We start from the raw sequence: 252,168 nt of genomic DNA, 5'->3' as shown, positions 1-252,168 counted from the left end.
TGAATTATCTTCATTTCCATTGACTTCTATGGGGAAACCGCTTTGATATGCAAGTGCTTTGGATTACAAGCTTTCTTCTGGAATGCATTATGCTCGTAATCCAAGGTTCCACTGTATCAGAAATCTCCTCCCATCACTTTCTCTTTGCAATCTTATTTATGCAAGCCCTTGCATCCCCTCGTAGCAGAATCTGACAGGATCCTGAAAACCTGCTTGTAACACTTCTGATACCTTTTCTTAGTTTGGCTTATAAAACTATAAGAAGCTGGTTACATTTTTTTTTAATGAACACACACCCGCTTTTTTTTTTTTTTTTTTTTTTTTTTTTTTAATTTGACTGACTTTAGGTACATTTTTAAATTAGTGAAGTATCTAAATTTTGCTTTGGTATTCATTTTTTTTACAATCCCCTGCAGAGCACAGACAGATCTCATCTTAATACTTGGATCACTCCTCTAAAAAAAAAAAAAAAAAAAAGTCAGATGTTCTAAATGAAAAGCTGCATACTTTTTTGGGTCTGATTCAAACCAGAGACTGGTAACTAGCATTTTCAGATGGGGGTTGCAATTGAAAGTATGTCAAATTTTTATAACTGTGTAAAATATATTGGCACATGAGGCATTGATTTGGGAAACTGTGCTTTTAAACCATGGGGCACAGTTTACAAACCTAACTGAAAGTGGGCCTGAAGTTAAAAAAAAGCCATGTAACATCCAGAAATGTTGTGCTTTTAACCACTTGCTTACTGGGCACCCCCCTCCTGCCCAGACCAATTTTCAGCTTTCAGCGCCGACGCACTTTGACAATTGCGCGGTCATGCAACACTGTACCCAAATGAAATGTTTATCATTTTTTTTTCCCCACAAATAGAGCTTTCTTTTGGTGGTATTCACAGCCGGGATTTTTATTTTTTGTTAAAAAAAGATGAAAAATTTTGAAAAAAAAATTGTTTCATAGTTTGTTATAAAATTTTGCAAACAGGTAATTTTTCTCCTTCATTGATATGCACTGATGAGGCGGCACTGATAGGCTGCACTGATGGGCACAGTTAAGGTGGCACTGATGGGGACAGATAAGGCGGCACTGGCTGCTGATGGGTGGCACTGATAGGTACCACTGATGGGCGGCACTTATGGGCACTGGTAGGTGAAACTGGGCACTGATAGGTGGTACTGATGTGCAGCACTATTGTGGCACTGATTGTGGGCGCTGATAGGTGGCACTGTGGGCATTGGGTGACGCTGGTGGGCACTGGTAGGCGGCACTGCTGCCTATTGCTAGGTGTCACTGGCAAGGGGCACAGATGATCGCCGTGATCTGGACTGATGTCCCTCTCACGGCCGCCGGTGATCAGCTTTTTTTTTTCCTCCTCACGCTGTCAGTGCGAGGAGAAAAAATATCCGATTACCGGCTCTGTTTACATCACATGATCAGCTGTAATTGGCTGACCGCTGATCATGTGGTAAGGGGTCGGGCCCGACCCCTTACTCTGATCTGTGATCAGGCGAGTCTCATAGACTGGCTGATCACCGAGCGCACCACGCGCGGGCCGCTCGTGCACAGGACGACGTCGATAGACGTCGTCCCGGCAATGTAGGTCCGCGCTGTTGCCGTCATTTTGGCAATAGCGCAGATCTGAAGAGGTTAAGGCTGGATTCACACCAATGCCATTTTAGTGCTTTTTGCAGATTTGCACTACAGTCCATTCAACATTGTTTTCTATGGAACGCTTTCTGTAGTACAAATCTGCAAAAAGCATTAAAAATGCATAGGTGTGAATCTAGTCTAAAGACTAAGTTCACCTAAAATATGTGCATTTGTGTCTTTTTTTTTTTTTTTATTTTTTTTTTTTTTTGCAGAGGGAAAAGGTGCATTTTTACACAAAGTATTGCACTCACAAACAGTGGATTAATGGGTACAAGTGCTGGGCTCCTGCAGACTCTCCTTCAGCTCTGTCTGTACTGAGGTACAGGCTTTCAGTTGCAGAGCTGGAGGAAGTGACAGTGGACTACCATCCAGATCTCTGTGAAGGCCCTACAAAGCCACACGGATTTCAAAAGTGACAGCCGCTGCAGGAGAGAAGACAGATGCTGTTACAAGGCGTCTGGTTTTAGGATGGGAGGTTCCATTGAAACTGTTACACCCTAAATATGGTTGTACCATGGTGCAAAAGATGGGGTCAACCTTTGAACGTTATCCTGAATAATGTACCTTTTTGTCTTTAATTCCTTTCTGGTATGTTAGTGTGCCTATACACTCCTGTGTCTACAATCTCATAACTGTAAAGCTGCAGTTTGATATCGAAGGCACTGCTGCTTCTGATTGCTAAAGTTCAGGGTATTTGAAGTGAGAAGTGGTAAAATCACTATTGTGCTGCTAAGTTTTCCCTGCTGGTGCCTCTGATAGGAGGCAAAGCCCTACTGATGGCTACCTCCACAGACACAGTACAGAACAAGGCATGGGCAAAGATTGGCTGTGGGAAGACAGCAGGCAATTCTGGTGATTAGTCCTTTGTTTTCTACCTGTTTTCAGTAGTGTTATACGGTTTATGTATGGTCTCTGCAAGATTTTCTGTGTGCAAGACAGTCAGCAGTTTAATTTCCGTGTTATCAATAGCAGGCTCAATGTTTCCTATGAACAACATTTTACTAAATGCAAAAATGTTCTGTGTGATACCAATCTATTTTAATATATTAACCTTTTCATCCAGAGCTCTTATGTGGAAAAGCTGGATATGGATTGAAACTAAGGTGTAACCTGAAACAAGTATGGGAGTTCAGAAATCACCAGGTGCAGGCTTGCTCTTCAGATCAGTAAGGGTTCAAATCATATGAATAAGTTTTGACTTTTGTATGCACCCCCACTAAATATATTGTCCCAAATCACCACGTTGATGGACAACTTGGGCTGCTCATGAATTTGAAGAAAAGTATAATGTTGCGCGAGAAAATAAATCCTTACATTATTTGGTATTGGCCAAACGCTGTTACCAGAATACAATTTAGTTTTACAGGACAACAGGATCTTAAACTAGAGTTGTATTAATCTACCATTAGGCGATTGAATACTGGCAAAATAAAAGCTGCAGAGGCATCTTCTATTTAACCCCTCCCACTCATCTAGCATCAGGTTTTTTTTTCTAGTAATGGAACATCCTTCCCTCTCATGAGGGAAATTTTTCTTCATGACCATTAAGCTTCTAGCCACTGTGGCTTCCTCCTGCAGCTTTCTAGTTTGACTAAGCCTTGGGATACCCGAATAAGGGCTTGTAATGTTGCTTTGGGCACTGAATCCTGTGTGGATGCTCACCATGGCATATGATGCATTTTAATGTTAGCCACAGGGTGATTTACAGGTCTGGGTCAGTGGTCTGCATGTGGTGGAGCTCTTCAGAGGTATGCCCATTGAGGGGCCCAGTGTGCGGTGTACCAATCCCCTGGGGTCTAATGGAGCACTGGCTGCAACACTTGTGCAGCTGTTGGCAGGATGCTGGTTTCAGGCAGTAACTTTCAAGTTTCCACTTTGCCACCACAGCAATGTGTACTTTTCTGTCTTATAAGTTTACTGAGCATGCACACTCAGTTTTTTTTTCTAGTCCTGGAATACAGAAGACCAGTTCAACTTTACTCCAGCCCATATACAAAAAAGCAATCCGACTACGGTACCTGGACTTCAGCTGCTAAGCGTGCCTAGTACTGATGACGTTTCTTACCATACAGAGGCTGTTGTCAGTACCCCTCTAGGGACACCATCAATGCACATGGCAGATCTAAAGGGGATGGGTCAGGGCGTCTCACGGTCTTCCAGTCTGCCAACAGTCGGGGGTTTGTCTCTTCCCAAATTGGCCCTGATTTTCTCAGTCCTGATACTGGGTTGGCAACATCTTTGTGCACTTAAAGTACTGCAGGCTGTGGTGCCTTAGTCGGACTCCTGCTTTGCAAGGCTCTGAGTTGCCCCTGATTGGTAATGTCTTGCTATATACTTTTATGACAGCCTATGGTGATCTAGTCAAACCTCCTGTTCCGCAGTGGTCTGAGTGCCCCTTGACAGTAATGTTTCACTGTACAGTATACTGTTTGTACAGCGGTCTATTGTGACCTAGCATGACCACCACTATGTAGTGGGCTGTTGGTATCCCTTGTCTTTGTACTGTTGATGGCAGCCTGAGGTGACCTTGTCATGGATGGCCATTCACCCCTTCTGTTCTGCAGTTGTTTGTGAGTCACCCCTGCATTTAGTCTCACTGGCTACTGTTTGTACATTTGGCCTACAGTGACTGTCGTGCTGGACCAATAACTTTCCTGTTTTTTTTTTTTTTTCGAGTACCCCTTTTTGCTAATATATCACTGTATACGGTTTGTCCTGCAGCCTATGGTGACCAAGTAACGGTAAGCTATTAACCCCTACTGCACTGCCTTGACTCTGGGGATAAACCTGGTTGTTAATGTCTTTTGGCTGTCAATTTTGTTCAGCGGCCTATGGTAACCTAAGCTTGTGTGATGACTTCAGCCTTCCTGCTCTGTAGTAGAATTATCCGAAACCTTTCCATTTCTGCCGTCCTGTTACTCTTTTTTGAGTCTCATAATCCCACTAGATCTATGATCCAATAAATATTCTTTGCCTGTTTTAACCACTTCCTGACCATGCCATTTTTATTCGATATGGCACTGCGTCGCTTTAACTGACAATTGTGCGGTCATGTGACGTTCACAATTTGTCCCTTTTTTTTTTTTTTTCCAACAAATAGAGCTTTCTTTTGGTGGTATTTGATCACCTCTGCGGTTTTTATTGTTTGCACTATAAGCAAACGACAATTTTGGAAAAAAAAAAACATTTTTTTACTTTTTGCTAGACTATCCAGAAAAAAAATTACAAAAAACAAATTTCTTCATCAGTTTAGGCCAATTATGTATTCTACATATTTTTGGTTAAAAAAAAATCACAATGAACGTATATTGGTTGGTTTGCGCAAAAGTTATAGCGTCTACAAAATGGGGGCTATATATTCATGTCATTTTTATTTTTATTTTTTTTACTAGTAATGGCAGTGATCAGCGATTTTAAGCGGGACTGCGACATTACGGTGGACAGATCGTACAGCGCTTTGGACCATTGACATTTATACAGCCATAAATGTACTGATTACTGTGTAAATGTCACTGGTAGGGAAGGGGTTAACACTAGGGGTCGATCAAGGGGTTAAATGTGTTCCCTGGGGGGGTGAGACTGGAGGAGTAGTGAGATCGCTGTTCCTGATCACTAGGAACAGCAGATCTTTCTCTCCCCTGTGAGAACGAAGATCTATCTGTTTACATTGACAGATCCCTGTTCTTGGCTCTGTGGAGCAATCCTGGGTTGCCGGCGGACATTGCAGCTGCTGACCACACGCTTAGGCATTGTGGGCATCCCACAGCTTTTAAGGCGGCCGACGTACACCTACGGTGGTTTGCGCAGCCGTGCCAACCTGCCGCTGCGTAACAGCAGCTGGTCGGCAACAGGTTTAAAGGCTAGCGCATCTTGCATTAACCACTTCAGAAGGATCTACCGCCTTCATGACCAGAGCATTTTTTGCTATTCGGCACTGCACTACTTTAACTGCAATGACATTTTATATAACTTTGTTTTATCACTTTTTTTTTTCACAAAAATGGAGCTTTCTTTTGCTGGTGTTTGATCACCACTGTTTTTATTTTATTTTTTTATTTCTCTCGTTCATTGACAAAGCGCTCTATTATTCAGAACCATAGGGTTATACCGCCCCCTACAGAAGTAGGACACTAGGCAGAAAGACTTGGCTACGCCTATGGTCAGTCCTAGGTGGTATACACCCCCCTCTCTGCTATAGGCCTTCAGTTTTTTTTCTGCCTAGTCAGGAGTAAGGACCTGGTTCCCTGCTGGGATCTCTAGTCCTGGGAATTTTTTGTTGGTTTTCTTTTTTCCTGGATTTTTCTCCGGTGAGATCTACAATCAACTTCCGGGCTGGGCGATGGGCTGGACACTAAGATCCAGTGGTCTCCCCAGTCTGGCCAGCAAGCATGTGCAGACTCCAGCTATGTGCTAGGTTGGCCGCGACATAGCCCCAGTGGATGGGGGGGCCCCCCCCCCCCGGCCCTGCGAGTTAAACGTCTCGCGAGGTCGCATACAACCGGGTCTCGGCCTGAGTCGCAGAGTTCCTCATGGCAGACAGCCCCCCCCCCACTTCGGTGGTGAGGGGATCTGACTTGGGGCGTTACCCACACGCTTCGCTAGATCAGTAAGTACGGGCCCTCTCCTCCTTCCCTGGATGTGGTGTGGGGCGCGGGTACTCCCTGGCGTGGTCGGTCCCTCCGGGGTTCTCCTCCACCCCCCCTTCCTCCCTTCCTGGGTGAGGCCCAGGGTTCTGGCCTGGGTGCTTTTTTGACACTCTCCACCCTCGGGGTTGCTACTGGGGGGGGGTATCCCTTGGGCCCACCTGCTGCAGTGGTTGGGCCTAAAAGGAGGGTGACCGGACGTCCATGGTCAAGGGACTGCCTGCGGCAGCCCTCCTGTACTTTAGGATGCGGCTTGGTGGCCTACTGACCGGGTGGTGGGTGGGCAGCAGAGGCCGCGGATTTCCGTTTTTATGTGTTGGCCCTCTGTTCAGCTGCTCGAATCGGTCCAGTCCCCCCGCGAGCCGCGCACTTGCGGCAGGCGAGCAGAAATTTTAGGCCACGGCTTTGCGACCTACCGACCAGGTGGGCCCCCCAGGGCGGAGGCCGCAGCTTTTGCTGCCTGCTAGGCCTTGTGGCTACCTCCTACCAGAGGGGTGGCGCTGTGGGGGCTCTGAGGGCGATCTCCTTTTAAGGGTCCTTTAGGTGGGCCCGGCGTGAGTGTTCCCTGTGAGAGGGCCTCAGTGGTGCCTTGTGTGGGCGGCATCCGTCAGCATCCTCCCCCCTCCCCGTGAGGGCCTCAGTCACGGCGGCCCACTCCCTGAGTTTTTTGTGGTGACGCTCAGGCATATAGCCTAGTAAATGGCACCCCCTGCCCTCCCCTAACTCCTCTGTCACGAAGATCCTATATCTGGCTGTGCCGCCATGGACGTAGCCCACTTTGCGGGGTTGGTGGCCATGCTCCCTGGCCTGTCGGGAAGTGAGGTTAATTCTTCCACAACTGTAGTGGTGCACGAAAAGGTGCTGGTTGTCGCACTTATTACATCTGTGCAGGAACCTTTCAAGATGGGGGGATGCAGTGGTGGCTGCGGCGGAGGGCCGGTTCCCCCTTGGCACCCATAAGCCGTCTTGCGTGGCGAAAGCGTTCCTTTCTCCCTCTTATTTTGCCAAATTTGTCCATGAAGTCTGGGAGTGTCCACAGTACCCCTCTGTGCTTCTGAAAACAACTTTCTGTGAGGTCCCCATTTGAGGAGTCCCTCCCTTCAGAAGTGGACTGTTCCAACAGTAGTGGACCCCCCTGTCTCTAGGCAACCATGATTCCAATAGAGGAATCTCTGGCTTCTAAAGATCCAGCTGACATATCTGGAGTGGGAGCAGAATCCCCTGCCTTTGTAGCATTGGCGGACCTGTTTCTCTAGGTGCTGCAGTTTGTCAGCTATACCTCTTGGCTGCAGTTCCCCTGGTTGCTGAGCTCTGTTTCCGCAGTGGTGTCTAGACATGTATTGTGGGAGGCTACCCTGGATGACATCACGCTTCTTGATTTTGTCCGGGTACAAGATAGTTTTCCTTCCTTGTTCCCAAAAAAAAGCTTGCGTCTGTCGCCGGACCGTTTGCTGTTCTCCTTGTGGGACTGTGCAAGCCCTGTTGCTTCAGAGCGTGATTGTCCTGGTGTCTAACAGTTTTGGGGGTTTTATTCAAACCTATTCAGTCAAAAAGATGGAGGGCATAGTATGTCCAATTCTGGACCTCGAGGCCCTGATCTACCTTGTGTGGGTACAGAAGTTCAGGATGGAGTCTGTCCGCACGGCGGTGGCACCCCTTCATCATGGGGACTTTCTGGCTTCTATCGACATTACGAATGCTTACGCATTCCACTATGTGCCTGACCCCAGCACTTCCTCAGTTTTGCTGTGGGTGCCGAGCATTAGCACCCTTTGATCTTGCCACCACTCCTTGGGAGTTCATAAGGTGTTGGCCCCAGATCTGGCGTGGTTACGTCAGTGGGGGTTTGCGGTCCTGGGCTGCCTGGACGATCTTCTTCTGCGAGCCCTTGACTACCCTGAGGGGCAACATGGCATCTATACTATCTGAAGTCTGCTTTGGCCCCTTCCGGAACATTGGATTATCTGAGCCTGACCCGGGCTTCAGCTCTGGCCAGAGTGTTTCTTCCTCTGGACAAACTCCAGAAGTTGCATGCTGCGTTTTTCATTTTACTGTTGTCTGGCAGGTGGGCCTCCCTGCAGACCTGCATGTGGGTGTTGGGTCTGATGGTATCTACCTTTTTTGAGGCGATTTCATTTATACATTTCGATACAAGCTCCCTTCAGGGTGATCCTGCCATAACGGGACAAGTGTCCGAGGTCTCTGGGCAATCGGATTCAGCTGAGCCAGGAAACCAGAGGTTCCCTGGTCTGGTGGCTTCACTCTCCGTTTTTTTTGGCGGGGTTAATCCTTTCTCCCCTTGTATTGAACAGGGTCACCACCAATGCCAGTCTGTCCGGGTGGGGTGGTGGTGTCCTGGGACTGAGCTCTGCTCAGGGTCATTGGACGCTGGTGGAATCCGGACTACTGAGCAATATCCTGAAGCTTCGAGTGATCAAACTGTCTGGATCATGGATGGCTTGGCTTCGGGGGCTCCTGGTATGAATCCAGTTGGACAATGCAACGGCGGTGGCTTATGTCAATCACCAGGGCGGGCCAAATAGGGTGTTGGCAGCCCTGGCAGTTGCCAGTATCCTCCAGTGGGCAGAGCATCTCGTTCCGGCCCTCTCCAACATACGCATTCTAGAAGTGGAATACTGGCAGGCAGATGCTAGGGTTGGACCATGGGGTGGGCCGTTCACCGGGTTGTGTTTTCATTGGATATGTCTCCAATAGGGCACTCCTGAGGTAGATCTGTTTGCGTCCTGGTTCAACAGAATGGCACCAAAGTTTCTGGCAAGGTCGTGGGATTCTCTGGTAGGCTCTCCAGCTTCTGCTGTGGCTTTTGTGCAGGATCACGGCTGCTGGGTTTCCAGTCATTCTATTTGCTCCAGATGTGTCCCGACGGTCTGGATGGGCCTGGTCGCCGACGTTCCTTGGCGACTGCCTCTCACGGAGGATCTACTGTCCTAAGGGCCGTTCTTCCATCCTGCTTTAGAGTCGCTGGTTTTAACAGCCTGGCTGTGATGAGCCAGGTGCTGCAGTTCCGACACTGCTGATGGCTAGGGAGTCTACCTCCGGATGTGTAAAGCGCATATATTTTGGCGTGAGTGACTGGGCATTCATCTTTGTTCTTTCTCGGTTGCTCTGATTCCAACCTCCCTTCACAGGGGGGTTGAGCAGGAGTTGTCCTCGAGTACCATCGAGGGCCTGGTGTCAGCCTGGGTGGTCTTCTTCAGCATCCCCTGGTCTCGCACTCCCTGGTGCATACCTTTTTATGCAAGTGGTTCGATGTCTGTTTCCACCGATGCGGTCTCCTCTACCGCCCTTTTCCATTGTTCCTTCCTCGGATTTCCCTTTTTTGAATAAGGACATTGTGTTGCCTTCCTTGTGTCCCTGGTCAACACATCCTAAAGAATTTGCCTTATCTGCCCTGGATGTGGTTTGGGGGATTCGGGTGTAATTGACAGCCACTGAATCTTTTTGGAGGTCACTTGATCACGGATGGGCCAAGAAAGGGGCTGTCTGCTTCTTCTTCAACCATTTCTGGATGATCAGACAGATGACTCTGGCCTATTCTGCCAGGGATCGGGTTCCTCTTTTCCCTGTTATGGCGCATTCTTCTCAGGCGCTTGGTGCTTCTTGGGCCTTCTGTCATCAGGCGTCCGTTGCACAAGTTTTCAAGGCAGCCACTTGGTCGTCGGTCTACCCTTTCATAACATTCTAAAAAGTGGATGTGTTGGCATCTGTGGATGCCTCTTGGCTGCAAGGTTTTACAGGCTGCTGTTTAGAGGTTCTATTCCCTCCTTGAAGGGGTATTGTTCAGGTTGGGCTCCAGCTTGTTCTGTGTTGAGCTCCTGTTACCTGGTTGGCTCTTGTGTTAGCCTTGGGATTTTTTGTTGTCCCACCCCTCATGTTTGGCACTGCTTTGGGACGTCCCTATGGTTCTGAATAATGGAGCGCTGTCTGTTAATGAACGAAAGAGAAAATGGGATTTTTGACTTGCTGTAAAATTCATTTCTCTAAGTTTGACAGACACAGCACCCACCCCTCTAAGGCATTTTAATACTTCTGACACTGCTTGTTACTAAACTGAAGGCCTATAGCGGAGTGTATACCACCTAGGACTGCCCATAGGTGTAGCCAAGTCTTTTTTTTTTTTTTTCTGCCTAGTGTTCTACTCCTGTAGGGGGTGGTATAACCCTATGGTTCTGAATAATGGAGTGCCGTGTCTGTCAATGAACTCAGAGAAATGGATTTTACGGTAAGTCAAAAATCCAATTTTTTTGCACTATAAACAAAAAAGTGGGGTTTTTTTTATTCTATTTTCTACTTTATCAAAAATATCCAATTAAAATCAAATTTTGTCATAAATTTAGGCCAAAATGTATTCTGCTACATGTCTTTGATAAAAATAAAAAAAAACAATAAGTGTACATTAATTGGTTTGTGGGGGAAATTAGTGTCTACAAACTATATGGTGTGTGTGTGTGTGTGTGTGTGTGACTAGCATTTACTAATCTTTTACTTTCTGACTGCCTATCACATTTACTGAGGTGCTAAAATGCAAGGGCAGTACAAATACCCCCCTAATGCCCCCTTTTTGGAAAGTAGACACCCTGAGGTATTTGAGAGGCATAGGGCGTGCGTGGAAGATTTTCTTTTTTTGCAACAAGTTTTTGGAAAATTACAAAAAAAAAAATATATATATATTTATTTATTTTTTTTCTCCCCACAGTTGTCAATTTTAATTATATATTGCTCACACATGCCATGGGTGTATGTGTAATTACACCCCAAAACACATTCTGCTACTTCTCCTGAGTATGGGGATATCACATGTGAGAGACTTTTTGGCTGCCTAATGATGTACTGGCCCCCAAAATACAATGACCACCTTCAGATTTTCAAAGGGTGTTTTTCCTCATGTTGCTTCCTCACTACCTATCAGTAGTAGTGGAGGCCCTGAAATGCCAGGTTAGAACAAACACCTCTCTAAACCTTTTTTGAAAGTGCACACTCCAAGGAATTTGATAAGAGGAATGGTATGGTTTTTTTTTTTCAGATTTTAATTTAATTTTTTTTTTTTCTTCCCATTTTTCAAAACCTTGCGACACTAAAAATATTAGTTTTAGAGCCTCTGAAACAGTGATAGGTAGTCAGGAAGTGAAATGAGGAAATAATGCCTTTTGAGAACATAAAGGTGGTCTTTGGATTTTGGGCTCCTGTACTTGGCTAGACTGACAAAAAGTCATTCATATGTGATATCCTCATACTCTGGAGAAAAAGATGAATGTGTTTGGGGTGTAATTCCACATAGACCAATGGCATGTGTGAGACATATCTTGTCTGCTTTCCAAAAAGGGGACATTTGGGGGGTGTTTGAACTGTCCTGGCATTTTATGCCCAACATTAGTAGCCTCTGCCACACATCAGCCACTCTTCTAACCTCTTAAAGGCCAGGCTTTTTCTGACGCTTTTTGTTTAAAATAAATAAATAGATAGGTTGCACGAATACTAGTGTACTTGGTCAAATGCTCTGATGCTTGATCCCATACCTGGGCAGTCCGTGGTGACAATATTGTCAATAAAGCAGCTGACAGCTGCTTCTCCGCCTTTCCCTTCTGCGGCTTTCAGCTGCTTTATTGAAATCTATACAGGGGATTGGTGCTTATGACACACCCCCACCGCACTGATTATCCCTGACTGTCCCCATATCCTCCTCCAGTCCCCCTTCGTGCTCCTCCACTCCCTTTGTTCCAGGTCTGTCAGGATGGAGAACGGGGGAAGGAGTCGGTAAATCAGTCATTTACTGGCTCCGTCCTTTTCTGATTGAACATTCAGTGATCACTGACTCTGTTCTTTCTTAACAGAGCACAGTAACTTATGTTTATGATGCTTCTGTTTATGAATGGAGAAGAGTCTGTCTCCTTTACATTCATCTCCAGTGCAGCTGAGGCTGCAGAGAAAGTGACTGGGACATCTGTGTCCTTGGTCCCTTTCTCAAAAAGGAGAGGTCAGGGGTATTAAGACCCCAGATATCTCACCAAAACCCCCCAACAGGGCTGATAAAGAAATGCAATAAATATTTAAAAGGTTAAATTCTAAAAATAATAAAAAAATAAACATACTGATACCGAAACCCCCCCCCTCACCCCCCACCCCCCAAAGAAAGTATTTAAAAAAAAAAAAAAAAAAACTGTAAAAAAAATAAAATAAAACTATTAACACAGTTCCCACGTCATTAGTGCCACTGTCACATGACAAAAAAAATAAATGTATCGGTACTTGTACTCAGTCTTAAAAAAAATGGTACAGCTGCAACCTGGAAAAAAAAGGCATAGCAAGCAGCCTGCCTCAGGTGTGACATGTCCTGCCTGTGTTCCACAGTGGCTTTCCTCACTTCCTGGAACATTGGAAGTGGTTTCCTCACTGATAACATGCTGTTTGCTGTCAGAAGTGGCTCTTCCCGTAGACAGCTTGCATCCAATGTGACATGGCTGCAGATGAGCTCAGGGGTTTTTCAAACACATTTATTGTGGAAAAATACACACTTGAATTTTAATGCATAAAAATAATCTGATACTCAATTGTTTGGTAAAATTTAAAAGATGTTACACCGAGTAAATAGATTCTAAATATGTCACGTTTTAAAATTGTGCACACCCTTGCAATGGTGACAAACTACGTAAATTTTTAATATCCACAGGCTACTACTTTAGAAAAACAGATGTGGATGAAGAAATCTCTACCAGAAAGTGTGTGGTATACATCTAGACCAAGTGGGATTTATAAAGGGATGAGAGGCGAGAGATAACACCTTAAAGACTGTGACACTTGTGGAATATGTCCAGGGACACGACATCCCATCCTGCCTTCTGGCAATAGATGCCGAGAAGGCGTTTGATAGGGTGGGATGGCGTTTTCTCTTGGAGACATTGAAACAATGGAGAATAGGCCAGGTGCTCTTAGATAAAATAATGGTTTTATACCATAATCCAACCGCAAGAATACGGGCGAATGGAGATGCATCTGATATAATTAATATAGCAAATGGAACCCGACAGGGATGCCCACTTTCCCCAATGCTCTATGTATTAGCAATGGAGCATTTGGCAGTAGCCATACGGAACAACTGCGATATACAAGGAATAAAAGTAGGGGATATTGAGTATAAAATGTCAATATATGCAGATGATCTGCTACTATATATTACAGATCCATTAGTGACATTACCAAATTTAGTGAATTTCAATAAATTGGAAGCCCTAAATATCACACTATCAAACAATACTGTGGAATTATTAAAAAAAAAAAAAAAAATTATTTTACATGGCAAGTTAATGCACTTAAAAATCTTGGAATTTATATTCCTAGAGATTTGGAAAAGATACAGGAATATAATTATCTTCCAATAATGCAGAAAAGTATTAAGACACTTCAGCAATATGATAAAGGAATATTTTTGTGCATGGGTCGGATTGGTATTATAAAAATGGATATATTGCCTAAGATACTTTACATATTTCAGACCGTACCTATATTCCCTTCAACAAATATCCTGAATCAACTGAGTAAGGCTATAGGGAGTTTCATCTGGTCAGGGAAACCCGCCAGAATCCGTAGAGAAATATTAACGAGATTAAAAAAAGATGGAGGATTGGCCCTCCCAGACTTATCAGTCTACCTTAAAGCGGTCTTTATAACTAGGATTGTGGATTGGTTTCATAACGCAAAATGTAAACAGTGGGTAAAACTGGAGGAAGAGGTCGCAGCTATAAAATTAAAATCATTACCATGGGTGATGAAGGAAAGATGACCTCTTGAGGGTGACATGCCCCTTTTGGTTGTTGCAACATTAAAGTGTGGGACAGATTAGTGAAACGAGGACTAGGTTCCACATATAAAGGCCCAATGACCCCCCTTTTCAGCAATCCCGAATTTCTACCAACACTGGAAGTTGGGACTTTCCTTAAATGGCAGTGATGATACTAGGATAATAGAGACAATGGAAGGGAATAGACTCCTCCCAGTAGAGGTCTTAGGCCGACAACTCCAGGAGTACATTTTGTCCCTGGTGAAAGTGACTATAATGGATAGACCACTGACGGAACTGGAAAAATTGCTCCTAAAGGAGCAAAAACCAACACGCACCTTATCCAAGATTTACAGATATTTAATCTCAAATATTAAAGAAGAGGAGATAAATTATATAAAGAAATTGGAGGAAGAGTTGGGGATAACCATCCCTAAAGCAAAATGGGAAAAAGCAATTGCTTTAACACATAAGCTATCGATCTCCTGTAGACATCAAGACAGAAAGTGTGTGGTATGCCCACCATTAGAATCTAGCACCCTGCAGCCACCCACTTCTAATGTTGGCCATACATGTAATGTTGTTTTTTTATTTATTTTTTTGCGTTTAGCCTGAAAGGAAAAAAAAAATAAAAAATTTCTCCATTCACTTCAATTGATGTGGATGAAGACATCTCTCTGTGTGGTATGCCCACCATTAGAATCTACCGTTCTTTATTCACCCACTTCAAATGTTGGGCTGCAGGTATTGACGTATGTATTTGAAAAGTAAAAATCATGCTGCTGTCAGAATGAACAGATCTGTGCTGCAGTGGATTGGCATTCTTGCAAAGCAAGCCACAATGGTTAACAGTAAAACACAGTAACAATATAGCAACTCAATAAAACCACTTTTTTGTGTACCTTATGTTACAAAAATGTTCCAGCCTTTGATGTAAGGGTCTTTCAAAATGCGATAGACTGTTTTTTATCGAACATCGTGTGAGACCCTTGTATGAATTGTGTGCCCTAGATTGTGCCATGTTGTACCCTATACTAATACTCTACTAGTCTAGTGTAGGTACCAGGGAGGACATTAGGAAAATTTAGGAAGGATCCACTTGCTTTGTAAAGTACAAAATCATTATGTACTGTATAGCACATTGAAAGAAATAGACTCTGTTTCATACCAGTGTTGAGTTCTGCGGGAAACTAAATACGTCGTCATTACTTGGTCGTTGGAGTCCATTCCTCCAATGTTAAGATTATATTCGTGGACACAGAGAGGCTTCTCAGCAACAGCAGATGCTGTACTAATTTTGACTGCCATGTCTGTGTGAATGGAAGACTGGACAAAAACATTACTTTTGTCCTACCACTTCACTGCTAGTAATTCACCATTTCACAAACAGGCTTTCTATCCCTTTCTAAGTTTGGTGTCAATAAGCCATTGATGAAACCCTGGCAATTAGGTAGCATGGTGCAACTGCAGCTAATTCCAAGATTGAATATGTTTCTAAAAAATTGCACACTTGTATAGAAGTTGTCCGCATATGAATGGTACCCCTTCTGGAACAAGGTAGACGCCAAGTCCCATGCTATCTTGCCACTGCTACCTATGCAGTCTGGGCAGTCAGGAGGGGCTCTACTTCACTGTCCTTTCCTCATAAACTCTAAATCTGTATGTATAGCCTGTTGCTCTCTCACAGAGCTTATACAGTTTGACCCCATATTTGGCACGCTTGCTGTGGAGATACTGCTTGATTGCATGCGGCCAGTTAAATGTATGAGGGACTAGTCTATGCAGATGTTTTGTTGGGGCACATACGTACAGTATATGCAAGTTTTTTTTGGAGATGTTGTTTATGAGGGGTGGAATTTTGTAGAGCAGATCATATTCTGGGTCACCCCGAGGACCACAGAGTGTGTTATCACTAAAATGCATGAAACACATTATTGTCTCATATCGTTTCTTGGCCATTGCAGCAGAGAACATGGGCATATGATAAATTGCATCTGTGGCCCCCTGTGACCGCATTCACTCCTTTTTGTAATGCCAATGGTGAGGGTTAGGCCCAAAAAAAGCCTTACATTCGTAAACTAATAGGTTTCCACGTGAATGGTCTGGCAAGAGTTGAATTTGGGTGGGCAGCGATGTATTGTGCATTTGGTCCACAATCAATTGATAGTTCTTCTGTGATAAAAAGCTCAAAAAAAAATCAAGGTGAGGAGTTAAATTTGCCATTTCCACCTGAATTCCTGGTTTGAAAGTGAATTGGGGAAAATAATGTGTGCTGCTGAATCTATTGGTTGCCATTCAAGATTTGCAAGCACCTCTGGAAGAACACTATGGGCAAGGTGAAGAAAAGTAGGGTGCTCTGGATAACAGGACTGGCCAGAGATAATGTCCACAGTCTGGGATGGTTACAACTCAGACAAATTGGTGTCTCAGAACACCTGGGCAGCACTTCATGGGGGAAGCAATCTCTGGTAAGGAAAAAACAAACAGTGCAGCAATGCAAGATTTTAATAGTATGGTGGAAAGGTGGTCAAGTGTCAGGTGGTCCAGCATGCAGCAGGAAATCACAGACGAGGGGAGTCACAGCAGAAGGAAGCGCCAATGGGGATGGCCGTGCTGCTGGTACTAACGTGGAACACAGGCCCCGTATGTGACGTCAGCGGAAGAGGACCAGAACCAGCGTGGAACGCATTTGCCGGAAGTGATTAAAAGGGGCGGGGTGCATTTCGGAGAGTCTATTGGCTCCTTCATACCAATCGGTATGAAGGAGGAGCCAATAGACACTCTGAAACATGTCCCGCACCTTTTACATCACTTCCGGCAAATGCGTTCCATGCTGGTCCTCTTCTGCTGATGTCACAGCCAGAGCCTGTGTTCTACGCTGGTCCTGGCTGTGTTGCTGTCTCCATTGGTGCTTCCTTCTGCTGTGGCTCCCCTCTACTGGTCGGCTGGGATTTCCTGCTGCATGCTGGATCACCTGACACAGGACCACCTTTCCACCATACTTACCATGATGAGACTTGTTTTATCTTAATTCTAGTAAGTGTATTTTAAATCCCTTGGGGCTATTAAAGTCTTGCATTTCTGCACTTAGAGGTGCCTTTTTTTTTTTAAATGGGACTGTGAGTGATTTCTTGGTGGCTGCGTGACACTACAAGTGCTAGCCACTACACCAGCTTGGACTGCACTTCTGGGACTTGCCACATCGCCATGAGATACCACAGTGCTGGTGTGTGAAATGCCAGGATGTACTAGACAGCTGGTGCCTGACAGTTCACCAAAAGGTAGTGTGGCACAAGTACTTAGACAGCTACTTGGGGTTGGGTGAACCTGATCTTAACAGGGACCTTCATAATCTGGGCTACCTATCAGGGTGTCGCTGATCTCTACAGGTTCGTATTCTGAGGCGAATTCTGTCAGAGGCTTCCCCTTCGCTCTCATCTGTCATGCTTAGAATCCTGTAGGCCTCTTCACTGGTGTACCTTTCTTTGGATATTTTGGACACTAAATTTTATAGGTACTTAGTGAGACTCACAGTAAAAAGAGCACCTGGCTGTCAGGGACTGTTTGTACCACTAGAAATGAAATTCACCTGATATTGCTAGCAGAAATCAAGCATGATCTTTCGCACACTGGTTTTGTGTGCAATGTATCAGAGGAGGCAGTGATCTACTGACGCTGCACTTGTTGGAAATGGATGAGGGGGGTTGGGGGCGCACGTAGGGGATAAATGCTGGCAGGTATCGGTAGGTGAATGCTAACTCTACATTTTTGGGGACAACTATGCTAAGGGGGACACTAGTATAGTTCTGCTCGTGATCAATATATTGATCCCTACAAACACTATACTAGCAATGGTGGTGATCAGTGACCTATAGAGTGATTGCAATAGTGTGCGGGCAGTCTAATGCTAACTGACCCTGGTGCTATCTGATGTCACTAGTGACAGTAATACAGTGATCAGTAAAAAAAAAAAATACTGTACTCTGACCCCGTACTACTGGCTGGGTGACAGGAGTGATCAAAGGGTTAATGAGGCCGATCAAGGGGTGCATAGCTAACGTTTGTGTGTAAAGTGTGCTACTTTTCCTCAGGTTGTGTCTCTCTTCTCTCCTTGGACAGAAAGGGGAAGAGAAGAACCAGCTACATCCAGTGCCTGTGTTTCCTGGCACAAGACTGCTTTCTCATTTGCTACAGGTGACCCCCTGATGAACTGCTCCTGCAGCAAATGATGGCAGGGCTCAACGGGGGCACGCTGAGAACCCAGAAGCAAGTTGCGACGTACAGCTAAGTTGCTTTGCTTATACAGGCCACACTGGCATATACACTCACCGGCCACTTTATTAGGTACACCTGTTCAATTGCTTGGTAGCACAAATTGCTAATGAGCCAATCACAGGGTAACAACTCAATGCATTTAGACATCTAAACATGAAGACGATGTGCTGAAGTTCAAACCGAGTATCAGAATGGGGAAGAAAGGGGATTTAGGTGACTTTGAATGTGGCATGGTTGTTGGTGCCAGATGTGCTGGTCTGAGTATTTCATATACTGCTGATCTACTGGGGGGTTTTTTACGCACAATCATCTCTAGGGCTTACAGAGAATGGTCTAAAAAAGATCCACTGAGCGGGAGTTGTGTGAACGAAAATGCCTTAATGTCAAAGGAAAATGGGCAGACTCGTTTGAGATGATAGAAAGGCAACTCAAATAACCACTCATTACAACCAAGGTATGCAGAATACTATCTCTGAATGCACAACACATCAAACCTTGAAGCAGATGGGCTACAGCAGCAGAAGACCACACTGGGTGCTACTCCTGTCAGCTAAGAACAGGAAACTGAGGCTACAATTACATAGTTACATAGTTAGTAAGGTTGAATAAAGACACCAGTCCATCCAGTTCAACCTGATTCACACAGGTTCACCAAAACTAGACAATAGAAGATTGGAAAAATGTTGCCTGGTCTGATGAGTCGTTTTCAGCTACAACATTAAGATGGTATGGTCAGAATTTGGCGTACACAACATGAAAACATGGATCCATCTTGCCTTGTAGCAATGGTTCAGGCTGGTGGTGTAATGACTAAGCTCCGGGGGGTGGAGTGAAACAACCTTGCCTTGTATCAACGGTTCAGGCTGGTGGTGGTGGTGTAATGACTAAGCTCCTGGGGAGGAGTGAAACACCTTGGGGGTGTGGTCTGGTCGAGGTCCAGCTTGAGGTTGCCACTCTATTAATTGCAGCAGGTTACCACAGATGTATGACTTCCAGGGGTTGCCCTTCCTTTTTTTTGAACCTTTGCAGGAGCCAGGATGGGCTCCATCCTGTCAGCACTCTAGCAGCAGCTGTGGATGCACTGTCCACATACCCCCTCTCTATTGAACCTGAGTGGCCCACACACTTTTCTCAGGTTCACGGTGGTGGTTTAATGGTGTGGGGGATATTTTCTTGGCTCACTTTGGGCCCCTTAGTACCAAATGAGCATTGTTTAAATGCTCATTGCTCAATTGTTGCTGACCATGTCTATCCCTTTATGACTACAGTGTGGTTGGTATTTTGTGACTAGTTTAGTTATGGTGCTAGAGGCTGAGTTGTAGATGGCATTAAGTTGTAAGTATTTTGAATTTAATTGGATGAGCGTCTGGCTACAGCATTCATAATGTACTGAAGGGGGGATAGCCTATGTATAGGTAAGCCAATAAGGAGCGAGTTGTAGTGGTCGAGGTGAGAGACAACCAGGGAGTGAATTTGTACCTTTGTGGTGTCATTGGTTAGGAAGAGGCACATTTTGAAGAAGTTGCGGAGATTGAGGCAGCAAGCTTTGGACAGTGATTTGGGGCCAAAAGGATAGTTCAGAGTCCAGGATAACACCTAGCACCTTGGCATGCGGGGACGGGTTGATAGTTGTGCCATCTATCTTGACAAATAAGTCAGGGGAAAGGGCATGCGGGTGGAGGAAATGATGATTACTTGGTTTTGGATAGATTGAGTATGAGGAAGTGGTGTGACATCCAGACTGATATGTCTGTTAGTAAATTAGTTATGCATATGGAGAATAAGATCCCTTTCACACTGAGGCAGTTTTTAGGTGTTTTAGCGCTAGAAATAGCATCTGTAAAGCACCTGAAAACTGCCTCCAATTTATTTGCATTTCACACTCGGGCGAATCGCTTGCGGGACGTTAGAAAAAGACTTGCAAGCAGCATCTTTGGGGTGGGTTTGGAGCGCTGTAAAAAGAGCTCCAAAATTGCCCCTGCCCCACTGAAATGAATGGGCAGTGCTTCTGAAGCGCCTTAAAAGCGCTTCGAAAGAACCACAAAACGGATGTTTTTTGGAGGTCACGTGACCTTAAAAAACCGCCCCACTAGCGCCCGAAAAGCATCGTAAAAAAGAAAGGCGCTTAACGCTTTTTTAGTGGTGCTGCAGTGTGAAAGAGGCCTAATAGAGTGAGTTGATTGTGGTTTTCTAAAAATGCTCTCATTTTTGCTTTGTGTCTGATACGAGGTTAACTCGCAAAATCCAATCAGCTTGCCAGAAATCAACTGTATGCTGCAGTCCAGCATTACTAATTCTTCATCATAGTATTGTTTAAGCAAACTCAGCATGGTCGCAGAACATGCTGTTAGATTTTGTTCCCATTTTTATTCAAGTTCTGATGGTGATCTTGTATGGTTGGAAATATCTGAATAAGAAGGCCAAAAGTAATTGCCTTCACCTCAATATATTGTTGTAAATAAATAGTTATACCAATAAAATCTGGACTTCTGCTCGAGGAGATTTTTTGATTTTGACTTCTGCTCAAGGAGTCTTTATTGATGAATATACAGTGGGGACGGAAAGTATTCAGACCCCCTTTAACTACTTGGCATCCGCGCTATGGCCGAATGACGGCCACAGCACGGACCTGAATTCCCGGGAGGCCGTCATATGACGGCCTCCCCTGTGCATGCGCTCTGCACCGTGCCAAGCGTGGTGTGATCACCGACTCACTGAGACTCGGGTGATCACCGATCTAAGGAAGGGGCCGGTCCCGGCCCCTTACCATGTGATCAGCTGTCAGCCAATGACAGCTGATCACATGATGTAAACATCTGCAAAAATGTTAACAATTCTGTGTTTTTCTGTCAATATGGGGTGCTGTGTGTACATTAATGAGGAAAAAAATTAACTTAAATGATTTTAGCAAATGGCTGCAATATAACAAAGAGTGAAAAATTTAAAGGGGTCTGAATACTTTCCGTCCCCACTGTATGTCATAATTTCATTGGACTCAACTGATTAAGTTTTAATTTGTTGCATAAACTCATTCCAAGCTGGGCCACAGCAGTCAGACATCTCAATACTGAAACAAAAAAATATAATGTACAAAATACCTTTTTTTTAACTGGTAAACAAAATACCCTTTAACACAAAAAAATTATTCAAATTCCACCAAAGGTGTTTACCACTTATATGTAATATAAAGTATAGCAGAAGGTGGAATTAGAAAATTGTTGGGGGGGATTTACTAAAACTGGTGCACACAGAATCTGGTGCAGCTGTGCATAGTAACTAATCAGCTTCCATATGTACAGAAAATGTTTTATGCGCATTGGAAAGTCCAATAATTTTAAAGAGCACCCCAGTGCACCTTTACAAGCACACCTTAATGCATACAGTATGTATTTCAGTGCACAGCAGAACATACATGCTGCTATTCAACAGCTTCTTTATGTAGGTTATTACTCTTTTTCTGCTTCAATAAGTTTTATTGCTGCAGAAATTATTATTAAACATACAACAATGTGAAAGGCACCTAGATTGCCCACGCAGGGGCTAGAACTGGCGCATAGGAGACAAAAACAACCAAATGAAATACAACATAAACCATGGAGGGCAGCCTCCTAATTAACAGTCATAGAAATCCTGAGTGCAACTTACGTAATTTGGGGTGACCCTCAAGAGTGCAGGAAAAACCAGGACAAAATGCATTGACTCGCTTTAAGATCGTCTTGGGCCTTTGTTAACAATCAAAAAAGGGCTAGGAGCCCTAGTAAGAGAAGAAGAACAGAGAGAAATAGGAAAGAGAGAGGGAGAATAAGAGAAAGTGGGAAGGGGGGAAAGGGAAAAGGGAAAAGGAGAGGGGGGCCCAGGACCATCCAGGAAACCAGGCAGAGCCAATCAATACTAGCCAGAGGAAGTTCGGGGAAGGCATACGCCAGCCAAGGCTCCCAAACTTTAAGGAACTTGGCATGCGTGTCTGAGTATACTAGACATTGGTTCATTGACCATCATGGACGTCAATCGGTTTTTCACTTCCTGAAAGGGGACTGAGTTTTTTTTTCCCATGCTTCAGCAATCGTCCTTTTGGCCGCTATGAAAAGATAGGTTGCCAATTTCTGTTGACGAGCAAACAAACCCAGTATGGGGCAATGTAATAGTGCAAATTTGGCCTCTTTACAGACATTTAAATGGAACAGAGAAAACAACAAACCAAACACTCTGGACCAGAACCCCAATATTCACTGGCAGGCCCACCAGGTGTAAATTACATCCCCACGATGGCCACATCCCCAGAAGCAGCAATCGCTAGAAGTTAGGTTGGCATGGGCAATACGTGCTGGAACCTAATACCACCGCAAAAGCACTTTGTATGCTGCCTCCAAGATGATACTATTAAAGGAACATTTGGCAACAGAAGACCAGGCCTTGCTCCAGTCTGCCGGATCGATCCCATGTCCCAAATCCTTCTTCCACTGGGACACATAAGAGAGTGAGGGGAGAGATGATCGACTATTCAAAACTGTATAGAGGGTGGAGATAAGGCCCGGGGTATGTAGACAGATGTGTTCAAAAGCAGATGTCTGGAATGGGTAGGAGGAGGTACGTTGGAGCGTAGCTATCCAGTGCTGAATCTGAAGAAAGAGGAAGAATTCTACTTGGGGAGCGTCATAGGATTCGCAGAATGCAGACCACGTCGGTGGAATACATGTAGTCAGCAGATGGCATACCTGGGTAAGGCCCCGTGAGGTCTACCACGTGAACGCATGAGGCTGGTCGAGACCCGGGGGAACAATGGGTTATTTGTAATAGGCAGCAGGGTCAGGAAGGGGGACATAAGGGAGCTTGAGTATCTAACCGAGTCCCACAGCTTTAGGCTATGTAACATAAGAGGGCTAGTGTAACAAATACAAGGATTTGGCTAAACTACCTGACAAACGTACATGCTACCAACCCAAATCCAGTGTCGGCCTCAAGTCCTTATGTCAACAGAAGGACCTGGTTATACATCTGGCCGATAAGGGTGGAGGCATCGTGATCTTGGACAAGGATTATGAATTAGAGATGTATAGGATTCTCAATGAACCCAATACCTATAAAGAATTACCTAACAATCCCACCCCTTCATATAAAAGAAAACTTCAGGGCATTATTAAGAGGGGTTATGACCACAATATTTTGAACAAAAAAGAGAGAGATTTTCTAGTACCTTTGGCACCTAGAATTCCCACCATCTACTACTTGCCAAAGGTTCATAAAGACCCACTTCATCCCCTTGGACGGCCTATCGTGAGTGGTATTGATTCTGTCACCTCACGTATAGGCCGTTACATTGATTTTTACCTGCAGCCCCTGGTTAGACAGACTCCATACCTATCTGAAAGACACAGGAGCCACCATTCAACTATTGGAGGGTCTTGATATACAAGGGGACTATATCATAGCCACCACAGACGTGGCCTCCCTATACACGTGTATACCACAAGAAAAGGGTATCAAGGCTGTCCAATATTTTCTTGATAAAGAACCATCCATTGCTCCTTTCCAGTGTCCTTTCATTATAGAGTTGTTGGGATTTGGAACGAAACACAGTTATTTCTGGTTTAACCAGCAGTATTACCTCCAACTACATGGCGTGGCTATGGGCGCTAAATTTGCCCCTAGCCTTGCCAATTTATTCATGGCCAAATGGGAGGAGGATGTCGTCTATGCCCATGAGACCCCTTCTTTTATTCTCCTCCTATGGAATGGCAGTACTGAATCATTGAAATTGTTATTTGAATACCTGAACAACAAAGATAGAGGCATTTCCTTGTCTTATGTTGCAAGTACTGATAAGATCAACTTCCTGGATCTGGAAATCAAAATTAAGAAAAGACGGTTTGAATTTCAAACATATTTCAAACCAACAGATCTCAATGGGTTCATCCCAATGGACAGTTGCCATCATCAATCATGGTTAGATTCGGTTCCACGTAGTCAATTTTTAAGACTGCATAGAAATTGTACCGACAATGAGACCTTTAAAGCACAGGCCAACATACTAAGAACTAGATTTCTTGACAAAAATGATGATGCTCAAGATGTCAACCGCGAATTTCAATATGCTTTGGTAGTGAATAGGGAGTCTCTATTGGAAGTTAAATCCAAACCAGACTATGATGACAACTTCAAGTGGGCAATGCTTACCTCATTTTCCACTCAGCACAGACAAGTTAAAGCAATCTTTGCCAAACATTGGGACATCCTTAAGAATGAACAAATTCTCAACACCTCTTTGCCTGATCAGGCCAAAGTCATTTTTAGTGGAGCTCCCACTCTACAAAGTAAAATAGCTCCAAACATTATCAACCCCCCCATTCGCCAGTCTTTTTTTCATGAGTTGAATGTTTTTTTTTCGTAAAAAATGCATTGTATGCCAACACTTCTGGTGCTGGACGTAAAACTGGATTTTATATCTTCTGTCACCCATAAAAATTACTCTATCAAACAGTTTTGCACGTGCACTACCAGTCATATTGTTTACCTGATTACCTGCCATTGCGGGAAACAATATGTGGGTCGCACCATTCGGTCTTTTTCAATCAGGGTTGCTGAACACATCGCTTTGATTAAAAGCGGTAACACCAAACACACTGTCCCTAGACATTACAAATTGCATCATAATCGCAGCATCAAGGGAACACAGTTTGTGGTGATTGACAGGTACATCCCTCCTTGGAGGGGTGGAGCTATGACCAGAGGTGTCTCCCGTTTGGAGACCTTCTGGATCCATGAGCTACGGTCATATTCTCCATTTGGCATGAACGTTGAACTTGACATCAACTCTTTCATTAATAAGGCATAGCATACATTGGTTGGGGTCGCTACTTATGTTGCTGTTTACATTACACAATGATCTCTCTCTTTTTTTATTTTTTCTTTCCCTCCCTCTTTGATTTCATTTTTGTTGTTCATGCATGGCAATGTTTTTTTTTTGCGTATTGTTTATGACCCCTCTTGAGAGTCCATTCCACATGTGTATATATAATCATTATTTACACAATAGGGGTTGATCACACAATTATTTTTTATTACTGCCCCTCATTTAATGTCTTTTTAGACATAATTATTTTTTGTCCCCAAATTTAATATGGTAGGTCCAATTACAAATTGGTATTTCCTTTGTATTGTGGCTCAATATACACCTAATGGCTAACCATGCTAATGAGTGGTACAATATTTATATAAGGGTTATTATTTGTTTTGTAGTTCCCCTGCCCGTTCCATTAACATTTGGCAAGGTCTTCAATTGGCGTGTTTCACATGTTTGGGCGCATGACATTATTATGTCATGGTCACCTTTCTGGTTTGCTAATCCAGATTCCACTTTCTGTTACTTTAGTTTAATATTTACACAGATTCTGCTGTTTGTTACATCTCCAGGGTTGATTTTTAGGCCGTCATCACTTGATCATCTGTTTTGGTCACATGATTTGATGTGGCCAGGTCCATTGGGAGGAGTTTCCTCGCCACTTGGAACGCACAGTGGAGGTGCCACTGATGTCATCACGTAGCGGTGCACTTGGAATGCAGGCTGTTGGTGTTGCTGAGGCATATGACATCATTGCGCAGCCGTGCGCTCTAGCGGCATTTGTTTTGTTTGTGTGTCTTGCCTCCTATTCAGCACTTGCGGGCTTTCTATTAGTCCCTCTGCTCAATGTGGTGGTGTTAATGACATTTCACGCATACTGTCAACTGATCCATGGAATGCATGCTTCCTACCGGAAGCAGTATCTTATCAGTACATCACAAACTGTTCATAATGAGGGGTGGAACGCACACCGGTCGGCCATTTTGCCCGAAAACCGGAAGTAATACTACATCCATGGGAAACACATTGGGGACTTGACTCTTAACTTTGAGGTCACACTATCTATATATACTTTGACAGCTGCAGTGGAGGGATCCCCCAGTTGATGTCTACGGAGTTGAAACGCGTCGGTGAGACTCCATTGCCACCATTTTATATACCAATAGCGCTGTTTTATCTGCTCACATGTGAGTTTTTTTCACTTTCAATAAATTGTATTGCATATTTTTACGGAATCACGCTACGTGGCCCTTTCTGTTCTCCCCATTTTAAACCCACCTGCATATCCATGTACACCGGGTCACTACTTCTATGAGACACACCATTCTGAGGACGGCCGTGAGTTCCTGTTGGAGTTTCCAGAGGATTCCATGTTTGTTTACATTGGTTATCCATACAAAACAAGCCTGTTTGACCCACTGAACGTATGTTCTTTCGGGTTCAAACGTTCTGGTGAGCCTCCTTATTTTCGGTGGTGGTATCTCTTCACTCCAAGTTTATATTTTGCTCACCGTCAGGATCTTCACTTGAAGTTTTATATATATATATATATATATATATATATATATATATATATGGGACTCATTATCACATCTTGATATTCATATTTATGTTTCTTTTGGATTTCTTATTCGTTTTTCACTTGCATTTACTTGGATTTTGTTTGGCTGCCTATCACCAGTCACTGGGTTTATTGCATTTGGAATTTATAGACATTTACACTTGTTTATTATTATTACTTTTATTCTTACACATTTCCAATTATACATTTTTTTCATTATCGATCATTGGGTTTCATCCCCCTTTTTTCTGATATTTGTTATGGTTTTACTTTTCATATACTAGCGTACACTTTTTGCTTCCAACATAAGAGGGCTCAATGAAGTTGGCCGAAGTTTCTGGGGGAGCCAAAGAAGCGCTTGCATAGAAAGAGGGGCACAATTAGGGAGCTCCAGAAGCACCCATAGAGGGATATTGGAGGAAGCATGGAGTAGTGATAATGGGAGATCTGAGCTGCCAGATAATACTTAGAGACTTGGGGAACACCCAAACCACCTTGCAGTCTATGTGTAAAGAGAGTAGCCTTAGAAATTCTAGGGCGTTTATTAGCCCAGATAAAGCGCATGATCGTGCTCTGGAGTAGGCAGGGAAAATGGGAGGGGACCTGTACTGGTAGGGTGCTGAAAAAGTGCAGAAATTTTGGTAAGACCGTCATCTTTACAGAATGGATTCGACCCAACCAGGACAGGTGTGGAAATTGCCAAGTCTGCAGGAAAGTGATTAAGGATCTAAGCAGGGGATAGTAATTAACAGAGAATAGAGAAGAGTAAGTAGGGTCAGTCGGATTCCCAGATATTCAATATGCAGGCGTGCTACTAGGTCAGGGGCTAGGGAGACATTTAGAGCTACAGATTTCTCTAAGTTGATATGAAGGCCTGAAATGGACAAGAAATGTGTCAAGAGGCATAACAAGTTGGGGAGGGTAGTAAGGGGATTAGTCAAGGTCAGAAGAGTGTCGTCAGCAAAAAGGCTTAGCTTGAACTCGTGACCTGCATAGGGGATTCCTGTCACATTCTGGTCTGCATGAAGTGCAAGGTCTAAGGGTTCCAAAGCCAGGAGGAACAAAGCTGGGGAAAGGGGGCACCCCTGCTTCGTGCCCCTATGGATAGAGAAGGGTGCTGAAAAGTACCCTGCATATTTGACCGTAGCTGTAGGGGCTGAGTATAGAGCCTGTATCCAAGTCAACAAGGCTTCCCCAAAACCCCAACAAGAGAGCACAAATTGCAAATATTCCCATGACAAGGTGTCGAAGGCTTTATAAATATCTAAGGAGAGAAGGAAGCCCGGGATTTTCTGATGCTGCATAAGATGAATAAGATGAACCACCCTGCGGACATTATCGCCAGCCTGCCTCCCAGGTGGCCAATATATTGATTAATGTGGGCGCTCAAGATTCTACCTAGGATCTTCAGGTCGTCATTCAAAAGCGATATCGGTCGGAAGGCCTGGGGTTCACTAGCATCTTCTGGCTTCTTAGGGACCATTGCGGCCCTTAAAGCATTGTGGGCCCTTAAAGCATCGGGAAGGGGGCAGGGAGCCCTGGTTTAGAGCATTGAAGTAGTTAACAAGGAGAGGGGCTAACAACGCAGGGAACGACTTATAGTAAAGTCTGGAGAAGCCGTCTGGGCCCAGAGCCTTAGAGGGCTTCAGGGACTTGATTGCTCGGAGGACTTCAGCTTCTGAGATTTTCGCGTTGAGAGCTTCATGTGCGCCACCTGGAAGCAAAGGAAGATTTAGGTCCTGAAATAATTGTTCTGCTGGCTTTAAAGGGAATGGATCTGGTTTAGTATAGAGCAAGGAAAGGAACTCAGAGAATCTAGATAGGATTTGCTCAGGATTAGAGGTAAGACCCCCAGTTCTCGTCCGGAGTCGAACAGGCTTATACGGTTACCCCACCGAATTCAGTTTTCTTGGCCAGCATAGGACCTGGTTTATCTGCACAGGTATAGTACCTGTGTTTAGACCACAATAGGGCCTTTTCGGCTCGGGAGGTGGAGAGAAGGTCAAGCTCTGTCGCCAGAGTGTCGCAAACTTTTCTATGTGCAGCCGTGGGACGTGACCTCCAAAGTGCATCAGCGGCCGTCAGGAGAGACTGTAACTCTGTGATGTGGCGTTCTCTGTCTCGTTTACGTGCTGAAGAGAGTTGAATGATGTGACCCTGCACTGTAGACTTATGGGCTTCCCACAGGGACACAGCTGAAGCGACCGAGCCGACGTCAGCAAAATACGTCTGTATAAAAGATTGGATTTGTAGATTCGTAGCCTGGGTAGACAGTAGAGACTCATTAATTCACCATAAAAATGGGCACCTAGCAGGGCCCGAGAGAGAAACAAGAAAAATCAAGGGGTCATGGTCCGACCATGATGAAAAAAGAATAGAGATTTCGCAGGCCAATGGAAGGTGATGTACCTGCATGAAAACATGGTCAGTCCTGCAAAAACTGTCATGGGGGTTTGAATAATAGGTAAAATCACGGTCCGTAGGATGGAGTTCCCTCCAGACATCTATTAACCCAAAGGTTTGCAGGGCTGCACACGTCTGAGCCTCGTGAGAGGGGGTTGACCCCCAAGCATATCGTCTGTCTAGGGTCAAGTTGAGGGTGATATTGGAGTCACCCATAAAAAAGAAGTAGGCCCTTTCTAATGCTGAGAAACTACCTTGCAGAGGTGGGAGAAAAACCTGTGCTGAAACCGGTTAGGTGCGTATTAGGAGACAATTGTTAACTCTTGGTCCCATAATGTCCCCTGTAAGAGTAGATAGCGGCCCGTAGGATCAGCAAGCTCCAATGCGCAATTGAAAGGAAGATTGCGCTTGAATGCGATCAGGACACCTCTATGTTTCTCAGTGGCCGAGGCAGTAAAAACTGAGGATAATGTGGGAAGAGGAACCTAGGAGTGGAAGACTGCGCGAACCTGGTCTCCTGTAAGCATACTATATCCACCCGTTGAGCTTTGATGGTGGAACACTTTGGATCACTTGATGGGCGAATTAAAGCCATGGATGTTTTGTTAATGTATTTTCAACTGAGGGGTGGCCATAGTGTGGAGGAGTAAAAGTGCTTGTCAACAGAGAAAGGTTCAAAAGATTCCCTAGATGATGATTGGCTGGCTTCCCGACGGGCCCCAGGACCCAAGGAGAGAGCAGAAAAAAGGGTGGGAGGAAGAAAAGGGAAGAGAAGACTGGAGAGAAGAGAACATATAGTAGCTATGAGAAGGCACCACCAAACAGGTGGAATACATCCCAGCAGTGAGGGACGTCCAGGGAGGTAACTCCCCCACCGGACACATGGCTGCAAACATGCCACATATTAGCTCCCATGGAGATAGGGGAGAAGGGTACTAGGAGTAGCAGGAGGCCAAACTTCAGCCCAACCTGCGATAAGGGGGTAGGGAGAGGGGAAGGGGGGGGGGAAGAGGACAAGGGGAATATGCACCGTAGGTAGACAAAAGGACCCCCACATAGGTCAGCAGATCATAAACTATGAATTCAAACAATAAACTCTCTATAAGTGAAGTCTGGGGCCGTAACCCCAACCCCCCCCCCCCCCCCCCGAGGTCAACTGCAGGATCCTAGAGACCATGAAAAAAGTTGTCGCCGAGCATAATGTGCGAAAGATAGCATATAAAGAGCAGGGCAGGCCTTCACACCGCCGCCAGCACGAAAGGGACCGGCGGGGGCGAGGAGGCCAGCCCAAAGGTCAATCTAGGATGGCGTAAACATACAGAAAACAGTAGCACAGCATTTCAGTCTTAAGTACCCAGTTAACATTATAACATTAAACTTTACGTCATTAACCCATAGTGGGCCTCTTTAAAAAAGAGGTCAACAATAGTGCCAAGAAACTAAGGAGGGGAAACCTCCAGCTAAGGTAGGGATCTGTGGGCACAATTAGGGACACTATAGGAAGTTCCACAGTAATCCATGGGTAATAAAAAAAAAAGGAGTTAGAGCGTTCAACAGTAACTTACTCAGGGTGCCATTTCCAGCGCAGTAGACATAGCCAGTGTCCATGGACTAGGCATCTTTAGTAAGGGTAAGATGCTCCTCAGGGGATCGAGTAAGTCTACACAGTCATTCAGGAGGAGTCTTGAGAGAATGCAGCCTTTGTCGTGGAAGTCTTTCAGCCCAGAGAGGAGCTTGAGGGACCAGGACGTGAAGGGGAGTGGCGTCGGGATCTCTTGCGGGCAGAAGATTTCTCCCAAAGGTGGCCAAGCTGATTAGGGGCCCGTTGAGAGCCCGGGGGCTGTGTCAGGCCAGGGCCAGTTCCTCCAGGGGGAAGATGTAAGGCTTCCAGCATCGTCTGGGCCTCTTCAGGGTGCCAACAGAATAGCTCTTGTCCTTAAAGTCAAAGGACAGCCGAAAAAGGGAAGCCTCAGGTGTATTTGATATGTTTATTCAGCAGGGCTGTAGTGAATGGCTTCATCTGACGTCTCTTCTGGAGAGTAATTTGGGAAAGGTCAGAGAAAAGCTGGCAGTGGTGTCCTTGGAAGCACAGCTCCGGTTTACTTCTGGCCACCATCAGGAGGGTTTCCTTTGTGCAATAGTATGTAAACTTGATGATGATATCCCTTGGGGGACCCTCCTGCCTCTTTGGCCCCAGGGCCCGATGGATGCGATCAAACTCGAGGCGGTCAATAGGAATGGCGGGCACCAATTCCTGAAATAGCACAGTAGTGGTAGAGGTTAGGTCCGTAACGATCTCAGGGATACCCCGCAAGTGGAGGTTCCCACGGCCAGCGCGATTTTCAAAATCCTCAAACTGCAGCAGGTTTGACACCAGCTCTTTTTTGAGGTCAGCTAAATCTTGCTCATGGTTTTCAATAACAGTGATGGCCGCATCCATCTTGTCCTCAAGATCGTTAGTGGGGCTCCCCAACTCACGGATCTCTTTAGTGAGGTGGGTGGAAAGCTTAGTGGTTGCTGCAGACAACTCTGTCCGCAGCATGGACTTAAAGTGCCCCAACAGCTCAGCGTCTCTCAGTGGGGGAGGCTGCGGTGGCACAGATCCCTCTGCCTGACTGTGGTCATCCGAGAACAGGTCCGCCTCACCTGAAAGTAGGGGCGGGAGGCGCTCCAAACTCAAGGCCGGGGCTTCAGGAGAGTCCACGGGCGGGGAGGCCCCATCTTCCGGGCCTTGTGACATGGTGTTGGTGGCACGTGTAGCGCTGTTTTTTCTCCCCATCGGAGCGGAAGAGGGTGCGGAGGGCTAGGGTGAACAGGTCAGGTGAAAGGGACTCCACGGGATGCCAAGAGAATGGCCGATGTGACCAGCGGGTGAGGAGCGAGATTACCGTGCGGCCATCTTGGATCACTGCTCGGGAGTGCCCCCCGTTATTACCATTTTTCAGTTCAGAAATGCTTCTAAGTTTCTAGTTGAAACTGTTCACTGTACCCAGAATAAATGGAGGCACTCACCGCATTCTGAATGTGAAGACTTCCCACAATGAATCAGCCTCCCTTCTACCAGGGGACCTTCAGTGGATATCAGATATGCTTACTTACACATTACCGTCTTTCCTCCTCGTCAACGCTTCCTACGTTTTACTGTGGGCACGCAATATGTTGCCCCTACTTTTGATTCTGAGTGTTCACCAAGGTACTTGTCCGGGTCCTAGCTCTGCTTCACTTTAAAGATATCCACATGGTGGGATACCTGGAAAATCTCCTCCTACATGACCAGTACACCAAAGCCCTGATGATCTGTGCCCAGTGGAAAGATTTTGAAAAGATTATGTTGGCTTCTCAACCTTCAGTATTCATTGCTGGACACAACTCACTGATTGCAGTACCTGGGCATGATCTTGGATATGACTGTCATGTTTCCACGTACCTTATGGATGTGTCCGGTAATGCAGAGGAGGGCCTCCCTTAGGCATCTGTCCCGTGGGCCCCTGATAGAGCAGACAGGTTACCTGAGAGTACAGGGGGGTATGAGTGCCTGGCAGGTAGGTAGTCAGGAGAGTTGCTCCAAAGTTTTTGATGCAACAGGAATGAGGACTGGTGGATGAGATGTCAGCACAGCAGGTAGTAGAGGAGCTGGGTCAGCACAGCAGGCAGTAGAGGAGCTGGGTCGGCACAGCAGGCAGTGCTGAGGGGTTTGGAGCACAGATAGGCACAGGCACCCACAGGTTAGAGAAACCGGACAGGTCAGAGAACAAGCTTGGTTGGCAACAGCGGACAGCGTGGCAACAAGAGGAGCAGGCAGGATCAAAGTCAGGGACAAGCCGGGGTTGTGTACAGACCGCAGGCAGGAATAGTCAAAGGCAAGCGTGTGGCAGGCACAGCACTTTGAAGTGCCTTATGCCCTGTGGCATTAGAAGAATTTTAACTTCTGACCTTTTAGTCCAAACAAGACTATCTCTTACTCTATAATTCCTCTAGCACCGTTCTATGGAAGCAGTAGGTTTAAAGAGCACTCTAAACCTCTATGATATCTTCTTTATTAACGTCAGCTTTTCTTTATATAACACTGACAGTTTAGCAGCAGGCAGTGCATGTATAAGCATGTGTTGAATAAAGTATAACAAAATGGCAATTCATCTGTTCAATCTTGTCATTTTACATAAAATGGTAGATGTATTTCTCTCTTCAGTATCTGTACTTTCACTTTAAAGTTCCTTAGACACTTTATTATCTCTCTGAGAGGTATATCTGAGGCTTAAGAAATGGTTTTACTTGTTTGATATTGCAATTTGCACTTTGAACGTTTGTTTGCTTGTTTGAATGTTGGTTTGGTGGAACTACAAGTGAACACATAACTAGTTCAGTATACAGTTCCAATCACATTATAACAATAGTAACATATATAACTGTAGTATAAGGCTGGCTGTGATTGGCCAAAACTCTTGCTCAGTGTGAGAGTGGCTGTGATTGGCCAAAACTCCTGAGAGTCACAAAGGCTTAACTCTATGCTTTCTGGTTTACTTCTGTGAACACAATATACAACTGTTATATGACATCCATATATAAAGTCAAAGTAAATAACTCTGCTTTTTAACTCTCACATGTGAGCATATAAACTGTATTAAGGTTATTAGCAGTTCTAGCTGTATATGCATGTAAGTCACATTAGCAACCTAGGACAGGTCTTAGCTGGCCAGCTACACTCCCACCAAAATTACCTATAATTCTATGTTCTCTATAGTAGGGTTTAAACATGAATTTAGGGAATTTTCCATCAGATTCTCAACTTCCAAGTGTCTTTTATCACTTTCAAGTAGAACAACAAACTTCTGTATGGGACGTTCCAACTTGAGTGGAATAGTGAGACGTTTTCCCTCTTTGTCAAGTTTTGAGTCTCCTATTTGTAACAATGCTCTTCTTACTAGTCTGTCTTTATCTTTTTGAACTTCTAGAACTCTGGCCAATTTCCATTGACTTCTAGGTAAATCATCTTCTTTCACTAATACTATGTCACCAACTTGTACATTTCTTCTGGGTGTTTGCCATTTACTTCTTAATGTAAGATTGGCTAAGTACTCTTTCCTCCATCTATTCCAAAACTGTTCTGATAGATATTGAATTCTTCGCCATCTCTTTTTGGCATATAAATCCTCTTTGGTAAACTTGCCAGGTGGTGGTTGTATGTAATCAGACTTAAGATGAAGTAGATGGTTGGGAGTTAAAGGTTCCAAATTTGTTGGATCATTGATGTTGTCAACTGTATGTGGACGACTGTTAACCATAGACATTACTTCATAGAATAGGGTCCTAAGTGAAGCATCATCTATTCTTCCGGAGCTCTTTCTCAACACTGAACTTAACACATTTCTTACAGTTCTGATTTGTCTTTCCCAAACTCATCCTGTGTGGCTTGCATGCGGAGCATTCATATAAAAATCACATTGATTCTGTGACAAATACTCAGTTACCTTTTCTTTATCAATCTCTTTTAGAGCTTTCTTCAGTTCATTCTTTGCTCTGACAAAATTAGATCCTTGGTCAGATCTAAGCTTTCTGACAGTACCTCTAATGGCTATGAAACATCTCAAGGCATTAATGAATGAGTCAGTTGACATATCTTCTAACATTTCCAGATGAATTGCTCTGGAGCTTAGACGTGTAAATATTAGTCCATATCTCTTGTACTCCTTGCAGTTTTGCTTGGTGATGAATGGGCCGAAACAATCCATTCCACTATAAAGAAATGGTGGTGATGGGTTTACACGATCTACCGCTAAATCTGCCATTCTTTGCTCTTCGGTAGGTCTACGTGCCTTTCTACAGGTTACGCATTTACTTATATACTTTGCTATAACTTTTCTTCCCTTTACTATCCAGTAACCACCTTCTCTCAAACAGTTCTGGGTAAAGCTTCTTCCTTGATGCAAGGATTTGTTGTGGTAGTGATCGATAATCAATCTTGTGAAGGTAGAATTTTTGGGTAGAATTGCTGGATGCTTCACTGCTGGGTAACGATGCATTTTCCAGTCTCCCTCCCACCTTCAGTATACCATCCTGTACAACAAGATTAAGTTTGTACAATGGGTGGTTGTTGGGAAGCCTTTTGGGTTCTTGATTAAGTCTCTTTAACTCTTCACTATAGAATCTTTGTTGAATGAGTCTTATGACTGTTTCTTCAGCTTTCATCCTTTCCTCTACATTCAATTACTCCTTCTTTCTGATTTCCTTTGCCAAACGTTGAATTTGAGCTACTACGTTCATGACTGTATTCCATTTTGAACATCTGGCTAGTCTTTCAAGTATGTCATCTTGACACTTGGTGGCAGTGCTCAATGTTTGTACAATTTTTACTTCTGGGTCACCCATAGACAATTCTGTGACTTTCACTGGGTATGATTTCCTTTTCCCAAAGGAACTCTGAATCTTTGAACCAGTTTGAATTTTTCAATTCTGTTACATTCAGGCCTCTTGAAGCATGATCTACCGGGTTATGCTTTGTATCAATGTGATGCCAATGTTCCAGAAGTGTTATTTCCAGAATTTTCTGAACTCTGTTGGCGACAAAGACATGGAATCTTCAGGCTTCGTTGTTTATGTATCCGAGGACAACTTGCGAGTCTGTCCAAAAATATTCTTCATTTATTTTTAACTCTAATTCTTCTCTCAGAAACTTGCTTACTGATGCTGAAACAACAGCTGCTGTGAGTTCAAGTCTTGGTATTGTCTGAATGCTGGTAGGTGCGACTCTGGTCTTTCCCATAACCAGGGCACAGTGTATTTTTTCTTCTCCTATCACTCTGATGTAGGAGCACTGTCCATAACCATAACTACTGGCATCTGAAAAGTGATGAAGTTCTATTTTCTTGTACTTTCCGAAATCATGAGGTACAAAACATCTAGGTATCCGAACTTCTTTCAAATTTTGTAAGTCTTTTATCCAAGTCTCCCACCTTGGCCTAAAATCTTCAAGGAATGGGTTCATCCCATCCCAACTTCCGTTGACATAATTCTTGTAGTATTTCTCTTGCTTTGAGGATTACTGGTGCCAAGAATCCCAATGGATCATATATAGAAGCCACTGCGGAAAGAATGGTACATCTAGTCAACCTTTTCTTTCAAGGATGTTTCAAAGAAGAACTCGTCATTCTCTACATTCCATCCCAATCCAAGTACATTCTGAACTGGAAGATGATCATAATTGAGATCTACATTCTTCATTGTTGATGCACGTCACTGATGGATTTCAGTACCTCCCTGTTGTTTGAGATGAATTTGTGAAGACGCAATTTTCCTCTTGCGCTTAACTCTTGGCTTTCTTTCACTAGTTTGATTGCAGATTCTGAGGACTTATAAGACCATCATCTACGTAAAAGTTTTTCTTAAGAAAATTAGCTGCTGATGGGCAATCCTTTTCATTTTTATTGGCCAGGTACTTCATACCATAATTGGCACAACCTGGAGACGACGCTGCTCCAAACAAGTGTACTTTCATTCTGTATTCTGCTGGCTCTGTATCTGTATCTCCATCCTCCCACCATAGGAATCTCAGGAAGTCTCTATCTTCATTCTTCACATGAAACTAGTGGAACATCTTTTCAATGTCACACATGACCTTTTGAGATCTCGTCCCATCCTTTTCTTCAAACATTTCAATCTCGCTAGGGCAAGATTTTTGTTATTTGATAACAACGAGATAACCTTGTTGGTTCTGCTGAATACTTTCTTCTAGAATGTGTACAAACTTTGTCTTCTTGGGATACACTCTTTTCTTTAGAATTTATGTCTGCAAAGTCAGATTCAAGGATCTTAATTACTGCCGCTGGACTTACAGCTGGTAACTCTTGGACAGATATTCAATGACACAATCCTATCACCTGTCTTGAGTTTGCAATCTGCTGTTTTCCTCCAAAAATGCCCCATCCTAGATCAGTTTGAACAGTGTAGGGTTCACCCTTTCCTCCTCTGATTACCCTTCGTGGTACCAAAGCTTCGGGACAATCATAACCTATCAACAGTCCAACACCAAACTCCTTCAGCGGGGACATTTCATGAGATATGACAGATAAGTGTTCCCATTTATTGGCTGTTTCACAGGTTGGTATGCGATCTCGATCTAGAGGTATATCGTCTTTCGTATAAGCTGGAGGTAGATCCAATGTGAGGTTTGAATGAAGTCCTCTAACTCTCAATCCTTTGACCCTTTGACTGTTCACTAATGTGTCTCTCCCCGTCATTGTGATGAGTTTGAGCTTTACTGGTTCTGTAGCCACTTGTAATTTCTTGCAGATTTCTTGATCAATGAAGGTGACATTGCTTTGGGCATCCAGTAGTGCATAGGCGTGTACCTTCTTAATCTTCCTTTTAGGATTTGAAATGCACACTGGTACCACCATTGATGTGCCGTTGCATTCCCTCACTCTGCAAAAGAATACCGATGCTTTTTTTTTCTTCCTCAGCATCTTTAGGTATTGAGGATTTATCCTTCTTTGGACGTTCTTCATGTAGTGGTGTAGGATGACATCCTTTCAGCGGACGTGGGGGGGGATGTGGTTGGTGGGCGTGACCGAAGGTTGAGGGGAAGGGGAGAGTGTTGCAGACCCGGACCAAGCTGCTCCTCCTGATGTCCACGCTGGAAGCCTGAACGCCGGAGCGATATCTCCATGCCTGTGACGGCCGGATCCTGGGGAGATAGGGGAGACATCTGATGAGCGGCTTATCCAAGGATCAGACCGGCGCCACTGTGTTTGCCTCTCCGGAGACAGGAGTGTATGCTCCATAGGATCCCTCCTCAGAGCGCTCACTGAAAACAAGCAGGAGGACGCTGCTGAGTAGAACAGCTGACTGAATGGTGGGGTAAGGAAGATCGCACAGGTACACTGCATGTTATGTGCTATATGCCCTGGGAAAGCTTGATTGAAATCCCCCTGGACGAGACTTTTTGGAAACTTCCTCCTGAGGGCACCCCTTGGTGAGCTCCTATTTTTGAAGAGTGGGGAGGAGGATATTGAAGGCTGGAGAGGTGGCTGTGAGGAGGGGAGTAAATACACCGGCTAAACGCTCCACTGTAGGCTACATTCTGCTTTTTGAAAGCGGTGCTCCTGTGGGACTATTAATAGAAGTTCAAACCATCTGGGGCGAAAGATATAGCAGGACTGCATGACTTCTCTGTTCTCGAAGTCCCAAGGGGTGAGGGAGGACAGGATGACCAAAAAAAAAGGGTCAGAGGAGACCGCAGCACAAGAAGGAGCTGGGGTGCATAATTTACGCGGCCCCAAGGATAAAGCAAGTCAGGGTGCGGCAGCAAAGCTGGAACGCTTTGCTTACACTCCAAATTGTACACCTAAAAAAGGTAGCCAGATGGGGGGTGCACAACATCAAGGGGCGCAGGCCAATCACTCTGTGGGAAGGAAAAGTCAAGGCCCAGCCCAAGTCTGTGCACCTACGGTCACCGTACCAGTGTTGCAGACACATTTGGGAAGGGAGAGCGGTCTGGGCAATGAGACAATAGAGGATAAGGGGACACCAGAGCAGGAACCATCTTTAAAGGACATTCTCCTAGCAACCAATGCCTGTAAGACCGCGCTGTCGGATCTAGCGGATCAGCTCAGAGGTATTAGAGACAAATTAGCTACGCTGAAAAGGGATATGTAGGAGGTATGTGCTCGGACCACCGTTCTCGAAAAGAGACTCAGTCAGGTGGAAGACGATGTGAATCCACTGAGACATGAGGTTAAAAGGATGAAGGAACAATTAGACACATGCCTAAGGAAAATGGATGAATACGAGAACAGGGCACGCAGGAAGAACGTGAGGGTTCTGGGTCTCCCCGAAAGAAGCGAGGGCAACAACCCGGCAGAATTCATGGAGGGATGGTGCAGGGATATGTTTGGCAAAGACGCATTCTCTAACTTGTTCGCTATCGAACGAGCACATAGAATCGCACCTAGGATTCTTCAGGGGGCCAGCCAAGGCCCCTTATAGTTAAACTTCTGTTTTTTAGAGACAAAGTTACTATCCTCCAGAAAGCAAGGGAGATGAAAAATATTCTTTACAATGGCGCAAGAGTATCCCTGTATCCAGATTTCTCCCCTAAACTGCAGAGACAGAGGGCAAAGTTTGCAGAGTGCAAACGGAGTTTACAGCAGCATAAAATAGGTTATGCGCTGCTATACCCAGCTCGTTTACGGGTAACAGTAAATGGGGAGGTACAGTTTTTTAATGCCCCTGCTGAAGTGTTCTCATGGCTGGAGAAGAACGAGAGAATATCACGGCCGGGAGAAAGGCCTTAAAAGAAGAGCGAGGGGGAGGAGGAGGACAGAATTTGGGGTTTTTTGCCCAGCGAGTAGATGCATATTTGGGGACGTGACTTTTTTGTTTTTGTCTTTTTTCTTTTCAGTTTTCGTCATTTTCCCCGGTTTTCTTCCCTCCCCTTCTTTCATAGATATATTTGCAGAGGTGTGGGTTTAGGGAGGTAGTGGATAAGAATCCTTTACACATTGGTTATGTTGGGGGTAATCCCCCCCTCTTATATAGGTTCGGGTTGCAATGCAAAAGGTGGAAGGAGGTGTATCCACGGTTTGTGGGTTAACACGGTCACTTTAGAAGCTCGGTGAGATGGGCCCAAGGTTGGGTCGGTGGGGGAGGGGGAGGGGGGGGATGGGATGGGGGGAGGGAGGGGGGGAAGGGGGGATGGGATGGGGGAGGGAGGGGGGGAAGGGGGGATGGGATGGGGGAGGGAGGGGAGTTGGGAGGGATTGGGGAGGAAGATGTGTATATGGCTGTATGGGGGGAGGGAGGGGGGTAAAAGGGTAGTGTGGTGTGAAGTAGGAAGTATTGAAGAAACACAAAAAGTAAAAGCACTAAAATTTCAATTATTAATCACAATAGTTTTGGGAATAGAGACTTATTTTGAGTCAAGACACAGGAATAGGTGAATGGTAGGCACTAAAATAGATAAGAGGGTAACCTCAGGTAAACTTAAATATATGAAGATATGTTCATGGAATGTGAGGGGGGTGAAAGATGTATGTAAGAAACAAGCAATTTTTTCTATGGCCAGAACAAGGGATGTCAGGATACTCTGTCTCCAGGAGACCCACCTAGATAAGGATACAGTGAACACTCTGAGGAATAGGAACTATCAAGAGCAGTATCACTCAACTCATACCTCGTATTCAAGGGGAGTGAGTGTGCTGATAAATACTGGGTTGGTTTTCTCCTGCAGGCAGAGTAAACTGGATAAGTACGGTCGATATGTTTTTCTCTACTGTAATATTGAGGGGCGGGACTGTATTCTTGCGAGTGTGTATATTCCTCCACCATTCAAAACAGAGATACTTAGCGAATTGATAGGCTTCATAGCGGACAAACCTGGGGTACCGGTTGTAGTGACAGGGGACTTTAATACGGCCATGGACAACTGCATAGATAGATTCCTGACAAAGGGGATCCCTGGAGGGTCATCTAAGGGCCCGCTTTCTCAATTCTGTGAGGAAGTGGGATGCGTGGATATCTGGAGGAAGTGGCATCCGAGTGAGAAGCAATATTCATGCCACTCGAGGACGCATGCTACTTTATCCAGGATTGATTTTAGTGCTCTGTAATGAGGAAGCCCTGAGGATAGTGGGAGGGATAGATTACGAGCCAAGGGGGCTCTCAGACCACTCTCCATTGGTCTTTTCAGTTAGAACGGGGCTGAGTGTTGGAGGGGGGGAGTGGAGACTGAACCCCTTTTGGCTTGAAATAATCGAGGATGATGAGGGGATCGCTGTTAATTTGGAAGAATTCATAAATATGAATGTATGATCCGCCCCGCTAGGTATAACCTGGGACGCCTTGAAGGCGTTCCTTAGAGGGGTCTTCATTCAGAAAATCTCCTATGCCAAAAAGAAAACACAGGTCAGGGAATATAGAATAAGAGAAAAGGTGAGAGTGGCAGAAGGGAGGTACTTGGAGGAGCCAACTATAGCTAGATATGAGGCTTGGGTAGAAGGCCAGGAAGAATACAGGGAATTAGTACTGGAGAAAGAAGAAAAGAGTAGAATGTTTCAGAAACAGAATTTTTTTTGTGAAGGGGAATTAGTGGGTAGAACTTTGGCACTGATAGCCAGGGCAAATGGCCCCTCATCCACTATATCAGTAATATGGGATAAGGACGGGAACACTATTAGAACTACCCCTGGTATAGTGGAAGTGTTTAAAGACTACTATGAAGGTCTGTATAGGGCCCCACAGTCGGATGTAGAGGGGGAGATGTGGGAGTTCTTTGAGAAATTGAAAATAACCCCGTTATCCAGTGAGGAGAGAGATGCCCTGGAAACTCCGTTGACATTGGTGGAGTTGCAAGGAGTGGTAAAGGAACTGGCGAATCAAAAAAGCGCCAGGACCTGATGGCCTGCCCATAGAAACTTATAAGAGATATGGGGATGTCTTGCTCCCAAAACTACTGGAAGTCTTGAATGGAGCCGTTGTGGAGGGTAGATTGCCCATGTCTATGACAGAAGCCACTATTGTAATCTTGTTAAAGGAAGGGAAGAACCCGTTAGATGTAGCCGCATACAGACCAATCTCACTTCTATGCACAGATATTAAGATTCTGGCAAAAGCCCTAGCAAACAGGTTAAAAAAGATAATTGCAAAAGTAATCCACTCAGATCAAACCGGCTTCATACCGGATAGATCGGTGAGTACGAATATTAGAAGATTGTACAGTAATATACAAGTACCTACGGAGAAAGAAGGGAATAGAGCTATCCTATCACTAGATGCGGTCAAGGCATTTGATTGCCTTGAGTGGCATTACTTGTGGAAAGTACTGGCAGAGTTCAAATTTGGCCCTAATTTTGTGAACTGGTTGAGTCTTTTATATGACAAACCGAGAGCCAGAGTTAGGGTCAATGGTGAGTGCTCCGAGTGGTTCCAGCTGGGGAGGGGGACGAGACAGGGGTGCCCATTGTCGCCCCTGCTCTTCGCCCTCGCACTGGAGCCTCTGGCGGTCGCCCTAAGAAAGTCGCAAGAATTTCAGGGTTTTAAAAGAAGGGGTGTAGAGGAGAAAGTTGCAATGTATGCGGATGATATCCTGTTGTTTCTAGAAGACACACAAGCTTCCTTGCTAGGGGCTATGAAATTGATTAAAAAATTTGGGCGCTTTTCGGGTTTGAGAATTAACTGGGAAAAATCGTCTCTTTTACCAATAGACCCCCTGGTAAACCCGCTCCCAGGACAGGTGAACCCCATAAAAATTGTAAATCAGATGAGGTACTTGGGGGTAAATATAACCAAAGACCCAGGGCAGTACATAACTGGCAATGTAGTACCATTAATGGCAAAATTAAAACAGAAGAGCCGGGTGTGGGGTGGCCTTCCTCTCTCGGTCGCCGGTAAATGCAATCTTATTAAAATGATATGGATGCCGCAAATTTTGTTTGTGTTACATAATTCTCCTGTCTGGATTCCGAAGCACTGATTTAGGAGGCTGGATAGTTTGTTTAGGGAATTAATCTGGAAAAACAGAGTGGCAAGAATCAGCCTGAAAGCGCTGCGGCGGCCGAGAGAGGAGGGAGGCTTGGCGCTACCGGACCCTTGGAGTTATTTTTTGGCAGCCCAAATCCAGTTTATGAGAGGCAGTAATCTGGTGGAAGAAAGGGTAGGAATAAATAGTGTATGGTTGTACAACATCAGTCATGATACAGAGGTGGAGGCAGTGGAGGCTGAACTTTTTGGATATAGCTGCCCAACAACTCAGCTAATGATCAAATGTTGGAAGACGGTAAAGGATGTATTGGGATATACAGGGTACTCCGAGTTTTCCCCGATATGGAATAACAAAAATCTGAATGAGCTTAGTGCGTTGGGGAAAATAGAAGAATGGGACAGGAGGGGTATTCACTGTTTGGTGCAACTGTATAGGGCAGGGAGGTTGAAAACGTTTCAAGAGATAAAAGAGGAATTTGCAATGCCCAACAGACTATTTTTCATCTACTTGCAAGTAAGGCATGCCCTGGAGGTACAATTTATAGGCAAGGCGATAGAGTGGAGTGAAATGCCCTTGTTAAGGAAACTGGTAAACACCAAGGGGTCTAAAGGGCTGATCTCACAAATGTACAGGAGCATAAATAAGGCGGGGCAAGAAGGGGAGGTGGAGTCCAGGAAGAGAACTAAATGGGAGGAAGAGGTTGGCACAATAACGGAGGAACAATGGAAGTTTATTCTGGCATTAGGGTCAAGGATATCTATATCACCGTCACAGGGGGTCTCTTATTTATATTTGATTTATAGACTTTATTATACACCAGAGAAATTATTTAGGTTTGGTAAGAGGCAGGATGCGAAGTGTCAGCGGTGCGGAGATGGGAGAGGAGACCTAGTGCATATGTTTTGGCGATGCCCCAAGCTATACAGGTATTTGGAAAAATTAGTGGAGGAGATTAACGCAATATTTGGATCCTCATTGGAAATGGAGGCCAGAACTTGTCTGTTGAGTTTGCTGGAGGAAAATGATATGCTGAAAGACACCCAGACCGCTATTATAAGATGCCTGTTTCAGGGAAGGAAAATCATAGCACGGAAGTGGCAGGAGAAAGAACCCCCAACAGTAGGAGAATGGAGAAAAGAGGTTAAGGACATGATCACGAAAGAGGAATTCTGGTATAGAAGGAGAGGCAGTTTAAAGGAATATATGGAAGTTATGGCTAGAGTATGAACGGGCTGGATAGGTGTAAGAGTACTAGGTGGAGTGGGTGGTGTGCGTGTGGGATGAGAGGATGGTGGAGGTGAATGGAGTGATGGGGGGGGGGGGGGTGGTACGAGGGGAAAATGGAAGGGTTAAATGTTTAAAGGTTTGTGGATATTACTGTAGATTGTACATGTGGTCTTTATATGATCTGCTCGCTTGGAGGAAAATTGTGTTTTACTTTTAACTATAATGTCCAGGATTAATAAAGACAAACAGAACATTAGCCACAATGATGTGAACAAAAAAGAGACGGGACAAATTTTGATTTTCAAAGTTGATACGACTTCTCTTAAGATAAATTTCGCTGAAGTGGCTAAAAAAAAAAAAAAAAAAAAAGGATGACATCCTTTGCACACGCTGCATGTGGCCCTTTTCTTACACTCCTTAGTAATATGGCCTTTTCTTAGGCACCCAAAACACAGTTGATTATCAAGTACAAACTTTTTCTTTTCATTTGTGGATTTCTCCTTCAATTGTTGGCACTTGTGTATAGAGTGGTTCTCTCCACAGAACATACACTTAAAGGTAGTCTGAGGATTTGTCTGTTCTGTCTCTCTACTGATGCCAGTAGTGACTTTGAACTTGCTCTCGTAGGTATCTAGACCTTTAGCTGTTGTGTCGGTTGCAAAGCTAGTTTCTCTTGCACGTCTTTTATCTCTCGCAGGCCTTTCTTCTAAGGATTTTAGGGCGTAAGATGCCATTACTGGATTACATGCTATTCGTGCTTCCTTATTAACAAACTCAAAACTTTTCAAAACTTGGGAAGTTCTTACTTAGATCTAACTGTTCAGTCACATGGCGATTCCATCTAGAAGCCATTTCTTCAGGTAGCTTAGCCAGCATCCTGTGATTTTCTAGATACTCATTCAGTACTTCTAGTCCTCATACATGTGGGATGGCATTGCTGCATGCTTGCAGGAAGTCACCATACTCTTGGAGTTTGAAATGTTCTTTAGGACCTATTTTAAGCCAGTTATTCAATTTCTCCCTAAAGGCTCTTTGTACTAAGAAAGGATGACCATATCTTGCATTGAACTTTTCCCAAGCTTGCTTGTAGGCTTCTTCGTCTATTCTATAGAAGTTACCTTTGAGAACTTTCTTTGCTTTTCCGCCAACATCTTTCTGAAGGTAGAATAACTTGTCAACTGGCCTGGAGCAATAATGCTCAATGATCATTTCAAAACTTGCCTTCCACTCTATGAACTTCAGTATGTCTCCTGAAAATACAGTAGGTTCCGGAACAGGAAGTCTTGCTGGGACTGTTCTGTCGTCTTGCTGGGACAATAGTCACAACATTCTCCTGATCATTGCAGTGACATCTAGGAACAGAATTATCCTGTTTTATTTTTTCACTTAGTTCTGAATTGGGTGTGTCTCTCTTTTCATTTTTCTGAGCAGGGATGGAAGGGCAATGACTTTTTTCTTCATTACATATTGGTGATTTCCTTCCATTCTCCTGGGCGTATGAAAGGAAGTAGAAGTCTGCATCTTCACTTAGTACAGATTTGGACTTATGATTACTATTCATGTCCTCTTCATGTACTCTGAGTCTGGCTTCTATAATCTTAACTTCCTTCAGCCTTTCCATTTCTGCTATTCGGATACGCTGCTCCTTGATTGCGGATTCCATCTCAATTTCTGCTTTCTTGACAGCAAGTTGTTCAACAAGTTCCTTTCTTTTTGCTATTAAAGTACTTGAGGACTCTGATATGTTTCTGGTACTTCTGCTAGTGGAAGAAGTCCTACTTGTGATTGTGGTTCCTCCTAAAGACCTAGCATAGTCTCTCATAAAAAGCTCGTTCATTCTCTTTCTTGCCTTAACTTCATCATATTTAGCTTCAGATGATAGTTATCTCATGAGCTTTACTAAATCTTTAGTGACTGCAATACATGTGTCCATGTTCCTTACAATATCCTGGGGAGGTGTCGTAGATGACCACAGGTTGACATATGCTGCCATAAGCTCTGATTCAGATTCTTCTACCATCTCTATCATACCACTCAAGTTTCCTTTTATACTTTCTTTCTTTAGTTTTCTACGAACATCTTTAATGTAAGATTTCCACTTATCATACATTCTGGTGAACCTTTTTCCTTTTAATGCTGCTTCTTGCTCCAAATTTTCCAGCATCTTTAGGGTCGGTTTTCTGATACGTTCTGAGCGTCTTAGTTCATTTGTTTGGAATATATTTGTTTGGGCCATGGCTAATGCTGCATCAGACTCTCCTACCTCAGACAGGTTCACTTGCTCTTCCCATTCTATCTCATCTATCTTTGTATCCTCTAACAATGGCATAACAATACTAGACTTAGACATTTTACTTTAAGTGCTATAACAATAAATACGACTATTAAGGAGACTTTCACTTTAAATGCAATAGCAATAGGTGCAGGCAGTAAAAAATGACTTTCACTTTAAATGCAATAGGTGCAGGCAGTAAAAAAATGACTTTCACTTTAAATGCAATAGCAATAGGTACAGGCAGTAAAATGACTTTTTACTTTAAATACTTTAGAGTCCTTGCACTACAAACTGTCCCTTGTTTTTTTTTTTTTACTTACAGTCCTTTTATTTCTGAACACGACAATGTCTCTTTCTTGTCAAGCCTATGTGCAATGATAGTAATAAAGGAAAGTTCTGACCTTATTCTGAAGAGCAGGATACTGTGATCTGTAGGTTGCTGAGACAAATATCAGTCTTAAAGGAGACTTGTCTTTCTTGATCTGATACTTTGTGCTGACTTGCGATGCTTTGTGCTGACTTGCGATGCTTTGTGCTGACTTGCGATGCTTTGTGTTGACTTGCGATGCTTTGTGCTGCAGGCTTTGGGCCTAGTGGTGGGAAACTAGCTGGCTGCAGTACGTGACCTCTTCGCGCGTAGCGGTGTAGGCGCTCTAGCTCTGGACTTTGGTCTCCCACCATACGTCTTTTTTTCTCTTTAGGGATCGCAGGAGGGTTGGCGCTCTTTCTGTAACTATCTTGCCTTTGCCGTTCTGCCACTTTAAGAGTCGGCTGCAGATTGACTAAAACACAAGTTCTATGGCCTCTATGGCCTCTATGGCCTCTATGCTGCTCAAATGTGCTCTTTTCTGTGCAAGTTGAGGAGCACTATCGCTTCGCCCTCAAAGGCAACTAATAGTTCCACTGTGACAGGCGCAGCACTATGAAGTGCCTTATGCGCTGTGGCATTAGAAGAATTTTAACTTCTGACCTTTTAGTCCAAACAAGACTATCTCTTACTCTATAATTCCTCTAGCACCGTTCTAAGGAAGCAGTAGGTTTAAAGAGCACACCAAACCTCTATGATATCTTCTTTATTAACTTCAGCTTTTCTTCATATATAACACTGACAGTTTAGCAGCAGGCAGTGCATCTACAAAGGTGTTGAATAAAGTATAACAAAATGGCGATTCAACTGTTCAATCTTGTCATTTTACATGGTAGATGTATTTCTCTCTTCAGTATCTGTACTTTCACTTTAAAGTTCCTTAGACACTTTATGATCTCTCTAAGAGGTATATCTGAGGCTTAAGAAATAGTTTTACTTGTTTGATATTGCAATTTGCAGTTTGCACACTTGTTTGCTTGTTTGAACGTTTGCTATGATGTTTGTTTGGTTTGGTTTGTTTGAACGTTTGTTTGCTTGTTTGAACGTTTGTTTGGTTTGGTTTGGTGGCACTACAAGTGAACACATAACTAGTTCAGTATACAGTTTACAGTTCTAATCACATTATAACAATAGTAACATATATAACTGTATTAAATACCTATTTTGGCCACTTGCTTCCATAAAACTGAACTTTGGCTGGATCTGCAATCTGATCTATGCATTCCTGCAATGAGATCTAACAATGTGCTGGGTAATTTCCAGACAAAATAATAGGTGTAAGGCTGGCTGTGATTGGCCAAAACTCTTGCTCAGTGTGAAAGTGGCTGTGATTGGTCAAAACTCCTGAGAGTCACAAAGGCTTAACTCTATGCTTTCTGGTTTGCTTCTGTGAACACAATATACAACTATTATATTACATCCATATATAAAGTCACAGTAAATAACTCTGCTTTTTATCTCTCACATGTGAGCATATAAACTGTATTAAGGTTATTAGCAGGTCTAGCTGTATATGCATGTAAGTCACATTAGCAACCTAGGACAGATCTTAGCTGGCCAGCTATAAGCCAGATTATAACACAGGAACAGGATCTCAAAGCAGGTTACAGGTAGCAGGGGTCACAGAAAGCTGCAGATCAGACAGCACTGACTCTGTTTACAAGCCCAGTTTAAATAGGACATCTGGCGCCAAAACTCGCGCGCACGCGCAGCGGCGCTCGCAGACATGCACCAGTAGCAAGATTCCTTCTGCAAGGCATTTCCTGACAACAACCCTGTGGTAAAACCTTTTACCCTGGGATAAACTTCTGTCCCTTTGCTCACTTACTTGGACCCTTCAGTCCCAGACCAATTCACTGAAGGGGCTCATTCAAGGCAGTATCATGTGTCCAGGTTTACCCCAGATCATTGCAACTATCAAGCTGTGTGGGACAAACAGAATCAGTCCTTTGGTTGTCATATGTATCTGACCTGCAGGGGCAGACTTTCTCTGACATTGTGGATTTCCAACTTGGAGTCAGAAAAACCCTTTCCCCAAACACGTGGAAGGCTTGCACAATGGATGTCAGCCTGGAGAGGAGTCCTGGATGCCCTCTTGATGCATGGGACTTTGTTGTTGGAGGAATCAGACATGGATCTTCTGACATCCAGATTTAACAAAAAATTAGACAGATTTGTCACCAGGTCCAGGGATCTTTGAGCTTTTACAGTGGGTTCTCTGGTGACTACATGGGATTAGTTCAACCTAAGCTACACCTTTGCTCCTTTACAGCTCCTCCTTTGTCTGCTCCTCAGGATCAAGATGGAGGGCATTCCAGTGATCCTCATTGCACCAAGGACATAGTAGCTAAGGAGGATGTGGTACTCGGACATACTAATGCCGTGTACACACGGTCAGACTTTTCAGCTACAAAAGTCTGACAGACTTTTGACAGACTTTCGACGGACTGTGGGCGGACTTTCAACAGACTTTCTAACGACCGGACTTGCCTACACACGATCACACCAAAGTCCGACGGATTTGTACGTGATGACATACACCGGACTAAAATAAGGAAGTTGATAGCCAGTAGCCAATAGCTGCCTTAGCGTCGTTTTTTGTCCGTCGGACTAGCATACAGACGAGCAGATTTCTGGGTCCGGCGGAGTTACGACATAAAGATTTGAAGCATGTTCCAAATCTAAAGTCCGTCAGATTTGCGACTGGAAAAGTCCGCTGAAGGTCTGGTGAAGCCCACACACGATCAGATTGTCCGTCGGATTTGGGTTGTCGGATAAGTCCGGTTGAAACGTCCGACCGTGTGTACGCGGCATTAGACTCTTGGCAGACTCTTTGTGGTCCCTTCCAGATTGTCTGGACTTTCTGTCCCAAGGATCAGTGCACCATACCAATTCTCGGTCACTGGCTTAATGACATGACTGTTGAAGCCCGTGTTCTGAACGACAGCGGGCTATTAGATTCAGTCATTCCTACTCCTTTAAAGGCTAGGAAGTAAAATCTACCATTGTGGAAAGCCTACTATGCCTGATGTGAGACTAGGAAATTCTATCCTAGGAAGTAATCTGTGGGATGCAGCCTGTCCTTTCTCCAATTTGGTTTGGACCAGCAATTGGCCTTAATTACTGTCACAGGACAAATCTGGGCCCTGATTGCTTTGTTTCAGAGACTGTTAGCCTCCCATTCCTTAGTTAAGGCCTTTGTATATGGTGTCACACACATTTCTCCCCCTGTGTATTCCCTTGTGCCACCATGGGATCTTAGCCTGATTACTCTGTTCCTTTGAACGCATTTGGGATATTTCCATGTCTGGCCTCACTTGTCAGGTGTCCTTTCTCATCGCTATCACCTGTACACAGCGTGTCTGAGTCAGCAGCCTTATTCTGAAAGGAATTTTTCCAGGTGGTAATAAAGGATATGGTTGTTATGAGGCCTGCGTTTTCCTTTCTCCCCGAGGTGATTTCCTCCTACCACCTTAACCAGGACACTGTTCCTCCTTTCTTATGTCCTGTTCCAAAATATTCCAAGGAAATTTCTCTCCACCATCTCACTGTGCAATGCACTGTGAGAGTCTACCTGTCAGCTAGAGGTTGTTTTCTGTAATTAGATTTCATCTCTGTCTTTCCTGAACGTTCCAATAGAGGCTCCCTGCTTCATTGATAGGTGGATTAGAAAAGTCATCATTTCAGCCTATAGTCTAAAGCAGTGGTCTCCAAACTGGCCTGCAAGCCAGATGTGTCCTTTTGCTTGCATTTATTCAGCCCTTGGAGCATTATTCCTCCTACTGACACCAACAATGGGGCCCTATTCCTTCTACTGTCATCAATGATGGGGCACTATTCCTCCCACTGACGCCAGTGAAAGAGAACTATTCCTATGCAGGGACATATTCTACCCCAACTAGCCACAGTCCAGCTCCTGAAAACTCTGAAGAACTCTGACCCATTGCTTAAAAAATTTGGAAACTACTGGTCTAAAGAATAGCTTCACCCCTGTTATGCGGCGCACTCCACCAGATCCATTTTCAGCATCAAGCATTCGTTTCTTAGAAATGCAAGGCTGCCACCTGGTCTTCTGTTCACATGTTTGAGTTTTACTTGATGGATGTTTAGAACTCGTTTTATGCCAGTTTCAGGCATAAGGTAATTCAAGCTGCTATATGAGTTCTGTTGAGCTTTTCTTTGACTCGGTGCATGGGGCTGTTAGTGTTTGTTTTCTGTGCTGCCCAACCCTCATTTGGACTGCTTTTGGACATCATATAGTTAAGACTAAAAGATCCTGTGCCCTATACTGTATGATTAGGAAAATAGGATTCTTTACTTACCTGTAAAATCCTGTTCTTTGAGTACTGTACAGGACACCAGTCCCACCTTCTGTTACTTATGATCTTTCTATTGCTTGTTACAAAACTGGGGCTTGCTGGGAGTAGGATGGGTGATACAGGGAATGTCCCCGCAGTTTTTTGTTTTTTTTTTTACTATTGTCCAGTTTCCTGAGGGTAGCTGCATATAACCCATGGTAATACAAGACCTATACTAACAGTAAAACGGAAAATTGAATTCAAATACTTACCGTAATTTTCCTTTGCTGACGAGCTCCATGGCAGCACAGCTGGGTATAGGCTCGCCCCCCCCCCCCATGTCTCCAGGACTTAACTCACATAAATTTGAGCCCACCTACAGCCTCGGTGTTCTGTAACTAGTCCTACCAAGCTGGGTGGGATCTGTGCTGCCATGGAGCTCGTCAGGAAAGGATCATTTCAATTCAATTTTCCATTTTCCTAACGGCTCCATGTCAGCACAGCTGGGAACTAACTAGCCAAAACAGGGGAGGGATAATGCTACACACTTCTCAATTCTGACTAAAAAAACAGAAGCCAGGATGCCTCTGCCAAACTTCACTGTCATTAAGCCATGAATATTTTGGTGCCCACGTAGCTACCTTGCAAATAGTTTCAGACACTCGGCCTGCTACCACTCTCAAGGTCGAGACACTTCTAGTGAAGGGTGCCGTGATTCTCCTGACACGGCCAACCCTTTCAACTTGTAGGCCAAGGAGATGAGCTTTACCAGCCAAGAGGCAATAATCTTGCTGGAAGCCGTAAAATCATTATATTTTCCACTTGGAATGACAAACAGATGCTCCGACTTCCTCATGGCAGAAGTCGCCTTGATTAAACATTTTAAAGCTTGGTCCACATCCAATGGGCTAATTTCTTGAGTACTCCCCAAAAGGAACGTAGGAGGACAACCTCTTGTGTGATATGGACTCTGAAGGTCAGTTCAGGCACAAAATTTGAGCATTGGCATGAGTACCACCCTGTCTGGAAGTATGCAAGTATGGGTTCTTTAAACCCCAAGGCCACCAATGCTGACTCCTCTGGCTGATGTTATTGCCACCAGTAAAGCAGTTTTCAGTGAGAGATACCACAGGGTGGTGGAAGGCATCTGATGCAATAACATCCAGCAGCAATGGGAGATCCCATTTTGGAAACAATTTGAGGTTTCCACCAAATTGCATCTTGAAAAACAGTATAATTAAGTGTTGGATGCCCAGTGTATGCCGGGGAAGGCAGATGTGACAGGAGTCACTTTGGGTGGGGGATTTGTGGAACTCAGCTTACCTTGGAGAGCTCTGCAGACTCAGTGTCCAGCTCCTCTGGCCCCTCTTATGTGTAAATCACCCTGCGTCCATTAGGGGCACAGGGTGACCGAGAACCCCACTATGATCTGTGCTATTTAGACACACTGTACAGCCACACTGGAATGTTGTATATAGGTATATATTGTGTGTTGCATCATGCTGTTGTGGACTTTTGTTGTGATCGTTTGGGGTGGGGTTGTATTCCAATGTTCTATTGTGTCTGTCTGCCTTTGATATTATGGGATGTGTATGTAGATTAGCTGTGAGATTGGTGGGGGCAAATTCCTCCAACAGCTTTCCTTGTTGATAAGACTGTTTACTGATGAGAAATTTGAATACTGTTTACTGATGAGAAATTTGTGTGTATATTGTGATTTACCCCGCCCTGAATCTTGTATATCTGTGGTAACATGTGCTGAAATAAAGGAGTTTGATGTTGTTGTTCACCCTACACTGTGTTACGGCTGGTGACTGAGTGGGCTAAAAGATCTTGGATCGTGTGGTACTGGACAGAGGAAGCATTTACGGCAGACATAGTCCTGTTGAGGACAAGGGTTCATCATACAGAGATAGCCGAAATGTGTGCCTATAGCATACTTACGCATAGACCTAAATCAAGCCAAGCCTGCGGGCATTTCAGAACAGCCTTCTGAAGAGTCCAGTGTAAAATCATGATCAGCAATAATACTGGGAATTCATGCCATATTCTACTATAGGCACGGTTAGCGCTGTCCTTTCTTGTTTTCGTAAGAGTATTTCCTATCTTCACAAAGCATTCAAAATCCATAAGCCTCTGCCTTTCTAGACCCAGGCCATCGGCCTAAGTCTGTCGGATGCTGGATAAATGGGACTTTGGAGAAGATTTGATCTTACAGAGGGAGTCAATCCTTGACACTTATAAAGATGAGCAAAGGGTACCAAGGCCCCTTCGGCCAATCTGGAATCAACACCAGAACTGTCATCTTCCCCCGCCACAGCTTCAGCTGGAAGCTGAGAATCAGAGGGAGCAGCAGAAAGGCATACGCTGTCTTGGAGATCCACTCTGCAGTCAGCACCTCCACCCTGATTGCTTGCGGATTCTGGGCCCTGGAAAGGAACTTCAACAACTTGGTGTTGACTGGGGATGTGAGCGGTCTACCTCTGGAAGAAAAATACTAAGCTCTGTTAGTTCTTGAAAGTCTCACAGTAGTCTGGACCATTCATTGTCGTCCAGACTTGTCCTGGACAAATAGTTTGCCTGAAGATTCTTCTGACCAGGCACATAGGCAGCAGATAGCTGCAGAAGATTGACTTGGGCAGATTCTAGAATTAGAGAAACCTCCTTCAGAAGGGAGAGACTGAGCCTTGTTTCCAGATGTAGGTCACAGTCATTGCGCTGTCCAACTTTACCAGGACAGGTTTACCCCGAAACATTGCAGACGATTTCATTTCTTCAACCACCAGTTTAGGCCACTGGTCCAGAAACCCGACTTGAACGGGAGCGAGAGTTAAACTGAGCCTACCTGAGCTGCTGGAGTGAGGCGATTTTTATGGCTCAATCTGAGACGTGAAGGATGAAAGATCTCCAAATATGGCCTAAAATGCTTGCCTTAATAGACCATGTGTCAATCACCAAAGCCGTACCTATGTCCACAGTAGGGATGAGCCAAACACCCCCCCTGTTCGGTTCACACCAGAACTTGCGAACAGGCAAAAAATTTGTTCGAAACACACGAACACCGTTAAAGTTTATGGAACACGAACATGAATAATCAAAAGTGCTAATTTTAAAGGCTTATATGCAAGTTATTGTCATAAAAAGTGTTTGGGGACCTGGGTCCCGACCCAGGGGACATGGATCAATGCAAAAAAAAGTTTTAAATACGGCCGTTTTTTCGGGAGCAGTGATTTTAATAATGCTTAAAGTGAAACAATAAAAGTGCAATATCCCTTAAAATTTCGTACCTGGGGGGTGTCTATAGTATGTCTGTAAAGTGGCGCATGTTTCCCGTTTTTAGATCCAGAAAAACCATAAGAAGAAGAAGAGGGAGGAAGAAACCGAAGGAAGATAGAAGAAAGAAGAAGCATTTAAATAAAGGAATTGTCAAAAACTGTCATTTTTAACATTTTTGACAGTTTTTTTGTGAAATAGTAGGGCTTACCATTTCACACAGGGGGGGCCGGGATCTGGGGGTCCCCTTGTTACAGGGGGCTTCCAGATTCCGATAAGCCCCCCGCCCACAGACCCCCACAACCACTGGCCAAGGGTTGTGGGGATGAGGCCCTTGTCCCCATCAACATGGGGACAAGGTGTTTTGGGGGGCTACCCCAAAGCACCCTCCCAATGTTGAGGGCATGTGGCCTGGTACGGTTCAGGAGGGGGGCTGCTCTCTCGTCCCCCCCCTCTTTTCTTGCGGCCTGCCAGGTTGCGTGCTCGGATAAGGGTCTGGTATGGATTTTTAGGGGGACCGTTTTTTTTTTACTTTGGCGTGGGGTTCCCCTTAAAATCCATACCAGAACTGAAGGGTCTGGTATAGATTTTGAGGGTGACCCCACGCCATTTTTTTTTTTTAATTTTGGCCGGGGGTTCCCATTAATATCCATACCAGACCTGAAGGGCCTAGTATGGAATTTAGCGGGACCCCCCCACGTAATTTTTTTTTAAATTTTGGTTCGGGGTTCCCCTGTGGGGAATTCCCATGCCGTTTTTATCAATGAACTTTTATGTGTATTGTCGGACCGGCAATTCATTAATAGCCGCAAGTAGTTTTAAATTACTTTTTTTCCTTTGAAATGTAAATTTGCTGTCAGACTGTTCTAAACACGGGAAACATGCGCCCCTTTACAGACATACTATAGACACCCCCCAGGTACAAAATTTAAAGGGATATTACACTTTTATTGTTTCACTTTAAGCATTATTAAAATCACTGCTCCCGTAAAAACGGACGTTTTTAAAACTTTTTTTTTGCATTGATCCATGTCCCCTGGGCCAGGACCCAGGTTCCCAAACACTTTTTATGACAATACCATGAATATAAGCCTTTTTAGGACTTTTTATTTCTCCCATAGACTTTTAAAGGGTGTTCCACGGCATTCGAATTTGCCAGGAACACCCCTAATTGTTCGTTGTTCGGCGAACTGGCGAACAGCCGATGTTCGAGTCGAACATGAGTTCGACTTGAACTCGAAGCTCATCCCTAGTCCACAGTGGAGCCACATAATGCCCCTAAGGCATGTATTTGGGAGGCACAATCCCAAAATAACAGAAAGCATCCTGACATGGAACTCTCTACTGACTTATTGCGTTAGCTTCCCAGTTTTTCCTGGACTCCCAGCCAGAAATGCAGAAGCTAACCTCTCTGGAGTGAGAGTGAGCATGGAAACTGACTCTTGAGTTTTTCAGTCTCCTTTATCTCAGCAGACATTCATCTTGAGGCAGGAAGCCAAACTGACCACTATTAAATATAGGCTTGGGGGCGTAGCCAGGAGCGGCATGTGAGAAGACGTGTGTCTCACAGCTCTGCTCTAGTACTATCGACTGATCCTCTCCCAGCAGCGATCTGGAGCTGAAACACAGCTTTCCAGCTGGCTACCGACCCGTTCACCCTCCCGGTCCACCCACCGGCCTTTTGTACCCGAGGGAAAGCTAAGAAAAAGGAGGAAAATATGACCTCCGAAATCCAAGATGCCGCCGCCACGGCCCTTGCACAGTGCACACCGAGGGGCAGTGAGAAGTCCAAGGAGTCTTCCAGCAGAAGGGCACAGAAACAACAGGGTAAGGAATACCCGAGGGACAAGTTATACTACACCCAAAGGCTGGGGGGACACCAGGAACAGGACACAGGGGGGGTCTACAGAACCGTCCCATGCTGCAGCACATGAGACAGGAGAGCTGGGTACACTGCAAACTGATTTGCAGGGAGAGCATGATACTGCTGCAGAGCAATCCCCCTCTCTCCACACAGACACTGACAGTGAGGAACCTGAACAGCCAACTTTAGCTGAAATACTTAGGGCTGTGCATGTCTGCACAACCTCTGTGAACACCCTTAAAGAGCAATTTGGTGGGCTGAGAGAGGATGTTTCCCTGTTGAGACAGGACCTGCAGAAGATTAGAGAACGCATGACTGCAGTGGAAAGCAGATTGAGTGATATTGAAGATAAACTCCAGCCAGTTGCTCAGGAGGCCCATGCCGCCTATCAGCTCACTAAAGACACCAATAACAGAGCAGACAATATGGAAAATCGCCTACGACGTAACAATATACGTATAGTAGGGTTGCCAGAGAAAACAGAAGGAAGAGATACCACCACTTTTGTGGAGACCTGGGTGACCAAGATATTTGGGAGGGAAGCCTTTTCCCCATTCTTTACAGTGGAGAGGGCGCACCGTACACCAGGTCACCCGCCTCAACCAGGAGCCCCCCCAGACCCATCTTGGCCCGGCTTCTGCACTACAAAGACAGAGAAGCGGTACTGAGGACTGCACAAGGGAAGGCTAATGTCCAGGTGAATGGGGTCAGAGTGTCGTTCTACCCCGATTTCTCAGCGGAGGTACAGAAACGCAGGGCCGAATTCTCGGACGTGAAAAGGCGCCTGAGAGCTCTGCAGCTTCCATATGCCATGCTGTACCCAGCCAAGCTCAGAGTCACAGCCAACAGACAGGTCCACTTCTTTGAATCGGCTCAGGATGCAGCCATGTGGCTAGATCGTAATGAACAGGCCCTACGCCACCATGATAGAGATGAAGAAGACAGACCCGCCTGACCCACATACCATTGAAAGCACTTGGAGATCCACACAATTGCAGCAGAAAATGTTTGTTTTAAGCTCACCTATTGCCCCCTGAATGAAGCTGCTATTCCCCCCTTGATCCTGCATTCACCAGCCATGTCCCTTTTTGGGATTTTTGTGTGTTTTTCATGCTCAGAGGGGGTTTCCTTTTTTTCTTTTTTAACCTCCCCCTGAATCTCATTCATATGTCAGGAAGTTTTTACTTATGGGGAATTTCCTTGCCTTATGCTTCTGGGAGCCATGATATTGCTACGCGAATAGTGAGCTATCTTGTAAAGTAGGCAAGAAAAAATGCATTCTCTCTACGTGAGAGATAAATCAAGAATACCATGTTGGTTTTGGTTTCAAGTTCACATTGGCTCGTCCTGTTGACGGCCAAGTTTTTCGTTTTCTTTTCATATTTTCTTCACCCATACCGTCAGCTATGCACCCAATATACTGCATACTGGTACTGCTGTACTATAATAATTATCGCAACTGACACAAACGACTTCTGGCTCAAGCTTAAATCCCCTGACCAGAGACCGCTTAGGCTGTCATGGACCCCACCTTACCCCCAGAGTGAGGGCCACCCAGCCCCACCCAGCCCTACTGGCCCAAATGTGTCGCAGAACTTCCTGAAGACAGCACTTGAACCATACCTCTCCCTAAGGTCATGTATTATTTCTCCCAATGGCTGAATTGCCAATAATTTCCTGGAATGTGAGGGGCTTAGGCTCCTCACTTAAGCCTATGATGATTTCCACTTGTTTGAAAAAATATCACCCTATGATTTTATGTATGCAGGAAACGCATTTAACTGCCAAAACTAAATGTTGCCCTAAGTATGCCTGGGTGGGAAAAGCTTACCATTCCACTCACACCTCATACTCAAGGGGTGTGAGTGTAATGATACATGGTTCGGTAGATTTCCAATAATTGGATGTGTGTGTAGATGCCGAGGGAAGGTATTTTTTTTGCATTGTCGGGTGGGAAAGGTGCATTGTATCCTGGCTTGTGTATATGTACCCCCACCATGGTGGTGCTTCGGATATTGCTAACTTACTTGAAGAGCCGACCGGATTTGCCACTACTGATCGTGGGGGATTTTAACTGCTGGCTGAGTCCCTCCGTGGACAGACACCCAAGTTCGGGGGTCTCTGCCACATTGAGGGACTCTCCATTGCTAAGATTGCTTAATGAGGTGGGCTTGGTTGATATATGGAGACACAAAAATCCGGTGGATAAACAATTCTTCTGTTTTTCCAAAACTCACGGGACGCTGTCCAGAATTGATCTGGCTGTAGGTAACCTTGCTATGCTCCCATCCGTCTCAGAAGTGGTATATAAGCCCCGTAGTGTGTCAGATCACTCACATTTAGTGATTAGCCTGATTACATCCCCGGTATACAGGCTTCCAAGAGCCCCATGGAAATTCAATGCCTTTTGGCTGAAATTATTTTTAACTCACAATGAGATGGAGCGGAGCATGAGGGAATTTCTGGACAGCCAGGAATTTGTGGAAACCCCGGTGGCACAGTGGGATGCCTTTAAGGCCTATATGATATGTTTGCTTATTTCAGAAATAGGAAAGGTAAAGAAGAACTCATCTGGGCACAGAGAGGAACTTGAAAAGCAGGTGGAGGTTCTAGAGGAGACATATGTATGTACCCCGACAGACTCGGCTAAGGAGGCATAGCAGTCGGCTCAATCTGCTTATGAGCGACTGGTATCCTCCACGGCGGAGAAGAAACTATTCTTCTTCAGATTAGCGTTCTATGAGGAGGGAGAAAGCACGGGGTGTCTTCTCGCCAGGATTAAAATAATATTCTGCAATGTACACAAACCAACAGAATTGTTGACATCATAAACATGCTTCTCCCTATTTTTTTATTTTTTATTTTTTGCTTGAAAAACTGGAGAGCACATAGAAATATAAAAGGATATGCCATATCTCAACAGGCTAAGGCTGGCTCCAGTAGTCATCCACGGGTGACTCCTCTACCTTCTCTGGAAATGCTGGTCTTTTGAGGGGGTTGGCATAATGGCAACAGTAAAGCAAACATGAGAAGCCACCAACAGGTTTTTGCCATGTGTGAACAGACAAAGTGTTACTTTGTGTACCTGTTATGCAGAGTACTCCCTGTGGAGGAGCTCAGGCTATGCATAGAGGCTGCAGGGAGCAAGGCACCACAATACCCAGCAATGCAGCATTCATTTGGATACAAAACATTTTTCAAATTTAGCTCACCCATCCTTCGTCATCCGACCGTAAACACCGGCACAGCGCGGGTGCACGTGTATAGGGGAGACTCTGCCAACACCGCTGCCCACTTTACATGGAGCCAGCGGACCCCAGACAAGGCTGTTAGCCCTGACAAAAGCCGCCCCGAGGACCAGCAGTGGGGCTCCCTGGATTATGGGTCATTTAGCCGAGACACCAGGAACTGCGTCCGGTCTAATCCACACATGGACGGATGGCCAGCCATTCAGACCAGCCAGGTAGAGGAGCACGCCTAGGTCCTGCGCATAGGAGGAATAAGAAGTGCGCTGAGGCTGTAGGTGGGCTCAAATTTATATGAGTTAAATCCTGGAGGCATGGGGGGGCGGAGCCTATATACCAAGCTGTGCTGCCATGGAGCCGTCAGGAAATGGCATTTACAGGTAAGTCAAAATTCCACCTCAGATTTATGTTTTTTTTTTTTTTAAGACAATCACCTTGAGATAAAAAAAGATTGACATCACCTATTGTAAAAAGGGATCATCTTAATCTTCCAAGATATAATGCCACAACTTAAGTTTTTCTGTGCACAGGTTCAATCAGTGAATTTTATTATACTGACAACTTTAGCTGAATTGATCCAAATATATTTTTGACAGCTGGAGATTGCATACCTCTTATCAGGAACAGCCCATGAGATTCCAAGATTTGTCTACTTAGAGTAGTGTTTCTTTAGGAGGTATACATGCTAATTGGATCTCTTGATAATTTAGGCCCCTTTCACACTGGGGCGGGGGCTACGTCGGCGCTTTACAGTCGTTTTAGCGGTGGTATTCGGCCGTTAGCGGTTTTAAACCCCGCTAGCAACCGAAAAAGGGTTAAAGCCTCCCGCAAAGCGCCACTGCAGCAGTGCTATGCCGGCGATAAAGCCACACTGCCCCATTGATTTCAATGGGCAGGAGCTGTTTAGTGTGGTGTGTACACCGCTCCTTCACCGCTCCAAAGATGCTGCTAGCAGGACTTTTTTCAGCATCCTGCCAGCGCACCGCTCCAGTGTGAAAGCCCCTCAGGGCCTTCACATTGGAGAGACTGCAGCAGCTGTTTCAGGGCGCTTTGCAGGTGCTATTTTTAGCGCTGTAGCAACTGCAAAGCGCCCCAGTGTGTAAGGGGTCTTAAAAAAAAAAAAACACACAACACGCAAAAGGATTCCCTGCATGCTATTAAACCTGAAATCAACTTAAACCGGAACTTTACCTATAACAACTTGATGAAAAAAAAATAATGTTCTTTAGAAGGGAACATCCATTCCATATTAATAATTTTGCCACCAAAATTAGTGTGTGCTGTAAATTGCCTCAAGCATTGCTTCTGTTTCTTCTGGCTGAAGCCCAGAGCCCCTGAACAGCAGTAAATCATAAAGCGGAACTAAACCCATCGATTTAGCAGTTTCAAAAAATAGTTACATTCCTGGAATGGCGGGATTGCTAAATGTCATATTTGCTTGTGTCTTTAACCAAATGATCAAACCATCAAATGGCTGGTGTCATAACTGATCACATGTGCAGCATCATTGCAGTTGCAGATCAAACAGAAGCAGCTTCCTTGGCTGTAAAGGGTAGGAGAATTTAATTCTGTTTTAAGGCTGCTAGCAGGTCAGTGCTTAAAAATGGAGAGCAACTGAGCATGTGTACAGCAGGATGAGACTGTGTTTTACTGGATTTTATACAGCATAGGGCACTTATTTTTTAGGCTAGGTTTCCACTAGTGCGTCCCCAAAGTCGCGCGATTTTGCCGCGATTTTTTACCGCGACTTTTTACCGCGATTTGAAGCAATGCCTGTATCTATAGACCTCAAGTCGCATCAAAGTGGGACCAAAGTAGTGCAGGGACTACTTTGAAGTCGCTGCGACTTGAAGTCGCACAGATATGAACGGTACTCATTGGAAATCATGGGAAACAATTTGTCATGCGACTTTTCAGTCCCAAGTCGCATGAAAAGTCGCACTAGTGGAAACAGAGCCTTAATGTTTTACATAGCTATATCTGCAAAAGGGGCCAGTCTGAAGTGATCTAGCAGGACTTAATTTTCTGACTAAAGTTCTGCTTTAATGTGCCAGATGATATGGAAGTAACTTTGTCAGTGACTGTAACCTCCATAAAGTGAACCTGTGTATTTTTTTGCCACATAATAATAGCTTGAAAAAAAGACAGAAATCCACTTAGAAGGTTAAATGAAAAAAATTCTTATGATTTTCGTTTAGCTATTTTGTTCTAGCTATCTATTAGGGATGAGCTTCGTGTTCGAGTCGTACCCATGTTCGACTCGAACATCGGCTGTTCGGTCGTTCGTTGAATTCCGAACGTTATGGGCCGTTCGTGCCAAATTCGTGTGGCGCGTCACGGCCCATAATTCACTGCGGCATCGCAGTGCATTGCTGGCTGATGATTGGCCAAGCATGCACTATGACCCGCATGTTTGGCCAATCACAGCGTCGTCGGTAGAGAGAGCTGTAATTGGCCAAAGCTAGGGTGGCTTTGGCCAATTATGGCTCAGGGGGTTTAGAACACGCCCCACACTATATAAGGCCGCCTACACGGCGGCCCTGTGTAGTGTGTGTTCCGGCGTTGAGATACATAGATAGACAGAGAGACAGTGTCATTTCATTTGAGTTAGCTAGATTAGGCAGGACAGTCAGTGAGTTAGCTGCACTTACAGTGTATTGTGTATATATATGCATCCCAGGTGTTGTATATATACACTGTATTCAGTTTAGCTAGATCCGTTCCTGTTATCTTCCTACAGGCAGGCTTGTCTTGTTACAGTATTTACAGCTACCTGAAGAAAATTGCTGGTGTTCTTTTGATCCTATTAGTACTACAGTCAGGCAGCTAGACTATTTACAGTTAGTGTAGTGCGTCCTGCTCACAGTGTTCAGCTAAAACTACAAGGTAGTGTAGTGAGACCTCTGCACAGTGTTCAGCTAAAGCTACAAGTTAGTGTAGTACGTACTGCTCACAGTGTTCAGCTAAAACTACAAGTTATGCCCCGTACACACGGTCGGACTTTGTTCGGACATTCCGACAACAAAATCCTAGGATTTTTTCCGACGGATGTTGGCTCAAACTTGTCTTGCATACACACAGTCACACAAAGTTGTCGGAAAATCCGATCGTTCTAAACGCGGTGACGTAAAACATGTACGTCGGGACAATAAATGGGGCAGTGGCCAATAGCTTTCATCTCTTTATTTATTCTGAGCATGCGTGGCACTTTGTCCGTCGGATTTGTGTACACACGATCGGAATTTCCGACAACGGATTTTGTTGTCGGAAAATTTTATATCCTGCTCTCAAACTTTGTGTGTCAGAAAATCCGATGGAAAATGTGGAGCCTACACACGGTCGGAATTTCCGACAACAAGGTCCTATCACACATTTTCCGTCGGAAAATCCGACCGTGTGTACGGGACATTAGTGTAGTGAGACCTCTGCACAGTGTTCATCTAAAGCTACAAGTTAGTGTGGTGCGTCCTGCTCACAGTGTTCAGCTAAAACTACAAGTTAGTGTAGTGAGACCTCTGCACAGTGTTCAGCTAAAGCTACAAGTTAGTGTAGTGTGTCCTGCTCACAGTGTTCAGCTAAACCTACAAGTTATTTTTTTGCGAGCTCTGCGCAGTGTTCAGCTAAAGCTACCTGTAGAAGGTTGGTGGTGTTTTCCTGATCCTATCACTACCGCAGGCAGCTAAATAAGCTGAGAGTTATTTTTTTGCGAGCTCTGCACAGTGTTCAGCTAAAGCTACCTGTAGAAGGTTGGTGGTGTTTTCCTGATCCTATCACTAGCGCAGGCAGCTAAATAAGCTGCAAGTTATTTTTTGGCGAGCTCTGCACAGTGTTCACCTAAAGCTACCTGTAGAAGGTTGTTGGTGTTTTCCTGATCCTATCACTACCGCAGGCAGCTAAAAAAGCTACAACTTAGTTTTTTGCCAGCTTTGCACAGTGTTCAGCTAAAGCTACCTGTAGAAGGTTGGTGGTGTTCTCATACTACAGGCAGGCAGTTATTCTGTATCAGAATATATATATATATATATATATATATATATATATATATATATATATATATATATATATATATCCCAGCTTAGTGCAGCTACAGGCCATTAGTATGTCTGGAAGGCCAAGAAGGAGAGGCAGACAGTCACAAGCCAATAAAAGAGGGCAAGCAGGCTCTGTGTCTAGTGCTGGTCGTGGGGACGGTGCATCCTCATCAGCACGTGACCGTGAGACACGCTTGGCCTTTTTTTCGGCAGCTGGCCGTGTTGAGCCTCAACATGCGGAAGACTTAGTCGAGTGGATGACCAAGCCGTCCTCATCCTCCTCATCCTCTCTCACCCTTGCTCAGGGTACTTTGTCTGGCAAAGCAGCGGCCTCTTCCCTCGGCTCAATGTCATCAGTGACTCCTTCCCTAGCCCCACCATGTCCTCCTGAGGAATCCCTCAAACTGTTTGACCACAGTGTTGGGTACATGCTCCAGGAGGATGCCCAGCGTTTGGAAGGCTCTAATGCTGATACTGAGCTTGATGAAGGCAGTAATGTGAGCACGGACAGAGGGGGTGCCCAAGAAGGACAGCAATCTGGCAGTCATGCTCCCCCTGCTGCAGCATACTGCCAGGTTTGCTCCAGTGATGAGGAGGGAGGGGATGATGAGGTCACTGACTCAACGTGGGTGCCTGATAGGAGAGAGGAGGAGGAGGAGGCAGCACATCACCAACGAGGCAGGATGTCCTCCAGGGGCCAGCCTAAGGGCAGCACACTGACTGCATCACACCCCAAAGCTCCACATGTGCAGGGCGCTGCAGTCTCTGCGTGTTATTCAAAAAGTTCTTTGGTGTGGGCCTTTTTTGAGACAAGTGCATCAGATCGCACCGCTGCTATTTGCAACATATGTCTCAAGCGTATCTCGCGTGGCCAAAACATCTCCCGCTTGGGTACCACATGCTTGACCAGACATATATGTTGACCTGCCATGCAGTTCGTTGGCAAGCGTATCTAAAAGACCCACACCAAAGAACAAAGAGGACCTCTCCTTGCTCCTCATCAGCTGAGATCTCCAACCCCACTATACCTTCAGTCCTCTCTGAGACCTGCACTGAGAGGAATGAAGGTGTAGAATTAGGTGTGTCACAGCCAAGTACTTGTGGGCAATCTGCTTTCGGTACACCGACGTCAGATTGTACCCGGCAAATTTCCCTGGCCCAGCTGCTGCACCGCCGAAAGAAGTTTGCTCCCAGCCATCCACATGCCCAGAGGTTGAATGCTAGCTTGGCAAAATTGCTAGCACTTCAACTGCTGCCTTTTCAGTTGGTAGACTCTGCCCCCTTCCGTGAGTTTGTGGAATGTGCGGTTCCTCAGTGGCAGGTACCCAAACGACACTTTCTCACGGAAGGCGATTCTGGCTCTCTACCGGCATGTGGAAGGCAATGTCCATGCCTCGCTGGACAGGGCGGTCAGCGGTAAGGTGCATATTACCACTGACTCATGGTCCAGCAGGCATGGACAGGGACGTTACCTAAGTTTCACGGCGCATTGGGTGAATCTGCTGGCAGCTGGGAAGGATGCAGGACAAGGTGCAGTAGTGTTGGAGGTTGTTCCGCCACCACACCTCCAAAATGCCACTACTAATGATTGTGACACACCTCTCTCCTCCACCCCCTCCTCTTCTTCTTCCTCCATGGCCTCTTCCTGTGCTTTGTCCTCCAAACCAGCGGTGCTCTGTAGCCGTTCAAGGGGCTACGCAAGTACGCAGGCCAAAAGATGCCATGCGGTGCTTGAGCTGGTGTGCTTGGGGGACAGGAGCCACACTGGGGCAGAGGTTCTGTCAGCTCTGCAGGGGCAGGTTCGGAGGTGTTTGACGCCACGCCAACTTAAGGCAGGAATGGTGGTTTGCGACAATGGCACCAACCTCCTCTCTGCCCTCCGACAGGGACAAATGACCCATGTGCCCTGTTTGGCTCACGTCCTTAACTTGGTGGTGCAGCGGTTCTTGGGCAGGTACCCGGGCTTACAGGATGTCCTGAGGCAGGCCAGGAAAGTCTGTGTGCATTTCCGCTGGTCATATAATGCCAGTGCTCGGCTGGCGGACCTCCAAAAGGAGTTTAACCTGCCCAAGAACTGCCTAATCTGTGACATGCCCACCAGGTGGAACTCAACGTTGGCCATGCTGCAGCGGCTGCACACGCAGCAGAGGGCCATCAATGAGTACCTGTGCGACTATGGCACCAGGACAGGGTCAGAGGAGCTTGTTTTTTTTTTCCCACGCCAGTGGGCCATGATCAGGGATGCATGCACTGTCCTGTCACCATTTGAGGAGGCCACAAGGATGGTGGGCAGTGACAGTGCATGCATCAGTGACACTGTCCCCCTTGTCCACCTGTTGGAGCACATGCTGCGTGGAATAATGGACAGGGCACTTGAGGCAGAACAGAGGCAGGAAGAGGAGGACTTCCTTAGCTCTCAAGGCCTCCTTTATCCAGACAGTGTTCCTGCGTGCCCGCCGATCACACAGGAAGAGGAGGAGGAGGAGGAGGAGGAAGATTGTGTCAGTATGGAGGTGGAGCCTGGCACTCAGCATCAGCAGCAGTCTTTAAGGGATCAGTCCCAAGAAAAACATGGACTTGTGCGTGGCTGGGAGGAGGTGGCTGCGGACCATGTCGTCCTTAGTGACCCAGAGGACTCTGGACTGAATGCCTCAGCAAACCTACGCTGCATGGCCTCCCTGATCCTGCAAAGCCTGCGTAAGGATCCTCGTATTCGTGGTATCAAGGAGAAGGACCAATACTGGCTGGCAACCCTCCTTGATCCACGTTACAAGGGTAAGGTTGCGGACTTTATCTTGCCATCGCAGAGGGAGCAGAGGATGAAACATCTTCGGGAGGCCTTGCAGAAAGGTCTGTGCAATGCGTTCCCAGAGACTGGGAGGTTACAAACTCCTGTTTCTGGACAACGTGTTGCTGAGGCTTCGGTCAGTCAAAGAAGGAGCGGTGGAGAAGGTGGCCCTCTGACCGATGCGTTCAGACAATTTTTTGGTCCGCAGCCCCAAGGTATGATCGGTTCCAGCAACCATCGCCAGCATCTGTTTTACATGGTGCAGGAATACCTAGGGGCAAGATCTGACTTGGACACCTTTCCCACCGAAAATCCTCTGGGTTACTGGGTCTTGAGGATGGATCACTGGCCAGAGCTCGCACAGTATGCAATTGAGCTACTGGCCTGTCCTCCATCCAGCGTTCTTTCGGAACGCACATTCAGTGCTGCTGGAGGCTTTGTAACTGATCACAGGGTGCGTCTGTCCACCGACTCGGTCGATCGACTGACCTTCATAAAAATGAATCACTCTTGGATCACCACCAGCTACCAAGCACCTGATGCTGATGTAACCGAATAATTTTTTTTTGAAATCTCAGATCCCTTCAAAGACTGCCTATGCTGATGCTGAGTGACTATCCTGAGTAATTATCCTCTTCCTCAATGATCACGCTGATAGCTTGTAAGAACATTTTTGGTTCTGGGCGCCACCACCGGTGCCTAAGGCCCAATTTTTGAGCCCCTGCTTAACATGGGCGTGTAATTACAATTTTTGATGCAATATTTTGCAGCAGGGCTCGTTTCTGCGTTCCAACTAGAGTATCTGTGAGGGGTTACAGTGTTGTGGCACCAGCACCAGTGCCTAAGGCCTAATTTTTCAGCCCCTGATTAACCGGTTCAATACAGGGCATTTCTTCCCTTCTTCTTCCTTCCCAGGCCAATTTTTAGTTTTCAGCGCTGTTGCTATTTAAACGACAATTGCGCTGTCGTGCGACGTTGTACCCAAAAAAAATTTACGTCCCTTTTTCCCCACAAATAGAGCTTTCTTTTGGTGGTATTTGATCACCTCTGCAGCTTTTATTTTTTGCGCTATAAACAAAAGAAGAGCGACAATTTTGAAAAAAACACAATATTTTTTACTTTTTGCTATAATAAATATCCCAATTTAAAAAAAAAAAAAAAAATTTTTTCCTCAGTTTCGGCCGATACGTATTCTTCTACGTATTTTTGGTAAAAAAAATCGCAATAAGCGTATATTGATTGGTTTGCGCAAAAGTTATAGCGTCTACAAAATACGGGATAGATTTATGGCATTTTTTAAAAAAAAATTTTTTTTTTTTTTTTTAGTGGAGATCACGATTTTTTTTCGTGACTGCGACATTATGGCGGACACATCGGACACTTTTGACACATTTTTGGGACCATTCACATTTATACAGCAATCAATGCTATAATGGGGGAGGGTCCAGAGACAGAGATAGCCAGCGCGGAAGATATTCCAGAGGGTAGTATTGGGGGCATTAGTGGTAGGTTAACCAAAGCACAAAAACACAAGGTGAGTATAGTAGCAAGTCCTAGTTGCAATCTCGAAACACCCAATATGAGGACAATATGCGACCGGTCTAAACTATGTGGCATGTTCACCACTGCCAGGAGCATGGCGGACAAGATGGGTGAACTAGAGATATTGTTGTACAAGGAGGATTTGGATTTTGTGGGAATTTCAGAGACCTGGTTCAACAGCTCTCATGATTGGCTGGCAAACATTCAAGGGTATACCCTATACCGCAAGGATAGAGAGGGTGAAAAAGGGGGAGGGGTATGCCTATATATCAAGAATAATGTACAAGCGAATGTGAGAGATGACATCACTGAGGGAGCTAGAGAGGAGGTGGAATCCTTATGGGTAGAGCTCCAAAGGGATGAAGCTAAGGGGAAAATAATACTGGGAGTATGCTATAGGCCCCCTAACCTGAGGGAGGAAGTGGAGACGGATCTCCTATCACAAATTGGATTAGCAGCAAGGATGGGAAGTGTTATCATAATGGGGGATTTTAATTATCCAGACATAGACTGGGCGGAGGGAACCGCGCATTCATTTAAGGCTCGCCAGTTCCTTAACGTCTTGCAGGACAATTTTATGGGTCAGATGGTAGACGCACCAACTAGAAATAAAATATTACTGGATCTACTGATTACCAACAATACAGACCTGATCACGGATGTGGAAATACGGGGCAATTTAGGTAACAGCGATCACAGGTCAATTAGTTTCAGTATAAATCACACAAATTGGAAACATAAAGGGAACACAAAGACACTGAATTTCAAAAGAGCCAACTTCCCTAAACTACAAACCTTGCTAAAAGGCATAAATTGGGATAAAATATTAGGAACAAAGAATACGGAGGAGAGATGGGTTTGCTTTAAGAGCATATTAAATAAGGGCATTAGCCAATGTATCCCATTGGGTAATAAATTTAAAAGAGCGAACAAAAATCCTGGATGGCTTAACTCCAATGTAAAAATGCATATAAAAGCAAAGGAGAAGGCCTTCAAAAAATACAAGATTGAGGGATCATCCTCAGCATTCAGACTTTATAAAGAATGCAACAAAAAATGTAAGGGTGCAATTAGGACGGCTAAGATAGAACATGAAAGACACATAGCGGAGGAGAGCAAAAAAATCCCAAGAAATTCTTTAAGTATGTAAACAGTAAAAAAGGGAGGACAGACCATATTGGCCCCATAAAGAATGAGGAAGGACATCTGGTTACAAAGGATGGGGAGATGGCGAAGATATTGAATTTATTCTTCTCCTCAGTCTTCACGAGTGAATCGGGGGGCTTCAGTAACCAAAACTGCAGTGTTTATCCTCATGACACAACACAGGAAGCACCTCCATGGTTAACAGAGGACAGAATTAAAATTAGACTTGAGAAACTTAACATTAATAAATCACCGGGACCAGATGGCTTGCATCCGAGGGTACTTAGGGAACTCAGTCAAGTGATTGCCAGACCTTTGTTCCTAATTTTTACAGACAGTCTACTGACTGGAATGGTACCAGCTGATTGGAGAGAAGCCAATGTAGCACCAATATTTAAAAAGGGCCCAAAATACATCCCTGGGAATTACAGACCAGTTAGCCTAACGTCAATAGTATGTAAACTCTTGGAGGGGATGATAAGGGACTATATACAAGATTTTAGTAATAAGAACGGTATCATTAGCAGTAATCAGCATGGATTCATGAAGAATCGTTCTTGCCAAACCAATCTATTAACCTTCTATGAGGAGGAGAGTTGCCATCTAGATAAAGGAAGGCCCATAGACGTGGTGTATCTGGATTTTGCAAAAGCATTTGACACAGTTCCCCATAAACGTTTACTGTACAAAATAAGGTCCGTTGGCATGGACCATAGGGTGAGTACATGGATTGAAAACTGGCTACAAGGGCGAGTTCAGAGGGTGGTGATAAATGGGGAGTACTCAGAATGGTCAGGGGTGGGTAGTGGGGTTCCGTGCTGGGACCAATCCTATTTAATTTGTTTATATACGACTTGGAGGATGGGATAAACAGTTCAATCTCTGTATTTGCAGACGATACTAAGCTAAGCAGGGCAATAACTTCTCCGCAGAATGTGGAAACCTTGCAAAAAGACCTGAACAAATTAATGGGGTGGGCGACTACATGACAAATGAGGTTCAATGTAGAAAAATGTAAAATAATGCATTTGGGTGGCAAAAATATGAATGCAATCTATACACTGGGGGAGAACTTCTGGGGGAATCTAGGATGGAAAAGGACCTGGGGGTCCTAGTAGATGATAGGCTCAGCAATGGCATGCAATGCCAAGCTGCTGCTAACAAAGCAAACAGAATATTGGCATGCATTAAAAGGGGGATCAACGCAAGAGATAAAACGATAATTCTCCCACTCTACAAGGCTCTGGTCCGGCCGCACCTGGAGTATGCTGTCCAGTTCTGGGCACCAGTCCTCAGGAAGGATGTACTGGAAATGGAGCGAGTACAAAGAAGGGCAACAAAGCTAATAAAGGGTCTGGAGGATATTAGTTATGAGGAAAGATTGTGAGCACTGAACTTGTTCTCTCTGGAGAAGAGACGCTTGAAAGGGGATATGATTTCAATTTACAAATACTGTACTGGTGACCCCACAATAGGGATAAAACTTTTTCGCAGAAGAGAGTTTAATAAGACTCGTGGCCACTCATTACAATTAGAAGAAAAGAGGTTTAACCTTAACCGGTTCAATACAGGGCAATTTCACCCCCTTCCTTCCCAGGCCAATTTTTAGTTTTTAGCGTTGTCGCATTTTAAACGTCAATTGCGCGGTCGTGCGACGTTGTACCCAAAAAAATTGACGTCCTTTTTTCACCACAAATAGAGCTTTCTTTTGGTGGTATTTGATCGCCTCTGCGGTTTTTATTTTTTGCGCTATAAACAAAAGAAGAGCGACAATTTTGAAAAAAACACAATATTTTTTACTTTTTGCTATAATAAATATCCCAATTTTTTTTTTTAAAAACTAATTTTTTCCTCAGTTTCAGCCGATACGTATTCTTCTACATATTTTTGGTAAAAAAAATCGCAATAAGCGTATATTGATTGGTTTGCGCAAAAGGTATAGCGTCTACAAAATACGGGATAGATTTATGGCATTTAAAAAAAAAAAAATATTTATTTATTTTTTTAGCGGCGATCGCGATTTTTTTTCGTGACTGTGACATTATGGCGGACATATTGGACACTTTTGACACATTTTTGGGACCATTCACATTTATACAGCGATCAATGCTATAAAATTGCATTGATTACTGTGTAAATGTGACAGGCAGTGAAGGGGTTAACCACTAGGGGGCGGGGAGGGGTTAAGTATGTTTCCTAGGGAATGATTCTAACTGAAGGGGGAGGGGACGCTCAAGGGGAGGAGACGGATCAGTGTTCCTCCGTTCTGGGAACACAGATCGCTCTCCTCAGAGCTGACAGGCTGTGGATCTGTGTGTTTACACACACAGATCCACATGCCGGCCCGGTTAACGGCAATCGCGGGTGCCCGGCGGACATCGCGGCCGCCGGACACACGCACCGGGTCCCGAGCAACGCGGCGGGCGCGTGCACGCGCTCCCGGCGGCGCACGCGCGCCCCCTAGACGGCCGGGAATCCCAGGATGTCATATGACGTCCACCCAGGATGGGAGATCCCATCTGTGGACGTCATATGTCTATAGCTGGGTAATGAAGTGGTTAAACTACGTAGAGGGTTCTTTACTGTAAGAGCGGCAAGGATGTGGAATTCCCTTCCACAGGCGGTGGTCTCAGCGGGGAGCATTGATTGCTTCAAGAAACTATTAGATAATCACCTGAATGACCGCAACATACAGGGATATACAATATAATACTGACACATAATCACACACATAGGTTGGACTTGATGGACTTGTCTTTTTTCAACCTCACCTACTATGTAACTATGTAACTATGTAACTATGATTACTGTGTAAATGTGACAGGCAGTGAAGGGGTTAACCACTAGGGGGACACAAGGGGTTAATATGTTAACTAAGGGAGTGTTTCTAACTGTAGGGGGCGGGGACGTACAAGGGGAGGAGACCGATCAGTGTTCCGCTGTACTAGGAACACAGATCGCTCTCCTCACAACTGACAGGACGTGGATCTGTGTGTTTACACACACAGATCCACGGTCCAGCCCGGTTAACGGGCAATCGCGGGTGCCCGGCAGACATCGCGGCCGCCGGGCACACGTACCCGGTCCCAAGCAACTCGGCGGGCACGCGCGCTCCCAGTGGCCGGGAATCCCAGGTCATCATATGACGTCCACCCAGGATGGGAGATCCCATCTGTGGACGTCATATGTCTATGGCTGGGTAGGGAAGTGGTTAACAGGGGCATGTAATTACAATTTTTGATGCAATACTTTGCAGCAGGGCTCGTTCCTGCATTCCAACTAGAGTATCTGTGAGGGGTTGCAGTGTTGTGGCACCAGCACCAGTGCCTAAGGCCTAATTTTTCAGCCCCTGTTCAACAGGGGCATGTAATTACAATTCTTGATCTAATATTTCACAGCAGGGCCCTGTGAGGGCTTACAGTGTTGTGGCCACAACACCTAAGGCCCAAATTTCTGCTGAGTATATAGGGCAGGCCCCTACTTTCAAACATCTAACTTACAAACGACTCCTACTTGCAAACGGAAGGAGACAACAGGAAGTGAGATGAAATCTACCCCTAGGAAGCAAAATTCTCTCCTGTAAGAGTTAATATGGGAAAAACATTTCTCCTTTCCACTGATGCTTTCCAATCCTTGTTCCACAAAAAAACCCAAATTTTCAAAAAACATTTGTCATTGGGACAAAAAGTGAGGTGAAATCTGGAAGAGGAGGACAGACAGCAAAACAAATGTCACAGGGGTGATAACCCTTTCCTATGTTTTCCAAAAAGCTTAAAAAAGATTTTTTGGCTAGAGCTAAACATTTGAATGTACCCGTTCAAAATTACAAACAGATTCTACTTAACAACAAACCTACAGTCCCTGTCTTGTTTGCACCGCCTGTATACTGCTGTTCAGAGTATATAGGGCCTGGTGGCCCCGCACCTTTCCTTATTTTAATTTGGGTGCGGGGTTCCCCTTAAAATCCATACAAGACCCAAAGGGCCTGGTAATGGACTGGGGGGTACCCATGCCGTTTGTCTCACTGATTTTCATCCATATTGCCAGGACCCAATATTACATTAAAGCCGAAAGCAGTTTTAAATGACTTTTTTTCCTTTAAAAATGACATTTTGTGCAGGGACTGTTCAGAGCACAGGAAACACGCGCCACTTTACAGGCATACTATAGACACCCCCCAGGTACGATATTTAAAGGAATATTTCACTTTTTTTTTTTTTTACTTTAAGCATCATTAAAATCACTGCTCCCGAAAAAACGGCCGTTTTTAAATGTTTTTTTTGCATTGATACATGTCCCCTGGGGCAGGACCCGGGTCCCCAAACCCTTTTTAGGACAATACCATGCAAATTAGCCTTTAAAATGAGCACTTTTGATTTAGAACGTTCGAGTCCCATAGACGTCAATGGGGTTCTAACGTTCGTGTGAATTTTCGGTCCGTTCGCAGGTTCTGGTGCAAACCGAACCGGGGGGTGTTCGGCTCATCCCTACTATCTATATATAAAGTTAAACCAAGATATTGACATCTTTTGAGGTCATACCGATACCTAATAGAACTAATAATAATAATGATTTTGACAGTCTGGTGAAGACCATTGTGGATCTTATAAAACTGCAGATTTAGAGAATCAAACCACTGAAAAGTTCTGATTGGCTGTCAAGCTTTGCTAAGCATTGCACGTATTTCTTTCTAATTATGTAAAGCCAGATGTGTTTATACCCTTTCCAAATTTTTGTTTTTTTTTTTCTTTTTTTAATTTGGCTTCTTTACTCCGTTGCACCTACACCTTCAGTTATTTATGTAACATGCTTATTTCCTGAGCTTCCTGCAGCTTTGTTTCTTAATATAGTTGACTGTTCTGTCTAATAATAACAAGCAGTGTAGCAAGAGGCGCGCACACCGCTGTGACAGAGACAAGTTGCAGATGCCCCCTTCTGATGAGCTTCTAAGCCTTGCAAAGGGCAGGCAGCAACAGGGGTTCACCCCGGATGAACAGAAAGTCAAGCAAGAGACAAAGGTCCTCCAATAAATTATTCATCTTAGTGACTTGCCATTATTTCTTTCTATGTATGTTTGCACAATTATAAAGATAACCCATCTTTTCAATCTCCAATTTAATAAACTATCCGAGGCATAAAGGGGCCCATTTACACTTGTGTGATGTGGAAACGCACCTGCTCTATATGCTTGGCAGTGCTATTCAATGTGAATGGCACCCCAACGCATTGTACAGTAGAGCCCAATGCATATACCGTGCATTGCATTTTCAAAAAAGGGTGTACATTTTTTCATGCATTGCAGTGCATTGGGAACCCATTCATAAGGAATGGGCTTCCTTAATGCATTGCAGGAGAAGACTTCTACCATTAATGCATTAAATGCATTGAACGCTTAAAGGGGTTGTAAAGGTAAACATTTTTTCACCTTAATGCATTCTATGCATTAAGGTGAAAAAACTTCTGACAATACAGCCGCCCCCAGCCCCCCCGTTTTACTTACCTGACGCCTCGAAAGTCAGCTTCGCGTTCCCGACAGCTATTCCTCCGCTCACCCTGGCCACTGATTGGCTACAGTGGATGGATTGGAAGCAGCACAGCCATTGGCTCGCGCTGCTGTCAATCACATCCAATGACGCGGCGCGCTGGGGGGCGGGGCCGAGTGATACAGTGAGCGGCTATAGCCGCCGGCTGTATCACGGGAGCGCGCCCGCAAGCACTAACCACCATGCGAGGGAGTTCACATTAAGGTGGTTAATGCTTGCGGGGAGGAGCTGAAACACCCACAGAGGGACCCCAGAAGACCAGGTTCAGGGCCACTCTGTGCAGAACGAGCTGCACAGTGAAGGTAAGTATAACATGTTTGTTATTTTAAAAAAAAAAAAAAATACCTTTACAACCCCTTTAAAGTGTTACTAAACTCACAACAGTAAAATCAGTCTGTATATGCAGTAAATCATGCTTGTTACACTCACTGTTGAACCTAAGGGGTTAAACCTCTGTTTGGTGTAAACAGCCTGTTTGATCCTGTCTTCTCTGATCCTCCTCTTCTTCCATCATCCCCAATCTATCTGCTGATAGAACAGAGCCTTGGGGGCAAGCTGCACATGCTCAATTTGGCGTGTATTGCAGGAGAGTTTTTTTTCTTGGGAGAGTGCATGTGAATCAGCACTGTCCAGACAGAAGGTCGGGGGTCCTGCAGCCTCATAGGACAGTCAAAGGAGAATGAAAACTCCTCCTACAAGCTTTGACCAGACACTGATAGAAGTCACAGGACCGCTATATACTGCTGATGAGAAAAGGTGTTTAGCATAGTAAATAATTGCATTTTCATGTTCTGTGAACTGTGGGAGACCAGATATCATGAATGCAGGGTCCTGGGTTTTGTAACACTTTAACCACTTGCTTACTGGACACCTAAACCACCCTCCTGCCCAGACCAATTTCCAGCTTTTAGAGCTGTCACTCTTTGAACAACAATTGCACGGTAATACAACACTTTACCCAAATTAAATTTGTATCATTTTTTTCCCACAAATAGAGCTTTCTTTTGGTGGTTTTGGTCCGATTAGTGGTGAAACACCCACTGAAAATGGCACCACATCCCCAAAAAGAAAATAGATCAAGATGGAAAAGAGCAAGGGAGTTTACGGTACAGAGGAGTCCAAAGAAAAGAATTATATTGTAAAAAAGTTTTTATATTTTTAATAAATTCAAGGTTAAAAAATACATATAGACAATTAATCGCAGTGTTGTACAGATAAGGTGGTCACAATAGGCAGGTAAACTTGAAAGGGTATGATAGCACATTAACCCGACATGTTTCGCTGAGATGCTTCTTCAGGGGATGTGCAGACTGAAACATTGAAATCAAGAAGAACTATACAAGCATACAAAGAAAAAATAGTCAATAAACAACAATGTAGCAGCTATAGGCAAATGTATTATAAGGAGAGCACAGTATAGGTCGGACACTGCAGACAAAGTGCTCACCCCACAGCAACTTCCACCCTGCGTCAAACACTGCCTGATCCTGCAACTAACACAGTCCCCCAAGGGAGGCCATAAAAAGCAGTCACAGAGGACAGAAGGGTCAAACTATAAAATAAATAGAAAAATAATACATAATTGAAATAAAGGTAAATAGGGAGCAGAGCTGGCTGTAGGGAACAGCCAGGAAAGGAAGAATTTATTTGAAATACTTACTTAAAAACATGTATTAGCTAAGACTGTGGGTGGTCCAGTATGCCGTGCCCGTTTATTACTCCTTTGTTCCTTCAAATCCCGGTCCATCCCTGCCTCCCTTTGCTTCTGCACCTCTGGGGTTCTTGTCCTTAGTAGTCATATGGACGCCCAGGGCATACTGTGTTCCCTTCACTTTATGCCCACTTCATGCCGCGCTCACCAGGGAGTCCTTTCCCTTGGGTTACATCTAGGCGTTTTCCCTCTCCGCTTTTTGATCAGCGGGCTATTCACCATCTTAGCGCTACCTCCCCTTGTTAGTGCGGGCTGTCAGCGTGGGTTTCGCTCCAGTCACTACACCATTGTGTTTGTGCCCCGTTTGCAACCCTCCCACTGCCGCTCTGCCTCTTGGGTTATGCAGTTCTTTGGGTCTATGGCTCCCCAGGCATGCGCATTAGGCGTCCTTGCGTCTGCATCGTGTCGGTGACGCCAGACGCTGACCCAATGGAGGACAGATAAAGCCGGTGTCTTGCCGAATAAGTTCCTTCGGCGGATAAGTTCCCCCCCCTGTACTGCGCAGGTGCAGCGCCTGCGCAGTACCAACTAGTAACAGCCGCCGGAGATAGCCGAAGCTAAAAATCCACAATCAGCTGTACACGGCGCCTGCGCTCTGGGTCCAGGTTCCTTCCCTACCATCCAAGTGGACCTAGAGGGGGAATCTAAAAGAGCCGAGCGCAGCGAGGCCGTGCCCGAAGCATGGCGAGCGAAGCGAGCCCGCGAGGGGCCCTCTTACAGGCGCCGTCTACAGCTGATTTGGACCGATTTCCCTTCGGCTATTTCTGACGGATCCTACTGCGCAGGCGCAGCGTCTGCGCAGTAGAGGGGGTCCTTATCCGCCGAGTGGAACTTATTCGGCAGAACACCGGCTCACACGGCAGTTTTGCTGCCAGAGCCGGAGGGTCAGACTCCACCAACACAGTGTCCTTCACTGGTAAGCTTCTTACTATATCACTTGGCATGTCTTCATTCTTTAATGCCGTCTCTATTAAGTCCTTTTATTCATACAATTGTTTCCATTTTTTCACCTATTAAGTTTCAACTATGCTACTTATCTTTGATACCATTTTGATAACTTATTATCATATTTATTGAGACATAGTCCAATATATTTTTTGGTTTACATCCTTAATCTAGTTTCATTCTCTCCTTGCTTCTCTTTCTCTTATTGATTAATTCAATACTTTTATATTTTAGTTTATCCATATTCCTTTGGGTTCCCATCCCCCCTTTTTTTTCTTTTTTTTTTCATTTTTCTTTTTTCACCAGAATGTTTTCTTGCATTTGCTACATAGCAGGCTATTTCAAGTCTACCCTCCATCCCATGCTTAGCTAATACATGTTTTCATGGCTTTTTTTCAGGGGGAATTTGGTGGAACTCAGTTCCACCACCTCTGGCTCAGACCCTTTGGTGCCTGCTCACCACAATCACTTGTAAACATAGAAGTCTGGTTTCTGTGTTTACAAGTGACAGCTCTGCACTCTGTGTGTAACCCCCATGAACTCTGCACTCTGTATGTAATGCAATCCTGATATGTAATGCCCCTTTAAGACCCTTCTACTGTTTGTGAAATATAAGCACACCCACTATTTGATGTGATTTGGAGGGTGTGTGTGGGTGGAGGGGTTTTGGGGGGTCGTGGTTGAGTTCCAGCACCTATTTGAGAAAAAAAGCCCTGCATGTTTTTAAGTAAGTATTTAAAATACATTTTTCCTTTCCTGGCTGTTTCAGTCCCTACAGCCAGCTCTGCTCCTTATTTACCTTTATTTCAATTATGTATTATTTTTCTATTTATTTTATAGTTTGACCCTTCTGTCCTCTGTGACTGCATTTTATGGCCTCCCTCGGGGGACTGTGTTAGTTGCGGGATCAGGCAGTATTTGATGCAGGGTGGAAGTTGCTGTGGGGTGAGCACTTTGTCTGCAGTGTCAGACCTATACTGTGCTCTCCTTATAATACATTTGCCTATAGCTGCTACATTGTTGTTTATTGACTATTTTTTCTTTGTTTCTATGTTTGTATAGTTCTTAATTTCAATGTTTCAGTCTGCACATCCCCTGAAGATGCATCTCAGCGAAACATGTTGGGTTAATGTGCTACTATACCCTTTCAAGTTTATCTGCCTATTGTGACCACCTTATCTGTACAACACTGCGGTTAATTGTCTATGTGTATTTTTTAACCTTGAATTTATTAAAAATATGAAAACCTTTTTACAATATAATTTTTTTCTTTGGACTCCTCTGCACCGTTAAAATCCCTTGCTCTTTTCCATCTTGATCTGTTTTATATTTTGTTAATACATTTTGCAAATAGGTAATTTTTCTCCTTCATTGATGTACGCTGATGAGGCTGCACTGATGGGCACTGATAGGGTGCATTGATGGGTGGCCTTGATGGGTGGTACTGTTAGGCGGCACTGAAGGGCTTTAATAGGTGGCACTGAAGGGCACTAATAGGTGGCACTGATAGGTGGCAGTGATGGGCACTGATGGGTGGCAGTGATGGGCACTGATCAGCAGGGATGGGAAGTGTTATCATAATGGGGGATGTTAATTATCCAGACATAGACTGGGCGGAGGGAACCGCGCATTCCTTTAAGGCTCGCCAGTTACTTAATGTCTTGCAGGACAATTTTATGGGTCAGATGGTAGACGCACCAACTAGAAATAAATCATTACTGGATCTACTGATTACCAACAATACAGACCTGATCACGGATGTGGAAATACGGGGCAATTTAGGTAACAGTGATCACAGGTCAATTCGTTTCAGTATAAATCACACAAATAGGAAACAAAAAGGAATACAAAAACACTGGATTTCAAAAGAGCCAACTTCCCTAAACTACAAACCTTGCTAAAAGGCATAAATTGGGATAAAATATTAGGAACAAAGAATACAGAGGAGCGATGGGTTTGCTTTAAGAGAATATTAAATAAGGGCATTAGCCAATGTATCCCATTGGGTAATAAATTTAAAAGAACGAACAAAAGTCCTGGATGGCTTAACTCCAATGTAAAAATGCATATAAAAGCAAAGGAGAAGGCCTTCAAAAAATACACGGTTGAGGGATCATCCTCAGCATTCAGACTTTATAAGGAATGCAACAAGAAATGTAAGGGTGCAATTAGGACGGCTAAGATAGAAAAAGAAAGACACATAGCGGAAGAGAGCAAAAAAAAATCCCAAGAAATTCTTTAAGTATGTAAACCGTAAAAAAGGGAGGACAGACCATATTGGCCCCATAAAGAATGAGGAAGGACATCTGGTTACAAAGGATGGGGAGATGGCGAAGGTATTGAATTTATTCTTCTCCTCAGTCCTCACGAGTGAATCGGGGGCTTTAGTAACCAAAACTGCAGTGTTTATCCTCATCCAACACAGGAAGCACCTCCATGGTTAACAGGGGACAGAATTAAAATTAGACTTGAGAAACTTAACATTAATAAATCACCGGGACCAGATGGCTTGCATCTGAGGGTACTTAGGGAACTCAGTCAAGTAATTGCCAGACCGTTGTTCCTAATTTTTACAGACAGTCTACTGACTGGAATGGTACCAGCTGATTGGAAAAAAGCCAATGTAGCACCAATATTTAAAAAGGGCCCAAAATACATCCCTGGGAATTACAGACCAGTTAGCCTAACATCAATAGTATGTAAACTCTTGGAGGGGATAAGGGACTATATACAAGATTTTAGTAATAAGAACGGTATCATTAGCAGTAATCAGCATGGATTCATGAAGAATCGTTCTTGCCAAACCAATCTACTAACCTGCTATGAGGAGGTGAGTTGCCATCTAGATAAAGGAAAGCCCGTAGACGTGGTGTATCTGGATTTTGCAAAAGCATTTGACACAGTTCCCCATAAACGTTTACTGTACAAAATAAGATCAGTTGGCATGGACCATAGGGTGAGTACATGGATTGAAAACTGGCTACAAGGGCGAGTTCAGAGGGTGGTGATAAATGGGGAGTACTCGGAATGGTCAGGGGTGGGTAGTGGGGTTCCCCAGGGTTCTGTGCTGGGACCAATCCTATTTAATTTGTTCATAAACGACCTGGAGGATGGGATAAACAGTTCAATCTCTGTATTTGCAGACGATACTAAGCTAAGCAGGGCAATAACTTCTCCGCAGGATGTGGAAACCTTGCAAAAAGATCTGAACAAATTAATGGGGTGGGCAACTACATGGCAAATGAGGTTCAATGTAGAAAAATGTAAAATAATGCATTTGGGTGGCAAAAATATAAATGCAATCTATACACTGGGGGGGAGAATCTCTGGGGGGATCTAGGATGGAAAAGGACCTGGGGGTCCTAGTAGATGATAGGCTCAGCAATGGCATGCAATGTAAAGCTGCTGCTAACAAAGCAAAAATAATATTGGCATGCATTATAAATGGGATCAACTCCAGAGATAAAATAATAATTCTCCCGCTCTACAAGACTCTGGTCCGGCTGCACCTGGAGTGTGCTGTCCAGTTCTGGGCACCAGTCCTCAGGAAGGATGTACTGGAAATGGAGCGAGTACAAAGAAGGGCAACAAAGCTAATAAAGGGTCTGGAGGATCTTAGTTATGAGGAAAGGTTGCAAGCACTGAACTTATTCTCTCTGGAGAAGAGACGCTTGAGAGGGGATATGATTTCAATATACAAATACCGTACTGGTGAACCAACAATAGAAATAAAACTTTTTCGCAGAAGAGAGTTTAACAAGACTAGTGGCCACTCATTAAAATTAGAAGAAAAGAGGTTTAACCTTAAACTACGTAGAGGGTTCTTTACTGTAAGAGCGGCAAGGATGTGGAATTCCCTTCCACAGGCGGTGGTCTCAGTGGGGAGCATCGATAGCTTCAAGAAACTATTAGATAAGCACCTGAATGACCGCAACATACAGGGATATACAATGTAATACTGACACATAATCACACATAGGTTGGACTTGATGGACTTGTGTCTTTTTTCAACCTCACCTACTATGTAACTATGACCGGCACTGCTAGGTGGCACTGATTGGCACCACTGGTGGGCATTGATAGGTGGCACTCGTGGACACTGATAGGTGGCACTGATTGTTGGCACTGTTATGCAATGGTGGGCACTGATTTGAGGCACTGTGGGCACTGGCAGGTGGCACTGGCAGGCGGTACTGGTTGGCACAGATGAGAAGGCGGCTTTGCCGCTTCCTCTTTGGGACCGATGTCCTTTGCACAGAAGCCGGTGTTCGGCTTTTTTTTCACCTCACACTCCCAGTGTGATCATGTGGTAAGGGGCCGGGATTGACCCCTTACCCCGATCTGTGATCACCCGACTCTCATTGACTTGGTGATCACAGCGCACGCCGCGCGTGCCCTGCAGGGGGTATGCGGGGAGCGTGCAAATGGGAGGACATCTACTGATGGCCTCCTGGCAAAGTAGTTCCGCGATGTAGCCGTCATTCGACTATAGCGAGGATCTGAAGGAGTTAAGGCGGCACTAAACTGTATTTGAGCACCACAAACTGAAATCGCATTTTTAATTTTTGATATTTACAGCAAAGGCATCCATCCATCCATTTCTCTTTATTTTGTTTTAAAATCACTTTGAAAAACACTCCCTAGCATTTCTAGCTATGGCAGTCTTGAGTAAGGGCAGATGATTCACGTAGCATTTACTCCCTAGAAGCCATCTGTCCTTAGCATGCAGGCAGGAGGATGTGCTTAACTGAGAAAGCCTCTCCTCCTCTCCTGAAGACGCATGGGATGTATGACATCATTTTGGCCTAGGCCAGAAACCACGAAGCAACTGAAGAAATATGAAGAAAAAAAAAGTAGAAACAAGAAAATATGATCCACTTTCCTATCTATTTACTAATGATAGTAGCATAAGGATTAAAAATAGTTAATGTTGATAAAGAGAGTTTATTTCTTCTTTAAGTAGGAGTGGTTCCAAAACGTCTATTTTGTAGACTATTTTAAAAGGACTTGCATAGCCATTCGTCTAGTGAAAGTGCATGTGCATTTGTTCAGTGCCAAAGGGGTGAAAAAAGATGTAATAGGCTATACTGTATATCCTGTGCTGTTAAAATGATTGTAAAGTAAATCTTTACCTAAAATAAAAAAAGAGGTTTATACTTACCTGCTCTGTGCAAAGGTATTGCACAGAGAAACCCCTTGCCTCCTCTTCTGGGGTCCCCTGCTGGCACTGTCTGTTCCTCCAATCCTGCGTGTGCCCCCATAGCAAGTTGCTTTCTATGGGGGCACACATATGGGCGTGCTTTTGAGCTGGGCTGTGTGGACACGCACATAACTCATCCCTATCCCTCTGCTCCTTCCTCACATTCACGGGCTTTGACTTGTAGGAACCACTGCTGCTTGATCCTTCTGTGAGAAGAGAAAGAGGGGAGAGAAAAACTGCAGCCGGCACAGTGCTGGATCAAGAGAGGGTTCATGTAAATATTTGGGGGGGGGGGGGGGTTTGACAAGCAGTAGGACATTGGGGTAAAAAAAAGGTTCCTGACTTTATAACCACTTTCAATTGTAAATAATTGGTTTTATACTGAAAGTACTGCAACTGGCCAACAGATGGAGCTAAGTATCATAGGTATCATAGGAAGTTTCTCTAGGGATGAGCTTGATGTGCGGGTCGTTCGCCGAATATCGAATATTATGGGGCGTTCGTGGGAAATTCGAGCACCCGCAGAGCACCCCATAATGCACTGCGAGATCTCAGTGCATTGCTTTATGATGATTGGCTAAAGCATGCACCTGACCTGCATGCTTTGGCCAATCCCAGCGCCCTCTGCTAATAGAGCCATAATTGGCCAAAGGCAGGGTGCCTTTGGCCAGTCATGGCTCAGGGGGACTAAGTCCACGCCCCACACTATATAAGGCTGCCTGCATGGCAGCCCTGTGTAGTGTTGTTGGCGTGGACGGAGACATAGCTTGATTTAGATCTCAGCAGGCAGGTTATTCAGCTAGTGGCAGTGTAGTTAATATATACAGTGGGGACGGAAAGTATTCAGACCCCATTAAATTTTTCACTCTTTGTTATATTGCAGCCATTTGCTAAAATCATTTAAGTTCATTTTTTTTCCCTCAATGTACACACAGCATTGACAGAATTGTTGACATTTTTGCAGATTTATTAAAAAAGAAAAACTGAAATATCACATGGTCCTAAGTATTCAGACCCTTTGCTGTGACACTCATATATTTAACTCAGGTGCTGTCCATTTCTTCTGATCATCCTTGAGAGGGTTCTACGCCGTCATTTGAGTCCAGCTGTGTTTGATTATACTGATTGGACTTGATTAGGAAAGCCACACACCTGTCTATATAAGACCTTACAGCTCACAGTGCATGTCAGAGCAAATGAGAATCATGAGGTCAAAGGAACTGCCTGAAGAGCTCAGAGACAGAATTGTGGCAAGGCACTTATCTGGTCAAGGTTACAAAGAAATTTCTGCTGCACTTAGGGTTCAGTTCCTAAGAGCACAGTGGCCTCCATAATCCTTAAATAGAAGACATTTGGGACGACCAGAACCCGTCCTAGAATTGGCCGTCCGGCCAAACTGAGCTATCGGGGGAGAAGAGCCTTGGTGAGAGAGGTAAACAAGAACCCAAAGATCACTGTGGCTGAGCTCCAGAGATGCAGTCGGAAGATGGGAGAAAGTTGTAGAAAGTCAACCATCACTGCAGCCCTCCACCAGTCGGGGCTTTATGGCAGAGTGGCCCGACGGAAGCCTCTTCTCAGTGCAAGACTCATGAAAGCCCGCATGGAGTTTGCTAAAAAACACCTGAAGGACTCCAAGATGGTGAGAAATAAGATTCTCTGGTCTGATGAGACCATGATAGAACTTTTTGGCCTTAATTCTATGTGGTATGTGTGGAGAAAACCAGGCACTGCTCATCACCTGTTTAATACAGTCCCAACAGTGAAGCATGGGGGTGGCAGCATCATGCTGTGGGGGTGTTTTTCAGCTGCAGGGACAGGACGACTGGTTGCAATCGAGGGAAAGATGAATGCGGCCAAGTACAGGGATATCCTGGATGAAAACCTTCTCCAGAGTGCTCAGGACCTCAGACTGGGCCGAAGGTTTACCTTCCAACAAGACAATGACAACAAGCACACAGCTAAAATAACAAAGGAGTGGCTTCACAACAACTCCGTGACTGTTCTTGAATGGCCCAGCCAGAGCCCAGACTTAAACCCAATTGAGCATCTCTGGAGAGACCTAAAAATGGCTGTCCACCAGCGTTTACCATCCAACCTGATAGAACTGGATAGGATCTGCAAGGAGGAATGGCAGAGAATCCCCAAGTCCAGGTGTGAAAAACTTGTTGCATCTTTCCCAAAAAGACTCATGGCTGTATTAGATCAAAAGGGTGCTTCTACTAAATACTGAGCAAAGGGTCTGAATACTTAGGACCATGTGATATTTCAGTTTTTCTATTTTAATAAATCTGCAAAAATGTCAACAATTCTGTGTTTTTCTGTCAATATGGGGTGCTGTGTGTACATTAATGAGGAAAAAATGAACTTAAATGATTTTAGCAAATGGCTGCAATATAACAAAGAGTGAAAAATTTAAGGGGGTCTGAATACTTTCCGTCCCCACTGTATATACAGTCAGGCTAATATATATATATATATATATATATATGTACAGTCTAGTGTATGTATAGTGTATGTGTATATATATTTCTTATTGTACATCATGGGACACAGAGCCATAGTAGTTACTATGTGGATTATAGACCACCTTCAGGTGATGGACACTGGCACACCCTAAGGCAAAAAGTCTACTCCCTATATAACCCCTCCCACTACTGGGAGTACCTCAGTTTTTTCGCCAGTGTCTAAGGTGTTGTCACAAGTGAAGATGTGCTGTGCTGACCTCCTCTGAAACAATCCTTGCTGGGGCTAGCCATGCAGCCGGATCCATTCAAAGTGCCTTTTAGGCCGAATTGAATGGTACCCGGGCCTCGTATCCGAAGAAATTAGGTTTTGCCTGTAAACGCTTCTCTTTTTAGAGAACTGGACCCCTGGATCCAGTACTTTTGGTATTAAGGCCATAAAGTTTTACTGGCGGAGGTGCTATTACAGGTCCAGAATTGTGAGTTCCCCGAGGGTCCCCAGCTCCTGAAGGTTTGTTAATGGAACCCACCGTGAAGGGTGAAGATTGAGTCTGTTGGTTTTACCACAGAAAACCCTGCAGCAGGAAAGGTAAGTGGTGTTTTCTAAGAAATTTTTTGAATTTTCTTATGAATGTCTCCTTTAACTTAGTAAATGTTGTCATGCCTATGTGTCACCACTGGGGGCTGTATGGAGCACATAGCTTTTCATGCATCCTCAAAAGATCATGATGTGTCTGGAGCAGCAGGCTTCCTTTCTCTCCAGCCAGCAGCAGACCTCCGGTAAGTCTGGGGTTTTTTTTCCTCCTCACCAGACACCCCCCCCCCCCCAACCTGTGCTGTATTCTCCCCCTCTTCACGAGGAAGATCATCAGGAGAAAAAAAAAAAAAAAAAATCGTGACGCCGCCCTACTCGGCGTAGGGTTGCTACATCATCCCTTTAATCCAGGACACACATTAATTACACAGGTTCTGTGGCTGATAAGGGGGTAATTAAACTCACTTGGTGCCTTATCTGCATTAAATCAACCTCAGAACCTGTGTAATTAATATGTGTCCCGAATTAAAGGGATGGTGTGGCAATCCTAACTTGGCAGCTTCCAGGCTCTCTCCTCGCCATTTTTTTCCCCCTCCCAGAGTGATCCCATAAGATCAGAGGCCCGCACTCGCGTGGGAAAGCGTTTTTTAAAAAAGAGAGGAGGGGGTCGAAGGTGACGGAGGGGGTGGGGCTTAGCGCAACGTTGGCGTCCTCCAACGTCCAGCTCGGGAATGTGTGTTTTAAAGCACCATTTTTACTGCTACAAGCTGACGGAGGGACACAAGAGCAAGAGGGGCATGAAAGAGGTTTGGTGACTCAGGCATTCCTTTTGACACATTTACTATTGCAGCAGGCTGAGCATTAATAGCAGCGGCAGTGGCTGGACTATCGCTCAAGCAGTGGATGCATTCCTTCTGGTAGTACCTCTGCTTTGTGCATTGGCTATGAGGGCTCTAGAAAGACCTCTACAGCCACTAGGAAGCCTAAAACCATCTAAAAAAAGATGGCATCCTCCCCTGAGAGTGGTATGGCTGGTCAGAGTGAGCCATCAGGGACGTTGGGTGTTGCAGCTGCTTTTAGCACTGCAACCCCTGTATATATTACTGAAGAGGTTTTTTCCTCAACCATTTTAGGCTTGGAACGAAAAATTGATGCCTTAATCGCATCCCAGAGTGGGACTAAGTGTAATAGGTCCCCGTCCATTACCCAGGATCCTCAAACTGAGGAACGGGGCGAAAGATGACGCTTTTCTCTCAGGGGACCAGGAAGAGGCTGATGACTCCTCTTCTGAAGAATCTAATACGGAAGGTTTGGGTTCACAAGAAAGGTTGTTGGTACATTCTCTCACTGAATTGGTCCGCTCCACATTTTTGCTGCCAGTAGCGGAATCAGTCGATGAGCCCACTTCTTGTTTGGGTTCGCTAAAGCCTCCCCAACCTATTCATGCTTTTCCTATCCATTCATTACTGAAAAAGCTTATGTATTCTGAGTGGGAGCACCCAGATATCCAGTTTTTTCCTCCAAAAAGTTTTCAACACTTTACTCTATGGAGGAAGAGTTTAATAAGAAATGGGGGATTCCAGCAATTGACGCTGCTATATCCTCTGTGAACAAAAACTTGACTTGTTCTGTAGACAATGCTCAAATGCTGAAGGATTCAACAGATAAGAAGTTGGAATTACTATTTAAAAACAATATTTCTCTGGCAGGTGCAGTGGTTCAGCCTGCGCTGGCAGCGATCGGGGTATATTAGTCCTTAAAAGACCAGTTTAAAGAGGTGCTGAATGTAGCACTAACCCCCTTAGGAGCTGCTGAGTTAAATTGGGCTGTTACCGTCACCTTTTTACCTTTAGTTTCACCAATACCAGAACTTAGAGTCCATGTTGAGCTTTGTCTCCGACAATGTAGGCACCAGTCACTTTAGTACTTTTTCAATGCTTTAATAGGAAGTAACTTGAAGAAGTAGCAGGAAAGAGGTAGAAGAAGAGTTGCAGGGAGGTTAGAATACCTTTTCTTTATATCACTTAGGAATTTGAGATCTTGGAGAATGATTATACCTTCAGTCCAGGATTAAATCTTTGTCCACCCGGATAGGTCTCTCTCACTGACCTAGCAGCCGGAGCGTAGCACAAACAAAAAGTCTCTGCCACAGACTTGAGAAGAACAATTTAGCTGTACGATCCTCTGCCACAGGACTTAGTAGTTTTAGATGAATAGCAACACAGTACCAGAACCTTTAAGCCGACCCGGCAGTACTTGTGTGATAGGTTAGATCAAGATGCGTCCTCCAATCGAGTCACCAGGCCCCTCTTGAGACACCAGCATTCCGCTCAGTCCTCTCCAAATACGGGTCCTCCCCTGGGCCTTCTCAATTGTCCGGCTTCTTCCCACAGGACAGACAGCACAGGACCATCCCCGCAGCAGTAGGCCCCAGACAGGCTTCTGGGCCTACCTGCATGGCTGCAGCATCGCAACCCTCTGGCATGGAGGGCCACGAAGTAAAACTTCCCATAACATACCTTTAGGCCAGGAGGGCCAGCAGGTGAAAGAGAAAGAAAAATGGCGTCTGCCCCTTAAGTACCTTCTCCCAGAATGCACAGCAGCGGACCACCTCTGCCGAGTTGCCTCCGAGAAAGAAGAGCACTCAATATACTTCAGCTTGTTGCTTTCCAACACTGACCTATGGTGACAACGACACCCACAGGCAACAGTGCGGAACTGCATGCAACACAGCCAATGCTGGAACAGAGGCTAATTTAGCCCTAGATTAAATTTAAACTATGTACAGCACAGATGACCCACTAAATTTACATATAAGCGGTAGATTAGAAATCTACCAGCGCTACATCAAGATTATTCCTGATCAGCAGGCCCAAGATTTGGCCGGAATGTCAGAGGCATTTTTTCTTACAGTAGATGTTATGAAAGATTCTATTCTCCAAGCCTCACAGCTTATGCTCTGGCTGGTACATGTGCGTAAAGTTCTATGGTTGAAAAATTGGTCAGCCTAAGCGCCATGCAAAAAGCTCTTGGCTAGTTTTCCATTTCATGGTGAATGGTTGTTTGGAGACGATCTGGATAAATACATCCAAAGAATTTCTAACGGAAAAAATTCCCTTTTACCAGTTAAGAAGAAGTTTAAGTGTTTTTCTTTTAAACGTGCTTCTTCTCCAGTGCCCGGAGCATCTGCCTCCGGGCAGTCTCGATGGCCTCCACCGTCAAATTCAAGAGATAAACCTCAGGGTCAACCCCAGGGTTAAAAGAGGCCCTGGGGGAGGAAACCCAATAAACAAAATACTAAAACCTCCTTATGAAGGGGCGCCCCCGCTCGCTCGAGTGGGGGGAAGTCTTCTGCAGTTCTCAAGGGTCTGGCAGGAACAGTGTCGAGACAAATGGGTGGCTTCCTCAACATCTCTAAGTTACAGACTAGAGTTTCGAGAGTTCCCGTCTCCTCGTTTTCTCAGATCAAACGTTCCCAGAGACCCAGAAAAAAAGAAGTCTCTCTGTCTGGCTTTGGATCATCTCGTCTCAAAAAGTGATATCGGTGGTCCCCATGGAAGAGCTAGGGTTAGGGTTTTATTCAAACCTTTTTACGGTACCAAAACCAAATGGGGATGTCAGACTAATTTTAGATCTTATAGATCTAAACCGGTTTTTGAATACCCGCTCCTTTCGCATGGAGTCAATCCGATCAGTGGTCTCCATTCTACAAGGTGGAGAACTGCTAGCGTCAATCGACATCAAGGATGCTTATCTACATGTACCTATTTTCCCCGCTCACCAGAAATATCTACGCTTCGAGATACAAAATCTTCATTTTCAGTTTGTAGCTCTGCATTTCGGTCTAGCTACTGCACCTCAAGTGTTTACAAAGGTTCTGGCTCCCCCTTTAGCCAGATTAAGGGCTCAGGGTATAACGATTCTAGCGTATTTAGGCAATCTACTCTTAATAGATCAGTCGGTGGCTCGCTTAAACCAGAGTTTGGTCACCACAGTCAGCTACTTGGAATACCTAGGTTGGATTCTCAACCTAGAGAATTCCTCCTTAAAACCATCAAGGAGATTGCAGTACTTGGGCCTGATCATAGATAAAACTCAGAAGAGGGTGTCCTTGCCCCAGGCAAAGATCAGTTCCATAAGGGAATTGATTCAGGTGGTCAAAGCAAAGAAGAATCCTTCTATTCGACTTTGCATGAGATTGTTGGGAAAGATGGTAGCTTCATTCGAGGCCGTTCCTTATGCGCAGTTTCATTCAAGACTGCTGAAAAACAGTATCCTGTCAACTTGGAACAAGAAGGTCCAAGCTCTAGACTTCCCAATGCATTTATCCCCCAAAGTGCGTCAAAGCCTCAGTTGGTGGTTGATATCCAAGAATCTTCAGAAAGGAAAGTCCTTCCTACCAGTTACCTGGAAGGTGGTGACAACAGAAGCCAGCCTTCTGGGCTGGGGAGCAGTCCTGGAAGAAGCATCTGTTCAAGGAAAATGGTCCAAAACAGAAATTACCTTGCCCATCAATATTCTAGAGATTCGGGCAGCAAGCCTGGCCCTGAAGGCCTGGGCGCTCAGATTACAGAATTGTCCTGTCAGGATCCAATCTGACAATACCACAACAGTGGCCTATATCAATCACCAAGGGGGCACAAGAAGTCGTGTGGGTCAGAGAGAAGTAAATCATATCCTATCCTGGGCAGAAGACAACATTCCTTGCCTATCTCCAGTCTTCATTCCGGAAATATAGAATTGGCAGCCGGACTACTTGAGTCACCAACAGTTGTTCCAGGGAGAATGGTCTCTTCACCCCGAAATCTTTCTGTCAATATGTCAAAGATGGGCAATAAACAAAAAAATGTAGCGCTATAAACCCCAAAACAGATTAGAATGAATCAAAACAATAAGTTATGTATGTGAAAACAGTATGTGAAAACAATATCACCACCTTAAGATGTATCCAATAGGATACAAAATGAAATAAAATAAAGAGCTATAGATTGAAACCAATATTCAATATACCAAAAACTTGTGGAAAATATTGATTATTAATAGAAATATTAATAAAAATACTAACATTAAAACATAAAAAAAATAAAAATAGAAGACCACAAAAAGTCCAATGGGACTAGCACCATAAAGAGTTCTTAGATAAAAAATCCATAAATGTTGATTGTAGAAAAAAGGTGAAGGAAAGAAAACCACCACCAAGAGTCTATGGAGGTTTTTACTGCAAACAGAAGGTCAATAACTTCCCAAATTTTACAATAGAAAGGATCAACTGGATCAAGCAGGTAAGTGAACTGTAGAAAAACCACATGTGAACAGAAGATCTAAAGATGGTGCAGGGGCCGAAGGCATCAAGAGGCTTACCAGAACTCAATGACTTGAAAAGACGTACGTCATACAAGTCAGGAAGGCTTAGTGACCAACCGGTCTGGATGATACGTCTCTTCAGATGTCTTCATTATGTAGCAGAAGGGAAAATACCGATACGACTTCCGCAATATCCATACACATTCCAATGAAAACCATACGAGTGTTCATATGCCATGCGAAAAGTGAAAAAAACTCACATAGCGTGATAACGTTTAACACTGGTTTATTAAAATAATGTAAATAAACTCACATATTAGAAGATCATAAAAAGCTCGAATATCAAGTAGCGGTAATCGTGAGGGATCCACCCTACATGTTTCAGCTAAGGAGCCGTCATCTGGGGAGAGATCGGATGGCAGCAGTGCCAATACTCTGCAATACCCTGCCAATACTCTGCCATACCCTGCCAATACTCTGCCATACTCTGCTAATACTCTGCCATACCCTGCCAATACTCTGCAATACCCTGCCAATACTCTGCAATACCCTGCCAATACTCTGCCATACTCTGCAATACCCTGCCAATACTCTGCTATACCCTGCCATACCCTGCAATACTCTGCAATACCCGCCAATACCCTGCCAATACCCTGCCATACTCTGCAATACTCTGCAATACCCTGCCAATACTCTGCCAATACTCTGCAATACCCGCCAATACCCTGCCAATACCCTGCCATATTCTGCAATACTCTGCAATACCCTGCCAATACTCTGCCAATACTCTGCCAATACTTTGCAATACCTGCCAATACCCTGCCAATACTCTGCCAATACTCTGCCAATACTCTGCCAATACCCGCCAATACCCTGCCAATACTCTGCCATACCCTGCCAATACTCTGCCATACCCTGCCAATACCCTGCAATACTCTGCCATACCCTGCTAATATATTATTACAGTGGGGGAGATTGTGGATATTACAGTGGGGGAGATGGCGTGGATATTACAGTGGGGGAGATGACGTGGATATTACAGTGGGGGGGATTTTTTTTGTTGATCCGAAAATGATCCGAACCGTGACTCCTGATCCGAGGAACGATCCGAACCGTGAGATTTTTGATCCATTGCACCCCTATATGGTAGTGCCTGCAATTAGCTCCAGGAGTTGTCTGCCTCTCGTTCCTTCCTGATTGGCCCTGGATGCAGGGCTTTCAGCTAATTGCCCGGAACCCTCTGGGGTTCCAACATGTAATTGCACATCCCAATGTGAGAATGTAAATTCAGGCCTATTTATTGTATATCCTAATATTCTAAGGCCTCATGCACGCTTGAGCCCCTCCTAAATGCTTGTTTTACAAGTGTTTAAAGTTTTTTTCTGCCCCAAAATGCCCCTGCATGTTAGCCTATGGATCCACGCATACATAGCCATTTAAAGGAGTTCAGAGGTAGGGGTGTTTAAAGGCGCAAATCCGGGCTCAAATCTGATCGCACCAAAATAATGTCTTGGAGATGAGTATTTATCCAGAAAAAAAAAACACCCAATATGTGCTAATACTATGCTTGTTTAGCTCTTGAGCGTTAATTCATTTCAGTGGACAGGATAAATTCTTTTTCTGGCCAATGAAATTAATTGATGCCCAACTGTGGTACACGCATTCAGAAACATTTATGCCCTGTACACACGGTCAGACATTGATCGAACATTCCGACAACAAAATCCATGGATTTTTTCCGACGGATGTTGGCTCAAACTTGTCTTGCATACACACGGTCACACAAAGTTGTCGGAAAATCTGATCATTCTGAACGCGGTGACGTAAAACACGTACGTTGGGACTATAAACGGGGCAGTAGCCAATAGCTTTCGTCTCTTAATTTATTCTGAGCATGCGTGGCACTTTGTGCGTCGGATTTGTGTACACACGATCGGAAATTCCGGCAACGGATTTTGTTGTCGGAAAATTTTATAGCCTGCTCTCAAACTTTGTGTGTCGGAAAAGCCGATGGAAAATGTGTGATGGAGCCTACACACGGTCGGAATTTCCGACAACAAGGTCCTATCACACAATTTTCCGTCGGAAAATCCGACCATGTGTACAGGGCATAAGTGTGTTTTTCCTGATGCCAGTAGATGGACATCTAGGAGATTTGGCCAAAGTGTCCAATGTGCATGAGGCCTAAAGTGCTATTTATTCCTACCAAGGTTTTTTCGGGTTCTAATACAAAGCCAAGCTGATTGTGTCTCATAATAAGCAAACGTGCCCGTTTTTTATTTATTTTTTAACCTTCATTTTACAAATGTGATCTCCCTTATTAAATGCAATCCACTCTATTTACATCAATTGTTTTGTGTGCATTCATTTACACACCAAAATACACACATAATGTGTATATATACAGTGACTTGCAAATTTATTCACCTCCCTTGGTATATTTTGTGGATTTAACATGGATTGTTTGAGGAGTTGCATCATTTCATTTACAGAACATGCCCACAACTTTGATAGTTTTTTTTTTTTTTTTATTGTGAAGTAAACAACAAATAGGACAAAATAACAGCAAAAGTCAGTGTGCATAGCTATTCACCCCCCTAAAGTCAATACTTTGTAGAGCCACCTTTTGCGGCTATCACAGCTCCAAGTCGCTTTGGATAAGTCTCTATGAGCTTGCCACATCTTGCCACTGGGATTTTTGCCCTGTCCTCATGCTCCAGCTGCTTTAAATTGGATGGTTTGCGCTTATGAACAGTAGTCTTTAAGTCTGACCAAAGATTTTCTATTGGATTGAGGTCTGGGCTTTGACTAGGCCATTCCAACACATTTACATGTTTTCCATGTTTGGGGTCATTGTTCTGCGTGAGGTGAACCTCCGTCCTAGCCATAAATCACACACAGAGTAGTACAGGTTTTGCTCAAGAATATCCCTGTATTTAGCACCATCCATCTTTCCCCCAACTCTGACCAGTTTCCCAGTCCTGACTGCTGAAAAACATCCTCACAGCATGATACTGCCACCACCATGTTTCACTGTGGGGATGGTGTTCTATGGGCGATGTGATGTGTTGGGTTTGCGCCAGACATAGCGTTTTCTTTGATTGCCAAAAAGTTAAATTTTAGTCTCATCAGACCAGAGCACCTTCCTACATACATTTTGGGAGTCTCTCACATGCCTTTTGGCAAAATCAAAACGTGCCATTTTGTTTTTTGCTGAAAGTAATGGCTTTCTTCTGGCCACTCTGCCATAAAGCCCAACTCTATGGAGCATACGGCTTATTGTCGTCCTATGTACTCCATACTCCATTATATACTCCATTATATTAGATACTCTAGTCTCTGCTGTGGAACTCTGCAGCTCCTCCAGGGTTACCTTAGGTCTCTGTGCTGCCTCTCTGATTAATGCCCTCCTTGCCCGGTCCGTGAGTTTTGGTGTGCGGCCGTCTCTTGGCAGGTTTGCTGTTGTGCCATGTTCTTTCCATTTGGTTATGATAGATGTGATGGTGATCCTAGGGATCATCAAAGATTTGGATATTTTTTTATAACCTAACCCTGACTTGTACTTCTCAACAACATTGTCCCTTACTTGTTTGGAAAGTTCCTTGGTCTTCATGGCAGTGTTTGGTTAGTGGTGCCTCTTGCTCAGCCTCTGGGGCCTTTCAAAAAGGTGTGTATATGTAATGACAGATCATGTGACACTTATATTGCACACAGGTGGACATCATTTCACTACTTATGTGCAGGGCCGGACTGGGAATAAAAACCAGCCCTGGAAATAATTTCATACCAGCCCCATAGCATTATTATACCAGCCCCATAGCATTTTTATACCAGCCCAACTGCATAACGTCATTATTTTCTTGTTCACAAAAGGGAAAACCATGCATTTTAAAGCACATTTGAAGAGTGTATTATATATAGATAAGAGAGACATGGAATTTACAAACAGCAGCAATTTTTTATTTTTTTACTGGCACATTTTTTACTGATACTACAAAAAAAGGTGCCGTAAATGGCAGGTTTCAGTGTAAATATCAATATTTAAGCTATAAACTGCTATTAGCAATGTGTTAAGTTAAACAAAAGTCAAACACCATATTTCTCTTACATGAAGGTCAGATTAATATAACCCAGCACAGAGTTCCCCCCATACATCAGGAGGATTCCCCTTTACAGTGCAAGGGAACTCTGACATAAAGGGGAACATTGCAGATCATGATCTAAGCGGGAACTCTGATATAAAAGGGGAGCACTGGTGACCAGAGACCCCACTTATATCAGAGTCCACTGCATTCCCCTTTACATCAGAGTTCTCACTTACATCAGAGTCTACAGAATTGCCCTTTACATCAGAGTCCCCCCTTGCACTGTAAGGTGGAATCCTGCAGACTATGATGTAAAGGGGAACTCTGGGAAAGTGGGGAGGACTCTGGTGACCAGAGACCACCTTCTGCAGAAAGAAAACACTAAGGTACGGGGGTTTACTGATATAAGGGGGAAACCTATATATCAATGCCCCCTTACAATATTGTATTGACCCACCCCTCTCAGGTAGGCCTGGCGGCGCTGTCACTAACCTCCTCTCAGGTGCACCGTACAGGGCTCAGTCAAAAGGCTCCAGCTCGGTGGCTCTGGTTTTATCCCATAGTTTCCTCTCCACAGTCCATACATGTCTGACTTCTCCTATGACCCCCATCCCTGCGGCACTCCCACTGTTGACTCCGCTCCAGACTGCAGTCGTGATACAAGACAAGAGATGGTCAGAGGCTGCGGATGGTACAGGAGAGGTCAGAGGCTGCGGATGGTACAGGAGAGGTCAGAGGATGCGGATGGTACAGGAGATGTCAGAGGCTGCGGATGGTACAGGAGATGTCAGAGGCTGCGGATGGTACAGGAGAGGTCAGAGGCTGCGGATGGTACAAGAGAGGTCAGAGGCTGCGGATGGTACAGAGGAGGTCAGAGGCTGCGGATGGTACAGGAGATGTCAGAGGCTGCGGATGGTACAGGAGATGTCAGAGGCTGCAGGGGGGGACAGGTGGTCAGAGGCTGCAGGGGGGGGTAGGAGGTCAGAGGTTGCAGGGGGGGGACAGGAGGTCAGAGGTTGCGGGGGGGGGGACAGGAGGTCAGAGGCTGCAGGGGGGACAGGAGGTCAGAGGCTGCAGGGGGGGACAGGAAGTCAGAGGCTGCGGGGGGGGGGGTGCGAACAGGAGGTCAGAGGCTGCGGGGGGTGCGGACAGGAGGTCAGAGGCTGCAGGGGGGGACAGGTGGTCAGAGGCTGCAGGGGGGGACAGGTGGTCAGAGGCTGCAGGGGGGGTAGGAGGTCAGAGGCTGCAGGGGAGGGACAGGAGGTCAGAGGCTGCAGGGGGGACAGGAGGTCAGAGGCTGCAGGGGGGGACAGGTGGTCAGAGGCTGCAGGGGGGGGCAGGAGGTCAGAGGCTGCAGGGGGGGGACAGGAAGTCAGAGGCTGCAGGGGGGACAAGAGTTCAGAGGCTGCAGGGGGGGACAGGAGGTCAGAGGCTGCAAGGGGGGAACAGGTGGTCAGAGGCTGCAGGGGGTGGACAGGTGGTCAGAGGCTGCAGGGGGGGGACAGGTGGTCAGAGGCTGCGGGGGGGGACAGGAGGTCAGAGGCTGCATGGGGGGTCAGAGGCTGCAGGGGGGGACAGGTAGTCAGAGGCTGCGAGGGGGGGACAGGAGGTCAGAGGCTGTGGGGGGACGCAGGAAGAGGCACACGCCACCAGACGAGTCCTCACTGAGCACTGTAACCACTTTACTTTTAAAAATGGTGCCGCTCTGCGCCATAGTGTCACTGCTCATGCGCCCGCATTTCCGAAAATTGCCGAGTGTGTACGGGCTTTCCCGAGCACGGCTAACTTCGGAACAGCGCTGGCGCCTGAGCATTTGCACGTCGGCCCGGCCCCGCAGCCATATTTCTTTCAGGCACCGCTTCCCTCACAGCGGCCGCAGGGATAGCCAGACCACCGGCCCACCGGGAGATTTCCCGGTATCCCGATTTGCCAGTCCGGCCCTGCTTATGTGACTTCTGAAGGTAATTGGTTGCACCAGAGCTTTTTATGGGCTTTTATAACAAAGGGGGTGAATACATATGCACATGCCAATTATCAGTTTTATATTTCTGAAAAATAGTTTTATGAATATATTTTTCTAACTTTACTTCACCAACTTAGACTATTGTGTTCTGATCCATCACATATAATTCAGATTAAAAAAAAAAAACAAAAAAAACATTGAACTGTAACTGTAAACATTGGCTGTAATGTAACAAAATAGGTAAAAAGCCAAGGGGGTAAATACTTTTGCAAGGCACTGTGTGTGTGTGTGTGTGTGTATATATATATATAAACATGTTTTTATTTTGATGCATATTTGAACCAGTTTAGTAATTATAAACTCATTTGCTTTTTTTTCCCTTTAATTGTTATCTTTAACACTTTTGTTATCCGGTCCATACGTCGTACAGACCTGACAACGGGGGATTTTACACACATTCCCAGTTGCTACAGCCACCAGGATTGTGTGTAAAACTGACAACCAGGCTCCTGCCTGTCAGATGGAAGAATTCAGGCAGATATACTGCCGCCCGAATTGCTTCCCCACGCCTGTGGTAACGCCCATGTGATAGTAAAAAAAAAAATGTAAATAGTAAAAAAAATAGTACAATAGTTTGTATGCACACAAATTCAAGGTTTGACATGTTGGCTACCTTTTTACTCAGTGCAAACTCATCTTTTATATTTTACCAAAAATTCTGTCATTTTATTGTGCTTGTGTTCCTGGAAATAAACTGTAGTGTATTTTTAAAATTTTGTGTTTCATATTGCCTTTGCGGTAATATCGTATGACTTAAAAAAATTGGAGCTACTACTGTTTTATTCTCTAGGGTGTCTGCTTTCAGACAATATATCATTTTTTTTGTTTATGTGATTTTCAGGTCTAAAATGATTATTTAAGCACATGTAAAAAAAAAAAAAAAAACAGCAGAAATGCTCTGTCAGCAAAAGGGTTAAACCACAGTGAAACAGCCACGCCCACTTTTTTCTGGACACACCCATATTTTGCCAGTGTACACATAGCATGCCACATTCTTCCCCTTTTAAGAATTGTCCCTCTTTGTCAAGTTCAGATGTTGGAAGGTATGCATCCTGTCGTATCACCCTATCCCCTAGCAACCCCCCCACCTCTTCCCCATACACTGACCCTTGAGCATAGCCAGCATGCTTTCTCTTCCTGGCATACTCCTCCCAGAGAGCCCATTACACGTTTGCTCTGCAGATATTAACAATTATCCAGCCAGGATTGGGTGAGCTGCAGTCCGGAGCAGTGGTGAACACCCCCATTTTTGTAGAATGGACCGATCCGAGAAAAAAGCTGTGATCAGATTGGAGGTGGTCGAGGTGTGCACAGCTCTGCACCTATTCAGACCTCTCCTTTGGTCCATTCCTGTGCAGATGTCACTCTCTGTGATGAGCTCTGTACAATTCCATAACATGTGTGTTCATGTGATTTGTCATCCTCCTCCTGAACCTTACTCCTCCCTCATCACTCCTCTATAATGAGCGGGCAGACAGGTCTGATCTCCTATCCTACATGCTTCTTACAGGTAATAAGGATGACATCACTTTTCTAAATATATTAGTGGTGGCTTCCATATTTGTTCCTCATAATGTAATAACTGATAGGGAAACAGACAGCAATAAAAACCTGACAGTTGTCCTAATCCCTCCCTACACAAAACTAAGAAAAAGTTTGGACATTGTTGATGGGGAAAAACGAGCAACCTGTGGTGGAAGGAAAGAAAGTTGCAAAATCTCTGGCCTACTTTAGTTCACCTTTCCCAGATGAAGCCATCTGTGTACTGTGATTAAAGCTGAATTATGCCCCTTCTGTTGGTGTAGGCCAGGGGTAGGCAACCTGGGGCCCTCCAGCTGTTGTGGAACTACATTTGCCATGAGGCATTGCAAAGCTGGCAATTACTGCGAGAGGCATGATGGGACTTGTAGTTCTGCAACAGCTGGAGGGCCCTAGGTTGCCTACCCCTGGTGTAGGCCATTTACGTACCTCTCAGAGATGGCGCTTATCCTGTCCTGCCCTAATACTAGTATATTGCTAAAATAATTCCTGTGCCTGCGTTGTTTGTGCTCTCCTCAGTCAGAGGAGCACTGAGCTCAGAGCTACTGTGACCAGGAAGAGGGAGTACACATGTGCAGGGATTTGTAAGTAGTAACACCAGGGATCACCCTAGAAAAGTTCTAGCAACAATGCACACAATATTAGCACAACTGTTTATCAATTTTCAGTAAAAATACACTACTACCAAGTTAAAAGTAAGTTCTCGCTAAAGGTGAACCTTCTGCACACAGCTATATAACCTTCTAGCAAAGTTTACATAAAAATAGGGATTTTTAGTTCACATGCATTGCAATGCATGTTTAAGCTGGCCAACTGCGTCAAAGTAATCCCTCTCTGGCCAGGCCCTACACTACACTATACTAATCTACACTACACTACATTACACTAATTTACTCTACTCTAATCTGCTCCACCCTGCCCTAATCCTCTCCACCCTGCCCTAATTCACTCCGCCCTGCCCTATAACCCAGCCCTAATCCACTCCACCCTGCCCTATAACCCAGCCGTAGTCCGCTCCACCTTGCCGTAGATCACTTCACCCTGCCATAGACTGCTCCACCCTGCCATAGACTGCTCCACCCTGCCATAGTCTGCTCCACCCTGCCATAGTCTGCTCCACCCTGCCATAGTCTGCTCCACCCTGCCATAGTCTGTTTCACCCTGCCATAGTCTGCTCCACCCTGCAGTAGTCCGCTCCACCCTGCTATAGTCCACTCTACCCTGACCTATAACCCTGCCCTAATCCACCCTGCCTTAATCCCCTCCACCCTGCCCTATAACCCAGCCCAAATCCACCCTGCCTTAATCCCATCCACCTTGCCCTATAACCCAGACCAAATTCACACTGCCTTAATTCCCTCCACCCTGCCCTATAACCCAGCCCAAATTCACCCTGCCTTAATCCCCTCCACCCTGCCCTATAACCCTGCCCTAATCCACCCTGCCTTAATCCTCTCCACCCTGCCCTATAACCCAGCCCAAATCCACCCTGCCTTAATCCCTCCACCCTGCCCTATAACCCAGCTCAAATCCACCCTGCCTTAATCCCCCCACCCTGCCCTATAACCCAGCGCAAATCCACCCTGCCTTAATCCCCTCCACCCTGTCCTATAACCCAGCCCAAGTTCACCCTGCCTTAATCTCTTCCACCCTGCCCTATAACCCAGCCCAAATCCACCCTGCCTTAATCGCCTCCACCCTGCCCTATAACCCAGCCCAAATTCACCCTGCCTTAATCCCCTCCACCCTGCCCTATAACCCTGCCCAAATCCACCCTGCGCTAATCCCCTCCACCCTGCCTTAATCCTGATATATATAAAGTTTTATAGATATAAGCAAATTCATTTTTTTTAGGTTTTTTAGTTTTTTTTTGTATTTTTTTATGTTTTATAATGTACACTATACTATTATTGGCTCCTCCCTGCCCTAATCCACACACACTTTTTTTTATAGATGTAAGCACATATACAGTTGCTTTTTTTTTAATAGTGTACACCAGGCATCACTAAATGGCGGGCCAAATGCAGACCCTGTCACATCTGGACCGCCGCGGTGCCACCATTTAGGAGCCAGTTGTTTATCGCCGCTGTCATCACTACATGGCAGCCTTGGGGTCAATGCTAGACAGAGGTCAGCAGACAAAGCATCTTTGGATGGAGGGCGGGACTGCTGGAGTTACCATTTTAAGTGTCCCAGCAGGTGATTGGTTGTTAGGACGATGGGTGGTTTTAGCAACCAATCACCTACTAGGACACTTGAAAAGTTAACTCCATCAGTGCCTGCCCCTGCCTTCCATCCAAATCTAAAAAGAAAAACTGCGCTGCAGAGCAAAAAAGGTCAAAGGTAAAAGCTGCACACAAAATACACCAATATCTGTGTATACCATGAAAAATAAAAAATAAATAAAGTGCGCTAATTATATGAAAATACACACATAGATGTGAATACATGTGGGTGGTAGTAAAAACCACAATCTACTGAGAGCAAGTAAATGACTCCATGAGGGGCCCCTTTAAAGACGTCTACTAATGATGAAACATGTAGGGCGTGGCTACGTTGTAAGCCGTCACGATTGCCCCATGTTATGCACGGGTTATTACGATTCTTATATGCCGGCTTGTTTTTAATTGTATTTTTACCTCACGGAGCGTGCACTCTCCGTTGCGGTCTGTACTTTTATTGAATAAATTCCGAAACTTTTTACACTATTGGAGCTCCGTTCTTTTGCTTTTTCCTTTGCCACACTGGGAGCAAGAGAGCTTTCCTTCCCCCCTCTCCAGGCGTTTCACTTGGACCAGCCCGGATCGGAGACAACATTCCTGACAGCTGCTGGGGAGATCTTCTCATTACACGGTCCCTGCAGAGGGCAAAAATCTGCATGCCTGATAGACCCTGCCAAGGAGGGGGTCCAACACGGAGGGTAAGAGTCCACCTTTATCACTTTCTCACTTATTGGAGTCACCGTCAGTGGATTTGCACCATCCTGCACATCTCTCTCCTTTGTCAATCCACTCATAGGGGTATTAGTTGCTGCTGAGCTGTATAGTGGATGGAAGCTTTTTTTCACTGATGAACTTTTTATGTTTGAACCCATGGACTGAGTTTGTTTGATTTTCAGATTTTCACGCTATTAATATCATTGTACTTCACATGTACACATTTTTTGTTTCTTCTTTTTATTTGAGTTTTTATGTTTTGCACTTATATATTTCTACCACTCATGGAGTCATTTACTTGCTCTCAGTAGATTGTGGTTTTTACTACCACCCACATGTATTCACATCTATTTGTGTATTTTCATATAATTAGCGCACTTTATTATTTTTTATTTTCCATCCAAATCTACTGTGTCTTCCGCTGTATAGAGCTGAGTGGGGCTGCGTTGTGAATGGGGGTATAGAGTTGAGGTGGGCTGCACTGTGAATGGGTGGACAGAGCTGAGGGGGCCTGTAATGTAAAATAGGGGAGCAGAGCTTAGAGGGGTTGCATTGTGAAAGGGCAGAGCTGAGGAGAGCTGCAATGTGACTGAGTGGAGCAAAGCTTAGGGCGCTTCAATGTGAATAGTAAGAGCGGAGCTGAGGGGGCTGCAATGTGATAGGGGGCAGAGCTGACGGGGGCTGCAGTGTAAATAGGGGAAGCAGAGCTGAGGGGGGGGGCTACACGGTCAATGGGGGGCTGAAGAGCTAAAGGGGTCTACAATGTCAATGGGGGACAGAGCTTAGGGGGACTGTAATGTGAATGAGAGCAGAGGATATTGCTGTGGGGGGATGTGAAGGTGGGAGCAGAGGACACTACTTGGTGGGTCTATGTGAAGGGGGACAGGGGACACCACTATTGGGGGGTGGGAGTGATGTGATGGGCACAGCGGACACCACTGTCAAGGGAAAACTGTGGTGTAAAAACGAGATTGTGATTTCAAAAGAGGGGGCTGTGATGTAAATAATCTTAGTCATCGCACAAACAGACGATTAGTTTGGACCTCGGCTGGAAGAACATTTTATGGATTGGACCTCTGTGAATTTTAATTGAATACCCCTGGTGTACACTATAATATAATTCGCTCTACCCTGCCTTAATCTGCTCCACCCTGCCCTAATACATATGCACTGTTGTAACAAATATACATTTTTAAAAAGATAAGTAAATATAAATTTTTATAAAGATCAGCAAAAATACATTTTTTTTGCCACGCTCCATTCGCCTAGTGCCCCTCTGGGCCACGCTCCATCTGCCTAGTGCCTCTACGGGTCGTGCACCATCTGCCTAATCCCTCTACGGGCCACGCTCCATCCACCTAGTGCCTCTACGGGCCGTGCTATATCCACCTAGTGCCTCTACGGGCCGTGCTATATCCACCTAGTGCCTCTACGGACCTGGCTCCATCTGTCTAGTGCCTCTACAGGCCTGGCTCCATCCATCTACTGCCTCTACGGGCCTGGCTCCATCTGCCTATTGCCTTATCAGGCCTGGTTCCATCCGAATAGTGCCTCTTCGGGCCTGGCTCCATCCTAATGCCTCTAAGGGCCTGGCTCCATCCGCCTAGTGCCTCTAAGGGCCGGGCTCCATCCGCCTAGTGCCTCTATGGCCATGACACCATCCACCTAGTGCCCCGCCGTGCCTGCTTCCATCCGCCTAGTGCCACTATGTTCCTGGCTCCATCCGCCTAGTGCCTCTATGGGCCTGGGTCCATCTGCTTCGAGCCCCTACAGGCCTGGCTCCATTTGCCTAGTTCCTAGCTGGGCCTGGCTCCATCCACCTAGTGCCCTGCCGGGCCTGGCTCCATCCACCTAGTGCCTTTACGTGCCTGGCTCCATCCATCTAGTGCCTCTACGGGCCTGGCTCCATCCGTCTAGTGCCTCTACGGGCCTGGCTTCATCTGTCTAGTGCCTCTATGGGCCTGGCTCCATCCGCCTAGTGCCTCTACGGGCCTGGTTCCAACTGCCTAGTGCCTCTACGGGCCTGGCTCCATCCCCCTATTGCCTCTACGGGCCTGTCTCCATCCGTCTATTGCCTCTACAGGCCTGGCTCCATCCACCAAGTGCCTCTACGGGCCTGGCTCCATCCACCTAGTGCCTCTACAGGCCTGGCTCCATCCGCCTAGTGCCTCTACGGGCCTGGCTCCATCCACCTAGTGCCTCTACGGGCCTTGCTCCATCCGCCTGTTGCCTCTACAGGCCTGGTTCCATCCGCATAGTGCTTCTTGGGCCTGGCTCCATCCGCCTAATGCCTCTACGGGCCTTGCTCCATCTGCCAAGTGCCTCTACAGGCCTGGCTCCATCCGCCTAGTTCCTCTACGGGTCTGGCTCCATCCGCCTAGTTCCTCTACGGGCCTGGCTCCATCCGCCTAGTTCCTCTACGGGCCTGGTTCCATCCGCCTAGTTCCTCTACGGGCTTGGTTCCATCCGCATAGTGCCTCTTTGGGCCTGGCTCCATCCGCCTAATGCCTCTATGGGCCTGGCTCCATCTGCCTAGTGCCTCGACGGGCCTGGCTCTATCCGCCTAATGCCTCGACGGGCCTGGCTCTATCTGCCTAATGCCTCTACGGGCCTGGCTCTATCCACCTATTGCCTCTACGGGTCTGGTTCCATCTGCATAGTGCCTCTTTGGGCCTGGCTCCATCCGCCTAATGCCTCTACAGGCCTGGTTCCATCCACCAAGTGCCTCTATGGGCCTGGCTCCATCCGCCTATTGCCTCTACGTGCCGAGTTCCATCCGCATAGTGCCTCTTCGGGCCTGGCTCCATCTGCCTAATGCCTCTACGGGCCTGGCTCCATCCACCTAGTGCCTCTATGGGCCTGGCTCCATCCGCCTATTGCCTCTACAGGCCTGGTTCCATCCGCCTAGTTCCTCTACAGGCCTGGCTCCATACGCGCCTAATGCCTCTACGGGCCTGGCTCCATCTGCCTAATGCCTCTAAGGGCCTGGGTCCATCTGCCTCATGCCTCTATGGCCCTGACACCATCCATCTAGTGCCCCGCCATGCCTGCTTCCATCCGTCTAGTGCCTCTACGTTCCTGGCTCCACCTGCCTTTTGCCTCTACGGGCCTGGGTCCATCTGCTTCGAGCCCCTATGGGCCTGGCTTCATTTGCCTAGTTCCTAGCTGGGTTTGGCTCCATCCACCTAGTGCCCTGCCGGGCCTGGCTCCATCCACCTAGTGCATCTACGGGCCTGGATCCATCCGTCTAGTGCCTCTACGGGCCTGGCTCCATCTACCTAGTGCCTCTACGGGCCTGGCTCCATCCACTTAGTGCCTCTACGGGCCTGGCTCCATCTGCTTCGAGCCCCTATGGGCCTGGCTCCATTTGCCTAGTTCCTAGCTGGGTTTGGCTCCATCCACCTAGTGCCCTGCCGGGCCTGGCTCCATCCACCTAGTGCATCTACGGGCCTGGATCCATCCGTCTAGTGCCTCTACGGGCCTGGCTCCATCTACCTAGTGCCTCTACGGGCCTGGCTCCATCCACTTAGTGCCTCTACGGGCCTGGCTCCATCTGCATAGTGCCTCTTCGGGACTGGCTCTATCCGCCTAATGCCTCTAAGGGCCTGGCTCCATCCACCTAATGCCTCTACGGGCCTGGCTCCATCCACCTATTGCCTCTATGGGCCTGGTTCCATCCGCATAGTGCCTCTTCGGGCCTGGCTCCATCCATCTAGTGCCTCTACGGGCCTGGCTCCATCCGCCTAGTGCCTCTACGGGCCTGGCTCCATCTGCCTATTGCCTCTACGGGCCTGGCTCCATCCGTCTACTGCCTCTACGGGCCTGGCTCCATCCGCCAAGTGCCTCTACAGGCCTGGCTCCATCCGCCTATTGCCTCTACGGGCCTGGCTCCATCTGCATAGTGCCTCTTCGGGCCTGGCTCCATTCGCCTAATGCCTCTAAGGGCCTGGCTCCATCCAACTAGTGCCCAGCCGGGCCTGGCTCCATCTGCCTTATTGCCCCGTCGGGGCTGGGTCCATTTGCCTCGTGCCTCTATGAGCCTGGCTCTATCCACCTAGTGCCCCGCCGGGCCTGCCTCCATCTGTCTAGTGCCTCTACATGCCTGCAAACAGACGATTAGTTTGGACCTCGGCTGGAAGAACATTTTATGGATTGGACCTCTGTGAATTTTAATTGAATACCCCTGGTGTACACTATAATATAATCCGCTCTACCCTGCCTTAATCTGCTCCACCCTGCCCTAATACATATGCACTGTTGTAACAAATATACATTTTTAAAGATAAGTAAATATACATTTATCTGCATAGTGCCTCTTCGGGCCTGGCTCCATTCGCCTAATGCCTCTAAGGGCCTGGCTCCATCCAACTAGTGCCCAGCCGGGCCTGGCTCCATCTGCCTAGTGCCCCGCCGTGCCTGCCTCCATCTGCCTTATTGCCCCGTCGGGGCTGGGTCCATTTGCCTCGTGCCTCTATGAGCCTGGCTCTATCCACCTAGTGCCCCGCCGGGCCTGCCTCCATTTGTCTAGTGCCTCTACATGCCTGGCTCTACCTAGTGCCTCTATGGGCCTGTGTCTATCTGCCTCATGCCTCTACTGGCCTGGCTCCATTCACCTAGTGCACAGCTGGGCCTGGCTCCGTCCACCTAGTGCTCCGCCGGGCCTGGCTACATCCACCTAGTGCCCCACTGGGCCTTGCTCCATCCATCTAGTGCCTCTATGGGCCTGGCTCCATCTGCCTTATGCCTCTTCAGGCCTGGCTCTATCCGCCTAATGCCTCTACGGGCCTGGCTCCATCCGCCTAGTTCCTCTACGGGCCTGGTTCCATCCACATAGTGCCTCTTCGGACCTGGCTCCATCCGCCTAATGCCTCTATGGGCCTGGCTCTATCTGCCCAGTGCCTCTACGGGCCTGGCTCTATCCGCCTAATGCCTCTACGGGCCTGGCTCAACCGTCTAGTGCCTCTATGGGCCTGGCTCCATCCGCCAAGTGCCTCTACTGGCCTGGCTCCATCTGCCTAGTGCCTCAACGGGCCTGGCTCCATCCACCTAGTGCTTCTATGGGCCTGGCTCCATCCGCCTATTGCCTCTACGTGCCGGGTTCCATCCACCAAGTGCCTCTACGGGCCTGGCTCTATCCACCTAGTGCCTCTATGGGCCTGGCTCCATCCGCCTATTGCCTCTACGGGCCCGGCTCCATCCGCCTATTGCCTCTACGTGCCGGGTTCCATCCGCATAGTGCCTCTTCGGGCCTGGCTCCATCTGCCTAATGCCTCTACGGGCCTGGCTCCATCCACCTAATGCCTCTACAGGCCTGGTTCCATCCGCCTAGCTCCTCTACGGGCCTGGCTTCATACGCCTATTGCCTCTACGGGCCTGGCTCCATCTGCCAAATGCCTCTAAGGGCCTGGCTCCATCTGCCAAATGCCTCTATGGCTCTGACACCATCCATCTAGTGCCCCGCCATGCCTGCTTCCATCCGCCTAGTGCCTCTACGTTCCTGGCTCCATCTGCCTTTTGCCTCTACGGGCCTTGGTCCATCAGCTTCGAGCCCCTACAGGCCTGGCTCCATTTGCCTAGTTCCTAGCTGGATTTGGCTCCATCCACCTAGTGCTCTGCCGGGCCTGGCTCCATCTGCCTAGTGCATCTACGGGCCTGGATCCATCCGTCTAGTGCCTCTACGGGCCTGGCTCCATCCGCCTAGTGCCTCTTCGGGCCTGGCTCCATCCGCCTAATGCCTCTAAGGGCCTGGCTCCATCCGCCTAATGCCTCTAAGGGCCTGGCTCCATCTGCCTAGTGCCTCTACGGGCCTGGCTCCATCCCCCTGTTGCCTCTATGGGCCTGGTTCCATCCACCTAATGCCACTACGGGCCTGGCTCCATCCGCCTAGTTCCTCTACGGGCCTGGTTCCATCTGCATAGTGCCTCTTTGGGCCTAGCTCCATCCGCCTAATGCCTCTATGGGCCTGGCTCCATCTGCCTAGTGCCTCTACAGGCCTGGCTGCATCCGCCTATTGCCTCAACGGGCCTGGTTCCATCTGCATAGTGCCTCTTCGGGCCTGGCTCCATCTGCCTAATGCCTCTAAGGGCCTGGCTCCGTCCACCTAGTGCCCCTACGGGCCTTGCTCCATCTGACTAGTGCCCAACCGGGCCTGGCTCCATCTGCCTAGTGCCCTGCCGGGCCTTGCTCCATCTGCTTACTGCCCCACCGGGCCTGGGTCCATTTACCTCGTGCCTCTATGGGCCTGGCTCTATCCACCTAGTGCCCTGCCGGGCCTGCCTCCATCAATCTAGTGTATCTTCATGCCTGGCTCTGCCTAGTGCCTCTACGGGCCTGGGTCCATCTGCCTCGTGCCTCTATTGGCCTGGCTCCATTCGCCTAGTGCCCAGCCAAGATTTGCTCCATCAACCTAGTGCTCCACTGGGCCTGGCTCCATCCACCTAGTGCCCCACTGGGCCTGGCTCCATCCACTTAGTGCCTCTACATGCCTTGCTCCATCTACCTTGTGCCTCTATGGGCCTGGCACCATTTACCTAGTGCCCCGCCGTGCCTGCTTCCATCTGCCTAGTGCCTCTACATTCCTGGCTCCATCCGCCTAGTGCCTCTACGGCCCTGGGTCCATCTGCCTCATGCCTCTACGGGCCTGGCTCCATTTGCCTAGTTCCCAGCTGGGCCTGGCTCCATCCACCTAGTGCCCCACCGGGCCTGGCTCCATCCACCTAGTGCCCCACCGGCACTGACTCCATCCATCTAGTGCCCTGCCGGGCCTGGTTCCATCCGCCTAGTGCCCTGCCGGGCCTGGCTCCATATTTTTTATGCATATAACAGCAATATACATTTTTATTCATTTAAAATAATATTTAGTTTTTTTTTAGTTTTTTTTTAGTTTTTTTGTGTTTGTTTTTTTTGCTTTTGTTTTTAACAACACTACTTTTCACTATCCTGCTGTAAACGTGAAACAAAAAAAGGTGTTACACATAGAGGACAGCACGGTTATGACCAAATTCATCAATTTCATATACTATCCGAAGGTTGATGAAGTCTTCTAGAGTTAGGGTGGCTATCTCCCAGAACTCGATCCTCCGGGGCACTCTTCTGTTTACAGCCTGTGGAGGAAAAAAAACAATTACAGCTCTGCAAAGGGGGCATGTATTGCTTTGCACCCTCCATGTTCCGATGCAGGTCGAGTGAAATAGGTGGGAGCAGGGTAGAGTTGTATTGTCCTCTCCCACATCCATTTCACTCAAACAGATGGAACAGGTGGGCACCTCCTGATACTCCCTGGCCGGTGGTCTGGCTGGTGCAGGCTGGTCCTCAGCAACGATGCGGTCCCTTGGAGATCGACTTCTATTGGGCCTGGCATTCTCTCGCTGCTGTCGAAGAGCTGCTCGTGTTCGGTGAGCAATGGGTGAATCCATGCCTGTAATAACAATGGCAGAAATTTCAGCATTTCTGTTATGTAACCCTCTCTATTACAATTTTAAACTTAAATGACAAGGGCAAGTGTCTTATTTCTAACAGATTTTAAGTAAAGCATGTGGCTGTCTCATAGGTAAACCTAAAAATAGGAGATAATTTAACTACTTCAGCCTCCGCCATGTACCCATACATCGCCAGATTGAAGTGTTTATACCTGCAGCTACAGGCATCATCCCAGTATCTAGTCTCTTTAGCCAGCAATTCTCTTTAATGTAAAAGTGATCCTAGGGGCTACTTTAGTGTTAACTAATTAGCCGCTGGATCGCTTTTACAGGCAGCGGTAGAGGCAACCCCCCCATTTCCCCGCAGTCTGCCCAGATTCTCCTGTCTCACCCGGGAGCCCAGGACTGAAGCCAACAGTTTTGCCAGCTATAGCAAAGGGAAGACACACTAAGAAAAGATGTAAGTGCTGCTCACCCCAAATATGGACAGAGATATATGGAAAAAAGTCCCCCAGGGGGGTTTTTAGGCAGACATGTTAGGAATCTATTTACTATGCGTAACATTATCATTTATATTTGACCAAACAATTAGATATTCTATTGTGTTTTTGTGCTTTTAGATTCATTAAACTGGAAAAAAATTGCATTTGAAAAACCGCTGTGTAAATACCGTGTGGCATAAAAAATTGAAACCCCCACAATTTTATCTTCTAGAGCCCCTGCTTTTAAAAAATATATTCTGTTTGGGGTTCCAAGTAATTTTATAGCAAAAAAATGCTGATTTTTACAAGTAGGAGAGGAATGTCAGAATTGGCCAGAGGATGAAGTGGTTAAAGCGGAGCTCCACCCAAAAGGGGAAGCTATGCTTGTTTGCACCCACCACTGCCACATTTGGTACTTTGTGGGGGGGTGGGTACCTGGTTTTGACAGGTACCTGTTCCCACTTCTGGGTCAGATCACCACTGTGATCTATGAGGATCTTTGGCCCCTCCTCTCTTCCCCCACAGCCTTCTGGGACACACACAGGTCCCTGAAGACTGCGGGACCATTCACAAAGAGCAACACATGCATGTGCAATAGGAAACCGGCTGTGAAGAATTGTCTCGGGTGCCGACATCGCTGAATCCCTGGACGGGTAAATGTCCTTATATTACAAGTCAGCAGCTAAAATACTTGTAGCTGTTGACTTTTAATTTTTTTGCCCAAATTGGAGGTCCTCTTTAAAAAAGTAGTTCTAAAGGCAGAAGGTATATACCCTCACATGGTCAGTTTGGAATCAATTCAGACATTTCCCAAAGTTTGCCTCTCCTGCATAATTTGTTGCTCTACTATCTTCCAGTCTCGATTAGATGCCTCAGCTTCATTCCTCCATAGCGCTCGAGTCCCAACCCCCCCCCCTTCCCATTTTTCCCCCCTTCCCATTTTTCCCCCCTTCCCTCTTCCCTCTCTCTACCTTACCTCATACTGTATACCCTTTCTCTCTCCTATATAGGTTACTTGCATATTGATTGATTTCCAGATGTCTATATACTGAATACTTAGATTACATCTACCACTTTACTACTTACCACATATTTATGACTACATAGATGGCAGAATTGATACTCGTGTCATTCAAGATATTGGCAGAGGCTCCTTATATACTTGGTTTCATACTGTTTCTTTATAGTATTTTTTACAGCTATACAATAACTTGGTACACACCCTCTATTTTGTCCAGAATGCGCTTACGTTCTTTTTCCTACTAAATGCACCAGCAGTCTCTTTGTATCGCCTGTAATGTACCGGTGGTGGTAAGAACATTCTTTGTGATCAACAATTTTTCTGTTTATTAGTTATGTAGGGTTGCTCTCAGCCTCTCATAATCTAGGGACTGCTGTACAGAAAATCCTTGGAATACTAGGATCCAAAATAATTGTGAAACATAAATAGTGCGCTGTCTAACAGTGACATTCAAAAAACAGTATGTCATATGTGCATCAAAGTATAATTAAAAATCCAAAGTAATCAACCTTGTAAATATATAAATCAGTATAGAATTTAACACATGCAACACTAAAACCTTAGTGAGTTAATAAATGAATGTACTTAAAGGGGTTGTAAACCCTCATGGTTTTTCACCTTAATGCATTCTATGCATTAAGGTGAAATATCTTCTGTAGTGTTGCAGCTCCCCCCCCCCCCCTTACTTACCCGAACGCTGTCATCCTCCAGCCGGGAACAAGCACGCCAGATCTAGCTGGTGTCTCGTGCCCTGATTGGATAGATTGATAACAGCGCAGCCATTGGCTTCCGCTGCTGTCAATCAAATCCAATGACGCGGCGCCGGGGGCGGGCAGAATCCTGCACTCTGTGTGAATGAACACAGATGCAGGACTCAGGGAGCGTGCCCGCATGGGTGTCCACCAAGGAGAGCCTTCTCCAACATAGACATATGATGCAGGGAGGAGCCACCAGCGCCGCTGAGGCACCCCAGAAGAGGAGGACCGGACCACTCTGTGCAAAACGAACTGCACAGTGGAGGTAAGTATGTTTGTTATTTTAAAAAAACAAAAACGAGGGTTTACAACCCCTTTTAAAAGTAGTTCATAAATACACAAGCACATTCAGTGTGAAATGACTATTACACTCAGAACCCCTATTAAAAGGGATTATGTGACAAAAAATGTAAAAACAAATCAAACAAAGATTACAGTGAAATAAAAAATGTTCATAAACAGGTGAGTAAAAGTCCACTAAATACCATCCATATCCATGGTATTGCATCCTCGTGCACAACAAATGCAAAATGTCAGTGTTCCACCACCGTGTTCTAAGCAAACAAATGGCCGCTTTCCAGAAGTTTCGATCCACAAGCGATCCTATGCGCATTTCAAATGTACTGATAGAATGGATACCAGTTTATATTTTTAATTTCTCTATAATCTTTGTTTGATATGATTTGTTTTTACATTTTTTGTCACATAATCCCTTTTAATTGGGGTTCTGAGTGTAATAGTCACTTCACACTGTTAAATTTAATACTGATTTATATATTTACATTGTTGATTACTTTGGATTTTTATTTATACTTTGATGCACATATGACATACTGTTTTTTTAATGTCACTGGTATGTCCTGTATACACGGTCGGATTTTCCGATGGAAAAAGTGCGATCGGATGGTGTTGTCGGAAATTCCGATTGTGTGTGGGCTCCATCGGACTTTTTCCATCAGAATTTCCGACACACAAAGTTTGAGAGCAGGATATAAAATTTTCTGACAACTGCTGTGGGGGTACTCTGCAGAGAGAAGTAACCAGGAGAGTGGGAAGGGGGACCTGAGAAGAGGAGGATCTGGGTTGCTCTGTGCAAAACCAGTACACAGAGCAGATAAGTATGACTTGTTTGTTATTTCAAAGATAAAAAAATTAGGTTTAGAATCACTTTAACCTCCCTGGCGGTATGATTATTTCGGATTTTAGGTGCTGAAAGCGGTACCATTATTTTGCATGGAAATTTGGCGTTTTATATTGTAGGTCTGTAAATCTTAACAATAACACACTTAAATCTGTCCAAACCAGAGTCTAGTAGATATCCCGGGTATGATAAAGTTTGAAACACAAAAACATAAATTATAATATAATAAATAAAAATAAATAATTAAAAAAAATTAAAAAAAATAGTAATAAAATAAATTTCCCCACAATTCACTATCGCTCAATTCTGCAAGTGTTCTAATTTACTATCGCTGTTTTCTAGCTGGTCTAAAGCCACTTTTGACGTAAAGGGACACTTTTTGGTTGCTATGGACAATCTCCAGTTTCCAGGCAGAAAGAACAGTGTATATCATGTAAAACTGCATGCAGGGCATGGGCCAGAGCACTGGGGACAAAAGGGATGTGAAATCATTTCATACAGTACTGTAATCTGTAAGATTACAATACTGTATGTGTTATGATTTTGACAGTTTTTTGAATTTGCCGCCAGGCTCCGCCCCCGTGCGTCGCGCCGCTCGCAGGGAACGGAGCCTGGCACGGAGAGGCTTCGGAGGAGGACGGAGCCCTCGGACACTGCGGGGGACATCGCAGGATCCCGGGGACAAGGTAAGTAACGCCGCCCCAGGATCCTGCAATGCGATCCCGAGTGTGGCTCGGGGTTACCGCTAATGGTACTGAATTTTAACCCCGAGCCACACTCGGGAAAACCGCCAGGGAGGCTACTGGTCAGATTTATGCATATGTCTAATGAGGACTAGTTGATTTGAAATTAAACTTTCCTAATCTTCTATTCAGAGAACAGAGCCATCTATAATACACTATACTGCACATTTTCATGAAAAATACACATAAATGAATTTTAGTGCACAAAATAATACCCAATATTGCTGGTAAAATATAAAAGATGATGTTGTGTCAGGTAATTCATTACCAAACGCCAAGATTTAAAATTGCACACTCCTGTGAAAAGGCAACAAACAAAGGTACCGTATTTATCGGCGTATAACACGTACTTTTTTCCCCTTAAAGTCAGGGGAAAATCGTGGGTGCGTGTTATACGCCAATCCCCGCCGATCCCCCGCTGACTGCGAGCGGAGTGAGAGACAGCCGCCGATATACATAGATAGCCAAGTGTACTCAGCTAGGTTCGGCTAGCTCCGCTCACAGTCACGCCCAGTCCCGCCCTATGATGTACACAGGGACTGGGCATGACTGTGAGCGGAGCTAGCCGAACCTAGCCGAGGCTATCTATGTATATGGGCGGCGCTCGGCTCCGCTCACAGTCACGCCCATCCCGGGCGGGACTACGAGAGGAGCCGAAAGCGTCCGAGAGCTTCCCAGATACACAGCACCGGCTCTGTGTACTCGGCGGTGCCATTTTCAAACTGCAGTGACACTGACATATCACTGCAGTTTAACTGCAGCCTGGGCAAGGCTGCGAATGGACACTGACAAAGCTGCAGATGGGCACTGACAAGGCTGCAAGGCTGCAAATGACTGCAAGGCTGCAAATGACACCAAGGCTGCAAATGACTGCAAGGCTGCAAATGACACCAAGGCTGCAAATGACTGCAAGGCTGCAAATGACACCAAGGCTGCAAATGACACTGACAAGGCTGTAAATGACACTGGACAAGCATGCAGATGGACACTGATAAGGCTGCATTGATGGGCATTTAATGTAAGTTTTTTTTCCTTAAAACATTTTTTTCCTTAAAATTCCCTCCTAAACTTGCGTGTTATACGCCGATAAATACAGTACCTGAAATTGTCCATAGACCACACACAAAAGCCTTTATAGGTTATCTGTTTAGAGTTAAATGTGAGCTCTGGCTCTAGAATTATTGCTCTCACTATGAGGTTCACAGTGATACTTCACATGTGTGATGCAATTATTTATTTTTTTTTTTTTTATTACTTTTTTTTACACTTTTTTAAAATGTATTTTTTTCATTCAACTTTGTTGCTATTACAAGGGGTGGACAAACCCCCCTGTGATAGCTTTGGGCAGTGACAGCCAGGTGCTCTTCATGGAGAAATCAGGGGTCTGTTGGATCCTTGATCCCTCCTCTGCCCTGCAAGACAGCTGATTAGATAGAGGTCTACTTTTAACTGCACACAAACACAATATAATACACATTTGTTTTTTGCTAAAATATAAAAGATAAAGATGCATCAGATAAATATTTGCCAAACAATTAAAAGTAAAAAATTGTTAATGCATGTGAAATAGCGACAAAGTACGCTATCTAAAATTGTCAATAGGCTGATATGATTTAAAAGGCTTTACAGGTTATAAATTTAGAGTAAAAGGTGAGCTCTGGCATTTAAAATTATTGTTCTCACTCTGATGTTCACAGCGGTACCTCATTGAGTGATGCAATCACTGTTTACATATGTGTGCAAGACCTACATGCGCATTTGGGTGTGTGAACAGGGGTGGGGTGGTTTACATTTTTTTCATATTTTAAAAGTAAATAAAAGTGAATGGGTGGCTGTAAAAATCGATAACAGAATTATGGCTGTTGCTGCACCCATAATCCTAGTATAACCGCTTTTCATTCAGAATGTATAGTATATATAACTATGCTGAATGGCAATTGGTTAACATATAAACTTTAAATAAATAATTTGAAACTGGTAGCAAAATGTAATTATTTAACAAGGGTAGAAAAGGAATTCTTCTCCCCTTTAGCCTAGGTTCACACTGACAGCGGGAATGAAATAGATTTCTTTTTACCACATGTCAGTCACGACATTGGGGGCAATTTCAGAGACATCTGTGTGGGTTTCTGCACAGATGTCTATTGAAATCGCGCCTCGGAGTCCCCAAAAGTAGAACCTTCTTTTGGGAATCGGTGCGGCGTCGCACCGATTCAAACGTTGCCATTGCCGGCAATAGCCGCCAATTTTGCATGCGATTTGACATGTCAAATCCCATGCCAATTCACTGCAATGTGAACCAGGGATTATGACCAAAGTCAACGCTCAGTCCTAATTTTACAACTTTGACATTAGGGATGAGCTTCGTGTTCGAGTCGAACGCATGTTCGACTCGAACATTCTGTGTTCGGTCGTTCGCCGAATTACGAATGATATGGGCCGTTCGCGCCAAATTCAAGTGGCGCGTCACGGCCCATAATTCACTGCGGCATCGCAGTGCATTGCTGGCTGATGATTGGCCAAGCATGCACTATGATCCGCATGCTTGGCCAATCACAGCGCTGTGTGTACAGAGAGCCGTAATTGGCCAAAGCCAAGGAGGCTTTGGCCAATTATAGCTCAGGGGATTTAGTACACGCCCAACGCTATATAAGTCCGCCTCCGTGGCGGCCTTGTGTAGTGTGTAGCGGTGGAGACTGGAGAGAGATAGATAGACAGAGAGACAGTGTCATTTGATTTAAGTTAGATAGAGTAGGCAGGTCGAGTCAGTTAGCTGCACTTACAGTGTATTGTGTATATATATGTACCCCAGGGGTTGTGTGTATGTATGTATGTATGTATATATATATATGTATCGGTACACCGACGTCGGATTGTACCAGGAAAATTTCCCTGCCCCAGCTGCTGCACCGCAGAAAGAAGTTCGCTCCCAGCCATCCATATGCCCAACGGTTGAATGCTAGCTTGGCAAAATTGCTAGCACTTCAACTGCTACCTTTTCAGTTGGTAGACTCTGCCCCCTTCCTGAGTGTGTGGAATGTGCGGTTCCTTAGTGGCAGGTTCCCAAATGCCACTTTTTCTCATGGAAGGCGATTCCGGCTCTCTACCGGCATGTGGAAGGCAATGTCTTGGCCTCGCTGGACAGGGCGGTCAGCGGTAAGGTGCATATTACCGCTGACTCATGGTCCAGCAGGCTTGGACAGGGACGTTACCTAAGTTTCACAGAGCATTGGGTGACTCTGCTGGCAGCTGGGAAGGATGCAGGACAAGGTGCAGTAGTGTTGGAGGTTGTTCCGCCACCACGCCTCCAAAATGCCACTACTTGTGATTCTGACACACCTCTCTCCTTCACCCCCTCCTCTTCTTCTTCCTCCATGGCCTCTTCCTGTGCTTTGCCCTCGGAACCAGAGGTGCTCCGTAGGCGTTCAAAGGGCTACGCAAGTACGCAGGCCAAAAGATGCCATGCGGTGCTTGAGCTGGTGTGCTTGGGGGACAGGAGCCACACAGGGGCAGGTTCAGAGGTGGTTGACGTCACGCCAACTTAAGCCAGGAATGGTGGTTTGCGACAATGGCATCCACTTCCTCTCCACCCTCCGACAGGGACAACTGACCCATGTGCCCTGTTTGGCTCACGTCCTTAACTTGGTGGTGCAGCGGTTCTTGGGCAGGTACCCAGGCTTACAGGATGTCCTGAGGCAGGCCAGGTAAGTCTGTGTGCATTTCCGCCGGTCATATAATGCCAGTGCTCGGCTGGCAGACCTCCAAAAGGAATTTAACCTGCCCAAGAACTGCCTAATCTGTGACATGCCCACCAGGTGGAACTCAACGTTGGCCATGCTGCAGCGGCTGCACATGCAGCAGAGGGCCATCAATGAGTAACTGTGCGACTATGGCACCAGGACAGGGTCAGGGGAGCTTGTTTTTTTTCCTCACGCCAGTGGGCCATGATCAGGGATGCATGCACTGTCCTGTCACCATTTGAGGAGGCCACGAGGATGGTGAGCAGTGACAGTGCATGCATCAGTGACACTGTCCCCCTTGTCCACCTGTTGGAGCACACGCTGCGTGGAATAATGGACAGGGCACTTGAGGCAGAACAGAGGCAGGAAGAGGAGGATTTCCTTAGCTCTCAAGGCCCCCTTTATCCAGACAGTGTTCCTGCGTGCCTGCCGATCACACAGGAAGAGGACGAGGAGGAGGGGGATTGTGTCAGCATGGAGGTGGAGCCTGGTACTCAACATCAGAAGCAGTCTTTAAGGGATCATTTACAGTCCCAAGAAACCCATGGACTTGTACGTGGCTGGGGATCATGTCGTCCTTAGTGACCCAGAGGACTCCGGACCGAATGCCTCAGCAAACCTACGCTGCATGGCCTCCCTGATCCTGCAAAGCCGGCGGAAGGATCCTCGTATTCGTGGTATCAAGGAGAGGGATCGTTACTGGTTGGCAACCCTCCTTGATCCACGTTACAAGAGTAAGGTTGCAGACCTTATCTTGCCATCGCAGAGGGAGCAGAGGATAAAACATCTTCGGGAGGCCTTGCAGAAAGGTCTGTACAATGCGTTCCCAGAGACTGGGAGGTTACAAACTCCTGTTCCTGGACAACGTGTTGCCGAGGCTTCGGTCAGTCAAAGAAGGAGTGGTGAAGGTGGCCGTCTGACCGATGCGCTCAGACAATTTTTTTAGTCCGCAGCCCCAAGGTATGATCGGTTCCAGCAACCATCGCCAGCGTCTGTTTTACATGGTGCAGGAATACCTAGGAGCAAGATCTGACTTGGACACCTTTCCCACCGAAAATCCTCTGGGTTACTGGGTCTTAAGGATGGATCACTAGCCAGAATTTGCACAGTATGCAATTGAGCTACTGGCCTGTCCTGCATCCAGCGTTCTTTCAGGGCACACATTCAGTGCTGCTGGAGGCTTTGTAACTGATCACAGGGTGCGCCTGTCCACCGACTTGGTCGATCGACTGACCTTCATAAAAATTAATCAGTCTTGGATCACCACCAGATACCAAGCACCAAATGCTGATGTAACCGAATACATTTTTTTGAAATGTCAGATCCCTTCAAGACTGCCTATGCTGAGTGACTATCCTGTTATGCTTAGTGACTATCCTCTTCCTCCTCAATGATCCTGCTGATAGCTTGTAAGAATATTTTTGTTTCTGGGCGCTGCCACCAGTGGCTAAGGCCAAATTTTTCAGCCCCTGTTTAACAGGGGCGTGTAATTACAATTTTTGATGCAATTCTTTGCAACAGGGCTTGTTCCTGTGCTCCAACTAGAGTATCTGTGAGGAGTTGTAGTGTTGTGGCACCAGCACCAGTGCCTAAGGCCCAATTTTTCAGCCCCTGTTTAACAGGGGCGTGTAATTACAATTTTTGATGCAATACTTTGCAGCAGGGCTCGTTCCTGCGCTCCAACTAGAGTATCTGTGAGGGGTTGCAGTGTTGTGGCACCAGCACCTAAGGCCCAATTTTTCTGTCCCTGTTCAACAGGGACATTTAATTACAATTCTTGATCTAATATTTTACAGCAGGGCCAGTTCCAGCGCCCACCAAGAGTAACCTTGAGGACTTACAGTGTTGTGGCACCAGCACCACCACCATCACCAAAGGCCCAATTTTTCTGCCCCTGTTCAACAGGGGCATGTAATTACAATTCTTGATCTAATATTTCACAGCAGGGCCCTGTAAGGGCTTACAGTGTTGTGGCAACACCAACACCTAAGGCCACAATTTCTGCAGAGTATATAGGGCAGGCCCTTACTTTCAAACATCCAACTTACAAACGACTCCTACTTGCAAACGGAAGGAGACAACAGGAAGTGAGATGAAATCTACCCCTAGGAAGGGAAATTCTCTCCTGTAAGAGTTAATATGGGAAAAACGTTTCTCCTTTCCACTGATGCTTTATCACCATTTCTTGTTTCACTAAAAACCCCAAATTTTCTAAAAACATTTGTGATTGGGACAGAAAGTGAGGTGAAATCTTCTGAAGAGGAGCACAGACAGCAAAACAAATGTCACAGGGGTGATAACCCATCCCTATGTTTTCCAAAAAGCTGAAAAATAGATTTTTTTGCTGGAGCTACACTTTAAAAATGTACCAGTTCAAAATTACAAACAGATTCTGCTTAACAACAAACCTACAGTCCTTGTCTTGTTTGCATCGCCTGTATACTGCTGTTCAGAGTAGGGTTGTCCCGATACCGATACTAGTATCAGTATCGGCACCGATACCGAGCATTTGCCCAAGTACTTGTACTCGGGCAAATGCTCCCGATGCTTCCGCCGATACCTGGAAGACAGCTGTGATCGGCGCGTGGGGAGTTACAAGATTCTCCCTCAGCGGCTTTCAGCTGCTTTAGTGACATACAGCGGTGATCGGTCACCGCTGTATGTCACTGCATCCTCCTCCATGCCCCCTCCGTTCCTCTCTCCTCTTCTGTCCCCCTCCGCTGTCCCCTCCGTTCCTCTTTCATTCTCTGTCCCCCTCCGCTGTCCCCTCCGCTGTCCCCTCCGTTCCTCTTTCATTCTCTGTCCCCCTCCGCTGTCCCCTCCGTTCCTCTTTCATTCTCTGTCCCCCTCCACTGTCCCCTCCGTTCCTCTTTCATTCTCTGTGCCCCTCCGCTGTCCCCTCCGTTCCTCTCTCTTTCCCTGTGTCTCTCCGCTGTCCCCTCCGTTCCTCTTTCATTCTCTGTGCCTCTCCGCTGTCCCCCTCCGTTCCTCTCTCCTTTTCTGTCCCCCTCCGCTGTCCCCTCTGTTCTGCTGTGCCTCTCCACTGTCCCCTCCGTTCCCCTCTCCTTCTCTCTCCCCCTCCGTTCCACCGTCCCCCTCCTTCCTTTGTGAATAGACAGAGTCAGCTGACTCTGTCTATTCACATAACTGAAACATTGTAATCTCCTGTGATTACAATGTGTTAGTTTATGAATGGAGAGGAGCCGCTGTCTTCTCTCCATTCATTCTCAGTGCAGCTGAGGCTGCAGAGAAAGGGACTGGGGAATCTCTATCCTCTGTCTCTTTCTCTGTCTCAAGGGGGAGATATCAGAGGTCTGTTAAGACCCCTGATATCTCACCAAAGCCCCCGAACAGGGCTGATTAAAAAAAAAAACACATATTGCAATAAAGAATAAAAAAAAATGATTGTAAAAAATAAAAGTTGTAAATAAAAAAAAAAACACACACACACAACGTTCACCCCCCCCCCTCCCCCAAAAAAAGCACTGTTAAAAAAAAAAAAAAACACTGTCACGTGACATTAAAAGAAAAGTATCGGTAATCGGTATCAGCGGGTACTTGAAAAAAAGTATCGGTACTTGTACTCGGTCCTAAAAAAGTGGTATCGGGACAACCCTAGTTCAGAGTATATAGGGCCTGGGGGCCCCACGCCTTTCCTTTTTTTAATTTGGGTGCGGGGTTCCCCTTAATATCCATTAAGACCCAAAGGGTCTGGTAATGGACTGGGGGGGGGGGTACCCATGCCATTTGTCTCACTGATTTTCATCCATATTGTCAGGTTCCGACATTACATTAAAGCCGCAAGCAGTTTTTAATGACTTTTATTCCTTTAAAAATATCATTTTGTGCAGGGACTGTTCTAAGCATGGGAAACACGTGCCACTTTACAGGCATACTATAGACACCCCCCAGGTACGATATTTAAAGGAATATTTCACTTTTTTTTTTTTTTCACTTTAAGCATCATTAAAATCACTGCTCCCAAAAAACTGCCATTTTTAAAACTTTCTTTTGCATTGATACATGTCCCCTGGGGCATGACCCAGGTCCCCAAACCCTTTTTAGGACAATACCATGCAAATTAGCCTTTAAAATTAGCACTTTTGATTTTGAACGTTCGAGTCCCATAGACGTCAATGGGGTTTTAACGTTCGTACAAATTTTCGGTCCGTTCGCAGGTTCTGGTGCGAACCGAACCGGGTGGGATGTTCGGCTCATCCCTATTTGACATGTGTAAAACTGTGCATATCATCACTATTACTTGTATCCAGGTGGATTATACTGTACCTTGTTTTTTTTTTCCGGACAGCTTTCAGTAGGTGGGAAATGTTAAAGGATAATTTTTATGATCATGATAAATGATTTTTATTATGATCAAGGGGAAAACTGGTCCAAAAAAGTAGAAAAAATAATAATTCTTTAACCACTTTGTATCCGGGCCAATTCTGACACTTCGCTCCTACATGTAAAAATCTACTTTTTTGTGCTAGAAAATTACTTAGAACCCCCAAACATTATATATATATTTTTTAGCAGAGGCCCTATAGAATAAAATGATGGGTATTGTCATGTTTTATGTCACACGGTATTTGTGCAGCAGTTTTTCAAACGCATTTTTTGGGGGGGAAATAATAAAATAATAATAATACATTTAAAAAAAACACAATATTTACTCCAATTTGTTTGTATCATGTGAAAGATGAAGTAAATAGATACCTAATATGTCACACTTTAAAATTGCATCTGTCCATGGAATGGCGGCAAACTTTGGTGCTTAAAATTCTCCATAGGCAACCCTTTTACAGGTTACCAGTTTAGAGCTACACAGGAGGTCTGGTGCTAGAATTTTTGCTCTCACGCTGATGTTTGCGACTATACCTCACATTTGTGGAAGGATCACCGTTTACATATGCGTTCGCATTTGCACATAAGCACAGTGGGATGGGAGTGCTTTCATTTTTTTTTCATTATTATTATTTATTTTATACAAAAAATTTTTTTTTTTTTTACACTTAGAGCTCGGGAAAGGCGGCAGAGGTGGGGGCCTTCCACCACCCACATAAGTGATTGAGAGGCTATTTAGCCACTCAAATCACTTCTGCCACAAACAGAATCGCTGGCTGAAAAAACCCATACTGGAATGAGGTCTGTAGGTTCAGACATCATCCTGGTATAACTATTTCAACCTGAGGACTTCCATGGATGTCCTACAGGCAGGAAGTAATTAAATTTAGCTGTATATTTTAGGACATTACAATGTATCATAACCAAAAAAACCTGCACAAAAAAATTCTCCTGTTCCTGATGATCACAGCAATACCACATATGTGTGTGTGATTTGTTTTTTGTGCCCATAATAGAGCCAAGAAACAATAGTATGTATTGTAAGAACACATATATGGAGCACCCAGGTTTAAAGCCCACTTCCTGGATGCCTCATATATGTGTTATGTGGTCATGAAGGGGTTAATATGGTACAATTGTCATACCTGTTGGGTCACGTGGTGGTATTTCAAGATTGTTGCGCCGTGGACCCCGCGGCATCTTGATAGTACTAGATGGTATCACAGGTGAATGAAGGTTTACCTAAAAATAAATACTATTAATACTAATAATAATATACAACACTATAAAAATAAGAGAAATGTAGAAAAATTGTAGTTTATGGCGGTAATTGCTGGAGTCTGGCTTCAGAGATGCGTCTCAGTCGAGATCCTCTTCACCGTTTGCCTGTCAGGACCCCTAGAGGAGTCCCAAACATCTGCACCTGTGCAGAGATCAACTGCCAACCAATCACAGCACTGGCCTTCTCACACTAGCTGCCCCGATCCTTTGCCTGAAATATACTGGCTCATATAACACAGTATCCAAATGAAATTGAGCTTATTCCATTGTTATTAAACAAATAAAGCTTTATTATGGTATTTAATAAACATTGGGTTTGATAATTTCATAATATAAAGGAACTGTGACAGTTGCTCTGGTATCAGGCAGTGATAAGGATAGACTCTGGATCCTTTGTGGGGTCCTGAGGGCAGTAGGGGAACCAGGAAGTGGGTTATGAATGGAGTTGGGCTGAATGTTGATCCAGTCAGTACATATATCTGTGTTCTGTGTGTGTAGTACTGTGTATGGAGGGGACCCGGGTCACTTCTGTCCGCAGGCAGGCTTGGGTTTCATTTTGTGTGGTGACTGAGCCCTTTCATGTCTGAGAGAGGGCTGAGTGTCACTGGTAACCATAGCAACGATGTATACACTTCATCCCTGTGTGTACTACATAACCCTGTGTGTATATAGAGCCCCTAAAACATACATACCTACCTGTATACTATGTGTATAGAGCACCCACATGTCTACCTTCCTGTATACTGTATATATAAAACCTACTCCTGTATGCCTACCTGTATCCTGTGTGTATAGAGCCCACTCCTGTATACCTACTTGTATCCTGTGTGTATAGAGCCTACTCATATATACCTACCTGTATACTGTGTATAATTAGAGCCTACTCATATATACCTAACTGTATACTGTGTATATTGAGCCTACGCATATATACTGTACCTACCTGTATACTCTATAACTGATAATTGCATGGTCAGTGCAACACTGTACCCAAATAAAATGAATGTCCTTTTTTCCCACAAATAGAGCTTCTTTTTGTTGGTGGTATTTGATCACCTCTGCATTTTTAATTTTATTTTTTTGCACTATAAACAAAAAAAATACTGACAATTTAAAAAAAAAAATATATATATATATATATTTTAGATTCTGCTATAAAACATATCCTATAAAAAAATTGAAAAAAAATCGAATTTCTTCATAAATGTAGGCCAATATGTATTCTGCTACTTATTTTTGTTTAAAAAAATCCCAATAAGCGTATATTGATTGCTTTGCGCAAAAGCTATATAATTTACAAACTATAGGACATTTTTTTTTTTTACTAGTAATGTTGGTGATCAGTGACGTATAGTGGACTGTGATGTTGCGCCGGACATTCTGATGCTAACTGACATTTTTTGGGGACCAGTGACACTAATACTGTGATCAGTGCTAAAAATATGCACCATCACTGTACTAATGACACTGGCTGGGAAGGGGTTAACATCAGGGGTGATCAAAGGGTTAACTGTGTGCCTCACCAGTGTTTATGTGACCTGTGTGAGGTGTTTTTACTAGGGGAAGAGATGGAATGTAGCAGGGACACAAATGCCATCCCTTCCCCCTGTCAGAACGGCAATCTGCCTTGTTTACATAGGCAGATCAGAGTTCTGTCTCTCTGCCTGACGATCGGCTGGCGGACATCTAGTACCTTGCACCCGCCGATTGGCTTCCATTGTGTATAATGAAGCGAGCTGTTGTATTTATTCATGATCCGGCACACAGCTGCCACCCTGTAGCAATAAAGCTGGTATAGGGCAGTCCGGAAGCGGTTAAAGGAGAAGTCCAGCCTGGGCTCATTCGGTCTGATGCGGCATCCACCTAGGTAATTATGAATATAGGATAAAAAAATTCCATACTTTTCTTTTAATATTCAAAGTAAATTCACTCATCTATACATGTCTCCATGCTTTATTTTGTTGAGAAATCACTTTGAAAAACATCCCCAGTATTTTTAGCAATGACCATCTTGAGTAAGGGCAAATGATTCATGTAGCATTTACTTCCTTAAATCCATCTGCCCTTAGTTCAGGCATGCAGGCAGGAGTGTGTGCTTAGCTGAGAAAGCCTCTCCTTCCCTCCTCCAGATGAGAGAAGAAAATACCCATGAAGACTCCTGGGAAGTATGACATCATTTTAGCCTGGGACAGAAACCAGGAAGCAACTGAAGAAATGTAAAAAAAAAAGATTAAAACAACTAAATGTGATATATCTTCTTATCTATTTACTCATGCTAGCAGAATAAACATTTAAAATAGTTAATATTATTGAGAGAGTTTAGTTGCACATTAATACCCCTTTCATGCTGAGGCAGTTTTCGGGCCTTTTTTGCGATAGAAATAGCCTCTAAATGGCACCTGAAAACCGCCTCCCATTCATTTCAGTGTGTGTTTTCACACTGGGGCGGTGCGTTTGGGGGACCTTAGGAAATGTCCTGCAAGCAGCATCTTTGGGGCGGTGTGGGAGTGCTTTATACAGCGATCCCAAAACGCCCTGCCCATTGAAATGAATGGGCAGCACTTCCAAAGTGCCTGAAATGCGATTCGGAAGCACCACAACACAGGCATTATTAACCCATTATTTGGGGTTAAAAGCGCCCCGCTAGCAGCCGAAAAGTGCCACTAAAACAAGCGGCGCTTTAGCGATAACGCGGCCGTGGCCCCAGTGTGAAAGGGGCCTAGTGTATTTATCTTTGATTGACAAAACCTGCTCACCATCATCCCATATAAGAGGGTGGAGAGATTGGCAATCTTATATGAGAACACAGCGCACTGCCTATGATATGGCAATAACAGAACACAGCGGAGTGTACTGCAGATTTTATTGTATGTACGCTTTGGACTGTAAATCTAGCCATTTTTTTCTTTCTATTTTTAGTTTGAAGATTAGTTCAAAACTTTGTTGTGTTTTTTTATTGCTCACTTCGTCACATTTATGACTTATTCTGTCCCAGTTCCAGCTACCACAGCACCAGTATGCTGTCATCGACCTGCTAATTCATGTTTTTTTTAATTCTTTATTTATTCCAGATATGCCAGGAAGTAAAGACATAAAACTGGTCACAAGTTAGACTGACTATAGATTGTTTCACAATTGAAAACAAGATCAACAATCATGAGAGGTCCTCCCCCGAAACAAGGTGGTAGAGAAGTGACTTTCCAGGTAATTTCAGCAAATAGAGAGGAAGCACCAGCAAACACAGACATGTATATGAATTGTGTCATAACACTTGACCACTATTAGGAGACGCTAATGAAATTACATTGCATTCCTTATTTTAGATGTCATTATATTACATTTTTGTGTTTCTGTGATACTTTATGCAACGCAGGCAGATCATGGTTGATGCGAGGTGCTGGCAGGGAGCTGTACATAGCTTCCTGAAAGCACTGATGCAAGCAGTGTGTTGGCTCTTGAAATGAGTTAAGCAGGCCATACATGGTCGATCTTCGAACTAATTTTCTTTTTAAAATCAGAAAGTTTTTTTTTTGTGATCCGATGATGCCACCATTGAGTTTCGAAATTCGGCCGACCAAGCCTTCAATTTCACCTCATGTTGCTAGAGAAAAGAATTTTCGTGGGCGGGAATCTTCTTTTCTCTCCGTAAATTTTCTTTTCTTATTACATTTCGCACGATTCTCCCATCATTGATTAGAAAATTGTTCGTTTTTCAAAAAATTTCCAACATACTTGATTCCTCAAATTTGATTGCCGCACGAAAATCGGCCGTTGTTGCAGCCCACTTATGGTGCGAAATTCGTTTGAAAATTCTTTCATACGATTTTCGAGAGAAAATTCTTTCGAATTTCAAACCGTGTATGGCCGACATTATGCAAAAATGCCTTGATGCACAGATGGCAATCTGGAGGAGTGGGTCTTCCTAGGCAGGCTTTAAAGAAGAAGGAAAGTCCACTTTTTAACTTGTACCTATAATAAGGCTTACCTGTAGGTACAGTGAATATCTTCTAAACTTGCATTGTTTAGGAGAAATTCACATGGGATGCAGCCAGTGTTGTCACCGGCACATGCGCTCTGAAGGGACAGCAAACCCTACCCCGAGCATCCATACAGCCCGCAAACCCAGAAGGGTGAAAATGGAAGGACAGGGGAGCTGTGACAGCACTGCGCTAGGGGACTCCATGTGCAGGTAAGTCTGTCATAAAGTGCTAGTATGCAGTGCATACTAGTACATAATGACTTAAACCTGCAGGGGGCCCTTTTTTATATTTTTGTGGTGATTTACTACCACTTTAATTAGCTTAAGTTTGCCTTTAATTTGTTAGGTCCATCTAAATCTGCTAGTACATCTAACACTACCCTTTCCCCAGATTGACAATGCTGTTGTCCAAAGGTGGAGATGCTCTTAAGCTGTACAAAAATTCTTTGTACATTCAATCAAAAATCGCAAAAAATAGTGCAGGAACCTTTTTTTCAAATCGGTGTGGCACTGCAAAGTAGGAGCCGCACCAATTTGTACCATTGCCGACAATGGGCAGAGACTTTCATGCGATTTGGAACCGCATGACAAGCAGCACTGGTGTGAACAGGGGCTTAATGATTTGTATTTCGGCCAGTCCTGAGAATTACACAGCTCTGCCACACAGCACAGCCAGGCTTGAAGTATAGTAGATCTGATTTTCCTCTGCTGCCTGGATACTGAAAAGATATGCTGTAGTCTGATGAGCTTGTTTCTCTGTTACTTTGCTCTCTCCTCCCAGAACTGACTCTCTCCCTATGCTGCTTCTCCCTCCACAATCTGAGCTCTGCTGTACAGGGACTATGAGTGGCTGATACCAGATTGAATATAGGCGTTTACATGGCTTGCATTGTAAAAAAAAAATTAAAGATGTAGTAATAAATATCCAGCAGATTTGTTTATGTATTTTAAAGTAGAGCTAAAGGCAAAACCTTTCATTTGGGACAGAGTAAGGGAGGGTTATAATCCCAGTTGTATTTTATTATTATTTTTTTGCCATCTGTGCCCCATTGGGGAGATTTTCCTTCACTTCATGCCCCATAGCCAAGACAGGAAGTGAAAGGAAATCCCTACAAAATTACGGAACCCCTGGTTGTCACCAGGGTCACCAGAACTAGTGTCCCCATTGGAAAATTTCCCCTCTATTACTGCTTTAAGTGTCAAGCTAAAAATGGGATTTTCTTTCACTTTCATGGGGGCAAAAACAGCAAAATAAACCCAATGGAGTTCTTATACTTCTCCACTCTATCCAGAACAAAAAAAAAAAAGTTTTGTCTTTATTTATACATTAAATCTGCCCGGAGTGCACCATTAAATTTTATATTTAGGAAGGAGTTAAAGTATAGCTAAAGGAAAAACATTTTAGTTTTGGATAGAGTGGAGAGGGATGAGAACACCTGTCAGGTATTTATTGCTGTCTGTGCCCCTGTTATGCCCTATTTACACCTGTACGTTCTGGAAATGAACGCAGAAGTGTGCTTTTTTTGCATCTTGCTGGGACATGTGCAAAACAAGCATTGTGCTTGCAGTGGCATTACCTTTAAATGGCACCCCAAACGCAGACAGGAGCAATTTGTGCATAGCAAAACAGGCCACAAATGTGCCAAAACGCGCTGTAAAAAATAAATAAAATGTGAAGCTTCTTTGGCATGTTTGCCACGCATAGGGCAGCCCATTTAAGTGAATGGGCTGCCCTATGTGTGTTGAGTGAAAAGACGTGAGGTGTGAATGGGACCTTAGGGAGATTCACCCTCTCTATTTGTCCCTTTTAGGTTACCAAGCATGAAAGTAAAAGAAAATCCCACATTTTGAGCTGTCACCAAGATAGAAATAGCGGGGAAATCTTTTCATGGGGACACTAGTTCTAGAATACCCCCAATATGGATGGTTTTTCTCTCACTTCCTGTTTCAGCTATTGAAAAGGAAATGAAGGGAAAATCTCCCCAGTTGGTAATGGCAAAAAAATCCTAACAGCCACTGCACCAATGCAAGTAACGTACGTTACTGTGCAATGTGGTAATATTCATTCACTATTGTCACACAACTGGGTGGACTCTGCCCCGAGACCACCCTTTTTTGAAGCCCGTTAGAGCCTCTTTAATGACAATTAAAGTTTGTTGTTTTAAAAACAAAATGCTTGCTCTATAGATCAGTGTTATCCTTTAAATTTACCTTATTTCAACAAGCAAGCAGCCTCTGTTATAAAAAATAAATAATATTATATGCACATGCTTCTGGCAGTCGGTGAGTCCATTTTTCACTGTCTTGCAGAGTTGTGAGCGCTGCGGTTTTCTGACACTTTAGGTGCTGGTACTGGTTGACTGGCTGCCATGCTGATTCTTCATCCTCAAAAACCTGAATCCCTGACCTGGAACAAGCATGAAGATCAGCAGTTCAGACTTGGTTCCACCATAATGGAAACCGTGCAGGCCAGACAACTATCAATTTTAGAAGGTCAGCGGTGACCGCTTCCATGTTTCTGTTGGTACAGGTTTCTGTTAATGCCATAATTTTGGAAAATCTTGAAGGGGTCGGCAAGTCTAACAATTCAGGAATTTGAATTCATGGAAATCGGTCCTTATCCGGCAAGGAAAATGACTAACCCTGTGACACAGAATTGGATCTATAGGCAGTTGTATTATTGTGTTTTTTTTTGTTTTTGTTTTTTACAGCTGTCCTATATAGTATTATAGGAATCAGGCTGAAAGCTCCACTTTAAGAATGTATGTTTTATAAGGTTTTCTACGGCTTGACATTTTCTTTTATCATATTAGAGCATCTATTTTTACATACATTTAAAGCATGTTGTCTCTGTTATTTGTTAGTTATTAGCTAAGTTGCTAAATTAACTGCTTGCCGACCAGCTGCCGCAGTTATACTGTGGCAACATGGCTCGGCTGCGCGAATTACCATCATGTTACTTCGGTTCTCTTTTTGTCCACTAGGGGAGCGCGTGCCCCCTGCTCGCCCACGGAGCCGATGCGAGTGCCCGGCAGTCGTGATCACCGCCGGGCTCCCGCGATCGCTCGGGGCACACGGAGAACCGGGATCTGTGTGTGTAAACACACAGTTTCCGGTTCTCTGGAGGGAGAAGTGACATATCGTCTGTTCATACAGAGTATGAACAGCGATCTATCTCTTCCCCTACACAGTCCACTACCCCTTCAGTTAGAACACACACTAGGGAACACAATTAACTCCTTGATCGCCCCCTGGTGTTAATCCCCTTCCCTGCTAGTGACATTTTTACAGTAATCAATGCATTTTTATAGCACTGATCACTGTTTAAATGACAATGGTCTCAAAAATGTGTCAAAATTGTCTGACGTTTCCGCCATAATGTCGCAGTCCCGATAAAAATCACAGATCACCACCATTGCTAGTAAAAAAAAAATAATGATAAAAATGCTATAAAACTATCTCCTATTTTGTAGACGCTATGACTTTTGCGCAAACCAATCAATATACGCTTATTGCGATTTTTTTTTTTTTTACCAAGAATACGTAGAATACATATCGGCCTAAACTGAGGAAAAAATTTTTATATATATATATATATATATATATATATATATATATATATATATATTATTAGGGCATGTTTATTATAACAAAAAAGTAAAAAATAATGTGTTTTTTTTTTCAAAATTGTCGCTCTTTTTTTGTTAATAGCGCAAAAAATAAAACCAGCAGAGGTGATCAAATACCACCAAAAGAAAGCTCTATTTGTGGGAAAAAAGGACACCAATTTTGTTTGGGTGCAATGTCACACGACCGCGCAATTGTCAGTTAAAGAGACGCAGTGCCGAATCGCAAAAAGTGCTCTGGTCAGAAAGGGGGTAAAATCTTTCGGGGCTGAAGCGGTTAATGGTCAAGGGTAGTCATTGAGCCTGACCCTAGCCTTGTACCTTTCGAAGTGCTCTTTAGAGTATGATGGTGATCAGCTAAGCTACTAATGAATTGTAACCCTGACAGAACACAGGAACTAAGTGGTAGAAAAAGAACTTGAGGATAACAAAACTTATTTACAGAAATTTAGGAGCGGGAGCCCCCTTTTTGAATTCCAGTAGGAGTGACTTAATTTAAGGAATGGTTTGAAATGTGGCATAAATCACCCCATCCAAGAAGGTTCCACAGGGAATTTTTCTAGTATATTTTTTAAAAATCTTGCTCTTTTTAAAAAAGGTATTCTAGTCAATCAGATAAAAACACAATTTCAAGTAAATATAATGCCCATAGCTTTCCAGTAAACCTTTTTTTATTCATAGACAGTTCTTCACACAGATACAAGAGCCACATTGATACGAGGTACAGTATGAAACCCCCTTCTTAGTTTCTTAAAGTGAACCTCTACTATCTCCAAATCTATTAAGCTAAGAGTAGTTCAGAAAAATAGGCACCATCTCATTCCTGTTTGTTTGTTTCGAGTACAAAGCTCCTTGTTTTTGTGTGGGGAGGCATCTTGAACGCAGATGTACATTTACTGAAATCCTCAGTGTGGGCATCTACTAGTCTCCTGGCATCCCACAGTACAATGTGGGAGATGTAGAGATCAGCAATGAGGATCTTAGATTCCCTTCATGTTTAACCACTTGACCTCTGGAAAATTGACCCCCTTCATGACCAGGCCATTTTTTACTATTCAGCACTGCACTATTTTACTGAGCATTGCACAATCATGCAACGCTGTACATAAATGATATGTACTGTATGTAATTTTTTCTCCACCATTAGAGCTTTCTTTTGGTGGTATTTGATCACCTCTGGGTTTTATATTTTTGGCGCCATAAACAAAAACAAAAAAAACTACAATTTTGAGGGAAAAAAATGTTTTTAACTTTCTGCTATAAAGCTTATCCAATAAAAAAAAATCATATTTTTGCTAAAAATAATTCCCATTAAGCGTAAATTGATTGGTTTGCACAAAAGTTATAGCATCTACAAACTATGGGGTATATATACTGAATTTTTTATTTTTTATACTAGTAATGGCAGTGATCATCTACTAAAGCAATAAGCGGGACTGCATTTTTAGGTGGACAATCTGACACTGACACTTTGTGGGAACCAGTTACACTAATACAGTGATCAGAGCTAAAAATATTCACTGTCCCTGCACTAATGACAATGGCTGGGAAGGAGTTAAACATCCAGGGCGCTCAAATGGTTAAATGTGTGCCTAACCAGTGTTTTTGTTTACTATGTGTGCTGCTTTCACTAAGGGATGTGATGGATTTTGTTCTCTGCTGTGCAGGAAAAGAAATTCCATCACATCCCCGCTGTCAGGACAGAGCTCTGCTTTGTTTACATAGGCAAAACTCTATCCTGTGTCTCTCCTAGCCGATCAGCGAGTGCCGGTGGATATCCATTGGACGGCACCCACTGATCTGCTTCTGCTGTGACTAATCACAGCAGAAGTGGCGCGACCCATACCAGGAAGTGCAGAATCACGTATTCTTCACAGAACGGCTGCTCTGTAGCAGTAAATCTGCTATGGACGGTTGTTAACTGGTTAAGAAAATCAGATACTATTTCTTTTGTGAAACGTGAACTGCACTTTGCAGAACTGGCAGTAAGAAAAATTGTTAAGCCAAAACCATCAGCCATTGTGTATCTCTGTCAACTTTCATGATATACAGTTAGGTCCATATATATTTGTTAATGAAACAATCCAAACTAATTTAAAGTGCAGACTTTCAGATTTAATTCAAGGGTTTGAAGATTAATATCATGTACAAATTTAAGAACTGCAACCATTTTTATACACAGTCCCCCAATTTTCAGGGGCTCAAATGTAATTGGACAAATGAATATAATCATAAATAAAATGTTAATTTTTAATATTTTGTTGAGAATCCTTTACTGGCAAAGGACTGCCTGAAGTCTAGAACCCGTGGACATTACCAAAGACTGGGTTTCCTCCTTTCTGATGCTTTGTCAGGCTCTAACTGCAGCTGTCTTCAGTTGTTCTTTGTTTGTGGGTCTTTCTGCCTTTAGTTTTGCCTTCAGCAAGTGAAATGCATGCTCAGTTGGGTTGAGATCAGGTGATTGACTCGGCCATTGCAGACTATTCCACTTCTTTTCCTTCAAAAGCTCCTGGGTTGCTCTTGCAGTATGTTTTGGATCATTGTCCATCTGTACTGTGAAGCGCTGTCCAATCCACTTTGCTGCATTTGGCTGTGTTTGGTCTGACAGTATATCTCTAAACACTGCAGAATTCATCCGGCTGCTTCTGTTACATCATCAATAAACACCAATGACCCAGTGCCACTGGAAGCCATTCATGCCTATGCCATCACACTGCCTCCACCATGTTTTACAGATGACGTTGTGTGCTTTGGATCATGAACTGTGCTAAGCCTTCTCCACACTTTTTTCTTCCCATCATTCTGGTACAGATTAATCCTGGTTTCATCCTTCCAAAGAATGCTTTTCCAGAACTGGTCTGGCTTGTTTGGCAAAGTCTGATCTGGCTTTTCTATTCTTCAGGCTTATGAATGGTTTGAACCTTGTGGTAAACCCTCTGTATTTCCTCTTGTGAAGTCTTCTCTTGATTGTAGACTTTGACAATGATATGCCCACCTTCTGGAGAGTGTCTTTTACTTCTCTGGATGTTGTGTGACTGGGTTTTTCTTTTTTATAGAGAAGATACTGCGGTCATTCATCACTGTTGTCTTCTGTGGACATCCAGGCCTTTTTATGTTGCTGAGCTCACCAGTGTGCTCTTTTTTCCTTTAGAATGTAACTGTTGATTTGGCCGCTTCTAATGTTGCTGCTATCTCTTTGATGGATTTGTTTCATTTTTGAAGCCTTACAATGGCTGGTTTCACTTGCTTGGACAGCTCCTTTGCACTCATGATGTAGGTTCACAGCAATAGATTCCAAATGCAAATACCACACTTAGAGTCAATTCCAGACCTTTTACCTGTTTAATTGATTTCAAAATAACAAAGGAGTAGCCCACACCTGGCCTTAAAACAGCTTTTGATTCAATTGTACAATTACATTTGGTCCCTTGAAAAAGGGGGTTGGCTATTCTTAAGAACTGTAATTCCTAAACCTTTCCTCCGATTTGGATGTACATACCCTCAAATTAAACCTGAGAGTGTGCACTTTCAGCCCATATCCATTATATAACTATAGCTTGAATGTGTTTTGGTAAATACCTGAAAAAAACTAAAATTGTGCCTGTGTCCAAATATATATGGACATAACTGTAATGCCCCGTACACATGGTCGGATTTTCCGATGGAAAATGTCCGATCGGAGCGTGTTGTCGGAAATTCCGACCGTGTGTGGGCTCCATCGGACATTTTCCATCGGATTTTCCGACACACAAAGTTGGACAGCAGGAGATAAAATTTTCCGACAACAAAATCCGATCGCGTCAATTCCGACCGTGTGTGGCCTGTTCCGACGCACAAAGTGCCACGCATGCTCAGAAGAAATTCCGAGACGGGACAGCTCGTTCTGGTAAACTTAGCGTTCGCAATGGATACAGCACTTTCGTCACGCTGCAATGTTAAAAATGGTTTAATACAGCGCACTCTCTTCTTCTTTATAATGTGACAAGAATTAAGTAGTTTTGCTGCTCATGTTCACACACACTTCTCACAAACTTTTATTTGTGTTTTTTTAGTGGGATTCTCTGAATATATTGTTATTAGTTGTCACATCTGACAGTTTTATATTTTTTTTTTTTTTGGGGATTTTCAGCCTTTTTTTTTCTTTATTGTTTTGATTTTTTCCAAGGCTGATCTTTGTTCAATGTTATTTTTATTTTTACTCTAGAATATTTTTGGGTGTGTTTTGTGTGTCAAGTTACCCCAACACCATTGATATCTTGTATTATTTAATCTCCAGGAGATTGTTTGGTGTTGGTGTCCCTTGTTCATTTCACATTGTATATTTGAAATGTACCTGAATCCTCACAAACAAACTGTCCTTTTTGAAGTAAAACACAGTATAATTCAAAACAAAAATCCTTTATTAAGGGATCAGAACCAAACAAAGAGGAAGGCAACACTGGATCAACAGGAGGAATTAGCGAAGCCTGGGACCCCCACGGCAGACATCAATTCTTCAACATCAAAATTGGTGGCCTGAGGAGTCCATATGTAAGGGAGGGCAGTCTGGTCCAGAATTTGCAGAGATCCGGATAGCAGCAGATGACATCTGTGTCCCCAGGCTGTGGTACCACAAGAGGCTGCATCTTTTGGCCGACCAGACTGAACCCAGGGCAATCACTGTCTGGTCTTCCTTCCACGCTTCCTTCCGGGCTGTGGCTGTGCAGTTGGAGATGTGGCAGGAGGAGGAGTAGGACCTGGAGGAGGACTGGGAGGACCTGGAGGAGGACTGGGGGGACCTGGGGGAGAGGGAGGAGGAGGAGGAGGACCTGCAGGAGGAGGAGGAGGACCATCACAAAGGTGTGACTGAGGTGTCATTTGGCCCCTCATACCTTTCTCAAGAGCCTCCAATATGAGGGCCTCACACATGACTTGTTGGCCCTCCTCCATCCTCTGCATTTTATATGCAATGAAGGCAGCAATGTTCTCCTCCATGGTGTGGGGTGCTCCCAGGACCTCTGTAGCCCTGCAAAAGAATCCTATAGCAGCCTCCTCTAGGGCACTCCTCCTACTGCCACTTTCTCTTTTCAGGGGGGGTGGAGGGACCTGCAGATCAGCCAGCCGGCTCGGCCCGGCCACCTCCTGGCTGAGACATCCCTGTGTATGAAAAAGGGACATGGTTGTAATGTTTTGCTTCATCAATCCCAATCCTAAATTAGTACTCCCAACTAACATCTAGTTAACATCATTGATTGGACAAGCAGAAATATTTCGAGGAATGCTATACCTGGCTCAATCTGGGCTCCTCCACATGTGGCCTGGAAGGCCCAGATTGGGCGTCAGAAGCCTCAGCCGTGGGGGAAGGAAGCGTGGAAGCAAGACTGGAGAGGGATGGCCTGGGTTCAGTCTGGCCTGCCAGAAAATGCAGCCTGCCGTAGTACAACATCCTGGGGACATAGATGTCATCTGCTGCTCCGGATCTCTGTGAATCCAGGACTTTCTTGCGCTCCCTTAGATATGTGCTCCTCAGGCAACCAATTAATATCTCTAAATAGGTGATGTCTGCCGTGGGGATCACCTGCGTCACAATTTCACACAATTGCACCAGTGCTGCCTTCCTCTTTGTTTGGTTCTTGAAATGGGGGTGGTTAATCTCCCACAGACAGGGCAGCTCCCATAACATATCTATGAATACTGACATGAAGTCATTATCTTTGAGTAGCATATCCATGTTCACTGCAAGACACAACACAAGACAAAGCCTAATGTCAGACAAAACTCTCCTAATCTTGTTACAATATAGGCCTCAATCTAGAAGCAGTATAGGCACAAGTTTGTCTCTTACCTTCGTTCTTACAATCGGCGCGTCCAATGCTCCTTCCTCCGCTCACAGATCATACGTAATATGCACGCGTGTTACGCTTTATACACACTGCGCATGCGTGTAACTCCGCCCGCCCCTGACGTTCTTTCTAGTCTATTCCCCGCCCCTTTTCGTTCGGCGCAGTGGGTGAAGAGCACATGGCGGAGTTAGAACAGGTGCATGCTAATTCTAGCAACGAGGAGGAGGAAAGCCCGGATCCGGACACGTCCCGATCCAGAAGGAGACGTTTTAAGGCCACAAATATGTCCTTTGGGGAGATGTTGGAGATGGTCGACATCATGAAGAAGTCCGACTATGACGGAAAGTATGGGCCTTACCCCAACCCCAACATCAGAAAGGCCAAGATCATGGCAAAAGTGGTCAAAAGCCTTCACAGGAATTTCGGGGTACGAAGATCTAAAGATCAGCTCAGGAAGCGGTGGTCGGACCTGAAGTTGAGAGAGCCAGAGCAGTACCGAAAGATCCGGAGAGTGCGGCAAAAAAGTAAGTAGTTGTGCTGTGTTCCTATTCTTTCTGTCTTTATTACGTTCGTGCTGCTCCATATGCTTTTATTAATTGTAACGTTTAAAAGGGCAACTTTAATGTTCATGGGCCCATTATTCGTTCGTATCAAACATTTTTCTTTCGGCCTGTAGAACACCATTGTTTAGGCCATATGCATTTTCCCACATTTCTTTTGGGCCTACTTGGATGCCAAATATTTGTTTGTGTAGATGGGTTTGTTACTAGAATGAAATGCAAACTAGATTGTGTGTAAGGAGAGGACACTGAGCAGCTGTTTTCACATCTGGACACTGGAGCACTAGTGTGGGACACAAGAACACCATTTTTATTAGGGGGCCACACAGGTGCTCCAGTGTATACTATAGGGGGGTCTCCATCTGTGAAGCTTGTACTAAACAGGTAAAGTATTGCAGCTTGACAAAGGGCAATAAAAAAAATACATCTTGGAACTCGGCTAAAATAGACAATTGTACCCCACTTCCAAGCAATGTTTCCTATTTCTAGTTCTGCCATCAAATATCTGTGTGCTAATTATACCATTTTTGTTTTACATAGGGGAGAAAAGACTCGGAGGACACCCCTCATCCGAGGAGACCAGAGACCCCCCACCTCTGGAAGAAGGGGAACTTACACCAACACAAGCTGAGCAGGAGGATGAAGAAGATGTGGTGGAGATTGGCACCACAACAGGTGAGTGTCTGCGACCACAGGCTCAGGTAAAAGAGATGGATGGTGGCAGATTTTTGAGACCTGTTTTTTTTTCTTTATCTCTTTTTAGGTGATCGTGATGTGAGGGATAGAGAACGCTTTACTTCAGAAAGTGCCCAGATCCTGATCGGGGAGATCATGGGGTGTAATGCCGAACTGCAAAACATCCAGCAAAAAATCCATGATGTTATTAAAAAAAATAATAACATCATTGATGTTTTGGGGCGAATTTAAAACCCCAAAAAATCACTTTTTGTATTGTGGTTCAATCTTTTAAATTTTTTTGCAATGTTTTGAAAAGCCAAATTTGGAGCATGCACACAGTGTGCCAACATGTGCTATCTGCCATCACGGGAGATCAATGGACGCGTTTTGGGGGTGCAACCCCTTCCTCAATTATAAAGTCGCGTTGAGGAAGGGCTTGCTCCCCCAAAACACGTCCCTTGATCCCCCCTGATGGCAGATAGCACATGTTGACATTGGGAAATTGGTGTGCATCTTCCAAATTTGGCTTTTCCAGGGGTGATTTCCCCCCATCTGAACGCTATATCAAACCCAGTTCCTAAATACTGATGTCTGATATAGCCTTCAGGTTTTACCTAATGTGAACTTTGTTAGTTCAAGTTTTTTGGCTTTCTTGTTGGTTTTACACAGGCCTGTTTTATCTGAAATGGACATTTCAATTTTTGATAATGCTACTGCAAAAATTGTTATACAACAAACATGTTGGTTTGTTTTAAAAACCTTTGGTAAATGCACATGTGATTTTGCAGGTATAAAAAAGTGGCTTACTCAAGAATGTGTGGATTATTGTCTCAACACTACAACACTTTTGGGGTGATGTAATAGCTGTTTTATGCAAAAGTGGGGGTTATTTCCTAAGGGCAAATCCTCTTTGCACTACAAGTGCAGTTTCAGTGCAGTTGCAAGTGCACTTGTAGTGAAATGTGTTTTTAAATTTAGGAAATAACAGCCAACAGTGCTTTGTATAAGGTTACCCAATCACGACATTTTCTGCACTCAAAACATTTCTGTCAGGGTCAGCTAAAACAAACACAAGCAGTAAATGTCCACAAAAATTTTCTTTTTTTTTTTTATTTTAAAAAGGCTTCACATATTGTCTGGCATATTGATAGCCCCCCTACCCGCAAAGAACTCCAGGTAGCGTAACCGGACATCACGGGCACTCAGGGAGGGCAAGCCAGGACGGCCACTTTCAAGCGCCGTCAGTGTGGTTTGATGTAGGATTCCGGCCTCAGGCCCAACTGAGCCAGCATAGTTGGCCGAATGTTTCCGTAAAAAGTTATGGAGAACACAGCACGCAAGTATTATATGGTTCAGTTTATACTCTGCCATATGGATAGGTGTCAGAAATAGGCGGAACCGGCTGGCCAGGATTCCAAATGTGTTCTCCACCACTCTTCGGGCTCTGGCCAGCCGGTAATTAAAAACCCTCCGTTCCGGGGTGAGGGTCCTCATCGGGAATGGCCGCATCAGGTGGTCCCCCAGCGCAAATGCTTCATCAGCAACGAACACAAATGGGAGTCCTTCCACATTGTCCTCTGGAGCTGGCAAGTCCAAGCTGCCATTCTGGAGACGCCTGTAGAACTCCGTCTGGGTGATGACTCCACCATCGGACATCTAGCCATTCTTCCCCACGTCCACATACAAGAAGTCGTAATTAGCCGACACCACCGCCAACATCACTATACTATTAAACCCCTTGTAATTATAATAGTACGACCCCGAGTTGGGTGGTGGGACGATGTGGATGTGTTTCCCATCAATTGTCCCTCCGCAGTTAGGAAAGTCCCACCGCTGGGCAAAGTGGGAGGCCATAGTCTGCCATTCCTGTGGCGTGGAAGGAAACAGTTGAGGAAAAAACAATAAACACTACTATTTTTACTCTGAAACATGGCAAGCAGATTAGACACAAACATTATGGGGCAACCTCCAGATAGCATTTATTAAGGGGAATTTAACAAGGCCAAAGTATAAGGTACACCTATCATATTCCCCCTCCCCCCCTCTCATGGGCCATTTCTAACATTATGGGGTGTGTGGAAATCTTGGACAGGTAACCCTCTTCACTTCATTGAGAGATGAATGCCTAAATAATGGGTCTTACTTAGGACAGCCCCTCCTTAGTTACACTATTGGCAGCCCACTGGACAGGTAAGAAGTGTCATAATACAAAGATATAAATACACACTGTACACATTTGAGGACATTTGGACATTCTGCTATTACCTATCAAGATAATAATAGGATACAAAAACTTTAAACAGTACCATTGGAAAGTATACAGGCAGGCCCTTGCACTACATGCTTTGGGTAATTCAGCCATAAATCTGACCACAAAAGAGATGGGTATAGTGTGAATGGGTTTGGCAAAGTCAGCAGATAGATGATTGAGGATAGAGAATTGGGATCAGCTGACTTAGCAGTTGGGGGAGGGAGGGTTACTAAAAATTATTTTGGGACACCACAAAAAAAAGCCTCTGGCACTCTGCCTGAATTTAAATCAAAAATAACATTACCAAACATTTTAGGGGGTGTTTGGGGTAAAGCACTACTATGGAGCTGATAAAATACATTGTTAAGTGACTACATGAGGTGAATATAGGGCAGGAGACACCATGCTGGGGAGGTTATTGAAGGGCAAATATGTATGAAGGACCTTAAAATAATAATTACATAAAAATCCAGCATGCATGAGGACAAAGGGGACATTCACAGCATATTACAAGCATGGTAATTAGGGAATGAGGAAAGAAATACAATATATTATCAAACATTAAAGACAATAAAATGTGATATAAAAGGATAAAAATCTTACCTTCATATACTCCTTCTGCAGGACCTGTATGATGGCAGAATAGGTCTCTGGGATGATGATACCCAGAGCCTGGGGGGAGATGCCTGTCGAGAACTTCAAGTCCTGCAGACTTCTCCCTGTGGCCAAATACCGCAGGGTAGCGACCAGCCTCTGCTCCGGAGTGATGGCTTGCCTCATGCAGGTATCCTGCCTGCTGATATAGGGGGTCAGCGAAGCCAACAAACGGTGAAACACGGGGTCCGTCATCCTGAGAAAGTTCCTGAAATCATCAGGATTATTCTCACGGATCTCACGGAGCAAAGGCATATGACAGAACTGGTCACGCTGAAGCAACCAATTCTTGGTCCATGAACTCCTCCCCACCCTGTTCATGGACTGGACTTGTGTCAAGGTCAGGACCCCAACACCAAGCCCCCGCACAGCACGAACTCTACGAGGAGTACGCATGCGAAACATGGCTAGAAAACGGTCGGCTGCTCAGAACGAAGTAACAGAACGCACTGAAGAACAGCAAGGCCTGTGAAGAGCGACCTGAAAAACAGCAACGAGCAGGCAAGATCACACAGAAAACTCTGATACGAACTGACTGCACGCACTGAAGAGCAGATACAAACCCACAAGCACAAACTGAACGGCAGAAAACGATCTGAAAGCCACGAGTCTGAAAAAGCGCGAATCGTCTCTCACCAAACTTTTACTAACATGAGATTAGCAAAAGGAGCCTAAAGGGTGCCGCGCTTGGTTCTGAACCGGCCTTTTCTAGTCTCGTCGTACGTGGTGTACGTGACCGCGTGGTTGGCGATCGGAAATTCCGACAACTTTGTGCGACCGTGTGTAGGCAAAACAAGTTTGAGCCAACATCCGTCTGAAAAAATCCTAGGATTTTGTTGTCGGAATGTCCGAACAAAGTCCGACCGTGTGTACGCCCTATAACTGTGATGTCTCCTCAATATTTAGATTCAGATTTGCAGTGGAAAATAGATGATGGAGATCCAAAGTTTGATGTTGGTTCTCCCTATCTGTTTCCAATTGTTCTTTTCATATAGTGCAGCTAAGTCACTCAGGGACATACGGTGCAAAGTGAAGGAAGTTATAGGGGATAATTGATTAAGTGTGGAGGAAGGGGTTTTTGTATCATTATTTTACAGGCTTTTTTCTGATAAAAATGATGATGTTATCCCAAATGACCACGACAAAACCATTTTTGCCTTCCTGGCCCCTCCTGTTGACTGCTAATTTCCCCATCCTTTTTTACCAACTGTATCTGATCTGAGTTTAGTCACACTGATCTAATTGTGTCGTCCATAGTGCTAGCGTTGTGGTCATTGGGATGACAGGTTGGTTCCTAGAGGAAAGAATGCTTCTTACGTTAGTGGGGGGGAAATATACATTATAGTTAGCTAACATGGTTTGTGGTGGTAGTTGTTCCATATCTAAGAGGTACAAATTGCCCATTGCTCATAAGAACCCCTAACAACAATGGGAGAAAGCCTTGGGTTCCATGGAACTCTGGTTGAGAGAGGCTGGAATGGACTGTTGGCAGTCTAACGAAACCTTTTTAGACTAATGTTTGTTTTCTTTAGGCTGTAACGTACCTGAAGAATATTTGTCTTTCTATCTTTGTGCCGAGGGTGCAGAGTAGGAAAGTTCTAGCTGGTGGTCTTGCCAATGTCTTGAAGTAGAGAGGCCAGCTATGACTCTGTCCCTACCTATGTTTCAGTAAGTACAGGGGGGCTAAGAGTCTGCTTAGCCAACGGCATCCAATTATATTCGAGCTATCATTTCTAATGTGCTTTATAATACACTGAAAGCTGGAATTTGGTAATTTGGTCCTGCTGAAACTCACCAATAACCTTCAGATATCTGTTATAGTTCAGGTCCCTTCAGAGCAAATCAAATCCATAGACTTGAAATAATAAAACGTGTAGTGAAATGTTAGTCTTCCAATGATTCTGCTTCTTAAGCAGGTTGATTTACTAAAACTGGAGAGTGCAAAATCTGGTGCAACTCTGCATGGTAGCCAATCTGCTTCTAACTTCAGCTTGTGCAGTTAAGCTTTGACTAAAAAAAAAAAAGAGCTGCACTAGATTTTGCACTCTCCAATTTTACTAAATCAACCGCATGGTGTCCACTAAGCTAAAATAATCTTTACTGATATCTGCAATATACCCAGCGTTGCTTTCCTCCAATCAGGACCATACCTCCTTAAAATGCAGAGCTAAATGGGTCATAGATATTGGAGAGATCGATGTTGATCAATGTGATATGGCACTGGAATCAATCCCTAATATCTCCATTTCAGCCTCTCGTAGGTTGTCGCAGCTGTTTATTCTGCATAGAACCTATCGGACACCAACTAAACTGTTTGCTTGGGGCCTGAGAGATTCACCCTTGTGCCCAAAATGTAAAATACATCAGGGTGACCTCATCCATATGCTCTGGAGGTGCCCAAAGCTTAATAGATACTGGAATGAGGTCACACAGATAGTATCCCAGTTGGCGCAGGTTCCAGTGCCCTCCACTCTACTGGTGTGCTTACTAGGCACGATTGATGAGGAGATGTACCAGAGGGGAATGTACATTATGCTTACCAGGCTATTGTATCTGGCTATCTGGCTAGAAAACTTATAGCTCGACACTGGATGGCGCACACTGTACCAACAGGGAAGCAATGGATTGCATATGTAAACTTACTCCTGATCAGGGAACAATTAGCATACCATCATAGAAATGCTCGCAATAAATTTGAAAAGGTATGGGAGCCCTGGTGGTCTGACCCAGCTCTTGCCCCCCCCCAGCTTGTGATGGATAGACTGTTATGAATTTAGTATGAAGAATGTGCAGCAGATGGAGGGGGAGGGGAGGAGGGGAGAGGGGACAACACCCTACAGTTTTATGTTAGGTACGTTAAACACCTGTTATGTATTATTCAATAGCAGACAAAAGAAGTAAGAGATGATGTCTTAGTACATAGGTTATTTAACCAAAGTGTTCAGTGATAATTTTTTTTTTTTATGCTCTGATGCAGTATAAACTTATGTTCAGACGTATGAAGACTTGCATTGTATAATTTTTGGATGGACTCTGATTTCTTTAATCCTTACTACAATCTGTATTATCTTTGTATGATTATTTTCTGCATCGGAAATAAATAAAAAAGTTTTGATTAAAAAAAAAAAAATCTTTACTGGATCTGTGAAAATAGCTGAATATCTGTGGACACTCTCTGACCTCACCAGATACATCCAAACTGATCTTTTTTTTTTCCTTTGAAAGAGTTTAGCAAAGGATGTTCCTATTTCCCCAACCAGTCACTAACGTATTTCTCTGACATAAGCAGTGCCAAATATGTCTGTCTCCTCCATAGAAAGCATTAGTGAGTTTCTTCAAGTAAAGTAGCTTGAATTTTGGGGTCAGATATGAATAGCCCAAGCTTTGCAGCACTTCATGTAGTTATTGCTGCAACAGAACATAATCACACAGTGTCCCATGATGTTGTCTCACACACAGCCACCACTACCACCTAGGTAGTAACAACATAATGAAATGCCCTGATTTTTAAACTGAGCAGCTTTAGTAGAAGCAAAAAGAGGACTGCACAGCTTCAAGTCCCCAGTGTTTTCCTCAGGTCCCCCCCTGCTTCGGCTGCTGGCCTTTAGAAGCTCATCCTGCTCAGAATATTTAGCAAAAATGGGGGGAAAGGGACGAAGTCTTACTCCATAGAGTCGCATCCATATGTTTAAAATAGTTGACTTTCAACAGTCTGTTCCCTGAGCCACGCCCCCATAGAGGGGTGTGGCTTAGGGCCGGGACTGCATGAGAAGCCAACTACTTTGATTAAACCTTATAGTGTGACTGGTGTGAGTCTCTGTAGTTCATTTTTGCTATAGAAACTGTATTAATTTTCCCTTTTATGATACTGTGTCTAATGTCAATTTTGTATGCTGCATATAAAACTATTAGGTTTTAATTATTTTACAGTTTCATAATGATAAAGCAGTTCATTAAGAGGAAAATCCACTCTTTGTAAGTTAGGTGGTCCTTTTTATCCCAGGTTCTATGAACTGCAGCCTTCCTTGGGACTGAGATACAAACTGTTTGCACTCCTGCTTTTTAAGCTTCAATAATGGCTTTTGATGGCATCTGGGGGTGGCAGGAAGAGGCCCTTCTTACCTATTGGTTAAAATAAACTTTGCCCTCCCAAAATCTTGCTGGCTAAGATTTCACATATTTTTTTTGTGTTTCCACAGTCAGACCTGGTTAAATCTGTCTGCATCTTAAGCTACGAATAAGCATCCAAATGATGTGAAACACGTTAGCAGTCTATCACCCTGTACGTCTCTGCAATTGACTGTATGTTTGGATTTTATTGAAATAAAGATGTCCTTATCCCAGAGTGCGGCTATCCAGGATTTCTTTCTACCTCACTGCATCTTAAGCTGGCCATAGATGCATTGAAATTTGGCCAGTTGATCAGAGACGTGCCAAATTTTGTTCATCTTTAGCGGTTTACGTTCGAGAGTAGTCAATCTAATGATCAGCTCCGCTTGAACGGAACTGTTGGTATATTTTTGCTCAGTCTGTACTTGCAGTCAATCAGCCTTCATCCACCTTGAATGTAAGGATGGGGGAATCGTATTGTGTTGTCATTTGTTGTGTTTATTTTTTTATTTTTTTTAAATTCAGTTTAATTTACTATCTAATGAGTCAGTGTCCCACAGAAAGCATAAAGACTCGGTGTCCTGAAGATTCTCATGTTATATGCTCAGTAATTCAATAATTAGTTAATAGAGTTAAGGATGACCCTTCTGGAGCCTGTAAATGGCAGCTACTATATTTCTATCTTGTCAGGTTCCCTTCAAGTATAACTTCTAGTGTCATCTGTGAAGTAGTTTTCATTGTAACACCCAGAAGCTTTCTGATGCTAATCTGTATGTGGTGTGTCACAATGCCGTACGATCACTGAGGCCTGCTTTTATCCATCTTGATGAATACTTCTGCCTTTATTGACCTGACGCATGGCAAACGTGTTGCTATCGTACAGAGATTATTATCTGTATTTGAATATCTGAGCAAGTGTTCCTATTACTTTCCCTGTCAACAGCCTGCAACCCAAAAACTTCGCCAGCGAACGTGGCATGCAGCTCAAAGGTGTCCGGATTGGAGAAACTTACTGAGTAAGTAAGTGTCTGCTATTGTTTAACTGTATGCAAACAACCCCAATTTCTTAGGGTTTATTTTCTATAATATTTTAATGGATAAGTACACCTTTTGTAAAAATAATTGCTCACCTTTTTGCAGATTAAAAAAATTTGTATTTATTCTCTTTTTATTATTATTCTACAGCTTATAAAGCAGCCCTCAAAATTTCCACTCACCTGCTCGCATTTGGCGAGTGGATTTAAGTTGAGGGCAAGCATGGAGCAAGGTTGCCAAATGTCCGTTACGGACGGCTGCTGCCTGTAAAAAATAAGGCAGCGGGCAGGCTTTGGAACTGGGCAGGCGCAGTTCCGAGGCCAGTTCGGGCAAAAACGGAGGGCGGGCAGCCGGGTGTATGGATGGTGATGTCATGGCGGTGGTGCCTGTTATGAACTACAGGCTACAGCAGGGGCAGCTGGTCCGGCCCGGGGACACGAATGCAAAGGTACTGTATAACATGAGCGCTGGCTGACGCCTCAGAGCCCTGGACAGTGTGCCCGGAGGAGGCAGAGTACAGCGGAGGCGGGAAGCATAGACTGGACGGAGGTGGTACAGCTGTCCTCCCCCACCAGAGGTTAAGACTGGGAGAGGGATTACTACAAGTCCCAGAGGACCCTGCATGCGGAGCAGTGCCAAGGCATGCTTGGGATTTGTAGTTCACCAATAATATCCAATAAGCATGTCTGCAGTAGCTTGTTCTGCTACCCCCTACCTGCCTGTAGAGTGCTAGGACTTGTAGTTCTACATCTGAAGAACAATACCAGGCTGCATGCTGACAGGAGGATAGAGAGCAGATGGCCAAACACTGTCCATTCTGATTGCAGATGGCCGTACGCTGTCCAGGCTGATTGCAGATGGCCATACGCTGTCCAATCTGATTGCTGATGGCCGTACGCTGGCCAATCTGATTGTACACTAAGATGGCCATACAATGTACAATATCCTTTAAAGTTGATCTTCAGTCCTGCTCTGGATAGTCTCCTGCCCCTCCGGTGCTGGGTAGATGTGCCCATGGCAAAGTCAGTTGGCACATCTACCCACAACTAAAGGACTGAAAAGGATTTGAGCATAAGGGGGAACTCTGATGTAAAGGGCAATACTGCAGAGAGCAGACTCTAATGTAAGTGGAAACTCTGATGTAAAGGGAAATGCTGCAGACCATAATGTTAGGGGGAATATTGCAGACTCTGATGTAAGGGACAACTTTGTGGACTGTGATGTAAAGGGGAATTTTGGAGTCTGATGCTTTATGTTAATATTGTTAAAGTTGTTGTTGATTATTTTTGTAACTTAATTCTGCATAAAACATTTAACAGTGTCATTTCATGAGAAAATTTACAAGGACGTGTTTAGGGGCGGGGTGGGGCGGCACAGGACAGGGTAGGGGTTGGGTGGGACAACTGGTGGCGAGTAACTCTTAAGGCCTGGCTAGTAGCTTAGGACTTGAAATTTGAGCCCTGCTATAAAGCATTGCACCCACGATCAGCAGATTGTGGGTGCAATGCCAGGACCCTGCTGATACTTGATTGTCTGCCCATACAGGAGGCAGTTACTGCATTGCAGGAAGAATCAATGAATTATGAGAGCTCTCACTAGCATCCTCGTAGTTCATTGAGAACTACAAGCGTTCAGCTGCAAAACTTCTTTGTACTTTTAGTTAATTTATTCACAGTAGTGTGTGAATGAATGACGTGACCATGTGGGAGGAACCCCACATGGCCACGCTCTTTTTAAATCGTAATAGTAGGTATGGGGAAAAGATCCCTAGCCCGCTGTCACAAGTTGTGGGATGGGGGGTTTAGGGAGTGGCTGCAGGTGCGGGAACGGGTGGAACATGTAACGTGTTCCCAAAAGTGAACTTATCCTTTAATCTGTAGGTTTTTTTTTTGCTTCAGATTATTGGCCTAGAAAGCATTGAAGTCAAAGACAGCAAGGCAACTAGGAGGTCAGCAAAGACCACCCCCGTATTCTTCCCTTAAAGTGATCCTGTCAACACAGGAACATTTGTATCCGACAACCTACCTGCTAAAAGAAGAGTGAAATTACTTCACGTATTCCACAGTTCTGGGTGTATGGAATATCTGTTCCCCTTCCACACCCTGTGGTTTTTCCACCAGCTTCTATATTGCTATAACAGGCACATGCCTGATTGGAGAATCCACAGTGCATAGCAGGGGGGACTGATATTCCATGGACCTGGAGATTTGGCAGCATTTAAAGAAGTGCTGACTATATTCATTTTTCTTTTAGCAGGTAGGCTGTAGAGCTGCACGATTCTGGGAAAAATGAGAATCACGATTCTTTTGCTTGGAATAAAGATCACGATTCTCAAAAAATACCCTGACGTCCGGGTATTCCTATATGCACATCACCCCTGCAGGGGTAATAGGAGCTGGTGAGTGGGGACCCAAAAGGGGGACAAGAGTCACTTGATTATTTGAGCACTCTGTCACCTTTGGAATATCCTGTATCTGCCACAGCATATTGAAAAAGAACAAATACTTGTTTGAGCGGACTGATTGATTAATTTTTTTATACATTTTCGATTGTATTGTAATTTTTGATTATTATTGTAGTTTTGGACAAATTTTGTTTGTATATATTTCACTTTCACAGTATCTGTGCTGTTTTTGGAGCGACTTCAAGGTAATATTTTGGGTTAACAAGTTTATACCAATCTATTCCTTACATCTGGTGCAGCACAGTGGTGTAGTGGATAGCACTCTCACCTAGCAGCAGTAGGGTGGTTGGTTCAAATCCCGACCACGGCACTACCTGCCTGGAGTTTGCATGTTCTCCCTGTGCCTGCATGGGTTTCCTCCGGGTACTCCGGTTTCCTCCCACATTCCAAAGACATGCTGGTAGGTTAAAAAAAAAAAAAGCGCCCTGAGGCGATTCAGTTCGCATAGGTAGCGCTATACAAGTCACTCACTCATTCATCTGTGAAGGTAGATGTCAAGTTACTGTGTTTTTTGTGTATAACGGAGTGAGCGGCCACCCGGTGACCCCGCCCCCTCTGACGCACGTGGACTTCCCTATGGCTTTCCCCGTATTGTCAGAAGGGGCGGGGCCACCAGTTTGTGACTCCGCCCCCTCTGACAACATGGGGAAAGCCATAGGGAAGTCCTCGTGTGTCAGAGGGGGGCGGGGTCAGCAGGTGGCCCCGCCCTCCATTATATAAGAACTGTGACCTGAATAGAAGCGTCACACAGTGGAAGACTCCCACTGAGGCGGATCGTGTGGAGGACGAAGCGGAAAATTAGCCGGAGGAAGATGCCGCACGAGAAGACCGGAGGAAGAAGCGGAGGAATAAGCGGGGGAAGAAGAAGATGGAGGAAGAAGAAGAACACCGAAGGAAGACCAGATGGAAGAAGAAGCCGGGAAAGAGGAAGGCATTGATAAAGGAATTGTCAAAAACCGTCTCTTGTCTTTTTTAACCTTTTTGACACTTTTTTATGAAATGGAAAGGGTACATTTGTACCCCATTACCAACTCATCTGGGGGTCCCCTTGTTAAAGGGGGCTTCCAGATTCCGATAAGCCCCCCGCCCGCTGTCCCCTACAACCACTGGGCAAGGGTTGTGGGGATGAGGCCCTTCTCCCCATCAACATGGGGACAAGGTGCTTTGGGCGGCTGCTACCCCAAAGCACCCTCCCAATGTTGAGGGCATGTGGCCTGGTACGGTTCAGGAAGGGGGGGCGCTCTCTTGTCCCCCCCTCTTTTCCTGCGGCCTGCCAGGTTGCGTGCTCGGATAAGTTCTGGTATGAGGTCTGGTATAAGGTCTGATTTGCACGGGACAGAGAACCAGCCGCCTGTACAAATCAATGACACGCTGCGGCTGTACTTCGATAACCACATATCCCCATGTTTACTTTCATATAGGAAAAATGAGCAGTCCTGGACACAAGCTGTCTGTGTTCAGGGGTATACATCTGTCCCTGTGCACAACTAAACGCATGGATATGCGATTACCAGCATACAGCCATAGCCTGTCATTGACCTGTACGGATTGTTGTATGCAAACACTTTTTCATCCCTCCCAACAGCCCCAGACTGGATGGGACTTTCCTGAATTTTTCCTTTTGTCCCGTGTACAGGGGCTTTGTCTCCCACATCACCCCATCCGTTCATTATATACGAACATCTGTGCATCTGCCATATCTATGCCCATATTTCCCCACTAGGTTCATATCTGTCTCCCCACTTGCCGCCTCCTACCTCCACCAGTCTTCCATCTCACCCCATCCTCTTCTTTCAGTACAATATTTATATTTCCATCTGTCATCAATCGTTCACATACCTAATCCACCCCAGTACCTGATGAATTTTTCTTCACACATCCCCACCCATTTCACATCTCCTCCATCCCTCCCCACAAGCAGCGATTACCTGCAAGTATTCAGCCCTGGATGCAGACTGTCTGCTCCATGAGCAATTATATGGTAGTGCCTGCAATTAGCTGCAGGAGTTGTCTGCCTCTCGTTCCTTCCTGATTGGCCCTGGATGCAGGGCTTTTAGCTAATCACCGGGAACCCACTGGGTTTCCAACATGTAATTGCACATGCCAATGTGAGAATGGAAATCCAGACCTATTTATTGTATATCCTAATATTCTAAGGCCTCGTGCACGCTTAAGCCCCTCCTAAATGCTTGTTTTACAAGTGTTTAAAGTTTTTTTTCTGCCCCAAAATGCCCCTGTATGTTAGCCTATGGATCCACGCAAACATAGCCATTTAAAGGAGTTCAGAGGCAGGGGTGTTTAAAGGCACAAATCTGACCGAACCAAAATAATGTCTTGGAGATGAGCGTTCATACAGAAAAAAACACCCACTATGTGCTAATACTAGGATTGTTTAGTGCTTTAATTCATTTCAGTGGACAGGATAAATCCTTTTTTTGGCCAATGAAATTATATTGATGCCTAACTGTGGTACACACATTCAGAAACATCAAGTGTGTTTTTCCTGATGCCAGAAGATGGACATCTAGGAGATTTGGCCACAGCGTCCAGTGTCCTAAAGTGCTATTTATTCCTACCAAGGTTTTTTCAGGTTCTAATACAAAGCCAAGCTGATTGTGTCTCATAATAAGCAAACGTGCCCTTTTTTAATTTATTTTTTAAGCTTCATTTTACAAATGTGATCTCTCTTATTAAATGTAATCCACTCTATTTACATCAATTGTTTTGTGTGCATTGATTTAAACATCAAAACACACACACAATGTGTATATATACAGTGCCTTGCAAAAGTATTCACCCCCCTTGGCATTTTTTGTGGATTTAACATGGATTGTTTGAGGCATTGCATCATTTAATTTATAGAACATGCCCACAACTTTGATAATGTTTTTTTTTTATTGTGAAGCAAACAACAAATAGGACAAAGTAACAGAAAAAGTCAATGTGCATAACTATTTACCCCCCTAAAGTCAATACTTTGTAGAGCCACCTTTTGCGGCTATCACAGCTCCAAGTTGCTTTGGATAAGTCTCTATGAGCTTGCCACATCTTACCACTGGGATTTTTGCCCATTCCTCCTTGCAAAACTGCTCCAGCTCCTTTAAATTGGATGGTTTGCACTTATGAACAGCAATCTTTAAGTCTGACCAAAGATTTTCTATTGGATTGAGGTCTGGGCTTTGATTAGGCCATTCCAAGACATTTACATGTTTTCCATGTTTTCCATGTTTGGGGTCATTGTCCTGCTGGAAGGTGAACCTCCGTCTTAGCCTCAAATCACACACAGAGTAGTACAGGTTTTGCTAAAGAATATCCCCGTATTTAGCACCATCCATCTTTCCCTCAAGTCTGACCAGTTTCCCAGTCTTGACTGCTGAAAAACATCCTCACAGCATGATACTGTCACCACCATGTTTCACTGTGGGGATGGTATGTGAAAAACGAACAAGAGGGACTTTTGGACTTTTTAGGCACGACTACAACAAATTCATTATATAAAAAACACTATTTTATTATCTTGAAAAGTACAAAACAGAAAAAAAGGACATTGTTTTAAAAAAACACAACATATATATGCGTTAAAGTACTCGCTATACAACACCATCTGTCATGTCTAGTTTTTCGGACGTCTGGATACACATCTCACATCTATAGATCAATCCGAAATGATGGTTCGGTAGCAAGTCTGTAGTCAATTCATAACACATAGCTCTATAATGCTCGACATGTTTCGCGTATCATTACGCTTCTTCAAGAGCGATGCGGGATATGTTGTAGCTATCAAAATATATGACATAGTAGAACACAATAATTAATCAATATAAATATAAACTTTTATTCAAAAACAGGCATCTAAAATGACGCCACATACATTTGTATTTGAAGAATGTATATGCTGGTTCCGGCTGAGCCCGGGTGGGTGCGCAACCCATAGGGGCGCTAAAAGGCTACCATGGGGGCGTACACAACATAATCCAATGTAGTTTTTCAAGGATATGTCACAGTAATAGGTAAGGAAGGAGAGAGGGAGGATGTGGAAAGGGAGAGGGAGGGGGAGAGGGGGGGGGGGAGAAAAGAGAAGGGAGAGGGGGGGGAAAAAGCTTAGTTGGTTTTCTCTGACCGCAGAGGGCGTGCGGAGCACTACTTCTTTGGTGATTTTATACATAGGTTACAATGTAAGTATCCGTGTGATCTACATTCTTTCCTTTCCCCATCAATATCTTCTCCTTTCCTGTCTCTCCTCCCCCTTCCCTTTCCCCCCCTCCCCCCCTTTCCCCCCCCCCTCCCTTCTCTTTTCTTCCCCCCCCCCCCCTCCCTCTCCCCCTCCCTCTCCCTTTCCACATCCTCCCTCTCTCCTTCCTTACCTATTACTGTGACATATCCTTGAAAAACTACATTGGATTATGTTGTGTACGCCCCCATGGTAGCCTTTTAGCGCCCCTATGGGTTGCGCACCCACCCGGGCTCAGCCGGAACCAGCATATACATTCTTCAAATACAAATGTATGTGGCGTCATTTTAGATGCCTGTTTTTGAATAAAAGTTTATATTTATATTGATTAATTATTGTGTTCTACTATGTCATATATTTTGATAGCTACAACATATCCTGCATCGCTCTTGAAGAAGCGTAATGATACGCGAAACATGTCGAGCATTATAGAGCTATGTGTTATGAATTGACTACAGACTTGCTACCGAACCATCATTTCGGATTGATCTATAGATGTGAGATGTGTATCCAGACGTCCGAAAAACTAGACATGACAGATGGTGTTGTATAGCGAGTACTTTAACGCATATATATGTTGTGTTTTTTTAAAACAGTGTCCTTTTTTTCTGTTTTGTACTTTTCAAGATAATAAAATAGTGTTTTTTATATAATGAATTTGTTGTAGTCGTGCCTAAAAAGTCCAAAAGTCCCTCTTGTTCGTTTTTCACATACCTGATAGGACGTGGCACATTTTTATATGCTGTGTGTATCCACGGTGCCACTCCGTGTGATGATACACTTTTTTCTTCCACTGTGGGGATGGTGTTCTTTGGGTGATGTAATGTGTTGGGTTTGCGCCAGACATAGCATTTTCTTTGATTGCCAAAAAGTTAAATTTTAGTCTCACAAGACCAGAGTACCTTCCTTCATACATTTTGGGAGTTTCCCACGTGCCTTTTCGCAAAATCAAAACGTGCCATTTTGTTTTTTGCTGAAAGTAATGGCTTTCTTCTGGCCACTCTGCCATAAAACCCAACTCTATGGAGCGTACGGCTTATGTACTCCATACTCCATTATAATACTCCATTATATTAGATACTCCAGTCTCTGCTGTAGAACTCTGCAGGGTTACCTTAGGTCTCTGTGCTGCCTCTCTGATTAATGCCCTCCTTGCCCGGTCAGTAAGTTTTTGATGGTGATCCTAGGGATCGTCAAAGATTTGGATATTTTTTTATAACCTATCCCTGACTTGTACTTCTCAACAACATTGTCCCTTACTTGTTTGGAGAGTTCCATCATGGCAGTGTTTGGTTAGTGGTGCCTCTTGCTTAGGTGTTGCAGCCTCTGGGGCCTTTCAAAAAGGTGTGTATATGTAATGACAGATCATGTGACACTTAGATTGCACACAGGTGGACATCATTTCACTACTTATGTGACTTCTGAAGGTAATTGGTCGCATCAGAACTTTTTATGGGCTTCATAAAAAAGGGGGTGAATACATATGCACATGCCAATTATCAGTTTTTTTTATTTCTGAAGACTATTGTGTTCTGATCCATCACTTATAATTCAGATTAAAAAAAAACATTGAACTAAAGACTGTAATGTAACAAAATAGGTAAAAAGCCAAGGGGGTGAATACTTTTGCAAGGCACTGTGTGTATATATATATATATATATATATATATATATATATAAATGTTTTTATTTTGATACATATTTGAACCAGTTTAGTAATGATAAGCTCATTTGCTTTTTTTCCCTTTAATTGTCATCTTTAACCCTTTTGTTATCCGGTCCATACGTCGTACAGACGGGGGGATTTTACACACATTCCCAGTTGCTACAACCACCAGGATTGTGTGTAAAACTGACAACCAGGCTCCTGCCTGTCAGATGGAAGAATTCGAGCAGATATGCTGCCGCCCAAATTGCTTCCCCACACCTGTGGTAGCGCCCATGTGATAGTAAAAAATACATTTAAATAGTAAAAAAAAGTACAATAGTTCGTATGCAAACAAATTCAAGGTTTGACATGTTGGCTATCTTTTTACTCGGTGCAAACTCATCTTTTATATTTTACCAAACATTCTGTCATTTTATTGTGCTTGTGTTGCCGGAAATTAACTGTAGTGTATTTTTAACTGAAATTTTGTGTTTCATATTGCCTTTGCAGTAATATCATATGACATAAAAAAATTGGAGCTACTACTGTTTTATTCTCTAGGGTGTCTGATTTCAGACAATATATCATTTTTTTTTTGTTTATGTGATTTTTCAGGTCTAAAATGATTTTTTAAGCACGTGTAAAAAAAAAAAAAAAAAAAAAAAAGACAGAAATGCTCTGTCCGCAAAAGGGTTAAACCACAGTGAAGCAGCCACCCCCACTTTTTTTCTGGACACACCCATATTTTGCCAGTGTACACATAGCATGCCACATTCTTTCCCTTTTAAGAATTGTCCCTCTTTGTCAAGTTCAAATGTTGGAAGGTATGCATCCTGTCATATCACCCTATCCCCTAACAACCCCTCCACCACCTCTTCCCCATACACTGACCCTTCAGCATAGCCAGCATGCTTTCTCTTCCTGGTATACTCCCACCAGAGAGCTCATTACACGTTTGCTGTGCATATATTAACAATTATCCAGCCAGGATTGGGTGAACTGCAGTCCAGAGCAGTGGTGAGCACCCCCATTCTTGTAGAATGGACCGATCCGAGAAAAAGCTGTGATCAGATTGGAGGTGGCCGAGGTGTGCACACCTATTCAGACCTCTCCTTTGGCCCATTCCTGTGCAGATGTCACTCTCTGTGATGAGCTCTGTACAATTCCATAACATATGCTCATGTGATCTGTCTTACTGATCCAGGGTTGTCATCCTCCTCCTGAACCTTACTCCTCCTTCATCACTCTCCTATAATAAGTGGGCAGACAGGTCTGATCTCCTATCCTACATGGCCAGGCCCTACACTACACTATACTAATCTACGCTACACTACATTACACTAATTTACTCTACCCTAATCTGCTCCACCCTGCCCTAATCCTCTCCACCCTGCCGTAATTCACTCCACCCTGCCCTATAACCCAGCCCTAATCCACTCCACCCTGCCCTATAACCCAGCCCTAATCCACTCCACCCTGCCCTATAACCCAGCCCTAATCCACTCCACCCTGCCCTATAACCCAACCCTAATCCACTCCACCCTGCCCTATAACCCAGCCGTAATCTGCTCCACCCTGCCGTAATCCGCTCCAGCCTGTCGTAGATGACTCCACCCTGCAGTAGTCCGCTCCACCCTGCCATAGTCCACTCTACCCTGACCTATAACCTAGCCCAAATCCACCCTGCCTTAGTCCCCTCCACCCTGCCCTATAATCCTGCCCTAATCCACCCTGCCTTAACCCCCTCCACCCTGCCCTATAACCCAGCCCAAATCCACCCTGCCTTAATCCCCTCCACCCTGCCCTATAACCCTGCCCTAATCCACCCTGCCTTAATCCCCTCCACCCTGCCCTATAACCCTGCCCTAATCCACCCTGCCTTAATCCCCTCCACCCTGCCCTATAACGCAGCCCAAATCCACCCTGCCTTAATCCCCCCACCCTGCCCTATAAGCCAGCGCAAATCCACCCTGCCTTATTCCCCTCCACCCTGCCCTATAACTCAGCCCAAATCCACCCTGCCTTAATCCCCCCACCCTGCCCTATAAGCCAGCGCAAATCCACCCTGCCTTAATCCCCTCCACCCTGCCCTATAACCCAGTCCAAATCCACCCTGCCTTAATCCCCTCAACCCTGCCCAAATCCACCCTGCGCTAATCCCCTCCACCCTGCCTTAATCCTAATAAATATACATTTTTATAGATATAAGCAAATTCATTTCATTTGTGTTTTTTAGTTTTTTTTGTATTTTCTTTTGTTTTATGTACACTATACTATTATTGGCTCCTCCCTGCCCTAATCCACACACACTTATTTTTATAGATGTAAGCACACACACTTGTTGTTGTTTTTTTTAATAGTGTACACCAGGCATCACTAAATGGCAGGCCGAATGCAGACCCTGTCACATCCGGACCGCCGCGGTTCCACCATTTAGGAGCCAGTTGTTTATCGCCGCTGTCATCACTGCATGGCAGCCTTGGGGACAATGCTAGACAGAGGTCGGGAGACAAAGCATCTTTGGATGGTTGGCGGGGACTGCTGGAGTTACCATTTTAAGTGTCCCAGCAGGTGATTGTTTGTTAGGATGATGGGCGGTTCTAGCAACCAATCACCTGCTAGGACACTTGAAAAGTTAACTCCGTCAGTGCCTGTCCCTGCCCTCCATCCAAAGCTACTGTGTCTTCCGCTGTATAGAGCTGAGTGGGGCTGCGCTGTGAATGGGGGTATAGAGCTGAGGTGGGCTGCACTGTGATTGGGGGACAGAGCTGTGAGGTCGTCTGTAATGTGAATGGGAGCAGAGGACATTGCTGTGGGGGATGTGAAGGTGGAAGCAGAGGACATTACTGGGTGGGTTTATGTGAAGGGGACAGGGGACACTACTATTGGGGGGTGGGAGTGATGTGATGGGCAAAGAGAACACCACTGTCAAGGGAAAACTGTGGTGTAAAAATGAGATTGTGATTTCAAAAGGGGGCTGTGATGTGAATAATCTTAGTCATCGCACAAACAGGCGATTAGTTTGGACCTCGGCTGGAAGAACATTTTATGGATTGAATACCCCTGGTGTGCACTATAATATAATCCGCTCTACCCTGCCCTAATACGCACTGTTGTAACAAATATACATTTTTAAAAAGATAAGTAAATATACATTTTTATAGAGATCAGCAAATATACATTTTTTTTGCCACGCTTCATTCGCCTAGTGCCCCTCCGGGCCGCGCTCCATCAGCCTAGTGCCTCTACAGGTCACGCACCATCCACCTAGTGCCTCTGAGGGCCGAGCTCCATCCGCCTAGTGCCTCTACGGGCCGCGTTATATCCACCTAGTGCCTCTACGGGCCGCGCTCCATTCGCCTAGTGCCTCTACAGGCCTGGCTCCATCCACCTAATGCTTCTACGGACCTGGCTCTATCTGTCTAGTGCCTCTACAGGCCTGGCTCCATCCACCTATTGCCTCTACAGGCCCGGTTCCATCTGCATAGTGTCTCTTCGGGCCTGGCTCCATCCGCCTAATGCCTCTAAGGGCCTTGCTCCATCCGCCTAGTGCCCAGCCGGGCCTTGCTCCATCTGCCTAGTGCCCCGCCGGGCCTGGCTCCGTCCGCTTAGTGCCCCGCCGGGCCTTGGTCGATTTGCCTCGTGCCTCTTTGGGCCTGGCTCTGTCCACCTAATGCCCTGCCGGGCCAGCCTCCATCTGTCTCTACATGCCTGGCTCTACCTAGTGCCACTACGGGCCTGCGTCTATCTGCCTCGTGCCTCTACTGGCCTGGCTCCATTCGCCTAGTGCCCAGCCAGGCCTGGCTCTGTCCACCTAGTGCTCTGCCGGGCCTGGTTCCATCCACTTAGTGCCCCACTGGGCCTGGTTCCATCCACCTAGTGCCTCTACGGGCCTGGTTCCATCCACCTAGTGCCTCTATGGGCCTGGGTCCATCTGCCTCATGCCTCTATGGGCCTTGCACCATTTGCCTAGTTCCCAGCTGGGCTTGGCTCCATCCACCTAATGCCCCACTGGGCCTGGCTCCATCCGCCTAGTGCCTCTATGGGTCTACTTCCATCCGTGTAGTGCCTCTACGGGCCTGGCTCCATCTGCCAAGTGCCTCTATGGGCCTGGCTCCATCTGCCTAGTGCCTCTACGGGACTGACTCCATCCGCCTAGTGCTTCTACGGCCCTGGGTCCATCTGTCTAGTGCCTCTACGGGCCTGGGTCCATCTGCCTTATGCCTCTACAGGCCTGGCTCCATCCACCTAGTGCCCTGCAGGGCCTTGCTCCATCCACCTCGTGCCCCACTGGGCCTGGCTCCATTCACCTAGTGCCCCGCCAGGCCTGGCTTCATCCGCCTAGTGCCTCTACGGGCCTGGGTCCATCTGCCTCGTGCCTCTACAGGCCTGGCTCCATTTGCCTAGTTCCCAGCTGGGCTTGGCTCCATCCACCTAGTGCCCCACTGTGCCTGGCTCCATCCGCCTAGTGCCTCTACGGGCCTGGCTCCTTCCGCCTAGTGCTTCCACGGGCCTGGCTCCTTTGGCCTAGTGCCTGTACAGGCCTGGCTCCTTCCACCTAGTGCCTCTACGGACATGGCTCTATCCACCTAGTGCCTCTACGGGCTTGGCTCTTTCCGCCTAGTGCCTCTACGGGCCTGGCTCCTTCCGCCTAATGCCTCTATGGGCCTGGCTCCATCTGTCGTGTGCCTCTACGGGCCTGGGTCCATCTGCCTTGTGCCTCTACGGGCCTTGCACCGTCCACCTAGTGCCCCACCGTGCATGCTTCCATCTGCCTAGTGCCTCTATGGGCCTGGGTCCATCTGCCTCGTGCCTCTATGGGCCTGGCTCCATCTGCCTAGTGCCTCTACGGGCCTGGCTCCTTCCGCCTAGTGCCTCCACGGGCCTGGCTCCTTCTGCCTAGTGCCTGTACGGGCCTGGCTTCTTCCGCCTAGTGCCTCTATGGGCCTGGCTCCTTCCACCTAGTGCCTCTATGGGCCTGGCTCCTTCCGCCTAGTGCCTCCATGGGCCTGGCTCCTTCCGCCAAATGCCTCTACGGGCCTGGCTCCATCTGTCTTGTGCCTCTACGGGCCTGGGTCCATCTGCCTCGTGCCTCTACGGGCCTTGTACCGTCCACCTAGTGCCCCACCGTGCCTGCTTCCATCCGCCTAGTGCCTCTATGGACCTGGGTCCATCTGCCTCGTGCCTCTATGGGCCTGGCTCCTTCCGCCTAGTGCCTCTACGGGCCTGGCTCCTTCCGCCTAGTGCCTGTACGGGCCTGGCTTCTTCCGCCTAGTGCCTCTACGGGCCTGACTTCATCCGTCTACTGCCCCACTGTGCCTGGCTCCATCTGCCTAGTGCCTTTATGGGCCTTGCTCCATCCGTCTAGTGCCTCTACGGGCCTGGCTCCATCTGCCTAGTGCCTCTACGGGCCTGGCTCCATCTGCCTAGTGCCTCTACGGGCCTGGCTCCTTCCGCCTAGTGCCTCTACGGGCCTGGCTCCTTCCGCCTAGTGCCTCTACGGGCCTGGCTCCTTCCGCCTAGTGCCTCTACGGGCCTGGCTCCTTCCGCCTAGTGCCTCTACGGGCCTGGCTCCATCCATCTACTGCCCCACTGTGCCTGGCTCCATCTGCCTAGTGCCTCTATGGGCCTTGCTCCATCCGTCTAGTGCCTCTACGGGCCTGGCTCCATCTGCCTAGTGCATCTACGGGCATGGCTCCTTCTGCCTAGTGCCTCTACGGGCCTGGCTCCTTCTGCCTAGTGCCTCTATGGGCCTGGCTCCTTCTGCCTAGTGCCTCTACGGGCCTTGCTCCATCCGCCTTGTGTCTCTACGGGCCTTCCACCATCCACCTAGTGCCCCACTGTGCCTGCTTCCATCCGCCTAGTGCCTCTACGGGCCTGGGTCCATCTGCCTCGTGCCTCTACGGGCCTGGCTCCATCCGCCTAGTTCCCAGCTGGGTCTGTCTCTAATCACCTAGTGCCCTGCCAGGCCTGGCTCCATCCACCTAGTGCCTCTACGGGCCTGGCTCCATCCGCAAAGTGCCTCTATGGCCTGGCTCCATCCACCTAGTGCCCCACTGTGCCTGGCTCCATCCACCTAGTGCCTCTACGGGCCTGGCTCCTTCCGCCTAGTGCCTCTACGGGCCTGGATCCTTCCGCCTAGTGCCTCTACGGGCCTGGCTCCTTCTGCCTATTGCCTGTACGGGCCTGGCTTCTTCCGCCTAGTGCCTCTACGGGCCTGGCTCCTTCCACCTAGTGCCTCTATGGCCCTGGCTCCTTCCACCTAGTGCCTCTATGGGCCTGGCTCCTTCCACCTAGTGCCTCTATGGGCCTGGCTCCTTCCGCCTAGTGCCTCTATGGGCCTGGCTCCATCTGTCTTGTGCCTCTACGGGCCTGGCTCCATCTGTCTTGTGCCTCTACGGGCCTGGGTCCATCTGCCTCGTGCCTCTACGGGCCTTGTACTGTCCACCTAGTGCCCCACCGTGCCTGCTTCCATCCGCCTAGTGCCTCTATGGACCTGGGTCCATCTGCCTCGTGCCTCTATGGGCCTGGCTCCTTCCGCCTAGTGCCTCTATGGGCCTGGCTCCTTCCGCCTAGTGCCTCTACGGGCCTGGCTCCTTCTGCCTAGTGCCTCTACAGGCCTGGCTCCATCCGTCTACTGCCCCACTGTGCCTGGCTCCATCTGCCTAGTGCCTCTATGGGCCTTGCTCCATCCGTCTAGTGCCTCTACGGGCCTGGCTCCATCTGCCTAGTGCCTCTACGGGCCTGGCTCCATCTGCCTAGTGCCTCTACGGGCCTGGCTCCATCTGCCTAGTGCCTCTACGGGCCTGGCTCCATCTGCCTAGTGCCTCTACGGGCCTGGCTCCATCTGCCTAGTGCCTCTACGGGCCTGGCTCCATCTGCCTAGTGCCTCTACGGGCCTGGCTCCTTCCGCCTAGTGCCTCTACGGGCCTGGCTCCTTCCGCCTAGTGCCTCTACGGGCCTGGCTCCTTCCGCCTAGTGCCTCTATGGGCCTGGCTTCGTCCGCCTAGTGCCTCTACATGCCTGGCTCTGCCTAGTGCCTCTACCGGCCTTGCTCCATCTGCCTCATGCCTCTATGGGCCAGGAACTTTCCACCTTGTGCATCGCCGTGCACCGTCCACCTAGTGCCCCACCGTGCATGCTTCCATCTGCCTAGTGCCTCTATGGGCCTGGGTCCATCTGCCTAGTGCCTCTACTGGCCTGGCTCCATCTGCCTAGTGCCTCTACGGGCCTGGCTCCATCTGCCTAGTGCCTCTACAGGCCTGGCTCCTTCCGCCTAGTGCCTCCACGGGCCTGGCTCCTTCCGCCTAGTGCCTGTACGGGTCCTGGCTTCTTCCGCCTAGTGCCTCTATGGGCCTGGCTCCTTCCGCCTAGTGCCTCTACGGGCCTGGCTCCTTCCGCCTAATGCCTCTACGGGCCTGGCTCCATCTGTCTTGTGCCTCTACGGGCCTGGGTCCATCTGCCTCGTGCCTCTACGGGCCTTGTACCGTCCACCTAGTGCCCCACCGTGCCTGCTTCCATCCGCCTAGTGCCTCTACGGGCCTGGCTCCATCTGCCTAGTGCCTCTACGGGCCTGGCTCCATCTGCCTAGTGCCTCTACGGGCCTGGCTCCATCTGCCTAGTGCCTCTACGGGCCTGGCTCCATCTGCCTAGTGCCTCTACGGGCCTGGCTCCTTCCGCCTAGTGCCTCTACGGGCCTGGCTCCTTCCGCCTAGTGCCTCTACGGGCCTGGCTCCTTCCGCCTAGTGCCTCTATGGGCCTGGCTTCGTCCGCCTAGTGCCTCTACATGCCTGGCTCTGCCTAGTGCCTCTACCGGCCTTGCTCCATCTGCCTCATGCCTCTATGGGCCAGGAACTTTCCACCTTGTGCATCGCCGTGCACCGTCCACCTAGTGCCCCACCGTGCATGCTTCCATCTGCCTAGTGCCTCTATGGGCCTGGGTCCATCTGCCTAGTGCCTCTACTGGCCTGGCTCCATCTGCCTAGTGCCTCTACGGGCCTGGCTCCATCTGCCTAGTGCCTCTACAGGCCTGGCTCCTTCCGCCTAGTGCCTCCACGGGCCTGGCTCCTTCCGCCTAGTGCCTGTACGGGTCCTGGCTTCTTCCGCCTAGTGCCTCTATGGGCCTGGCTCCTTCCGCCTAGTGCCTCTACGGGCCTGGCTCCTTCCGCCTAATGCCTCTACGGGCCTGGCTCCATCTGTCTTGTGCCTCTACGGGCCTGGGTCCATCTGCCTCGTGCCTCTACGGGCCTTGTACCGTCCACCTAGTGCCCCACCGTGCCTGCTTCCATCCGCCTAGTGCCTCTATGGACCTGGGTCCATCTGCCTCGTGCCTCTATGGGCCTGGCTCCTTCCGCCTAGTGCCTCTACGGGCCTGGCTCCTTCCGCCTAGTGCCTCTACGGGCCTGGCTCCTTCCGCCTAGTGCCTCTACGGGCCTGGCTCCATCCGTCTACTGCCCCACTGTGCCTGGCTCCATCTGCCTAGTGCCTTTATGGGCCTTGCTCCATCCATCTAGTGCCTCTACGGGCCTGGCTCCATCTGCCTAGTGCCTCTACGGGCCTGGCTCCTTCCGCCTAGTGCCTCTACGGGCCTGGCTCCTTCCGCCTAGTGCCTCTACGGGCCTGGCTCCATCTGCCTAGTGCCTCTACGGGCCTGGCTCCTTCCGCCTAGTGCCTCTACGGGCCTGGCTCCTTCCGCCTAGTGCCTCTACGGGCCTGGCTCCTTCCGCCTAGTGCCTCTACGGGCCTGGCTCCTTCCGCCTAGTGCCTCTACGGGCCTGGCTCCTTCCGCCTAGTGCCTCTACGGGCCTGGCTCCTTCCGCCTAGTGCCTCTACGGGCCTGGCTCCATCCGTCTACTGCCCCACTGTGCCTGGCTCCATCTGCCTAGTGCCTCTATGGGCCTTGCTCCATCCGTCTAGTGCCTCTACGGGCCTGGCTCCATCTGCCTAGTGCATCTACTGGCCTGGCTCCATCTGCCTAGTGCCTCTACGGGCCTGGCTCCTTCTGCCTAGTGCCTCTATGGGCCTGGCTCCTTCTGCCTAGTGCCTCTACGGGCCTTGCTCCATCCGCCTTGTGTCTCTACGGGCCTTCCACCATCCACCTAGTGCCCCACTGTGCCTGCTTCCATCCGCCTAGTGCCTCTACGGGCCTGGGTCCACCTGCCTCGTGCCTCTATGGGCCTGGCTCCATCCGCCTAGTTCCCAGCTGGGTCTGTCTCTAATCACCTAGTGCCCTGCCAGGCCTGGCTCCATCCACCTAGTGCCTCTACGGGCCTGGCTCCATCCGCAAAGTGCCTCTATGGCCTGGCTCCATCCACCTAGTGCCCCACTGTGCCTGGCTCCATCCACCTAGTGCCTCTACGGGCCTGGCTCCTTCCGCCTAGTGCCTCTATGGGCCTGGATCCTTCCGCCTAGTGCCTCTACGGGCCTGGCTCCTTCTGCCTATTGCCTGTACGGGCCTGGCTTCTTCCACCTAGTGCCTCTACGGGCCTGGCTCCTTCCACCTAGTGCCTCTATGGCCCTGGCTCCTTCCACCTAGTGCCTCTATGGGCCTGGCTCCTTCCACCTAGTGCCTCTATGGGCCTGGCTCCTTCCGCCTAGTGCCTCTATGGGCCTGGCTCCATCTGTCTTGTGCCTCTACGGGCCTGGCTCCATCTGTCTTGTGCCTCTACGGGCCTGGGTCCATCTGCCTCGTGCCTCTACGGGCCTTGTACCGTCCACCTAGTGCCCCACCGTGCCTGCTTCCATCCGCCTAGTGCCTCTATGGACCTGGGTCCATCTGCCTCGTGCCTCTATGGGCCTGGCTCCTTCCGCCTAGTGCCTCTATGGGCCTGGCTCCTTCCGCCTAGTGCCTCTACGGGCCTGGCTCCTTCTGCCTAGTGCCTCTACAGGCCTGGCTCCATCCATCTACTGCCCCACTGTGCCTGGCTCCATCTGCCTAGTGCCTCTATGGGCCTTGCTCCATCCGTCTAGTGCCTCTACGGGCCTGGCTCCATCTGCCTAGTGCCTCTACGGGCCTGGCTCCATCTGCCTAGTGCCTCTACGGGCCTGGCTCCATCTGCCTAGTGCCTCTACGGGCCTGGCTCCATCTGCCTAGTGCCTCTACGGGCCTGGCTCCTTCCGCCTAGTGCCTCTATGGGCCTGGCTTCGTCCGCCTAGTGCCTCTTCATGCCTGGCTCTGCCTAGTGCCTCTACCGGCCTTGCTCCATCTGCCTCATGCCTCTATGGGCCAGGAACTTTCCACCTTGTGCATCGCCGTGCACCGTCCACCTAGTGCCCCACCGTGCATGCTTCCATCTGCCTAGTGCCTCTATGGGCCTGGGTCCATCTGCCTAGTGCCTCTACTGGCCTGGCTCCATCTGCCTAGTGCCTCTACGGGCCTGGCTCCATCTGCCTAGTGCCTCTACAGGCCTGGCTCCTTCCGCCTAGTGCCTGTACGGGCCTGGCTCCTTCTGCCTAGTGCCTGTACGGGCCTGGCTTCTTCCGCCTAGTGCCTCTATGGGCCTGGCTCCTTCCGCCTAGTGCCTCTACGGGCCTGGCTCCTTCCGCCTAATGCCTCTACGGGCCTGGCTCCATCTGTCTTGTGCCTCTACGGGCCTGGGTCCATCTGCCTCATGCCTCTACGGGCCTTGTACCGTCCACCTAGTGCCCCACCGTGCCTGCTTCCATCCGCCTAGTGCCTCTATGGACCTGGGTCCATCTGCCTCGTGCCTCTATGGGCCTGGCTCCTTCCGCCTAGTGCCTCTACGGGCCTGGCTCCTTCCGCCTAGTGCCTCTACGGGCCTGGCTCCTTCCGCCTAGTGCCTCTACGGGCCTGGCTCCATCCGTCTACTGCCCCACTGTGCCTGGCTCCATCTGCCTAGTGCCTTTATGGGCCTTGCTCCATCCATCTAGTGCCTCTACGGGCCTGGCTCCATCTGCCTAGTGCCTCTACGGGCCTGGCTCCTTCCGCCTAGTGCCTCTACGGGCCTGGCTCCTTCTGCCTAGTGCCTCTACGGGCCTGGCTCCTTCCGCCTAGTGCCTCTACGGGCCTGGCTCCTTCCGCCTAGTGCCTCTACGGGCCTGGCTCCTTCCGCCTAGTGCCTCTACGGGCCTGGCTCCTTCCGCCTAGTGCCTCTACGGGCCTGGCTCCTTCCGCCTAGTGCCTCTACGGGCCTGGCTCCTTCCGCCTAGTGCCTCTACGGGCCTGGCTCCTTCCGCCTAGTGCCTCTACGGGCCTGGCTCCATCCGTCTACTGCCCCACTGTGCCTGGCTCCATCTGCCTAGCGCTTCTATGGGCCTTGCTCCATCCGTCTAGTGCCTCTACGGGCCTGGCTCCATCCGTCTAGTGCCTCTACGGGCCTGGCTCCATCTGCCTAGTGCCTCTACGGGCCTGGCTCCATCTGCCTAGTGCCTCTACGGGCCTGGTTCCATCTGCCTAGTGCCTCTACGGGCCTGGCTCCATCTGTCTAGTGCCTCTACGGGCCTGGCTCCTTCCGCCTAGTGCCTCTACGGGCCTGGCTTCGTCCGCCTAGTGCCTCTACATGCCTGGCTCTGCCTAGTGCCTCTACGGGCCTGGGTCTATCTGCCTCATGCCTCTACTGCCCTGCCTCCATTCGCTAGTGCCCAGCCGGCCTGGCTCCATCCGCCTAGTGCTCCACCGGGCCTGGCTCCATCCACTTAGTGCCTCTATGGGCCTTGCTCCATCTGCCTCGTGTCTCTATGGGCCTGGAACTTTCCACCTTGTGCATCGCCGTGCCTGCTTCCATCCGCCTAGTGCCTCTATGTTCCTGGCTCCATCCGCCTAGTGCTTCTATGGGCCTGGGTCCATCTGCCTCATGCCTCTATGGGTCTGGCTCCATTCGCCTAGTTCCCAGCTGGGCCTGGCTCCATCCACCTAGTGCCCCGCGGGCCTGGCTCCATCCACCTAGTGCCCCGCCGGGCCTGGCTCCATCCACCTAGTGCCCCGCCGAGCCTGGTTCCATCCACCTAGTGCCCCACCGGGCCTGGCTCCATCCGCCTAGTGCCCTGACGGGCCTGGTTCCACCCGCCTAGTGCCCCTCCGGGCCTGACTCCATATTTTTTATGCATATAAGAACAATATACATTTTATCCATATTAAAAAAAATAGTATTTTTTAGTTTTTTTTTTTTTTTTTTTAACAACACTACTTTTCACTATCCTGCTGTAAACGTGAAACAAAAAAAAAGGTGTTACACATAGAGGACAGCACGGTTATGACCAAATTCATCAATTTCATATACTATTTGAAGGTTGATGAAGTCTTCTAGAGTTAGGGTGGCTATCTCCCAGAACTCGATCCTCCGGGGCGCTCTTCTGTTTCCATCCTGTGGAGGAAAAAAAACAAGTACAGCTCTGCAAAGGGGGCATGTATTGCTTTGCACCCTCCATGTTCCGATGCAGGTCGAGTGAAATAGGTGGGAGCAGGGTCGAGTTGTATTGTCCTCTCCCACATCCATTTCACTCAAACAGATGGAACAGGTGGGCACCTCCTGATACTCCCTGGCTGGTGGTCTAGCTGGTGCAGGCTGGTCCTCAGCAACGATGCGGTCCCTTGGAGATCGACTTCTATTGGGCCTGGCATTCTCTCGCTGCTGTCGAAGAGCTGCTTGTGTTCGGTGAGCAATGGGTGAATCCATGCCTGTAATAACAATGGCAGAGACTTCAGCATTTCTGTCATGTAACCCTTTCTATCACAATTTTAAACTTAAATGACAAGGGCAAGTGTCTTATTTCTAACAGATTTTAAGTGAGTCAAATAGGAGATAATTTAACTACTTCAGCCTCCGCCATGTACCCATACATCGCCAGATTGAAGTGTTTATACCTGCAGCTACAGGCATCATCCCAGTATCCATTCTTTTTAGCCAACAATGCTCTTTAATGTAAAAGGGATCCTAGAGGCTACTTTAGTGATAACTAATTAGCCGCTGGATCGCTTTTACAGACAGCGGTAGAGGCAACCCCCCACTCTGCCGTAGTCTTCCCGGATTCTCCTGTCCCACCCGGGAGCCCAGGACTGAAGCCAACAGTTTTGCCAGCTGACCATATAGATGACTGAGGGTAGGAGCATCCCCAGATCTCTCCATAAAGAAGATCTGTCACTCTTCTGGCTATCACAAGGGATATTGTTCAGTCCTTGTGATAGCCATAAACGTGAACATAAAAACTAAGAAGTGTAAAAATTAAGAAAATCAAAAATAAATAATTATTAACATAGAAAAATAATTGCAAGCGCCCCTGTCCCCCCATGCTCATGCACTAAGGCAAACGCATACGTAGGTCACACACACATATGTAAATGGTATTGCCACCACACATCACACATGAGAGGTATCGCCACAAATGTTATAGAGAGCAATAATGTTAGCACCAGACCTCCTGTGTAACTGTGTACTGTGTACCCTGCACAGTTGCACCTACAGTATAGCTACCTGAAGCCAGGTGCTTGTGTAGGCTCTTGATGTATTTCCAGTTACTGTACTGTGTACCCTGCACAGTTGCACCTACAGTATAGCTACCTAAAGCCAGGTGCTTGTGTAGGCTCTTGACGTATTTCCAGTTAGTGTACTGTGTACCCTGCACAGTTGCACCTACAGTATAGCTACCTGAAGCCAGGTGCTTGTGTGGGCTCTTGACCTATTTCCAGTTACTGTACTGTGTACCCTGCACAGTTGCACCTACAGTATAACTACCTGAAGCCAGGTGCTTGTGTAGCCTCTTGACGTATTTCCAGTTAGTGTACTGTGTACCCTGCACAGTTGCACCTACAGTATAACTACCTGAAGCCAGGTGCTTGTGTAGGCTCTTGACGTATTTCCAGTTACTGTACTGTGTACCCTGCACAGTTGCACCTACAGTATAACTACCTGAAGCCAGGTGCTTGTGTAGCCTCTTGATGTATTTCCAGTTAGTGTACTGTGTACCCTGGACAGTTGCACCTAGAGTATAACTACCTGAAGCCAGGTGCTTGTGTAGGATCTTGACGTATTTCCAGTTACTGTACTGTGTACCCTGCACAGTTGCACCTACAGTATAGCTACCTGAAGACAAGTGCAGGTGTTCTCATACTAATAATACTACAGGCAGGCAGTTAATTCTGCTAGCTGCAGTATAATCGGTATACAGTGGGGCAAAAAAGTATTTAGTCAGCCACCAATTGTGCAAGTTCTCCCACTTAAAAAGATGAGAGAGGCCTGTAATTGTCATCATAGGTATACCTCAACTATGAGAGACAAAATGTGGAAACAAATCCAGACAATCACATTGTCTGATTTTTGAAAGAATTTATTTGCAAATTATGGTGGAAAATAAAGTATTTGGTCAATATCAAAAGTTCATCTCAATACTTTGTTATATATCCTTTGTTGGCAATGACAGAGGTCAAGCGTTTTCTGTAAGTCTTCACAAGGTTGTCACACACTGTTGCTGGTATGTTGGCCGATGCCTCCATGCAGATCTCCTATAGAGCAGTGATGTTTTGTGACTGTCGCTGGGCAACGCAGACTTTCAACTCCCTCCAAAGGTTTTCTATGGGGTTAAGATCTGGAGACTGGCTAGGCCCCTCCAGGACCTTGAAATGCTTCTTACGAAGCCACTCCTTTGTTGCCGGGGCGGTGTGTTTGGGATCATTGTCATGCTGAAAGACCCAGCTACGTTTCATCTTCAATGCCCTTGCTGATGGGAGGAGGTTTGCACTCAAAATCTCACGATACATGGCCCCATTCATTCTTTCATGTACACGGATCAGTCGTCCTGTTCCCTTTGCAGAGAAACAGCCCCCAAGCATGATGTTGCCACCCCCATGCTTCACAGTAGGTATGGTGTTCTTTGGTTGCAACTCAGCATTCTCTCTCCTCCAAACACAACGAGTTGTGTTTCTACCAAACAGTTCTACTTTGGTTTCATCTGACCATATGACATTCTCCCAATCCTCTTCTGGATCATCCAAATGCTCTCTAGTTCGCTCCCAGCCATCCATATGCCCAGCGGTTGAATGCTAGCTTGGCAAAATTGCTAGCAATTCAACTGCTACCTTTTCAGTTGGTAGACTCTGCCCCCTTCCGTGAGTTTGTGGAATGTGCGGTTCCTTAGTGGCAGGTTCCCAAACAGCACTTTTTCTCACGGAAGGCGATTCCAGCTCTCTACCGGCATGTGGAAGGCAATGTCTTGGCCTCGCTGGACAGGGCGGTCAGCGGTAAGGTGCATATTACCGCTGACTCATGGTTCAGCAGGCATGGACAGGGACGTTACCTAAGTTTCACGGCAAAATGGGTGACTCTGCTGGCAGCTGGGAAGGATGCAGGACAAGGTGCAGTAGTGTTGGAGGTTGTTCCGCCACCTCGCCTCCAAAATGCCACTACTGGGGATTCTGACACACCTCTCTCCTCCACCCCCTCCTCTTCTTCTTCCTCCATGGCCTCTTCCTGTGCTTTGCCCTCGGAACCAGCGGTGCTCCGTAGGCATTCAAGGGGCTACGCAAGTACGCAGGCCAAAAGATGCCATACGGTGCTTGAGCTGGTGTGCTTGGGGGACAGGAGCCACACTGGGGCAGAGATTCTGTCAGCTCTGCAGGGGCAGATTCAGAGGTGGTTGACACCACGCCAACTTAAGCCAGGAATGGTGGTTTGCGACAATGGCATCAACCTCCTCTCCGCCCTCTGACAGGGACAACTGACCCATGTGCCCTGTTTGGCTCACGTCCTTAACTTGGTGGTGCAGCGGTTCTTGGGCAGGTACCCGGCTTACAGGATGTCCTGAGGCAGGCCAGGAAAGTCTATGTGCATTTCCGCCAGTCATATAATGCCAGGGTTTGGCTGGCAGACCTCCAAAAGGAGTTTAACCTGCCCAAGAACCGCCTAATCTGTGACATGCCCACCAGGTGGAACTCAACGTTGGCCATGCTGCAGCGGCTGCACATGCAGCAGAGGGCCATCAATGAGTACCTGTGTGACTATGGCACCAGGACAGGGTCAGGGGAGCTTGTTTTTTTTTCCCCACACCAGTGGGCCATGATCAGGGATGCATGCACTGTCCTGTCACCATTTGAGGAGGCCACGAGGATGGTGAGCAGTGACAGTGCATGCATCAGTGACACTGTCCCCCTTGTCCACCTGTTGGAGCACACGCTGCGTGGAATAATGGACAGGGCACTTGAGGCAGAACAGAGGCGGGAAGAGGAGGACTTCCTTAGCTCTCAAGGCCCCCTTTATCCAGACAGTGTTCCTGCGTGCCCGCCGATCACACAGGAAGAGGAGGAGGAGGATTGTGTCAGCATGGAGGTGGAGCCTGGTAGTCAACATCAGCAGCAGTCTTTAAGGGATCATTTACAGTCCCAAGAAACCCATGGACTTGTACGTGGCTGGGAGGAGGTAGCTGCGGATCATGTCGTCCTTAGTGACCCAGAGGACTCCAGACCGAATGCCTCAGCAAACCTATGCTGCATGGCCTCCCTGATCCTGCAAAGCCTGCGGAAGGATCCTTGTATTCGTGGTATCAAGGAGAGGGATCGTTACTGGCTGGCAACCCTCCTTGATCCACATTACAAGAGTAAGATTGCAGACCTTATCTTGCCGTCGCAGAGGGAGCAGAGGATGAAACATTTTTGGGGGGCCTTGCAGAAAGGTCTGTTCAATGCGTTCCCAGAGACTGGGAGGTTACAAACTCCTGTTCCTGGACAACGTGTTGCCGAGGCTTCGGTCGGCCAAAGAAGGAGTGGTGGAGAAGGTGGCCGTCTGACCGATGCGTTCAGACAATTTTTTAGTCCGCAGCCCCAAGGTATGATCAGTTCCAGCAACCATCGCCAGCGTCTGTTTTATATGGTGCAGGAATACCTAGGGGCAAGATCTGACTTGGACACCTTTCCCACCGAAAATTCTCTGGGTTACTGGGTCTTGAGGATGGATCACTAGCCAGAGTTTTCACAGTATGCAATTGAGCTACTGGCCTGTCCTGCATCCACCGTTTGTTTGGAGCGCACATTCAGTGCTGCTGGAGGCTTTGTAACCGATCACAGGGTGCGCCTGTCCACCGACTTAGTCGATCAACTGACCTTTATAAAAATTAATCAGTCTTGGATCACCACCAGATACCAAGCACCTGATGCTGATGTAACCGAATAAATTTTTTTGAAATGTCAGATCCCTTCAAGACTGCCTATGCTGATGCTGAGTGACTATCCTGTTATGCTGAGTGACTATCCTCTTCCTCCTCAATGATCCTGTTGATAGCTTGTAAGAATATTTTTGTTTCTGGGCGCCGCCACCAGTGGCTAAGGCCCAATTTTCCAGCCCCTGTTTTACAGGGGCGTGTAATTACAATTTTTGATGCAATTCTTTGCAGCAGGGCTCGTTCCTGCGCTCCAACTAGAGTATCTGTGAGGGGTTGCAGTGTTGTGGCACCAGCACCAGTGCCTAAGGCCCAATTTTTCTGTCCCTGTTCAACAATGTTCAATGTAATTACAATTCTTGATCTAATATTTCACAGCAGGGCCCTGTGAGGGCTTACAGTGTTGTGGCAACACCAACACCGAAGGCCACAATTTCTGCAGAGTATATAGGGCAGGCCCTTACTTTCAAACATCCAACTTACAAACAACTCCTACTTGCAAACGGAAGGAGACAACAGGAAGTGAGATGAAATCTACCCCTAGGAAGGGAAATTCTCTCCTGTAAGAGTTAATATGGGAAAAATGTGTCTCCTTTCCACTGATGCTTTATCACCAATTCTTGTTTCACTAAAAACCCCAAATTTTCTAAAAACATTTGTCATTGGGACAGAAAGTGAAGTGAAATCTTCTGAAGAGGAGCACAGACAGTAAAACAAATGTCACAGGGGTGATAACCCTTCCCTATGTTTCCCAAAAAGCTTAAAAATAGATTTTTTGGCTGGAGCTACACTTTAAAAATGTACCAGTTCAAAATTACAAACAGATTCTACTTAACAACAAACCTACAGTCCTTGTCTTGTTTGCACCGCCGGTATACTGCTGTTCAGAGGATATAGGGCCTGGGGGCCCCACTCCTTTCCTTTTTTTAATTTGGGTGCGGGGTTCCCCTTAATATCCATACAAGACCCAAAGGGCCTGGTAATGGACTGGGGGGGTACCCATGCTGTTTGTCTCACTGATTTTCATCCATATTGTCAGGACCCGACATTACATTAAAGCCGCAAGCAGTTTTAACCACTTGCCGACCGCCGCACGACGATGTACGTCCAAACTTTGAAGGGGTATATCGTTGTAATGGCAGCAGCTAGCTGCCATAACCCCGGTATCCTCGTTTTCGTGCGGCGGCCGGCTTTCAGATAAAAGTGGTCCCTGCGGCGGATTCGCCGCCAGATCACTTTTATCGGTGGCGGGAGAGGGGCCCCCCCTCCCGCCGCGATCCGGTGCCCTCCGGCGCTTACCGGAGCCGTCGGTAGCGGCGGAGGCGATCGCATCCGTCCTGTGCCTGGAGACGAGTGAGGCTAAGATGGAGCTCACTCGTCTCCAGGACACTGCTGGGCGGAAGCGACGTCAAAACGCCACTTCCGTCCACGCCTCTTAAAGGCACATTTTTTTCAAATGTCATTTTTTTAAATGACTTTTTTTTTTTTTTTATTGCATTTTAGTGTAAATATGAGATCTGAGGTCTTTTTGATCCCAGATCTCATATTTAAGAGGTCCTGTCATGCTTTTTTCTATTACAATGGATGTTTACATTCCTTGTAATAGGAATAAAAGTGACAATTTAAAAAAAAAAAAAAAACAGTGTAAAAATAAATAAAATAATGTAAAATAAATAATAAAATTCTTTAAAAAAAAAAAAAAAAAAACCCTGTCCCGACGAGCTCGTGCGCAGAAGCGAACGCATACGCGAGTAGCGCCCGCATATGAAAACGGTGGTCAAACCACACATGTGAGGTATCGCTGCGACTGCTTGAGCGAGAGCAATAATTCTAGCCCTAGACCTCCTCTGTACCTCAAAATATGCAACCTGTAGAATTTTTTAAACGTCGCCTATGGAGATTTTTGAGGGTAAAAGTTTGACGCCATTCCACGAGCGGGCGCAATTTAGAAGCGTGACATGTTGGGTATCAATTTACTTGGAGTAATATTATATTTCACAATATAAAAAAAAATTGGGCTAACTTTTACTGTTGTCTTATTTTTTTATTCAAAAAAGTGAATTTTTTCCCAAAGAAGAGCGCTTTTAAGACCGCTGCGCAAATACAGTGCAAAAAAAAAAAAGTATTGCAACGACCGCCATTTTATTCTCTAGGGTGTTAGAAGAAAAACCATATATAATGTTTGGGGGCTCTAAGTAATTTTCTAGCGAAAAAAAACAGTTTTAAACATGTAAACACCTTAAATCCAAAACGAGGCTGGTCCTTAAGTGGTTAAATGACTTTTATTCCTTTAAAAATATAATTTTGTGCAGGGACTGTTCTAAGCACGGGAAACACGCTCCACTTTACAGGCATACTATAGACACCCCCCAGGTACGATATTTAAAGGAATATTTCACTTTTTTTTTTTTCACTTTAAGCATCATTAAAATCACTGCTCCCGAAAAAACGTCCTTTTTTAAAACTTTTTTTTGCATTGATACATGTCCCCTGGGGCAGGACCAGGGTCCCCAAACCCTTTTTAGGACAATACCATGCAAATTAGCCTTTAAAATGAGCACTTTTGATTTCGAACGTTCGAGTCCCATAAACTTCAATGGGGTTCTAACGTTCGTGTGATTTTCGATCCGTTCGCAGGTTCTGGTGCGAACCGAACCGGGGGGTGTTCGGCTCATCCCTATTTGACATGTGTTCATAAAAAACTACTTGTGTCCAGGTGGATTATACTGTACCTTGTTTTTTTTTCAGGACAGCTTACAGTAGGTGGAAAATGTTAAAGGATAATTTTTATGATCATGATAAATGATTTTTATTATGATCAAAGGGAAAACTAGTCCAAAAAAGTAGAAAAAATAATAATTCTTTAACCACTTCGTATCCGGGCCAATTGTGACACTTCGCTCCTACATGTAAAAATCTACTTTTTTGTGCTAGAAAATTACTTAGAACCCCCAAACATTATATATATTTTTTAGCAGAGGCCCTATAGAATAAAATGATGGGTGTTGTCATTTTTTATGTCACACGGTATTTGTGCAACAGTTTTTCAAACGCATTTTTGGGGGGGGAAATAATAAAATAATAATAATACATTTAAAAAAAAAACCCACAATATTTACTCCAATTTGTTTGTATCATGTGAAAGATGAAGTAAATAGATACCTAATATGTTACACTTTAAAATTCTCCATATGCAACGCTTTTACAGGTTACCAGTTTAGAGTTACACAGGAGGTCTGGTGCTAGAATTTTTGCTCTCACACTGATGTTTGCGACTATACCTCACATGTGTGGAACGATCACCGTTTACATATGCGTTCGCATTTGTGCGTAAGCACAGTGGGATGGGAGTGCTTTCATTTTTTTTTTCTTTCATTATTATTATTTATTTTATACAAACTTTTTTTTTTTTTTTTTACACTTAGAGCTCAGGAAAGGCAGCAGAGGGAGGGGGGTGCCCTTCCACCACCCACAGAAGTGATTGAGAGGCTATTTAGCCACTCAAATCACTTTTGCCACAAACAGAATCGCTGGCTGAAAAAACCCATACTGGAATGAGGTCTGTAGGTTCAGACATCATCCTGGTATAACTACTTCAACCTGAGGACTTCCATGGATGTCCTACAGGCACGAAGTAATTAAATTTAGCTGTATATTTTAGGATATTACAATGTATCACCGCCAAAAAAACCTGCACAAAAAAAATTCTCCTGTTCCTGATGATCGCAGCGATACCACATATGTGTGTGATTTGTTTTTTGTGCCCATAATAGAGCCAAGAAACAATAGTATGTATTGTAAGAACACATATATGGAGCACCCAGGTTTAAAGCCCACTTCCTGGGTGCCTCATACATGCGGTCATGAAGGGGTTAATATGGTACAATTGTCATACCTGTTGGGTTACGTGGTGGTATTTCACGATTGTTGCGCCGTGGACGCCGCGGCATCTTGATGGTACTAGATGGTATCACAGGTGAATGAAGGTTTACCTAAAAATAAATACTGTTAATACTAATAATAATATACAACACTATAAAAATAAAGAAATGTAGAAAAATTGTAGTTTATGGTGGTAATCGCTGGAGTCTGGCTTCAGAGATGCTTCTCAGTCGAGATCCTCTTCACCGTTTGCCTGTCAGGACCCCTAGAGGAGTCCCAAACATCTGCACCTGTGCAGAGATCAACTGATAACCAATCACAGCACTGGCCTTCTCACACTAGCTGCCCCGATCCTTTGCCTGAAATATACTGGCTCACACAACACAGTACCCAAATGAAATTGAGCTTATTCCATTGTTATTAAACAAATAAAGCTTTATTATGGTATTTAATAAACACTGGGTTTGATCATTTCATAATATAAAGGAACTGTAACAGTTGCTCTGGTATCAGGCAGTGATAAGGACAGACTGGGGATCCTTTGTGGGGTCCAGAGGGCTGTAGGGGAACCAGGAAGTGGGTTATGAATGGAATTGGGCTGAATGTTGATCCAGTCAGTACATATATCTATGTTCTGTGTGTAGTACTGTGTATGGAGGGGACCCGGGTCACTACTGTCAGCAGGCAGGCTTGGCTTTCATTTTGTGCGGTGACTGAGCCCTTCCATGTCTGAGAGAGGGCTGAGCGTCACTGGTAACCATACCAACGGTGTATACACTTCATCCCTGTGTGTACTACATAACCCTGTGTGTATATAGAGCCCCCTAAAACATACATACCTACCTGTATACTATGTGTATAGAGCACCCACATGTCTACCTTCCTGTATACTGTATATATAAAACCTACTCCTGTATACCTACCTGTATCCTGTGTGTATAGAGCCTACTGATGTATACCTACCTGTATACTGTGTATAATTAGAGCCTACTCATATATACCTAACTGTATACTGTGTATATTGAGCCTACGCATATATACTGTACCTACCTGTATAATCTATAACTGATAATTGCGCGGTCAGTGTAACACTGTACCCAAATAAAATGAATGTCCTTTTTTCCCACAAATAGAGCTTCCTTTTGTTGGTGGTATTTGATCTCCTCTGCATTTTTAATTTTATTTTTTTGCACTATAAACAAAAAAAATACTGACAATTAAAAAATATATATATATTTTTTAGATTCTGCTATAAAACATATTCTATAAAAAAAAATTGAAAAAATTTAAAATTTCTTCATAAATGTAGGCCAATATGTATTCTGCTACATATTTTTGTTAAAAAAAATCCCAATAAACGTATATTGATTGGTTTGTGCAAAAGTTATATCATTTACAAACTATAGGACATTTTTATTTATTTTTTTACTAGTAATGGTGGTGATCAGTGACGTATAGTGGACTGTGATGTTGCGCCGGACATTCTGATGCTAACTGACATTTTTTGGGGACCAGTGACACTAATACTGTGATCAGTGCTAAAAATATGCACCATCACTGTACTAATGTCACTGGCTGGGAAGGTGTTAACATCAGGGGTGATCAAAGGGTTAACTGTGTGCCTCACCAGTGTTTATGTGACCTGTGTGAGGTGCTTTTACTAGGGGAAGAGATGGAATGTAGCAGGGACACAAATGCCATCCCTTCCCCCTGTCAGAACGGCAATCTGCCTTGTTTACATAGGCAGATCAGAGTTCTGTCTCTCTGCCAGACGATCAGCTGGCGGACATCTAGTACCTTGCACCCGCCAATTGACTTCCACTGTGTATAATGAAGCGAGCTGTTGTATTTATTCATGATCCGGCACACAGCTGCCACCTGTAGCAATAAAGCTGGTATAGGGCAGTCCGGAAGCGGTTAAAGGAGAAGTCCAGCCTGGGCTCATTCGGTCTGATGCGGCATCCACCTAGGTAAGTATGAATATCGGATAAAAAAAATTCCATACTTCTCTTTTAATATTCTAAGTAAATTCACTCATCTATACATGTCTCCATGCTTTATTTTGTTGAGAAATCACTTTGAAAAAACATCCCCAGCATTTTTAGCAATGACCATCTTGAGTAAGGGCAAATGATTCATGTAGCAGTTACTTCCTTAAATCCATCTGCCCTTGCATGCAGGCAGGAGTGTGTGCTTAGCTGATAAAGCCTCTCCTTCCCTCCTCCAGATGAAAGAAGAAAATAGCCATGAAGATTCCTGGGAAGTATGACATCATTTTAGCCTGGGCCAGAAACCAGGAAGCAACTGAAGAAATGTAAAAAAAAAAAAGATTAAAAAAAGTAAATATGATATATCTTCTTATGTATTTACTCATGCTAGCAGAATAAACACCCCTTTTCACCCCTTTCAGGCCTTTTTTGCGATAGAAATAGCCTCTAAATGGCACCTGAAAACCGCCTCCCATTCATTTCAGTGTGTGTTTTCACACTGGGGCGGTGCGTTTGGGGGACATTAGGAAATGTCCTGCAAGCAGCATCTTTGGGGCGGTGTGGGAGTGCTTTATACAGCGATCCCAAAACGCCCTGCCCATTGAAATGAATGGGCAGCACTTTCAAACTGCCTGAAAAGCGATTCGGGAACGCCGCAACACGGGCATTTTTAACCCATTTTTTGGGGTTAAAAGCACCCCGCTAGTGGCCGAAAAGTGCCACTAAAACAAGCGGCACTTTAGCGCTAAGGCGGCCGCGGCCCCAGTGTGAAAGGGGTCTAGTGTATTTATCTTTGATTGACAAAACCTGCTCACCATCATCCCATATAAGAGAGTGGAGAGACTGGCAATCTTATATGAGAACACAGTGCACCTGGCACTATGATATGGCAATAACAGAACACATCACGGTGTAATGCAGATTTTATTGTATGTACGCATTGGACTGTAAATCTATCCATTTTTTCCTTTCTATTTTTAGTTTGAAGATTAGTTCAAAACTTTGTTGTGTTTTTTTTATTGCTCACTTTGTCACATTTATGACTTATTCCAGTTCCAGCTACCACAGCACCAGTATGCTGTCATCGACATGCTAATTCATGTTTTTTTTAATTCTTTATTTATTCCAGATATGCCAGGAAGTAAAGACATAAAACTGGTCACAAGTTAGACTGACTACAGATTGTTTCACAATTGAAAACAAGATCAACATTCATGAGAGGTCCTCCCCCGAAACAAGGTGGTAGAGAAGTGACTTTCCAGGTAATTTCAGCAAATAGAGAGGAAGCACCAGCAAACACAGACATGTATATGAATTGTGTCATAACACTTGACCACTATTAGGAGACGCTAATGAAATTACATTGCATTCCTTATTTTAGATGTCATTATATTATATTTTTGTGTTTCTGTGATACTTTATGCAATGCAGGCAGATCATGGTTGGTGCGAGGTGCTGGCAGGGAGCTGTACATAGATCCTGAAAGCACACCCTCCCTCGGTACTCTTCCTAACAACCCTCAGCCCTAATGCAAGCAGTGTGTTGGCTCTTGAAAGGAGTTAAGCAGGCCATACATGGTCGAATTTCAAACTAATTTTCTTTTCAAAATCAGAAAGTTTGTGTTTTTTTTGTGATCCGATGATGCCACCATTGAGTTTCGAAATTCGGCCGACCAAGCCTTCAATTTCACCTCATGTTGCTAGAAAAAAGAATTTTCGTGGGCGGGAATTTTCTTTCCTCTCCGTAAATTTTCTTTTCTTATTACATTTCTCACACGATTCTCCCATCATTTATTAGAAAATCTTCGTTTTTCAAAAAATTTCCAACATGTCCGATTCCTCAAATTTGATCGCCGCACGAAAATCGGCCGTTGTTGCAGCCCACTAATGGTGCGAAATTCGTACAAAAATTCTTTCGAAATTTGAACCGTGTATGGCCGGCATTATGCAAAAATGCCTTGATGCACAGATGGCAATCTGGAGGAGTGGGTCTTCCTAGGCAGGCTTTAACCACCTCAATACAGTGCACTTACACCTCTTCCTGCCCAGGCCAATTTTCAGCTTTCACCGCTCTCACACTTTGAATGACAATTACTCAGTCATGCAACATTGTACCCATATGAAATTTGCGTCCTTTTTTTCACACAAATAGAGCTTTCTTTTGGTGGTATTTAATAACTAGTGGGTTTTATTTTTTGTGCTATAAATAAAAAAGTCTGTAAATTTTGTAAAAAAAATGCCTTTTTCTTTGTTTCTGTCATAAAATTTTGCAAATGAGTAATTTTTCTTCATAAATTTTGGCCAAAATTTATACTGCTACATATCTTCGGTAAAAATAACCCAAATAAGTGTAAATTATTTGGTCTTTGTGAAAGTTATAGAGTCTACAAACTATGGTGCCAATCACTGAAAATTGATCACATCTGACAACAAATTACACCCCAAAATACATTCTGCTACTTTTCCTGAGTATGGCGATACCACATGTGTGAGACTTTTACACAGCCTGGCCACATACAAAGGCCCAACATTGAAGTAGCATCTTCAGGCGTTCTACGAGCATAAATGACACATCTCATTTCTCAACCACCTATTACATTTTTGAAGGCCCTGGAGCACCAGGACAATGGAATTGCCCCCAAAATGACCTCATTTTGGAAAGCAAACACCCCAATGTATAATCTATGAGGCACAATGAGTCTTTTGAACGGTTCATTTTTTTCCAGAAGTTTTTGGAAAATGTGGAAAAAAAATGAAAACGCATTTTTTTTTACACAAAGTTGTCCATTTAGCAGATATTTCCAACACATAGCATGTACATAGCAAAGATGACACCCCAAAATACATTCTGCTACTCCTCCTGAGTATGGCAATACCACATGCGTGAGACTTTTACACAGCCTGGCCACATACAAAGGCCCAACATTGAAGTAGCATCTTCAGGCGTTCTACGAGCATAAATGACACATCTCATTTCTCAACCACCTATTACACTTTTGAAGGCCCTGGAGCACCAGGACAATGGAATTGCCCCCAAAATGACCCCATTTTGGAAAGCAAACACCCCAACGTATAATTTATGAGGCATAATGAGTCTTTTGAATAGTTCATTTTTTTCCAGAAGTTTTTGGAAAATGTGGAAAAAAAATGAAAACGCATTTTTTTTACACAAAGTTGACAATTTATCAGATATTTCCAACACATAGCATGTACATAGCAAAGAAGACACCCCAAAATACATTCTGCTACTCCTCCTGAGTATGGCGATAACACATGTGTGAGCCTTTTACACAGCCTGGCCACATACAGAGGCCCAACATCCAAGTAGCACCATCAGGCATTCTAGGAGCATAAATGACATATATAATTTCTTGGCAACCTATCATTTTTGAAGGCCCTTCATATTTCTAACACATAGCATGTACATACCAAGAATTACAATCCAAAATAAATGATATTGCGGAAAGGGTAAAAAAAAAAAAGCATTACCTGTGCTTTTAGTAGTATCCGCAGAGGAGAGCACTGGTCCAGGCAGCAGGCAGGGATGTGCTTAGCAACAGCAATAGTAATTATCCAGGCAGCAAGCAGGAATATTGTCTATAGTCAGCACAAGCATACTGTCAGCACAGCACAGTCCATAGAAATTGCCCAGGCAGAGACAGCCAGCACAGCCATAATATTGGTCCTGGTACACTGTTACCTGCAGACACTCATTGTACCGCTCTCCAGCCCTTCATAAACATACTGCCTCTTGCTACAGCTAATTATTTGCATAGTCCATGTAGCGGTGTGGTCCGTTCATGGTAAGACCTGTGCACAGGGGCACAGGGGTAGAGGCTTCGACTCACCCAAATCTCTATGAAGCCTCCGGACTCCAGACCCTAATTCGGCAATTCTGAAACCCGGAGAAAATAAAAAAAAAATAGTTTTCTCCATCCAGAAAGCCACACATATGTGAGACCCCTGTGTACTACAGTAGCAGGGCAACAGATCAGTCCAAGCGGCAGGCAAAAGCATAGTCCATAAAACAGGCCAGGGTCAGTTCACGTGCAAGCAGTCCAAGTGGTAGGCAGTAGAGTAGTTGATAAAACAGGCCAGGGTCAGTTCACATGGAGGCAGTCCAAACGGTAGGCAGAGGCATAGTCACAAAACAGGCCAGGGTCAGTTCACGTGGCAGCAGTCCAAACGGTAGACAGAGGCATAGTCAAAAAACAGGCCAGGGTCAGTTTACGTGGAAGCAGTCCAAACGTTAGGCAGAGGCATAGTCAAAAAACAGGCCAGGGTCAGTTAACGTGGAAGGCAGTGGCATGGTTATTTGCGGAAGCATGGAAAATGGTCAGCACAGATAATGAAAATGGGGAAATGGTTAAAAATATGGGCTAATATTTTAGGGATGTATGATAAAGTTGGAAGCATTCACCAATGCAAGGGCCAGGTTGGGAAGGACACTGGGGACAATGGTAGCTGGTATCTTTTCAAAATCCTCTTTTGGTGCACACGCGACATTTCGGGACCTCCTTATTGACAAATAGGGCTGAATAATTTGATCATTGAAATCCACCCCCCCCATGTAGAGATTATAATCTTGGACACATACTGGCTTTTCAATGGGACCTCTTCTTCCTTGAACCTCAATTGTAGTGTCATCATGGATGGTGGACATCATGTGCACATCCCTTTTATCCTTCCACCTCAAGGCCAGCACTTCATTGCATCTCAATGCTGCTCTTTCCCCCCTTCGCAGCTTTTTGTTTGCAAGAGATTGTGGGAAGCCCTTCCTATTTTTTCTGGAGGTTCCGCAGGCCAGGGTTTTTGCAATGTATAGGTGTTTTAAAAGGGGCAGGCCAGTGTAGAAATTGTCGAGGTATATGTGATATCCTTTGTTCAGAAGTGGGTATGCCAAGTCCCATACAATCTTTCCAGTTGTGCCCATGTAGGCCGGGCACTCAGGGGGCTGGAGCTGGGAATCTTTTCCTTCATATATGCGGAACGCATACAAATTTCCCGTGGCTTTCTCACAGAGCTTGTATAATTTTACTCCGTATCTGGCCCTTTTGCTAGGAATATATTGCTTTATTCCTAGCCGGCCTGAAAAGGGTACCAGGAACTCATCGACACATATATTCTTATCGGGGACATAGAGTTCTGCAAATTGTTGGCAAAAGAAATTTATCAGTGGGCGAAGTTTATATAGTTTGTCGTAATTTGGATGATTGCGGGGAGGGCACTGGGTGTTTTCGCTAAAATGCAGAAAGTGCATTATCATTTCGTATCGGGATCTGGCCATTACGGCAGAATAAATGGGCATGTTGTGGATAGGGTTGGTGGACCAATAGGCATGTCCTTCATTTTTCTTTGTAAGCCCCATGTTTAGGGTGAGGCCCATAAACAATTTGAACTCCTCCAAATTTAGATCTCTCCACTCAAATGGATGGGCATAGGATGATTGGGGGTTGTTGGCAATATATTGCTGGGCGTATAAATTTGTCTGGTCCACAATGCATTGCAGCAAAGTGTCGGGCAAAAACAGATAAAAAAAAAAATCAATTGCTGTGAAATTTTGGGTGTTGGCCTGCACACCTGGCTGTGCTGTGAATGGGGGAATAATTGGTGATCCCGAGTCGGATGGCAGCCATGTTGGGTTGGCAAGACCATCTGGCATATATGTAGAGGCCCTGGCTCTTGGGGGACGTGACACTCCAGTAGTTGGGGGAATTGAATTTCCTGTGCTGGTACTCAGGCGTGATGTGGCAGCACTGGTACTGGGTCTGGGCATTTGTTCCTGGGGCCTATCGCTGGCGACATCGCTGGTACTGGGCATTTGTTCCCTGGGCCTATTGCTGGTGGCAGCGCTGGTACTGGGCCTGGGAATTTGTTCTTGGGGCCTATTGCTGGTGGCAGCGCTGGTACTGGGCCTGAGAATGTAATCCTGGTTTCCAGAGTGCCGTGCCCTTTTAGGAGGGACCCATTCTTCCTCCGAATCATTTGTCAATTCACTATTTGGTTCAAATGCCGAATTTGATTCGGAATCAGAATTGGAATCTGATGAGAACTCCCCGTTGCTCTCATCAGTCATGGAGAGGATCTGGAACGCCTTCTCACTGGTGTATAATCTTTTGGACATGTCGCTGATGGCTGTGTGACAGGTGACGGTCACTGATGGGCTGTGAGATGGGTGGCAGGTGACGTTCACTGATAGGTGATGACGGTGTGACAGGCGATGGTCACTGATGGGTGACAGGCCACGGACGGTGACGGGTGATGGTCACTGACAGGCCACGGATGGTGACGGGTGATGGTCACTGACAGGTGACGGGTAATGGCTGACGTCACTGATGGGTGACGGGTAATCGCTGACGTCACTGATGGGTGACGGGTAATCGCTGACGTCACTGATGGGTGACGGGTGATGGCTGACAGGTGAAGGTTGACGGTCACTGATGGGTGACGGGTGATGGCTGACAGGTGACGGCTGACGGTTACTGATGGGTGATGGGTGATGGCTGACGGTCACTGATGGGTGACGGGTGATGGCTGACAGGTGACGGCTGACGGTCACTGATGGGTGACGGGTGATGGTTGATGGTCACTGATGGGGGACGGGTGATGGCTGACAGGTGACGGCTGACGTCACTGATGGGTGACGGGTGATGGCTGACAGGTGCACCGCTGACGGTCACTGATGGCAGTCTTATGTGACAGGTGCACTTTATGGGGTGACTGTGGTGACTGTTGGGTGACAGATGACAATTGGGGGGGCGATGGGACAAGTGTTGTGCTTGTGCAGTACAACACAGACACAGATCGGTAACTCACTGCTCCTAGCTCTTCTCTCCTCACACTGGAAACAGTGTGTGAGGAGACAAGAGCTGGTAACAGCTAGTAACCGCTCTGTGTTTACATTTAGTGATCGGCTGTGAATGGATCACAGCCGATCACGTGGTAAACAGCCGCCGGCCAATGGCTGTTTACCATCATTGGTGACAGCAGTGTTCCTGGGAACACGCCGCCACCGACGTGCACACGCTGTGCGCTCCCGATCGCGCGCATGCACTGTGCACAATGGGGCGGAACCAGCTGTCATCGGCCGTGACTTCATCACGGCCGATCACGTGGTAAACAGCCATGCCCAATGGCTGTTTACCCCCCTCGGTGGCGAGCGGTGTCTCCGTGACACCCTCCCAGAACGAGAGCCGCGCCGCCTCGCCGTCATATGACAGATGGCGGGCGGCAAGTGGTTAAAGAGGAAGGAAGGTCCACTTTTTAGCTTGTACCTATAATAAGGCTTATAAACCAAAATAAGTGCGCTCATAATCTATATGCAAGTCTAATCATATTGAGAAAATAAAATTAATTGAATGTACATAAAACAAAGTGCCATGGGTAAGATATCCTAAATGAAGTGTGCACTTGTGTGCAAAAAACACATATAAATGAACAACTTGAGTGTATCAAACACTAAAATAAGTGATTACATTGATCTAACATTAAACACAACAAAGCTTGTCAGCAGTGAAAAAACGTGAAAATAGTATAGTCCTTAGACTGAACGACAGCGTGGCTACGCATTGTATGCCATCACTCAGTCCGCCCCACGATATGCACGGGTGTTCGTTTGTTTTTAATGCCGGCTATTTTGACCAGTTTTTAATATCGTTTTACGGAGTGTTTCCCTCCGGCTCTGTTTTACTTTTCAACAATAAACCTACCAGTATATACTACACCAGGAGCCCTTCTCTATTTTTTACCCACCTCCTTCGGGTCAAGTGGGTTTTCCCTCCCTTCAGGCGGACAATTTGGATTACGCCAGGTTGGAGACGCTGGACACATCAGCTGTGTTGAATGCCATAACTCCATGGTCCCCGCAGAGGGCTAAATCTGCTTGCACGCAAGACCTTGCCAATAGGGAGGTCCACCATTTAGGGTAAGGGTCCACTTTTAATATTTTCGGATTAACTGAGAGTCTCATCTATACACTCCTCTCTTCTCCATTCATCTATGCGGGTTATGACCTGATGGATCGTGGATTGTTTCTCCTACTTGTATGAATTGGACATACACTTATGGAACTTTTCTTCTGTCGTTCAGTCTAAGGACTATACTGACTATTTTCACGTTTTTTTCACTGCTGACAAGCTTTGTTGTGTTTAATGTTAGATCAATGTAATCACTTATTTTAGTGTTTGATACACTCAAGTTGTTCATTTATATGTGTTTTTTTGCACACAAGTGCACACTTCATTTAGGATATCTTACCCATGGCACTTTGTTTTATGTACATTCAATTAATTTTATTTTTCTCAATATAATTAGACTTGCATATAGATTATGAGCGCACTCATTTTGGTTTATTTGCATAATTACACAGATATTGGTGTTTTGTTTGTGCAGCTATAGTCTTGGTTTTATATTTGAGCTTTTCAGCGCGGTTTTTAATTTTTATTTATAATAAGGCTTACCTGTAGGTACAGTGAATATCTTCTAAACCTAGGAGAAATTCACATGGGATGCAGCCAGTGTTGTCAACGGCGCATGCGCTCTGAAGGGACAGCAAACTCTACCCTGAACATCCATACAGCCCGCAAACCCAGAAGGGTGAAGATGGAAGCACAGGGGAGCTGTGACAGCACTGCGCTAGAGGACTCCATGTGCAGGTAAGTCTCTCATAATGTGCTAGTATGCAGTGCATACTAGTACATAATGACTTAAACCTGCAGGGGGGCTTTTTTATATTTTTGTGGTGGTTTACTACCACTTTAATTAGCTTAAGTTTGCCTTTAATTTGTTAGGTCCATCTAAATCTGCTAGTACATCTAACACTACCCTTTCCCCAGATTGACAATGCTGTTGTCCAAAGGTGGAGATGCTTTTAAGCTGTACAAAAATTCTTTGTACATTCAATCAAAAATCGCAAAAAAACAGTGTAGGAACCTTTTTTTCAAATCGGTGTGACACTGCAAAGTAGGAGCCGCACCAATTTGTACCATTGCCGACAATGAGCAGAGACTTTTCATGTGATTTAGAACCGCATGACAAGCAGCACCGGTGTGAACGGGGGCTTAATGATTTGTATTTATGCCAGTCCTGAGAATTACACAGCTCTGCCACACAGCACAGCCAGGCTTGAAGTATAGTAGATCTGATTTTTCTCTGCTGCCTGGATACTGAAAAGATATGCTGTAGTCTGATGAGCTTGTTTCTCTGTTACTTTGCTCTCTCCTCCCAAAACTGACTGGCTTCCTATGCTGCTTCTCCCTCCCCAATCTGAGCTTTGCTGTACAGGGACTATGAATGGCTGATACCAGATTGAATATAGGCGTTTGCACAGCTTGCATTGTAAAAAAAAACATTTAAAGATGTAGTAATGAATATCCAGCAGATTCGTTTAACCACTTCAGCCCCGGAAGGATTTACCCCCTTCCTGACCAGAGCACTTTTTACTATTTGGCACTTCGTCGTTTTAACTGCTAATTGCGCAGTCATGCAATGCTGTACCCAAACGAAATTTGCATCCTTTTCTTCCCACAAATAGAGCTTTCTTTTGATGGTATTTGATCACCTCTGCCGTTTTTATTTTTTGCGCTATACACGGAAAAAGACCGAAAATTTTGAAAAAAAATGATATTTTCTACTTTTTGTTATAAAAAAATCCAATAAACTCAATTTTAGTCATACATTTAGGCCAAAATGTATTCGGCCACATGTCTTTGGTAAAAAAAAATGTCAATAAGTGTATATTTATTGGTTTGCGCAAAAGTTATAGCGCCTACAAACTAGGGTACATTTTCTAGAATTTACACAGCCTTTAATTTATGACTGCCTATGTCATTTCTTGAGGTGCTAAAATGGCAGGGCAGTACAAAACCCCCACAAATGACCCCATTTTGGAAAGTAGACACCCCAAGGAAATTGCTGAGAGGCATGTTGAGCCCATTGAATATTCATTTTTTTTGTCCCAAGTGATTGAATAATGACAAAAAAAAAAAAAATTACAAAAAGTTGCCACTAAATGATATATTGCTCACACAAGCCATGGGCATATGTGGAATTACACCCCAAAATATATTCAGCTGCTTCTCCTGAGTACGGGGATACTACATGTATGGGACTTTTTGGGAGCCTAGCCGCGTACAGGGCCCCGAAAACCAATCACTGCCTTCAGGATTTCTAAGGGCGTAAATTTTTGATTTTACTCCTCACTACCTATTACAGTTTTGAGGGCCATAAAATGCCCAGATGGCATAACCCCCCCCCCCAAATGACCCCATTTTGGAAAGTAGACACCCCAAGCTATTTGCTTTGAGGCATGTTGAGTCCATGGAATATTTTATATTTTGACACAAGTTGCGGAAAAGTGACACATTTTTTTTTTTTGCACAAAGTTGTCACTAAATGATATATTGCTCACACAGGCCATGGGCATATGTGGAATTGCACCCCAAAATACATTTAGCTGCTTCTCCTGAGTATGGGGATACCACATGTGTGGGACTTTTTAGGAGCCTAGCCACGTACGGGGCCCCGAAAACCAATCACCCCTTCAGGATTTCTAAGGGTGTAAATTTTTGATTTCACTCTTCACTGCCTATCACAGTTTCGGAGGTCATGGAATGCCCAGGATGGCACAAACCCCCCCCAAATGACCCCATTTTGGAAAGTAGACACCCCAAGCTATTTGCTGAGAGGCATGGTGAGTATTTTGCAGCTCTCATTTGTTTTTGAAAATGAAGAAAGTCAAGAAAAAACTTTTTTTTTTTTCTTTTTTCAATTTTCAAAACTTTGTGACAAAAAGTGAGGTCTGCAAAATACTCACTATACCTCTCAGCAAATAGCTTGGGGTGTCTACTTTCCAAAATGGGGTCATTTTGGGGTTTTTTTGCCACCTGGGCATTCCATGGCCTCCGAAACTGTGATACGCAGTGAAGAGTGAAATAAAAAATTTACGCCCTTAGAAAGCCTGAAGGCGGTGCTTGGTTTTCAGGGTCCCGTGCGTGGCTAGGCTCCCAAAAAGTCCCACACATGTGGTATCCCCATACTCAGGAGAAGCAACAGAATGTATTTTGGGGTGTAATTTCACATATTCCCATGGCATGTTTGAGCAATATATCATTTAGTGACAACTTTGTGCAAAGAAAAATAAAAAATTTTGTCTCCTTCCCGCAAGTTGTGTCACAATATAAAATATTCCATGGACTCCACATGCCTCTCAGCAAATAGCTTGGGGTGTCTACTTTCCAAAATGGGGTCATTTGGGGGGGTTTTGAACTGTCCTGGCATTTTATGCACAACATTTAGAAGCTTATGTCACACATCACTCACTCTTCTAACCACTTGAAGACAAAGCCCTTTCTGCCACTTTTTAATTACATGAAAAAATTATTTTTTTTTGCAAGAAAATTACTTTGAACCCCCAAAGTTTTTATAGATTTTTTTAAAGCAAATGCCCTACAGATCAAAATGGTGGGTGTTTCATTTTTTTTTTCACACAGTATTTGCACAGCGATTTTTCAAACGCATTTTTGGGGAAAAAACACACTTTTTAAAATTTTAATGCACTAAAACACACTATATTGCCCGATGAAATAAAAAAGATGATCTTAGGCCGAGTACATGGATACCAAACATGACATGCTTTAAAACTGCGCACAAACGTGCAGTGGCAACAAAATTAATACATTTTTAAAAGCCTTTAAAAGCCTTTACAGGTTACCACTTTAGATTTACAGAGGAGGTCTACTGCTAAAATTACTGCCCTCGATCTGACCTTCGCGGTGATACCTCACATGCATGGTGCAATTGCTGTTTACATTTGAGGCCAGACCGACGCTTGCGTTCGCCTTAGTGCGAGAGCAGGGGGGACAGGGGTGATTTTTTTTTTTTTTCTTTATTATTTTTTTGCTTTCTTATCTTATTTTTAAACTGTTCCTTTCATTTTTTTTTTTTTTTTTTTTTATCATTTTTATTGTTATCTCAGGGAATGTAAATATCCCCTATGATAGCAATAGGTATTGACAGGTACTCTTTTTTGAAAAAAATTGGGGTCTATTAGACCCTAGATTTCTCCTCTGCCCTCAAAGCATTTGACCACACCAAGATCGGTGTGATAAAATGCTTCCCCAATTTCCCAATGGCGCTGTTTACATCCGGCGAAATCTAAGTCATAAAATGCTCGTAGCTTCCGGTTTCTTAGGCCATAGAGATGTTTGGAGCCACTCTGGTCTCTGATCAGCTCTATGGTCAGCTGGCTGAATCACCGGCTGCATTCTCAGGTTCCCTGTTGAGACAAGAGAGCCAGAGAAAAACACAGAAGACGGTGGGGGGGCATTCCCTCCCACTGCTTGTAAAAGCAGTCTAGAGGCTAATTAGCTGCTAGGATTGCTTTTACATGAAAGCCGACCGCTGGCTGAAAAAAATGATACCTAGATGATACCTAAACCTGCAGGCATCATTCTGGTATAACCACTTAAAGTCGTGAATGGCGTACCTGAAGACAAAAAAATGGTTAACAATAAAGCACAGTAAACGGTAAAGTATAAAAAAAATTGCATACCTGAAAAGCAAACATGATAAAACATAATAACAATAAAACATTGCAGAATAGAATACAGCAAAAAAGAGCAGAACAATAGAGAGAGAATAGAGAGAGAGAGAACAATAAAACGACAACTTTTTTTTTTTTTTATATATTTTTTTTGTGTTTTTTTTTTTTTTTTTACACTTTTTTTTGTAACTGTAACTTTTATAACTGTAACCGGTTCCAGGTTCGGGTCTCTCAAAATGCGCTGGCATCTTGGGAGACCCTGTGTTAGTGTGCCTAGTCTGTGCAATGCTGTACCCTACGCTAATACTCAACTAGTGTTTGGTAGCGTTCAAAACATTCACCAATGCAAAGACCAGGATTGTCAGGACAGGAGGGACAATAATAGCAGGTGTCACGCCTATATCCGCACTTGCTGCAGACACGACATCTTTTTTGGGGGGGTTCGTTGGGTAGGGGTACTCGGGAGGACATAAAAATGCCTCTCATGCAGCCGACTGCATTTGGTTGGGGATGTGAATGGGGGAGTTACGGGTGCTGCAGAAGCGGTGGGTTCCCAATTAGGATTGGCGAATGCAGCAGGAAGGGCATTATGGGCACGACGGGCCTGTGTTTGTCTTTTTGGTGGCAGCGGGACACTACTTGTGCTTGCCACCTCACCAGCTTGAACTGCACTTATGGGACTCGCCACATCACCAAGTGTTACTGCAGTGCTGGTTTGACTACGATCGGGGTGTACTAGGCCGCTGGTGCTTGCCAGTTCACCAAAACGCTACCAAAAAAACTGTTAGCGATCGCAGGGATCAGGCCTGACTCTGCGAACGCTGCAGTTATGCGTTTAGTGTTTTGTAAGTGACAGTGATCGATCGATACTGCACTTGGGTGGGCTGGGCCGGGCGGAGGGGCAAAACGCAGGTGCTAGCAGGTATCTGGGCTGATCCCGCTAACACTGTGTTTTTGGGAACCCTAAACTGCTGGGGACGCTAGTATAGATCTGATCGGATCAGATATTGATCCGTTCAGATACTATACTACTAAGGGAGGCGTATGCTGCGTGCGTGGGTGTTAGCGGTACTGGCGCTAACCTGATGCTGCTTGGGGCTGGTGCTTGCCAGTTCACCAAAACGCTACCAAAAAAAATGTTAGCGATCGCAGGGATCAGGCCTGACTCTGCGAACGCTGCAGTTATGCGTTTAGTGTTTTGTAAGTGACAGTGATCGATCGATACTGCACTTGAGTGGGCTGGGCTGGGCCGGGCGGAGGGGCAAAATGCAGGTGCTAGCAGGTATCTGGGCTGATCCCGCTAACACTGTGTTTTTGGGAACCCTAAACTGCTGGGGACGCCAGTATAGATCTGATCGGATCAGATATTGATCCGTTCAGATACTATACCACTAAGGGAGGTGTACGGTGTGTGCGTGGGTGTTAGCGCTACTGGCACTAACCTGACGCTGCCTGGGGCTGGTGCTTGCCAGTTCACCAAAACGCTACCAAAAAAAATGTTAGCGATCGCAGGGATCAGGCCTGACTCTGCGAACGCTGTAGTTATGCGTTTAGTGTTTTGTAAGTGACAGTGATCGATCGATACTGCACTTGAGTGGGCTGGGCTGGGCCGGGCGGAGGGGCAAAACGCAGGTGCTAGCAGGTATCTGGTCTGATCCTGCTAACACTGCGTTTTTGGGAACCCTAAACTGCTGGGGACGCTAGTATAGATCTGATCAGATCAGATATTGATCCATTCAGATACTATACCACTAAGGGAGGCGTATGCTGCGTGCGTGGGTGTTAGCGGTACTGGCGTTAATCTGACGCTGCCTGGGGCGACGCAGATCACCGCCGGGCGATCAGGGGGCTAAACCTTTATTCGATAATAAATGGCGGGTGCCCTGATACTATTAAAAATAAACGAACTAACCAGCGTCACCCGTAACGGTTATACGGTGATCAGTAGTGAAAGGGTTAACTAGGGGGCAATCAAGGGGTTAAAACATTTATTAGGTAGTATATGGGGGTCCCTGTCGCTATAAAACGCTGACGGCGAACCTAAATATTTACCTCCCTAACTAGCGTCACCAGTGACACTAATACAGCGATCAGAAAAATGATCGCTTAGCGACACTGGTGATGGGGGGTGATCAAGGGGTTAAAACTTTATTAGGGGGGGTTAGGGGGGTATCCTAGACCTAAAGGGGGCTAACACTCACTGCCCTAACACACTAACTGTCACAAACTGACACCATGCAGTAATCAGGAAAAAAAAACAAAAAAAAACTGCTTGGTGTCAGTGTGACAGGGGGGGAGGGGTGATTGGGGGGTGATCGGGGGGCGATCGGGGGTGTAGAGTATGCCTGGCATGTTCTACTGTGAGATGTAGTGTTGTGCAACTCACTCAGATGTCTTCTCTCCTCGGCGCCGGAATGGAAACTGCCGAGCCGAGGAGAGATGACATCACATCTTCTGCCTCTGTGTACTACACAGAGGCAGGGGACGATTCTCATTGGCTGGGAGCGATCGCAAGGGGGGGCCACGAATGGATGGCCTCCCCCTCATCTCTGATCGCTGCCAGACCAAAGCCGACCGCCTTGGGCACCGGGAGGGGGGTCCGATCGGACCCCCCGCCCGCGGGAAGGCAATCACGTACCAGGTACGTGATTTTGCCTGCCCGTGCCATTCTGCCGCAGTATATCTGCGTTAGGCGGTCAGCAAGTGGTTAAGTATTTTAAAGTAGAGCTAAAGGCAAAACCTTTCATTTTGGACAGAGTAAGGGAGGGTTATCATCCCTGTTGTATTTTATTATTATTTTTTGCCATCTGTGCCCCATTGGGGAGATTTTCCTTCACTTCATGCCCCATAGCCAAGACAGGAAGTGAAAGGAAATCCCTCCAAAATGAGGGAACCCCTGGTTGTCACCAGGGTCACCAGAACTAGTGTCCCCATTGGAAGATTTCCCCTATATTACTCCTTTAAGTGTCAAGCCAAAAATGGGATTTTCTTTCACTTTCATGGGGGCAAAAACAGCAAAATAAACCCAATGGAGTTCTAATACTTCTCCACTCTATCCAAAACAAAACAAAAAAAAGTTTTGTCTTTATTTATACATTAAATCTGCCCGGAGTGCACCATTAAATTTTATATTTAGGAAGGAGTTAAAGTATAGCTAAAGGAAAAACATTTTAGTTTTGGATAGAGTGGAGAGGGATGAGAACACCTGTCAGGTATTTATTGCTGTCTGTGCCCCTGTTATGCCCTTTTTACACCTGTACGTTCTGGAAATGAACGCAGAAGTGTGCTTTTTTTGCGCATCTTGCTGGGACATGTGCAAAACAAGCATTGTGCTTGCAGTGGCATTACCTTTCAATGGCACCCCAAACACAGACAGCATAAAGCAATTTGTGCATAACAAAACAGGCCACAAATGCGCCAAAACGCGCTGTAAAAAGTAAATAAAATGTGAAGCTTCTTTGGCATGTTTGCCACGCATAGGGCAGCCCATTTAAGTGAATGGGCTGCCCTATGTGTGTTGAGTGAAAAGATGTGAGGTGTGAATGGGACCTTAGGGAGATTCATCCTCTCTATTTGTCCCTTTTAGGTTACCAAGCCTGAAAGTAAAAGAAAATCCCACATTTCGAGCTGTCACCAAGATAGAAATAGCGGGGAAATCTTTTCATGGGGACACTAGTTCTAGAATACCCCCAATATGGAGGGTTTTTCTCTCACTTCCTGTTTCAGCTATTGAAAAGGAAATGAAGGGAAATCTCCCCAACTGGTAATGGCAAAAAAATCCTGACAGCCACTGCACCAATGCAAGTAACGTACGTTACTGTGCAATGTGGTAATATTCATTCACTATTGTCACACAACTGGGTGGACTCCGCCCCAAGCCCACCCTTTTTTGAAGCCTGTTAGAGCCTCTTTAATGACAATTAAAGTTTGTCATTTTAATAACAAAATGCTTGCTCTATAGATCAGTGTTATCCTTTAAATTTACCTTATTTCAACAAGCAAGCAGCCTCTGTTATAAAAAATAATTAAAGTGGTGTTCCGGCCGAAAGTATACTTTTTAAATAAAAATACCCCTATAATACACAAGCTTAATGTATTCTAGTAAAGTTAGTTTGTAAACTAAGGTCTGTTTTGTTAGTTTATAGCAGTAGTTTGTTATTTTATAAACTTACAGCAGGCCGTGGCCATCTTAAGTGTGGGCATCTGAAGCCAGACGTATTTCTTCCTGGATCTCATCCTTGCAGATCTCGCACATGCTCAGTGCAGCACAAGCAGTGTAATAGGTTTCAGGTCAGGTTTCCATAGCAACGGCAGTTTCAGAGGAAGTTGCCACCCCTTCCCAGAAGGCATTGCAAACAGGAAATGATATGATGGGCCGCGGCCAGGGAGGAGGAAGTGAAAAATGAATACAGCAGATATACAGTAAGTGTTGAGAAAAATTTTTTTTAAAATATCCAATTTGTTTACAGTGCACAGTTTAGTGAGGGATGCTGAAGAGCTGTAAAAGTGGGTGGAACTCCACTTTAATATTATATGCACATGCTTCTGGCAGTTGGTGAGTCCATTTTTCACTGTCTTGCAGAGGTGTGAGTGCTGTGGTTTTCTGACACTTTAGGTGCTGGTACTGGTTGACTGGCTGCCATGCTGATTCTTCATCCTCAAAAACCTGAATCCCTGACCTGGAACAAGCATGAGGATCAGCAGTTCTGACTTGGTTCCACCATAATGGAAACCTTGCAGGCCAGACAACTATCAGTTTTAGAAGGTCAGCAGTGACCGCTTCCATGTTTCTGTTAGTACAGGTTTCTGTTAATGCCATAATTTTGGCAAATCTTGAAGGGGTCGGCAAGTCTAACAATTCAGGAATTTGAATTCATGGAAATCGGTCCTTATCCAGCAAGGAAAATGACTAACCATGTGACACAGAATTGGATCTATAGTCAGTTGTATTGTGTTTTTTTTTTCTTTTTTTTTACAGCTGTCCTATATAGTATTATAGGAATCAGGCTGAAAGCTCCACTTCAAGAATGTATGTTTTATAAGGTTTTCTACGGCTTGACATTTTCTTTTATCATATTAGAGTATCTATTTTTACATACATTTAAAGCATGTTGTCTCTGTTATTTGTTAGTTATTAGCTAAGTTGCTAAATTAACCACTTGCCGACCAGCTGCCGCAGTTATACTGTGGCAATGTGGCTCGGCTGCGCGAATTGCCATCATGTTACGTCGGTTCCCTTTTTGTCCACTAGGGGCGCGTGCGCCCCCTGCTCGCCCACGTCGATGCGAGTGCCCGGCAGTCGTGATCACCGCCGGGCTCCCGTGATCGCTCGGGGCACACGGAGAACCGGGATCTGTGTGTGTAAACACACAGTTTCTGGTTCTCTGGAGGGAGAAGTGACAGATCGTCTGTTCATACAGAGTATGAACAGCGATCTATCTCTTCCCCTACACAGTCCACTACCCTTTCAGTTAGAACACACACTAGGGAACACAATTAACCTCTTGATTGCCCCCTAGTGTTAATCCCCTTCCCTGCCAGTGACATTTTTACAGTAACCAATGCATTTTTATAGCACTGATCGCTGTTTAAATGACAGCGGTCCCAAAAATGTGTCAAGATTGTCTGACGTGTCTGCCATAATGTCGCAGTCCCAATAAAAATCACAGATCGCTGCCATTACTAGTAAAAAAAATAAAATAATAAAAATGCCATAAAACTATCCCCTATTTTGTAGACGCTATGACTTTTGCGCAAACCAATCAATATATGCTTATTGTGATTTTTTTTTTTACCAAAAATATGTAGAAGAATACATATCGGTCTAAACTGAGGAAAAAAATTATTATATATTTTTGGGGGATGTTTGTTATAGCAAAAAGTATAAAATAATGTGTTTATTTTTCAAAATTGTCGCTCTTTTTTTTGTTAATAGCGCAAAAAATAAAACCTACAGAGGTGATCAAATACCACCAAAAGAAAGCTCTATTTGTGGGAAAAAAGGACGTCAATTTTGTTTGGGTGCAAAGTTACACGACTGCGCAATTGTCAGTTAAAGAGACGCAGTGCCGAATCGCAAAAAGTGCTCTGGTCAGAAAGGGGGTAAAATTTCCAGGGCTGAAGCGGTTAATGGTCAAGGGTAGTCATTGAGCCTGACCCTAGCCTTGTACCTGTCGAAGTGCTCTTTAGAGTATGATGGTGATCAGCTAAGCTACTAATGAATTGTAACCCTGACAGAACACAGGAACTAAGTGGTAGAAAAAGAACTTGAGGATAACAAAACTTATTTACAGAAATTTAGGAGCGGGAGCCCCCTTTTTGAATTCCAGTAGGAGTGACTTAATTTAAGGAATGGTTTGAAATATGGTATAAATCACCCCATCCAAGAAGGTTCCACAGAGAATTTATCTAGTACATTTTTTAAAAATCTTGCTCTTTTTAAAAAAGGTATTCTAGTCAATAAGATAAAAACACAATTTCAAGTAAATATAATGCCCATAGCTTTCCAGTAAACCTTTTTTTATTCATAGACAGTTCTTCACACAGATACAAGAGCCACATTGATACGAGGTACAGTATGAAACCCCCTTCTTAGTTTCTTAAAGTGAACCTCTACTATCTCCAAATCTATTAAGCTAAGAGTAGTTCAGAAAAATAGGCACCATCTCATTCCTGTTTGTTTGTTTCGAGTACAAAGCTCCTTGTTTTTGTGTGGGGAGGCATCTTGAACGCAGATGTACATTTACTGAAATCCTCAGTGTGGGCATCTACTAGTCTCCTGGCATCCCACAGTACAATGTGGGAGATGTAGAGATCAGCAATGAGGATCTTAGATTCCCTTCATGTTTAACCACTTGACCTCTGGAAAATTGACCCCCCTTCATGACCAGGCCATTTTTTACTATTCGGCACTGCACTATTTTACTGAGCATTGCACAATCATGCAATGCTGTACATAAATGATATACACTGTATGTCATTTTTTCTCCACCATAGAGATTTCTTTTGATGGTATTTGATCACCTCTGGGTTTTATATTTTTGGCGCCATAAACTAAAAAAAAAAAACTACAATTTTGAGGGGAAAAAAATGTTTTTAACTTTCTGCTATAAAGCCTATCCAATTAAAAAAAAAATAATATTTTTGCTAAAAATAATTCCCATTAAGCGTAAATTGATTGGTTTGCACAAAAGTTATAGCATCTACAAACTATGGGGTATATATACTGAATTTTTTATTTTCTATACTAGTAATGGCGGCGATCAGCTACTAAAGCAATAAGCGGGACTGCATTTTTAAAGTGGACAATCTGACACTGACACTTTGCGGGAACCAGTTACACTAATACAGTGATCAGAGCTAAAAATATGCACTGTCCCTGCACTAATGACAATGGCTGGGAAGGAGTTAAACATCCAGGGCTCTCAAATGGTTAAATGTGTGCCTAACCAGTGTTTTTGTTTACTATGTGTGCTGCTTTCACTAAGGGATGTGATGGATTTTGTTTTCTGCTTTGCAGGGAAATAAATTCCATCACATCCCCGCTGTCGGGACAGAGCTCTGCTTTGTTTACATAGGCAGAACTCTATCCCGTGTCTCTCCTAGCCGCTCAGCGAGTGCCGGTGGATATCCATTGGACGGTACCCACTGATCTGCTTCAGCTGTGACTAATCACAGCAGAAGTGGCACAACCCATACCAGGAAGTGCAGAATCACGTATTCTTCACAGAACGGCTGCTCTGTAGCAGTAAATCTGCTATGGGGCGGTTGTTAACTGGTTAAGAAAATCAGATACTATTTCTTTTGTGAAACATGTGAACTGCACTTTGCAGAACTGGCAGTAAGAAAAATTGTTAGGCCAAAACCATCAGCCATTGTGTATCTCTGTCAACTTTCATGATATACAGTTAGGTCCATATATATTTGTTAACGATACAATCCGAACTAATTTAAAGTGCAGACTTTCAGATTTAATTCAAGGGTTTGAACATAAATATCAAGTACAAATTTTAAGAACTACAACCATTTTTATACACAGTCCCCCCATTTTCAGGGGCTCAAATGTAATTGAACAAATGAATATAATCATAAATAAAATGTTCATTTTTAGTATTTTGTTGAGAATCCTTTACTGGCAAAGGACTGCCTGAAGTCTAGAACCCGTGGACATTACCAAAGACTGGGTTTCCTCCTTTCTGATGCTTTGTCAGGCTCTAACTGCAGATGTCTTCAGTTGTTCTTTGTTTCTGGGTCTTTCTGCCTTTAGTTTTGCCTTCAGTAAGTGAAATGCATGCTCAATTGGGTTGAGATCAGGTGATTAACTCGGCCATTGCAGACTATTCCACTTCTTTTCCTTCAAAAGCTCCTGGGTTGCTTTTGCAGTATGTTTTGGATCATTGTCCATCTGTACTGTGAAGCGCTGTCCAATCCACTTTGCTGCATTTGGCTGTATTTGGTCTGACAGTATATCTCTAAACACTGCAGAATTCATCCAGCTGCTTCTGTTACATCATCAATAAACACCAATGACCCAGTGCCACTGGAAGCCATTCATGCCTATGCCATCACACTGCCTCCACCATGTTTTACAGATGACGTTGTGTGCTTTGGATCATGAGCTGTGCTAAGCCTTCTCCACACTTTTTTCTTCCCGTCATTCTGGTACAGATTAATCCTAGTTTCATCCTTCCAAAGAATGCTTTTCCAGAACTGGTCTGGCTTTTTTGGAAAAGTCTGATCTGGCTTTTCTATTCTTCAGGCTTATGAATGGTTTGCACGTTGTGGTAAACCCTCTGTATTTCCTCTTGTGAAGTCTTCTCTTGATTGTAGACTTTGACAATGATATGCCCACCTTCTGGAGAGTGTCTTTTACTTGTCTGGATGTTGTGTGAATGGGTTTTTCTTTACTATAGAGAGGATACTGTGATCATTCACCACTGTTGTCTTCTGTGGACATGCAGGCCTTTTTATGTTGCTGGGCTCACCAGTGTGTTCTTTTTTCCTTTAGAATGTAACAAACTGTTGATTTGGCCGCTTCTAATGTTGCTGCTATCTCTTTGATGGATTTGTTTCATTTTTAAAGCCTTACAATGGCTGGTGTCAGTTGCTTGGACAGCTCCTTTGCACGCATGATGTAGGTTCACAGCAATAGATTCCAAATGCAAATACCACACTTATAGGGCGTACACATGGTCGGACTTTGTTCGGACATTCCGACAACAAAATCCTAGGATTTTTTCCGACGGATGTTGGCTCAAACTTGTCTTGCATACACACGGTCACACAAAGTTGTCGGAAAATCCGATCGTTCTGAACGCGTGACGTAAAACACGTACGTCGGGACTATAAACGGGGCAGTGGCCAATAGCTTTCATCTCTTTATTTATTCTGAGCATGCGTGGCACTTTGTCCGTCGGATTTGTGTACACACGATCGGAATTTCCGACAACGGATTTTGTTGTCGGAAAATTTTATCTCCTGCTCTCCAACTTTGTGTGTCGGAAAATCCGATGGAAAATGTCCGATGGAGCCCACACACGGTCGGAATTTCCGACAACACGCTCCGATCGGACATTTTCCATCGGAAAATCCGACCGTGTGTATGGGGCATTAGAGTCAATTCCAGACCTTTTACCTGTTTAATTGATTTCGAAATAACAAAGTAGTAGCCCACACATGGCCTTAAAACAGCTTTTGATTCAATTGTACAATTACATTTGGTCCCTTGAAAAAGGGGGTTGGCTATTCTTAAGAGCTGTAATTCCTAAACCTTTCCTCCGATTTGGATGTACATACCCTCAAATTAAACCTGTGCACTTTCAGCCCATATCCATTATATAACTATAGCTTAAATATGTTTTGGTAAATACCTGAAAAAAACTAAAATTGTGCCTGTGTCCATATATATATGGACATAACTGTAACTGTGATGTCTCCTCAATATTTAGATTCAGATTTGCAGTGGAAAATAGATGATGGAGATCCAAAGTTTAATGTTGGTTCTCCCTATCCGTTTCCAATTGTTCTTTTCATATAGTGCAGCTAAGTCACTCAAGGACATACGGTGCAAAGTGAAGGAAGTTATAGGGGATAATTGATTAAGTGTGGAGGAAGGGGTTTTTGTATCAATATGTTAAAGGCTTTTTTCTGATGAGTTACTTTAATTGATAAAAATGTTGATGTTATCCCAAATGACCACGACAAAACCATTTTTGCTTTCCTGGCCCCTCCTGTTGACTGCTAATTTCCCCATCCTTTTCTACCAACTGCATCTGATCTGAGTTTAGTCACACTGATCTAATTGTGTCGTCAATAGTGCTAGCGTTGTGGTCATTGGGATGACAGGTTGGTTCCTAGAGGAAAGAATGCTTCTTACGTTAGTGGGGGGAAATATACATTATAGTTAGATAACATGGTTTATGGTGGTAGTCGTTCCATATCTAAGAGGTACAAATTGCCCATTGCTCATAAGAATCCCTAACAACATTGGGAGAAAGCCTTGGGTTCCATGGAACTCTGGTTGAGAGAGGCTGGAATGGACTGTTGGCAGTCTAACGAAACCTTTTTAGACTAATGTTTGTTTTCTTTAGGCTGTAACGTACCTGAAGAATATTTGTCTTTCTATCTTTGTGCCGAGGGTGCAGAGTAGGAAAGTTCTAGCTGGTGGTCTTGCCAATGTCTTGAAGTAGAGAGGCCAGCTGTGACTCTGTCCCTACCTATGTTTCAGTAAGTACAGGGGGGCTAAGAGTCTGCTTAGCCAACGGCATCCAATTATATTCGAGCTATCATTTCTAATGTGCTTTATAATACACTGAAAGCTGGAATTTGGTAATTTGGTCATGCTGAAACTCACCAATAACCTTCAGATATCTGTTATAGTTCAGGTCCCTTCAGAGCAAATAAAATCCATAGACTTGGAATAATAATAAAACGTGTAGTGAAATATTAGTCTTCCAATGATTCTGCTTCTTATGGAGGTTGATTTACTAAAACTGGAGAGTGCAAAATCTGGTGCAACTTTGCATCGTAGCCAATCGGCTGCTAACTTCAGCTTGTGCAGATAAGCTTTGACTAAAAAAAAAAAAATCCTGGAAGTTGATTGGTATCTATGCAGAGCTGCACTAGATTTTGCACTCTCCAATTTTACTAAATCAACTCCATGGTGTCCAATAAGCTAAAATAATTTTTACTGGAACTGTGAAAATAGCTGAATATCTGTGGATGCTTTCTGACCTCACCAGATACATCCAAACTGATCTTTTTTTTTCCTTTGAAAGAGTTTAGGAAAGGATGTTCCTATTTCCATAACCAGTCAGTAATATATTTCTCTGAGATAAGCAGTGCCAAATATGTCTGTCTCTTCCACAGAAAGCATTAGTGAGTTTCTTCGCAAGTAAAGTAGTTTGAATTTTGGGGTCAGATATGAATAGCCCAAGCCTTGCAGCATTTCATGTAGTTATTGGTGCAACAGAACATAATCACACAGTGTCCCATGATGTTGTCTCACACATGGCCACCACTACCACCTAGGCAGTAACAACGTAATGAAATGCCCTGATTTTTAAACTGAGCAGCTTTAGTAGAAGCAAAAAGAGGACTGCACAGCTTCAAGTCCCCAGTGTTCTCCTTAGGTCCCCCTCTGCTTTGGCTACTGGCCTTTAGAAGCTCATCCTGCTCAGAATATATAGCAAAAATGGGGGGGAAAGGGACCAAGTTGTACTCCATAGAGTCGCATCCATATGTTTAAAATAGTTGACTTTCAACAGTCTGTTCCCTGAGCCACACCCCCATAGAGGGGTGTGACTTAGGGCCGGGACTGCATGAGAAGCCAACTACTTTGATTAAACCTTATAGTGTGACTGGTGTGAGTCTTCGTAGTACATTTTTACTATAGAAACTGTATTAATTTTCCCTTTTATGATACCATGTCTAATGTCAATTTGTATGCTGCATATAAAACTATTAAGTTTTAATTATTTTACAGTTTCATAATGATAAAGCAGTTCATTAACAGGAAAATTCACTCTTTGTATGTTAGGTGGTCCTTTATATCCCAGGTTCTACGAACTGCAGCCTTCCTTGGGACTGAGATACAAACTCTTTGCGCACTCCTGCTTTTTAAGCTTCAATAATGGCTTTTGGTTGCAACTGGGGGTGGCAGGAAGAGGCCCTTATTACCTATTGGTTAAAATAAACTTTGCCCTCCCAAAGTCTTGCTGCCCAATATTTCACATCTTTTTTTTTGTGTTTCCACAGTCAAACCTGGTTAAATCTGTCTGCATCTTAAGCTGGCCATAGATGGATTGAAATTTGGCCAGTTATCAGAGACATGCCAAATTTTGTTCATCTTTAGCGGTTTAGGTTCAAGAGGAGTCAATCTAATAATCAGCTCCTCTCGAACGGGACTGTTGGTATATTTTTGCTCAGTCTGTACTTGTAGTCAATTGGCCTTCATCCACCTTGAATGTAAGGATCAGGGAATCGTATTGTGTTGTCATTTGTTGTGTTTATTTTTTTAAATTCAGTTTAATCTAATCAGTCAGTGTCCCACAGAAAGCATAAAGACTCAGTGTCCTGAAGATTCTCATGTTACATGTTTGTAAGACAGTAATTCAATAGTTAGTTAAATAGAGTTAAGGATGACCCTTCTGGAGCCTGCAAATGGCAGCTACTATATTTCTATCTTGCCAGGTTCCCTTCAAGTATAACTTCTAGTGTCATCTGTGAAGTAGTTTGCATTGTAACACCCAGAAGCTTTCTGATCCTAATCTGTATGTGGTGGGTCACAATGCCGTACGATCACTGAGGCCTGCTTTTATCCATCTTGATGAATACTTCTGCTTTTATTGGCCTGATTCATGGCAAATGTGTTGCTATTGTACAGAGAGTATTATCTGTATTTGAATATCTGAGCAAGTTTTCCTATTTCTTTCCCTGTCAACAGCCTGCAACCCAAACACTTGTCGCGCCAGCGAACGTGGCATGCAGCTCAAAGGTGTCCGGATTGGAGAAACTGCTGATTTTAAGGTCGACACCAGGACTGCAGGAAGTGGTGACCTCCATGTTTCTGTGAAGGGGCCAAGTAAGTGTCTGCTGTTGTTTAACTGTATGTAAACAACTCCAATTTCTTAGGGTCTATTTTCTATAATATTTTAATGGATAAGTACACCTTTTGTAAAAATAATTGCTCATCTTTTTACAGATTAAAAAAAATGTGTATTTATTCTCTTTTTATTATTATTATTCTACAGCCTATAAAGCAGCCCTCAAAATTTCCACTCGCCTGCTCGCATTTGGCGAGTGGATTTAAGTTAAGGGTGAGCATGGAGCAGGGTTCCCAAATGTCCGTTCCGGACAGCTGCTGCCTGTAAAAAGTAAGGCAGCTTTGGAACTGGGCAGGCGCAGTTCCGGGGCCAGCCCGGGCACAAACGGAGGGGGGGCAGCCAGGTGTATGGATGGTGATGTCATGGCGGCGGTGCCTGTTATGAACTACAGGCTAAAGCAGGGGCAGCTGGGCCGGCCCGGGGACCCGAATGCGGAGGTACTGTATAACATGAGCGCTGGCTGTCGCGTCAGAGCCCTGGACAGTGTGCCTGGCGGAGGCAGAGTACAGCGGAAGCGGGGAGCATAGACCGGACGGAGGTGGCCAAGGTGCCAAAGTGCCAAGGCATGCCGGGGATTTGTAGTTCACCAATAATATCCAATAAGCGTGTCTGCAGGAGCTTGTTCTTCTACCCCCTACCTGCCTGTAGAGTGCTGGGACTTGTAGTTCTACATCTGAAGAACAATACCAGGCTGCATGCTGACAGGAGGATAGAGAGCAGATGGCCAAACACTGTCCATTCTGATTGCAGATGGCCGTACGCTGTCCAGGCTGATTGCTGATGGCCGTACGCTGTCCAATCCGATTGTACACTCTCCTGTAAGATGGCCATACACTGTACAATATCATTAAAGTTGATCTTCAGTCCCACTCTGGACAGTCTCCTGCCTCTCCGGTGCTGTGTAGATGTGCCCATGGCAAAGTCAGTTGGCACATCTACCCACGACTAAAGGACTGAAAAGGATTTGAGCATAAGGGGGAACTCTGATGTAAAGGGCAATACTGCAGAGAGCAGACACTAATGTAAGTGGGAACTCTGATGTAAAGAGAAACGCTGCAGACCATAATGTTAGGGGGAATATTGCAGACTCTGATGTAAGGGACAACTTTGTGGACTGTGATGTAAAGGGGAATTTTGGAGTCTAATGCTTTATGTTAATATTGTTAAAGTTGTTGTTAATTATTTTTGTAACTTTATTCTGCATAAAACATTTAACAGTGTCATTTCATGAGAGCATTTACAAGGACGTGTTTAGGGGCGGGGCGGGGCGGGGCGGGGCAGGGTAGGGGTTGGGTGGGACAACCTAACTCTTAAGGCCTGGCTAGTAGCTTAGGACTTGAAATTTGAGCCCTGCTATAAAGCATTGCACCCACGATCAGCAGATTGTGGGTGCAATGCCAGGACCCTGCTGACACTCGATTGTCTGCCCATACAGGAGGCAGTTACTGAATTGCAGGAAGAATCAATGAACTATGAGAGCTCTCACTAGCATCCTCGCAGTTCATTGAGAACTACAAGCGATCAGCTGCAAAGCTGCAAAGCTTCTTTGTACTTTTAGTTAATTTATTCACAGTAGTGTGTGAATGAATGACGTGACCATGTGGGAGGAACCCCACATGGCCATGGTCTTTTTAAATCGTGACAGTAGGTATGGGGAAAAGATCCCTAGCCGCTGTCACAGGTTGTGGGAGGGGGGTTTAGGGAGTGGCTGCAGTTGTGGGAACATGTTACATGTTTCACCCTAAAAACGGGTGGAACATATTACGTGTTCCCAAAAGTGAACTTATCCTTTAATCTGTAGGGTTTTTTTTTGCTTCAGAGTATTGGCCTAGAAAGCATTGAAGTCAGAGACAGCAAGACAACTAGGAGGTCATCAAAGACCACCCCCCGTATTCTTCCCTTAAAGTGATCCTGTCAACACAGGAACATTTGTATCCGACAACCTACCTGTTAAAAGAAGAAATTACTTGAAAAGCCTCTCTGGCCCCTTCACGTATGCCACTTTTCTGGGTGTATGGAATATCTGCTCCCCTGCCGCACCCTGTGGTTTCTCCACCAGCTCCTATATTGCTATAGCAGGCACATGCCTGATTGGAGAATCCTCAGTGCATAGCAGGGGGGACTGATATTCCATGGACCTGGAGATTTGGCAGCATTTAAAGAAGTGCTGACTATATTAATTTTTCTTTTAGCAGGTAGGCTGTTATATTCAAGTGACACTGGTGATAGGGTCACTTTAAGAAACCAAAGTCTCTGAGCACATGTGAACGCTTACTGTACTATAAGCTGGACTTTGTTCTGTATAGCTGTTGGTGTCCAATGATGTCCCTTCAGCACTGTGTCTGCCTGATAAGAGGCCTGAGTGAGAAGCTGCTACTCCTAACAAAAATTAGATTAATTCTGCTTAGGGCTGATTTGCATGGGACAGAGAACCAGCCGCCTGTACAAACCAATGACACGCTGCGGCTGTACTCCGATAACCACATATCCCCATGTTTACTTGCATATAGGAAAAATGAGCAGTCCTGGACATAAACTGTCTGTGTTCAGGGGTGCACATCTGTCCCCGTACACAACTAAATGCATGGATGTGCGATTACCAGCATACAGCCATAGCCTATCATTGACTTGTACAGGTTGTTGTATGCAAACATTTTTCCATCCCTCCCAACAGCCCCGGACTGGATGGGACTTTCCTGAATTTTTCCCTTTGTCTCTGTGCATCTGCCATATCTCTGCCCATATTTACCCACTAGGTTCATATCTGTCTCCCCACTTGCCATCTTCTACCTCCACCAGTCTTCCATCTCACCCCTTCTTCTCTCATTACAATATTTATATTTACATCTGTCATCATTCACATACCTAATCCACCCCGGTATCTGACCAATTCTTCTTCACACATCCCCACTAGGGATGAGCCGAACACCCCCCGGTTCGGTTCGCACCAGAACCTGCGAACGGACCGAAAGTTCGCACGAACGTTAGAACCCCATTGACGTCTATGGGACTCGAACGTTCGAAATCAAAAGTGCTCATTTTAAAGGCTAATTTGCATGGTATTGTCCTAAAAAGGGTTTGGGGACCCGGGTCCTACCCCAGGGGACATGTATCAATGCAAAAAAAACTTTTAAAAACGGCCGTTTTTTCGGGAGCAGTGATTTTAATGATGCTTAAAGTAATAAAAAAAAAAAGTGAAATATTCCTTTAAATATCGTACCTGAAGGGTGTCTATAGTATGCCTGTAAAGTGACGCGTGTTTCCCGTGTTTAGAACAGTCCCTGCACCAAATGTCATTTTTAAAGGAAAAAATCTCATTTAAAACTGCTTGCGGGTTTAATGTAATGTCGGGTCCTGGCAATATGGATGAAAATCAGTGAGACAAACGGCATGGGTACCCCCCAGTCCATTACCAGGCCCTTTGGGTCTTGTATGGATATTAAGGGGAACCCCGCACCCAAATTAAAATAAGGAAAGGTGTGGGGCCACCAGGCCCTATATACTCTGAACAGCAGTATACAGGCTGTAGGTTTGTTGTTAAGTAGAATCTCTTTGTAATTTTGAACGGGTACATTTTTAACGTGTTTAGCTCCAGCCAAAAAATCTTTTTTAAGCTTTTTGGAAAACATAGGGAAGGGTTATCACCCCTGTGACATTTGTTTTGCTGTCTTTCCTCCTCTTCAGAAGATTTCACCTCACTTTTTGTCCCAATGGATTGGAAAGCATCAGTGGAAAGGAGAAATGTTTTTCCCATATTAACTCTTACAGGAGAGAATTTCCCTTCCCAGGGGTAGATTTATTCTCACTTCCTGTTGTCTCCTTCCGTTTGCAAGTAGGAGTCGTTTGTAAGTTAGTTGTTTGAAAGTAGGGTCCTGCCCTATATACTCAGCAGAAATTTGGGCCTTAGGTGTTGCTGTGGCCACAACACTGTAAGCCCTCACAGGGCTCTGCTGTGAAATATTAGATCAAGAATTGTAATTACATGCCCCTGTTGAACAGGAGCTGAAAAATTAGGCCTTAGGCACTGGTGCTGGTGCCACAACACTGCAACCCCTCACAGACACTCTAGTTGGAATGCAGGAACGAGCCCTGCTGCAAAGTATTGCATCAAAAATTGTAATTACACGCCCCTGTTAAACAAGGGCTGAAAAATTGGGCCTTAGGCACTGGTGCTGGTGCCACAACACTGCAACCCCTCACAGACACTCTAGTTGGAATGCAGGAACGAGCCCTGCTGCAAAGTATTACATCAAAAATCGTAATTACACGCCCCTGTTAAACAGGGGCTGAAAAATTGTGCCTTAGGCACTGGTGGTGGCGCCCAGAACCAAAAATGCTCTTACAAGCTATCAGCGTGATGATTGAGGAGGAAGAGGATAATTACTCAGGAATAGTCACTCAGCATCAGCATAGGCAGTCTTTGAAGGGATCTGAGATTTCAAAAAAAATTATTCAGTTACATCAGCATCAGGTGCTTGGTAGCTGGTGGTGATCCAAGATTCATTTTTATGAAGGTCAGTCGATCGACCGAGTCAGTGGACAGACGCACCCTGTGATCGGTTACCACGCCTCCAGCAGCACTGAATGTGCGTTCCGAAAGAACGCTGGATGCAGGACAGGCCAGTAGCTCAATTGCATACTGTGCAAGCTCTGGCCAGTGATCCATCCTCAAGACCCAGTAACCCAGAGGATTTTCGGTGGGAAAGGTGTCCAAGTCTGATCTTGCCCCTAGGTATTCCTGCACCATGTAAAACAGACGCTGGCGATGGTTGCTGGAACCGATCATACCTTGGGGCTGCGGACCAAAAAATTGTCTGAACGCATCGGTCAGACGGCCACCTTCTCCACCGCTCCTTCTTTGACTGACCGAAGCCTCAGCAACACGTTGTCCAGAAACAGGAGTTTGTAACCTCCCAGTCTCTGGGAACGCGTTGCACAGACCTTTCTGCAAGGCCTCCCGAAGATGTTTCATCCTCTGCTCCCTCTGCGATGGCAAGATAAGGTCCGCAACCTTACCCTTGTAACGTGGATCAAGGAGGGTTGCCAGCCAGTATTGGTCCTTCTCCTTGATACCACGAATACGAGGATCCTTACGCAGGCTTTGCAGGATCAGGGAGGCCATGCAGTGTAGGTTTGCTGAGGCATTCGGTCCGGAGTCCTCTGGGTCACTAAGGACGACATGGTCCGCAGCCACCTCCTCCCAGCCACGTACAAGTCCATGTGTTTCTTGGGACTGATCCCTTAAAGACTGCTGCTGATGCTGAGTGCCAGGCTCCACCTCCATACTGACACAATCTTCCTCCTCCTCCTCCTCCTCTTCCTCCTCGTCCTCTTCCTGTGAGATCGGCGGGCACGCAGGAACACTGTCTGGATAAAGGGGGCCTTGAGAGCTAAGGAAGTCCTCCTCTTCCTGCCTCTGTTCTGCCTCTGCCCTGTCCATTATTCCACGCAGCGTGTGCTCCAACAGGTGGACAAGGGGGACAGTGTCACTGATGCATGCACTGTCACTGCTCACCATCCTCGTGGCCTCCTCAAATGGTGACAGGACAGTGCATGCATCCCTGATCATGGCCCACTGGCGTGGGGAAAAAAAAACAAGCTCCCCTGACCCTGTCCTGGTGCCATAGTCGCACAGGTACTCATTGATGGCCCTCTGCTGCGTGTGCAGCCGCTGCAGCATGGCCAACGTTGAGTTCCACCTGGTGGGCATGTCACAGATTAGGCGGTTCTTGGGCAGGTTAAACTCCTTTTGGAGGTCCGTCAGCCGAGCACTGGCATTATATGACCGGCGGAAATGCACACAGACTTTCCTGGCCTGCCTCAGGACATCCTGTAAGCCCGGGTACCTGCCCAAGAACCGCTGCACCACCAAGTTAAGGACGTGAGCCAAACAGGGCACATGGGTCATTTGTCCCCTGTCGGAGGGCAGAGAGGAGGTTGGTGCCATTGTCGCAAACCACCATTCCTGCCTTAAGTTGGCGTGGCGTCAACCACCTCTGAACCTGCCCCTGCAGAGCTGACAGAACCTCTGCCCCAGTGTGGCTCCTGTCCCCCAAGCACACCAGCTCAAGCACCGCATGGCATCTTTTGGCCTGCGTACTTGCGTAGCCCCTTGAACGACTACGGAGCACCGCTGGTTCCGAGGAAGAGGCCATGGAGGAAGAAGAAGAGGAGGGGGTGGAGGAGAGAGGTGTGTCACAATCATTAGCATTTTGGAGGCGTGGTGGCGGAACAACCTCCAACACTACTGCACCTTGTCCTGCATCCTTCCCAGCTGCCAGCAGAGTCACCCAATGCGCCGTGAAACTTAGGTAACGTCCCTGTCCATGCCTGCTGGACCATGAGTCAGCGGTAATATGCACCTTACCGCTGACCGCCCTGTCCAGCGAGGCATGGACATTGCCTTCCACATGCTGGTAGAGAGCCGGAATCGCCTTCCGTGAGAAAAAGTGGCGTTTGGGTACCTGCCACTGAGGAACTGCACATTCCACAAACTCACGGAAGGGGGCAGAGTCTACCAACTGAAAAGGCAGCAGTTGAAGTGCTAGCAATTTTGCCAAGCTAGCATTCAACCGCTGGGCATGTGGATGGCTGGGAGCAAACTTCTTTCGGCGGTGCAGCAGCTGGGGCAGGGAAATTTGCCTGGTACAATCTGACGTCGGTGTACCAAAATCAGATTGCCCACAAGTACGTGGCTGTGACACACCTAATTCTACACCTTCATTCCTCTCAGTGCAGGTCTCAGAGAGGACTGAAGGTCTAGTGGGGTTGGAAATCTCAGCTGATGAGGAGCAAGCAGAGGTCCTCTTTGTTCTTTGGTGTGGGTCTTTTAGATACGCTTGCCAACGAACTGCATGGCAGGTCAACATATGTCTGGTCAAGCATGTGGTACCCAAGCGGGAGATGTTTTGGCCACGCGAGATACGCTTGAGACATATGTTGCAAATAGCAGCGGTGCGATCTGATGCACTCGTCTCAAAAAAGGCCCACACCAAAGAACTTTTTGAATAACGCGCAGAGACTGCAGCGCCCTGCACATGTGGAGCTTTGGGGTGTGATGCAGTCAATGTGCTGCCCTTAGGCTGGCCCCTGGAGGGCATCCTGCCTCGTTGGTGATGTGCCGCCTCCTCCTCCTCCTCCTCTCTCCTATCAGGCACCCACGTTGAGTCAGTGACCTCATCATCCCCTCCCTCCTCATCACTGGAGCAAACCTGGCAGTATGCTGCAGCAGGGGGAGCATGACTGCCAAATTGCTGTCCTTCTTGGGCACCCCCTCTGTCCGTGCTCGTGTTACTGCCTTCATCGAGCTCAGTATCATCATCAGAGCCTTCCAAACGCTGGGCATCCTCCTGGAGCATGTACCCAACACTGTGGTCAAACAGTTCGAGGGACTCCTCAGGAGGACATGGTGGGGCTAGGGAAGGAGTCACTGATGACATTGAGCCGAGGGAAGAGGCCGCTGCTTTGCCAGACAAAGTACCCTGGGCATGGGTGAGAGAGGATGAGGAGGATGAGGACGGCTTGGTCATCCACTCGACCAAGTCTTCCGCATGTTGCGGCTCAACATGGCCAGCTGCCAAAAAAAAGGCCAAGCGTGTCCCATGGCCACGTGCTGATGAGGATGCACCGTCTCCACGACCAGCACTAGACACAGAGCCTGCTTGCCCTCTCTTATTGGCTTGTGACTGTCTGCCTCTCCTTCTTGGCCTTCCAGACATACTAATGGCCTGTAGCTGCACTAAGCTGGGATATATATATATATATATATATGTACTGATACTGCAGCTAGCAAAATCAACTGCCTGCCTGTAGTATGAGAACACCACCAACCTTCTACAGGTAGCTTTAGCTGAACACTGTGAGGTGGACGCACCCCACTAACTTGTAGGTTTAGCAGAACACTGTGAGCAAGACGCACTGCACTAACTGTAAATAGTCTAGCTGCCTGACTGTGGTACTAATAGGATCAAAAGAACACCAGCAATTTTCTTTAAAATACTGTAACAAGACAAGCCTGCCTGTCAGTAAGAAGATAACAGGAACGGATCTAGCTGAACACTGTGAGCAGGACGCACCCCACTAGCTTGTAGGTTTAGCTGAACACTGTGAGGTGGACGCACCCCACTAACTTGTAGGTTTAGCTGAACACTGTGAGCAGGACGCACCCCACTAACTTGTAGGTTTAGCAGAACACTGTGAGCAGGACGCACTGCACTAACTGTAAATAGTCTAGCTGCCTGACTGTGGTACTAATAGGATCAAAAGAACATCAGTAATTTTCTTTAAAATACTGTAACAAGACAAGCCTGCCTGTCAGTAAGAAGATAACAGGAACGGATCTAGCTGAACACTGTGAGCAGGACGCACCCCACTAGCTTGTAGGTTTAGCTGAACACTGTGAGGTGGACGCACCCCACTAACTTGTAGGTTTAGCTGAACACTGTGAGCAGGACGCACCCCACTAACTTGTAGGTTTAGCAGAACACTGTGAGCAGGACGCACTGCACTAACTGTAAATAGTCTAGCTGCCTGACTGTGGTACTAATAGGATCAAAAGAACACCAGCAATTTTCTTTAAAATACTGTAACAAGACAAGCCTGCCTGTCAGTAAGAAGATAACAGGAACGGATCTAGCTGAACACTGTAAGCAGGACGCACCCCACTAGCTTGTAGGTTTATCTGAACACTGTGAGGTGGACGCACCCCACTAACTTGTAGGTTTAGCTGAACACTGTGAGCAGGACGCACCCCACTAACTTGTAGGTTTAGCAGAACACTGTGAGCAGGACACACTGCACTAACTGTAAATAGTCTAGCTGCCTGACTGTGGTACTAATAGGATCAAAAGAACACCAGCAATTTTCTTTAAAATACTGTAACAAGACAAGCCTGCCTGTCAGTAAGAAGATAACAGGAACGGATCTAGCTGAACACTGTGAGCAGGACGCACCCCACTAGCTTGTAGGTTTAGCTGAACACTGTGAGGTGGACGCACCCCACTAACTTGTAGGTTTTGCTGAACACTGTGAGCAGCACGCACCCCACTAACTTGTAGGTTTAGCAGAACACTGTGAGCAGGACGCACTGCACTAACTTTAAATAGTCTAGCTGCCTGACTGTGGTACTAATAGGATCAAAAGAACACCAGCAATTTTCTTCAGGTAGCTGTATTTACTGTAACAAGACAAGCCTGCCTGTCAGTAAGAAGATAACAGAAATGGATCTAGCTGAACACTGTGAGCAGGACGCACCCCACTAGCTTGTAGGTTTAGCTGAACACTGTGAGGTGGACGCACCCCACTAACTTGTAGGTTTAGCTGAACACTGTGAGCAGGACGCACCCCACTTACTTGTAGGTTTAGCAGAACACTGTGGGCAGGACGCACTGCACTAACTGTAAATAGTCTAGCTGCCCGACTGTGGTACTAATAGGATCAAAAGAACACCAGTAATTTTCTTTAAAATACTGTAACAAGACAAGCCTGCCTGTCAGTAAGAAGATAACAGGAACGGATCTAGCTGAACACTGTGAGCAGGACGCACTGCACTAAATGTAAATAGTCTAGCTGCCTGACTGTGGCACTAATAGGATCAAAAGAACACCAGTAATTTTCTTCAAAATACTGTAACAAGACAAGCCTGCCTGTCAGTAGGAATATAACAGGAACGGATCTAGCTGAACACTGTGAGCAGGACGCACTGCACTAAATGTAAATAGTCTAGAAGATAACAGGAACGGATCTAGCTAAACTGAATACAGTGTATATATATATATATGCAACACCTGGGATGCATATATATACACAATACACTTTAAGTGCAGCTAACTGACTGACTGTCCTGCCTAATCTAGCTAACTCAAATGAAATGACACTGTCTCTCTCTCTCTCTAAGCACACCGGAACACACTGCACAGGGCCGCCGTGCAGGCGGCCTTATATAGTGTGGGGCGTGTACTAAATCCCCTGAGCCATAATTGGCCAAAGCCTCCTTGGCTTTGGCCAATTATGGCTTTCTGTTAAGGCGGCGCTGTGATTGGCCAAGCATGCGGGTCATAGTGCATGCTTGGCCAATCATCAGCAAGCAATGCACTGCGATGCCGCAGTGAATTATGGGCCGTGACGCGCCACACGAATTTGGCGCGAACGGCCCATATCGTTCGCAATTCGACGAACGATCGAACAGCCGATGTTCGAGTCGAACATGGGTTCGACTCGAACACGAAGCTCATCCCTAATCCCCACCCATTTCACATCTCCTCCATCCCTCCCCACAAGCAGCGATTACCTGCAAGTATTCATCCGTGGATGTAGACTGTCTGCTCCATGAGCAATTATATGGTAGTGCCTGCAATTAGCTGCAGGAGTTGTCTGCCTCTCGTTCCTTCCTGATTGGCCCTTGATGCAGGGCATTCAGCTAATCGCCGGGAACCCACTGGGGTTCCAACATGTAATTGCGCATGCCAATTTGAGAACGGAAATTCCTACCTATTTATTGTATATCCTAATATTCTAAGGCCTCATGCACGCTTGAGCCCCTCCTAAATGCTTGTTTTACAAGTGTTTTAAAGTTTTTTTCTGCCTCAAAATGCCCCTGTATGTTAGCCTATGGATCCACGCATACATAGCCATTTAAAGGAGTTCAGCGGCAGGGGTGTTTAAGGGCACAAATCTGACCGCACCAAAATAATTTCTTGGAGATAAGTGTTTATACAGAAAAATACACCCAATATGTGCTAATACTAGGCTTGTTTAGCGCTTGATTTATTTATTTACTTTTTTCCTCTCTATGGAAGCTGCCTATTTGTCCTTGACGGTTTAATAATGCTGGTGATATAAGCAAAGCTTTAGCCCGGGTTCACACATGTGCGGTGCGAATTGAAGCTCCGGTTTCACTGCGCAGAGAAAAATCAGTTGTTTAGCGGTTCCTCTGCGTTTTAGCTGCGAATTCGGAAGTAACCCGTGAGCGTCTAATTAGATAAATAGGTAAAAAATACCGCGCTATAGACCAATTGTTTTAAACTGAACTAAACTAAAAATTAAAAGCAGTTACTAAAGTGGGATACACACATAGATAAATTGGAGAAAATTGTAGCAGCGCTAGAGGCATATGACAAATATTGACCAGTAATAAATGACAATATAATACTATAATAAGCTGAACCAGTAGTGATTGACAACAATATTCCAATATAAGCTGTAGTGATTAACAAAAATATTATTGTAAAGTTCATTAAATATGTTAGGGTTTAATAAAGATGAAAATGTTCTTCAGTGTATAACTGATTGTGCTCAAATTCCATAACCAAAGTGTAGGTAAATGCTTCTTAGATAAAAATGAATCTTCCACTGCAACCACAGTGATAACACCACACAGAATGCATGCTTACACCAAGGCAAGCTCTGTAAGCCTGCGACCAATTACCCGGCCAGGGCCTTTATCCGGGGGAGATTTAGGGAGAACGATGTCCCAGAAAATCCTAAGGAAGTGGTCAGCATACAGCCCAAGTCACCCCAGTCACGGATTCAAAACAGGTGGTCAAATATGGATGCTGTTCAGATGTTCCCCAGGATGAAAAGGTTCACCATAGCGTAATTCTGACAGACCATCATTTATTCAAAGTATAAAATAACACTTACAATATCCAGGAAGTAAAAAACATAACAGCCGGCCGGCTCGTACGAGCACCCGTCCCTTGGACAGCACACGTGGAGACATCAGCAAGTCAGCCTAATTAGAGCTGCGAATTTGCTCATGTAGCCAACATAAATTACCATTGCAAGTCAGCCTAATTAGATCTACAATTTGCTCATGTAGCCAATATAAATTAACATTGCACAAAAACAAAAATTAAACATGTCTCTCAAGCAGACCTCTTGAACATCGTTATCAAAAAAGGTGTCCTCTTGGTCCTCAACCTTGGACAGACCTAAAAAAAAACACAGATTGTGATATGTTTTTTTGAAAGGGGCCTCATTAGATTAGTGACTGGCAGAAGCCTGGTCATCACTGGCAGTGCTGGGAGCAGGCCTAGCCCCGCCATGTTGACTTGTCACATACATACCAGGATTTGGGGGGGGCCTGATTGAAGGAATTGGGGATGGGATAGGGAATGTTACTGTGTGTCACTTCATATCTGGAGGTTGCCTTTTCAAAGCTAGAAGGATAGGATGGGGGGTTATAGGGGTAAGGTTGGTGTTGTTGTTCTGGGTAGTGGACATATCTGGGGTAGTTAAATGAAGCTTCCTCACGTGGCTGTGAGAAGGAGTGCAGCACTTGTTCGATAGTGCTTCGCATTTCAAAGTAGCACTCAGGTTTGACTTTTTTTTATTAGAGGGACAAAACTGAGCGCCAGTATATTATCCGGACATAAAAAAGCATCCGCCTTTTCAGACATGTTTTTCAACATTTGAAGTAGGCGCTCACTTATGTCAGGTTGCGATAGAGGTGGTCGCCTCTGTGGCACTTTGGCTGGCAGAACAATGTCTGCAGGAGCAGAGTAGGGCCCAGGGATAGCCACTGCCACTGCAGATTGCTCATCTGGGTTTGTTTCCCACAGATTCAAGGAGCTTTGGATTTGTGAGAAATCCTCTGTGCCTTCTTCAAAACTAATCTGGGCTTGGGCCTCCGGTTGTGCCTCTAGTTGGTCATCCATAACATCTTGTTCCTCCTAACAAGCTTCTGTCCTGTTTGAAAAAAAAGAGTGTAACTTAACTAGGCATAATCAAAGTTAAGAGGTTTGCAGATACATAGATGATATAGATGAAAACTTACTCCCTCATCTCCACAATGGGTTGCAGAAAATCTAAGTCCCTGGCAAACATATAGGGTACCCTAGGCGCTGCCCCCGAGCCACTCCTTGCTTCTTTGAGATGGCGTATATATTTGCGGTAAGCATCACGCATGCTGCGCCACCTTGTCTGTAAGTAGTGCACTGAAAAAATTAAAATTAAAATAAATTTTATTTATGTCTGCTTTTAGGTACCTAGCAACAGGAAATTCTTTTGGAAGTTTGCACTTTGAATTTAAGGTTGGGAAATCAACTATTAGTGGCATTGTTAATGAAACCTGCCTAGTCATATGGGAAGAACTGAAGGATTTGGTTATGAAGAAGCCAAACAAACATGAATGGTTGAAGGTAGTGGAGCTATTCTGGGAGCGTTGCAACTTCCCCAACTGTCTGGGAGCCATTGATGGGAAGCACATCCGCATCCTCAAGCCTCCAGCTAGTGGGAGCCAATATTTTAATTATAAGAAATTTTTTTCGTTGGTATTAATGGCAGTGGCAGACGCCAATTATAAATGTATTTATATTGATGTGTGTTCTTATGGCAGCAGCTTGGATTCTAGTGTATTTTCACATTCCTCATTTGGCCGCATGCTGAGTGAGAATACACTAGACTTGCCCAATCATTCTCCCCTGCCCGGAACAACAGATCCTTCCCTCCCACATGTATTTGTAGGAGATGAAGTGTTTGCACTTGCAGAGCACATGCTTAGGCCTTTTTCTAGTCGCTCTCTGACAACAAAAAAAAGAGTGTTCAATTATAGGCTCACTAGGGCACGACGAGTAGTTGAATGTGCATTTGGTATACTATGCAATAAGTGGAGATTCATGCATACTTCAATAAATTTCAGTATTGACCATGCTATCAGTGATGTTAAAACAGCCTGTGCACTGCACAACTATGTGCGTGAATGTGATAGATATCTATTTGAGGATTCCCTGAGCCATAACATGGAGGCGGCACAGTGGAATGTTACTAGGGGCACCACTAGTGGTACACATATTCATGGTGAATTCCAAAACTTCTTTATGTCGCCAGCTGGGGTGGTGCCTTGGCAGATGAATTCTATCTAATCATAAAAAGTGTGTATTGGTTTGCATTATATTATCAGGGCCTTTACAAAAAGAAAAGTGTGCTGTAACAAATAATGTTTTTTTTTGTTAATTTTGGTTTATTTAAATAAAAATAATGTTGTTCACATTTGTGTTGTATATTCTTTTGCTAACCTAAGTGAATCTTTGCTTATTAATTAATTTAGGGACTCCTCCGTCGCTGTCTGACGCCATTATGTGCCCAATGTTGAGGGCATGTGGCCTAGTATGGATTTGTGGGCGAACGCACGCTGCTGTTTTTTCTAATATTTGAATAAACATGGACAACATAAATAAAAAATAGGACAGCATCTACAGGTAGTGAAAGGGAATAAAAAGCTTACATTTGGCAGCCTGAACTTGGGATGAGCACATCCTCCACTCTGGCAAGATGATTCTGGCAATTTCCAGCCATGCACTTTTTTTAAGAACGTTGTCCTTATATTTAGGATGCCGGGTGTCATAAATCATCGGTTTCTCCCTCACAAGTCTGATCAGCTCCTCACAATCCACGGATTCCTTGGCCTTTGATGCCACTTTTCTCCCTCTTTTTGCCATGCTTGCTCCGGTCAGCACAACAAAACAGACAGGGGAAGAACTGGAAGAGGGGAAGGTGTAGGAGGAGGGGAGATCATTTATGTTCACACCGCAACACAGCTGCCAATCAGATGTGTGCCCATAGAAGATAATGGCTTTTTAATTCACACCGCAATGACCAGAAAACGCACACGTTTTTTGTGCAATGCACAGTGTGAATGCAACGCACATATGTGAACCAGCCTTATTCAAATGAACCTAGTTTAAAATGTCCTGCGAATTGGATGCGTTGTAAGCAGCATCTAATTTGCATAGGTGTGAACGGGGGCTGAAAGATACATACAAATCCATAATTAATACATGACATAAGGTGCAGTGGCTTGGTTTCCCCTTGAGTTTAGGCTGACCCGCCTGAAAGGGTGTACCCTAGGGCATGACTGTAGGCAAGGCAACTGCTCCTAGACCCGTGAGGTCAGGTAGATGTATCTGCCGTTAATTATCATGGCCATGTTCCATTTTGAACAGAAAAACATCCTAAGGTCACAGGCTCTTTTATGTGAACAAATGAATGTAGCATAATGGGTTACTGACATCAGTCAGGAGGGGAGGAGAGAGGCGGCCTTGCCTGCTGCAGCTTTCGGGCCAAGAAAGGTGATAGGCGATGTGTCAGTGAGCGCAGATCAGCGCTCTGTAAACAAGATATATACAGCATTATTTTTATATAGCACAGCCACAGGGGGCCATTACAGTAAAGAACTGAGAGGAAAATGTAAAGTTACGTTGGTGGGTTAACAACCACTTTAAGTGCAGTTTTAAGGGCCTATTCACACTAGTGCATTGCAGTGATCTATCTGTGCATTGTGGTGTGCTGCTTTGGAAAAAATAGTGCAAATCAATGGGCTACAGTATTGTTAAATCAAGTTAAATGTAATGAAGCTTGTAGGACCATGTATAAATGTAATATGTACCATAGAACCATGGTTGCCCTTCAGCCCCTGAACATCTACAATACAAAAATTGTCCCAAATAGGAGAGGGACCAAGGAAAAGTGGGGCTCAAAGGAAAGGCAATCCGACTACATGTGCGTGTATACAAAATAGTGTTTATTGTGGTACAAAAACATGTAATACATGGGGATAGGAGAGCATAAACCAATAGTTAATTAGCCCTAATAAAAATTGATCGGTAACGTGAAACCGACCAACACAACTACACAGACAGGGGGGACATATAACATGTAGTCAAAAATACAAACAAACAAAACGTCCGGACGTCTAGGCAATTGATGTCTGCGCAGCCTACTGACAATGAGGAGTATTCAGCAATGCTGAGTGAGGCTGCTGAGCAGACATCAATCCCCCCGGGGGGGTGGCTCAAACCTGGATAGATGAGGAGAGAGGGAAAAGGGGGAGAAAAGGGAAGGGGGGTGGGGTGAAGAAAAGTGGAAAAAAGGGGATGGGGTAGGACAGAGGAGAGAGTGAAGAGCCGTGGCGTGGGGCGCTGTTGTGGGTCCTGGGATAAACCCCAATCAACCTGTAGATGGAAGATGTGTGGCCATGGATATATGAGGGTGGAGCTGGAATGGCAGGAAGTCCAGGTATATATATAGCAAAAATGCTTCAATGGGCGAGATTATGCTTTGGATATAACCAGGTAAGTACTGATGCAATAGATGGAATAGTGGCTGGCGTATTATATGCTGAGCAGAAAACATGCAGTTATGGTGGTCATGTACGTTACCACTTCCGGGTCCTGTATGGAAATCCTCAGGTAATGGCGAAGTGTATATCACCTGTGCTATGATCTGCACCGCTCGCCACTGCATATGGTATCAGGTACTTTCTGCGGAGTCTCCGTGCTCCAAAGGGCACTCCTCAAGTAAATGGATGGCCGGCCATCTAGGTGCGCCTATTTCCTCCTACACGGTTGTTCCGTACACAGTCGGAACACTCCCTCAGTGAGTGAGCCGGCTAGCCCCAACGGGGGATGACAGCGGGCGTGACGTCCGGACAGAGTGACGTCAACACGTTTCACAAGACAAGATTGTGTAGCTTCATCTGGACATCTAGGTGGCGTGCGAGGACTCCTTCTTATTGTCATCCATTCCTCGTACACGGCCACCCAGCTGATCTGTGTGAAGGAGATTCTCCCCGTCTATGTGTGTCCACATTATCGCCTGCTGTTGGTTTGCTACCACGCCACGGCTCTTCACTCTCTCCTCTGTCCTACCCCATCCCCTTTTTTCCACTTTTCTTCACCCCATCCCCCTTCCCTTTTCTCCCCCTTTTCCCTCTCTCCTCATCTATCCAGGTTTGAGCCACCCCCCCGGGGGGATTGATGTCTGCTCAGCAGCCTTACTCAGCATTGCTGAATACTCCTCATTGTCAGTAGGCTGCGCAGACATCAATTGCCTAGACGTCCGGACGTTTTGTTTGTTTGTATTTTTGACTACATGTTATATGTCCCCCCTGTCTGTGTAGTTGTGTTGGTCGGTTTCACGTTACCGATCAATTTTTATTAGGGCTAATAAACTATTGATTTATGCTCTCCTATCCCCATATATTACATGTTTTTGTACCACAATAAACACTATTTTGTATACACACACATGTAGTCGGATTGCCTTTCCTTTGAGCCCCACTTTTCTTTGGTCCCTCTCCTGTTTGGGACAATTTTTGTATTCTACAGTATTGTTAGTCACTAAGTTCATCTAATGTAGGATACACTCTATAAGAAAATTGTTTCACAGCAAATCGCCACCGATGAACGAAAATTCGTACGAAAATTCTCGTATGACAAAGGCTTTTTTTTGTTGTTTATTGTTTCTAATAATGCGTAGTCTTTCTTTTCTGATTATTCTTGTACAAAAATCGTACGAAAATCATTAGTTCTGTTCCCATATGAGAAGAATTTTGAAGTTTTTCCCCGTTGGGAATTTTCATACGAAAATATTGAATCAGCTGTCGAAAGTTGTGTACACACTATACGAAAATCGCAGGAAAGTTCTTTGGATGAAAATTCTCGCCCAAGTCTTATGCTGGCCATACACTATACAAAAAAAATCATTGAAACCCAAAAAACGAACATTCAGCCATGAGAGCAAATGATAATGCCATCATGCAATGACTGATAAATCGCTCAATGGACATAAATGAATCAATTTTTTGTTCGTTTTTTTCACATATACCTAGTGCAAACAGTGTGGACGAGAAACACATTAACCTTTCAATTTATCGTTCGGCAGAAAATTTGCAATCTTGTCCTTCGTTTTTTTGGCTCAATTGTCCCAACCGATTACCATTTTGTGCCCATTAACTGACCGAAAAACGAACGAACTGTCTAAATGACCGAATTTTGGCAGATTTTTTGTATAGTGTATGGCCAGCATTAAATCTACTAGTCCATCTGACACTACTCTCCCCATAAGTTGATGTTCCTGTTGTCCAAGGGTGGCTGCGCTAGATACAGTGGAGGAGTGAGTGTAGCCACCCTCAGACAAGAAAGTGTGCTACTAGCTGGATCACCAGAAGAAAAAAAAGACTAATGCTGGGTTTAAAAGCCTACTTGGCTTACCTGCTTCCATAGTCACCTGCCAAAGTGAAGTTAAATGCACAGCACTTGTATGAAGAACTATATTTCTTTCCCTTTATTACCAGCAAAAAGTGAGCCTGTTCCAGAACAGGAATGTTTTTGTCGAATAGCTATTTAGTCACAAATGTGCCAAATTAAAAGCAAAACTTCCCATATTATTACTATAGTGACCTCCATGTAATCTCCAAAATATAAAAAGGATTTCAGATATATTTTAAAGACCAACTGCAGGCACATTTTTAAAGTAGACCCCCAGTAAGCGTAAAAAAAAAAATAATACAAATACGGAGTTACCCCATGCAGTTCTTTTATTTGCCACACGATGTCCTCAGTCTTTGGACTGAATGACGTTCAGCATCACTGAACCTGGAAGACCGGAGATATACTGCAAATGCAGGCTGTCGTAGGCCTAGCTCCTGGAGAGGAGTCATCACAGTGCTCTTTATTCACAGTATAATGATGCAGAGAGGGGTGCGGACATCATCACATCAGTAGTGCTCTTGCCATCATCCAGAATTGCCCACAGTCAGGAAGAGTTTAGAAGTGGAAGAAGACCCTGCATGCAAAGTGATTGGCATTTTTTTGTTTAATATTAGATATAACCTCGCATCAAGCTGACGCTTTGACTTAAACATCAACTCAGTTTGATGGTTTCCACTTTGCTCTTTTATAATGACAGTACTGGCTGTAGCTCTTCACACAATTTCAGAAGCAGGCTTTGTCAGTTAACACAGGCAATGATACACTATGACAGACCAGGTGCCCATCACCTACACAAACCACCAATCAGGAAAAGAGAAATGGTTTTATGAGCTGTAAAGAACCTTGGAGCTACTCTAAACTACCCTTGCAGCTGCACTGAATGCTCATAGGCCACAGAAGGAAAAGATGAAATAAGGAATAAAAATAAAAGTTATAGCAAGTTGTACATTTTGAGACTTGATGTTGTCCTGGCTAATTCTGCTGCCCTTGGCCCATGTCCACATGTACAATTCCTTAAAGTGTTACTAAACCACAACAGTAAAATCAGTCTGTATATGCAGTAGGGGTGCAACGGATCGTCACCGATCCGTGATCCGGACGGGTCAACCTGCACGGATTGGCACACCACCTGATCCGCGGAGCGCTCCGCTGCCTCGGCCATAGGAAAGGCCACGGCTTCGGCCTAGTTTCGGTACACCCGGCGGCAGCGGTGAGTCATCATCTTTTCAAGACTGCTAAAGAAAAGAATGAGGATCTGAGAAGCGGGTCGTCATTTAGCTGTACATTGCGAGGGAGAGGCTGTAGCAAGGATTTGTGCAGTGTGAGACAACTTGCAAACATACAGTTTAAAACAAAATTATGGGCCAGCATTTCGGTGAAAACAGTAGATCATATCTGAACAGAGATGATGCTGGTCTTTTTGGTTGGAAATGAAGAGAAATGCATGATCAGGAGAGTATGTGATTGGTAATCGATTTCTTCAGGTGTCCATTTGAACATTTCTTTGCATGTGTTTACAAGAAAAAATAAAAATGTAGGATGCTGTTTTGATAGTTTATTGAAAGTTTTTTTATATTACCCTTATCTGTACAATGATCAGATCATATTGCCCTGTGTAAAGACTCCAGTACATGTGACATGTCACCTGCCCACCCAGAATAAAGCAGTTGGTTCTGAACCGTCAGTCAAGCAATGGCACCAAAAGTGTCTAGAACTGAATAGAGAGTTTTCTTTAATATAATTTGACAGGTTTACTTTAACGTACATCCTTTTAATTCTGTACAGAAACAAAAAATGGTTATAAAATCCTATGCGTCATGGTAGTCATCTACTAGGTGACCCAGTTAAAACAGTGGGGGAGATGTCTATTACAGTGGGGGAGATGTCCATTACAGTGGGGGGAGATGACGTGGATATTACAGTGGGGGAGATTGTGAATATTACAGTGGGGAGATTGTGGATATTACAGTGGGGGAGATGACGTGGATATTACAGTGCTGATCCGAAAAATGATCCGATTCTTGACTCTGATCCGAGGAACAATCTGAACCGTGAGTTTTTCTGATCCGTTGCACCCCTAATATGCAGTAAAGCATGCTTGTTATACTCACTGTGGAATCTAAGGGGCTAATTACCTTTGCATTGTGTGTTTAGGGTGTATTGCTAGAGAAGTTATTTTTTTTCTTGGAAGAGTGCATGTGATAATCACAGGGCCAATCAGCACTGTCCAGACACAGGGTCTGGAGTCTTGCAGTCTCATTGGACAGTCTGAAAACTCCTCCTACAAGCTTTAAAGCGGAGTTCCACCAAAAAATGGAACTTCCGCTTTAAGGGAGGTGACCCCCTGACATGCCACATTTAGGTGGGAGCCGGGACCCTCTATTCAGAGGGTCCCAGCTACCACTTCCTCCCGACACACCGCGGCACCGGAAGGGAGATCACCTCTCCCCCCTCCCTCTTGGCAATCATCTGGGACATGTCACAGGTCCCAGATGATTGCTTAGCCAGTCACGGCGCGCGGCTCGTGCATGCGCAGTGGGTGCCGGCTGTGAAGCCATAGCCGGGTGCTCACACTTACAATGCCAGCGCCGCAGAGAGGAGGGGGAGACGAGCGGGGCTTTGTGCGCCCGCATCACTGGACCCTGGGACAGATAAGTGTCCAAATATTAAATGTCAGCAGCTGCAGTATTTGTAGCTGCTGACTTTTAATTTTTTTTTTAAGCAGAAGTCCGCTTTAACTAGTGCTTGGCTGGACACTGATAGAAGTCACAAGACTGCTCTAACTGCTGATGAGAAAGGGTATTTAGCAGTTTATAGTTACTAAAACTATTGCATTTCCATGTTCTGTCTACTGTGGGAGAGCAGCTATAGTAAATGCAGGGTTTAGTAACACTTTAAAGTGATACTAAACTCTGGTTTAAAAATAAATATTCTATTCAAGTATAAATTCTTAGCTCAAAAAGGTTCCTTCCATTGTTCTCAACTGCCTCCAAATCTCTAAATTCTCCCTTTTTTTTTGCTCCTGTGATCTGACTTCCTGTTAGAGGGTGGCTACGTTCGCTCTCCATGGCCCCACTGTAGGAACCTAGACACCCTCTTTTGTTTGCTTCAAGAAATGAACTGTGGACTATGGACTGTAGGAATTGTAGCATGCATGGAGTAACGAACATGACCACAACTAATGTGGATTGCTCATTCAAGCAAACGGCAGTGTGGGGGAAAAGGATTGGGAGCTCCTGGGGGATGTTACAAGAAGGCAGGAAGACAGGAAGACACAGTAGGAAGCAATTTCATGAAAAGTATATCATAGGGCCATTAGGTTGTGGATGTGTATGGATTATTTTTGGAGTATAAGGATGTTGTTTAGTGTCGCTTTAAAATCAAAAGAGGAAACCAAACATCACCTTCCATATTATCCAGTGCAACTGGGGAGTGTAAGAAGAAGCTTCAACCACTAGATGTCACTCTATATCCCATTATAAAACAACTGAGCTAAAAGGTGAATCTTCCATCATACTTGATTTGATTGTAGCCATGTTAGTGCAATTGTGACAGAGAAAATTGAGTACTGTCCACGATACTTTTTTTATTTGCACTACCATACAATTTTTCAGGACAAGCTTTCGGGGTATGTCCCCTTCTTCAAGGTCCAAGCAGTACTGATTCACAAATTTTTAAGCAGAATGTTAAAGAAGAAGAAAAAAAAAAAAGAGAGAGAAAACCAAACACATACAAATCAATGGTAATAGAGATAGCAGCAGAGTTAGTGAGATAAGACAGAGGGAGAGCTATAGAATGCAGGGGGGGGGGGATACTGGTCACAGAGGGAGTCGTAAAACATTAGCATAATGTGTAAGGAAACCAATATTTAAATTCAGGCCATTATTTTTCGTGTCAAAAAGAAGTATCATTCTTAGTTCAAACGTTTTCCTTTCCTGGATAGTTCTGAAATTCCCTTTAAGAACTAAAACATTGAGGTCTTCTATAGTGTGGTCCGGTTGTGAGAAATGATGTCCCACAGGTGTGCATAAACTGTCTTCTTTATGTTCTTTGATGGTATGTCTGTGCAAATTCATCCTCGCTTGCAACTTCTGTCCTGTTTCACCAACATAAGATCCTTTGCTGCACCTTTTGCATTGGATGAGGTATACAACATTACTGGAGGTACAGTTGTAAGATCCCATGATATTGAAGGTCCCATTTGTGTGTGTAACACTTTTGGATAGATTGATCTGGTTGCATAGTTTGCAGCGTTTTTTATTGCAGAGTTTGCTTCCATTATTTGTGACTTCATAATCAGAGTGAAGTTTTCTTCTGATTAGTTTGTGTCTGAGGTTGGGTGGTTGTCTGAAAGCCAATAATGGGGGTTGTTGGAATATTCCTTTCAGAGTTTCATCCTCTGTTATAATGGGTTGTAAATCTTTGGTTATCTTTTTGATCCCTTCAAGTGCTGGGTTGTATGTGGTGACTAGAGGTACTCGGTTATTTGTTTTTTTCTCTGTGTATTGGAGGAGATTTTCTCTTTGGGTTTTCAAGGCTGTGTTTATGCTGTTGTTGATGGTTTTGTCTTTGTAACCTTTCATATGGAAGGAGTCTGCCAGTGTTCTGAGATGTTTATCTCTGTCTTCTGGGTCTGAACAAATTCAGTGGTATCAACACAAAACAAACACAACTTCTATAACTCCTGCTATCAGCAACTTGGAAACCGATCCAGAATCCCAAGGTATCCCTTGTGTAAATGCTGACTTTACACAAATGGAACCTTCAATATCATGGGATCTTACAACTGTACCTCCAGTAATGTGGTGTACCTCATCCAATGCAAAAGGTGCAGCAAAGGATCTTATGTTGGTTAAAACAGGACAGAAATTGCAAGCGAGGATGAATTTGCACAGACGTACCATCAAAGAACATAAAGAAGACAGTTTATGCACACCTGTGGGACATCATTTCTCACAACCGGACCACACTATAGAAGACCTCAATGTTTTAGTTCTTAAAGGGAATTTCATAACTATCCAGGAAAGGAAAACATTTGAACTAAGAATGATACTTCTTTTTGACACAAAAAATAATGGCCTGAATTTAGATATTGGTTTCCTTACACATTATGCTAGAGTTTTATAAAGTTTTATGTTTGTATGTGCTTGGTTTTCTCTCTCTTTTTTTGTTTTTTTTCTTCTTCTTTAACATTCTGCTTAAAAATTTGTGAATCAGTACTGCTTGGACCTTGAAGAAGGGGACATACCCCGAAAGCTTGTCCTGAAAAATTGTATGTTAGTGCAAATAATAAAAAAAGTATCACGGACAGTACTCAATTTTCTCTAAAAGGTGAACAAAGTTTTATTCCGATTTCTAAATGGATTTTGTCCCTTCCCAAAAGAAAAGGCTTTGTTGCTGTAGACTATAAATATTTACCTGTCTGGTGGGCAGTGAGTTGAATGCATCTGTGGCAAAGTCTGCAGTGTTCCACATTTCTGGGTGTATTAAATGCCTGCATCTCCCGCCGCGCACCGTGGTTTCTACACCACTACTATGTCTTGTATTACAGGGACTGGCGGGAGAAACCACGGTGTGTGGTGGGAGACACAGGCATTAACCACTCCTGGAAATATCAAATGCTGCAGACTTTACTGGAGGCTGTACCCCTTGTAGAAAGCAGAGCTCAGACTTGCAAGCCCTCAGAGAAATAAATATTTAAAGTCTTTTACTGCAAAAATAATACTTTTGATGTATTTATTTTATATCGAAGAGCAAGAGAGCATTTCTTATTTTTGTAGTCTTAAAGTGGTTGTAAATCTCTGAAATGAAAATAGAACAAAGCATATTCCTCTTTAGTGTATACTAGCCTCAGTCCAAAGCACCTAGTGTGATTTCTGTCTGCTCTGTCTTCCCTCTGCTATCTACATTGGTCACTTCTAACAGGCTATGACAACACAACATAATTCCGGGAAATAATTCCTCCAGCACACAGATGGTGATTGGCCGCCTCAGCTGTGCATGCTTCTTAAACATAAAGACTGCAGCCAACAATAAAGCAAATGTAGAAAAAACATTAAAATAGAATTCCAGCATTTAACTATCTAGTCTAAAAAATGTCCCATCCCCCTCCTAACACCTATGCTGACTAACCTGTGTAAAAAAAAAAAAAAAAAAAAAAAAAAAAAAACATGCATATACCTACAAATTTTCAGCCCGCTCTGGCCTGGTAACCGGAACTCACCTCAGCCAGTGGCAGCTACAGGGTAGAGGAGAGACCGCTCAACAACAGCTGGGAAAGCCTGGAGTGGTGACATCACCCATAGGCTCCCATTTTACGGCCATTGTCGGTGCTCCCTCCTTTCACCTTGCAGCCGCCACTGGCTGACACAGGGAATCACGTGACCAGAGCAGAGCGGGCTGAAAATAGGTAAGTATGTGCATCTTTTTTTTACAGGGGTTGATCAGTATAGGGTTTAGTAGGGGGGAGGGATTATTTTTAAGGCTAGATAGGTTTATGCTGCAATTCTACTTTAACCACTTGCCGACCAGCCGCCGTCATACTGTGGCAGGTCGGCTCATTCCCATGACTTGCCGTAATGGTACGTAGGCTCCTTTAAGAGCCATAGCAGGCACTATGGCAGGGGGACCCGATGCGCGTGACGATGTCCGCCGGCCACCCGCGAGACCAGAACGGGGATCTGTTTATGTAAACACACAAATCCCCATTCTGACAGGGGAGGAGAGACAGATCTGTTGTTCCTAGTAATTAGGAACAGCGATTTGTCTCCTCCTCCAGTCAGTCCCATCCCCCCACAGTTAGAAACACACATGGGGGAACACATTTTACCCCTTAAGGTAAACAACCAATGACACATTAACAACCAATGACAATCTAGGGCCAGGATGTATGACAAAACTCAGTGCCATGGTTAGGGTGACCAGCTAGTCCGCACCATGGCAAAGTATAACTCTGATCCAGGCAGGCCACATGAAGACCCCCCCCATAACATTTAGGAGAACATGAAAGTCAACTTCCTCCAGATCTCCTCCATCTCCTGCATTCTGTTGCACCAGTGAAGCAAAAAGGTAGGACTCTGATGTTAAAAGTGTGTAATTGGGGGACGCTGTGATCGGGTACTGTGTGATTGGGGGAACTGTGATGGGGGAACTCTGAAATGATGGCGGTAATCTTGTATAGGGAGGACTCTAATATCATTGGGGGCCTCTGGTGTTATGGGGAGATTCTGATATGAAGGGAAGGCTCCAATACGAAGGGGAACTTCTATGTAAAATTAATTTCTTCATGACTGTTGTGAGCATTGTCCCAGGCTCAGGTTTCCTATTGATAAGTAACATTTGCATATTTTACATATTAGGGTTTCTCAAGATTTTGCAAACTTTTAAAGAGTGACACGACTGAAAAGAGGTTAATAAATGCTGGACTACTGTACCAGGAGAACATCTTCTCCTCCTGCACTGTGAATTGTTGTGCTGTTACATTGCTGACCACTAGAGGGCCCCTGTGGACCCAAAGCTTGCTTCGCGGTATGAAATAAAGAATGAATTTTACAATATCTACTTCCAGCATTTATACCTGGCTTTCGGCATGGGTTTGGTCACCAACAGATACCAGCATCAATGTCTGCATTTACCAGACAATCTAATAATGCACTTGTCAGTTTCAGTAACATTAAAGTTATTGGGTGTGTGGGTGTATTTTATTAAATCATACCTAATTAGAGTTCTAATTTTAATGCGATGTTTCCAGGTCTCAGGCACTACAAGAGGTGGGGCCCTGTAAAGGAACCTTTATTTTGGCCAACCTAGTAGGTTTTTTTTTTTCATTTTTTTTTTTAGGGTAATTTTATTAAACTTTTTATTTTTTTTGCTCATGTTAACAACAAACAAAAACATAAAACCCCAAAAATTGCCCAGCAAGGCACAACACCGAGACACAGCTTGGAACAATACAGAACAGAAATATCAGGTTATCAATACATAACAATAACAGATGGTGTAAAAGGGACCAAAAAAAGAAAGTCCCCGCTGAGGACATAACATAGCAAAAACAATATCTCATGAAACATAGAAATGAAAAATGCACAAAATACCTCTCAGCCAACGACAGAGAAGGGTTACAAACATAAAGATACATAGCATTACTCTGGAGCAACCGTATCTTGGGAATCCAGCCAGGGAGACCAAACTTTAGTAAATGTCTTGGGGCAGCTTCATAGGTTACTTTATAAATAGGTATTGCTTGGTTAACAAGATTAAGCTATAGGGGTAAGGAGGGTGGGGCCTAAGACTTCCAGTGTATGAGTATCAGTTTTTGGTGTAGAAGAACAGTAAACGTATTAGTATTTTTTGTCCCAGTAGGGAGAGTATCCTCCTCCCCAAAACCCTGTACACATCGTAGTGTATTACAGATATTGGGAATCTGAAGAGTTGTACTAGGAAGCCTGCCCATCTTTCAAAGAATATAAGGGGTATAATAAGAGCGATGGAGGAATTTTATTTGGAGGACCTTATCTCCAACCTAGTAGGTTAACTGGCCCCATAAGCGGCTAAGGCATTTTGAGTCCCCATGGGGGAAAGTGCTATAGAAATATATATTGAATTGAATAGTTACATTGGTCCAGCTTGTAAGTATGTATATCTTATACCTGAAGAGGCTGCTGTGGAAAGTGTTATTCACTGTGGCAGTCAACGCTACTACAGTACAAAACAACAAAGGAGCGCTCCCAGCCCTGTGGAAGTCAATAGAGCCACAAGCCTAGGAATAAATCAAATCAAAATTCACTTTACTGTAAAGTTAAAAAGCATGACATGCAGGAGTGTCCAGACTGATACATCACCAAGCCAGTGGAGAAACACATAATCCCAAAAGCTGAAGGATGACTCATGATCCCGGACCCAACTGTATGTTACACCGCCCAGGAGCCTCAGTACACTTCTCCCACTGCCCTGAGGCTCCTGGGCGGTGTAACCTACAGTTGAGTCCAGGATCATAAGTCATCCTTCAGCTTTTGGGATTATGTGTTTCGCCTCTCCACTGGCTTGGTGATGTATCAGTCTGGGCACTCCTGCATGTCATGCTTTTTTCCTTGAATTTTGATTTTATCTATTCCTGGGCTTGTGGCTCTATCAACTTCCACAGGGTTGGGAGCGCTCCTTTATTTGTTGTTTTGTGCTCATGTCTCATAGCTGGTTGAACGCAATCTTTCAGGTTCTGGAACCCAGGTCGCTCACTCGGCACTGCTGCCGTTCACCTTTTATTATTTTTTTTTTAACTGGAAACAAGGTGTCCTCTGATTGGACAAGGTGTCCTCATGCAATCTGAAAACGTCTTGTATTTGTCAAAAAAAATAGAAGGCTTTCTGTGAATGGCAGCAATGCCAAGCACGTGACCGCCTGTGGTCAGTATGCAGAGGGGAAACCACTTGGCACAGAACCCAGAAGATTGAGGCACTCTCTGTAGTAACAGTAACAACTACAGTGATTAACACCTTGCACAATGGTCCATCAGGTATGAGCTATGCATACTTACACTGATCCAAACTGGATGAACGTAACTATACAATAAAGATCATACCTGGATTTCAGTCTTAAAGTGGTTGTAAACCCTGGTAAAAAAAATTAAAAAACCCTGCAAGACAAAGGCACAATGAGCTAGTATGCATAGCATACTAGCTCATTATGAATTACTTACCCGACAACGAAGCCCCCGCAGCCATCCTCGTCTCCCCCTCTGGCTGGCGATATCTCCCCCATGGGTTACTTCCGGGCATCGCGGCTCCGGCGCTGTGCTTGGCCGGAGCCACAATGACTTCACTCCTGCGCATGCGCACGGGAGCCGCCGGTAACGGCACACAGGCTGAAGCAACGGCACATACGTGCCAGTGCTTCAGATGTCATCACCACATGCAGGGGACAGGGGATATCTCCTAAACCGTGCAGGTTTAGGAGATATCCTGGGTAGCTACAGGTAAGCCTTATTATAGGCTTACCTGTAGAATAAAGTTGTTTTAAAGGGTTTACAACCACTTTAAACGTGTGTGTGTGTGTGTATGTGTGTGTATGTCATCCAAGAAGTCCACATGCCAAATATTTTGCTACACTGTTGTGTTTTTCTGTTTACCCACTGTACATAAATGTGTACATATACAACAGTTTTGGTCACTCTTGTCTTTAAATGGGTACATTGGTAATTTTTCAAAACACCTAAACAGGTATATATACATATCGAAGTTACCTAATCATTATCCTCCTAGGCCCGTTTAACATCTATGCGGCTCTGTGTGCCGTATTTGAGCGGACACTGAAGCCTATTCATTTGAATGGGCTGCTGTGCCTGCATTTCCTGCAGGGAAAAGGTCGCTGCTACTTTTTGTAAATATGGTCGCACGGAAATCGCATTGTGATTTTGCACCATGCGCTTCCATGTGTGGGAAACTTCACCATGTTTTTCAGTGCGTAGGGGTGCCATTAAAAATTTTTGGCATCCCTGCCAAGATTCTTTAAAGCACCGTATTTTATTTGCAGCTGCATGCAATTTACATGCATACCCACACAGATGTGAACCTAGCCTTAGTGAACTTCCTTCCTTCTTAAATACAGTAAATACATCAGAATCAGTCCAACTAGAAACAATAATAACTCCTCATGAGCAACCTGAACCACCTACCTAACATTTCCCTCCTCTGGTTTTCCCGTTATTTTTTTTTTTTAGTGATTCTAAAGGTAAATTAAAAAAAAACATATCATACTTACCTGCTCTGTGCAATGGTTTTGCATAGAGCAGCCTCAATCCTCCTCTTCTCAGGTTCCACGCAGGCGCTCCTGGCTCCGCCCCCCTGCTGAGTGCCCCATAGCAAGCTACTTGCTATGGGGGTACTTATGTGTGCTCTTGAGCCCCGCTCTGTGCATCCTTTGACCTACAGAGCATCCCACCCTCTGCTCTCTCCTTACTGAATGTGATTGAGAGTAGTAGGAGCCAATGGCTCCTGCTGTTGCTTCTCTGCCCAATGTGGAAAAAGAGAGCCGAAAGAGCTGCTGCTCTCATTCCAGTCATTCACACTGGATCAAGATCAGGCTCAGGTAAGTATAAGGGAGGCTGGGGGGTGGTTGTGAGCTGCTTGCAGAAGGATTTTTACCTAGAAGGCTTTTTAATGCATAGAATGTATTACGGTAAAAAAACCTTGTACCTTTAGAACCACTTTAAATTTCTTCTTACCTTTTATGCTGAATTCATATATTCACCTGCATAGCGAATCCAGCATTGTCCTGCTGTGATCCATACACAAGGTCCCGCTCCGCCATCTTGTTTTCTGACATCACCAGGAGCCATCTGCCTCTTCTGGGTTCAGGAAGCTGAAAACCTGATGACATGCTCCAGGTCAGCCCTTCCCAAGTGCTGTAAAGCAGATGAAGCCTCCTGGGGTATGAACATACATATCCCAGGGGGCTTCAGGAGTAGGGGCACTACATACTCACCTAGGCAAGAATGGAGGAAGGAGAGTGGAGTAAACAAACATCCCCCCAAAAAAGCTATTTTACCCTGCATAGGGGGATGAATGCAATTAGGGATTTTTTTTAAGCTTTAAAAAGCAGGCATTAAAGTGTTACTAAACCTAAAAACGTTTTTTTTACCTTAATGCATTGTTTGCATTAAGGTAAAAAATGTTTACAGTCTCCCTGTGCCCCCCTTCCCCTGTGTGAAGAGTAAAGCCTCTACACGCAGTACGATTGTTGGCTAACCAAGCGTCTGATTTTTGTCAAAAGGGCGTGTGCCAGGATCTTGTCTTCCATACTAACGGTACACAAATTGTCGGTCGACAGCACGAACGTAGTGACGTACTAGACATACTACGAGACTATAAAGAGGAAGTTCATTTCTCAAGCGCCACCCTTTGGGATCCTTTTGCTAATTTCGTGTTAGTAGAAGTTTGGTGAGTGTTGATTCACGCTTTTCAGTTAGTTTCTGAACGGGCGTTCGTCAACCAGCCATGTTGCGTAATCGGGAGGAGAGAACGTATGATTATTGGACTAGGAGTTATTGCTTTGACCCAAGTCCAGTCCAGGAACAGGAGGAGTTCTTGGACCAAAAATTGGTTGCTTAATCGTGACCAATTATGTCATATGCCATTGCTGTGGGACCTCCAGGTGAATAATCTGGATGATTTTCGGAATTATCTCCGGATGACGGACCCCTGCTTTCACCAAATCTTGGCATTGGTGTCCCCCTATATTAAGAAGCAGGACACACGTATAAGGCTTTCCATCACTCCAGAGCAAAGGCTCATAGCCACCTTGCGGTACTTGGCGACGGGGAGAAGTCTCCAGGACCTCAAGTTTAGGACTGGGATCTCCCCCCAGGCTCTGGGAGTCATTATTCCAGAGACTTGCTCAGCCATCATTCAAGTGCTGCAGAAGGACTATATTAGGGTAAGTTTTTACCGTTAAGATCACATTCTATGTATTTATGTTTGCTAATGTATTGTATTAATTTGTTGATTGCATAATTATCAATATTGTAATATGCTGTAAATGTCCTCTTTTTCCTCATGCATGCTACAAGCTTTTCCTACTCCTTTTTTGGCCTACATGCATATTTTCCTTCACTAACCTCCCCAGCATGCTATCCTGGGCCCATACACACCAAGCCTAGTAACTTAACAAAGTTTTTTGTCAGCTACATTTTGGGGCTTACCCTAAACAACCCCTAAAATGTGTACAAATGTTATTGTTTTCCTCAAATTCAGGCAGAGTGCAAGATGCCATTTTTTTAACCCCCCCCAAAATGCTAAGTCAACAGATCCAAATACTCTATCTGCTGACTTTGCAAAACCCATACACACTATCCCTCTTTTGTGTTTAAATTTCTGTATAAATTAACCAAACCATGTAGTGCAAGGACCTACCTGATTACCTACAAATTTAAACTTATTACGTTTTTTGTCTCCTATTATATTGATTGGTTAAATCATAATGTCAAAATGTGCTGCAATTTGGACAGTGTGTATCCAACTTTTTAGATTATGACACTTCTTACTTGTCCACTGGGCTGCCAATAGTGTAAGTAAGGAGGGGCTGGCTAAAGTATCACTGATTATTTGTGCAAACAGCTCTCATGGAAGTGGAGAGGGTTACCTGTCCGAAACATCTACCCATTACCCCCCTAAAATTTGTCTAATGGGCCACCGGGGGGGGGGGGATCAGATAAGTTGACCTTCCACTTTTGTTTTTAAACACTCATTTAAGTGTATCCTTATGTTGGCTAAGCATGTTTGTGTCAAATCTTGCAATGTTATGTGCAGAAGTAGAAATTTCTTTTTTCTTTTTTTAATCCACAGTTTCCTTCCAACCCAGAGCAATGGCAGGACGTTGCAGCCCAGTTCCATCATCAGTGGGATTTTCCCAACTGTGGTGGTGCTAAGGATGGCAAGCATGTCCAGATTGTACCACCACCCAACTCTGGCTCCTATTATTTTAATTATAAGGGCTTTTGCAGCATAATCATGCCAGCTGTAGTGTCTGCCAACCACGAGTTCTTGTATTTGGATGTTGGAAAGAACGGCTGCAACTCTGACGGAGGAGTAATTTTGCAGACAGAGTTCCACAAGCGACTCCAGAATGGCACCTTAAACTTGCCACCTGCCAAGGAGAATGTTGAGGGCCTCAATTTTGTTTTCATGGCAGATGAGGCCTTTGCTCTGGGGAACATCTGATGAAGCCATTTCCGATGAGGAACTTCACTCCAGAGCAGAGAATCTTCAATTACAGGCTCTCTCGTGCCAGAAGGGTGGTCGAAAATGCCTTTGGCATCCTATCGAGTCATTTCAGGCTGTTTTTGACTCCATAATTTTTTAAGGAGGAATGCTACCAGCTACCTAGCCTCACTGCCAAGTGACGTGGACCCTGCAGTGGCAGGCCCAGCTGAAGAGGCTGCAGCTCGTCCGTCTGTGGGCATGCTGATGGCTATTGAAAATGCCTGTGCTGGATTGTCCTCACAAATTGCCCGGAATATTTTGTGGGTAGAGGGGCAGCAAATTGTAGCTGATAATTTATATATTTTTTTGTAGATCATAAACTCCTATTTCGTTTGAACTACTGTTGTCTGTGTTTCTTATATGTCTAATATGTTCCCAAATGGGCTTTATTTTGGCCACTGTCTCCAATAGTGCAAATGTACCTTAATTGCTACATGAGGTGACAATATCTTCTTCACCTAACTATTATGGTGTGCTGTGGGTCTGTTACACACACACAATGTTTTTGTTCTTAATGGATCTAATGCATGAAGATCAAAAACATTATGCCTTTACAAAACCTTTAATTTTTTGGAGGCCTAAAAATTGCAGGAGTTGTCCACATTTAAGAGCACATTGTCACTATAACTACAACTTATGAAACACACTGGTATTGAGCAATGAAATAACAAGCCACACATTGTTTAGTAAAAAACCTTTTACTCAAATCACATTCACATGTGCGTTTTAAGGTTTTAAAACAAACCAACATCTTGGTGTATAACACGTATGTTTTGCATTATTTCTCCTTTTTTGTGGCTAAACAGGGTGTTCTAAAACATTAGATACGCATCCCAAACTCAGTAATTTACAAAGTTTGAGTTTGGTAAAGTGAAGGCCAAACGAGACATTAATATCCCAAGACTGTGTGGATGTTGCCTTCCTCAGATGGGGTGATCTCACCCCTCTAAAAGCCAAAATTTGAAGCCACGTACACTTAGAGGCATAACAATTAAATGTCCCTTATGATCCCATGCCTAAAATGTTTGTAGTTACAAACATCTAATTTTCTAAACCCACAAAACACACAGTGTGTCAACATGTGCTATCTCCCATCACGGGGTACCAATGGATGCTTTTCGGGGGTGCAACCCTTTCCTCTGAGCTACTTTAGTTATGAGGAAGGGGTTGCACCCCCAAAATGTGACCATTGATACCCTGTGATGGAAAATAACATATGTTGACACACTGTGTGTTTTGGGGTTTTTGAAAAATAGATGTATGGAACTACACACATTTTAGGCATGGGATCATGGGGGAAATAAGAATGTTAAGGCCCAATTTGGGGGCACCTTAAAATTTGGGGGTTTAGATTTAAAAAAACACATAAACATTACAATTCACATTAGTTAGGGCAGTGTTTTCCAACTCTCCTCCTCAAGATGCAAACCCAGGTCATATTTTTGAGATTTCTTGAATTTGGCACAGGTGATGTCATTTTCACTGTTATTAATTCGTACCTAGAGTGGAGTGTAGAAACACTGAGTTCTGTCCCTAAACTTTCACATTTAAAAGTCATAAAAACATGGTAATTATTAAAAGGGCAAACAGGAGCCAACAAGTAGAACAATAAACTTCAGACCAGGCAAGAGGAAATTAAAATTTGGCAAGCGTGTCCACAAAATCTCTTATTCTTCCCTGTAAAGCAGTGGCAGCCTCCTTGATTTGCTCCAGGTCCTTCAAACAATGCAACATATCTGCACTCATTCTGCCAATAGTACATCGTGGAAGATCATGACCTAGTAAGAAGAATAAAAAGTATTAAGGGAACGATGGTCAAGTGGCTGAGGCCTTACATAGTTAGTTATGGTCAAGTTACTAGTCAAATTCAAGAAATACTTACCTTCCCAGTTTATTGTTGCTTGCAACCTGCTTGCCCTTCAGACACCAACACTACTAGGAATGTACACGCTGCAACTACTCTGTAATCTTGGCCCTGGTGCCTGGGTCTCCCAAACTCGGGTACCTACAACACTGCCAGCTCCTTCCTTCTCCATGCTAATGTTAAGGCACTACATACTTTGCTAATGTGTGGAGTGTGTGTTTGGTTTGGATATCTAAACACTCAACATGTACTGTATACACATTTGAAGCAAGATTCCAAGAATACTTACTTGCGCAAACAAGTGGCTTCCGAATATTTTCTTCCTCTTCTGGTTCGCTTTGGCCCTCACTGTGACTCGCGTCAAGGGATTTGACGACCACAATGGCAATGTCTGTGCTGGGTTCAGGAGTCAGATCCCATGGCTCTAAAGAAACATCCTGGGTGAGCTGACCACACTCACTTTCCTCTTAAAAGAAACAATACACCATTCATTAAGCCACCTCAAGTCACATCTGTTTCTAGCATCCATTTTGCTACATTAGTTGACCAACCTTGCACTTGGTCTGATGTGAATGTTTGCTCCTGACTAGCGGACTCCACCATGCTTCACTCTGTTTTTTTACTGTGAAAAATGCATAGAAAAGCATTTTCCAGAGGGCAAACACTTGACAAGTGGCAATATTGAAAAAGTCCTGCAGTTGCCCCCCACCCCTCTTGTCTCCTATGGGATACGGGATATATGATGACCATCCTAGCAGGCGTGACTGTGTGTGACTGGGAGCCCCGGGGCCTCTCCTCTACCCATGTCTACACTGGCAAGGCTGCATTAATGGACACTGATGAGCCAGGCAGCAAACAGAAAGTGTTCTTTACCCCTTAAGTTCTGCCCTAAGCCCATGGCCTTTGACCTACCTAGAAACACCCCTGTCGGTGGCTAAATTAGTGTGTTTGGAGTTGGCACTTACGTTTTTGGGGGGGAAGATGGCCTTGTTGCCTCCCCTGTTGGGGACTGAGCGAGGGTAGCCTCTCTTCGTCCCTTGTGGTGGCTTGGCTGGAGCCTCCTTTTTGGTGCCTCCCTGTTGAAAGAAGAAAAAACAATAAGTTAAAAAAAAAAAGGAATGTCAAAAAACATGACCAAATAAGAATGTTCATATATGCTTTATTTTTACCTTCATCTTTGGAATCCCAAGTCATAGAAAGATTTTAGAAAAGCTTATATAGAATTCTCTAGAGCTACTTGGAGAAAGAACATATACAGACAGCTAATTTACATATATACATATAGTTTAGATCCAAATATTGCATTTCATAATTTGCAGCGTCACGAATGTTAATTCTCCATTACGAACGCTAGTTTACAAGACCGACCGTCTCGTTCCTTGCTTCCGATCATGCGTGTTTGTACTTTTGACTTTTGTGTGACGGATTTGTGTACTGACCATACGAAAAGCAGACGTCAAACTGCTGTCCGCCGAAAATTTACTAGCCTGCCATCCAACATTTGTTGGCCAAAAGTTGGACAAGATTGTCAAAAGGAGCGTACTAATGGTAAGATTTTAGGACAACAGTCTGTTAACACACAATCCCCTGCCAACAATCGAACCGTGAATACGAGGCTTAAGAGAGGGGAGAATAGATCTGTGCACCACTGCATCTTTCTTCCTCTTCACACAGCATTCGAGAAGCAGCAGGAGCCATTGGCTTTTGCTGCTGTCAATCAAATGCAGTAAAGAGGAAGTGGACGGGCCTAAGTCCCGCTGCCCAAGACTATGGAGCGCGGCTTCATAGACACACAGGTTGGGAGCGCGCAGACAACGTTCTCCCCATAGCAAGCGGCTGGCTATGGTTGTCCTAAAAAGAGGAGGAGGAGCCAAGATCGCTGCCGGGGACCCCAGAAGAGGAGGATTGGGTCCACTCTGTGCAATGCCACTGCACAGAGCAAGTAAGTATAACATGTTTGTTATTTTAATTTAAAAAAACATTATTTTAGTAACACTTTAACTAAAATACTCTTACTAGAACAGATTAATATATTTATTCAATCCATGTCGGCAAAGTGAAGTTTCCCTACGTAGATAAGTTTGCATGGACAAATTAGTGCGTAAATAACAAATGAAGCTTGGCATGTGTAATGTTGCTTGATGGAGTAATTGACCCTTGTGATGTAGTGTACAAAACGTTAGCCCTTAATTTTCAAAGAACATTGTATGCATGTCAAACATGGGTAGGAACCTGTGTGCTTGGGACCTAGAAATGAAGGTGTCACATACACTGTCAGGGTGTCAAACTCTGACCTGATGAGGCGGTGATTCTGCCTGAAGGCTTGTTCTGGTACCATTTGTAATTCTGGAATTTCCAGATAAGCTTGGGCCTCTTTTTTTTTTTCTATCAGATAGAAAACCTTCCTGCTATGTGTAGAGGGATCCCTGTTGGGGCTGCTAAGAACTGTGGTCTGTCTGTCACCCTGCCCAGCCCGGCATTCACCTCTCAGACACTCAGAGACATAGAACAGTCCAGGCGCGTTGTTTTTTTGTTTTATTGAGGCGATTAAACTTGTATGGGGTAAGGGAAGTATGGGATGCCCAGTATGATTGGTAGAACATGCTTTGGACAACTATATACAGTCCAGTACATACACTGCATTTCTCCTCCTGCACATTGCTTCCTCTCTAATCTTCATGTCTTTCTCCTCCTGCACATCGCTTCCTCTCTAATCTTCAGGCACAGCTAGCACAAAGTGGTTAAGCCTGACACTGACTCAGCCAGGCCTTAGCAATTGCCCTTTGCAGGCAGAGACCATGGGCCCCTATAGTGTAGCAAAATAGAAAGTCTCTGGTGCTAGCTGTCCTACATGAGGCTACTGTGCCCAGTAACCCATCTTCAGGCCCTGCCAGCATTCCTGGCTGCATCTGCCACTTTCCACTGCCCCTTCCACCACAGTCTACACTTCTGGTTCTGCGCTCATCTCCAACTGCAAGCTCCCAGTCCTCACAGGCGTGCCTCCCCAGTCCTCCTGACTGTGCCTCATTCACCAGCCCTCATGGCTGTGGCCAGTTGTCCTCCCTAGAGTCTCTTAGTAGTGCTTTTTCCCGCTGTCCTCTACTTGCTCTCTCTTGTGCCTCCGGTCCAGGACCTCTTCATGCATCCCTGAAGGTGCTCCCGACTGCACCCGAGCCAGGCCCAAGGTCACCCCCCCAGACTGGGGAGCTCCCCCAAAGGCCCTGACAGCCTCCACACTCTCTAACTCCAGCTCTTCCACCTGACAACTCTTCCCCAGCTGGGCTCACCCTTGGTATTTAGGAAGGCCTGCCCCCTGCCAATCCAGGTTAAGGATTGGTCAGGGCTCCCTAAAACACCCCAGGCAGCTCCACCTCTCCTCCTCTCTTTCCAGCAAACTCTAGAAAGAAGAGGAAGGTCTCAGTGATGCTGCCTGTGAGTCACCAGCTGCTACCCTGAGGCACTCCCAGCCCAGATCAGATCAAAACAGCCAGGCCTGCCTAAATGTACCTATCTTACCAAATCCTATCTCTAGCACCGACCTACCTAGAGTGTGCTACACTTGTGATTGGTATTGAGATGATAAGGGGATCCTTTTAGTTTTAACCATTCTTTGGTATGAAGTATGTCTGTCTTCATACTGTATGTATCTACTGTATATGTAATCTTTCAGCCTCAGGAAGGTCTTCTGGATAACCACTCTTTTTAAATTGGCCCATCATGTCTCCTTATCTCTATGCCAATCTATCTGTGTCACTGACAGCTTTCTCCACCTTCAAAAGTAAAAGGCTTGCTTCCCCTGGTGCCAGGGCATGGAAACACGACGTCTGTGATTACAAAATTCTGTTGAAAGTGGTAAAAGGCAAAGCCAGATTTAGACCTTGAAGGGCCTGCGGCAAACAAACCTCCCAGCCATCCCAGGGAACCTGAGGACTCTTAACTACCAATCTTTGACTTACTGCCTTTAAGGATCTTTGCCAAGCATGGACCACTGGTCAGGTGCAAGGCTTCACCCAATTAGTGCCCTAGAATGCACTGTGCAGTGCACGGTGCATTGTTAGCACTAGGTGGAACATCCCACTGAGCGTCCCACAATTTTGGGTGTTCGCCGAACCAGAACTAGAAGACAAGGACAGAGCATTGTCCCACCATAACAGGAAATGCCTGAAAAAGGACCTTCATGGCAGGATCACCAGGAATTAATTTACTGGATGCTGCAGGTATATTAGAAAGGACTGTAAAAAGTTAGTTTTATGAGATTTGAGTGATTGGGTTTACATATATTTTAGCTCCCCTATTATATTCCCACTACTGGCACAGCACCAGCAAATATTTGGAATGATTGTAGTCCATGTTCATCGAATCTTACCAAAATTGTCCCATATATGGTTAGTATAAGGCCACTAGCTGAGATGCAGGGGTGTGACTATGCACGATAGGTCCCCATACCAAAACTATTAAGGGGTCCCTTACTCTTTATCCTCCATTCTCAAGGCATTTCTTCTTACAACACAGAATCCTTTTTGTCTTTGTAGCAATCTTATACATCAGTGATGGTGAACCTTGGCATCCCCAGATGTTTGGGAACTTTATTTCTCATGATGCTCATGCACTCTGCAGAGTAGTTAAGCATCATGGGAAATGTAGTTCCAAAACATCTGGGGTGCCAAGGTTCACCATCATAGTTATAGATGATCCTAAACTGTGCGTAAACTCAGTTTGTCTAAATGTATTTACTAATGGTTATCACAACCTGTATAAATTATTAGGTAGGCCGACAGTGTTGGGCCTCCAGGGCTGGTGGGCCCCATAGCAGTTGTTTGGTTTACTATGGCTATAGTCATGCCCTAGCCAAGCTGTACCCTTGAGAAGGTAAAAATATTTATATATAATTATTTCAGTGGCTGAAAAGTTATTTTCTTTTTTAAAAAGCTGAACTGCAGGAGTTATTTGTATTGCATATTTACCATGGTCCAGTTTGGCCCAATGTAAGTATACATTGGGCCAAATGTATGCTCAGACCTCGCTTGGTACTGCTGCCAATTGTAGAATGCCTTTTATTAAATCCAATGAATACAAGGCGTTCCCTGACTGGACAAAGAGATTGTGATGTCAGCACATGGCTTCTCCACCTCATCCAATCAAAGAATCCCTTGTGTCCATTGCAAAAGATACAAGGCATTAGAATAGCGGTGAGTGACCCCCAGCGGTCAGAGTTCGGTACAGAAACTGAGCAGGGCCCGGAAGATTGCGACCATGACAGCAATTTCCAGCTTTTGTAGCGACCCCTCAGATATGAGATATGCATGTAACTATAATTCCTGGAGTTCAGATTTAAAGTTACTTTAGGTCCATAATATATTTTATATTGATCAGCTTTAAAGTTACTTTAGATATATGGTATATTTTATATTGATGTTTCCCTCACCGACCTATTGAAAAATATATAATATACTTCCACACGTGTAAAGCCTTTATCACAACACACACTTAATCTTTATATAGATTCATCGTCTTGCATAACAAGATTATCTTTCTGAAGCTAAAGCTCCCTTCTTACACACTACACAACTGAGTCATCTGTGCAAGCACCCCACGGATTACACCACCCGTCCTGTCTACTCACTGACCATATCATAGATAGATATATGCATATAACCAACCTGGCCACTTCAAGATTCCGCTAAAGCCGGAAGGCAAGAAGAATACCTAAGTGTTTCTTTTCCCCAGTTTTTTTAATGTAGCATTAAACCCTTGTTTAAAAATCTATCTTTTTATTTAAAACTGAATGAGATAAAATGTACTCTGCAATGGGCTCCATCCCTCCCAACCCTGAGATTTAGTCCTTGGGGGTGGGGGGGGGTATGCACTTGAATATTTGGCCCCATTGAAGCAGAACCAATGAGTAGAGAAGCCTGTACCTGCCAGCATGTTGCAGAAGAGGGCCCATGCTCTCTTTGTAGAAGCCGTGGTCTGTTTGCGGAGATCCCACATGCCCCCCCAGCATAAGTCAGACTTATAGCTCTGCAATTAGCAAAGCCCACATTTCCCTGATTGGAGAACTTAAGCTCACTGCTGAATGGAGAACTTTAGCTCTGACTCAGTAGGGGGGTGTCAGACCTCTGCAGAAAGACCACTGCTTCTTCACAAAGAGCAGAGGTCCTTCTCTGCAGCATGCAGGCAGGGGACAGGCTTTTCTACTCAGGCTGCAGCTGTTTTCTAAAGGAAATAAACTGTAAAGGCTTGTTTACATTTGTGTCACCCTCTGAAGAGCGATCCGCAGTGGATCCTACTTACTCTGTATAAAAAAAAGATCTGTGTGAGATAGGGAGAGAAGGGAGCCTATGGCCTATGTCAGGGCTCCTGGAATTCAAAGCTGTTTTAGAGCATTCTTTTACACAAGGGAGCTGGTGCTGCTCAATCGCGTGCCCAGATTGGATTAATAAAAAAATAAGTGCACAGATGTTTTTCTTTTTTTTACAGGGTATGCAGGGCAGGTAGGAAGAGGGGGGAAGGGAACGTTTGTAAAGCCTAAGTTCAGCCAAAAGAAAAAACAGGAAAATCAGCACAAGGGAGATAACTAGGGTTGCCATCTTTTCTTCAAGCCAAACCCAAACACTTTAGCCGCGCACGACAATTTTTTTTAAGGGCAAATGCGGTGTACAGGAGAACTCTGATGTAAGGGTGTTTCTTCTCACCAAAGCTTCCACTTACTTTAGCGTTCCCAACATTCCTCCTTAAATCAAGTTTCCCAAAGCCCCCCTTACAACAGAGTCCACAGGGCACCCCTTACATCTCAGTCCCCCTTACCTTAGTGTACTCACAGACATTGGATGGTGAGCTCACTCACCGGAGGATGGAGGCTCAGGCATCAACACCTTACATCCACATTGTATGCTGAGCTTCAAATTTCTAGCCCGCTAATCCCTTTCCTGAGGCCCAGAACATGGGGATTGGAGTGTTGGTGGGCAGACAGAGGGGTAAGGGTGGGAGGAGGAGGAGCAGATTGAGCCATCTCTCCTCTCCTGTCCATGTATGGGGGTGGGGAACGTGCACATACCTATGTACTTGGTGGTTGTGGTACGCAGTTAGTTGGGGAACTACAGTCCATTCTCAATAATGTGTTTGGGTTTCAGGCGGTCTGAAACCCGGACACATGATTCAAAACCCGGATTATCCGGGTCAATCCTGGACAGGTGACAACCCTAGAGATAACTTACATTCAGTAGGATGTGTCTCTTGTGCTGATTTCTCTTTTATTACTGTAGTTGAAATCCTCCTCTGTTCATGCCCCACCCCCATTGCTGTAATCTTCCGGTGCAAGGGGAGTTAACGGGGGGGCTGTCACAGGATCAAGGGAGCCTGACTATTGGCCATCCTTTCCACCCAGCTGCTGCATTCATAGACACCATACTACAGCTTCTGTAAATCAAACAAGATCTATGAATGGAGGAAGTGCGGATGATTGAAAGGTCTGTCCCCTCCATTCATAGAGCCTGTAATACTGCTTTTATGATTGGTGCAGCTGGGTGTAGAGGGCGGGCATAATTGGGCTCCCTTGGGGAAAGCCTGTGACAGCCCCTTAGTTGTATTAACCCTGGAAAATTATGGTGACGGGGATTGGGTGCATGGACAGGGAAAGATTTCACCTAATAGAAGAGGCATCATCCTGTTTTGTGTAAACGATCACCTTGTAAAACAACCAAAATAGAAATGAAAGGCAAAACATTTGTGTATACAAATACCTTTTTTTTTTTATAAGTGATCACACCCCCTCTATTCTCAGCTGCATAAGAGCTGGGGGGAGGAGAAACAACAGCACACTGAGCTTCCCAGTGAAAGGCTGCATAGGGGGGTGTGTCAGAACAAGTCTGATCATTGGAGAAGAGCAGACTGAGTTCCCAGCACAGCTAGAGAACTGACCATGATGTGCTCTCCTGCTTAGGGTGGTCCGTTTTTAATAAGAAAGCAAAGGGACTGGCAGGAACATCAGGGATTTCACATAAAGGAAGCAATACAAAGAGAACAGGATACTTCTTTATATAAGCACATGGTACCGCAGGAACATATTTTGTAAGTGACTTTCTTATTACTCAATAAACCATGTATATCAGTATTACGCTATGGTGCCCCTTTTCTGTTTTGGGATACATCTGAATACCATCAATATCTGCCTATACCTATGATCTGGGATTGACGATTCTGGCGGTCCCTGTCTTGTACGCTGACCACCTTGAGGGTTCTTCCTGGTATCCATTCGTTTGGCCCTTCATTGGATAAAGACCCTGGCCGGGTATAGGTCGCAAGCTCTTACGGCTTGCCGTCTGGTAAGCGAGCATTTTGTGTGTTCAGCACTGGTGTTGCGGTGGAGGATAAAATCAACCAATTGAATTACATTCACAGTCCGGTTAAATTGTTTGAGCACTGTTTATTCAAGAAGATGGACTTTTCATTTCATTTATTGCACACTGTTTAATTATATTGGACTGTACTGTATAATTTTAGTAGGTTTAGTGCTGCTACTTCTTGGTTTTAGTTATTGTTGTGTGTATTTCACTTTTAGCAGCAGCTTATTTGATTTTTTGTTTTCTTTATCATATGTTATTAGTGTTTTAGTTTACTCACAGCGTGGTATTTTTCTTTAATTAAACCCTTACATATACTCATTGAAGTGACTGGCCTCAGGTGATGCACAGAGATAAATGAAACCCTCCTACATAAGATGTACCTGTTTATTTCAAGTCTTATCTTCTCTACAGCCATTCTAAAATCCAGAATTTCTAAAGCTTGTCTGAGCTGTCAGAAAAAAAGGGGTGGAAAGATAAAATTACACTCTGCAGAGCTCAGTGAGGAGAGCTCTGAAAGCTGATTGGAGGAAAGAGACACGCCCTCTCCCTTCACACAGGAACAGAGCTAAGGCAATCAGCTGGAGCTCCCTCCCCTGTCACCTTTTTCTCTTGGTGTCAGGAAACCTTGTCAGCAGTGATTCATACTGATAGCAGAGGAACAAAGCAGCAGACAGAAATTACACTTAGCCCTGGTTTTCACTGATGTGATTTCTGATGCGTTCTAGAACACGACAAGTGAAATAACATGATTTTCTGTGAAGGCTGTTCATACACATTCACTGGCCACTTTATTAAGTAAACCTTGCTAGTACCAGGTTGGACCCCCTTTTGCCTTCAGAACTGCCTTAATTCTTTGTGGCATAGATTCAACAAGGTGTTGGAAACATTCCTCAGAGATTTTGGTGCATATTGACATGATAGCATCACACAGTTGCTGCTGATTTGTCGGCTGCACATCCATGATGCAAATCTCCCGTTCCACCACATCCAAAAGGTGCTCTATTGGATGAGATCTGGTGACTGTGGAGGCCGTTGAAGTTCAATGACCTCATTGTCATGTTCAAGAAACCAGTGGTGAGATGATTTGAGCTTTGTGCCATGGTGCATTATCCTGCTGGAAGTATCAGAAGATGGGTACACTGTAGTCATAAAGGGATGGATATGGTCAGCAACAATACTCAGGTAGGCTCTGGCATTTAACCGATACTCAGTGGGTACTAAGGGGTCCAAAGTGTGCCAAGATAATATCCCCCCCACCATTACACCACCACCACCAGCCTGAATCGTTGATACAAGGCAGGATGGATCCATGCTTTCATGTTGTTTACCCCAAATTCTGACCTTACTGTCTGAATGTCACAGCTGAAATCGAGACTCATCAGACCAGGCAATGTTTTTCCAATCTTCTATTGTCCACTTTTGGTGAGCCGGTAACAGTAAAGTGAGTTTATATAGTGAAATACAGTACTTAGAATTCCATCTGACTGGTTAGATGTTCAATTTTAAAGCGGAGTTCTGCTAAAAAAAGAAATTAAAAGTCAGCAGCTACAAATACTGCAGCTGCTGACTTTTAATAATCGGACACTTACCTGTCACAGGGTCCAGCGATGCAGGGGAGTGAAGCCGCGCTCGTCTCCCCCTCCTCTCTGCGGCGCCGGCATTGTAAGTGTGGGCGCCCGGCTGTGGCTTTACAGCCGGGCACCCACTGCGCATGCGCGAGCCGCGCCGCCACTGGCTGGGCAATCATCTGGGACCTGTCTGTGATATGTCCCAGATGATTGCCGAGAGGGAGTGCTGGGAGGAAGTGGGAGCTGGGACCCTCTGAAAAAATGACATGCCAAATGTGGCATGTCAGGGGGTCACCTCCCTTAAAGCGGAAGTTCCATAAAAGCAGCGGAAACCTGCTCATCTCACAGGTTTGCTAATCCGACAGAAGTTCGCTGCTTTTAAAATTCAACATGTAACCAGTCAGACGGAGTTCTAAGTACTGTATTTCACTATATAAACTCACTTTACTGTTAAAAATAAGTGAAAAATGCAAAACTCCGGTGGGTGTTACAAGATGTCCGCTTTCCCCCTTCTCGGTGTATCCCTACTATGGAGGAGTGCGGGGTGTAGTAAGATGGCGGCGGCAGAACGTCACTTCCGTTACACATTCTGACGGGTCGCCTAATCTGACGAAACATCGTCCCTGGAAATCTCGGACAGCTGTCATCTCCATTCGCTGTCCAAGAAGCGTCGTCTGCCAGCACTCCCACGTCACCATTTACCAATACAAAACATGGCCGCCGGGGAATCGGCGTGCGCGTCTACGGAGACCTGGATGGACAGCTAGGGAGCATGCGCACTGGGGCGCCAGAGGGACTCGTCCACAGATTGTTTAACCCTCCGCCCAGGAGCCCATTCTGGAGCGGAGGGTGGGGGGAGAGTGCTCTGAGGGTGCCATGGCACCGGCATAGACGTAAGCCGCCTAAGACGACCCTGCCCGGAGCGGAGCCCGCTATGTAGGACCGGAAAGAGGGCGGAGACCTGCAGAGTACCCACTCCCTGGGCGCTGACAGTGAGTCACGTGTCCGCACATGGGCACCACTGGGCCCTGAGCAGCCTGCAGCCCTATAGGTGCCCGGCCACTACAAACACCAGCATGCCCTGGCAGCCATTGGAGTGCCCCCAGCAGGTGGAGGAGGGCAGCAGGTTGCTCCTGGCACAGTGACAGCTCAGAAGTGTGTATGAGAGGCTGGTGTGTGTTTACTGTGGGAGCAGAGAGTGTTCTGTGATTGGCCATACACTATACAATCTTTATTAGGCCTCATGTATGCCCATGTACATCAAATCTCAGTGTTTTTGGATGCCCGGGAGGTATAAGCCTATCGTGCAGCCCAACTGCCAGCAGCCTTATATATGGGGCGGCTGGACGCAGTACTGAGTGGTGCTTGCATTTAGCGCTGAATGTGTTTAGGGGTGTACGCCCCAAAGGCCCAATTCCTGCGTGTCTCTGAACGCACATACATCAACAATAGTGATGAGCTCTGATGTGTCCGGAGCCTAGTCCAAACCCAGCTGACATATCCCTCCAGGAAGCTGTCACTGCAACCGCCAATCAGAAGTGTCCGAGCCGTGCCCTGCAGCAGTGTGTATACCATACACAATATTAACAATATTTTTTTTGCTAAAACAAATATCCAAAAAAAAAAAAAACTCCATCAGTTTAGGCCAATATGTATTCTTGTATATATTAAAAAAATCGCAATAAGCGTATATTGATTGGTTTGCACACATGTTATAGCTTCTACAAAATAGGGGATATTTATGGCATTTTTATTATTAATTTTATTTGTTTACTAGTAATGGCGGTGATCAGCGATTTTTATTTATTTGAGTATATTCGCCTCCATTTTTATTAGTTAAAACATGTATTGAGGATAATGCACTAGGCCTATGCGCCCGAGAGAGAGAGGAACTGATGTTGTTCCCCTATTTCTGTAACCCTGAAAACCAGGAGTGACGAGTAGTCTGTCTGTTTCCACACCTTTGGCCAATTTCCTGGCCGTTGTTGGCCAGGTAAACAATCAGACCGATCTCTGTCACATGTGAGGTATTGTCGCGAACATCAGAACAAGAGCAATAATTCTAGCACCAGACCTCCTGTGCAACTCTAAACTGGTAACCTGTAAAGGCGTTTTAAAGCGTTTCCTATGGAGAATTTTAAGCACCGCAGTTTGCCCCCATTCCACGAGCAGACTCAATTTTAAAGCATGACATGTTGGGTATTTGTTTACTCGGCGTAACCTCATCATTCACAGTATACAAAAAAATTGAGCTAACTTTTAATTTTTTTTTTTTTTTTTTTTTTTAAATTTTTTTTTTTTCCAAAAAACAATTCTCCTATGTCCATGTATTCATTCATTTTGCTTGTATTTAAGGACAGGCAGCTTCTTGTTCCTGGTCACACTGTATCCAATCCACGCCCCACCATTTCCTCTGTTTTGCATCATAAATGTAGGCGCGCTAATGATCTAAACCACTGTATTGTGATCTCTCTGCTAATTCCTCTGCCTATTTGTGTCTGTGTCAAATCTAATTACTACTTGGCTCTCACCTGCAGAGCACTGGACTGAATTGTGGGATATGTAGTTTCTTTACAGGAAATGTTAGTTCTCAGGCTGCAGACAGGTCATGCATTAACCTGCAGTTTACTTTGCAGGGAAATTTGCAATTGGAAGGAAGCTTACCGCAGAGCTTTAGTGAATGTGGTGAAGTTTCAGTTTGCAAAGAATACTCCCATCAAGAGATGTGTTAATCATACCACCCAACGCCCAGGACATGTAATTCCAGGTGCAGAGCAGGTTTTTTATTTTTTTTTATTTTTTACATTTAGCCCTGCTGCTTGCCCGCTGTTCACACCAGTGTGGCTTTGAAATCTTGCTACTTTGGTGCGATTTCTGTGTGGCTTGCGACTTCATTTAACAGAAGCTAATTCAAGTCGCAATGAAATTGCAGAAACCTTTTTCAAAGTCTATTTGTACGATTCAATTGCTGCAAATAGGGTGCGACTTGTCATGCGATTTTTGAACTGTCAATTCGCATGACAAATTGCACTGGTCTGAACTTTTTCTTCTGGCCCTTTAGCCAGGGTTCACACACTCCAGTTTCTGTGCGATTTCCATACAGGTGCGATTTTGCCGGCTTACTCTCTCAACTGCCTTCTGTTGTCTTGGGTGCAAAAAACGCCTGTCAGTAGCAATCCTGTGTAAACACTTCTCTCTGCGTGCTACTATACTCTATCACTTGTGGGTCTGGGACGCATCACTCCAAACTCGCACAGGACCCTTTTCATAATCGCACTAAAAACACATTACATGTGGACTGCATCTGTGTGAACCACCTCAATAGGAAGACATATTATCTAGCCTGTCATGCTAATCCGTGTGTTTGAAAACACATCCAGAATTGCATATGTGTGAACCAGGGCTTAAGCTCCATTCACACCTGGGTGTTTTGAGACTGTAGCAGAATTGGTGCAAAATGCACTACAATCGCAAAACGCAGTTCCAGGTTTTGGTGTGATAAATTGATAGTTGCAGCAAAACTGCACTGCGTTTTAGGTGCCATTGAAAATAATTCTGCCACAATCCCAAAACGCCTAGGTGTAACTAGGGCCTAATTGTGCGGACACTGGATCTTGGTTTGGCTGCTTAGCATGCACTTTTATTGGGCATCCAAGTACTTCTGCCTGCGATGGTAACCTGAAGGAAACAAGTTTTTTAAATTTTTTTTCCTTATTGTGGCCAGTACCTCATTTACTCGCTCAGCAGATGCGCTTCTGCTAAGCGTTAAGAGAGTACCGACACGCCCCTTTCCTGATGAGCACCCAATCTGTGCTCGTTACACGGCAAGGTCTCTCCCCTCCCTGCTAGTCCCCAAGTGTTGTGGGGGGGAGGTAGTCAGGAGATAAACAGTGCAATGTTAAAAACATTAAGCCTAGGTTCACATTGGTCCGATTTTGGCATGTCAAATCGGCGGCTATTGCCGGCAATGTAAAATTATGAAAATGTGGCGCTCGCAAATGTTATTAAACATGTGTAACCAAGTGCAGATGTGAATATACAAAACAAAAAACGTGTAAAGTCCAAATAGATGTGCTGAATGTTCTGATCCGCAATGGGGGAAAAAAACCTGGACCACTGACGCTCCAGGAATACGTCGACATGTTTCGCCAACCTACAGGGCGTTATCAAAGACCTTTCAAAGACCTGGTCTTTGATAACACCCTGTAGGTTGGCGAAACATGTCAACGTATTTCCGGTGGCACTGACGTCATTTCCTGCTCCTTGGAACACACGCCATGAGCAGCGTCCGGATCCATCTCTAATCCCTTTTACATGCCTGTTTTTATCAACTATTTTGTAAGTACCCATTTGTATATGGAATAAATCCTTTTCAAACGGTACTTTTCACTATTGGTTCCATTTTTTTTTTTTTTTTTTATCCTCCTTCTCTTTTTTTTTTTTTTTTTTTTTTTTTTTTTTTGGTGCCTGGTGATTCTGCTGAGAAATTCCAACAAGAAATCCTTTGATCTGATGTGCACAACACCACTCCTGAGCTTCTCTGGATACCATCGCATAAGCCTGAAGTAACCTCCCCAGACTGCAAAGCTTGGGGTCATCGCCATTTGGTGAGTGGGGACACATGTGGGGGTGGCGTTTCTGCACCTGAAAAGTCCTGGAGCGTCTGTGGTCCATTGCACTTCAAAAGTTTTTTTTTTCCCCATTGCGGATCAGAACATTCAGCACATTTATTTAGACTTTTTATTCACATTTTTTTTTTGCTTTGTATATTCACATCTGCACCCATCTACACTTGGTTACACATGTTTAATAACATTTGCGAGTGCCACATTTTCATAATTTTATTTCTAGTGAGTAGCACTTTGTGTGTGGCAGCTGCTTTAGTTTTCTTTTTCACTGTTTTTTCACCATTCAGCGCAAGCTTAAATATTTTATATTATTCACTATTGCCGGCAATGGCACCGTCCAAATTGGTGCGGCGCCGCACCGATTCTGAAAAGAAGTTCCTGTATTACTTTTGGTGACTTCAGTGGGCGATTTGTATAGACTTCTGTACAGGAACCCACACAGATGTCTGTCAGAAATCGCTGCCGAAGTCTGCCTGCCAGGTTGAAATCGTGCAAGTAGTTCAGCTGGTTTTTAACCCGCAGCAATGTGAACCTAGGCTAAATGTTTAAGTGGCCATAAAACCCCTTTATTTTTAAAAGCACCTCTTTCTTTTTTAAATTGGGACCCTGAGTTAGTCCTGTGGACAAGTAGTTTAAAAAAAAAAAAAAAAAAAATCAGTCAGTCTTATGCAAAGAAAACAGAGACAGCATCATCATTATTTTTTTTTTTTTTTTGCACGTGATTGGATGTCCGAAGTAAGCAGAGCTTCATCTCACTGGACTCCCTAATTCCAAAATACTAGATAAATCTATAAAAATATTTACCGTACACCATGACTAGTGGCAGGGTCATTTAGGCTTTGGAAAGCTGAGGGTGCCAAATTGTACCAGAATGCAGCCCTGCACAGCACTGGAGCACGATCTCATATGATTTGGGATCCTCATCTTCACCAGCATAACATAGTGAGTCTGTGATATCACTGGGCCCTACAAGAAGTGGCTGCAAGCCATGGCGTAAGATGGGTATATTTTACCACTTTTCTTGGAATCTATTCTTTTAATGCTTTCACATTTACACAGGTGAGTTGAAGTAAGGAACATTACTGCAACACACGTAAAGGCACGATTGACATTCATTTTAAAACACCCTAAGGCACTTTGCAAAAACATCCAAACATATGTGCATTTCAGGGCACCATAAGGCACAGAACCATCGGGGGGGAAAGGGTGTTACATTTTTTGTGCTTTAGGTCCACTGCCAACCTATTTAAAATGAACAGTCTTCCTTAAAGGGGTTGTAAAGGTTTGTGGGTGTTTTTTTTTTTTTTTTTTTTTTTTTTTTTTTCATTGAGGTGAAAAAACATCTCTCTGCTAGGGGGTTCTCGGCTGTTGATTGGATAGATTGATAGCAGCGCAGCCATTGGCTCCTGCTGCTGTCAATCATATCCAATGACGCGGCTGCTGGGCTCAGTCTATAGACGCCGAATGCTGGGCTCAGGAGCGTGCCCGCAAGGTAACCCCCCGGTAGAGTGCTTCTCCTAGGGGGTTATCTGATGTGGGGAGGAGCCGAGAGAGACACTGAGGGACTCCAGAAGAGAGGTTCAGGGCCACTCTATGCAAAACGAGCTGCATAGTGGCGGTGAGTATGACATGTTTGTTATTTAAAAAGAAAAATAATGAACCTTTAGTGCCTTTAGTGTCACTTTAATGCATCGCACATTTAACTCACAATAACACCCTGCATTAAAGAGGAACTGAACTCTGCAAGGTGTGTGTGTGTGTGTGTGTGTGTGTGTCCCAAAAGGAAAAAAAAAAAGCAGGCTATGACAAGTAACTAGTCACCAGACTTGAATATAAACAAAAAAGTCAGTGCTACTACCCATACATCACATAGAAAGCAGAGATCCCGGGTGCTCGATCCACAGTCGCTGGCTGAGTAGGGAAGTGAGGAAAAGATGATCTGCACTCCGGTGATTGCTCTTAAAAATTGTAATATTTATTGACAAGCCACAGTGACCAAATGCAAATGAGAACAGTTGACGCGTTTCAGCCTATAAGGCCTGTCACCAGAATTGCCTGTGGTCTTCTTGCAGCTGTTCTTTTTCCATTACTGACTTACCATGACTTGTTCAGCACTGCGTTTCTGTGTGGAGGCAGCCATCTTGGTAGAGGCAGGGTTTTGCTTTTTTGTGTCAGGACCTCCAGTAAGGAAAGCAGTATTCAGGACAGTAGTGACATCACTGTATCTCCAGATCTCCTGAGACTAGCAGTCACAGGCGGCAGTGCCTTGAGCCTCACACTGCAGACATACAGCTATAACATTAGACACTGTGCCTAGGCACAGTCAGAAACCAGGAAGTTCTCTGCTGTTTTTAAGGAGGAATTCCAGACAAAAGTACGTTTTTCAGAGTACTGTTTAGGATGTGTGTGTGTAATAAATAAATAAATAAATAAATATATATTTTC

General features: G+C 45.2%; 1 protein-coding gene and 1 long non-coding RNA gene across 3 annotated transcripts in view; both read left to right on the top strand.

Annotated features, from left to right (window-relative positions):
* Nucleotides 1-85,244: 85,244 nt before the first annotated feature.
* Nucleotides 85,245-215,498, top strand: LOC141111037 (uncharacterized). Its single transcript, XR_012236365.1, has 7 exons — nt 85,245-85,333; nt 124,972-125,104; nt 144,524-144,596; nt 176,171-176,282; nt 177,061-177,193; nt 201,415-201,552; nt 214,557-215,498. It is a non-coding gene; the product is annotated as an uncharacterized lncRNA (long non-coding RNA).
* Nucleotides 215,499-245,829: 30,331 nt separating this feature from the next.
* Nucleotides 245,830-252,168, top strand: part of NADK (NAD kinase) — a 162,240-nt gene continuing 155,901 nt past the window's right edge. Inside the window, exon 1 of one of the 2 annotated variants that reach the window (XM_073602964.1) lies at nt 245,830-246,087. The gene's annotated coding sequence lies outside the window, so the exon portion shown is untranslated. Of the gene's footprint in view, nt 246,088-249,568; nt 249,703-252,168 lie in introns of those variants that run through there. The other variant, XM_073602967.1, reaches the window with a different exon arrangement.

Source organism: Aquarana catesbeiana, linkage group LG10 (genome assembly GCF_042186555.1).
Source record: "Aquarana catesbeiana isolate 2022-GZ linkage group LG10, ASM4218655v1, whole genome shotgun sequence".
In the NCBI taxonomy this organism is placed as follows: Eukaryota; Metazoa; Chordata; class Amphibia; order Anura; family Ranidae; genus Aquarana; species Aquarana catesbeiana.
The sequence above is the reverse complement of the archived record's forward strand: the minus strand, read 5'-3'. Positions and strand labels throughout refer to the sequence as shown.